We start from the raw sequence: 288,358 nt of genomic DNA, 5'->3' as shown, positions 1-288,358 counted from the left end.
AGAGTGACATTCCATTTCTGTCAAGGGACGGGAAGCAAAATCCACAGTTCCTTTCGCCATGTTATGCACTTGAGTCAGTACTGCCCCAATACTGGTGGCACTGGCATCCACAGTTAAAAAAGTCTTAGCAGACCTATCAAAAGATACCTGCATTACAAATCTCTTTTTCAATACTTTCAAACACATCTTTTCGCTTTTTATTGCACACAAAATTACATCCCTTCCTCAAAAGAATTTGCAAACCTTCAGTTTTCTCAGCAAACATTTCTGCAAATTTAGCATAGTACTCTATCCCATGCACGACCTTACCTCATCTTTGTGCACCGGAAAAGGAGCAAATTATACTTGGGCAGGACTCCTTCCCCTGTGATGGTATGGTCTAAATACTCAATTTCCTTATCCCTCCTCAGTGTGAGACCTGCCTCCAGCAACCTTTTTAGGACTTGCTGGAGAATGGAATTATGTTCCTCATCTGTCTTTCAAAATACCAGATTGTCATCCTGGAAATAGATGAAATACTTGATGCCCTTGAATACCGTTGACATCATCCGCAGAAACACACTGGCCGCAGATGAAAGGCCAAAAGGCAGTCTCTTAAATCAGAAACGTCTCCTCCATAGTAATGAATGATGCAAGGTCCTTTGATTTGTCATGTAGCAGAATCTGATGATAAGCATTCTTTAAATCGGGCTTAGAGAACATTTTTCCATCATTAAGCAACGTAAAGATCTCATTTATATTGGAAAGGGGAAAGTTGTCAGTTACTATCTCTTGATTTAAGCTTCTTAGGTCCACTCAAAAACATAGACCTCCATACACTTTCTCCATGATAACCACAGGAGACACTTAACTAGCAGCTTCTACAGGCTCATTTACTCCATCATGAAGCATCTCATCCAGCATCTCCTTCACCTTATCTCTTATCACCACTGGCACTCTTCTCACCTTATGCTTCATAGGTAAAGCTCCTTCCCTAGCTTTATCTCATGAACATATCAATCAATCAATCAGGGATTTGTAGAGCGCACTACTCACCTCTGAGGGTCTCAAGGTGCTAGGGGGAGGGGAGTTTCAGTCAGCTCTGGTAATCTGAAGCCAGGTCTTGAGGCTCTTCCTGAATGCTTTCAGTGTGGGGCTTTGTGAGAAGTTTGCCTGATGTATGATGTCACTAGTTCTAGTGTACACCTTATATCAGTCCAAATACCCTTATGGTGATTGGTTGTAAAGTCAACCTTATAGACCAGCTATCCTAGTGGTAGCATGGACAAGAGCAGTCTTAGGCTAAGCTCTGAATGGCATGTGAAGCCAGCTGTGATACCATATATAATCCCTTGAATACCAAATGAAAGGACACCACAACAGATATATATATAAAATAAAGTGTATTTATTCTAGTCAAACCCTCAGCACTCTTTATGAGATTAGAGGTAAGTACAACACAGTCTTATTTAAGCATACATTAAGTCACACAGGTAAGTAATACAGTTAGGCCCTAGGGGCCACGCAAACCATATACTAAGTAAGTGGTATAAGAACCACTGTCACGGAAATAGAATAGGCCTAGGCCTAGGGAATCGCTGGGGCTACACTACACTAGCGTTAGTTAGGAAGTGGGAGGCCCACGGGATTCGTGTGCAGAGTGGAAACACTCACGCGTAATGCGTAAAAGTCAATAGCAATAGTACAGTTTAGAAAACGGTAGATTTAGGACACTTCCGGAGTAGCTAGGAAGTTGAGACTTGAAAACTAGACACTAGGATAGTCACTATCCTGATGAGCACCGGAGTACCCAAGTTACCTAGCCCACAGGCTGCGGGTGCATAGGGGTGAAGCTGCGTCGTTTTCGTCGTCGACTCCTATGGATGCCTGAAGAAAGATGCTGACAGGCAGTCAGTGATGAGTGTCCGGTGGATCCCAAGGCTGGGATCAAGAAGAGAGGAAACCTGCAAGCAGAAGGGACAGAGTCAAGGTCACTAGCCAGTGACCACGTGGAACCAGGAAGGAACCAGGGGATGTCGTGAAGATTGCAGGTGAAGGTGAAGCTTGTCGCTGCAGCCAGGAGGACCAGGAAGCGTCGAGGATGACCAGTACCAGGAGGCGAGCTGTCCCACGAAGGCTCTTGCTGTCGGCGGCGTCGAAGTTGGACTAGGACTCACCAAGCCTTGGCAAGCGGAACCCACGAAGAACAAAGGACTTGCTTCTGGTGCAGAACAGGAAGGTCTGGGGTGCTTCTTCTTTGCAGAGAAGCGGGAGCCAGTCTGGAGGAGCCAAACCAGTGCAGAAGATTTCAGGGTGCATCATCACAAAGGCCACTAGCCAGCGGGCAAGCAACCGGACAGACGCGGCAAGCAGGAAAATGCTGAAGGGCCCCACGCAGGACTCGTGGAGTGTGGGGGGCTGATCTTCGGTGCAGATGGTGCTTGGGGTTGGGGCTTCTCAATCCCCGGTGCACAACTTCAAGGGTACCTCAGAAGCTGCGCTTTAAGTTACTAGCCACTTTTTCCAGGTAGCCGGTCCCACGTCGCTCGTCGCCTCCACGGATCTCAGCTCTGCTGTAGATGTGGATCAGGGTCGGAGAAGTCTGGAAGTCAAGGCTCTGGTCAGGCTCTGCAGTCGGTTCCTCGTAGAACGTGGGCAAAGCAAAGGGTAGTCTCTTGATGGTGCCTGTTTGCACAGGGTAGCCACTCCTTGGCTACAAGGGAGATTCTTCAGTCTTCTTCTTTCGTCGAATGTCGAAGGTCCAGAGTTTCTGTTCAGTTTTGCAGGTTCAGGATAATCTAAAGTCTTGAGGCCCAACTCCCACTCTTATACTAATCTGGGGGGCTGGGATACCTGCTAGGTCACGCCTTATGGGTGGGACCTGGGAGGGGGTGGTTACACCCACTTCCCTTTGTCCAGTTTCGCGCCAGAGCTGGGGCTGGAGTGTCCCAGCGCCGGTTTGAACTGGACTATGCAAGGAACACCTTGTGTGCCCCAGGCATGTCTCATTCCTTTCAGCCCACCCTGCCCCAATACACTAAAGGCTGTCTGGGGAGGTGCTAGCACCTCCCCAAGCAGGAAACCTATTGTCCAGGCCTCCCTGGCTGGGATCACTCCCAGCTGCAGGAGGTCAGACTTGTGTGGTGGCAGCAGCATCCATTTTGTGATGCTGAGGCTTTGGTTAGAGATAAACAGCAAAGTAGGATTTTAACATGTCTCTCCCTCTAGAAGGGAGGAATAATATCCTCATCACCAGAAATGGTATGGGGGTATTATTCCAAAGTGTTAGACACCTTACACGACATGTTTTGATAAAGCCAAACCATAGTTACCATAACCGTTTAAGATTATAAGGCACTTTAAGAGTATATGGTAGGCTATATCATAGAACAGCTATAAGGACATGGTTCCGAAAGCTGCAGACAGGCTCAGCTCATGCTAGAGCACCATCTCACATGTTACCAAGCACTCTGCCTCCAGGATTGTTAAGGCCTGCCATAGGAGTGACTGATAGGTACACATGTGTCTATATATAAGGGTAGATATAGGCATACTATATCTAAGCAAGGGGTGATTACACAACCTTGCCCCAGCTGAGTGATCAGCCAGTTGTGTCTGATTGGAAGGCCAGACCAGGGGTGGCATAATACATGCTGCAGCCCCTGGGAGGCCTAGGGTACACCTATGCCCTGGGTACCTAGGGTACACTGTACAGGGTCCAATAAGGTGATCCTTACCAATTGGTTATGTACCTAGGGTACATGGAGTCCATTTTAAAGAGAGAGCAGACAGCCTGAGACCCTGAATGGCAGGATCTCAGGCCAACTAAGTCAAAAAACCAGCTAGACACTAGGCAAAAAGTTGGGGGTAACCATAGTCAGATATCCACCTTCCTACACAACCCCCCCCAAACGAAAGGAGATAAGGCTGGCCTTGACAAGGTAAGCCTCTATTGCCTAAGTGGCCATATAAGGAAGAACCAGCACTGGCATGGTTACTCCCTGTCTCATGGTCCACTAAGCAATCCCTCATCCTAAAGGTATCATAGGGTCTCCACCATAGGGAATCTCTACCTTGGGTGTGTCTTTGCAAAGTAAAAGGCTGGTGTTGAGATGGAGTACTGAAGTGAGTGTCCTCAAAGTGAGGCCTCAGCTTCCTCCAATCATCCTCCACCATGGATGCCTTTCTTTCTTTAACTGAGTTGCACTGTGCTCTCAGGGTCAGCCTCTGGCTACCTAAAGCTGGAGGCTGGGTCCCTTTTGTGGGCTTACTGGAGGGACAGGTCATGTTTGGGGCCCTAAGGTCCCAGGTTTGCCTGTGCCCAACAGAATCCCTCTGGGGGAGGTCCCTAACTACCTGTAAAGGGGATCCCTCAGGAATGTTTTTACCCATCACCTGGCTAGGGCTACTAGCCAGGCAATCCTCATTCTTTTGATTGGGGGGTTCTTGTGGACAGGGGCCCTCTTGGGGTCCACTGGCCTCCCTGACCTCTGCAGCCCTGGGCTGACTGAGGCAGGGTAGAGAGAGGCAGGCTACCTGCCCCAGACTGGGTCCCACCTTGGAAGGGGCCACTGACATCAGAGGCTCTGCCAGGCCAGGCCTGGCTACCTCTGGGGCAGTTCCTTCACAAGGGGTGAGGTCAGATCCCTGAGGAGGCTGACCTTTTCCTAATGTCTGGGGAGAGGGAGACTTTCCTTCCTCCCCACTACTCTCTGTTTGTGTGGAGTGATCCATAGTTTCAGGCTTCACTACACCTATGTCAGTCTGAGTATGGGCTGAGACCATTACAGCCTTGCCAACCTTTTCAGGAAGGCACTCAGTTTGTGTTTGAGCTGTGACTGTCACAGCTCTGCCAATCTCTACAGGGAAGTCTGTCTTTGCCTGGGCTGTGGCTACCACTGCCCTTCCAACCTTTTCAGGGAGGAAATCTACTTGGACAGGGGTTGTGGCTGGCACAACCCCACTACCCTTTTGTGAAAGGCCTACCATTTTAGAATGGGTGTCTTGTTCAACTTCAGCCCAAGCTGAGAGTTCTAAGTCATTCCCCAGTAAGCAGTCCACAGGCAAGGTTGGAGACACTGCCACCCTTTTAGGGCCAGTGACCCCTCCCCAGCTGAGACATACCTCTGCCATGGGGTGACTGTTCTGTTTGCCATCAATGTTAGTTACCTGGTATGAGAAACCAGGCAAAAGCTGCTCAGAGGGAACTAGCCAATGGGCCACCATAGTGATGCTAGCTCCAGTGTCTCTGTAGGCCTCAGCTTTTCTACCATTGATGTAGGGTTCCTGTCTGTACCTACCCAAAGTGTTGGGACAGGCAGTGAAGTTGGCAAACCCCATGCCACCATCACAGACAAGAGTAGCTGCTGTAGGGGAATTGGCTAAGCCAGGATCCCCCTGTTTTCCCCAAGAAAACCCACCCAAATCTTTGGGGGCACTCCCACCACCTGGGGGATTACTGCTGACAGTAATAGGTGGTGTGACAGGAGTAGTTGGAGGAACAGTTTTGTTTTTAGCCTGTGGGCAACTGCTGTCAGTTTTCCAATGCCCAGGTGTTTTACACACATGGCAGTAAGGCTTTTTAACTGTGGTAGAGGAGGGAGCTTGGGACCCACCACCCTGTGTGGAGTTTTGGGGCCCTGAGGAAGATTTCTCTTTTGTTTTATCCCCACCCTTCTCTTGAGGCTTGGTGGTATCTTTCTTTTGGTCACCACCCTGATTTTTAGGCCTAATCCTGGTCCTGACCCATTTATCTGCCCTCTTTCCCAATTCTTGGGGAGAGGTCAAATCTGAGTCTACCAGGTGTTGATGGAGAAGCTGGTTCTGACAATTACTAAGGATCTGCTCCCTCATAATCAAGTTGTACAATCCTGTATAGTCCTGCACCTTGCTGCCAGTTAACCAACCTTCCAAAGCCTTAGTGGCACAATCCACAAAATCAGACCAGTCCTGTGTCTGTGTCTTCTGGGTGTCTCTGAACAACAACCTATATTGCTCAGTGGTTAAGCCAAACCCATCTATCAGAGCACTCTTCAGGACTTTGTAATTGTTTGCATCCTCATCACTGACTGTGAGTAGCTTGTCTCTACCTTTGTCAGAAAAGGAGAGCCACAAGATAGCTGCCCACTGACTCTGGGGAACCTGCTGTACTTTGCAGGCCCTCTCCAAAGCAGTCATCCACTTGTGGATGTCATCCCCATTCTGATATGGGGGGACTATCTTGCTTAGGTTTCTATGGTCATAAGACCTATCCCTATCTCTAGGGATGTTGCTGCCACCAGTGGGTTCTAACCCACTTAACTGTTGTTCTCTAGCCAGAGCAAGCTTCTCTTTGGCAAGGGCAAGTTCTTCCCTCTGAATCCTCAGATTAGCTTCCCTCATTCTGGCTTCATGCTCCTTTCTCTCATGGGAAGTCATTGCCCTGTGAGAGGAAGCATTAGAGATGTTAGAGACATGGGAGTGGATGGATTCCCTTGAAGGGGATCTGTCCCTCCTGCTTCTCTGTGTAAGCCTACTTGGGGGTCTGTAAGGGGGGACCCCATGCAAACTCCCATGTAAGCTTAGGTTAGCCTGGCTAAGTCTTCCTACTTGGCCCTGGCTGTCTACCTCTTCATCTGAAGTCTCCTCTGACTCCTCTGTGGTGGGTAGACCCTCCTCTGTACCTAGGGTACCTGCCTGAGATGCCCTAATAATGTCATACTCCTCTAGGAGTTGTCTTAAATGAAGGAGGGTAGGGTTTGCACCCTGTTTTATTCCTCTGGAGGTACACAAGTGTCTCATCTCCTGGAATGTTAAGGTATCATATCTAGAGGGGGTCTTTTGCAGACCTGATCCTCCTGAGGGAGCATCTACTTGATCTCCTCTCAGAGACATGATCTAGTGAGGGTGTGGTGTGTGCACCTACCTACACTAGTTGTATCTACTAAACCTCTCTAGTAGTTGTAGTCAGGGTGTGTTACTCCCTTCAACCTACAACTACAAAGTCCAGTAGGACTTAAGTATTATAATCTATGTTATATGTACCTAGACAATATCTGTGTGATATTTCAATTTAGTATCTCAAGACTACAATGGTATTACAACAGCAAGCTCAGATCCCAACCGCTGCTCACCAATGTGAGAAGTTGGCCTGATGTATGATGTCACTAGTTCTAGTGTACACCTTATATCAGTCCAAATACCCTTATGGTGATTGGTTGTAAAGTCAACCTTATAGACCAGCTATCCTAGTGGTAGCATGGACAAGAGCAGTCTTAGGCTAAACTCTGAATGGCATGTGAAGCCAGCTGTGATACCATATATAATCCCTTGAATACCAAATGAAAGGTCACCACAACAGATATATATATAAAATAAAGTGTATTTATTCTAGTCAAACCCTCAGCACTCTTTATGAGATTAGAGGTAAGTACAACACAGTCTTATTTAAGCATACATTAAGTCACACAGGTAAGTAATACAGTTAGGCCCTAGGGGCCACGCAAACCATATACTAAGTAAGTGGTATAAGAACCACTGTCACGGAAATAGAATAGGCCTAGGCCTAGGGTATCGCTGGGGCTACACTACACTAGCGTTAGTTAGGAAGTGGGAGGCCCACGGGATTCGTGTGCAGAGTGGAAACACTCACGCGTAATGCGTAAAAGTCAATAGCAATAGTACAGTTTAGAAAACGGTAGATTTAGGACACTTCCGGAGTAGCTAGGAAGTTGAGACTTGAAAACTAGACACTAGGATAGTCACTATCCTGATGAGCACCGGAGTACCCAAGTTACCTAGCCCACAGGCTGCGGGTGCATAGGGGTGAAGCTGCGTCGTTTTCGTCGTCGACTCCTATGGATGCCTGAAGAAAGATGCTGACAGGCAGTCAGTGAAGAGTGTCCGGTGGATCCCAAGGCTGGGATCAAGAAGAGAGGAAACCTGCAAGCAGAAGGGACAGAGTCAAGGTCACTAGCCAGTGACCACGTGGAACCAGGAAGGAACCAGGCGATGTCGTGAAGATTGCAGGTGAAGGTGAAGCTTGTCGCTGCAGCCAGGAGGACCAGGAAGCGTCGAGGACGACCAGGACCAGGAGGCGAGCTGTCCCACGAAGGCTCTTGCTGTCGGCGGCGTCGAAGTTGGACTAGGACTCACCAAGCCTTGGCAAGCGGAACCCACGAAGAACGAAGGACTTGCTTCTGGTGCAGACCAGGAAGGTCTGAGGTGCTTCTTCTTTGCAGAGAAGTGGGAGCCAGTCTGGAGGAGCCAAACCAGCGCAGAAGATTTCAGGGTGCGTCGTCACAAAGGCCACTAGCCAGCGGGCAAGCAACCGGACAGACGCGGCAAGCAGGAAAATGCTGAAGGGCCCCACGCAGGACTCGTGGAGTGTGGGGGGCTGATCTTCGGTGCAGATGGTGCTTGGGGTTGGGGCTTCTCAATCCCCGGTGCACAACTTCGAGGGTACCTCAGAAGCTGCGCTTTAAGTTACTAGCCACTTTTTCCAGGTAGCCGGTCCCACGTCGCTCGTCGCCTCCACGGATCTCAGCTCTGCTGTAGATGTGGATCAGGGTCGGAGAAGTCTGGAAGTCAAGGCTCTGGTCAGGCTCTGCAGTCGGTTCCTCGTAGAACGTGGGCAAAGCAAAGGGTAGTCTCTTGATGGTGCCTGCACAGGGTAGCCACTCCTTGGCTACAAGGGAGATTCTTCAGTCTTCTTCTTTCGTCGAATGTCGAAGGTCCAGAGTTTCTGTTCAGTTTTGCAGGTTCAGGATAACCTAAAGTCTTGAGGCCCAACTCCCACTCTTATACTAATCTGGGGGGCTGGGATACCTGCTAGGTCACGCCTTATGGGTGGGACCTGGGAGGGGGTGGTTACACCCACTTCCCTTTGTCCAGTTTCGCGCCAGAGCTGGGGCTGGAGTGCCCCAGCGCCGGTTTGAACTGGACTATGCAAGGAACACCTTGTGTGCCCCAGGCATGTCTCATTCCTTTCAGCCCACCCTGCCCCAATACACTAAAGGCTGTCTGGGGAGGTGCTAGCACCTCCCCAAGCAGGAAACCTATTGTCCAGGCCTCCCTGGCTGGGATCACTCCCAGCTGCAGGAGGTCAGACTTGTGTCGTGGCAGCAGCATCCATTTTGTGATGCTGAGGCTTTGGTTAGAGATAAACAGCAAAGTAGGATTTTAACATGTCTCTCCCTCTAGAAGGTAGGAATAATATCCTCATCACCAGAAATGGTATGGGGTATTATTCCAAAGTGTTAGACACCTTACACGACATGTTTTGATAAAGCCAAACCATAGTTACCATAACCGTTTAAGATTATAAGGCACTTTAAGAGTATATGGTAGGCTATATCATAGAACAGCTATAAGGACATGGTTCCGAAAGCTGCAGACAGGCTCAGCTCATGCTAGAGCACCATCTCACATGTTACCAAGCACTCTGCCTCCAGGATTGTTAAGGCCTGCCATAGGAGTGACTGATAGGTACACATGTGTCTATATATAAGGGTAGATATAGGCATACTATATCTAAGCAAGGGGTGATTACACAACCTTGCCCCAGCTGAGTGATCAGCCAGTTGTGTCTGATTGGAAGGCCAGACCAGGGGTGGCATAATACATGCTGCAGCCCCTGGGAGGCCTAGTGTACACCTATGCCCTGGGTACCTAGGGTACACTGTACAGGGTCCAATAAGGTGATCCTTACCAATTGGTTATGTACCTAGGGTACATGGAGTCCATTTTAAAGAGAGAGCAGACAGCCTGAGACCCTGAATGGCAGGATCTCAGGCCAACTAAGTCGAAAAACCAGCTAGACACTAGGCAAAAAGTTGGGGGTAACCATAGTCAGATATCCACCTTCCTACAGGCTTCATCTGATGCTGAGGGGGAGTTTGTTCCAGGTCGTGGCCACGATGTAGGAGAAGGATCTGCCTCCTGTTCTGGCTCTGTGGATGCGGGGGATTTTGGCCAAGGCTAGGTCAGTGGAGTGGAGGTTTCTCTTGGGGACGTAGAAGAAGATTCTTTCATTGAGGTATTGGGGTCAGGTGTTGTGGAGGGCTTTGTAGGCGTGTGTGTGCAGCTTGATGGTCACTCTTTTTTCGACGGGAGCCAGTGGAGGTCTCGTAGGTGCTGGGTGATGTGGTCTTGTCGTGGGATGATGAGGACGAGTCTGGCTGCGGTGTTCTGGATGGTCTGGAGTTTGTGGCGTAGAGATGTGTTGATTCCGACGTAGAGGGTGTTTCCAAAGTCCAGTCTGCTGGTGATGAGTGCATTGGTGATGGTCTTACTGGATTCAGGGGGGGGTTCATTTGAAGGTCTTGCGGAGTATGCGGAGGGTGTTGAAGCATGTGGAGGATATGGCATTGATCTGTAGGTTCATGGTGAGGGAGGAGTCGAGTATGATGCCGAGGTTGCGGGCGTGTTCCGTGGGTGTGGGAGGGTTGCCGAGGGCGGGGGTTCACTAGGTGTCATCCCATGCAGAGGTGGTGGATCCGAGGATGAGGACTTCCGTTTTCTTCGAGTTGAGCTTCAGGCAGCTGCTGCTCATCCAGGATGCAATGTCCTTCATTCCTTTCTTTCCTGGAAGTTGTGCCTGGTGATGTCGTGTTCCTTGGTGAGGGAGAGGATATCCTCTCAATAAGCCGAACCCTTCCTTGAAAACATCCTTTGCCTCAGTAAGTATATCATCAATGTTTGATTTCTCCTACCACCGTTATCTGACTGGTTGCCCTGAGATATATAAAAATATGCAAATCAAATTGGTGCACCCACCCCAAAATGGGAGGGCCTCTCTCCACCAAATAAACCTTACCTTAGACTTCTCGTTCTGATATTGAATGAGCACCGAAAAGTAACCTGACAGGTCAATGGTTTTTCCTTGTACCCCACAGGATTAATATCTTTTGGTAGCAGCACAACAACCAGCTTTTTAACCAAAACAGTGCTTCGGGAATAATGATGAAAATAGACGGAGAATCGACCATTAACTCCACATCCTTTCCCAATACAACAAAAGATGCAATAGTAGGATCTCTCTTCCCTCACCATTTTCCTCGGGCTCAACCACCAAAATACAATCTGTACCACTGTTCTAAAACCCCACATCCATCTCTGTTACTGCTACACTCACTTTCCCTTTGCACACCCTCACATAATGTCCACGACATTCGTACTTTCAACAGTCTTTATTTGTAGCATAGCAGGATTTAGACTACCCAAGGTTGTACATGCTCCCACCCCTAAACAAGACATTTGACCTAATTTAGGGGGGAAGACTTTGTCTAGGGTTTTTTCTCATACTTCTCAACCCTATTCAGTACCCTCACACATTCCTGATGCTCTGTAACTGTACTAATAGCAGAAACACCTCCCCCTTCAGACATATCTCTTTTCCCCATTTTCCACATGCAGGAATCCGATTCCTCTATAATTTTTGCAATCTGACTGGCGTCTTTGAGAGAAGGGTTCTTTGCCGCCCACAATCTTTCCTGTATTTGTTTTACTGCGACATTGTACAATTAGATGATCTCTAATTAATTCATCTGTCATTTGACCAAACAGGCATTTCATTGACAATTCACAAAGACGTGAAACAAAGTCATCAATGGACCCATCTGGTTTCTGAGGGTATGTGTTGAATCTGTATCTCAACACCGCCAAGTTAGCCTCTTTAGTAAATCTGCGTTCCAAGCTTATGTTCGCTTCTTTGTAAACATCCTCAAGAGGTTCCTTATCAGCATCCAAAACTTCTGGTAGATATTTGAATATGTGTTGTCCCTCACTCCCCAACACACTCAGAGCTCTTTTACATCTAGTGCTAAAGTATTTGCCATCAAGAGCTGAAATGGAATTCTCAAAAATGTCTATCCAATATTTCCAGGGAATGGGAGGTGTTCCTTGATGAGCCAGAAAAACAGGTGGTATCAAAATAGATGCAGATGCTATGAGGAATATACATTTTCTGTTCTGTGGTGAAAAACAAAATAACATTATTCACTAACTGTAATTGTTCTTCACTTCCTTACCAAAACTGCATTTATAGTCCTTCTTCAGTTTCTATAGGACTGTATTGTGAGTCTACTGCAATTATAGTCCTTCTTCAGTTTCTATAGGACTGTATCATCAGTTCTATTTAACTTTCTACTTCCGTGGATTACATCGGAATTGAGAGAGGAGAGAGAAACTGCAGAGGGCGAGGAACAAACAACTGCAGAGGTGAAAACAAAGACAGGGGCACAGTGCAGAACCCACTGCAGTATACTGCAAATAGAAAGATAGGTTCCTTGAGACTCGATAGTTAAAGTTCAAGCTGCGCGTGCGATGGAATGAGCATGAGGAAAACTGTAGATCGAACTCAAACTGAGTAGATGCACGTGCACACCTGAGCTCGCTTCGCCGTCCAACAAATTTGAATTTTCAATGAAAATTCCAGGTAAAATGCCATTGGAGCGCCACAAAACCAGTTTCGATGTGAGCCTCCAAATATACTGGCGTATGCCCGCACGTTAACAAACAAGCTGGCGCTGCACCGTACAGTAACAGTTTCCTCAGTCTCTCCTCTGCACAAGGGTTCATAGCCCCTCTGGCAGGCCGTAGATAGCAGGTCGTCGGCAAACGTGGTGAAGAAACCACTCACACGCCAGTATAAATGAATAATCATCTTCTTTAATGGAGCCTGCCGGATAGGTGGCTTCCCTCCTGCGAGTTGTGGAGCAACTGTCATCGAGTGGAATCCATGCTCCCCAACACTCTACATGTCATCACAGTTCTGTGAAAAATTAAAGTCATGACATTTTATTATCCGCTTTGTTTATGGTGATGTAAATGTTCAGTAGAATGCACTAGGGTGTTACCATATGGAGAAGGTAGATACCTCCAGACTTGCTGCAGCAATTGTTGAAGCAATACAGGAAGCTGGACTTAACTGGAAGAAATGCGTTGCGCAGTGCTACAATGGAGCGTCCGTTATGCATGGCTGTTTTAATTGTGTCCAAGCAAAAATAAGACAGATCGTGTCACAAGCAATTTATATACACTGCCATACCCATCGCCTAAACCTTGCTTTAGTGCAAACAGTAGCTAACATACAACCAGGAAAACATTTCTTTTCAACATTGCAAGCAGTTTATGTTTTTCTTTCACAAAGTTCACCAAGGCATGAGCTCTTTCTGAAAGCTCAGAAAGAAAGTAATCTGTATGTAATGGAGCTAGAAAGACTCTCCCATTTGAGGTGATTTTACTGGTGCTCCTGTGTTAGAAAAGTACATTTGCGATTAGAGTCTATTATCATTGTTCTTCGTGTAATAGAATCACAACAACATGACAAGGAGGCTAATTCAGAAGCCAAAGGAATTATTAAGAACATTGAAAACTTTGGTTTCTTACTTACTTTGCAGTGTATGAAACCCATTCTCCAAAAGCTCACAGTGTATTCGAAGAACTACAGAGAAAAGACCTTGACTTCCTGAGAACATGTGATCAAATTAAGTCAACAAGAAGTGATTTAGTGGAACTCCATAAAGGGAACCGAATTGTTAAGTCAGGCTAAGGACAGGGGCGTAACAAACGCCCCCGCAGTCTTCAGTGGTGAAGGGGGCCCCCTCAGCTCTTGGGTAGAGAGCTGTGAGAGAGAGGCTTGCTCTAAAGCAGCTGCAGCGCGCAGCCTGCTCTGAGCTCCTGCCGCTGACCCATGAATGAAGAGAAACAAGTTACATTGTTTCTCTTCAGTCAGAGCCAGGCCCGGAAAAAGGATGGGGGTGGGAGCCCCAGGGAGAGCATTCACCACAGGGCACAGGCTCTGAAAAGGGACGAGGCAGCACAAAGATGACAGGGGCAGGAGAAGGATTGCAGCTCCAGGAACAGGATCTGCTGGGACGCATTGGAAGGTAAACAAGCATTTGCAATATGTGGTTTTGAAATATATGCAAGTCATATGTGGTTTGGATTGGAATTGTTAGTTGTGGAATTGTGTTGTGTGGATTGGATCTGTGTAGTGAAATAATGTGGCATGGTGTGCAGTGTAATTATGTGGCTTGTAATTGTGTGGTATTGAGTGTACTGGAATTATGTGGAGTGGGATTGTGTGTTTTGGAGAGAGATTATCTGGAATGGTATTTTGGGTTGTTGAGTGGTATGTAGTGGAGTTTACTTATGTGGTGTGCTGTTAAAAATTGTAGCATGATGTGGAATTTTGTGGTGTAGATTGGATGTATGTGGTGTGTTGTGTAATTGTGTTGTTGGTTTGAATTATGTAGTTTGTTGTTGAATTATGTGGTGTGGAATGGAAATGTGTAGAGTTGAATTTGTGAGACGTGGAAGTGTGCGCTGTTGAGTGAAAATTATGTTGAGTGGTATTATGAGGCATGGTGTGAAGTGTAGTTATGTGGAATGTTGCTATGTGGCATAGACTGGATTTATGTGGAGTGTGTTTATTCAATATGGAGAAGAGCATAATTATGTGGAGGTAAATTATTTGTATTTGTATTTGTATTTGTAGGGGGATTTATATAGCGCATATATACCGACAGGTCTCTTAGCGCTGACAGAAGGAGATTCGCAAAAAAGCCCGGCAAAGACAGTCCTGGTGACAGGGATCTTAGGCAGAGTCTCTGAAAAGCAGCGTTTTCAATAGCTTACGAAAGGGGAGTAGGCCTGGTTCCTTCCGTAAGGCCTCCGGCAATTGGTTCCAAAGACGTGGCAGGATAACAGAAAAGGCTCGCCCGCCCTTAGAAACCAGATTGCTGCGGGGGCAGACTAGCTGGAAAGCAGCTGCAGATCGAAGTAGACGTCCTGGAACATACTTAGCCAGGCGATCCCTAATGTAGCTAGGGGCTTGCCCATAGAGGGATTTATGGGCAATGCACAGGGCCTTGAATTTCACGCGTTGTCTAACGGGCAACCAGTGTAGATTTAAGAGCAGAGGTGAAGCATGGGCCCTCCTAGGAAGGCTAAAGACCAACCTAGCAGCATCATTCTGCACTACCTGGAGCCGGTTAGTGAGTTTCTGAGGAAGGCCCAGATAAAGCGCATTCCCATAGTCGAGGCGTGACAAAATTGTAGCCGAGACTATGGATTTCATGGAGGAGGTAGATAGAATGGGGACCAACTTCCTCAGTTGCCTCAAGATACCAGAGCAGGTGTTCACCACTGAGGAAACTTGATGACTTAGCGAGAGATCTGCGTCGATCTTGATTCCCAAGCTTTTCACAACTGGGGCTGGACAGGGAGGAGTTCCAAGTTCTTTGGGCCAGAACAGGCCACCCCAGGAGTTATTAATGGTTGGGACGACGAGAACCTCCGTTTTATCGGGGTTGATTTTTAAAGAGTTAGCTGTCATCCAGTTGGTTGTGAATCTTAGAATATTCAGGGCCGTCTCTTGGGCGTGGGCTGAGTTGTCAATCCTCAAAATAAGCTGGGTGTCGTCGGCATAATTAAAAACACGACAGTCCAGATTGGATAGGGCGGACACTAAGGGTTGCAAATAGATATTGAAGAGCAGCGGGGACAGCGCAGAGCCCTGTGGTACGCCACATGGGATGACACCTCTCTTGGAGGAGCAATCACCAAGCTGCACCCTTTGTGAGCGACCAGAGAGAAAGGATCTTAGCCAGTCAAGGGCCGTACCCCTGAGTCCCAGGTCCATCAGACGGGTCAGCAAGATGGAGTGGCTGACCGTATCGAATGCTGCAGAGAGGTCCAGGAGCACAAGTGCGCTCGGCTCTCTCTTATCAGCATTCAATCTAAGGTCATCAAGGACGGACAACATGACTAGCTCCGTACTATGATAGGCTCTGAAACCTGCCTGACGTGGGTGCAACAGCTTGAATGTGTCCAAATAATCAGAGAGATTTTTTAGGACGTGTTGCTCCATAACTTTGGCCAAAAAGGAGAGTTGTGAAATTGGCCTGTAATTTTTCAAATCAGCCTTGTCAGCTCCTGGCTTCTTCAGTAAGGGGATAACTCTGGCCTCCTTCAGATTACTTGGCACCTGACCAGTGGCCAGGGAATTGTTGAGGAGCGAGAGAATCTGACATTCCAAGATTGGGCGAGCCAACTGAAAAATCCTAGGAGGACAAGTATCAGCCGGTAAGCCGGATTTAACTTTGTTTGTCAGGAAGGCCAACGTTTCTGCGTCCAACGGAGGAAAGTGTGCAAGAAACTGAGCTGGTGAGGTGCTGAGTGGTATTATGTGGAGTGTAATTATGTTGTGTGATAAATTGTGTGGGGATAAATTGTGGAATTGTTTGACGTGTGGAATTATGTGGCATGGTGTGGTGTATAATTGTGCGGAGTGGAATTATGCAACATGTTGCAGAGTTGTATTTTGTGGAGGGTAATTATGTGTTTTGGAGTGGAGTGTAAATATGTTGTGTGAAGTATATTTATATAGGTTGAAGTGGAATTATGTGTAGTTGAATTGTGTTGTGTGGAGTGTAATTATGTGGTTTGGTGTGGTATTAAGTTGTGTGGAATGTTATTATGTGATGTGGAATTATGTGGTATGGAGTGAAGTGGAAATATGTGTTTTTGAATTTTTACGATTGTAATTATATGGTATGGAATGTTGTAGGGTTACATTATTTATAGTGGAATTATGTGGCATGGAATTATGAGATGTTCAAATGTGCTGTGTGTGGTAGACTTAGCATAGCTGCCAAGGTTTCAGATTGCGATGTGTGACATTTTCATAATTTCAGTGTAATTATGAGTGACATTTCAACGACTATGAGTGACACTTTCTCATGAGCAAAATCAAGCAATGAAGAGGAGGGAAACATATAAATATTAGAAATTACGCCCATTTGAGCAATTAGAAACTTTAAGAAAGTCACTGAACTAAAGTGAGCTAACAGCAGGCTACCGAAAACTGAGCAGAGTCAGACTGTGTGAATGTCACCCATTATTACAGTGAAAATATGAAAACGTCACACTTACCAATCTGAAACCTTGGCATCTATGAGTGAATCAGTGTGAAAATTTGCTCTAATTAAGGTGAATTCCTCTGCACCCTCATGGGGACCAGCCTGCCGGGTGTCTTTGCAAATTTGCAAGCACCAAGCATTTTTCCATCTGCTACATGTTAATGTAACTCTACAAAATAAATACATAGGATGTTCTCTGCAGAAAGCAGAGGTTTGCCTGTGCCAGGTTACACTTACTCCAGCACTTTAAAAGTGGCAGTTCATTCAAGGTGCAACCAGGCCTCCCATAATGTCTGGTTACTGCTGCTAAGTTTTTATTAAATGCTAATCTGTGGTCAGATTAAACCTTCAAAAAGAGCTGCTTTCATCTATGAGTAATCAGTCCGTCTCTGGGATGCTAAAATCACAGTAAGACCCAGTGACTTACCTCTAGTGCCTACTCTGTGATCTTCTGTCTGAGGTAGGGTGCAACTGGGATCGAACATATTTTAGGACTATGTGGTCTAGACTGCCCTGGTCTGAAGTGTTTCGTCCATTTAGCCAGGAGTGTGAGGAGGGGAGATCCGAGCCTGAAGCAGTGTGTGCAGTGGTGCCTCTGATGCTCCCAGACTAGAGTTAGACCACAGCTCACTGCGCCACGGTAGGCACATAGACCCTCGGCGCAATCAGCTCGTCTGCGGAGCAAGGTCTGTAGGTGCATTAATACAACACCTGCTGGACGGAGGGGGACCTGAGGCCTCTTCTGTGTGTGTGTAAATTGGGCCTCACGGGCCTGCGACCAGCAGGCAGAGGCTCCAACTTGAGAGGCTGGATGCGGCAATATAGTAGACTGTTAGAGCATGCCTCTCGATGGACTCCAGTCAAAAGAGGAGCATTGAGGACCGCAGGAGGGCCAACAGGCGTTGGATGGCTACGAGGTGACTGACCACAGTAACAGGTGGAACTACGAGAGATGACTGGAGGCGCTAAGCCTCTGGGGAGCAATAATTCATGGCAGTAAGGGGAGGGGAGGTTATGTCTATGCACTCCGAGAGTGTAATGTGCGGTATCAATACAATGTCACCTGGGTACAGTAACGCTTTCGGAAACCATTGTCACTCATTTAGCAATTACTCAAAGTAACACCCCTAATCACTGCAGCTATATATATCTATCTTGCATCTGAAGAAATCAACGCTCTGACACAAGTAAACACTAGTCACAGGAGTTACGGGACCTTCTCAATTAAAGTTTTTGTTTTTCATTTGGGTATGTCTACTGCTGAAAGTAGCTATTACCGCCATGTGAAAGTTTCAAAGAAAACAAGTAGGAATCAGCCTGGAAACAGACTCCCGCATGTTATTCCTTTAATACTTACTCATCGTTATTTCCGTTCCCCCAACAACAAAACAGCAATGAAATTGGCCACTTCAGCGCTGTGGTGTCATCGTGTTGGAATCTTAGATCGCGGTTCCTCCATGCAGAGCGGCTGTTTTTGCACATCGCTCCCCGCAGTGAGGTGGAGGTTATCCCGGGTCACATCACCCACTCCAGAGCTCTGGTGCCCTTCTCAAGCCTCTAGTTCCCGTCAGGAACCAGTCCTTGCATATGTCGCACTCGAAACAGCTGACATCGTAGGGTTGCCGGTGCATGGCGCAAACCTGCAACATATCCTCACGAGACCTAACTTTATGGACCTACTACGGAAATACAGCAAAATGTTGTGGGCATAGAAAAGGGACATTCATTACAGGACTACCACACAGGCAGCTGTACTGCATAACGTCATTTACCACATCGCGTTTAGGAGACAGGGGAAGCACCAGAAAACAAACGGCGGCCACATGGAAATAATACTACACCAGCATTGATTAGTAGCACTGGTACCCGAGGAGGCGCGATGCCTGTTATGCGTGATTTCGCTTTTCAGTGCGGTGATGCGGATCACCACACTGAAATGCGTTAGTCTAACGCCATATGCATGGTATTTGACAGGGCTGAATTAGGTGGCGGGGATTTGGACAAACTGTGCACGCTAAGGCTTTTATGTCATGTGGTATAAAGTGGATGTTTGTCTATTTTTCTTTGTAAAACTAATATGGGCTGTTTCTTTACCTTCCGGTACATTTCTGAACAATTTGTTAAGCTAAATTGTATTGTTGCATTGTGTGCGCATGCAGGGAAGAACAAGTGTCTGGCAGATATGCAAAAAATCATCCTACGTCTCAGTATTAACTTCCACACTTCTAAGCAGGAATTTCAATCCTAGAACGAGTTACCTGTTTGCTTTACAACAACAGTTAGTAAAACAAGTAAGTGCTTTGCGAGCCTGTATAAGTAGCAAAGGTTTTAAAGGGACTTGTTTTCGTGCAAGGTATTGCTCTTCCCAGTTCACGGAAGGGATAAAAAACATCTCCAGATAATAAGAGGGTTGACAGGAAGGTGCGATAGCAGAATATTGATACGTGTGGATCTGGTGAGGACTGCGGGCAGCAAGTGCTTGATACGCTATTTGCATAAGAAAATACTATGTATTTTTTACGTTATCCTCCATCAGTTATTAGTGAGTGTTCACCGACAGCATTCAGTTAGTCTTAGGGAGACAAAGAATGCTGCGGTCTGTGGTAGATGCCGCCCAGAAGGCATAGGTATATGTATCAGGAGCTGCCATTGAAAGGAAGTGGAACTGCGCTTTAGACGTTGCCGGTACTCATGGCTACTGTGCGGTTGCAGACTTCGCTGGGCTGACAGTGGGTGGGGAAATGCTACGTTGTTTCTGTAGGTTTAATTACATGAATCATGCATTCTCTGTGATGTTTGTCCTTGGGGTACTTGCTGACTGGTGCTACACATGGGATCAGGCTTGCCTTTGACAGGAGATTTGGTTTAGTGGGGTACATAGTGCAAATTAATGTTGGCGTGAGGAAACACAAATCTGACACTTTGTACATTTAATATTATTGTGAGCATCATGCAGAGGATGAAAAGTAGCAGGAACAGCTTTGATGCCGTAGAGGCTAGCAGGAACAACTGTTATGGGGTGGTCAGTTGAAGAGATTGTTTAACATGTTTTAAACTACTACAGTGGCATTGGGGAGGCCAGCAGCTGAAAGGCTTTGGGGCATGTTCACAAGGAGCCATCGCCGAGTTAACGGCACATTATCGCAGCCAAAGTCGCGATAAACTTATCGCCCCAATCACAATCTGGTGTTAACAGCCCACAGCACCAGTTTACCCGCGATAGCAGCCGCAAAAAACATCGCCACAGACGACCCTCGCAACTATCGCTAATGAGATGCAGAGTAGGCGTTCCCATGCCAAAAGCCGCGACTACACCACACCTCAACATTCACAACAACCAGCCAGATCGGCGATAAGAACACAAAACAGGCGATAAGGCACGTTAGCACCAGGAAACTAACACCTGCTCTGACCTGGTGCAAATTCGGATGGCAGCCTGCACCCCCCCTCCCCGGCACCCCTCCTCCCAAAGACATGCCACATCAGCAACACCTAAACATCTACAAAATAATCCGCATGATCTCGCACAATCACAACTGCTGACATCCATGTGTCGTCACAAAAATGAGCATCACACATTCACTTCCGAAGCAACAAATGAAACTTTATTAAAAGGAACACTGAACTGAAATGAAGACAAGACACATGGCGGCTCCCCTCGGGACAATCCGCAGGTCACAGCCTGCAAGACAAAAACCATGATGAAAAGGTGTGTCCTGCGCACATCAAATGACAGAGAGAGAGCGAAGGAGAGAGAGAGAGGAAGAGAGGGAGAGAGAGCGAGAGAAGAAGAGAGGGAGAGAGAGAGATAGAGAGAGAGAGAGAGAGAGAGGGAGAGGGAGAGTGCCGCCCCTGCGCACCCAGGCCACACTGCTCACCTGCTGCCACCGGTGTGTCTCCAACCACTTGCCGGTATGTATTGCAGTCCACCACATCACACGTCTGAGACAGACCCGTTATCTGAAGCAGAGTCCAGATACATGATTGGCACAGTACACACAATTGCACAAGACACCATCGCCTGCCTGCACCTACGCACCCAGGCAGATGCACCCCAGCCCCTCCCACCACCCAGCGGTGCATGCCCACCCCAGCGCACCCAGGCAGTTGCAACCCAGCCCCTCCCGCCGCCCATCTGAGCATGTCCGCCCATGCACACCCAGGCCTCACTGCTCACCCTCCGCCAACGGTGTGCATGAAAGAGGTCCCACCACGTGCCGCTGCAAGCCACAAGCCCGGGGCCCGCAGACATGGCACCCACCACATCATGCAGCCCCACTCAGCAGGCCACCAGGTCTCACGTTTGGTGCTCTGTCTTGATTACTCCATGGCAGAGGACATACCAGTGCACAGGGCATCAACGCAGGCTGCACACCCGCTCAGCCCAATAGATGCCATTAACTCTGTGATCCTGGAAGCGACGCCACGTGGCGGTAGGCCCGCGTTGACCGCTGGCTCTGGCCTACACTGCGGTCCAGCAGGACACACAAAACCTGAGCTGTCCGGACCGCCGGGACGGGGCATCATCGCAGGCTGTACACCAGCTCAGCACTTAAGGTGCCCCTACCTCAGTGCACCCAAAGTCACTGTCTCGTGGTGGGGTGCCTGTGCCTTCCCCAGTCAGCGCCACGTGGTGGTAGGACCATGCCGGTCACAAGGCCTCGGTGCCACTAACCGTGTGCGCAACAACTCATGGGCCCTTTATTATTGAGAACCGTGGAGCGTCTGTCATCCAGTTACCACCAGCAGAGGTGAATGTGACGTCGTCGGCCCCTTATATTGGCGGAGTCACATGGCCTGTGACACCTGTGCCAGATGGATGTGGTGTGTGTGCAGACCTGCCCTCAGGGAGTGGCTGTGACATGCTGACAACTAGACCAGCGACCTGCACACCAGCAGCGAGTACGCCTGCGATGGGTAGCAGTGAGGGCCCCCCTTGGAGCGTAAGCGTAGTGGTCTGGCCTGCCGTACGCCGGACCAGCGCAGGGCTTGCAACAATGACTCGCGGGTCCTGGGCGTGGTTCAGTCCATGTCCGGACAAGGAAGTGACTGATGCGTGTGTCCGTGTTGTAGTGTTCACGGGACCCGGTACACAATATGCAATGTAGCACCCTCTGACTGGCATCCCACAGGATGAGCATCATTGATGCAAGGGAAATCACTGTCCCTACATTCATCCACACATTCATAAATGGTTGATGAAAGACATGACGCAGCAGTGCTTACTGGATGTTTATTGCACATCCAGTGCAGTTTTGCAGCTGGAGCGGTACAGGGCAATGCCAAGCACACTACACAATAGGGGCACGTGGAGTGCCAGCCAGAGTCCATTCGGGCCTGACAATTACTGCGGGAGAGGAAGGGTACAGTCCGCAGTCTGGTCGCTGTGTCATTGGTCATCAAACAGGATATGGCAGTCCATGTCGCTGTCCAAGTGAGTGCATCGAAGTGTATCGGGGGTCAGTGGACGGTCATGGGGCCATGTGCGGCACCAAGCAGGAACAGGCCATGTGGCAAAATGAAGGCTAGTGCCTCCTTCTGAACACAAACCCATCCACGTCCTCAGATGTGTGCTCTGTCCCACCTATGGGTGTTGCAGTACCGGTTGAGGCACTGTGTGCCATTGACACATCAGGGGCCGGAGGAGGATTGTCGGCCGCACAGCGTGGCAGTGACACATCAGGTTCTGAAGTGGGTACACCTGCTGCACTGTGAAGCACTGGCACACCAGGAGGCGGAGATGTGGATGGTGTTGGGGCAGCAGCATTCATCAGCGCCGCACCTTGTGGCAGAAATGCCATGATGAGGATCTGCAGGGCATGGTAGATCCCAGCTACATTTCGCTGATGTGCAGCAGTGGCTGCCATCCTTTCCACCTCCATCCGCACCATGTCCTCCATGAGCTTCCGCATGTGTGCCAGCTCACGGCTGGTATCGCTGGAGCCCCTCTGAGCGGACAGGTGTTCTTCTCTCCGCGTCATGACTCCAGCAATGTCAGTGAGTGCTTGTTGGAGACCATGGAGCGGGCCTAGACTCCCAATGACGGCATCCATTTTGGTAGCCATGAGGTCGAACCCCACCCGCACCTGCTCAGCCAACTCCCTCTGGCCCTCCAGCACACGGCGTTGGAAGGCCGTGTGTTGTTCCTGGGGGTCTTGGGGGACTGCCGGGCCGTGGCTGCCTCCTACTGGGTGCTTTGGGTGGTGGGTGGGGTGTCCTGATCCTGGAGGTGAGTCGCGGATGATGTCAATGATGTCTAGGAGGGCCTGTGCGTAGATGCCGGGGTTGTCCTCCTCGTCATCAGTGAAGAGCGGCTGGGACTGCTCTGCAGGGGGTGTTGACGGTGGCCCTGCAATGTGAAGGGCAGATGATGTATTACAATGTGTCCACATGTATGTAGCCGCATGGTACATATTGACATTCAGACAGCATGGCATTGTACATTGTGACAGTCTGTAGATCTGGGCGATGACCCAGAGTCATTGAGGGTGTGCACTGTGCTCTGCTTGATTGTGCATGTGTGCCATCGTGGCCATCTCCACCCGTCCCCCCAGTACCTGGTGGTCACTCACCTTGTTGCAGTTGTGTTGTGTCCTGTCGAGCAGTGTCCGATCCCCCAACTCCGGCCACAGTATCCACAGTGATGACTGTCAACACCAGCTCCTCCATGTCATCCAGCACGAGATGTGACTCTGGGCACCCACCTCCAGTCTGCATTGCTGCCTTCTGGTTGGCTGCGAGTTTCTCCTTGGTCTTTCACTTGATGTCATTCTATCGCCTCTTGACCTCGTCCATTGTCCTCTTGTGCTCTCCGACGGCATTTGCCTTGTCCACAATGTCCCGCCATATTCAATTTTTGGTGCCCAATGACACGTTGGAGGTAACGAACAGTTGTTGAGAGTGTTCCATCACTTCCGTGACTATGATCCTGCTCGCCTGCGGACTGAACTTCGTCTTCCTCGTCTTCTTGTCCTTGCCCTTCCCTGTCCCCGAGATCCTGGGCTGGTCGTCCGGGGTGCTTGTGGGGTTGCGCTCGTCCTCTGCACCTGCTCCGACTGCCTCCATGGTGCTTGGGTGTTGGTCAGTTTGAGTTTGGGTGTTTTTTCTACTTTTATGGTGATTTTTCCCCCCTGCCAGGTGTGTGTTACAGGCCTGGCGCTGCCTATCGTTGATTTCCTCATCGCGTTTTGGCCCATCGCAGGTTTTTTTGTGTTGTGGTTTGTATTTTTATCTCCATCAAGGTGGTTGTATCGCGGACATTGTCCGCGGTGTCCGCTGACTAACGCATGGTACCACCTTGTTGTGAATTCCACGTTGACACTGGGTTATTTTCCCGCGATAGGCTGCGATGTGTAAAGTTGTGTTAACATTTTTTGGCGTTGTTTATCACACGTTCTTGTGAATATACCCCTTTGTCTTTAATGGTAGGCAGTGGTTAGATGAGGACCGGCCATCAGTCTTTCTGTCGGTGGTGGACAGAGCAGTGGGAAGCGGTCACAGATTCGAAGTGACATCCGAGTGATGGTTTTAAAGGTGGGTGGAAAAGCATAACTGCGGGTTTCGTAGGGGTGAGAGTAGAGTTAATGGATGCGTTAGTAGCAGGCACGAAGGCAGAGGTCTGTATTTGGAGGTGGTTAACTGAGCGGGCTTTGCTTGAGGGTGGTTTATCAAGTAGGAGGATGTGTTTGGTGGGCCGACTGGAGGCAGTGTTATGTAACTTTGCTGGAGGGCTCAGCAGCATTATTTACTGATATATGTCAATCGCCCGATGAAAGGGCGGATGTGACCAATGGAGGAACCAGAATCCTTTTTTTATGGCTGGGGTGAGCCCTGCAGTATGGCGGGTCGCTGGCCTGAGAGCTCTTGACTGATGCGGAGAATGGGGGGTCACCTCCATGTTCTTTGCAGGGGGGCCCCCTGAAGTTTTGTTACGCCACTGGCTAAGGATTTAGCAGAGCAGTGTGGAATTGAGATTTGAGAAAAACCCAATCCAAGGGATCTACCCTTGATACACCATTAATTGATTAACAAACTGACAGATTATTTTGTCAGTACCATTGTAGCAAAAAGAACCAGCCATTTTGATACCGCTGAAAGTCGAACTCCACTGTCGTAGCTCTTAAACCCCGAACTTTATTTCTCTACTTGGGATAGATTTGTAAATGAGTTTGATGCTTGATTTACAGACAACATGGGTCTCATCCCTGCTGTCAAAATGTTCAATGTAGACCATAGTCTTCTACAAACCGAACTGGAAACTTCAAACTCGTATCTTTCAGGCAAAAATGTACTGTGTATTCACTCTGTCGGGCAGTATCGCATGTAAATAATTTCCTCAAGTTTTGGATCTTTTAAATCTAGTTCTTGCGTTACCTATTACTACTGCTACAAATGAGACAGTCTTCTCCAAAGGTGTAAAAAATTATTTGCGCAATAAATGTGGAGCTGAGACTCAGTGATTTAATGATAATGGCTTGTAAACCTAATGCGGTTAAGCAACTAAATTTGAATTAAGCCACCAACAGATTTGCAGATATGCGCCACCGGAGGTATCCTCTTAAAATGAGCTGGTCCTTTCCCTCAAGCAGCCTGACACTTTGTATTCTATTTATTCTTCTCATGAAGGCAATCAAGCAGCACCAGCACTACTGCAACCAGTGTAGCCCAAGTGAATATTTAAACCACTTGAAATACTCTGCCGTCACTATTATCTTCCTTGATTTCCAGACCTGCATTAGTTGCTTTTGAGTCTGTTTCCTCTCACATTGAGGCATATGCCACCTGAAGACATCTGCCCATGATCACAGAAGCCAATACCCTATGCAGGAGCACTAAAACAGCAGCTACCACACTGTCATGCAGTATCGCCTTCTCCTGATGACCAGCCAAACAACAGTTACTCCTCAATAGGTCTCTATTCCCCAAGAGGCCTATGCTACCTGAAGAAATCTGCCAGTAAAATCTCAGAAGCCAATACCTTCTCGCTACGCTCTCAAAATGTTCGCCGGTGTTCGTGCCAAACCGGTCTCTGCCAGCAGCCTGCAGCCACAGGTTACTAATCAGCCGTGGCCCCCGAAATCGAACCCACAAACACCGGCGAACATTCTGAGAGCATTTGAGGCCCAGCTTTCATATCTTCAGCCTGAAGTGATCACGCTGTTTTCTATTGGTGCCTCCCAATTACCTTCACCTCAGTCCTGATGAAGACCCCATCCCCAAGGCGCAAAGTTTCCTGTTGTCTATAGGGGTCGAAACGTTGACAGTTTCTTTGCTTCATTGTCAAACATGGATGACAGAGATTTGATATCTGTATCTATTTTGTTATGATTTGTCGTATATGTGCAGGCCAGTCCTGGCTGGATAGGTTGTAAATATTGATTTCTGATGTATATATACGCACTACCTTCCCTCCTCACATCTCTATCACAAATCCCTCCCATGCACTTGCCACCCCACCCTGGATGCACCTGTTCTTTCTAAAATTGTCTAAACGTGAAACACATTGTGCTTTATAAATTGATTAACTCCTGTTTTGTGATGAAATAAAATCACAACCATTGTTGGTATAATCTCCTGGTGATGTCTAATTTTGATTAAATAACAAAGATCTATTTCTGTAATTGTATGTGGTTTGACTGTTCTCCACTGTGACATTAACTCATGTACCACATTGTACCCGAGTCCAGTGGCTTATCGGGTTACCCCATTGTTATATAACTCGTCTAAAAACATCAGCCAGTGATCACAGAAGAAAACATCCACTGCGGGGGCAAGAAGACAGTAGCTACCATGCTTCCAAGCAGGGCCTGCCTTCACTTGATGGCCAGACAAACATCAGTTACTTTTCAATCCATCTTTATTCCCCTTGAGGCCTATGCCACCTGGAGACATCTGCCAGTAAAATCTCAGAAGCCACTACCCTATGCAGGGTCAAGAAGACAGAAGCTATCACGCTCTGCCAAACAGTAGCAGCCTTCCCCTGATGGCTAGACAAGCAATAGCTATTTCCAAGTCAATCTCTTCTTCTCACCTTGAGACACATGCTGCCTGATGATATCTGCCAGGGATTGCAAAAGTCAGTAAACTATGCAGGGACAAGAAGAGAGCACTATTTGCAAAGCACCAACTTGCTGTCCATTTCGTTTCTTTCTGTCACAGTGGAAATGCAGCCTCATCACATCAGCTTGTCCTGTATGGAAATATGGAAACAGTATTACAAAGCACCGTTAGCAACCTTTATTTCCTGCATCAAAGCTTTTGCTGTCCACCTATTTGTTCTCTCATCAAGACTGGCAATTATCAGTACAGCAACTATCCTCAGTGGCGTAACGAAAGTTGAAGGGGCCCCCCTGCAAGGTACACAGAGGGGCCCCCGCTCCAGATTTAACCTGGAGCTCTCCGGTGTGAGTACAGTGCTGAGGGGGCCCTCTGCAGCTCGGGGCCCCTACGCACTGCGGGGGATGCAGGGGCCGGTGTTACGCCCCTGACTCTTCTTTGTACCGGCCTGTATCCTACCCAGAGATCTGTATACCGTATAGGTTGCACTGTCAGCCTATTCTAGATTTTATATTAACTGAATATAAACTTACCGTTAAGTCAGTCTCTACATATGAGGATGCCCCAATCATCTCTAGAACCAGCTGTTGATACCAGCAGATAGAATTCTAGATGGGGAAATTTGAACTGTTGGCTTTTTTCTATCCGCCCAGTCAGCAGCAGCATCTCTTCTTATCAGTAATGCAGTGTCAACAAGACAGCCTATATCTTCGTCCATGTCAGTAAAATCTGCCCAAATTTCCTTAACACCCTCTAAACATTCTAATGTAAACAAGCACATTATTGATCAACATTAGTATTGTGCCAATGATGTGCATGTTTTCTGTAGAAGAAATTCATTATAGTAATCCTGGAAAGGTTCAATGGCTCCACAGGTTTAGAAGTATGTATACCATGTCATGGAAAGGAAGGTTGGTGGGGGAACTTGACCTGCATTAAATAGCACTGTTATCTATGTTCCAAGACTGAGATTTAATTACATGGTGCTCTTAGTTTCTAAAACAAATGATAAACTGAATTTCTTTTGAACATTATACGCCCATCGACCTTTTTTATAAGTTACATAAGTTATTTGATATTGACAATGGGTGATTTCAACTTGACTAGTGTATTCTCCATTGTTGTACACTATTTGAGCCTCATGACATTTTGTGGTTCCCTGAGGACATCAGGACCCCATATTATATCTCAGATGGCATAGATGTGTTGTCTATGGCCCATTTCTAACCCCCCGGTGTCTGTTTTAGTAATATTTGTGACATTTTAAGGTTTTCAGCTTCAAAGGGGACAGAACAACTTTTTTCCAAGGCCATGGCGCTCTGAGTTGGGTAAGAGTTCAGGTGTTCCCACTGGCTGGAGGTGAAAATAAACTCAAGATGAACCAAAAGGTATCTAAACCCATTCAAAGCCCCAATTCTGAGCTTTGTAACAAGTGTATTTAGGTCTAGTGCACTTAGAAAGTGAGTCTGCTATCCAGTCTGAGCTATTTGAAAAATTAGCAAAACCAGATAGAAAATATTTTCTGACTGGTTTTGCTAATTTTCGTAGAAAACCTCATGTTAAGTTATGGGTTCCTGAGGACATAAGGACCCCGTATTCTAGCATAGATGTAGTGTCTATGGCCCACTGTAACCTCCTGGCATCTGTTTTAGTTATATTTGTGATAATTTGAGGTCTTCAGGTTCAAGAGGACAAAGTCACTTTTATCCAGGGCTATGGAGCGCTGAATCGGGTAAGATTTCAGGTTTTTCCCTTGGATAGAGGTGAAAAAAAAACCTCACATAGTCCAAAAGGTACATAAACTCCTTCATAGTATCAGATCTGAGCTTTCTAAAAAGTGTATTTAGGTCAAGTGTCCTAAATTATTTGTCTGAAATCCAGCCTGAGCTATTTGAAAAAATAGCAAAACTGGACAGAAAATATTTTCTGGTTGGTTTTGCTAATTTGCAGCATTAGCCCTCGTGACAGTTTGTGGGTCCTTCTTGTCATCAGGACCCCCAAATTATACCTCACGTGGCATATCTGTAGTGCCCAGGAGCTATTTCTAACCTCTAGGCACCTGTTTTAGTAATGGTTGCTATATTTGGAGGTGTTCAGCTTCAAGGGGACAAAGTCACTTGTTCTACCCATGGCTATGGAGCTCTGAGTTGGATAAGATTTCAGGTTTTTCTCTTGGCTTGAGGTGAATAAAAAACTTCACATGGTCCAAAGGTTACATAAACCCATTCACAGTATCAGAGCTAAGCTTTCTGTCCTGTATTTAGGTCTACTGTACTAAAAAAAGTAAGTTTGATATCCAGTCTGAGCTATTTGAAAAATTAGCAACACCAGACAAAATATATTTTCTGACTGGTTTTGCTAATTTTCGTAGAAAACCTCATGACATTTTGTGGTTCCCTGAGGACATCAGGACCCCATATTATACCTCAGATGGCATAGATGTGGTGTGGTGTCTATGGTCCATTTCTAACCTCCAGGTGTCTGTTTTAGTAATATTTTTGACATTGCCATGGAACTCCGAGTTGGGTAAGATTTCAGGTGTTCCCACTGGCTGGAGGTGAAAATAAACTCAACATGAACCAAAAGGTACCTAAACGCCTTCAAAGGGTCAATTCTGAGCTTTCTAACAAGTGTATTTAGGTCTAGTGCACTTAGAAAGTGAGTCTGAAATCCAGTCTGAGCTATTTGAAAAATTAGCAAAACCAGACAGAAAATATTTTCTGAAAGGCTTTGCTAATTTTCGGTAGCAAACCACATGATAGTTTATGGGTTCTTGAGGACAAAAGCACCACGTATTGTACCTCAGATGGCATAGATGTAGTGTCTATGGCCCACTTCTAACCTCCAGGCTTCTATTTCAGTAATATTTGTGACATTTTAAGGTGTTCATATTCAGGGGGACAATATTACTTCTTCCACCTAAGACTATGGAGCTCCAAGTCGGGTAAGATTTCAGGATTTTCCCCTGGATAAAGGTGAAAAATAAAACTCCACATAGTCTAAAAGGTACATTAACCCCTTCACAGTATCAGATCTGAGCTTTCTAGCAAGTGTATTTAGGTCTAGTGCACTCAAAAAGTGAGTCTGATATCCAGTCTGAGCTATTTGAAAAACTAGCAAAACCAGACAGAAAATATTTTTGGACTAGTTTGCTAATTTTCTGTAGCAACTCTTGTGGTATCCTCTTTCTCCCTGTTCCTCGTTCAAGGTTCTATAGAACATAGAACACTGTTTGATGTTGTGTGAATTCTCTGGGCGTCAGTTGCTTACTGGCTACTGATGGCTGAGGTGTTGAGAAATTAATCTCTCTGCTGAATTCTATCTACGTGTTCCTCGTTATTAAGAACTTTACACTTGATTACGGGATCTGAAAATGGAGGAATAAAGAAGAACACCTCAACATCAAGCTGAGACTTAATTCCTATGAGTCTCTGTTTCTGTCGCATGTCGAGGAAAATAACAGTTGGAAGAAATTCATAAAAATTGTTCCTTTTCTGAAACAAAGGTTGAGGGTGGTGCGGACCCGTAAGGTACTGTGGCATTTCATTTTTTTTGGCGTGTATGACTTTTATAAGTAAATAAAGGAGTCAGCCACATAAAATTACCGTGCGTAGTTAATTCGATCTTTGTATATTTTGCGCATGTGATGGTAGCATAAGTAAAAGAAATGCTAAGAAGTGTGTGAATACTCTGAAGTGCAGTAAATTATTGTCACACCCCCACCCCCCTCCAGCGGCAGTATCTTTAACATGAGAAGGCTGTTTTGATGCTTTCCTGCGGCTGTATATAACCACTTACCCTCGTTTTGAAGCGGAGAGAAGGGTGGTGTGAGGGGCTATTGGCTCTTTGTCTTTATTAGCATGTCGCTGCTGGAAGTCGTTCTGGTGTGACGGGCTGATTAAGGGGAGCGGTTTCCTGAAACGTACGCTCTAAGAGATTCTTGGAAACTGGAGCTCCGTCCTGTCGGATGGGCTGTAGTAACTGATGACGCATTAGATTCCTGCCGTGGGATTTAGTGATTAACGTGTGTCATCAGTCTTGTGATCTCCCGGCCAAGTGACGTTCTGGAACTTGATTGGAGGCTGTTCAGCATTGTGTTTGCAAGGCATCGTGAAATAATTTATGCACGGAATGTTTTTTTTTTTCTTCTTGAAAGGAAAACTTTATGTGCTGTTCCTTTACTAAGACACATTTCAACTGCTGAACATAGCGCTTCAACCACAGTTAATCAAGAAAGTTATATAAAGACAGTACTAGTTTATAAATAACATCTTTATGTGTTTGGTGCTCTTAAAAAAGAAAATGGTACTTTAGTGTCCTTGATCTGGAAAACATTTATGTGAGGTCTTCTCTTGAATGAGAAATATTGTTTTCACTTGTGATATATGTTTTTAGCATATCATTACCCTATAGGTTGGAATTAGTTTTATAGTAATAACACCACTAGTGAATAAAAAAGAACATAGAAGAGTTAGCCTAAGTTATAATTTAAGGAAAAATAAATAAGAAATAGTAAGTCATTTAGGAAAACTGTCTGTAAGATATTGGTAATTTATTTATTCTTTGGTATCTTATTCTGAATGTTTATTTGAGGCTTTATCATAGGTACATACGATGCAGAATGTAACACCTCCTGCATTCTTTCTAACCACTCCAGGTGAACCACTAGTTAAATGGAACAAATGGAAGAAGATATTTGCACACTATGCTAGAGTTTGTGGAACTAATTTGAGTGCGGAAAGGAAGCATTCATTACTTCTACATTGTTTAGGTGGAGAGGGTCAGGAAGTATTAGAAAATTTACCAGAGTTAATGAATGAAGAACAAAGAGGTTTGAATGAATATGAAATTTGCATCTTACAATTAGATAAGCTTTATTTACCTAGAACTAGTACCATAATGGAGAGATATCATTTTGGTCTAAGGGAACAAGCTAAGGAAGAAACTGTAGAAGATTTTTAAACAGGTTTAAGAAAACTAGCTTCAACCTGTAAGTTTGGAGGTTTAAACGAAGAACGTATAAGAGACCAATTTGTTTTAAAATGTAGGGAAGAGAAAATAAGAGAAGAATTGTGGCTTAAGGATGAACCAGCTTTAGAAGAAGTTATTTTAATCGCTAAAAGAGTAGAACATATGCTAAAATGTGTTACTGAGTTAAAGAATTAGAAAAGTAAAATAGAAACTTCTATAGAAGAGGTGCAAAAAGAAGTTTGTGTAGTAAAAGATAGTAAAATATCTACAATTCAAAATGAAACAACAAAAGAAGATGTTCCAAATAGTTCTTTTGTTTGTATTCGATGCGGGAAAGCTGGTCATAAAGCAAATTATAAAAATTGTCCAGCAATGAATGTGACTTCTCACGGTTGTGGTAAAAAGGGTCATTTCTTAAAATTTTGTAAAACTAAACAGAAAAAGTTTCAAAACAAAGGTCCAATTGCATTGCAAGGAAAAGTAGAACAAGAGTTAGACAAGCTTCTAAACCAAGGTATAATTACTCCTGTGGAAGCTTCAGAGTGGTTGGCACCAGTTGTCGTTGCCAACAAAGCCAATGGTGAGATTAGGCTTTGTATTGATCTTTGCTCACTAAACAAAGAGGTGGTGGTGGATACATTTCCATTACCAAATATTGATGAAATCATGTCTACGTTGAGTGGGGCTCGATTTTTCACGACATTAGATCTCACACAAGCATATCATATAAAAGAATGCCCTTTGGTTTGGTGAGTGCAGCCTCAGTCTTCCAGAGAATAATGTCTTCAATTTTGAAAGGTATAAAAGGAGTAAAATGTTATCAGGATGATGCAACTCAGGAGGAACATGATTTTACAGTAGAGCTTGTTTTAAAGAAACTTGAAAATGCAGGTCTCACTTTGAAATTTGAAAAGTGTAAATTTTCTGTACAGGAAGTTAACTATTTAGGACATTGCATCACCTCTATGGGTGTTGTTCTTAAAAAAGAATTAGTTGATACTATTCTTAATTTAGAAGCTCCCATGAATAAGGATGAACTCGTTTCATTTCTTGGTATGGTGGAATTTTATGGCAAGTTCATTAATAATTTGTCAAGTAAATCGAGTACCATGAGACTATTACTTATAAAAAATAAAGAGTTTCAAGAATGTCAGAAAGAGTCTGAAGAACTAAAAATTAATTTGAGACATGCACCAAAGTTGCAGGCATTTATTCCAGGCGTAGAGAAAACTGTGGTTACAGATGCTAGTTCAAAAGGCTTGAGTGCGATTCTCAAACAAAGAAGAGACGGAAAGGAACAGCTTATTGCGTGTGCAATTTTATTTGGGGGACTCATTTTAAGGTATGCACAGATAATAAACCTCTTAAAGAAGTTTTAAAAAAGAAAGGACGTGATTTTATATCATCAAGAATAAGATATTGGGTGATTGGCTTACAGGATTTTGATTTTGTTGTTGAACACCTTCTGGGAGTAGAGAATGAAACAGCAGATTATCTGTCTTGTTTGGTTTGTAATGTAAAAGAAGATAAAGATTATGATGAAAATTTTGAAAATGAAGTAAGTGTGTGTGAAATAACTTGTGGTATTGTTAATGAAAAAGAATGCAAAGAAGAATTAGAAAAAGATTCAGAGTTAGTAAAAGTTATCAGCATGATTTAATCTAATAACACATGTGACAGTTCATTAACAAAAATCTGGCGCATGATTGCAGACGAATTGTCTATAGACAATGGTATCCTGTTAAAAGGTGACAAGTTGATTTCTCCTTTGTCACTAAGAAAGAGATTAATTGAGGAAGCTCATCAGGGTCATTTAGGTATAGTTAAACCTAAGGTTAAGAGCTAGTTTTTGGTGGCCCGGTATGGATTTAGAAATTGAAAGTGAAGTAAGAGAATGTCTACTATGTAAAGTCAGTGACAAAGTTCTTTCTCTGAGAATTTTACCTATGGTATGTCGGAAACTACCTAATGGTCCCTGGGAGGATGTTGCCAAGGACATTGTTGGTCCACTTTCTGGTGAACATACCACACCTTATTTGTTAGTTCTCATTGATTTATACTCAAGATGGGTAGAAGTCTCAAGTGTGTCAGAGGTGACTTCTATCAGTGTGATTTCTTTCTTAAAAGAAATATTCAGAAGAGAAGGTTTTCCAAAAACTTTCTTGACAATGGTCCTCAGTTTTGTTCAAAACAAATGGAATTTTTTTTGGAGTCATGTGGAATTTTACATAAAAAATGTTCAATTTATCATCCAGAAACAAATGGTACTGTAGAAAGATTTAATAGAGTGATAAAGGAAAATATTTAATTGTCTAGAGTTGATTCTTTAAATTGGAAAGAGGAACTATAGAAATGTATTCTAGCTCATCGTTTCTCTCCTCACATCTCTACTGGGAAGTCTCCTTTTGAGTTATTTAAAGGGAGTACTCCCAATACAAAATTATTCCCAGGCTGGATGGTTTGGGGTAAAGAGATCAAAGACAATAGTGTGGGTATCAAGCGAGAGAGAGAAAAAAGATTACAAATAAAAAACAGGAAAATTATGATGAAAGGAAGAGTATCAAACAGTTTATTGCTAAAGTTGGTGACATTGTTAGAGTTAAAGCACCTGTTGGAACGATGTCATGGTCTAAATTTACAAAATCTTATTGTGTGACAAAATGTTTTTAAAATGCTGTGAAATTACAGGATGGGAGGATTTGGAATCTTAGTCGTATTGTCATTCTTAAGTCTATTCCAGATAGAGTTTGTGAAAATAATAATCAACCTGGAGTCTCTCATTCTAAGTTGTGTTCTGAGCCAAGAAGAAGTGGTCAGAAGACTGCTTTGCCATTTAATTTGAAAGATTATGTCAACTAGACTTTTTTCCTGGTAATTTCATGTTAAGGCTTGTTACTTGTGTATCTGTATTATGTATCTGTACATTTCTCTTTATTGATTATTAGAAGGGAGATGTGTGGTATCCTCTTTCTCCCTGTTCCTCGTTCAAGGTTCTATAGAACATAGAACACTGTTTCATGTTGTGTGAATTCTCTGGGCGTCAGTTGCTTACTGGCTACTGATGGCTGAGGTGTTGAGAAATTAATCTCTCTGCTGAATTCTATCTACGTGTTCCTCGTTATTAAGAACTTTACACTTGATTACGGGATCTGAAAATGGAGGAATAAAGAAGAACACCTCAACATCAAGCTGAGACTTAATTCCTATGAGTCTCTGTTTCTGTCGCATGTCGAGGAAAATAACAGTTGGAAGAAATTCATAAAAATTGTTCCTTTTTTTGAAACAAAGGTTGAGGGTGGTGCGGACCCGTAAGGTACTGTGGCATTTCATTTTTTTTGGCGTGTATGACTTTTATAAGTAAATAAAGGAGTCAGCCACATAAAATTACCGTGCGTAGTTAATTCGATCTTTGTATATTTTGCGCATGTGATGGTAGCATAAGTAAAAGAAATGCTAAGAAGTGTGTGAATACTCTGAAGTGCAGTAAATTATTGTCACACCCCCACCCCCCTCCAGCGGCAGTATCTTTAACATGAGAAGGCTGTTTTGATGCTTTCCTGCGGCTGTATATAACCACTTACCCTCGTTTTGAAGCGGAGAGAAGGGTGGTGTGAGGGGCTATTGGCTCTTTGTCTTTATTAGCATGTCGCTGCTGGAAGTCGTTCTGGTGTGACGGGCTGATTAAGGGGAGCGGTTTCCTGAAACGTACGCTCTAAGAGATTCTTGGAAACTGGAGCTCCGTCCTGTCGGATGGGCTGTAGTAACTGATGACGCATTAGATTCCTGCCGTGGGATTTAGTGATTAACGTGTGTCATCAGTCTTGTGATCTCCCGGCCAAGTGACGTTCTGGAACTTGATTGGAGGCTGTTCAGCATTGTGTTTGCAAGGCATCGTGAAATAATTTATGCACGGAATGTTTTTTTTTTTCTTCTTGAAAGGAAAACTTTATGTGCTGTTCCTTTACTAAGACACATTTCAACTGCTGAACATAGCGCTTCAACCACAGTTAATCAAGAAAGTTATATAAAGACAGTACTAGTTTATAAATAACATCTTTATGTGTTTGGTGCTCTTAAAAAAGAAAATGGTACTTTAGTGTCCTTGATCTGGAAAACATTTATGTGAGGTCTTCTCTTGAATGAGAAATATTGTTTTCACTTGTGATATATGTTTTTAGCATATCATTACCCTATAGGTTGGAATTAGTTTTATAGTAATAACACCACTAGTGAATAAAAAAGAACATAGAAGAGTTAGCCTAAGTTATAATTTAAGGAAAAATAAATAAGAAATAGTAAGTCATTTAGGAAAACTGTCTGTAAGATATTGGTAATTTATTTATTCTTTGGTATCTTATTCTGAATGTTTATTTGAGGCTTTATCATAGGTACATACGATGCAGAATGTAACACCTCCTGCATTCTTTCTAACCACTCCAGGTGAACCACTAGTTAAATGGAACAAATGGAAGAAGATATTTGCACACTATGCTAGAGTTTGTGGAACTAATTTGAGTGCGGAAAGGAAGCATTCATTACTTCTACATTGTTTAGGTGGAGAGGGTCAGGAAGTATTAGAAAATTTACCAGAGTTAATGAATGAAGAACAAAGAGGTTTGAATGAATATGAAATTTGCATCTTACAATTAGATAAGCTTTATTTACCTAGAACTAGTACCATAATGGAGAGATATCATTTTGGTCTAAGGGAACAAGCTAAGGAAGAAACTGTAGAAGATTTTTAAACAGGTTTAAGAAAACTAGCTTCAACCTGTAAGTTTGGAGGTTTAAACGAAGAACGTATAAGAGACCAATTTGTTTTAAAATGTAGGGAAGAGAAAATAAGAGAAGAATTGTGGCTTAAGGATGAACCAGCTTTAGAAGAAGTTATTTTAATCGCTAAAAGAGTAGAACATATGCTAAAATGTGTTACTGAGTTAAAGAATTAGAAAAGTAAAATAGAAACTTCTATAGAAGAGGTGCAAAAAGAAGTTTGTGTAGTAAAAGATAGTAAAATATCTACAATTCAAAATGAAACAACAAAAGAAGATGTTCCAAATAGTTCTTTTGTTTGTATTCGATGCGGGAAAGCTGGTCATAAAGCAAATTATAAAAATTGTCCAGCAATGAATGTGACTTCTCACGGTTGTGGTAAAAAGGGTCATTTCTTAAAATTTTGTAAAACTAAACAGAAAAAGTTTCAAAACAAAGGTCCAATTGCATTGCAAGGAAAAGTAGAACAAGAGTTAGACAAGCTTCTAAACCAAGGTATAATTACTCCTGTGGAAGCTTCAGAGTGGTTGGCACCAGTTGTCGTTGCCAACAAAGCCAATGGTGAGATTAGGCTTTGTATTGATCTTTGCTCACTAAACAAAGAGGTGGTGGTGGATACATTTCCATTACCAAATATTGATGAAATCATGTCTACGTTGAGTGGGGCTCGATTTTTCACGACATTAGATCTCACACAAGCATATCATATAAAAGAATGCCCTTTGGTTTGGTGAGTGCAGCCTCAGTCTTCCAGAGAATAATGTCTTCAATTTTGAAAGGTATAAAAGGAGTAAAATGTTATCAGGATGATGCAACTCAGGAGGAACATGATTTTACAGTAGAGCTTGTTTTAAAGAAACTTGAAAATGCAGGTCTCACTTTGAAATTTGAAAAGTGTAAATTTTCTGTACAGGAAGTTAACTATTTAGGACATTGCATCACCTCTATGGGTGTTGTTCTTAAAAAAGAATTAGTTGATACTATTCTTAATTTAGAAGCTCCCATGAATAAGGATGAACTCGTTTCATTTCTTGGTATGGTGGAATTTTATGGCAAGTTCATTAATAATTTGTCAAGTAAATCGAGTACCATGAGACTATTACTTATAAAAAATAAAGAGTTTCAAGAATGTCAGAAAGAGTCTGAAGAACTAAAAATTAATTTGAGACATGCACCAAAGTTGCAGGCATTTATTCCAGGCGTAGAGAAAACTGTGGTTACAGATGCTAGTTCAAAAGGCTTGAGTGCGATTCTCAAACAAAGAAGAGACGGAAAGGAACAGCTTATTGCGTGTGCAATTTTATTTGGGGGACTCATTTTAAGGTATGCACAGATAATAAACCTCTTAAAGAAGTTTTAAAAAAGAAAGGACGTGATTTTATATCATCAAGAATAAGATATTGGGTGATTGGCTTACAGGATTTTGATTTTGTTGTTGAACACCTTCTGGGAGTAGAGAATGAAACAGCAGATTATCTGTCTTGTTTGGTTTGTAATGTAAAAGAAGATAAAGATTATGATGAAAATTTTGAAAATGAAGTAAGTGTGTGTGAAATAACTTGTGGTATTGTTAATGAAAAAGAATGCAAAGAAGAATTAGAAAAAGATTCAGAGTTAGTAAAAGTTATCAGCATGATTTAATCTAATAACACATGTGACAGTTCATTAACAAAAATCTGGCGCATGATTGCAGACGAATTGTCTATAGACAATGGTATCCTGTTAAAAGGTGACAAGTTGATTTCTCCTTTGTCACTAAGAAAGAGATTAATTGAGGAAGCTCATCAGGGTCATTTAGGTATAGTTAAACCTAAGGTTAAGAGCTAGTTTTTGGTGGCCCGGTATGGATTTAGAAATTGAAAGTGAAGTAAGAGAATGTCTACTATGTAAAGTCAGTGACAAAGTTCTTTCTCTGAGAATTTTACCTATGGTATGTCGGAAACTACCTAATGGTCCCTGGGAGGATGTTGCCAAGGACATTGTTGGTCCACTTTCTGGTGAACATACCACACCTTATTTGTTAGTTCTCATTGATTTATACTCAAGATGGGTAGAAGTCTCAAGTGTGTCAGAGGTGACTTCTATCAGTGTGATTTCTTTCTTAAAAGAAATATTCAGAAGAGAAGGTTTTCCAAAAACTTTCTTGACAATGGTCCTCAGTTTTGTTCAAAACAAATGGAATTTTTTTTGGAGTCATGTGGAATTTTACATAAAAAATTTTCAATTTATCATCCAGAAACAAATGGTACTGTAGAAAGATTTAATAGAGTGATAAAGGAAAATATTTAATTGTCTAGAGTTGATTCTTTAAATTGGAAAGAGGAACTATAGAAATGTATTCTAGCTCATCGTTTCTCTCCTCACATCTCTACTGGGAAGTCTCCTTTTGAGTTATTTAAAGGGAGTACTCCCAATACAAAATTATTCCCAGGCTGGATGGTTTGGGGTAAAGGGATCAAAGACAATAGTGTGGGTATCAAGCGAGAGAGAGAAAAAAGATTACAAATAAAAAACAGGAAAATTATGATGAAAGGAAGAGTATCAAACAGTTTATTGCTAAAGTTGGTGACATTGTTAGAGTTAAAGCACCTGTTGGAACGATGTCATGGTCTAAATTTACAAAATCTTATTGTGTGACAAAATGTTTTTAAAATGCTGTGAAATTACAGGATGGGAGGATTTGGAATCTTAGTCGTATTGTCATTCTTAAGTCTATTCCAGATAGAGTTTGTGAAAATAATAATCAACCTGGAGTCTCTCATTCTAAGTTGTGTTCTGAGCCAAGAAGAAGTGGTCAGAAGACTGCTTTGCCATTTAATTTGAAAGATTATGTCAACTAGACTTTTTTCCTGGTAATTTCATGTTAAGGCTTGTTACTTGTGTATCTGTATTATGTATCTGTACATTTCTCTTTATTGATTATTAGAAGGGAGATGTGTGGTATCCTCTTTCTCCCTGTTCCTCGTTCAAGGTTCTATAGAACATAGAACACTGTTTCATGTTGTGTGGATTCTCTGGGCGTGAGTTGCTAACTGGCTACTGATGGCTGAGGTGTTGAGAAATAAACCTCTGTGCTGAATTCTATCTACGTGTTCCTCGTTATTAAGAACTTTACAACTCTCATGGCAGTTTGTGGGTCCCTCTGGTCATCAGGACCCCCATTATACCTCATGTGGCATATCTGTGGTACACAGGGGGAACTTCTAACCTCTAGGCACATGTTTTAGCAATATTTTGGGCATTTTTAGGTGTTTGGGTTTAAGGAATTAAAGTCACTTCTTCTACCCAAGGCTATGGAGCTCCGAGTCGGGTAAAATTTCAGGTTTTTCCCTTGGATGAAGGTGAATAAAATACTTCACATAGTTCAAAAGTTACTAAAACCCCTTCCCAGTATCAGAACTGAGCTTTCTAGCAAGTGTATGTGGGTCACGTGTACTCAAAAAGTGAGTCTGATATGCAGGCTGAGCTATTTGAAAATGGGGAAAACAAGACAGAAAATATTTTCTGACTGGCATCTGTTTTAGTTATATTCATGATACTTTGAGGTCTTCAGGTTCAAGAGGACAAAGTCACTTCTTCTATCCAGGGCTATGGAGCTCTGAGTCTGGTAAGATTTCAGGTTTTTCCCTTGGATGGAGGTGAAAAAAAACTTCACATAGTCCAAAAGGTACATAAATGCCTTAGTATCAGATCTGAGGTTTCTAAAAAGTGTATTTAGGTCAAGTGTACTAAAATATTTGTCTGTAATCCAGCCTGAGCTATTTGTAAAAATAGCAAAACTGGACAGAAAATATTTTCTGGTTGGTTTTGCTCATTTTCAGCATTAGCCCTCGTGACAGTTTGTGGGTCCCTCTGGTCGTCAGGACCCCCATATTATGCCCCATGTGGCATATCTGTAGTACCCAGGGGCCATTTCTAACCTCTATGCACCTGTTTTAGTAATATTTGCTATATTTGGAGGTGTTCAGCTTCAAGGGGACAAAGTCACTTGTTCTACCCATGGAGCTCTGAGTTGGATAAGATTTCAGGTTTTTCTCTTGGCTTGAGGTAGGAAAAAAACTTCACATGGTCCAAATGTTACATAAACCCCTTCACAGTATCAGATCTAAGCTTTCTGTCCTGTATTTAGGTCTACTGTACTAATAAAGTGAGTTTGATATCCAGTCTGAGCTATTTGAAAAATTAGCAACACCAGACAGAAAATATTTCATAGAAAACCTCATGACATTTTGGGGTTCCCTGAGGACATCAGGACCCCATATTATACCTCAGATTTTTGACATGAGGTTTTCAGCTTCAAGGCGACAGAACCACTTTTTTCCAAAGCCATGGCGCTCTGAGTTGGGTAAAAGTTCAGGTGTTCCCACTGGCTGGAGGTGAAAATGAACTCAAGATGAACCAAAAGGTACCTAAACTCCTTCAAAGCATCAATTCTCAGCTTTCTAACAAGTGTATTTAGGTCTAGTGCACGAAGAAAATGAGTCTGATAAAAAGCCTGAGCTATTTGAAAAATTAGCAAAACCAGACAGAAAATATTTTCTGAAAGGGTTTGCTAATTTTCGGTAGCAAACCTCATGATAGTTTATGGGTTCCTGAGGACATGAGGACCCCGTATTCTACCTCAGATGGCATAGATGTAGTGTCTATGGCCCACTTCTAACCTCCAGGCTTCTGTTTTAGTAATATTTGTGACATTTTAAGGTGTTCAGATTCAGGGGGACAATATTACTTCTACTACCTAAGGCTATGGAGCTCCAAGTCGGGTAAGATTTCAGGTTTTTCCCTTGCATGAAGGTGAAAAAAAAACTTCACATAGTCGAAAAGGTACATTAACCCCTTCACAGTATCAGATCTGAACTTTCTAGCAAGTGTATTTAGGTCTAGTATACTCAAAAAGTGAGTCTGATATCCATTCTGAGCTATTTGAAAAACTTGCAAAACCAGACAGAAAATGTTTTCGGACTGTTTTTCTAATTTTCTGTAGCAACTCTCATGGCAGTTTGTGGGTCTCTCTGGTCATCAGGACCCCCATTATACCTCATGTAGCATATCTGTGGTGCACAGGGGGAATGTCTAACCTCTAGGCATTTGTTTTAGCAATATTTTTTGCAATTTTTGGTGTTCGGGTTCAAGGAATCAAAGTCACTTCTTCTACCCACGACTATGGAGCTCCGAGTCTGGTAAGAATTCAGGTTTTTCACTTGGATGAAGGTGAAAAAAATACTTCACATAGTTCAAAAGTTACTAAAACCCCTTCCCAGTATTAGAACTGAGCTTTCTAGCAAGTGTATGTAGTTTAAGTCAATCAATCAATCATAGGCATTTATAAAGCGCACTACTCACCCGGAGGGTCTCAAGGCGCTAGGGGGGGGGGTCCGCTACTGCTCGAACAACCAGGTCTTGAGCTTCTTCCTGAAGGAGAGGTGGTCTTGGGTCAGGCGTAGTTCGGTGGGGAGGGCGTTCCAAGTCTTGGCGGCCAGGTGGGAGAAGGATCTACCTCCTGTTGTCGCTCTGTGGATGCGGGGGACGGCTGCGAGGGCGAGACTGGTCGAGCGGAGGTGGCGTTTGGGAGCGTAGAAGTTGAGGCGGCTGTTGAGGTAGGTCGGGCCTTGGTTGTGTAGGGCTTTGTGTGCGTGGGTGAGGAGCCGGAAGGTGATTCTTTTGTTGATCGGGAGCCAGTGCAGGTCTCTCAGGTGTCTGGAGATGTGAGTTCGTCTGGGGACGTCGAGGATGAGTCTCGCCGAGGCGTTCTGGATCCGCTGGAGTCTCTTCTGGAGCTTGGCGGTGGTACCGGCGTAGAGGGCGTTGCCGTAGTCCAGTCGACTGGTGACGAGGGCCTGGGTGACTGTTTTCCTGGTCTCGGTGGGGATCCACCGGAAGATCTTACGTAGCATGCGCAGGATGTTGAAACAGGACGAGGAGACGGCGTTGACTTGTCTGGTCATGGAGAGGGAGGAGTCCAGGATGAAGCCCAGGTTGCGTGCGTGGTCTGTCGGTTTGGGTGCGTTGCCCAGGGCAGGGGGCCACCAGGAGTCGTCCCAGGCGGAGGGTGAGGAGCCCAGGATGAGGACTTCCGTCTTGTCTGTGTTCAGTTTCAGGCGGCTGGTCGTCATCCACTCGGCCACGTTTTTCATCCCTTCGTGTAGGTTGGCTCTGGCGGTGGCGGGGTCGTTGGTCAGGGAGAGGATCAGCTGGGTGTCATCGGCGTAGGAGATGATGTTCAGGTTGTGTTGGCGTGCGATGGCCGCAAGGGGGCTCATGTAGACATTGAAGAGGGTGGGGCTGAGCGAGGAGCCCTGAGGGACGCCGCAGGTGACTTCCGTGGCTTCTGATCTGAACGGGGGCAGGCGGACTCTCTGTGTCCTTCCGGTGAGGAAGGAGATGATCCATTCCAGTGCCTTCTCCTTGATCCCGACGTTGCTGAGGCGCTGCACTAGGGTGCGGTGGCAGACAGTGTCGAATGCCGCGGAGAGGTCCAGGAGGATGAGGGCCGCTGTTTCTCCGTTGTCCAGCAGGGTTCGGATGTCGTCTGTGGCAGCGATGAGGGCGGTCTCGGTGCTGTGGTTGGCCCGGAAGCCTGACTGGGAAGGGTCGAGGGAACCAGTCGTCTCGAGGAAGGCTGCCAGTTGCTTGTTGATGGTCTTCTCGATGACTTTGGCTGGAAACGGGAGGAGCGAGATGGGGCGGTAGTTCTTGAGTTCGGTGGGGTCCGCCGTTGGTTTCTTTAGTAGAGCGCTGAGTTCGGCGTGCTTCCAGCTCTCAGGGAAGGTGGCGGTGTTGAGGGAGGTGTTGATGATGTCCCGCAGGTGGGGTGCGATGACAGCGTCGGCCTTGTTGAAGATGTGGTGAGGGCAGGGGTCGGTTGGGGAACCGGAGTGGATGGAGTTCATCGTGCTGATGGTGTCTTCGAGGTTGATCGGTGTCCAGACGTTGAGGGTGGTGGTGGGGGGCGTTGGTTTGGTCGTGGGGAGCGTTGGTTGTGTTCTGAAGCTGTTGTGTATGTCAGCGATCTTGTTGTGGAAGTAGGAAGCGAGGGAGTTGCAGAGGTCTTGCGATGGGGTGATGTCGTTGGTTCCGGCGTTGGGGTTGGAGAGTACTCAAAAAGTGAGTCAGATATGCAGGCTGAGCTATTTGAAAAATGGCGAAAACAAAACAGAAAATATTTTCTGACTGGCATCTGTTTTAGTTATACTTGTGATAATTTGAGGTCTTCGGGTTCAAGAGGACAAAGTCACTTCTTCTATCCAATGCTAAGGAGCTCTGAGTCGTGTAAGATTTCAGGTTTTTCCCTTGGATGGAGGTGAAAAAAAACTTCACATAGTCCAAAAGGTACATAAATGCCTTAGTATCAGATCTGAGGTTTCTAAAAAGTGTATTTAGGTCAAGTGTACTGTGAGAAGTTGGCCTGGTATATGCTGTTCACTAGTTCTAGTGACCACCTTGTACCATGCCAAGCAACCCTTATGGTGTGGTTGTAAGTCAACCTTTTTGGACTAGCTGCCCTAGTGGTAGCGTAGGCTAAGCAGTCTTTGAGGCTAAACTCGTGAAGCGTGTTAAGCAAGCTGTTTTACCAATAGTAACCCCCTTTTATACCAATGAAAGGACACCACACAGATATATATTCAAAATATATATGTATTTATTTCTCAAAGTAACCCCTAGTCTCTTTATGAGCACAGGAGCACAAATCGTCAAACAAGATTATCACAGAATACACAGAAGTTGCACTTTATATGGATAGGCCCTGGTGGCCACTCAAACCATATACTAAAATAGTGGTATAAGTACCACGAACAGAAAAGGGAAAAGGCCTAAGGCCTCTAGAATCGCTGGGCCTACAAGGAGCTAACGTCAGTTAGTGACCAGGAGGTCCACGGGTGGCGTGTGCAGAGCAAATAGTCACACGCGTGCTCCCATAGGTTTCAATGGGTGCGTAAAAAGTACAAAGTTACTGCAAAGGAGATCTTCCGGGTTGACTAGGAACTTAAGATTTGGAACACAGGCACTAGAGATGTATTACTACACATGGGCACCGGAGTACCAGCTTTACCTCACCCACAGGAAGCGGGTGCATAGGCCTCAAAGTGCGTCGGGTTTCTTCTATCTGTTCCGTTGAGCCTGGGACAAAGATGCTGCAGGCGGTCGGTCCGGGAGAGATGCAGTGGATCCAAGAGTGGATCGGAGATGTTGAAGACCTGTAAGCAGAGGGGACAGTGTTCACAGTCACTAGCCAGTGACCAGCGTGGCACCAGGTGGGTACCAGGCGATGTCGGGTGCAAACAGGTGATGAGGGGTAGCTTGTCTCCGCAGCCACGTGGTCCCTGAAGGTCGACGACGTCCAGGAGTCGGCTCACGAGCTGTCCCACGCAGGCTCTCGCTGTCGGCGGTGTCGGCGACTTGATCGAAGCAAACAAGCCTTGGCAAAAGCAATTGCAGGAGGATTCGGAAATCAGCTGTTGGTTCTGACCAGCAAGGTCAGAGGGATTGCTCCTTTGGAGGGGAGCAAGGGCCAGTCTGGAGCAACCAGACCAGCGGTGTTTGTCGTAGATTTCGTCGCCAAGATGGCCACTAGCCAGCGGGCCAGCAACCGGTTAGGCGCGTCGAGTGGCAAAATGCAGAAGGGCCCCACGCAGATCGTGGAGATGCTGGAGGGCTCACCTTTGGTGCAGATGCTGCTCGAGGGTTGGGCTTCTCAGGACCCAAAGCACAACTTGGAGGGAGCCTCGGTTGTTGCACTGGTCAGCTTGTCGTAGTCGTTCCAAGATGGCTGGCTCCACGTGTCTCGGTGCCTCCACGGGTCTCCTCTTTTCAGGGACTGTGGATCGGGCGGTGAGAGGTCTGGAGGTCCAGGTCTTGTCAGTCTCTGGGCTCGGGCTCCGGCGGGAGGCGGCGGCAAAGCAGACGGTGATTCGCTGGATGGTGCTTGCGTTAGCAAGGTGGTCACTCCCTGACCACAGGGGAGATTTTCTTCAGTCTTCTGTGCAGCAGAATGTCGAAGTTCCCGTCTTCTTCTTAGTTTCAAGTTGATTCCAGGATGTCTGAAGTCTTAGGACACAGCTCCTACCTTTATTCGGATTCTAGGGGCCGGACTACCTGCTAGGTCCCTCCCTATGGGTGGGACCAGGAAGGGGGGTGGTTACACCCCCAATCCTTTGTCCAGCTCGCCCCAGGCCCGGGACTGGTGTGCCCCAGGACCGGTTTGAACTGGCATATGCACCGAGGCTCCTTGTGAGCCACAGGCATGTCTGGTTCCTTTCAAGCCCTACCTGACCAATACACAAAATCCTGTCTGGGGTGGTGCACGCACCTCCCCTGGCAGGAAACCCTTTGTCCACACCTCCCAAGCTGGAAGGACTCCCAGCAGCAGGAGGGCAGACTTGTGTCTGTGGTGGCAGCATCCATTTTGTGGAGCTGAGGCTATGTCTGATTTTACCCGGGTTTCAGGTACTGTACATGTCGTGTCCCTCTAGAAGGGTGGAATGCTAACCCCGTCGCCAGAATTGGCGAGGGGTTAGTATTCCAATTCGTATGACACCTTACTCGACATGTTTTGATAAAGCCAAACCAAAGATAGCATTTAACCGCGAGGCTCATAATGCACTTAAGAGTATATGGTATGACGATATCTGGAAACAGCAGAAGGAAGTTGTTCCGACCACTGCAGACAGGCTCAGCTCATGCCAGAGCACCATCTCACATGGAACCAAGCACTCTGCCTTCAGGATTGTTAAGGCCTGCCATAGGAGTGACTCATAGGTTACCAGGTGTCCCATTTAAGGTTAGGTATAGGTATACTACACCTAAGTAAGAGGTGATTACACCAACTTACCCCAGCTGAGGGATCAGCCAGTTGTGTCAGATTGTTAGGCCAAGCCTGGGGTGGCATAATACATGCTGCAGCCCTTGGCAGGCCTTGGGTACACCAATGCCCTGGGTACCTAGTGTACACTGGTACAGGGGCTGACAGGGTGATCCACTTCCAATTGGTTATGCACCTAGGGTGCATAGTTTTAATTTAGTAGAGAGAACAGCAGGCTGGGGGTCTGATTGGCAGGCCCACAGCCTCAATATGTCAAAAACCAGTGAAGCAAAAAGCAAAAATTTGGGGTGACCATAGGATAGCAGCCCCTACTCTCCTACATGTACTAAAATATTTGTCTGTAATCCAGACTGAGCTATTTGTAAAAATAGCAAAACTGGACAGAAAATATTTTCTAGTTGGTTTTGCTAATTTTCAGCATTAGCCCTCGTGACAGTTTGTGTGTCCCTCTGGTCATCAGGACCCCCATATTATACCTCATGTGGAATATCTGTAGTACCCAGGGGCCATTGCTAAACTCTATGAACCTGTTTTAGTAATATTTGCTATATTTGGAGGTGTTCAGCTTCAAGGGGACAAAGTCACTTGTTCTACCCATGGCTATGGAGCTCTGAGTTGGATAAGATTTCAGGTTTTTCTCTTGGCTTGAGGTGAAAATAAAACTTCACATGGTGCAAAGGTTACATAAACCCCTTCACAGTAGCAGATCTGAGCTTTCAGTCCTGTATTTAGGTCTACTGTACTAAAAAAGTGAGTTTGATATCCAGTCTGAGCTATTTGAAAAATTAGCAACACAAGACAAAAAATATTTTCTGACAGGTTTTGCTAATTTGTGGTAGCAAACCTCATGACAGTTTGTGGGTTCCTGAGGACAGCAGGACCCCATTTTATACCCCAGTTGGCATAGATGTGGTGTATATGGCCCATTTCTAGCCTCCAGGCATCTGTGTTTGTAATATTTGTAACATTTTGAGTTGTTCACGATCAAGGGGACAAAGTCACTTCTTCTACCCAAGGCTATGCAGCTATGAGACATGCAATATTTCAGGTTTTTCCTTTTGCTAGACCTGGGGTTTAATTTCCCGTAATTATAGGGCTCTCAAGTGAGACCGCCAAATTGACATGTCGGGGATTCGAGATAGATGGACATATGCTATGCCCGTCCCACTTTCTGATCCTGCCTGGAGGAGAGCTCTTTCTCAGGTCTGGGAGGTGGTGAATAATGAGCTGTTCAAACTGACTCAGTTTTATTATTTGCAACAAGCATATATGATTCCGTAGCAGCTACATAGGATTAACAGAGCTTGGTCGGATGCTTGCCCAAGGTGTCCTTCCTACATATGATGTGGGATTGTGATAGGCTCTGGAGTTTTAGGGGGGAGGTCCCACGGGTTTTGCAGAGGATCATATGTGTGCTGGTGGAGACCTTGGTCAGACACTGCATACTTGGGGGACTCCGGACACCCTGCCGTGAGACCAAGAAGATTCGCTCTCCTCGGCCTCGCTAAACGTTGGGTGGCCCTCCACTGGATGCAACCCATTGCAGTGGTAACTCAGAAAGGGATGGCAGATTTGCAGGGATGGGGCGTAGCAGAGGAGATTACTGACAGCACGTACCAATGAACATGCGGAACAGGATTTGGAGCATTGGGAGGGAATGTCAGTTTAGCAGAAATAGAACTACCCCCGAACTATGCCCCAGCTGACCCCTGGAGCCGTATTTCTTCTCTATTGAGGGTTAAAGGGCAGCCTGAAAATGGCCCCGAGATGTGTGCCAGTTCTCTGTTGTGGCAATATGTGTGAGGCAGTTGTCAATCAGAAGTTGCTAAGATGGATAGTGCCTTACCCTCTCGCCGTGCACCCCTAGGGGTTCCCCCTTACCAACCTCCTGTGCCCTGAGACTTCTGGCCCCAATTGCTTTGCGAGTGTGGAAGAGAGGGTTTCTGCTTAAAGAAGTACACAGGTGTGATCACTCTCTACTTGTTTTTCCTTAATGTTACCGTTATTGTTTCACTGAGATATATTGTACTGTTGAGTCAAGATGATTCGGTAATTATCACTGTTAATGCCTTGCTATTACATTGGAGTTGGATAATCCTCTGTGATGTGAATTCTGACTGTATCATTAAATTGTGCTTTGATTTTTACACTGAATACAATAAAAACTTGTTTAAAAAAACACCACCACGTAATCCCCAGTACCTCATCTATTAAAACTGCCATTCACATTCACATACTCTGCCCCTCCACTAACGATCACTGCTCACCCCTAGTAATTTAGATATTACATAGACACCGGAGTAAGCACATGGCATGGTTTCCTTAGGAGTGCACAACTAATCCCAATAACAAAAAAACAAATGCTACTAACCCTGGGATCTGGAGCAGCGTGCTGCCTGGCGTAAAGGGCTACAACACCTCGTCAAGAGTGGTGAGTGCTATATAAATATAATTATTTATTTATTTATTTATCGTATTTATACAGTGCACTATCACCTTGCAGGCATCCTGGCGCTAAGTATCAAAACTGTTAGATGTGGGCAGAAACAACAGAGCAAATAACATTGTTTTGGGAGCTAGGAAAAAGCCAGGTCTTTAAACTCCTCCTAAATGGAAGGAGGTCATTCACCATTCTTAACTCCAACGGAAGCGCGTTCCACAGTCTAGCAGCTATCACACTGAAGGCTATACCTCCAGATCTAGATTTCTTGAATCTAGGTACTGTAACCAGTCTGGCAGATTCAGAACGCAAATATCTCCCTGGAATGTACCAAACAAATTTCCTCTGCAACGCGATAGGGCCGATCTCGTGCAAGGCCTTGAACACCAGGCAGAGAGATTTGAATTGGATTCTCTGTCTAATAGGGAGCCAGTGCAACTCCGACAAGGCCCGGGACGAAGATGCATAACTCGGCCAGCCTAGCACCAGCTTAGCTGCTGTAGACTGGATGCGCTGCAATCTGTCTAATAGATAGTTCGAAGAGCCCAGTAGCAGCGCATTACAGTAGTCCAGCCTACTTAATATAGTGCCCTGAACTACTAGAACTCGAGCCTGAGAAGGTATTAACGGCAGAATTTTTTGCAGCGTACGAATCATAGCGAAACAGCTTCCTACCAATTGGTTAACCTGAGCTTCCAACGTTAACTTGTTGTTAAATATAACGCCCAGGTTCCGCACCTTCTCCACTGGGCGTAATTACAATACAAATACAATATATATCTCTCACTAATAGTAATATCTCAAAACTCAGTGGTTGGGCAGTCAATTATAGTTCATAAAGGCTGCATAATAATTCCCTTTTACTCCTTACCGCTTACACTAACATACAACAATAATGCTAAGGGTCTTGTCTATCCCCCAGAACTACCAGTCTACAGCAAATGAACCTCCCATCCTTCACAAACTGATCAGGCAAGCAATACCAGAAGAGATCTGCTATGTGCTGCTGGCCAACGGAGAATTGTGAATCTAGTCCACCGCGAGCTACATTTTATGACCACTTCCTGACATCTCCCTATGATAAACAGATATGGGATGATTTAATAAAGTCCATCCCAGCAGATCTCTCCATGATCTCTTCCTGTAACCTATACCAGCGCTTTTTTTTAATTTTTTTTTTAATTTTATTTTTTAAAGCTTTATTTAGATTTGTAAATGTAAACGATACACAAATGTCAGCTGTGCAATCATCGATGACAAAGCATAGAGGTACATCAAAACATTTCCAGCTCCCTTGCAATATATGTAAATTATGAGTGGCATCCAACATCAGAACCCCCTTGCTCATTCCCTCATCTGTACTAGTCCAACCTGAAACAGAGGAGATTGACAGCGCCCAGTCATGCCCATGGTCTCCAGCCACCCCCTCCCTCCACGCGCATTCCATCACCCATGTGCATATCATGCCAACCACCCCCCCACTACAAACGCCCCATGGGGCACATCATTCCAGTCCGACCCCGACCACCCCAGTCTCCTAGCGCCCATGTCATCTCGCCTACCCTACTCCCGTTGGAACTATGCCGGAATGTGTGGGCGAAGAGGGGGAGCCGAGGAGGCCCGCAATGTACGATTTATAAGGGCCCCAGATATCCTTAGGACGCGCCTTCGCGGGGAGAAGACCGGAGTAGAGTTCGCTATTCGTGCTGCAAAACGCCATGGCAGTGAGCCACGATTGGACCGTAGGGGCCCGTCTATCCCCCCAGCGTCTGGCGATTTCACGTTTAGCAAGGAGTAGACCCATAGCGGCCAACCTGCGAACGTTTTTGGGGAAATTTACTGTGTATCCCAACAACGCCACCTCCGGAGTGGGAACAAGTGTAAGCTCTAACATGTCTCCCAAGACCTTGTAGACTTGTGTCCAGAATGTTTGCAGTCTCGGACAGGTCCAGGACAAGTGTGCGAAGTCTGCATGTGGTGCTGCGCACTTCCAACAGAGGTGAGGTCGCGCAGGGTCAATGGAATGGAGTCTGTCTGGGGTCACGTACCAACGGCGGAGGAATTTATAGTGAAGGAGTTTGTGTCGACTGTTCAAAGACACCGTAGCAGTAACCTTACAACAGGCCGTCCATTGCTCATCTGTGATAGGCCTACCCAGGTCCGTCTCCCATTCCGCCCGCGCCCGGTCCTCCGCACAAGGGAGCGAAGCCCCACACGCCTTGTACAGCCTCGAGACCATATGGGCCCCCGTCTCTCCGTCAATAATAATGGTAAGGGGTTCAAAGGAAGTAGGCTCAAGGGGGAAACCCTCAATGGCCGCCCTGGCCGCGCAGTAGAGTCGGCGCAGAACGAATCTGTCCATGAATGTAGCCTCGCTAAAGCGCGCCTCTTCCGACGCCGAGAATATGTGCCCTTCCGGGTATAAATCTCCCATCCTGGTGAGGTTAAATTTATTCAACGTTCGCTGCACAATCGCCTCGTCCGTGCCCGGCAGTAGTCCCGGGTTGCGAATAGGAAGCGAGGAGGAATATAGGCGAGGGTGAGCTAAATAGCTCAAAAGTTTCTTCCAGGCCCAGCTAGTGGTGGACACTGTTTGGATATCTACTGGGTTTCTGGGGATACCCTTGGGCAAAACGGCAGCCAACTGACCTGGGAGCACAAAAACGGGATTCGAGCGTCCGGATGGTACCAGGCATACGCATGTACGCACTGCGCGACCAGATAGTATAGGTACAGATTCGGTATGCCGAGGCCTCCCCTATCCTGCGGGAGTGTGAGAGTCTTCCAACTAATCCGGGGGTGTTTCCCGCCCCAGACCAGACGGATCAGGAGGGACCTCAAGGTGGAGAAGAAAGACCGAGTGAGGGGAACAGGGATATTGTTAAAAAGATACAAAAATTTGGGGAGCACAATCATTTTTATAATGGCTATTCTGGCCGACATGGAGAGCGGGAGGCGCAGCCACCCCTCCACCTGCGTCTCCAACCGCGCCACCGCGCGCCCATAGTTAAGGCGGATGATTTCGTCTGTGCTCAAATGGATCTGAATGCCTAAGTAGCGTACTGAGTCCGAGCACCACTCCAATGGGAACTCACACTGCCACGGGGAGGTGCCACTAGTCAATGGGAATATAATAGATTTGTGCCAGTTGATGCCCAGTCCCGAGTGGCCACCAAAGCGCAGGATCTCACGAATCAAGGGGGCAAGATTGACCTGTGGTTCCCTTACATACAGGATAGTGTCGTCTGCGTAAAGGGAGGCCAACAACGGGCCCGTTCTAAACTGGAGCCCCCTGTGGAGGTGCCGCTCCTGGAAATGCCGTATCAGGGGGTCCATGGCTAAAATGAACAAGAGCGGGGAGAGCGGACAGCCCTGGCGCGTGCCACGTGTTAGGGAGAAAGGGCGGGATAACGTACCGTTGATACGTAGACGTGCCGTGGGGCGGCTATAGAGGAGACGAACCGTGGCCAGAAAATTCGCCGGCATGCCCATGCGTTCCATAACAGCAAGAAAGAACGGCCATTCTAAGGAATCAAACGCCTTCTCAGTGTCAAGTAGAATTGCAGCCGCAGGTAGGATTACAAACTTTAAACAAAGTATCTCAGAATCCACAACCCCATGCAGGAACCCGCTAAGGAGACTATGAACATAAGAAATGCCATAAAGGGGCCTGCAGAGCTGATCAAAGCTGCCAGCTTATTGAAAACCATAAATTGCATGCCTGTCTCTCACACTTCCTCATTCATCCTACTGCAAAGCGATGCCTCCCATAACACTATAACTGCACCTCCTTGGTCCTCACGCACAACATGGAAACACTTCCCACCCAGGGTCATAGCAAAGACAACACAGATCCAACCACATAGCCTACAAGGTTTAGTGTACTACCAATGTAGGCAGGCGTTTCAGCATCCCACACAGGGGTAATCAGTGCTTTATAAATACTGCATTAAAATACAGCACAATAAATGTATTAGCCAAAGGAGGAATGCAGTGTTTACCAACTGATTAAAAGTCAGTGATAACGTGTTTAAATGAAATCAATTGTGCATAGGAAAGGGCTGGGGTAATGCTTCTTTTATGGCATAAATGAACAAATAGTTAAAACTGAGACTATTTTACAATCTGATGGGAGGAAACAAAAAAGCCAGCTCAGATCAGAGAGCTAAGTGTGCCTGGAACAGCCTCCTCTTCTCAAGAGCACTCAGAGGGTAGCCCCTCCCTGTATATACACATGGCTCCGGCTGAGAGGTACATTTCTGATCTGTGATAGGGCCAGTGCCAAGACTTGCTGTATAATGGCTGAAGCCACACCAGCTGCAGCGGCTCCTACCGCTGATGTAGCCCCCATGAAGAAGCAGAAGAAAACATCTGGGCTTCTAAAGCCCAGAAGCCTTTGGGTCCCAACGTGTCCGAACTTATCCTGAAGGCCATTGGACGGCTCGAGTCGTGCCCTCTCGTTTTGTTTTGGTGCCTTTTTGTCCATGCCCCCTTCCCTCCTTCTCCTGGCGTTGGTGTGCAACTTCCGGCCTTTTGTTTGTCCCTCCCTCACTGGACCCACCACATTCCCAGGCCTTGGTACGGTTTATTCCCCCGGCCCCTCTATTCTCCCTTTGGGTGTGGGCCTCTGCCTGAGCCTGGTCAGCAAAGGTGCCTTAGCCCAGCTGAAGGGCACCAGGGGTCTCATATCCTTCATGGTGAACAAGAAGGAGCTGGAGGGCAAGCAAGTATCCAAGAACACTGCCACCAAGAGCAAGAAACCAACTATCAAGAAAGATGCTGCTGCTACCAAGAAGCCCAACAAAGCTCCTGTGGGTGGTGATTGCGATTCTTTTCATAATTAAAAATGTTGCACTTATATTGAAGTAGTATGTCACAAGCATCTCTACTGAGTATGTATTTTCACATTTAGTTTGACCGTAGTTAATTTAGAGACTAGAATCCTAACAAAGGTTCAAGGAATGCATTACATATAAAATGAACTTAAATAATGTGAAAACTACATCACAAAAACCAAAACAAACTGTACAAGACAAAATAATGTTACCAAATGTTTACACTGTCAATTGTCTCTATATTGTTTGTTTTGTAACTAGGAGAGCGCCATCTTCTGCTGGTTTTATATTACATTTCTATTAAATTTGTACATATTTGAGCTTGTGTAGGGGTATCATTGGGCAATATTATTTTGTCTTGTAAAGTTTGTTTCGGTTTATGTGATGGATTTTTCACATTATTTAAGTTTATGTTAAATGTAATGCATTACGTGAACCTTTGTTAGGATTCTAGCCTTTACCTTGGCCCTGGTTCAGGTAATAGGGCTGCCCCTGTTGGCGGTAACCAACCAACCAACCGTAGTTAATGTAGGCCACAGTTTAAATGAATAATGTCTGGTTTCCATCTTCATAAGTGTCTTTTTAGTTAAGGAAAAGTTGACTCCACGTACATTTTCTTAATATGTCCTTGATGTCTTGTTCCATGTGAAATGTTTTTTCTTCACACAATTCTTGTAGAACGCGCTAACAAGCTGGTGCAAAGGACCTGCGGAGCACAGCTTACCTTGAATGTATCTCATTATGGGGCATATTATCAAGACAGGCAATAAAATTATCACCGCTTTAGCGGGAGAAAACTGCTGCTAAAACGGCGATAATGGGCTTGATAATATGCTCTATGGAATTCCAATAGAAGCCCATGTTAAATGTGAAGGACATCTAACCTGAGCTTCAATTGGAATTCCATAGAGCATATTATCAAGCCCATTATCGCCGTTTTAGCGGCAGTTTTCTGCCGCTAAAGTGGCGATCATTTTATCGCCTGTCTTGATAATATGCCCCCAAGTTTTCAATAACGTTAAGCCCAAAGGATGTTTAGATTAGCTCATTGTGTAGTAGCTTGAGAAAAATGCCTTCCATGGACTGTGCATGAGCGTTCCCTTCAACAACTCATGGGTTTTGATGCAAATCCCTATCTGTAAAGAACTGTAGTCAGGGATGTGCGCCAAAATCCTGCAGAGGCAGGTGTTTTTCCCTCGTTGCATGTATGCTGCATCCTACAACACACCTACAAAGAGGAGAATGCCATAAATGCACAGTTTTTGTAAAGGAAGGGGCTGCTTCCTGTACAAAAACTGTACTTATCACAGCACAAACACCATGGTATAAGAGTGTCTGCGTTGGCACATAGCGGTCAAAGGTGCCCCAGTGCAAGTAGAGCAGAACAGAGCATCTTCTTAGTCGATATGGTGCTGTTCTGCTCTCTCCTGTAGGCCCAATGCAGCACAGCAACTTTACTTGCTGCGCCGTGTTGCATCAATTCTTTGTAAATTTGGCCCAGAATCAGTTAAACAATTCTCTCTTCATGCACTCGTAACTATTCCAGCATCGCTGCAGGAGTTGCATTAACACTGACCTTCATATCCAGATGGGGCACCCCTCCTATCTAAAACAAGCATTGGCATAGCCAATAGGTCTCGCCTTTGGGACCTTATAAGTGTTTAGCCATGCAACAGTTGCTGTTGTTGCAACAGGGATATGTTGTTGCATAACTAAATACTTATAAGGTCCCAAAAGCAAGACCTATTGGCTATGCCAATGCTTGTTTTAGTCTTGACAGCCCCATTGTTGACAGGCTGCCTGCTCTTCTTGGCAGGGGGTGAGGTTAACTCATGGCTGAGAGGCAATTCTATGATCTCTAATGGTTCCGTGAGCATGCAGGAGGGTCAGGGAGAATTAGGTGCTCTGGTTAGAGGTTCAACAATAGCCTCGGTAATCCCATTATATCAAACCCATGGCGTTGGTAAGGTAGTTGATAATGACATTACTAGCTTTCACAAGGTTCCTGCTCTTGGCCATAGGGGCTTAGGCTAGTTTACATTTTCCCATAATTGGCGCAATAGATATCAGCTACATGGTTGCGACACAAGATGTAATCACAAGTAACATTACCAGAAAAAGTATCAAGATGTACCGGAATGCGTCAGGCAAGATGGTAGGCCCATGCCTCGGTCGGCCGCAGACAGGCCTGGGCTTTGAGTGCCACGCTCCATAGCGCTATGTGTAGACAGATGAGGTGCTGGCAAGGGGTTGTGGGACATGTAGTCCCCAGCGGCTCACCCCAGGAACAACAGCAGAATGTCCACAGGATCAAGGGGGCATTGGCATCTCCCCAGCAAGGCGCATCTAGAAAAGCTGTCAGACACCCAGGGAAAGCAGGAACAGTAAACAACAGTTTGTGGTATAGCATATCCCCCACACCACGGGACTGCGCTGTTCTGAAATAGCGCTAAGTGTAGGCAGGTGAGGTGGTGGCAGGGGGCCGTGGGACATGAAGTCCCCAGTGCTGCAGTGGCTCCCTCCAGGAATAACTGCAGAATGTCCACAGGATCAAGGGAGCATCTCCTCGGTGTCACCCCAGCAAGAGGAGTCTGGAAAGGCTGCCAGACACCCACGGAAAGCAGGAACAGTACACAACAGTGTCCGTGGATAGCGCGTTCATCCAGACACCCAACTGAAACTCCTTACTTTTGGAAATAAGTGCTTGGCAAAGCGTCTTCAACCATGCGGTGGTGAAGCCGTGGCCAGCAGAGGTCAGGACAGCTAAGTGGGAGCCGTTAAAGTCCGAGTATAGAAATGGTGCATTTAATCGACACCTTGTATCAGTTCGTCGTCCCCGCAAAATTGCTGCGGCATTCGGTCAACACAAGAATCCAATAAAGCCGTAACATGTGGACGGCTCACTCCGAGCTGTGACGCCAGGTGATTGACGAGAACAGCGAAGCATCCGCGGGACTCATTCAGTATATGCCCGTGGGAGAGTCAGCGCCGGGTCATGAGAGGGTAACAGGCTTCGCAGATTGTAATACAGCTCAGGCCTCGTCTCAGCAACCAGACGAAGATGAGACCGCGGTGCCACAAACCGGAGGGGTCAACAAAGAATCCGCCAAAAAAGCACAAGCTAACGAGGAGGGTGTGGGAGAAGGGAGAGGGGAGAGGGGAGACGGGAGGGGGGTAGTGAGAGCAGACAGCAAGGGGGTGGAGGAGCATGATTCACACGCTGGAAGGCTTAATGAGCCATGACAGAAAGGCAGATGGCGGCTGCGCGCGTGCACGCGCGTAAACGCAAGCTTGGGGCCAGCAAAAGCCTCTGGTAGCACTTTGAAAACCCACTTACTAAATGTCTCGCAGAGCAGTGCATGCGCTGGCTCAGCGAGACCCAAAAAATGGGGGTCAAAGTTCTTGGTATGTCCAGCTTACTGCAACTTAATTTAATTTCTTGGGTTACAATGGTGACAGAAAAGGTAGACAGATTATTCTGAAATCCCACCCTAAAAGCACTGCACTGCCTCCCAACTGATGCTAGGATGAAATTCAAGGTCCTCTGCACCCTCCAAAAAGTGTCCTGGGGCAAAGACCTATAATTCAATTCAGAAATTGGTACCCGAATATGTTTCCAGCACGAACCTCCATTGATACCCTGCCGAAGAAATCAACCAGGAATCCATCAAGAGATTTAAGCCTGGGGACATATCACAGAGTATTTAAGGGTCTAGACTCTGGAACACCTCCAACTCTAATCTAAAATACAAATTCAAGTACATGCATCGATGTAGACTTGCTCTCAAATGTACTTTGCTCAAACTCAGGCTTCCGAATGAAGAACATTACAAGTGGTTTCTAAACCATTGGATTGAACTCTTAACTTTCTCCTCCACCCACCTGTGCTCAGATCTTTAGGGTAACCGAGGAGCTACATGTGGTGCTTTACAAACATTCTAAATAAATAATATATTGCATGCTGATGTTTCATCAATGTGGTGCCACTGTCAGAGTGCCAGGGTGAAGTGTTTTGAAAAGAAATTAAATTTTAATTTGTAACGCGCACTAATACCCGAGGGTGCCTTGGTAGGATGAACGTGGTAGGTGCATCTAAGAGCTGTGCATGAGAATCTAGAATTCAATCCCCTGCACAGAACTTGCCCCCAACACCTTTGATTGGTCACAGGTCACCTTGATGCTTTATGGCTTGTACAGAGCAGGAAACCTGTGGGAGTGCAGGAAATGGGCAGCATGCTTGGACTAACACTTAGGAAAAGCAATCATGTGGTTTAGAATTTATAAATTGATCTCATGCATTTCCCATATTGATAATTAGGTGGTAGCTTTGTATGTGTTCTGGTAAAACACCTTCTAGATACCCCCAGGCTCAATGCCCTGTATCTCTCAAGCTGTCACAATGCCAGAAGAGTCACCTAGTACTTACTAAGACTAGGGTAAGTGAATGTCTGCCACTATGCTTAATATTGCAGAGGAAGCCCACACCTATCAAAACATGGTATGTAGATCCCTCTTTGCTGGCAGATCCCACAGGAACAATGATGGATGGATGACTTTCTTTCAGGTGTGTACATATGAGATTGCATGTTTCTGGAGTGAGGTGGACGTGCTCTGAAGGAAGGGATGGTTCGCACGAATCTTCCCTGAAGCGGATCCTTATCAAGTACTGGAGGCAGCTGATATCTCTTGATCTTTAAGTAAACTCATGTAGTCCCTTGGATGGTGGGTCCGGGTACTCATTGGCATGAATTTCTTCATCTTCAGGAAAGAATAAGTGAAAACACAGGAATGCACATACAACACATCCTATACACCACACTGAGTGGCGCATGTCTGTGACACCATCTTCTGCTTGCGTCGACCAGGGCACCTTTCTTAGATCTGGTTGTTTGAGGGAGAGGTAACTACGCCTACCCCTGTCATCCTGGCCCATCACTTAACGGAGGTAGGAGGACCAAGGTGATGCCTTGAAACCAGAAGTCATCCTTCTAACAGTTTAGCATGAAGAGTTACCCGAGGTTTCTATCAGAGCTTATTGAGGGATAATCAAAGTAGCATAGTGCAGATGTTGAGCTTCTGCAACCATAGATATTCCCAGTGCCAAAAGTTTCCAAGCGCAAGGATGTGCCGTATTCCCAAGAATACGGTGCACCCCTGCCTTTCGCTTAGCACTGGCTGTAAATATAGGCGCCAAGTGCCAACGCAGGCACCATTGTGCAAGGGTGCCTGCGTTGTCGGGACAGATTGGTTATGTGCAGGAAGGTGACCCTTCCTGCACATAAACAATCAGTAATGGCGTTTTGTAACCTCTGTGTGCTGCAGAATGCAGCACACATAGATTTTGCAAATCGCCATTTTTTTAAAATGATTGTTTATGTGCAGGATTGCACACCTTTCTGCACATAAACAATCAATGGCGTTTTGCTGTTTTTATGTGTGCTGCACAATGCAGCACACATAGAAACAGTAAAACCGAGGAGAATTAAAGCATTTCTCCTCGTTTTGCCATGTTAAGACCAGATTTCCCTAGATCTTAATTTTGGCGCTGCCCCATATTTACGTCACACTTGTAAATATGGGGCGACGTCAAAGTCAATGGGTGTTGCAGTGGTACATTGCATGCCTCTTTCATGCTAAGTGCAGCGTGAAAGGGTGCCTTATTCACAAGGCGGCATTAAGCCACACTAAGTGGTTTAACACCACCCTGTGAATAAGGTGAAGTCTCCATTGCTACAGGAACGTCGGAAAAAGTGACGTTCCTGTGGCGATAGGGCTTGTAAATATGCCCCATAGGGTTTGATTTAGACTTTGAGGATGGTAACTCCATCCATCAGGGGGGCGGGGATCCTTACGTCTGCCACCCTGACAACCACCTACCTAATTTAGAGTTTACAGTAGGCCCCACAGCTCATCGCTGTACCTTTAAAGGAAGTGCTGTCCCAACAGTTTCTTTCAAGTTATAAAAAGTTTGGTGGGTGTTGCTCACTAAACGTTTAAACTTTTTGTTGTTTTTCATAAACAAACTCCCAAAGCAAGAGTTAGCTTCTGTAAAACAAAAAATGAATGACTCCACACCCTGGGAGTTTTCTCCTATAGTGTGTATCCTGGGCAACTATTTATTCTTTTCTGTCCTTCCCTGACAGGCTTTACCTGACACTGACCACCATTTTTTTCACAGGTGTGTGTCCTATTAATGGCACAGATGCATTCTAGTATTTCGAGGTGCCATTTGTCTTATTTCAATTTTTCAGTAGCCAAATACAAATAAACTGGTATAAACTTTTTCACTTTCAAGGAAGTAACTTCTGTCTTATGCAGTATGTTGGGTTGTAGGATAGAGGCACCCATGGCTAAACGAAGCGTGTCTCTTCCACGCAGCCCGAACCACAAATGCGTCTTAACCACGCATTTTCAGAATTTTAACACAATCTATAGGAACTTGGAGAGGTGCCCTAGTGTACAGACCTCCATGCCAGAAAACTAATTTTATAAACCATCTACTCGAGATAATTGACCCACATGTATTAGCTGCCGATAATTGGAGATTTTAATTACCATGCGGACCTGCTATCAGACCCCGATACAAGTCAACTGGTGACAAATCTGAACACATTTGGACTAGTCCAGATGGTGGTGGGACCCACTCACCTGGCTGGCCACACTCTTGATCTTTTGTTTACTAACACAGCCAATGTTAGAGTTGATGCCCCCATCCCTCTGTTTTGGTCTGATCATCACCTGCTAAAATTCTCCCGACCAATAGTCACCACAAGAGACTATCCTAGTAGTGAACCCACCTGGAGAAGGCCCTGGCGTAAAGAAAGTTCAGTGACCTTTTCGGCTCATTTTAACCCCCTCATCTCTATACTACACTGAGAATATCGATCATGAAGTAATAGCCTTTGAGGATGCAATCACATTGGCCCTGAACACCGTGGCACCTCTGTGAAGGGTCAAGATTAAGCCTAGTGCATCACCCTGTCTAGTAGGACTGCCGAGCGTAAAGACCAGTGAAGATCGACAAAAATATAAACATATCCTTCAAGGCTACTTAGATAACATTAGACATGCCAAAAAGTTGTATCTTATTAACAGGATTAACAAAGCTTCCAATTCCAACAAGGAGCTTTACAAAATATTAAAGGAATTTACTACTCCTCTTTCCGATCAGCCCGGTAATACATCTTCGCAAGAATGGGTAGACACGTTGTCAACTTATTTTGATGAAAAGATAACAATTCATAGGTCCTTTCCACACCATTATACCAAAAATCCTGATAATAACTCAGACACTAACTTTGACCCCACCTTTCCTCTTTTACTGGAGTTTACTGTGTTCACTTCAGATGAAGTCGCAACCGCTCTGGCAAAGATTAAATTGGGTTCTCCAGTGAACCCGCTTTCACCCCAATTCTTTTCAACTATTGCTCCCACAGACTTATTTAACATGTCATTAGCACAAGCACCTGTACCCGTGAAATGGAAAGCAGCACGGGTTAAGCCAATTCTAAAAAATCCTCTGCTGATCCTAAGGTACCTAGCAACTACCGTCCAATTTCTCTGCTTCCATATTTTGGAAAGGTACTTGAGTACCTGGTCAACAAGCAGCTTACCAACCATCTGGAGAGTCATGGACATTTGCACCCATCACAGTCGGGGTTCAGGGCTGCTCACAGCACCGAAACCTCGCTGGTGGAGGTTGTAGACAACATTAGGCTGGCCTTCGACAACGGGCAGTCAGCCATGCTCGTCCTGTTGGATCTGTCAGCCGCCTTTGACACCATCTCCCATACCATTCTAGAAAAGCGGCTCTGGATGGTAGGTGTCAGTGGTATGGCCTTGGACTGGTTCGGGAATTATCTAATGAATCGAACTACCACAGTACAAATGGGCACCCTGGCCTCTTGTAGTTGGTCTGTAAGCATAGGAGGCCCTCAAGGCTCCATCTTAAGACCCATGCTTTTCAACATGTATGTGACACCCTTGGCCAGGGTGATCAGGTCCTATGGTTTTGATGTGGTGTCACATGCTGATGACACCCAGCTATTGATTACCCTGGGCCCCAATCCCACCGACACAATGATCCGTTTTAAAAACTGCATGAACAATATTGACAACTGGATGCGTACCAATCACTTACAACTTAATGGAAGTAAGACAGAGGTCATTCTTTTTGGTAAGGCGGATGAATACTGATCTAGTGACTGGTGGCCTCAGAATCTGGGCCCGTGTCCATCTCCCAAACCCGTGGTGCGGAACCTCGGAGTGATGATTGACAATCAGCTGTCAATGAAGAGCCATATAAATCACGTAATTGGCATCTGTTATGGCATTATGAGTAATCTAGGCAGAATCTTTCAATGTATCCCCATCGAATCTAGAGACCCTCTGGTCCAGGGACTTATCATAAGTCATATTGACTATGGAAATGCCCTGTTGGCCTCCATAAACGAGGAGCTCTACTCCAAGCTTCAAGTATTGCAAAACACAGCTGCCAGATTAGTATTAAACCTTCCATCGAGAACCCCATCAGTGCCTAGTGTGAGGACTCCTCATTGGCTTCCTATCAAGAAGCGAAGCGCTTCAAAATCCTTTGTCTTGTTGGATTGGATTGGATTGGATTGGATGTGCATTTGTAGAGCGCGAATTGCTGCCCGGAGGCGTCCAAGCGCTAATAATGTTCATAAGAACATGTATAGAACTGGGCCAAGTTATTTTGCTAAAAAACGTAGCTGGTATCAGCCAAGTAGGATGATTAGGTCAAGTACTAAATGTCTCCTCACCCCTCTCAGAATCCGCACCGCCAGGAACAGCGGTAGATCTTTCTCCTTTCTCGCACCTGTTTTATGGAATAAGCTTCCATCACATCTCCTCTCCATCGCTGACCATAAGCTATTCCGTAAGGAACTAAAAACCTGGTTATTTGACCATCTATAATGCCTGCATATCTGATCATCAGTCTTCACAGAGTCTACGCTAGCGCCATGAGACCCCAGGGTGATATGTGCACTTAATAAGTTCATCTGACTTGACTTTACTTTACCACGCATCCCTTTTCCATGCAATTTCATTGTAAAGGCATGAATGGGAAGGAGGTATGTGTAGTTAACTTTACCACAACAAACTTCCACTGCCCTGAGACCTAAAAACCTGCACCCAATTAAAAAACTACCCCCATCCACCCGTCTTAAGCCCTAAAACCGCCCACCCCTAAAAACATTCCCCCCAAACCCAGCCCTTAAAACTACCCCAACTCCCTCTTCCCACCCTGAGCCCTAAAAACCTGCCCCCTTCTTAAGAGAACCCCGACCCCCTCCCTGAGCCCTAAAACCCGGCCCCCTTCCCAAAAGTACTCCAACCCCTCTCCTCAGAAAGCAACCCCCAGACCCTGCAACAGCCCCACTTACCTCACTGCATCCTGCCTCCTCTCCCGATCCTTCCTTCTTCCGCCCATTCCAGGCAGCACCTAGATCGTGCACTGCTTTAACCGCGGAAATGCGTTGTTAAGGCATATGCGCGGTTAAGGCAAGCGTGTTAGCGCTTGAGATGTTGGAACACGCGTGGCTCTGCCTATGTTGTACCGACCGTTTCCTGTTTTGTTGTTCCACAGCAGTGCCGGACTGACCGTAGAAGGCAACGGGCGTTTCCCTGGTGGGCCGCCAGGTTGGGGGCCAGCTTTGAATCCCTGGGGGGAACCTTTTTTGTTACTGGGCTGGTTTTGCAGAATAGCTGCAATATTGTTCACCTGTAACAAAAGCAGCTGCAGTGTTTTCCACGGGCACCCCTCCCCCCCCTCCGTGGACGGTCAAACTCATTTGCCAGTGCAAGTTTGCGTTCCCAGTCTGGCCTTGTTCCACGGGTTGTACCACTGAAGCTGCTGCATATTTCAATCACTACAAAATACCCCGCTGAATCATGAAGCGTTGCCACCAGGCTCTGTAAAAGCCATCCATGCACATCTTTTAACGAGTGTACAAATTCCAGTAGCCCCCATTTATCACGAAGACCCTTCGGTGTCTTTTACCAGAAAGCATGCTACCTCCACCATCTCATGCAGCACCACCTTTCAATGAGCACGACCATGGTGCAACAGAAGATTTTATTTTCAGGAATCAGCATAGTCAATGTCTGCAAAATCCTACACAATGAAAACTTTATTCGAAATACATTTCACAGTTCTGAAAAGAGCATTAAAGTTTACAGACGATTTCTGTGCCAGCATCATCTAATGGCAGCGAATTACTCTAGGCTGTATACAACCTCTGTGATACCAAGCAGGGTGACCTAAAAGGACACACCGAGGACTTTGGTGGGTAGATGACGTCACACCATAGCATGGCAGAGAGCAGCAGCAGCCTGGGGGCTGTCGGCAAGGGGCAGCACCCCTAGAGGAGGTCTTCTGAGGTGAGTGACTGCAAGACATGCCTTTAGATGCTGTAGGGACCTGTCTGCCCTTATTGCTACTTTCAGTTTGATCGCCTCTTCCAAATACTCACTATAGCAGGACATGGCTTCCACTTTAACGCACACAAGTGGATGGAAGCTCACAACATATGTCAGAGAAGGGTTAACACCCTACTTGGAAAAATCTGAAAAAAACACAGTGGTGAGCAAACACGGAGTGTACGATGGATCCTCGGCAGTATTGCATCCTTTGGGATATAATGTGTTCATGGATGCATTGGTAAGGCACCTGCTCATTACACTCTCTGGCTTTCGGTGTCTAATTGGTCTACTCTTCCTTCTATGCACTTTAAATACCTTTATTCCAGTTCCTGGAAATGGATGGTACTGACCCACACAAGACGCTATACCAGATCCCAAATGTTGGAGATTTTCCCAATCTGCCCCCCTGGGGTGTGCTTGCAGATCCTGCATGGAATGCTGGGACTGGGTCAGGCAATCAGAAATCTTAGAACACTGGCACACAATAACCTTTGTTTACCTGCAATCTGGGTTCAGGAGCAGGGATGTGAAACAAGCAGAGATATCAGGTGTGTTATTTACCTGTTATATGAGATTATAGGAATACCCTCTTTTCCAACATGCTAGAAGGCTTTAACAGCTGTTAACTTCCCTTCTCCTCATTGTGGGACGACTTCTCCTTGGGTCCATAGCTGAGGGACAGGTAATCAGCAGCAATAAAAACCCTGAACAGAAAACAATGATGCTTAAAAATGATCTGGCATTTAGTAAACCTCTCTCAAAACGTCATTTTCTCATTAAATGTTCAGTGTTCATCTCAGTAGGGTCTATCCTCTGCATAATTCATAATGCCCACAAATTGACGTTGTTTCCAGGATTTGAAGCAGGTCCTTTAATCCTAAAAAGAGTCCATTGTGCAGGAGGCAGCAGCAAGTCAGTGACAGCACCTGAGGTGAAGTGTAAAGCAGCGCCTCCGACGCCGAAAGAATAACGAAGAAAAAGAAATAGAAGAAAGAGATGTTCGCGCTACCAGCAGACATGTGGCTCCTCCTTCTGTGGCTCCTGCTTCTGCGCCACAACTCCATAAACCTCCACTCCACACAGAGTGAGGTATTCACTTCGGCCCGTGATGACGACACTCACGTAGCGGCCCTCCATCCCTTTGCAGCACAGCGTGGAGATGGATCCTGCGGACAGGTCCGTGATGGTGCCGCATCTGTGGATCAAAACACAAAACCAGAGGCAGGGATTAGGCAGGACCGTGTGTCAGCTTTGCCTATTGACTTAACTACCAAATTTTCAGATAGCTTGTGTGTGACATCTTCATGGTTTTAGTTGGCGTATGAGTGACATTCTACTGTCAAATGTGTGACACTTCGAGTGACACTTACTCCGGAGTAAAGCAAAGCAGTGACCAGTATTTGAGTACTTTTCCGGTGAGTTTTGTAATTGTATTCAGACATATCACACAACAATGAACATACATCTAACAAACGTTAGACCTATTGGCGCTGCTAATAATGTTGGTTAGAAGTATCAGATCAATAAGTATCAACAAAGATGTGAATAATTAGTACTGAAAATGGTTCAAATCTCAGACAATTATACTGTGAATTGAACACTACCAGGCCTGTGGAAGGGGTAGTAGTCTTCATTGGATCTCAAGCACTCCTGTTCTTCCTTTCACACCACTTTCCTCTGTAGTTTCTCACTGTTAGCCACTTAAGCCATTTTTCTCCTCACATCTTTCTGAAATCCTTCATTTGCATATCTCACATTCATCCATCTCCTTTCACTGTATTTTACTGCCTTTCCCCATGTACTTCCTTATGTCGCCCTTTTCGCCATGGTCATAAACACACACATGCACACACTCCCTCTCCTCATCTGAAAATGCAGCATTTGCATTTCCTTAGGTGGTGGGGTCAGTATTTTGACAGCTGCATACCACCTACAATTGGCATGTGTGACTGTCTACGCTCTGCTGAAAGTCTGTGGATTACACAAGTGTGTAGTCCAAACAACTTTGACCCATCGACAGACACTGTGAGAAACTTTCACTGACTTCGGCCTCAACACCAGAACTCTCAATCGTGCCCCGTCATGCACCACCCACTCATAACCCAAACTTACCCAGACACCTAGAGGCGACGCCGATCACAGTATGCACTATGCAAGAATCACGTTTCATGAAAACAAATGGAGAAAACACCATCTAGAAAATTCATACACTCTCAGGGAATTAAATGTAGTAAAATGTGAAATGTAAAAAGGAACTCCATCACTGACATGGATTAACTTGGGAGACGAATTTACCATCGTTCGGTGCACTCAGTAGAGAGGCCAATGATTAGATGAGAATGTGGTCTGAACACCTTTGGGAGCCACCAGCAGGAACTGTGAGAAACTCTTACTGCCTTAATCCTTAACTCCGGGGCTCTCAATCGTGCTCCAGTATGCACACCCAACCATAACCTGAACATACCTATACACGTAGAGGACACTCACTTCACAAGTTGACTGAAAATAAACTAAAGAAGATACTCTCTCCTCCGAAAATATATTCTAAAGGACAGCTCTGTCCTCTGTGGACACTCTCTGCCCTCTGATGATGCTGCCTCCTCTGACAGTGGCATCTGCAGGGTAGTCTCTTCTCTGTGTCTATGCTCCATGTGAGCATTAGTTTATTCTCTGATATTCCAATGAGCTGCAGAATCCACCTCTGTCCCAGTAGTAAGATGCCAAATGGAGCTCCTACAATGCACCTCACACATAATAAACAACTATCCAAACGCTGCTCATCATTTCACCTCACTCCAGCCCCACATTACTCTAGAACAGCGCATAGCTCTTTTTTCAATGAACCCCGAAGTTAGCCCACGGGTGCCAAAGCAAACCAGGCACCACAAACTACTACACCCCATACCTGACCTACAACAGCCATCGCTATACTAGAACACTGCATAGGCCTGTCAACGAGCCTCACTTTATAACTTACCAATAGCAGCACTTGATCTTCTGGGGTCACAGAGGGCCTCCTGGTGCACAGTACTTGACAGAACACTGGTCTTGGGAGCACACAGAAGAATGCACTTTCAAAACGTGCTCTACAGAGCTGCTGCTCAGTCTGTGTCTTACGACTGTCGTTTCCTGTAAGTAAGGCGCGACGCGAGGCAGGTGCTCAGCGCATGGTAGAGACGCACTATCCTCGCCCGAGCTCTGTAATTACCATCTGCCCCTTTGCGGTTATGGGGCTCCCATGGACTCTTCACTGACCCCGGCCCCCTCATTCGGCTGCGGCTGTATGACACAGCCGGCCGGAGGCAGAGTCAGGGTCATACACCTCCCACTGTTTAAACACAGCCCACCAAATATTATGAGTCAGATATTTTCTATGAGTCTACGAGGTCTGGTCACCACTCTGGTCACAAATCCCTGGTCCTTGTCCACAGAGCTCTGCACGCCTCAGGAGCCGGCTATTTGGGAGAGTTTCCATGACTACATCCCTCCCAGAAACCTTTGTTCCTCCTTCAAGTGACTGGCAAGAATTCCCAAAATTTGTTGGGCTAGAACTCGTAAGCGGTCTTTTTCTTATCTCGGGCTGGTCACATGGAATAAACACCCTCTGGAGCTACGAACTACAATGTAACTCTTGACTTCTAAGAAAAAACTAAAAACATGGCTCTTCCAGCAAATATAAAAGGGCATGCATTGTTGTTGTAGGCTGCCTGATTTAGCGCCGGGGCACACTTTTAAGTTGCTGTGCACTATTTAAATCTCCCTAACATAACATAACACTCTGCCAGACCAAGTGGTTAGTGGAGGGAGCATCAACTCGGTATCCCTTTGGTCAGGTGGTATAGGAGGTGCCACATCGGGTTTTGCGGCCACTGGTGAGGAGTCATCCGAGTTAGGACTGAGTTCAGTGGTTCTGAAGTGCGATGGGTTCAGAGTTATAGACTTCCCAGGGGGTGACACTGCGACCATGTTTCTTTTAACTGCAGTGACTTGCAGCAGTTGAGTGTTGAAGGGCGTGCCCACCTTCTTCTGTTTCTTTTGCTTGCCTACTACACAGTCTCCTGGTTCAAAGTGTCTCTTGTGCCCGTCGTCGGCCATCAGTATAGCGTTTCATTTTTTTTTCTTCTCTCGTGACTTGGACTACATCAGGGCTCACAAGGTGTTCAGACGCCCACTGTGGTACCTTGGCGTGCAGGGATCGTCCAAACATGAGAGTGGCTGGGCTGTCTCCTGTTGTTGAATGTGGTGTGCTCCAATATGTTTGCAGAACCTGACAGAGAGCTACATCCAGCACAAGTCCTTCTTCGTTGGCTTTTTGCACAGTTCGTTTAACAGTTCCCATGAATCGTGCCGTGATGCCATTGACCTGAGACCAAAGTGGGGTTATATCTTGGTGTGTGATATTAAGGCCTTTGAGAAAGTTTCGGAAATCTCCACTCGTGATTGGTGGTCCATTGTCAGACTTTTCAATCTTGTGAGCCCCCGGGTTACAAAGATGTCATTTAGGACCTTGATAGCACTAGTGGAGAAGACAACCTTGACTAGCGGTAACCTGGAGTGTTCATCTATTATTACTAGGGGGTATTTGCCAGATTTAAGCGGGCCAAAGAAGTCGACTGCTACCCTCTCCCACACACCTGCATCTCCGACATCTCAAGTGGTAAGGGGTGTGAGACCGGCACTAGACAGATGCATAGGTGGCATTTTCGCAGTTCTATCTCTATCATGGTGTTCAGCCCAGGAAACCGCAGTCTGTCCTGGAGAGCCATTTTAGTGGCCACTATCCCTCTGTGTCCTTCATGGGGTATGTTGATGGCTTGTTTGTAGATTGTTTTAGGAAGCACTATCCTTGACTCTTTCAGAACTAGTCCTTCACAGGTGACTGTTAGCTCATCCTTGATGTTGTGAAACACTCTGACCTCCTCAGAGCCATCACTCTGAGTTGTGTCTCCACTTGTTTTGTTCAATGAACGTATCACAAGAGCTAGTGTGCTGGTATTCTTTGTGGCTTCTGTGATCTAGGGAATGGAAAGGGCTCGTGGTATGCTTGTACTGACTATGAATTGTAAGTATTCCTCAGCCATGGATGTGTGTCTCTTTGATGAGGTTTGAGGTTGCCCGGAGAAGTAGTAGGCTGGATTGTGTTCCTTGCCAGGTTTGTGGAACATCATGTAGCTGTATTCTTGGAGATGTATTCCCCACCGTTCGATTCTTGGGGGCATCTTGGCCTTGGGGTTCCCAAAGATGGTCAGGTTGGTGTGTCGCATGTCAACACATATGCGGACAACCCCTGGATTGTCCTTCAAGACGACCACAATGGGAAACACACGGCATGCGTCTTTCAGACGGCTTAATGTTTTCCGGAGTGAGGAGATTGGCAATTTCCTTTTCCACTTTTTTCTGTAGATAAAACACCACTCTCCTATGACACTGCGCCACTGAGCGAACTCTCTCATCTATGTAAAGGTGGACACTGGTGCCTTTCAATTTGCCAAGACCAGTAAAGAGGGCTGGAAAATGGTGAATGAGGTTGGGGACAGTCTCAAGATGAAAATTGATGGAGATGAGTCCCATTGCTGCTGCAGAGGCAAAACTGAGACGGCATGTTCCAGGTTTATTGCCCTGTAAAACATGGATGTGAGTGGTGATGGATTTGTGCCATGTGACAGAGATGCACTGAAGAAACCACAACTGTGTAGTGGTTTGTCCGCAGCCCAGGTGTAGACTTGTACGGGTGAGCGTTCAAGAAGTAGTGCTGGATCAAGTGCGTTGAATTGATCCAGGGACATTACATTGATTGATGCCCCACTATTAATGATGAAGGGTATGGACTGTTTATTCATGAGCAGGTGCATGACCAGGCAGGTGATCGAGGCATTTGGAAGATGAACATGATGAATGACATCTCTTCCTACTTGTACTTGTAGGAGTTCAAGTGTAGTGGCAGTTTCAAAACAGGATCCTATGGACAGGTACTCGACAGTCTGGACTATAGAAAGTGCCATCTCTAATTTGCTCTCTGTACAGGAGTGTGGCTGTAAACTTCCCTAGGCAGCTTATTGGTGCACCTTCACCCCACACATGTATCCTCCATCAGTTATCAACCAACTGTACACAGTCATGGAGGGTGGCGAGATCTCTTCTGCTGATGACACTGATGGAGGCACTACTATCGAGGATAAAGTTTAGGAGACGGCCGTTCAAGGAGAGAGTGACCATGAGTCACGAGGCTGCCGTTCTGCATGATGGTATCATTAGGCGATATTGATCGTCCTGGCTATCACTAGTTGGTGAAGTAGTAGAATGAGAAGACGGGGAGGTGGGCGGATGGAATCTGGGTGTGGTAAAAACAGTTTGTAAGTGGTGGCATGGTTTTTCTCCTGACTTTGGTCGACGTTGATGCTCAGTGCCCAGTTTGTCACAGCGTCTGCCGCGATCGGAGGAATGGTGCTTTGATTGGGCATGGCAGACGGATACAAAGAGGTAAATTTACAAACATTTTGAAATGGGTTAGCATCACAAAAGTGAAGATAACCAGGATAAAAAAAAATCCTAATTTACTTTCCAGTGCAAAACTTGTTTTGTGCTGGAAAGTACCCTGAAAGTAACGCAAAGCAGCATAAAGCACTGCTTTGTGTTCCATAGCTCCACGGGGGCTTTACATGGGTGGTGAATGAGCGTTCCCATGCTACCACCCATATTGGGTTTAAAATCCTATCTACAAACAATAGTAGACAAGGTTTAGCGCCAAAAGTTAACGCCATTTAAAAGGAGGTGTTAAGAGGAGAAATGTTTTTATTTCTCAATTTTTTCTGACTTTGCATGCGTGCACAGTGCAGCACACATGCAAAGTAGGAAATCTTCTAAAATATGTCTACGTATAGTATTTTGTACTCAAAGGGTGCCCTTCCTGTACTAAACCTATGGGCGACTCAGTCATGCACCCTAGCACTATGGCGCAAAGGGGTGTGCCTGGCGCACAGCAGCTGAAATCATTGCCAGTGTTAGGGAGAGGGTAGGAGAGAGCAATATCTCTGTAGATATGGCGCTCTCCTTCTCCCTCCCTGTCTGGCTTTAGTGTGAGCAGCATATTTCATTTCTTGCTGACAGCTTGGCTTTTACAGCTGCATGGAGCGGGAAATGCCAGACATTATTCATTGCAATTTTGAGATAGCTACAAGCCTACAATAAATGTGGTGCATGAAAGAAGTTATCTCTCGGCCTCAGTCTCAAATATAAATAAAGAAAAGCAGGCCTCTGAACGGTGTCAACTAACCGGAATATGTTTAGGTACATGCTGCAGAGATTAGTTGAACTTCCTCAGCGAAGGATGTGTAGACTGAGAGTGAATGACTACTGACTGCTGCCACTGTCCTCAAGTGCTTTGGGAGAGTCTCTGCCAGGACTGGGCAGGAGGGGCACAGGCTGCAGCCGGCACATGAAGGGTGTGCCTGAGCAGGCAGAGAGTCACAGGCAGCTTCTCTCTCAGCTCAGAAGTTTCACATTCTTACTGACTGGCTGGCAGTCGTGGTGGTTTGATTGTTGTGTGCTCTTTGCCACAGTGCCAGCCAGAGACCAGAGCCACACCTGAAACAGCCCATTAATAATCTCCGGCCAAATCTGGTTTCTGTGGGCCAGGAGAGACACTAGTGACACCCACAGACACATATGTGGCCCCCAAAATATCCACCCACAGCAGAGCAACTTCACCTGGAAGAAACTGGTCTACAGTAGCAAGTGCGCTGACACAGAAGGAGGAATGAGACGCATATGGGAGGGGTTACTGTCACTCATATCAGTCGCTTCCTTAGAAACATAAATCCAATTTATGAAACACTGGGATGCGTACTGCTGGTGTACAGTGGACAGAGATGTATGAGGGCGCACTCACTCTACTCTAGTTACATGTTATTTTGATGGTTCTCTTTGCCAGGCTGGCACCTTCGGTCGAGCAAGTGTGCATTTTTGTTCCCCTCGAGTCTGCGTTGTGCAGAAATATGAGAGGGGGTCGCACAATCCGCATAGTGGGCTGGCGCCATTATTAAGGGCGGGTGCAGCACGGTTGAGGGAAAAAAAAATCTCTCAATAGTGTGTATCACTGCCGCCTGCACCAATGACCTGCAACGGTGAGCTAGGCCGGTGAAACAACATAAGGTGCCGAATTCTATGTCAGGACCGGAAGCTTCTGATTATGCTTTCTATATTTCTTTACTGAACTCAGCAGCCAATGAAAAATGAACTACATAAGTAAAAAACATCCCATCCCATGAGGCTTTGAACCACGCCTCCTCATAACAGCCAATGGCGATCAGTCAAAGTATACAAAGCAGAGAGACACTTCCTTGTCTTTCTCTTTCTTTGCTGCTCCGCAGTCAAGATAAGTGTCTCTCTCTTTTGTATACCTTGCTTCTGAAACTCTTTAATAACGAGTCTTTTTTACTATTTGTTCAGGATTTATTGCCAGTGATTTAACCTATGCGGTACCTCTATGCGTGGCGGTTGCTTTGTTTCCTCAACGCGGTGCCCGTTTGCCGTCTCAGTCGCTCGCTGCGCCCCAGGCGCGTTAGTGTTACCCGTGTCTTTTCTTTTCCAGCGCGTGTTGCGCTGTGTGAAGTGTTGTCCCGTGTCTTGCCCCCATTGTCCCTGCGCTGCTGCCGGCGCCGCCGGCTGTCTTTGATCGCGGTCCGCGATCGGAGGGGTTTGTCCCCCCCTCCAGGGAGCGAGTCGCACGCCGAGGCCAGAGCGGCTTCCGGCGTGCGTATCGGGAGCACGCACGCGCGCAGATGCACGTGCGACTGCCTGTAATTGCCGGATTAGACGCCCTGCGCCGGGCTGAAGAGGGGATTAACGCAGCAGGCAAAACTGGAGCTGAGTACGGGCCGGTGATGCTAATTAAGCTAATTAGAGCAGCGCTTGGGGTTTTGGCTATTGTTTGAGCAGTAACCCTTTCATTACCAGGCCTGGTGGCCTTAAACTCATTTTTGGAAACTCTTGCTCACCCAGACTGGTGGGTGTATTTCCCCCCCCATTAATCCTGAGTTGTGCAGGTTTCTATCGCAATCCCTGTGGGGATCTTATGTACTCTCTGCTCCTTTTGTCCCGGCATTGCTCCCAGCTGACACCCTAGCTTGTTGAGGTTGGGGTTGGATAATTGAGCTTCCCTCTGGGGATTTTTGGATTGAATACAAGTTATTCACCTGAGTCATGGCAGACTGCGAGTTCTACCAGGAGGAGGTGGCTGCGTGTGAGGACCAGGGTGATGATGATTATTATTATGACGATTCCATGGAGGATTTAATCAATAGAAAATTGGATGCTAAGCTAGATAAGGTGCTCTCCTCCGATGGAGGGAGCATCAACTCGGTATCCCTTTGGTCAGGTGGTATAGGAGGTGCCACATCGGGTTTTGCGGCCACTGGTGAGGAGTCATCCGAGTTAGGACTGAGTTCAGTGGTTCTGAAGTGCGATGGGTTCAGAGTTATAGACTTCCCAGGGGGTGACACTGCGACCATGTTTCTTTTAACTGCAGTGACTTGCAGCAGTTGAGTGTTGAAGGGCGTGCCCACCTTCTTCTGTTTCTTTTGCTTGCCTACTACACAGTCTCCTGGTTCAAAGTGTCTCTTGTGCCCGTCGTCGGCCATCAGTATAGCGTTTCATTTTTTTTTCTTCTCTCGTGACTTGGACTACATCAGGGCTCACAAGGTGTTCAGACGCCCACTGTGGTACCTTGGCGTGCAGGGATCGTCCAAACATGAGAGTGGCTGGGCTGTCTCCTGTTGTTGAATGTGGTGTGCTCCAATATGTTTGCAGAACCTGACAGAGAGCTACATCCAGCACAAGTCCTTCTTCATTGGCTTTTTGCACAGTTCGTTTAACAGTTCCCATGAATCGTGCCGTGATGCCATTGACCTGAGACCAAAGTGGGGTTATATCTTGGTGTGTGATATTAAGGCCTTTGAGAAAGTTTCGGAAATCTCCACTCGTGATTGGTGGTCCATTGTCAGACTTTTCAATCTTGTGAGCCCCCGGGTTACAAAGATGTCATTTAGGACCTTGATAGCACTAGTGGAGAAGACAACCTTGACTAGCGGGAACCTGGAGTGTTCATCTATTATTACTAGGGGGTATTTGCCAGATTTAAGCGGGCCAAAGAAGTCGACTGCTACCCTCTCCCACACACCTGCATCTCCGACATCTCCAGTGGTAAGGGGTGTGAGACCGGCACTAGACAGATGCATAGGTGGCATTTTCGCAGTTCTATCTCTATCATGGTGTCCAGCCCAGGAAACCGCAGTCTGTCCTGGAGAGCCATTTTAGTGGCCACTATCCCTCTGTGTCCTTCATGGGGTATGTTGATGGCTTGTTTGTAGATTGTTTTAGGAAGCACTATCCTTGACTCTTTCAGAACTAGTCCTTCACAGGTGACTGTTAGCTCATCCTTGATGTTGTGAAACACTCTGACCTCCTCAGAGCCATCACTCCGAGTTGTGTCTCCACTTGTTTTGTTCAATGAACGTATCACAAGAGCTAGTGTGCTGGTATTCTTTGTGGCTTCTGTGATCTAGGGAATGGAAAGGGCTAGTGGTATGCTTGTACTGACTATGAATTGTAAGTATTCCTCAGCCATGGATGTGTGTCTCTTTGATGAGGTTTGAGGTTGCCCGGAGAAGTAGTAGGCTGGATTGTGTTCCTTGCCAGGTTTGTGGAACATCATGTAGCTGTATTCTTGGAGATGTATTCCCCACCGTTCGATTCTTGGGGGCATCTTGGCCTTGGGGTTCCCAAAGATGGTCAGGTTGGTGTGTCGCATGTCAACACATATGCGGACAACCCCTGGATTGTCCTTCAAGACGACCACAATGGGAAACACACGGCATGCGTCTTTCAGACGGCTTAATGTTTTCCGGAGTGAGGAGATTGGCAATTTCCTTTTCCACTGTTTTCTGTAGATAAAACACCACTCTCCTATGACACTGCGCCACTGAGCGAACTCTCTCATCTATGTAAAGGTGGACACTGGTGCCTTTCAATTTGCCAAGACCAGTAAAGAGGGCTGGAAAATGGTGAATGAGGTTGGGGACAGTCTCAAGATGAAAATTGATGGAGATGAGTCCCATTGCTGCTGCGGAGGCAAAACTGAGACGGCATGTTCCAGGTTTATTGCCCTGTAAAACATGGATGTGAGTGGTGATGGATTTGTGCCATGTGACAGAGATGCACTGAAGAAACCACAACTGTGTAGTGGTTTGGCCGCAGCCCAGGTGTAGACTTGTACGGGTGAGCGTTCAAGAAGTAGTGCTGGATCAAGTGCGTTGAATTGATCCAGGGACATTACATTGATTGATGCCCCACTATTAATGATGAAGGGTATGGACTGTTTATTCATGAGCAGGTGCATGACCAGGCAGGTGATCGAGGCATTTGGAAGATGAACATGATGAATGACATCTCTTCCTACTTGTACTTGTAGGAGTTCAAGTGTAGTGGCAGTTTCAAAACAGGATCCTATGGACGGGTACTCGACAGTCTGGACTATAGAAAGGGCCATCTCTAATTTGCTCTCTGTACAGGAGTGTGGCTGTAAACTTCCCTAGGCAGCTTATTGGTGCACCTTCACCCCACACATGTATCCTCCATCAGTTATCAACCAACTGTACACAGTCATGGAGGGTGGCGAGATCTCTTCTGCTGATGACACTGATGGAGGCACTACTATCGAGGATAAAGTTTAGGAGACGGCCGTTCAAGGAGAGAGTGACCATGAGTCACGAGGCTGCCGTTCTGCATGATGGTATCATTAGGCGATATTGATCGTCCTGGCTATCACTAGTTGGTGAAGTAGTAGAATGAGAAGACGGGGAGGTGGGCGGATGGAATCTGGGTGTGGTAAAAACAGTTTGTAAGTGGTGGCATGGTTTTTCTCCTGACTTTGGTCGACGTTGATGCTCAGTGCCCAGTTTGTCACAGCGTCTGCCGCGATCGGAGGAATGGTGCTTTGATTGGGCATGGCAGACGGATACAAAGAGGTAAATTTACAAACATTTTGAAATGGGTTAGCATCACAAAAGTGAAGATAACCAGGATAAAAAAAAATCCTAATTTACTTTCCAGTGCAAAACTTGTTTTGTGCTGGAAAGTACCCTGAAAGTAACGCAAAGCAGCATAAAGCACTGCTTTGTGTTCCATAGCTCCACGGGGGCTTTACATGGGTGGTGAATGAGCGTTCCCATGCTACCACCCATATTGGGTTTAAAATCCTATCTACAAACAATAGTAGACAAGGTTTAGCGCCAAAAGTTAACGCCATTTAAAAGGAGGTGTTAAGAGGAGAAATGTTTTTATTTCTCAATTTTTTCTGACTTTGCATGCGTGCACAGTGCAGCACACATGCAAAGTAGGAAATCTTCTAAAATAGGTCTACGTATAGTATTTTGTACTCAAAGGGTGCCCTTCCTGTACAAAACCTATGGGCGACTCAGTCATGCACCCTAGCACTATGGCGCAAAGGGGTGTGCCTGGCGCACAGCAGCTGAAATCATTGCCAGTGTTAGGGAGAGGGTAGGAGAGAGCAATATCTCTGTAGATATGGCGCTCTCCTTCTCCCTCCCTGTCTGGCTTTAGTGTGAGCAGCATATTTCATTCCTTGCTGACAGCTTGGCTTTTACAGCTGCATGGAGCGGGAAATGCCAGACATTATTCATTGCAATTTTGAGATAGCTACAAGCCTACAATAAATTTGGTGCATGAAAGAAGTTATCTCTCGGCCTCAGTCTCAAATATAAATAAAGAAAAGCAGGCCTCTGAACGGTGTCAACTAACCGGAATATGTTTAGGTACATGCTGCAGAGATTAGTTGAACTTCCTCAGCGAAGGATGTGTAGACTGAGAGTGAATGACTACTGACTGCTGCCACTGTCCTCAAGTGCTTTGGGAGAGTCTCTGCCAGGACTGGGCAGGAGGGGCACAGGCTGCAGCCGGCACATGAAGGGTGTGCCTGAGCAGGCAGAGAGTCACAGGTAGCTTCTCTCTCAGCTCAGAAGTTTCACATTCTTACTGACTGTCTGGCAGTCGTGGTGGTTTGATTGTTGTGTGCTCTTTGCCACAGTGCCAGCCAGAGACCAGAGCCACACCTGAAACAGCCCATTAATAATCTCCGGCCAAATCTGGTTTCTGTGGGCCAGGAGAGACACTAGTGACACCCACAGACACATATGTGGCCCCCAAAATATCCACCCACAGCAGAGCAACTTCACCTGGAAGAAACTGGTCTACAGTAGCAAGTGCGCTGACACAGAAGGAGGAATGAGACGCATATGGGAGGGGTTACTGTCACTCATATCAGTCGCTTCCTTAGAAACATAAATCCAATTTATGAAACACTGGGATGCGTACTGCTGGTGTACAGTGGACAGAGATGTATGAGGGCGCACTCACTCTACTCTAGTTACATGTTATTTTGATGGTTCTCTTTGCCAGGCTGGCACCTTCGGTCGAGCAAGTGTGCATTTTTGTTCCCCTCGAGTCTGCGTTGTGCAGAAATATGAGAGGGGGTCGCACAATCCGCATAGTGGGCTGGCGCCATTATTAAGGGCGGGTGCAGCACGGTTGAGGGAAAAAAAAATCTCTCAATAGTGTGTATCACTACCGCCTGCACCAATGACCTGCAACGGTGAGCTAGGCCGGTGAAACAACATAAGGTGCCGAATTCTATGCCAGGACCAGAAGCTTCTGATTATGCTTTCTCAATTTCTTTACTGAACTCAGCAACCAATGAAAAATGAACTACATAAGTAAAAAACATCCCATCCCATGAGGCTTTGAACCACGCCTCCTCATAACAGCCAATGGCGATCAGTCAAAGTATACAAAGCAGAGAGACACTTCCTTGTCTTTCTCTTTCTTTGCTGCTCCGCAGTCAAGATAAGTGCCTCTCTCTTTTGTATACCTTGCTTCTGAAACTCTTTAATAACGAGTCTTTTTTACTATTTGTTCAGGATTTATTGCCAGTGATTTAACCTATGCGGTACCTCTATGCGTGGCGGTTGCTTTGTTTCCTCAACGCGGTGCCCGTTTGCCGTCTCAGTCGCGCGCTGTGCCCCAGGCGCGTTAGTGTTACCCGTGTCTTTTCTTTTCCAGCGCGTGTTGCGCTGTGTGAAGTGTTGTCCCGTGTCTTGCCCCCATTGTCCCTGCGCTGCTGCCGGCGCCGCCGGCTGTCTTTGATCGCGGTCCACGATCGGAGGGGTTTGTCCCCCCCCTCCAGGGAGCGAGTCGCACGCCGAGGCCAGAGCGGCTTCCGGCGTGCGTATCGGGAGCACGCACGCGCGCAGATGCACGTGCGACTGCCTGTAATTGCCGGATTAGACGCCCTGCGCCGGGCTGAAGAGGGGATTAACGCAGCAGGCAAAACTGGAGCTGAGTACGGGCCGGTGATGCTAATTAAGCTAATTAGAGCAGCGCTTGGGGTTTTGGCTATTGTTTGAGCAGTAACCCTTTCATTACCAGGCCTGGTGGCCTTAAACTAATTTTTGGAAACTCTTGCTCACCCAGACTGGTGGGTGTATTTCCCCCCCCATTAATCCTGAGTTGTGAAGGTTTCTATCGCAATCCCTGTGGGGATCTTATGTACTCTCTGCTCCTTTTGTCCCGGCATTGCTCCCAGCTGACACCCTAGCTTGTTGAGGTTGGGGTTGGATAATTGAGCTTCCCTCTGGGGATTTTTGGATTGAATACAAGTTATTCACCTGAGTCATGGCAGACTGCGAGTTCTACCAGGAGGAGGTGGCTGCGTGTGAGGACCAGGGTGATGATGATTATTATTATGACGATTCCATGGAGGATTTAATCAATAGAAAATTGGATGCTAAGCTAGATAAGGTGCTCTCCTCCGATGGAGGGAGCATCAACTCGGTATCCCTTTGGTCAGGTGGTATAGGAGGTGCCACATCGGGTTTTGCGGCCACTGGTGAGGAGTCATCCGAGTTAGGACTGAGTTCAGTGGTTCTGAAGTGCGATGGGTTCAGAGTTATAGACTTCCCAGGGGGTGACACTGCGACCATGTTTCTTTTAACTGCAGTGACTTGCAGCAGTTGAGTGTTGAAGGGCGTGCCCACCATCTTCTGTTTCTTTTGCTTGCCTACTACACAGTCTCCTGGTTTCAAGTGTCTCTTGTGCCCGTCGTCGGCCATCAGTATAGCGTTTCATTTTTTTTTTCTTCTCTCGTGACTTGGACTACATCAGGGCTCACAAGGTGTTCAGACGCCCACTGTGGTACCTTGGCGTGCAGGGATCGTCCAAACATGAGAGTGGCTGGGCTGTCTCCTGTTGTTGAATGTGGTGTGCTCCAATATGTTTGCAGAACCTGACAGAGAGCTACATCCAGCACAAGTCCTTCTTCATTGGCTTTTTGCACAGTTCGTTTAACAGTTCCCATGAATCGTGCCGTGATGCCATTGACCTGAGACCAAAGTGGGGTTATATCTTGGTGTGTGATATTAAGGCCTTTGAGAAAGTTTCGGAAATCTCCACTCGTGATTGGTGGTCCATTGTCAGACTTTTCAATCTTGTGAGCCCCCGGGTTACAAAGATGTCATTTAGGACCTTGATAGCACTAGTGGAGAAGACAACCTTGGCTAGCGGGAACCTGGAGTGTTCATCTATTATTACTAGGGGGTATTTGCCAGATTTAAGCGGGCCAAAGAAGTCGACTGCTACCCTCTCCCACACACCTGCATCTCCGACATCTCCAGTGGTAAGGGGTGTGAGACCGGCACTAGACAGATGCATAGGTGGCATTTTCGCAGTTCTATCTCTATCATGGTGTCCAGCCCAGGAAACCGCAGTCTGTCCTGGAGAGCCATTTTAGTGGCCACTATCCCTCTGTGTCCTTCATGGGGTATGTTGATGGCTTGTTTGTAGATTGTTTTAGGAAGCACTATCCTTGACTCTTTCAGAACTAGTCCTTCACAGGTGACTGTTAGCTCATCCTTGATGTTGTGAAACACTCTGACCTCCTCAGAGCCATCACTCTGAGTTGTGTCTCCACTTGTTTTGTTCAATGAACGTATCACAAGAGCTAGTGTGCTGGTATTCTTTGTGGCTTCTGTGATCTAGGGAATGGAAAGGGCTAGTGGTATGCTTGTACTGACTATGAATTGTAAGTATTCCTCAGCCATGGATGTGTGTCTCTTTGATGAGGTTTGAGGTTGCCCGGAGAAGTAGTAGGCTGGATTGTGTTCCTTGCCAGGTTTGTGGAACATCATGTAGCTGTATTCTTGGAGATGTATTCCCCACCGTTCGATTCTTGGGGGCATCTTGGTCTTGGGGTTCCCAAAGATGGTCAGGTTGGTGTGTCGCATGTCAACACATATGCGGACAACCCCTGGATTGTCCTTCAAGACGACCACAATGGGAAACACACGGCATGCGTCTTTCAGACGGCTTAATGTTTTCCGGAGTGAGGAGATTGGCAATTTCCTTTTCCACTGTTTTCTGTAGATAAAACACCACTCTCCTATGACACTGCGCCACTGAGCGAACTCTCTCATCTATGTAAAGGTGGACACTGGTGCCTTTCAATTTGCCAAGACCAGTAAAGAGGGCTGGAAAATGGTGAATGAGGTTGGGGACAGTCTCAAGATGAAAATTGATGGAGATGAGTCCCATTGCTGCTGCGGAGGCAAAACTGAGACGGCATGTTCCAGGTTTATTGCCCTGTAAAACATGGATGTGAGTGGAGATGGATTTGTGCCATGTGACAGAGATGCACTGAAGAAACCACAACTGTGTAGTGGTTTGGCCCGCAGCCCAGGTGTAGACTTGTACGGGTGAGCGTTCAAGAAGTAGTGCTGGATCAAGTGCGTTGAATTGATCCAGGGACATTACATTGATTGATGCCCCACTATTAATGATGAAGGGCATGGACTGTTTATTCATGAGCAGGTGCATGACCAGGCAGGTGATCGAGGCATTTGGAAGATGAACATGATGAATGACATCTCTTCCTACTTGTACTTGTAGGAGTTCAAGTGTAGTGGCAGTTTCAAAACAGGATCCTATGGACGGGTACTCGACAGTCTGGACTATAGAAAGTGCCATCTCTAATTTGCTCTCTGTACAGGAGTGTGGCTGTAAACTTCCCTAGGCAGCTTATTGGTGCACCTTCACCCCACACATGTATCCTCCATCAGTTATCAACCAACTGTACACAGTCATGGAGGGTGGCGAGATCTCTTCTGCTGATGACACTGATGGAGGCACTACTATCGAGGATAAAGTTTAGGAGACGGCCGTTCAAGGAGAGAGTGACCATGATTCACGAGGCTGCCGTTCTGCATGATGGTATCATTAGGCGATATTGATCGTCCTGGCTATCACTAGTTGGTGAAGTAGTAGAATGAGAAGACAGGGAGGTGGGCGGATGGAATCTGGGTGTGGTAAAAACAGTTTGTAAGTGGTGGCATGGTTTTTCTCCTGACTTTGGTCGACGTTGATGCTCAGTGCCCAGTTTGTCACAGCGTCTGCCGCGATCGGAGGAATGGTGCTTTGATTGGGCATGGCAGACGGATACAAAGAGGTAAATTTACAAACATTTTGAAATGGGTTAGCATCACAAAAGTGAAGATAACCAGGATAAAAAAAAATCCTAATTTACTTTCCAGTGCAAAACTTGTTTTGTGCTGGAAAGTACCCTGAAAGTAACGCAAAGCAGCATAAAGCACTGCTTTGTGTTCCATAGCTCCACGGGGGCTTTACATGGGTGGTGAATGAGCGTTCCCATGCTACCACCCATATTGGGTTTAAAATCCTATCTACAAACAATAGTAGACAAGGTTTAGCGCCAAAAGTTAACGCCATTTAAAAGGAGGTGTTAAGAGGAGAAATGTTTTTATTTCTCAATTTTTTCTGACTTTGCATGCGTGCACAGTGCAGCACACATGCAAAGTAGGAAATCTTCTAAAATATGTCTACGTATAGTATTTTGTACTCAAAGGGTGCCCTTACTGTACAAAACCTATGGGCGACTCAGTCATGCACCCTAGCACTATGGCGCAAAGGGGTGTGCCTGGCGCACAGCAGCTGAAATCATTGACAGTGTTAGGGAGAGGGTAGGAGAGAGCAATATCTCTGTAGATATGGCGCTCTCCTTCTCCCTCCCTGTCTGGCTTTAGTGTGAGCAGCATATTTCATTTCTTGCTGACAGCTTGGCTTTTACAGCTGCATGGAGCGGGAAATGCCAGACATTATTCATTGCAATTTTGAGATAGCTACAAGCCTACAATAAATGTGGTGCATGAAAGAAGTTATCTCTCGGCCTCAGTCTCAAATATAAATAAAGAAAAGCAGGCCTCTGAACGGTGTCAACTAACCGGAATATGTTTAGGTACATGCTGCAGAGATTAGTTGAACTTCCTCAGCGAAGGATGTGTAGACTGAGAGTGAATGACTACTGACTGCTGCCACTGTCCTCAAGTGCTTTGGGAGAGTCTCTGCCAGGACTGGGCAGGAGGGGCACAGGCTGCAGCCGGCATATGAAGGGTGTGCCTGAGCAGGCAGAGAGTCACAGGCAGCTTCTCTCTCAGCTCAGAAGTTTCACATTCTTACTGACTGGCTGGCAGTCGTGGTGGTTTGATTGTTGTGTGCTCTTTGCCACAGTGCCAGCCAGAGACCAGAGCCACACCTGAAACAGCCCATTAATAATCTCCGGCCAAATCTGGTTTCTGTGGGCCAGGAGAGACACTAGTGACACCCACAGACACATATGTGGCCCCCAAAATATCCACCCACAGCAGAGCAACTTCACCTGGAAGAAACTGGTCTACAGTAGCAAGTGCGCTGACACAGAAGGAGGAATGAGACGCATATGGGAGGGGTTACTGTCACTCATATCAGTCGCTTCCTTAGAAACATAAATCCAATTTATGAAACACTGGGATGCGTACTGCTGGTGTACAGTGGACAGAGATGTATGAGGGCGCACTCACTCTACTCTAGTTACATGTTATTTTGATGGTTCTCTTTGCCAGGCTGGCACCTTCGGTCAAGCAAGTGTGCATTTTTGTTCCCCTCGAGTCTGCGTTGTGCAGAAATATGAGAGGGGGTCGCACAATCCGCATAGTGGGCTGGCGCCATTATTAAGGGCGGGTGCAGCACGGTTGAGGGAAAAAAAAATCTCTCAATAGTGTGTTTCACTGCCGCCTGCACCAATGACCTGCAACGGTGAGCTAGGCCGGTGAAACAACATAAGGTGCCGAATTCTATGTCAGGACCGGAAGCTTCTGATTATGCTTTCTCAATTTCTTTACTGAACTCAGCAGCCAATGAAAAATGAACTACATAAGTAAAAAACATCCCATCCCATGAGGCTTTGAACCACGCCTCCTCATAACAGCCAATGGCGATCAGTCAAAGTATACAAAGCAGAGAGACACTTCCTTGTCTTTCTCTTTCTTTGCTGCTCCGCAGTCAAGATAAGTGTCTCTCTCTTTTGTATACCTTGCTTCTGAAACTCTTTAATAACGAGTCTTTTTTACTATTTGTTCAGGATTTATTGCCAGTGATTTAACCTATGCGGTACCTCTATGCGTGGCGGTTGCTTTGTTTCCTCAACGCGGTGCCCGTTTGCCGTCTCAGTCGCGCGCTGCGCCCCAGGCGCGTTAGTGTTACCCGTGTCTTTTCTTTTCCAGCGCGTGTTGGGCTGTGTGAAGTGTTGTCCCGTGTCTTGCCCCCATTGTCCCTGCGCTGCTGCCGGCGCCGCCGGCTGTCTTTGATCGCGGTCCGCGATCGGAGGGGTTTGTCCCCCCCCTCCAGGGAGCGAGTCGCACGCCGAGGCCAGAGCGGCTTCCGGCGTGCGTATCGGGAGCACGCACGCGCGCAGATGCACGTGCGACTGCCTGTAATTGCCGGATTAGACGCCCTGCGCCGGGCTGAAGAGGGGATTAACGCAGCAGGCATAACTGGAGCTGAGTACAGCCGGTGATGCTAATTAAGCTAATTAGAGCAGCGCTTGGGGTTTTGGCTATTGTTTGAGCAGTAACCCTTTCATTACCAGGCCTGGTGGCCTTAAACTAATTTTTGGAAACTCTTGCTCACCCAGACTGGTGGGTGTATTTCCCCCCCCATTAATCCTGAGTTGTGCAGGTTTCTATCGCAATCCCTGTGGGGATCTTATGTACTCTCTGCTCCTTTTGTCCCGGCATTGCTCTCAGCTGACACCCTAGCTTGTTGAGGTTGGGGTTGGCTAATTGAGCTTCCCTCTGGGGATTTTTGGATTGAATACAAGTTATTCACCTGAGTCATGGCAGACTGCGAGTTCTACCAGGAGGAGGTGGCTGCGTGTGAGGACCAGGGTGATGATGATTATTATTATGACGATTCCATGGAGGATTTAATCAATAGAAAATTGGATGCTAAGCTAGATAAGGTGCTCTCCTCCGCCTTATTACTTATTGCTCAAAAGTTAGATCGTCTGGTTACCCCGACCCCTTCTCCTGCTGGCACTGGTCCTGCTCCGACTCCCCTCCCTCCTTCCGAGCCCCTAGGTACCCCTTGGCCGCACGCACACTCTTACTCTAAACTTTATAAATCCAACGAACATGCCCACGCGGACGCCCCAGCTCCCCCGCCTAAGCCTTCCTCTCCTATTCCAGTGGTGGACACCACTTCGGGACCTGATACTGACACAAACTTTTCTCTAGAGTCAAAACCTTGTAAACGCGCGAAGAAGCGCAAACATTCTTCCTCTCCCGTCCAACCCTCCCCCTTCCTGTTTGACCCTTCGGATATTGTCGCTCTGCAGACTGGGTCCCACCATCAGCGGTGGCTGAGTACATGCAGACCCACTTACGAAAGATCTTTGATAAGGAGGTGAGAGCCCGCCTAAAGTCTGAATGCCCGCGTCCCGATCTTCCCCGTAAAGTAGCCATTACTCCAGACATAGATTCCTCCATGACCACTTTCCTTAAAAAATACAAAAAGGTGTGTCAAGATAAGGTTCTTGACCTTGCGGGCCCCTTAGCAAAAATTCTCGAGTTAGCCCTACAGGTCAGGCGCAAGAAACAGGGGCGGCCATTCACCCTGAGGTGTTGGCGGGATGGGCTCAACGAGCAATATGTATGCTGGGCAATGCCAACTGCGCCTTGGCTTCTGAGCGGCATAAGTCTGTCCTTCTAAGGATTGATCCACCACTGGTGGGATTGGCCACGGCAGAACCGGGCCCACTGGCGGAAGGTCAGCTCTTTGGTGACAAATTCGTAAAGGACATTGCTAAATTTGTGAACACTTTTGCCTCACTCAATAAGTCTCAATCCTCCTTGAAGAGAGTGTTTCATCAGGTCTCTGGTAGGGCCGGGCGTGGCAGAGGACGCTCGACGGGCCGCTACTCCAATCCCAGTCCTCAAAGAGGTTTCACGCCCAGACGCCGGGGTTATACCCAAGAGCCAGAACAGGCTGGTTTCCAGATCGCGTAGATACAGGGGCCGTTTCAACCGAGGCAACAAAAACTTTGAGTCCCAGTCTTCTGGTAAGTCCTGTGTACCCTACGATTCCCCTGGGGGGCAGATTGTTGCATTTTGTTGTAAATTGGGCTCGCCTCACCACAGATGTTTGGATCTTGCAGACAGTTCAGGGCTATCAGATAGAACTTCTGGGCCCCCCAGGTCAACTGCTTCCTCCTCGACCTCTCCTTTTTCCCTTCTAGAACAGAATTTTATAGACTCCGAACTTCAAGAGCTTTTGGACAAACAGGCTATTGCCGTAGGACCTTTCATTCCCGGAGGGTTTTGCAGCAACGTCTTTTTGGTGCAAAAGAAAGGAGGAGGTCAGAGACTTGTGTTGAACCTCAGAGATTTCAACCCCTTTGTCGTCTACAGGCACTTCAAGATGGAGGGCATCCATCTTTTAAGGGACCTACTGCTGGAAAAGGACTGGATGGTCCGGTTGGACTTGAAAGATGCCTACCTCACGGTCCCAATTTGTCCCTCTCATCAGAAATTCCTTCAATTTCAATGGAAGGGACAATGGTACCGGTATCGTACCCTTCCTTTTGGTCTATCATCAGCCCCATGGGTTTTCACAAAACTCCTGAAACCGGTGGTCTCCCGACTGCGAGAAATGGGGGTGCGCATGATTATCTATCTCGACGACATGTTGCTCCTGGCCCAAGATCGAAATTTACTGCTCACTCACTTGGAGTGGACGATGTCCCTATTACAGGATCTGGGGTTCGTCATCAACCTCAAAAAGTCAATGATGATTCCGAACCAACAAATAGAATTCTTGGGTTTCCAAATAAATTCAGTCTCTGCTAGGGGTGGGCGGAATTTGCAAAAGCGACTTTCGCAAATCATCGCGAAAATTTTACAAATCTCCGCAAACACGCGGAAATATCGTGAAGATGCGGAAGTTTTTTTCCCGCCCGTTCGCGGTATTTTCTGCGTGGTCGCGGCTCGCCAACTTACCCATGCGGTTGCTCGCGGGCGCGGCCATCTTGTTTTCACTCTTCTCGCGGTGCATGATCGCGAGAAGAAAGACGTGATCGCACGATGCATGACGTTACTGCGGGCGCGAACTGTCGCGAGACAGCGCAAATGGCTACCAACAATCCAACATCTCGTGGAGAACGCGACCGGATCGGGAAAACTTGTCGGCGAACGCGGGGATTCAGGTAAGGCGATCGCGCGCGCGCGAGAATGTATTATTTTACAGCGCGAGCAAGAAACAAATTATCGCTAAGCTGCGGAGTGCGGAAATTTTGACATTTTCGCGCTCTCCGCGGAATGCGATAATGTCAAATTATCGCAATTTCCGCGAGCGGAACGGAAATTTAGCCCAGGCCTAGTCTCTGCCCAACTTCTCCTCCCTCTGCCCAAGATCAGGTCTATCAAGCGGGAAATTAGATCCACCTTGTCCAAACAGATGATTTCCTTGAGAGTATTGGTGAGGATCGTGGGGCTACTGGCCTCCTCCATTCAGGCCATCTTCCTGGGTCCCCTACATTATCGAGCCCTTCAGCGGCTCAAAATAAACTTCATCCAGAAGTTTCATTACGACCACCTCATTCCTTTATCCCCAGACGCTCGAGACGAGCTTCTGTGGTGGCTGGAACACATGTCGACCTGGAACGGAAGGGCGATTTTCGGCGCCTCTCCGGATGTAATTATTGAATCCGACGCCAGTCGCTGGGACTGGGGCGCTCGATGTGGAGACTTTACCACAGGCGGACGATGGTCTGCCGACGAGTTAAGGCTGCACTTGAGTTGTTAGCAGGCTCGTTTGCGATACGATCGATATCTCCCCTAAAGAGCAATTGTTGCATCCTTCTTCGGATGGACAATGTGTCAGCGGTGAGATATATCAATCGGTTAGGAGGGACGAGGTCCCAAATGTTGGTCAACATTGTGAAGGAGTTCTGGCATTTCTGTCTAAATCACAAAATCACAGTCATAGCGGAATATCTCCCGGGCAAGCTCAACCAAGTAGCGGATTGGAACTCCAGGTTCCTGAGGAATTACAGCGATTGGAAGCTTCACCCCACGCTGTTCGCGGAGATCATGAATATGCGAGGCCCCTGCAGGATAGACTTTTTGCCTCTCGCCTCAACGCTCAGATCCCTTTTTTCTTCAGTTGGAGACCGGACCCGATGGCGATGGGAATGGACGCGTTCCTTCAGCATTGGGGCCCACAAAGGAATGATGCCTTCCCTCCATTTGCCTTGATCCCGAGAGTGGCGGCCTTTGTCCGTCGTCAGACGGCTTTAGTAGTGTTGGTGACAACGTTGTGGAAGACTCAGTCGGGGTTTCCCACACTATTGGAGTTGTCTGTGGATATTCCCTTTCAACTCCCGAATTTCCCGACGATTCTCCAGGACCCAGTGGGGGCTTGCCACCCGCTGATCCTGCAGAACCAACTACCTCTCATGGTGTGGACGCTCTCAGGAGACACGAGAGCATTGAAGGCCTTTCACAGGCGGCTGACAGTTTTATACGACAGGCTTGGGCTCCGTCCACCCGAAAACGATATTCAGCTTCATGGAAGCGGTGGGTGGGTTGGTGCCTTCAGCGGCAGGTGGATCCCTTGGGATCAGATGTGACTGAGATTTTGAATTTCCTGTCGGAGTGTGCTGAATCAGGGCTTGCTTACAGGTCAGTTAACAATTTTAGATCAGCTATCTCGGCGGGCCACGACTCTATTGATGGTAAACCAGTAGGGATGCACCCCCTCGTGTGCAAGTTGCTAAAAGGGGTCAGAGTGGCCAATCCCCCTCGACCCAGGTATTCCACCTTATGGGACGTTTCAAAGGTACTCTCTTTATTGGAGTCTTGGCCAGATAATCCGGAGCTTTCCTTAAAACAATTGTCGTAAAGTCTCGGATGTGCGAGCTCTGGATCTGGCAGGTAGAATGTTTTCTCCACAGGGTGTCTCTTTTATCATCACGAGACGGACAAAAACAATGTCACGTTCGGTAGAGTATCCTACTTTTCCTCACAATAATAAATTATGTGTTTTACATTGCCTAAAAAGTTATGAGGAACGCACACTTGTCCATAGGGCTGATCCTTTGGGGCAATTGTTGATTGCAATTCAAAAACCTTACGGACCAGTATCAGCTGCCACCTTGGCCAGGTGGGTTCGGTGGGTGATGTCAGAGGCTGGCATTGATGTCTCCATCTATGGTGCTCATTCCACTAGAGGAGCTATGGCCTCTAAAGCGTATATGTTGGGATCTCGTTTAGAGGCTATACTGAGAGCGGCTGACTGGTCTACGGATTCTATGTTCAAAATGTTTTATTATAAGCCTATATCGCATGTTTCTGCTGTTGTTATTGATGAGCTTTGAACCAGCATAATCAGAAGCCTCCGGTCCTGACATAGAATACAATATTTTCCAGCTATCGCAACAAGAATTTTAGATTCTATTAAGGACACGGAGGCGAGGATTATCCCACCCGTTGGGACAGTGGTATCAACTGTTAAGTTGTATTATTGTTAAATTCATAACAGATTATTGCCCACCCTTAAGGAATCAGGTTTGTGGGTTCCCCTTTTTTCAACCTTGTTTCTATTTTCAGGAAATTACTCTAACAAGAACTGAAGTAATGCTCCGGCTGGAGATGACTTTTCCCGTGAGAAGATGTTGATCTCAGGACTGAGAAAGGACTATAACAAGAACTGAAGTACTACTCCGGCTGGAGGTGGATCCCACTTATGAGAGGATGGTTTTTCTTTGGACTGGGTGACTATATTCTCCGTTGAGAATTCTAAAGAAACTGTTTATCTCTCCGTTGAGAGTTGAAGTTGCTGTGATGTTTCGTTCGGACTTATAGACTGGTTTTTTGCAAAGAAAGAGGAAGACAAGGAAGTGTCTCTCTGCTTTGTATACTTTGACTGATCGCCATTGGCTGTTATGTGGAGGCGTGGTTCAAAGCCTCATGGGATGTGATGTTTTTACTTATGTAGTTCATTTTTCATTGGCTGCTGAGTTTAGTAAAGAAATTGAGAAAGCATAATCCTCGCCTCCGTGTCCCTAATAGAATCAAAAATTCTTGTCGCGATAGCTGGAAAATTTTGTATTCAGGTGGGGTGGACCCAGAGCTTGCTGTTTTTTTTTTTTTTAGGTTGAGCCTAGAGTCAGCGCGCATGCGCTGCTCTGCGAGGCATGCTGTTTTCGTTTGTGGGGTTTGGCCATGCCCACTGCCTTTCATTGGTTCCTTCCTGTGCATTTCGAGCTGCCTTTCTTTTGTGTGGTGAATTGGTGCTATTTGTCCCTCCTTTTGGTGTGTGTGTCACACTCATGGCGACTGGCCCTGTTGCACGTGTCATATCGCTTCAGGCCATTTCTCTTACTTGCAGCGCACTTTTATGGCCGGAACACGAGCGCTCGTGTTTTGAGTCGCTGTTGGTTTCTGGCTATAACTTCATTTTTACATCGCCCCGCAATGCTTCCACATAATGGGAGATGCTGCGCCCCCTCATCCGTGTTAACTAATGTTTAATTTATGTGTTATGGGGACATAAAAAAAAGTACAATATCGCCCAAAGGTATCGGAGCTCAACGGTGAGGTCCGGAGTTTGTAAACTCAGGCCATGCTTGTGACTTGGCGTCGCAGCCTGCGAATACCATACTAGTTATCTTACACAGCACCATTTTCAGGGATTCTCACAATTCAAAGGTGCAGTAAAAATAGGACTGTGTCTCTCGACGGCTGAAGTTGCATCACAAGGCTGCCACCGAAGCCTGGGAGCGGGCTTTCCCGGATTAGTAATAACACAGGAGCAGCATAATTCAGGTTAGTTTTCCAGGCTGGGAGGAACTGCTCCTTCCTCTATTACACAAGAGTGGTGCCAACAAAGCTGCCCCACTGCCCTATTGTGCTCCCAACATTAACACAGCAAGGAAAGACCCCAGTGGAAACTGACCGTCACTGTGGGTGTCACAGTTTCCCATTAAAGAGGGAGAGGTGTCGGGGATAAACAGAGGCTGGAGGAGCACAGAGTAACACGTAACACCTCACCTTTTCAGGTGACTAAACGTTCCTCTTCTCTGCCTCCTTCAAGTTGTTCACGTTTTAATACTTTCGGTTTATTGTTTATATATGTTCCCATATAGTGTATCTAATAATCTAATGAATATCAAATAACCTATGACTAAACATTGAGTGCGTCTGCAGCTTGTGTGTTGTGATGAAAATGGATGCCTACATTTGGGCACTGTGAGGCTTCATGGGGACATATCATTGCCAGTGTTTAAACTGGGAACTATTGTAAATGGGCAACACTTTGTCACAAGCAGGATGTTAGTTTCTACTCGATTCCAAGACAAAGCAAAAGCCAGAGCTCCAGTGTACAAAAATAAATTAATTAGAGCAAGAGCTGCCACTTTGGAACTGGGAAACCTGGCTCCAGTCTTGGCTCACCATCATTTGATTCTGGGCACACTTAATCTCCCCGTGCTTAAAAAAAAGTGACCAGTTTCGGGGTATCACCCGTCATCAGCCAGGCTAGCTTGACTCTAATGGCATGGAGAGCACGGGACCCACATCTGGGCATACCTGTCCCACTTGGGGTAACAAATGCAAACAAGCATTGGCAAAGCCAATAGGTCTCGCCTTTGGGATCACATGGTTTTACCAATGCTGTACAGGTTTGATGACGTAGCTGTTTCATTTTGTAGGTGCACCCATGCATGATGGTGTAGGCTCACAAGCATCATTATGCAAGAATGTGTAAGTGGGATGTTTATTAAAGATCTGAGATTGATCAGTAAATAAAAAATTTGAAGTAAAACGTAAGCCTTTTATTTTAAGTGGAGGAGTCAGCGGTAATTTGCTGCCGGACCGTCCCAAAAAATACCATATAAGAAAGGACTATTGGGCAGAGCAGAAATGGAGGAGAGTCGGGGGGGGGGTAAGAAAACAAAAAGGAAGCCGGTTGTCGGGATGAGGGGAAACACAGCTCAGCAACTTGGACGGCGGTTGGGGAGAAGCACACAAGGGAAAGAGCAACATGGACGGCAAGGGGAAGATGCACATTGAGGGAGTATTGTTGCAAAATAATGCTCCTTGCCACGAGTTGTGTAATAAAACACATTGGTAACTGGTATGCAGAGGGTCTGTTCCTATCCCTCGGCCCCAATGCCACTACTCTTGCTGCACCATTAAGAGCTACACCCCTTGACACAGATATGTGTTGCCAACAACAAGTCACATTGTGAATGTATATTAAGCATGGTTCCTGTATCAGACTTCTATTTCGGTTTATCTATTGGTCACAATAGTAGAGATTTCACTTATCACCTCACCCATACTTGCAGCTGGCACTATGACGAAAGCTGTCAATTCGCTTGACATTGGTGGCTGATACTAAACCTGATCTCTACTCCTGAGCAGCATCCAGGTAGACCTCACAGCAGCTGATGAAAGAGCCTGCCGCAGGCACAGATATCTGAAGTTAGTGGTAGCCACAAAAATACCAAAAGCACACAGGTAGGAACCGAACTGAGTCCCAGGTGAGGCAGGCTGTGACAAACCAAATGACCGAATTATGGGCCACCCCATATTAAACTAAGGAATCCTGAACCTGAGGCAATATACTTTTGCATTTGAGAAAACAATTCTCAGGGAGCATTTATTACACAATCCATTAACCGCATTATTAATATTTCACAATTTGTTTACATTGTACATGAATTTATTTTTCAACTGATAGACTTAAACACTGCTAAACATGAAAATTCCCTAACCAAGATTGTTGGTGTCATAGTTGACCACTCCTTTGGCCCTTACAGCAATGGCAGATTAACTTGGGAAAACCACTGGCTCCACCAGAAATAATCTTTACAAGGCAAATTCACCTAGAAAAGGAGCCAGAGCCAACAAGTACACTGAGCCCTTAAACCACCGTGCCAGAACCAGCCCTAAGAGGGATCCCCCTGAGCACCAATTCTCAGCGATCCCAGGGCGGTGCAATAGAGTATTCTGGAGTACCAAGGACAACAGCTACAGCACGCGTCCCTGGCCCTTCTCTACAGAGCCTAGTGCCACTTCCCCGACATTAGATTAGGTTTAAAGCCAAATGTATCCAAAATGTATCTGGATTTGTTCCTGATGCCAGGGTGTGGTGTCTAACAGCTTTGTGGCCAAACATGGCTCCGTCCCAGCAACAAATCCGACAAGCAGGAAAACAGAACTAAGGAAAATAGAAACTGGAAGAAACCATTCAAAAGAGAACAACCCATGCATAAGCGCTCCCATGCTTCATTAGCCTTGGGGCAGGACAGCGGGGTAACGAAGTTTGAGAACAGGTGCATCAGGGGGCGTTGATGGCTGATAGAGGTACAGCAACCAGGAGGCATGTTGGGCTCAAGAGAACCCATTACTTTAATGCCCCTTCTCGATGCCCAGGTGACCCTGCTGGTCTGTGGCAGCCAATTGGCACCATCCATGCATTCCCGGTTGTGGGAAAGCATGCAAATTTCCAATGTATACACCAAGACGGCAAATGCGAGTGGTAAACCCTCCAATGGGCCAGATACAGGCCCCACCTGTCACCATCATGGCATTATCCTATTGTTCAGTGCTCAAATGATCTTGGGCCCCAAGAGTAAACTGTAAGACCTCCCCTGATTGCCAGCCGCCTGGTCCACAAACGCAGCCCTTTGAGTATGTAAAATTGACAGTGTAAGGTAGCGGAACAGCAGAACAGGACATCTATTTTCTCTACCTCTTATGAAAGTTAAAAGCTCCAAAGCCAAACCATGGTCTGCCAGATGGGTACAGGACTGCCCAGTTAATATCTGATGAGAGTTATCCTTCACCAAACATGTGGAATATTGGAAGTCTGCTGTTTATGTCCAAGGAATGCCAGTGTTCTACTCCAAAGGCAGAAATTCTATCCAACTCACATTCCACTCACTTGTTTGCAGCAATTTTGAAGAATACCCACAGGTGTTTTCAGATACTGTGTTGTTGCATGGTGAGCACTTTGCCAGTGTAAAAAAAAAATATTGACAAAGCCAATAGGGATCACTTATTGGAGCTACTGGCATTGTCAATGTTTTGTAGCCATGTTATACATCAATGTTGCTGCTGTGCAGCATGGCTGAAAGTACAAAAATATTATTGGCAAAACCAATAGTGCTTTCCTACTCCTAAGAGGTGAGACAATTAACTTTGGCAATGCTTGTTTGTTTTTGCCTGCATGTTCAGAATCATTATTAACAACAGAGAGTTTAGCGTATTCGTTCTTGCCTTTTCTTCCCAGTAGAAAATCTTGCCATTTTCTTTTTACTTCCAGCTATTGTATTGAATGGCAAGTGCCTTCACCGAGGTCAAAGAGGTGCATATCATTCTACTGCAAGGTTTGTTCTCTGTAAAGGAGACTTGAAGTCTTTACTTTTTTTTGTCATGGCGGGTGGGGGTGGAGACCACACGGACAGCAGGAGAAGAGTGGGAGGGTGCCAGTAATGATGGACAGTGGGGAAGGGTGTGAGGGGGCAAGCAACACCAGAGACAGCAGGAGAAAAGCGGGAGTTTCAAGCAACACGACGGACAGTTTGAACACATGAACTCAGAGGAAAGTTGCTCCAAAAGATTGAGCAGTAGAATGACAAGGGGCAAGGATGCAGTACTTGGGCCATGCTCCAGGGGAGGGCCAAACACAAGAAGAGGAAGTGTAGCCAGCACAAGCCGACCAAAGAGAAGCAACCCAATGAGAGTAATGATGAAGCCAACCAATGGTAAACAGTAGGTGGGCTTTAAGTCCTCAGTAAGAAAAGAAAATTACTTGCAAGTGACAACACTTGCATTGTCTCAGGTGAAACCTAAACATGTCTTACATCTAAGCCCATTGGTTCTCACCTACATTTAGAAAATTATTTTGACTTTTATGGGATTCACAAAATAGGAGGGCACACCGGCGACATGTACAACAGTTGTACATTACCAGGAGTACTCCACCTCCACCTCCATCAATCAGTAGCACACTGTGGAGAATACATCTAACTGTATGGCAGGAAAGTCAACTATGATTACACATTTTTCCGTTTTTATTCAAATGGAGATTTTTTTCTCCTAAGAATGTCCTTTCCAATACCTTCATTAAACCTGAGAATGTTGCTTTCCCACTCTCACTAATGAAACACAGGGGCTATATTTTTGTGCGAGTAACTTTACATTGTTTCCCTGCAAAATGTTCATGAATACCGACAAACCCGCAAGTTTCTGGGAGTCCATGCTGTTAGCATGGCCATCACCACCGATACTCCCTCTTTGTCACTCTTATCTCTAAGTTTATGACCAAGGAAGACACTGTTAAAGTGTACTGTATATGATCCTATGATTCAACTTATCTTGAGTCTGTAAATCAGAACTGTGGAATTTAGAAACATCAACGTGTTTTTTCCACCCTTACAAGAAACTCAAGTATTTAAGAAAAGATGTGAATCAGAACCTATTTACATTATATACTACATTATTTAATACACACTCTCGCAGGTGATGTAACTACTGTAGACATCCATGACATAAGAGGCGAGCATTTACTGCAGTACAACGATTGTTCTGTCCTAGGGTCAGCGCTCAAAATGGCAAATATTTCATTATTTAACTTGGGGAAATGTGAGGCAGGTGGAGACAGGAGACCTGGTAAAGTTTCAGGGACAACTTCCCTCATCATAGCCTCCTAGACATGCTCTGAGAACTACACTGAACTACACTGGCCGGTCGTGGAGCCAACCTGTGACTTCAAAAGTCCTTTGTGTCCAACCGAGAGTGTATGATTCTGTACACAAAATAATAACATTAATACTAATATTACAAACACTACTAATGCTACTAGTTTTACTCCTATTACTAGTACTAATAATAATTATTGTACTGAGGTTGGTGTTATCGTTATATTAGAATAACATTATTACTGTTACTATTATTATTATTCATAATAATAATAGCAACTATTATTATGAATATCATTATTATTAATGATATATACAGACTGTTTTTACCTTATTATTACTAGTAGACGTAATAGTCGGTGTTTTGCCAACATTATTCCTAATTGAATAGTATAAATATATATAATTATCATGGGGTGCTTCTAATTTTAACGAGTGATGGTAGAGCTTGACCACCAATCGCATTATAAAAATATCATGGTGATATATATTTTTTAAATATCATCTGTCCAGAATAATAGAGGATGCAATCCTATTTTCTGCTTGTTTTCCTAGGGAGTATTTTTAACATTGCTGCGAAGAGGCAACTGGTTTAGAGCCTTCAGGGGAGGAACAGCAGACAGAAGGCAATGTGGGTTATTTTATAGTGGGCACATCTGGGGCTCAGTGAAGGACCGGAGGATGAAAGTTGGAGGCGGATCACTTTGTGAAATGCTGGACTGAATAAAGTACCCCCTGCCTTGTTTTTAAGGACTTTTTAAAGGCCCGTTTAAACCCGGGATATCTCTGTACTCTTCCTCCTGACTTTGTTCTTGGTGTCATGGACCCATAAAAACCTCAATGAGTTTCTACTTGTGTTGGGTGTAATTACTTTTATTCACTAATTTTGTTTTGATGCCGAATGCACACGCACGAGGAATAGAAACGTTCTAAGGACCTTTCATGTTCTTGGAGGTTAATAACACCCGATGTGAATGGTATAAACGTTACGTGCTATTTTTGTTTGCAAAGACAGATGTGCGAGGGTTACAACCAGAGCGAAGGAAGACGTGTGGCGAGGCTACAGGAGCTGGGCGGTAGAAGATATTCTGGGGGGCCTGGTAGGGGATCGCGCACGGGGCGGCAGGTAAAGATCAATCATCGCAGCACCGGACATGTGGGCTTCAAGTGCGGATGTCCGTGTCCTCTTGTGACCCCCCTGGCCTTTGAAGACTTGTTCTGCAGCCGCGTAGTTATTGTTTCCAACATTCTGGTGAGTGCTTGAGGGTGCCGCACTCTAAGTCACTACTGCACTTACAGAGATCGGGCTCATCCACTTAGGATGCGTAGCTCGAGCTGGTCCTCCAGTGACCCCCCATCTTCACGGCTACTTTTGACTCGTCCGCAGTTATCTTCCTCTGACAGCGTGAAACATGCCCACACTTATCGTCCACTGTGACTGACTGTGGTGCTGACCTCCTGACCCCTGGCCACCCAAACGTGTAAGGGCCGGGCTTTTGTTTACACCGCTGCCTGCCCCTGAACCATGATAATACACATAAGTGGATGCCTGCTTGTGCCCCGGGGGAACTGCAGGCGGATGAAAAACACAGAAGTGGATGCCTGCTTTTGCCCCGGGGGAACTGACATAAAAAAAACAAAGCACACGCCAAGCGGCATTCTCGTTGCCATGGCAACAAAATGGCGTTGGACTGTCCACAGTAGCTAGTAACACGCGCATGCTGTTTGCAATGGACAAATGGCGAGAGCAGCCATCTTTGTCCATTGCAGACACGTGCATGAGAGCCCTCGCAGAATTGATTCCAAAAGGTACTCTCAGTGGCGAGGGCAGCACATGCGCTGCTTTCGCCAGGCGAGACCTAAAAATAAATTGATGGACGGAATGCTGAACAATGTCAAACATTCACCCCCAATATGAAGATCTGGGCCGAAACCTATCCTTTATTTTGCTCACCATGCCATTCCAGTTTGTTCCCAGCCATGCGCCTTCCGACCTTCCGACCCGGATGTCGATTAACGACATCCGGGTCATCCAGGCAGCCAATCGGCGGTAGGGCGCGCCCCCTAGTGACGCGCCCCACCACCGAGTAGTCCGGGGGGAGGTCGCCGCACAGCCATGCAGGCGGGGGGCCAAAAGCCCCCCCCTTGCCAGTCTTGACCCTGCTCCCCATGGAAACAGTTCAGCTCAAACTGCCAGGCCAGGCTCTCCTTGGACTGGAAACAAGCATCCTAGGACCGGTTTCAGGGTTTTATCTGTCATCAGCCAGGCTAGCTTGGAGAGCATGGAGAGCATGAGCGCCACACCTGGGCATACTTATCTAACTTGGGGTGACAAATCCAAAAAGAGCAATTGATAGATGCAATACTGATCAATGTAAAGCATTCTCCTCCAGTTCAGAGATCTGTGCGTAAATCCATCTTTTTTTTTTGCTCACCATGCATTACAGTTTGATCCCAGCCATATGCAAATTAGTCTTGATCCTGCTCCCCATAGAGCCCCCCAGAGTATGAAGGAAGGCCTCAGGGCAGCCAGCACAATCCAAGATGGCCGCCAAGGTGAACTCAAAGCCCAGGTGAAATGAAGTATGGAGCAGTATCAATATTCAAGTTACGTTTATTAATTAAAAGAACAGGCGAGCGCCAGGCTAGACAGTTTCCTCTCCAGGACATCAGCCAGTATCTGACGTTCTGGATTGGAAACTGTCCAGAACCCACACAGACATTCTACGCCACGCTCTACATATACAAGGTTAAGGGAAAACAACAAAGCTTAAAGGCATACACTACACATCCCCCTCTCTTGGAAAACAACAACAAAAATGTAGAATCACATCACTATAAATAAACATACCCAACAATAAAACGAAATGATATTAAGCATGGGTAAGATAGGGGAACGGGGACATATCACTATAAGCAAAACAAATTTAAACCAACTATACCACATACACATTACCTGACATATTCCTTAAGCCATGCAGGTAAAACTCTTTTCCTTTTCCCACTGTCTCCACCTGGATCACCACCCTTCACAGTTCCCATATCGATACTGGATCCGCTAGGACCCACTTCCCCCTTCTTCACCCTGGAAAAATTTGCCGGAAGAATGGAGCTCTCCCCATGTGAATCCGCACTGACATGGGGCTCAGCCAAAGTCCTATCTTGTTGTGATTCTCCATTATCCGAATAACTTTTACTACCCAAATCAGCTTGAACTTCACTACCATTAAAATAATCCTCCACCCAATCAAAATCATTTGTGTGCTCTACATTAGGTGTATTCTCAGAATGCACCTGATCAAAATCAATTGCGACATTTTTCATGTTCCACACCCTGCCATCTTCAAGTTTAACAGCATTGCGGAGGATCTCCGCCACTCGCTGTGCTGCTTCAAACCTACTCTCTCCTTTAGGGACTTTAATGGGTCTTTTAATTTTTACCCAGTCACCCACTCTTATACTTACATCCTTGGCTCCATGCTGTGCATCATAGTATTCTTTACTCTTACTATGTGCTATCTCTAAATTATTCTTTACTTCCTCCGGTGACCACTGTTCAATCCCACCTTCGACTAACCAGTTGGGGCAAAACTTAGATCTGGGTCTTCTACCTCTCATCATGACAAAAGGTGATAATCTTGTTGTGGAATGCTCAGTCACCCTATATGCCCAAACTGCCTTTTGCAATTCTAACTTCCAGTCCAAGTGTTTACTCATTGCAATTTGGATTACACCTTTGATTACTCGATTAAAACGCTCCACTGTACCATTCCCGCTAGGATTATAGAGCGAAGTAGTTTTATGTTGAATGCCACATTTCTGGAAATATTCTTTTGCGATATTTGAAGTAAATTGTACCCCATTATCACTCAAAACACACACAGGCAGACCTTCCAAGACAAATATTCCATCCAAGAATTCTAAAACCGTTTGTGTGTCCACCTTGTTTACAATTCTGACCACCGGCCACTTAGTAAATAAATCAACCACCACAATGCCATACTCCCTCAAGTCCCCTACAGGTCCAAATATATCAATAGCAATTACTTCCCAAGGAAGACTGGGAATTAACCCTTCACTCATAGGAGGTCTCAAAGTCTTCAAGGATTTATCCGCAGAGGAACAAATCGGGCATACTCTAACAAACTTCTCCACCTCCATGTCTACTCCTGGCCACCAGAACACACCTTTAACCACAATTTTAGTTCGGACTACTCCAAAATGTCCCTCGTGGCATAATTCTAAAACTCTCTTCCGCAGACTTCTCGGAGGAATGATTCTATCACCTCTCAGTAACAACCCTTTATCCAGAGACAGTTCAGTTCTCACATCCCAATAATTTTTCTCTTCCGAAGTGATTTTTAGTTTCTTTGGCCACCCCTTGCATATGTAATTATAGATTGACGCTAAAACATCATCCTTGGACTGCTCCTCAAGCCACTCCGTTTTGGTGATGACTGGGGTGCCTGAGTCTTGGATAAGAGCAATACTAAAATTGCTCCAATGGTCCTCTTCACATTCCTCTAAAGGAGCAGGAAGTCTAGAAAGACAATCTGCAACTACGTTGTCTTTCCCAGGTACATAGATGATTTTATAAATGTACTCCTTCATTCTCATGGAAATCCTTGCCAACCTAGCCGAAGCTCCTACACTACCCTCACTAGTCAAGATCTTAACCAAAGGTCGGTGGTCAGTGCGGATGATAATGGGTTTGCCCCACACAAAAGCTCTAAAATGCTCTAATGCCCAGGCACATGCTAACGCTTCTCTCTCAATGATAGGATACCTGGTATGCAGCAGGCGCCACTTGATACGGGGGTCTCCCACCTCCTTGTCGCCAGTTGTTGTGTACTGTAAGTAAGGACCGACATGAGGCAAGTGTGAAGAATCTTTTCTTTATTATTTACTGCTCAACGCGAGACAGCGATATACTATCCTCGCCTGAGATCTGCAATTACTTTCTCCCTTATTCCGGTCCCAAGGCACTCTATATCCATTTACTGACCCCTGCCCGCCATCTCCGACTGGGGCTGTAACATCACAGCAGTCCAGTGGCAGTCAGGGTCCTAGAGACTCTACAATGCCAGTGTTGATTGGCTGTGATGTTTCTGGACGTGCCGGACAAATACACTGTAACAAGCTGGGCCTCACCTCTTCTCTGGGCCCAGATCTCACTGCCAGGGGCATTTTAGAAAGGATCAAACAAAGTAGCTGTGCTGAAATCACAGCACTGCTCAAAGGGGCAAAACATGTGTGAGAATGGATTTTAATGTCGGGAGGCACACTAAAATGCATTACCTCCTCGTCCGTCTTCCCGTCCCATTCCTTAACAATGAGCTCCGCAGAAAGCTTATAAATAGCAGAGATCAAACACTACCCCCAATATGGCACTACCTACCCAACATGCATAAAGGTGAAGTGCGTCGACATGATAACCTGTTCTATCTTTTCTGCGTCTGCAGTATATGTGTTCCTAGTGAGGTCGGACAAGTGTTTTGTTCTTGTTCTTGTCTGTTTCTGCGGCTCGCTTTTCTACTTACTTTACTGCACGGTCACCCTGCTCCGGCAGGCGTTGGTTTTGTTTTCAGGCGGTGGCAGTGCTGAGCGTCCTTGTACCTGTTTGGCTCCGGGTCTGCCTCCTCCTCCTCTCTGGTGTTCGCCCGCTCGACTGGCCTTCATTTATGAATACGAGTGCTTCCTGCTTGGCGGCGCCTCCTGCAGAGGTCGTGAGCTGCGGGACTTTGTTGCTTAGTAAGGAGTTCATTGCAGGATGCGTCTTCTTGTGTGTTCAGTCATGGAGCAGTCTGCTTCTAGCTCTGCTGTACCTATGGTGGATGCCGTCATCTCTTAATCAATGAGGCTGTTGAGGCTGCTTTCAGGGCACGGGAGACGAACGGTCATTCTGCGAAGGTGCCTCACCCTGTTCTCTCGCCTGATGCTGTTGACCTTGAGGAGGAGGATGGTGTGAGGGATCACTTTGTTTAGGGAGCTGAGCTCTCTGACTTGTTTGGCCATACCAGGAGTAATTTGAGGTCTCCTCCACCTGTGGTTGATGGCTTGAAGGGTGATTTTTTCACTCAATATCACCAGCCTGATCCTGACTCTTTGCCTTTGCACGGTGCTGTTCAATTTTGGCAGGTCAAATCCACTGTAAATCAACAGTGGGAAAAGGTTCAGTATTAACTAAATATATGCAGATTTTGGTACAGTGAGCACTAAAATCTGCATCGCATTCCCCCAGAAGTTATAACAGATGAATATTATTGCATGTAATAAATTCTGAACACCATGAGGTTGGATTTTATCATGTGCAATAATTATCTCATTCGACAGGGGCCATTTGTGCTCCAGCTATATCGCATTCGACTCTATTGCATTCGTAATCCGGCTCTTAGTGTGGGAAGACTGTTCTACTGAAAGCCACTACAACATATAAAATAGCCTAGCTACCAAGTTTTCTGTTCATTTGTGTCACTTCCATGTTTGCAATGTGGGTACATGTGACATTTCAAAGCCTTATGTGTAAAACATGAGTGATAGGTCTTCTTTCCCAAATGTGTTGTGGGTGCTTGTCGTGAGGTCATTGTACTTTCTCTACAGGTCCAAGGTGTGATGCTGACATAAATATGTATAAAATATATAAAGGAGGTTTCTAAGATTAGGAAGGCAGATTAACGATTTGCTAGGTTGCAAAATAGAACTAGAAGTGACATTTTTGCTGTTTAATGCTAATAGATCGTGGGTTTGTTTAAAAGCTTTTCAATGACAGAATTTCCAGTTAGAGTATTAACAAAAATTTGCATCTGTACTGAGGTCACACCCAGTTAGAGCTGGATTCTTTTTTATATTTTTATATAAACATTTCCATTAAAAAGTTTAATGCTATTCAAATAGTAGAGACTGCTGAACATCCTTTGCAGACCTATACAGGTGCAGTCAAGTATGGTAGAGTCATCTGCATCCTGTAAGGATCCTGCTTGAATTGAGTCTGGTTTGGGGGATGGAGGGTTCTTTGTAGCTCTCCTTTCTTAACTTTGATTCAGCCCTGTATTAATTCTGACAGGGCAGAAGTGCACGGTTACTGCACTGTGATGTCGTTTTCTTTAACAAGGTGTGTCTTCAGCTACTCTACTAAATTGGACCACAGATGGGTAGATCCTGATAGATTTAGAGGTGGTGTTCCAAATCCTGGGTGCATAGCCCTGTTGCCTTGTTTTCTTTTTTTGCACCACTTTGCTATTTGTAACATAAAAGCAAATGTAATCGGGCTCCAGTCAGCTGGTATCATGGCTGTGGATATACTGAAGGGCCACCAGAGATCGTGTGCTTTTCAGCCAAATAGGCCAGGGCGCTGGTTGTGATGGCTCTGTAGATGATGCAGATTATTCTGAGGCTGGTCTTGTCCAGTGGAGTTCCATCAGGGAGGGGATTAGCAAATCCTATTTTGAGGCCCTGAATGAGACATGCTGCAGGATGCTTTAAGAGATGGGGGCCAATGTGGATCCCGGGAGGCCAAGGAGCAGGGTGTTGCCATCATCCGGATGCAAGGGTCTGAGGGATTGAACTTGAAGATCCATTCTGTAGTCGCTTTCTGGAAGGAACACTTTCTCTTTCTTTATGATGAGTTCCTTGGGGGTTGATATGTCTAGATAGTCTCATTACTTTTGCTTTTATGTGACTAACTTACAGAGGAGATCTGTGATTTTGCACCAACATCTCTGATTTGATGTATTCTTAGAAAATGTAAAGTGTTTTAGTGGGTTGTATATAATAATTTCAATACATATGGTGGAAATGTAGTACTTCCTTTTGCCTTATTGAGCAAGTTTACATCCCTCAGCATTGTCCACAAAGCATACTAGGAGATACAAAACATTGACCTGCATTAGCCTCTGATTACTGACCGTTACACAAAGATCTCTCAAGTGGCTTAAACACCCAGCCCGATTTTTGAGAGTTCAAAGTCAAAGGTGTAAACCAACTTGAACCCAAACCTGAGAGCCGCATCAAACTCCACACATCTCCAAAAACATTTTTCAAACTTGTCTATAAAAGATCTGAAGGTTTTAGATGGCCATCAAATGCATAGCATGAGAGAAGGTCCTGTGTCACTGTCTCTTACAACCCTCATAACTGACCAGAACTAATTGTATTTACCTTCAAGACTGTTAGCACTCTGAAAGGACCCAAACTAGGCAGGAATCCCTTTATGAACTACAAAATAAATACATCAATAATGTGCCATAATACTCTCTGCAGAGCAGGAAAGCTACTTAAAACTGTTAAGTTCAAAACTACTGTAGTCCTTCCCCTTTCGACCATTACACCGCCCAGACTCTGCCTGGTGGTCCATTTATGAAGAGAGTTCCAGTATTAGTGTCACCAGGACAGGAGCCTTCATTTAGTGCTTTCCACTTTGAGACACACCTCCTGTGGGGTGATTGTCCTCACGGTAGTGTTGTCTCCGGTTTGGAGCACCCAAAACAGAGACACAAAGAGGTTTGAGCATTGTTCACCTGGCTGTCAGCCACACCGAGGAGTTATCAGGCAAAGACAAAAGGCTGACCTCCTAGAAATGGTTCCCTTCACCTTGGAGAACAGAGACTGCAATCTTTTACCCCCACCATCCACCAAATGGCAGTGCTTCAGGAAGACTAATCAGCTGCTCCTCTTAGCAAATGGCAAATCAAATTTCTTGAAGCATCTTCGGGCATATTAGCAACACACAGCGATAAATATCGCTGAGCGCGATTAGCGCTATTTTTTATATCGCCGGCTATCGCCGGATTAAATCGCTGAGATAATGCGTTATCATCAACGTTTATCTCCACAGCGATAACAAATCCGGCGATAGCGGCAAAATAAGGGGACATCGCTGGAAATCCTGCAATACAAATGCGGCGATAAGGGAATCCTTGGTAATTGGGCGATATGGACTTAGCCACAGAATCCACCTCCCTTTATAAATATGGCTAAGTCTGACATTTTGCAGACGTTAGGTTATGGCGATAATCGCGCTTAGCGCTGCTTTTTTCATCGCTATGGGTGTCCTGGGTCGGCTTGGTAATATGGTGAAGTGCAGTTAGCGACATTTTCTTTGTTATTTTGAGATGAAACGCCCACTTTGCATCTCATTAGAGATACAAAGCGAGGCGTCGGTAACATGGCTGCGAACATGCGCTAATGCATGTTAGCACTGCCTTGTTAATAGGGCGAAAACATTATCTCTGCTTTTTTGGCCTTTAAAAACGGAGATGAGGCCCTTGATGATATGCCCCTTAGTCTTCTCTCTTTCCCCACTTCAGTGCCTAGGTGTCCCACCTCCATCATCAGCAATGTCAGCAATACCCTTCCACTGTACGGGAAAATCACCTCACTCTCATCTTGTGCAACAAGTCAGGCTTGGAGTATCCAGAATGGATCCCACAAGGATTTTGCTACTCTGGCTCACTCCTCTGCACCCAGGGAGCAAACGTACATAATGTACACGTGGGATGTTAGAGCTAAGATATAGCACATAGAATCAGAACTTTACACTAGTAGGTCAGTAGGCCTCCACTCAGATGACACAGATAAAACAGTTTGACTATACTAGGATCCCAAAACACAGCACACTGCCTCCACAGCTTAATGTGCTAAACCCATGACAGGGACATGAGTCCACTGTCTGTGCAGCGAGGGCACGCTTGATGCACCCATTCAAGTGACAGTACATGTCTAAGACCTCACTCATGTCAAGAGACAACCTCAATTCTCTGTGCACAGACTAGATTAGTGAGAGGACAAAATACAAAAAACAATATACCATATTGTTGTGTTTACCTTTGGTTCTTCTCATTAGAATACACTTTAGAACTTTCTTTCTTTAAAATTTGCCTCACTTCATTTTACTCCATTTTAATTTATTCTTATTCTTGTTTCAACTATGGCCACCATGAAAAATATTACGTGCCCTCCTCCTTTCCTGCCTGAACCTGAAATCATTAAGATAAAATGGAAACAATGGTTCAAAGGTTTTGCTAGTTACATCATAGCTTCAGATGGGACAAAGTTTGATCCTGTAAGGAAGTTAGCGCTTCTCTACAATAATCTAGGTTCTGAGGGGCAACACATTTTTGACCATTTACCAGTCATAAACCAAACTAGTGAAAGTGATTGGGATGTTTATAAAGAAGTTGTTTGTAGACTTTCCAATCATTTCAAAGACGAAACAAGTGTTGTTGTTGAAAGACACAAATTCTATACCAGATGCCAATTTGAATTTGAAACAATTGACACCTTCTTAACTGAATTAAGAATATTAATAGCCACATGTGAATTTGATGGGAATATTGATTCTCACTTAAGAGATCAATTAGTGCTATAATAAGAAGGTACAAGAAAGACTCCTCTGTTGTAGAAATCCCTCCTTAGAAGAAACATTAGAATTAGCCAGAGGCATTGAGAGGTCAGTTGTTGCACAGAAGGAGTTAAACAAAAATAAAAATGAAACAGTCAGTGAACCTGTTGTGCTATAAGTACTAAACCTAAAACCAACAATTGTAAAACTCATGATGTGAAGAAACAGAATGTTTGTTATAGATGTGGGTCTTTTTCTCATTGGGCCAATGCAAAAAACTATCCAGCTTTGGGAAAACTTTGTGTAAATTGCAACTGTTGAAAATGTTGAACAAGTTTCCGATTCCAACGTTTGTGCTATTAAAAGTACAAAAAAAATGTTCTTGCTATTGATTCTGAAGTTACTGATGCGGTCCTTTATGCGACATTACTATTAGTGATGTTAATCTACAAGTGACTGTAGACTCTGGATCTCCTGTTACTTTCATTACTGATTAATTGTTTTATAAACATTGGAATCATATTCATCTTAATCCTCCGGATATCTGCACCATTGCCTTTGGTGGACATAATACTGACATGTTAGGTTTTTTCTCTGATAACATCAAATTCAAAGACAGAGTAATCTTCACCAAAATTTATGTGGCAAAGAAAGGATATAGTATTTTGGGATGGAGAGACCAAGGAAAATTCGGCATTATCTTAAGACCTGGCACCACTTGCCCGATCTCATTGGTTGATCTTCCCAATTCCAATCATGAATTACAACAGCTTTACTTGATCATCACACTCTTTTTGAAGAAAGACTTGGTTTGGTGCATAATTTTGAACACAAAATTTTATTAAAAAAGGACGCAATACTAGTCATCCATAAAGTAAGAAATGTTCCTATATCTATCAGAGACCAATTAAAACTGCATTTGGAGAAATTATGTGCTGAGAAAGTTATTGAACCAATCGACTCATCAGAGTGTATTTCTCCAATCGTCGTAGCCAAGAAAAAGGATTCAAATGACATCAGGCTCTGCATTGATTTGAGATCCCTGAGTAAGAACATTTTGATTGACCGTTTTCCTCTTCCAAAAATACAAGAAATGTTAGCTCTTTTCCTGCATTGACCTAAGATCAGCATACCACCAAGTAGAGCTCGCTGAAGAATCACGATCTCTCACAGCATTCAACACCCCATATGGTGCTTTTCAATTTTTTAGAATGACCTTCAGCCTTGCTTCGGCCGCTTCGGTCTTTCAAAAATTGATGTTTAAACTTTTTGGCGTATCCAAAAATGTGTTGGCTTATCAAGATGATATCCTCATCTTATCCAAAACGTCTGACGAACATATTCAAATTTTACGTGATGTCCTTAATACTCTTGAGAATCAGGGGTTTACAGTAAAAAAAGAAAAGTGTACATTTCTTCTTAATAGTATTGACTATCTAGGACACCATATTTCAGATGGTGGCATCCAACCCAAGTCTGATCTTGTCAAAGCAATTCTGGACAGTCCTGCACCTGTTAATAAGGATCAACTTCGATCCTTCCTTGGACTGTGCGAATATTATTCGCGATTCATTGATAGTTTTTCCTTGCAAACTGAACCGTTGAGGAAACTTCTTAGGAAAGGTGTAGAATTCACCTGGAGTGAAATCCAATCCTCAGCCTTTTCCAATTTAAAATAACTAATATTAAAAGCGCCTGCTTTACATTCCTTCAGGGATGATGTTCAATCTATTCTTACCGTGGATGCCAGTGGTGTTGGTTTAGGTGCTGTCCTTACACAACTGATTAAAGGTATTGAACACACCATAGGTTTCGCTTCTAGATCCCTTTCTCAACCTGAACAAAACTATAGTACAATCGAAAGAGAAGTGTTGGCTTGTGTTTGGGCTGCCAGACATTTTGAGACTTTTCTTTGGGGAAGGAAGTTTCTTTTAATTACCGATCACAAACCTCTTATTTTTCTTTTATCGAAGAGTGATCATGATAAACTTAGCCCTAGACTTGTTAGACTACTCTCCAAAATGTTTGAGTTTAATTTTTCAATTAGGCACATTCCTGGAGGGAAAAATACTCGTGCCGATTTTCTCTCTAGATGTCCCTTACTTGAGGAAAATCCATCTACCTATGTTGATGATAGTGAATGTGTAGTGGGTTTAGTGGATGGTTTGGTGGTGCTGGAAGGAGCCATCACTTACCCTGAATTGATTAAATGTTCTCAAGCAGACAACTTACAGTGTATCAATAAAAAATTCATTGTCAATTGCTGGCCTGAAGAAAGAACTCTGTGCGAAGGCCTACAGTCGTTTTACAAAATAAAATACGATCTTACCATTGAAGGTGATATTGTTTTAAGAGGTAACTTATTAATTCCTCCTCGGAAGCTCAGACTTAGACTTATCAATTTTGCTCACCAGGGTCACCTTGGAATGACTGGTACAAAAAAACGCTTATGACTCTTTTATTGGTGGCCTGGTATGGATGTTGAGGTGGAAAATGTTGTTGCCCATTGTGTTAGTTGTTCCATGTTTGACAAGTCCTTGAAAGTGTGTAATACACCTCTCCATCCGGTTGACTTTCTTAATGGCCCATGGGAAAAGTTAGGCATTGATTTCATTGGTCCCATGTATAATCTTCACTCTAATTTAAGGTATGCCTTAGTTGTTGTTGATTATTTCTCCAAATGGGTGGAGTGCAAATTTCTTTCCCAACCCTCTACTATGGCTGTGATTGACTTGCTCCGTGATTTATTCCGACGTGAAGGAGTCCCCAAAACTATAGTGTCGGACAATAGTGTACAATTCAAATCTCACCTTGTTCTAAATTTTCTGAAAAAATTGGGGATTAAACATTTGACGGTTGCTCTCTACAGTCCCCAGGGTAATGGCATGGTAGAAAGGGTCAACAAAATGATTAAGGAAATTATTCAACTAGCAGCCTTACAAGGAGAGGTTATTCATGAAGCGCTGCAAGAAAGACTTTGGAGTTATCATAACACTCCCCATTCTGTCACAGGGATTCCACTTTTTGTTCTTCTCAAAGGGCGTTATGGTTCCTCTAAACTCAGCCCCTTATGGGTTCTTGAACATACTAATTCTGCTAGTGAAATCCCAGACATCAAACAAGTGCATTCTTCTGTAGAAAGATCTCAAAATAAAATGAAATGGACATATGACACAAACATGAAAGTTAAAGATCTTCAATTCTTTGTTGGAGATTTGGTTAAGATTAAGAGACCACTTAGCTTAAAAAGCAGAAAATCTAAATTTTGTCCTTTAACACGCATTACTAAAGTCTCCAAACATGCAGTGTTAGTAGAAATTGGAAAGTGATGGAGCAAAAGAAATGTGGTTCTGGTAAAGAATGGTATTCATGCTAATTCTAATCTTGAAAATTATTCTGATGAAGATTTCTCTGCTAACCTAAATTTGACTGATTCTGATCAATCCATGATACCTCTTAATACAGGTTGTGACGATATTGTAATCCCACCGGATGTTGTCATTAATGATCAATCTGTTGTGAATAATACTACTGATTTGTCCTTTTCGGAAAGAAGGGGGAGGTCGGAATTGTCTTCTTCTTCTGATAATAATGCTATTGTTCCTAGGGAAAGCACAAGAATTACTCGTGCTCATTATCTGAAAGATTACGTTTTACATTGAATTTTCTTCTGGTGTTCTTTTCACCTTTTCCTTCTTTCTTCCTTTTTCCTTTTATTTTCCTTTTCTGTACTCTCTTTTAGATTTCTCTTTTCTTCTTCTCTCAGTTCTGTTTCTTTCTGTTTAAAGAGGGAAGATGTGTTGCGTTTACCTTTAGTTCTTCTCATTAGAATACACTTTAGAACTGTGAGGAAATGTATTCCATGTTAGCGGTGAAGTTCGGAGGTTCGGCAGTTGTGCTGAGACCTCCAGAGCTGACCGCTACTTTTTATGAATGCTGTGTGCTGTAACGAATAAAGAAGGCATTCACATCTCTGAAGAAGTTCTCTAATCGGTTCATTTGGTGTGCATCGGACCCCTTCCTACACATATATACGCAGTTGGGCACTTAGGGCAGAGTACACGACCAAACACCATGCAGGGGACATCTCTGTCCGTTCAACTCCCTCTTTTTCCTCCCACACACGCATGAGTAGATGTATATGAGCACCTCTGCGAAGTAGACATAAGAATGTGGACTGTTAGTGATGCACAAAGGCAGGCATGGTGAAGTTGGCCTGAATTTACAGCCAAAAAAACTAACCATGGTCATCTTTCAAACAAGGCTCAGGGAAAATATTTAGAATTCCTGTGGCCTTGACAAAGGATTAAGCAAAATATATTAAATCTCTGGGCCTGGGCTTCACACTGAGCTGTATGGCTACTTCGATGACTGTATCTAACTCACAGGACTATATGTATACTGTAGAGAAACATAAGAGTGTAAGATCCACTATCGCGATTTTTAACACTTAGATGTCAGAAATTTCTCACAAAATCTTCTGTGCACACAATGCAGCGTAGTGCACAATTGGCAGAACTTACACAGGGTTGTTGTTGTTGATATTGTTTCCGACCCGGACCTCAGCTCCTCTGAGACGCTCTGGGCAGCAGTCGGCTCTGTTCACCACCACAACAGATCCGATGGCTTGACTTTGTCCTAAGTCCAATCTCCACCAAGGATTAAGGTCCCCATTGGTGGCGGAACAGGTCTTATCACTGTAGCTACCGGAACGTTTGCCACTCAGAGGATATGATGGCAGTCCAAGATAGCCATACTGGGTGCTTTGAGAGGCTGTCCCTTTCAGTGCCAAATTTTCACCTGAAAAATATATTCAAGAAGTTAAGAAGTGACCAAAAGAATACCATATGACAGCATTCCTGCAACTCAGACTCGGAGTCTTACCAAATACATTGGTGTGTGTTTTGAGTGTGATGTGCCACTTGTTAATGGATTCTGAGAATTTTATAACCATATTTCCTAAGATGTCCCTCTTGAACCCCACACATTCTTATAAACCTAAACTGCAGAAGAAAGGCATTTCCAAGCATTGATTGTTCCATCACAACCACCAGGCATGATTTATCTTCTTCATGGATATTACTCACAATAGTGACAAGGCACTGATCTCGTTTGTAAGATGTTGTACATCCCCTCTTTAGTCAAGAGGATGGCATTAAATAGCAATTTTTATTACGGGTTTTAAATCCAGTTGACTTGCAAATGTTAATATAGCCTTATAGCCCGCCGTAGCGGGCTATACCGGCTGTTAATGGCCCGCTGCAGCGTTAAAGGCCCGAGCCGAAGGCGAGGGACTTTAACAACAGCAGCGGGACATTAACAGCGGTATAGCCCTGCTACGAAGGGCTATAAGGCTATTAGAACATTCTGCCACTAGAGGGCAGAATGTTCTAACAAAACGAAGCCCTTCAGGGAGCGCGAGGGGATTCAAATTCCCTCCGGCTCCCTGAAGTCTTTGTTCACAGCCAGAGCTGTGAACAAAGACAATCATTGGAATGTTGGAGCTCCGGGCTTATACCAGCCAGTATTAGCCCGGAGCGCTCCATTGTCTTCAATGGAGCTGCCAACGTTCCAATGTTCTAATATAGCCTTATAGCCCACCGTAGCGGGCTATACCGGCTGTTAAAGGCCCGCTGCAGCGTTAAAGGCCCGAGCCGAAGGCGAGGGACTTTAACAAAGCAGAGGGACTTTAAAAGCCGGTATAGCCCTGCTACGAAGGGCTATAAGGCTATTAGAACATTCTGCCACTAGAGGGCAGAATGCTCTAACAAAACAAAGCCTTCAGGGAGCGTGAGGGGATTGAAATCCCCTCAGGCTCCCTGAAGTCTTTGTTCACAGCCAGAGCTGTGAACAAAGACATATTGGAATGTTGGTGCTCCGGGCTTATACCAACCATTATAAGCCCGGAGCACTCCATTGTTTTCAATGGAGCTCCCAACATTCCAATGTTCTAATACAATGTGAAACCCAGTGTCAATCTTTCTCGTAACACATCCTTTCTAAGTGACTCAATTCTTTACGCCTCCTAATTGCGCTCTTAATATAGGTCCGGATAGCGCAACATGTGTAAACATCTGACAAGTTTCAGAAACAATTAAAGGCCTCCTGATAATAAATGAGGCTCTGTCTTGAAAAAAATGGTCGGAGCACCCTTAATCTAGTATCTTTCTAGACTTTGCAAAACAACAGGAAATGGATAGTCGTTTGGCTTACTTTTCCATCACATGAGCATCTGGGTAAGTTTTCTGACCACGCCTTTGATATAAGAAATACAACTACATGATGGAGTAACTGAAACTGCAATCTTGTGAGATAAAATCTATCCTGGGAGTTAGTCACTTTAACCAGGTAGCCTCTCATCCCCTGTTGTATCAGGCCTGCACAGAATCTCTCCACTGTCGTCTTGGATCGTTCACACATTTCTCTATGGGCCTCCCTTTTCCCCATAAAGAAAGATCTTAATTCTTTTTAGCTAAATTGTGAAATGCTATCAGGGTCCGAAATGCTGAGATTTTCCTCCTTCAATTCCTGTGTTAGACAATTACATACCTCAACCATGGGATTTTGTCATATTAGTCAAGTTCTGGACAATTCAGTATAGTATCTCTGGTAATCTTGGTGCCCTGTTTACTCCAAATACTATGCCATTTTGTCCCGGATGGAGTTTTCTATATACATCATATCAAGTTATTTGTGGTTTATATAAGCTGAGGTCGAGCGTGAGACTGCTAAGAGTCTACATAAAAAAGCATTTTCTTTTATCTTGATCGCTTTACAATTTGTCTTGCCCCAAATTGGAGCCCCATTTAGTGCTGTTGGGATGCATTTGCTTTTATATAATTTCACAAATTCTTTTAGGGATTTCGATCCAATTTTGCTTGCAAATCTAAAAGCCACCTCAGAAGCCCAAATAAATGTTAAAGTTTGCGGTTTTAAGGTGTGGTCCCCAAAGTCTATCCTGTGGGATCAAAATGCCCAGATAGCTGAAGGTTTTCACTTGTTCTAACTTCTAGCTTACTACAAATTGTGTTTTACCCTTCTTTCTCCCCTTGCCACGAACCATGGTGTATGTTTTGGATATGTTTAGTTTTAAGTCTCTACCTTCCATTAAACTTACAAAATTATCAATCAAGATGTGAAGGCCATTTCCCGTCCTGGATAGCAGCACCACATCATCGGAGTATAATAAGATTGGGGTGACAGAGGAACCAACGTTAGGTGCCTCTGCTTTTACCCTCAGTAGGAGGGCATTCACGCTGTTGATGTATTATGATGAGAATAAAAAAGGGGCCAGGACACAGCCCTGCCTGATGCCTCTAGTTACTCAGAATTTGTCTGTGCATTCCCTATTTTTTCCAAATGCTACTCAAGCTGTCAGAGATGTGTATAGCTGTGAGAGGTGACATATAGGTCTGCCACAATTTTGCATGATTCACTAAGTCAAAAGCACTTCTCAAATCTATGAAGCAGAGATGATTTTGTCCCTGAAGTACCATGGTATATTTGCTGATAATTAAATGGGGGTTTGTGCCCTGGCCCACCATGCCAACTTCTTTTCTGAACCCGTACTGAGAATCTGTCAGTATGCGATGTTCCTGCCTCAGGTTTTTAATCTGCCTAATACCACTCCACCCATTGTTTTCACAGAACAGTCTAATAGAGATATTAGTTGATAACACATTACATCTCCCCTATCGCCCTTTTTGAATATTGGTACAATGATGCTATCACTCCAGGTTTTTGGGAAATAACCTTTTGCTGCCGCATTACAGACTTGGGTTAATATGGGGACCCATAGCGATGTGTTTGATCTAAATGCATTGACTGTGATCCCATCTGGGCCTGGAACTTTCCCAAGGGCACTGTTTGTTAAAGCTACAGTGACTTCTTCAATGATAATAGGCTTCAGGGGTTCAAAGACTGTCACGTCGGGAAAATTCAGAGGAGGGACAATATATAGGTTATTTGGATTAAAAATCCCCCAAGGAGGATGATCCATGCTCCTGGGGCAAATGAGACTTCCACAGTTGGCAGTTTAAAAACAGGGGGAATTTACAGGTTTCCAAAACAAGGTACAATCACCAGTGTTTGCTGCCCTTTTCAAGTTCACCCACACCTGCTCCAAGAATTCCATTTTTCTAACTTACGGGCATATCAACAAGGCGGCGATGAAAAGTTATCACCGCTTTTGCGGTCGTTTTCGGCCGAAAAGCGGCGATAATTTTATAGCAATATCAGCAAGGACACGCTATCGCATGAATCCTTGCCTTAGCGCCCTTTCCTGTAACGCCCACCTTTGCATCTCTAATGAGATGCAAAGAGGGCGTTGCAGATCAAAATAACTGGAGAAATGTCGCTAACCGACATTTCTCTAATTATCAATGGGCACGCTAACAAGCATAGCGATAAGAAAAGTAGCGCTAACCTTGGTTATCGCTACTTTCCTTACGCCTGCTTTTAGTTTGACTTAGCCATGATATCCTATGGAAGGTGGATATCATGGCTGAGTCTGCCCTGCCCTATCAGCCAGCTATCGCCAAACGTTGTGCGGTTATTGCTGTATTTCCAGCAATAATTGCACAATTGGCAGCTTGTGCCTGGAATTTTATCGCTTTTGAGATAAGCGTTGCTAATAGCATGCTATCTCAGTGATAAAATTCGGCGATAGCCGGCGATAATTATCCTACCGCTAAGTACGCTTAGCGATAATTATCGCCGGTTGTTGCTGATATGCCCCTTATATTTTCTGTGTAAATCTTGTCTCTATTCCCTGTTTCTTGGGGTTTCCTGTAATGCCTGACTTGCTCTAGTGCAAAGTGCATTGAACCACCTGTGGGCCTTTTATTTTTACTGATCTCCTTCACTGGGTCTTTTAATTTGTCTGTGATTGCCAATACAATGTTATGGAAGGCCTCTAACAATCTTTCATGGTTCACCCCCCATTCCGTGCAGATATCGAAAGCCTTACTTTTTGCCTTAACTACAGTTTCTATTAAAACTGTTTTCATTTTTCCTGTCCATTTTTGGCTAACACCATTTCTACCCTCTGCTTCAATGGGTGGTGCTAACCTATGCCCATTCAAGTTGTTACTAATGATGCTAAGTGTGAGCTTAAGTACTGAATGATCACTGAGTGCAGATGGTACACGCTTAAAAGATCTGTTTATATTTGATTCGGTTACTGAAATCATTATGTGGTCAATGATGAAACAATGTACCACACACAAAAGAGAGGGAGGAGAGGAACTCCTACTTCGATCTCCTCTATAATTAACTAATCACACTCAGAGAAGTAGGAGTGGAGAAATTTACTTTGTAGAGATTTAGTGGCAAAGTCAAAATGTTTGACACAAAGAAGAGTAGGGATCAAGCAAAGAATAAGTGCAGAAAATCAGATGTAAAACTAATTCAGGGATATCCAAATACCTATTTTATTCATGGATTCCCTGTTCAGGATTAAAAAGGTATTGCAAACCAGAGGATGGTGGTGAATAGGGTAGATTATGAACCATTCACCCATCCTCTCTGTAAGTAAATTGTCATGTTTCAGCTGGATATTGTGTCTTCCCCGGCTTTCATCAGGACTACTAGATCCCTGTGACGGCGCTGGGAGAGACATTGTCACTGAGGCGGACTCACCTTGATGAATGTGTGACTACAGGTAGCCGCCCTCACTCCTACCTTTTTTCGAGCACAGACTACAGTGAAACTCGATTTTACCCGAAGTGTGATTATATGATCGACGTATAAGTTCAGGTTCAGTCCTCGATCCTCTTATTAAGGTAGGAAAGGAGGGTATAATTATGGGCTCAGTGAAATTCTCCTTTCTGAGAGCTCAATTCTTCATTTACAACCCCTACGGCCCTTTCCAGCATACAGTCGATGGCAGTGTGTTTCGCTGGGGGGGCTCGACACAGGGTTTCCTCCAGGCAGTTTCCTTTTGACCATTTTTCAAAAGGGTGTTATAAATCACATCGGTATGGGATCCCACTTGAACCAGGTAAAGAGTTTAAGTTTCACTCCTTGGACGATTAACAGACAGGGGCTAAACTTATAATACCTTACCCCAAAAATCTGATGTTCGGTGTGGTGGCCCAGCCCAGCCTTGCCCGGCCATGAACTGGCGTAGACAGGCCAGCTCTTGGCATGCCCGGGCACGAACCACGCGCATCCTGCGTAGAAATTTTTATACAGAAAAGGGCAACCCAAAATTCCGTTGAGAGCTTTGGTAAATATAGTCTAACAGGTAAGAGTGCTAGCAAAGGATTTGTTTAAACATATATATTTATACATAAGTTCATAAATCATTTTGTGTGTCTTTAATTGACACTGCAACTTAATTGAAGATTTCTATCTGATAAACTGGAAAGGAGAAAAACTATTAAAAAATTATTCAGACCAGGTGTATATATTCATAATCTTTTTATATTGAAAGAAAACAAATCTTCTCATGTACAGTAACAGGGGTTCATTTTAGTAAATCTCATGATACATTGACCATGGTCATTGCTTGGTTATATACACATTCAAATACCATATGGTAATGTATCCAAAATCCAATTCCTTTATATACAAGTTAGGCCAGTCGAGCAAAAGATACTAGGCTGTAGACAATCTGTTTAATAATAACTAAGAGGGAAGTTGTATTGTGCCGCGACGTTTCGGTCTCGGTTGTTGTGTATCGGTGAGACCATCTTCAGGACTGTAAATATTTCAAGATGATAAAGGACCCCCTTATGAGGCCTGATGGGCAAAAGTTGACTGGTACTGGAAATGTGTGATAAAAAGTCATGTATTTTGAGACCACGTCAGTTCTTGATTTCAATCATGTTAAAACTGCTCAGTTGTGCATTGTTGAGTGGTTTCACAAAAAGAAGACCATATGGTGAAAAAATCACTGAATTCACATAGGAAAAAAATGCCTTCCACCCTGGTTAAATCACCGTCTGAATACCTGCGCATTTACCGTGAATCTGACGCAGAGGGGTCCTTTATCATCTTGAAATATTCACAGTCCTAAAGATGGTCTCACCGATACTCAACAACTGAGATCGAAATCGACGCACAATCCTATACCCCCAGTTACTGTATATATGAAGATTTGTTTTCTCTCAATATAAACAGATTAAGAATATATACACCTGCTCTGAATAATTTTTCTTAATAATTTTTCAGTGGCAGAAATAGCACCCGGTGCTCTGCTGGCCCCCACCCCAACAAGTACGGCACAAATCTCAGGAAACCAACTTGTGGGCAGGGAAACAGGTAAGTGAAGCACACATGCTGCGGGATGCCTCTGTCATAGAAAAAGCACTCTGGTGTTCTGCTGGCCCCACATGACTACCGGGAAAGCTGGGTGATAAAGTCCCAGCCCAACGAGTGCTGCAGTAATCTCAGGAGACCAACTTGCGGGCAGCTAAACAGGCAAACGATGGTCACTACATGGAGAACTATTCATTACTATTCAATCAATCAGTGACACTTGTAAAGCGCGCTACATACCCGTAGGGTCTCAAGGCGCTCAATGAAACAACGCAAAGTTGGTTGCACCTGTTAGACATGTCAGCCTTAGGGTGGTCGTCCCCCAAACTTTTTGCCTACTTGCCTCCAATGTTTCCTGGATTTTTTGCTTCTGTTGACCTGAAGACTCTGTGCACTTCGCCACTGCTAACCAGTGCTAAAGTGGTTGTGCTCGCTTCTCTAAACATGGTTTGATTGGTATATACCAAATTGCCATATTTAACTCAGCTGTAAGTCCCTTGTAGAGTGTTATACCATATACACAATCCACACAAAAGGGAGGTGAGGTTACCTTCCTACCCCGACCTCCCCAGTCAAAACACAATTCACACAGCAGAGAGGTAGGAATGGGTGCTATGATTCAATTGTTAATTGTATGTGGCATGTGCTCTGTGCAAAAATACTGCCCTCACTCACAAATTGTGACATGCTTCATCATTGGGCTTGCTAACTGACACCCCTGCGCAGACCAACACCTGGGGTGGAGCAAAAAGGAGGCGAAGACAATACTAGCACAAAATAGCGGGATCACCAAATAATGTGCAGTTTGTGAAGGTTAAAACTAGCTCAGGTGTATCCGTGGTTCTATTTCATTCCTGGACCACCCGGCCAGGATTAAAAACCTGAAGGATGGTAGTGAAAGGAGAAAATTAGGATCAGTTCACCCTTCCTTACTGCAAAAGTGTGTGAATTAAGAAAAACATTTACCCAGGGCCTGTAAATTAAATGCTACCAGCAGGCCTGCAGCACTTGTTGTGCCACCTACCTTTGTAGCACTCTAACCCTTGGCCCAGGCCTGCCAATACAGCCTGAATGCAGTGGCACACTGCCATGTCGTCTTGGCATTTAAATCCCCTTACCAAGCCTTAGAATCCTTTTTCAATTACATATAAGTCACCCCAATGGTAGGCCCTAAGTACCCCATAGGGCAGGGTGCTGTATAAGTAAATGGTAGTACATGTACTCTTAAGTTTTACATGTCCTGGTAGTGAAAAACTCCCAGACTCATTTTCACTAGTGTGAGGCCTACACCTCCAATAGGATAACATTGGGGATTCCTTATTAGATTTAATAAGCTGTAATTCCTAATGGGGGGGGGGGGTAGATATGTCATGTTTGGTAACTATGGAATTGTAATGATAAACCCCCTTTAATGGTAAAGTCAGGTTTTGCATTACAGTTTTTAAAATGCCATTTTTAGAAAGTTGACAGACCCTATATTGTAATTGCAGCCAGCTTAGAGCCAGGGCAGGGGAGTCAGATAATTCTATGCACGTCAAAAATCCTTTCCAAAAACTTCTCCCAACTTCCAGAAGAAGGGCACCAGTGTATAAAAATAGTACCTTCAGACTCATTCTTCAGTTCACAACTGGAGCTGCTGAAGGACTCTCAGAGGACTGCTTGCTGCTGTGAGCTGCTGTTCACTCTGCCAGACTGCTGCTGTACCTATAAGGACTGCTTTTCTGCCTGGAGGCTGCCCTAAACACTCATAGGCCAGTCCTGCTGTTGAGTCCTGCATCTTCCCCTGCACCCAGGATTAGCAGAACTGACTCCAAAGGATAGTGTGCTAGCCTCCTTTTCAGAGACAGGAGCATAACAGGCTCCCACCACCTTGAATCTGCACCTGGCCCAGCCTGAGTGAATCCTGAACCTCCAAGAGGTCTCCATCCACTCCTGGGCCCTTGGTTGTGGTGCTAAATGTGCCCAGAAAGCCAATTTCCAAAACTGAGGAGTTAGACAATATTTGGCCAAAAGGTGCTCTGAGAACCAGGAGTAGGCCGGGACCAACCTGCTTACCTATTCGCCAGAGGTGCATCTCCTGTCAGATTGACTTCATGGCTTCCCTGCTACAACCTTCTCTGCAGCAGCAAATCTGTTTCAGCTGTCCTTCACCAAGAGGGTATCTGACCACTTGGAACTGTTTTCGGCTACAGCCATCTGACGACGACTCTCTCTCTTCGGACACTCCTGCAACCATCCCCCGCTGAACTACTACCTTCTCAGACATTTTTCTTTTAGTATTTTTCTAAGTCCACAGGTAAGTGCTGACCAGTCCCAATCCACTTCTTGTATCTGAACCACGCTCCATCGTGGTCGGCCTTAACTTTCTACTTTGACCTTGTCTTGTGCAACCAGATGTCCACAGTTGGCCCTCTGATCTTTTAGGTGCTAAATTTCACTTATAACTTTAAAAATTCATAACTCTGGTTCTACTGGTTGAATTTTTGTCGTTTTGGTGTCAAATAATGTATCACCATTTACTCTATTTTTCTAAGTTGGTTTGGGTTTTTTCTTGTGTCATGTTTACACGTTATTACTGTTTGTGTGCTGCATATATACTTTATACATTGACACCAAGTTCAGCCTGACTGCTTTTTTGCCAAGTTACCCAGGGTTAAGCACAGGTTAATTTAGTGACTTCTTGTGGTTGACCCGGCAAGGGATTGTGGCTGTTGCTTGACCAGAGATCAGACCCCAGTCACCAACATCCCAGTTTCTCGCTGTACCTAGTATTATACGTCTCTAGTTTGAAGTACACAAACTAACATTATTTTCCAAAGATGCAGCACTGGCCTGGGAGCACTTTCTCTATAGCAACAGTTGTAGATGGAGCATCAACTTGAACGATACCAGGGATCCCATGTCACTCGTGCTTTGCAATCCTAAGGTGATGGACTTTAATGACAGTTGTCACCTCAACTCACATTTATGTCATTGGTTCTAAGAAGCCGTTGAGAACAGTTAAACTTTGGTTTTCAATTCCTAAAAGGACCAATTCATGATCGTGCCCAAGGTAAGGCCAGGGGAGAGTGTTTCCTGTGTCCTATATTCTCCTTGTTCTGTGTTGTTTCTCCAAAGCCAGCTCCCTTTTGTGTAATGGAGTTAGAGTTCCTTAAGGGAATGTTCTGCCAGTAGCTGTTAATGCATTCCAAAAGAGGTCATGAGCCAGGCAGCTGCAAGGGTGTGGATATTCACAAATAGTTTGCAATCTATCTCTCACTCACCGCTACACATCTCACTTACACTAAGATTGCCCAGACATAGGTGCAGCAGAAAGTGTTGGAAAACACAAACATCTATAATAATGACAGTTTGGGTGCAGGAAGAGGATGTGTTCCTTAACTGTATTCTAATAGTGAAGGAAATCATGTGAAATTTGTGAACCTTTAAAACATGTTCAAAGTATTAAAAATATGTGTATGCATACTCTGAACAATATATAGAGCAGTGATCTTCAAACCCTTTAATGTCACCCCCCCCCATAGTGCAAATAAAAACATCATCGAGCCCCCCTCAAAAAAAATCACAATTATTCTATTAGACTGCCAATATTGAAATATTGTCTAGACTTATTTAAACATTGCAGATAAGTTCTGTTACCATTTTAAGAATGCAATCAAATAAATGATTGCCAAACATACTATTCTGGTCAAGCAGTCCTTATTAATGTATAAAAGTATCCACAGTGTCATTATTAGAAACGAGGATGGGGTTTTTGAAGAATATTTGGAGTCCCTTCCCTTTTGACACCTTCTCCCAGCCAGAATATAAATGACAAAAGCTTTTACTGATGGCCCATTACAGAGCGGCTTACTGCGGCTCATTTTTTCCGCTGAAAAAAAAGCAATGTTATCAGCATAATGCTTCTTTTGGCTAGAGTTTGGCACCCCCCCAGCCCCCTTGGATCACCTGAGGCCCCCGCTCCCCAGGGGCGCCCGCGTACAGTTTGAAGACCCCTGATATAGAGTATGAAAGTTAGCATTGAGCTTACATCAGAAATATTTTGATGTAGGCACGACTATGGGTCTAGTTGGCAATAACCAGCCAAGGCGTGGGCACACCCTCGAAAGTGAATGCAAGAGGTACTTCTGTAAAGCTGTCTTACTGCAGCTATCCTGGCTGGGGACCAAGAAACGTCCCATAATGTATTGTACTAAACAATGAAAGGGATTTTTCGGGTGTCTGAATACCCTCTCTGGTGATTAGTGCGCTATAAAAATCAACATAACATTGTTGGCGGGACACTGTACTATAGGAAGTTTATTTACACGCCCCTGATGCTGCAGGTTAAATGTAAACAAGAACACCACAGCCCTTCTGAAAGCTGGTTACAATGGTCTCATTAGGCGAACATGTAAACATTCAGTCAGCCCTAGTGGCTGATACACTAGCATGTTATCAGTGCTTCCTTCCACTCCATCATGAGCTGGAGCAAAATCCTCCCTCTGGCTATATAGATCCGAGAGGATCCATATACCCAGGGCTTTAAGTAGGATGAAAAAACTGAAGGGTCTCTCAAAGGGGTGGGCCAATTTAATGAAGGGCATGGCTTAAAACACGCAAGCTAAAAATCTGTGCTTAGCATAGTGTGCTGCCCGACTTTTATTTTGCTGTTTCTGTCTTTGTATCCAGATATATGACACAACAAGGAAAACCATACCTACAACAAGTCAGGACTATTGGCTTTGTCAATGGTTGTTAGTTGCATAAGATAAATAAGCAGCGACTCTGGCTTGTATATAATATTGAAAAAGCTTCCACTTAAAGCTCTGGTGACACCACGACAATATTGCTGCTCCTCAGCTTCAAAAAGAGAAGGGAAATCCAGAAAGAAAAATTACTCTCTTTAAAGCATTTCCCTTCCCCTACAACGCTCACCTGGCATGACGTCATGCTGTAACTTCTCCACAAATGAGAAGTGAGCAGTGTGAGCACGCGCACATGATGTGCCTGGTATCATTGCAGTACGGAAAAAAAACGGTCCGCCTGTGCTAGGGTACAAAACAGAGCCCGATAGAGACCCGTTTTGAGCCCCCCTTTAAAAAACTGCCGGTGCTCAGTACTGGGGAGACCCAGCCCACTTAATGCCCTGCATGCACCTACACTGGAGTTGATGGCTCAGTAAATGGTGAAGAGGCCACTATTGTGTGCATGTAGGTTTCAGGTCCTCTCTGGTCCAGCTACATGACGGAGAATTTCTCAAGTTTGTTCCTGGAAGATATAGAAGCATGTGGCACTGGTTGGGGGTCATGTCTGTGGGACTGAAACCCTTGGTCCCCCCTGTAGGCACCCACCGCCACACATACACATTGCGTCTCTTCACTCACCACTGGTAGCCCTCCACATTGAAATGTTTGCATAGAACTTGGCATTTTCTTCACATGTTCCTTTTCTATTAGAACCCTGGAATGTTGGAAGCTCCATTGAAGACAATGAAGTGGCTCGGGGAAAATCATGGCTGGTATAAGCGACATACATTTTTCCTTGTGTTTCTCCTTTTTAAATATAGAACATTCTACCCTCAGTGAGTTGAATATTCTAATAGCCTCATAGCCCTTCTGCCTCAGGCTCTGACGGTTGTTAAAGGCCTTTTCCCCGCTCCTGAGGTTCGGGCCTATAACTCGGGTTTAGGGCCTTTAACGATCGGTATAGCCCTTGGAAGCTGGGTATAAGGCTACAATATGCACAGAATTGATGTCATTGGGTAGATTTCATCACCTAATATTCTACATGCTAGTGTGATTCAAAAGGGCCAGGATTTCCCTACAGTGCTTAACCCTTTAACTGCCCTATAGCCATATGTATGCACTCTAATAAAGTGAGCATTTGTGTGCCCTAAGGCAAGCCCTAAAGCATGATGAGGTCTGTGAGTTTGGAAGCCTGCAGTGTCAAGTTTAAAAAGACCCTTACAAAGTAGGTTGGGAGAACTTAGAAGGGGAGAAAGTGCAGGGGATACTATATACATGTCCAACTCGCGTATCTCATTGAGGCCAGTGGGTTGGGGACTTTATTCTTATGCAGGTGACACCAAGCTCTTGTGGAAACAGCCTGTGTGTCCAGAGGATGGGACACTGACCACAGATGCACAAGGGTGCACAGACAATATCCAAATTTATCCCAGACATGCAGACCACAAAATGACTCACATATTTCCAGACTTTGAAATGTTAGTATGGAATTACATTAGCATTTTACTTTGTCATAGATTGCATCAGTTAAACATATGTAATGGTGTCTAAAGTGATATTCTTATTTTAAAAGCGTCATACTTGCTGGAGTTGGGTCACAGGCTGGACCGGCCAAAACTCCTCCGAAGAAGCAAAGTCCGAACAGAACTGTAATAAACTCCATCCTGTAGAGAAGAGAAAGAGTTAATTAAAGGGAGGTTTTCGGGCCAAACAAAGCCCCTAAGATGGAGCACTGTCCTACTTATTACAGAATACGCAGCGATCCCCCATTGGACAGGACAGTATCTTATTTTTGCAGCCAAAAATTTCCGTAGTTTTAAAACTTTTTTTTTTAGTAAATGTTTTAGGCTCTTATATTTACGACCTATGTATTTTCAATCGGTATAATCTCAATAGGTCGTCATTCTGTCATGGAGCAGAGTTTACCACGCGTATGTGGTGCTTAATTTGAGTGCGTGGTTTCAGGTGCTTGACACCGACACTTAATTGTCAAAACGTACTTATTGGAGTCTGCCACACGGTGGCGCTGTTTGTGCAATTCTGAGACTAGCACGACGACAGTTGTTTATTAATTAATTATACATTAAAATCACTAACGCTTGCTTCCCAAGCCATTCCTTCAGCTCTGTGGGCCTGGCGCGCTCTGAATTCGCACACTTGTAGGAGTGTGGTGTTTAGTATGTGTGCTGTTGCTGTCATTGCTGGAAGGGGCAATGTGTGGGGCAAGCTGCAGCGGACTCCCGAGGAGGGCCCTGGCATTTATTGTTTTACAAATTAAGCACGGTGCTCGTGACAGCAGTGCTCCACAGCATCCACTTGCTGCACTGTATCTTCAAGGTGAGGATGGCAAAACAGCAACGGGCGTTACATATTAAATCATAAGTCACGGCTCAAATGGACCCCTTCAGGCTGGTCAGAACTGCCCCTTTAATCTTCTGTCTTAAGAGATCCAGGGGCAGATTTACAAACCCGTTGCACTGTCAGTACGTCACTTTTGTGACGCACTGGCAGCGCATTTCTCTGCCCCATATTTACAAGGACAGAAAAAGCCACCCTGTGCGGTGAATATGGCCCCTTTACACGCAGCACTTTACGTGAAAGGGGCGTTCCATGGGTGTTGATGTGGGTGTTCCCATGCAACACCAATGGAACCAGACACATTTCCAGATTTATGAGAAATCGTAAGCCTGGAAATGCGTCAGTATGCTACACCACCATAGGGGTGGCATAGCGAGGTGCAACGAGGAGAAATGTTTTCCCTTCTCCTTGTTTTTTTTCCTCTTTCAATGCGTGCTGCATTCTACAGCACACATTGAAAGAGGAAAATGCCTGTAGTGATTGTTTTTGTGCAGGAAGGTGCCCCTTGCTGGGGCTGTAGACATTGATGTACGTGTTCTCGGCAGAAGAACGGCCCCGTAGCTGGCTGTCATGTCACCACTGAGCGGCGGTGGGGCGCTGTTATGTGCACTAAAATTGAGCTCCCGTACCTCCTTCCTCAACCGGGTGAGTCATACACAGATACAGCGTGCATAGTGAACATAGGAGAGCAACTAGCATGATGCGACGCAGTTACAGAGCGTCTAGAGCAGCAGGCTCTAATATTGTCAGCTATTGGCCATATCAAAGTCATGCAAGCCCTTGTTTTATAAATGTTGTCATCTGCAAACGGTGGAATAACACTTTAAGTCATTACAACAAAACGTGTAGATTTATATTCCTTGGAGGAAGATAAAATTATTGATAAGATCTTAACTTGGTCATTAATCAGACCAACAGAGCGGGCATCGAAATCTAACTCTGCTGTGGTTCAAAGACTCATGTTATTTACTGAAAGTTGTACTTTTGCTTTACAGACAACACAGTCCACTGAAAGCAATTTGCTCCTCTAAAATCCAACTTTTCCAAGATGGCTGTTCTGTAGCGTAGTCTGTGATTGGGTGTGAGGTTAGGCACAAGTGATAGGCTAAACGTCAGAACTTGATTTACATATTAGGAGTCCCGAGATATTTTCTGTTTTCATTTGGAAACCCGGCGATTTACAAATTGGTAGTGTGCTTTTTATGCCACACCCTCAGAGCATGTAGTGCCCTGTCTTTATATTCCCACACCAGCTCCCCTAAATCCGCCGTTAGTTTACAAGTACATGTAACGGAGTCATATATAAAGCAGTGGGCGATGGTTATGAGGGAAGCGGAGGAAGCTCATCACTGAGGTCACGTGCAGAGTGCGTAATTGCTCGGCCTTTTGGCTAAGATCAAGTGTAGTACACTTGGTGGTCACTAGGGGGAGATCGGTCAGCCGGGATGTAATCATGGCACTTTGTGTGGCAATGAAACTCCTGAGCGTAAAGGAAAGATGACGGTAACGTCAACGTTTTTTAGTAGCTGGACTGTTGGACTGCTGGGTGGCTCACTGTGAAGTGGGCTGACTGGCAGACTGGCTGGATGGTGATTTTTTACGTAGGTCGGTGGGTTTGGCTGGACTGCTGTGCAGGTCAGCCAGGACTCACGGCCAGGCTGACGACCTCGGTGGAACGGCGGGCCCGAACGGCATGGCTGGAAGGCTAAGTCGACCCCCTGTCTGGCAAACCCCTCCTAGGTCCGACCAGCGCAAGGCTGACCGGCTAATGGCTGACTGCGGATTGGTTCCCCGCAGTTCGGCTGGGCTGGTTGGCTGCTGGAGGGAGGGCAGAACTGGACAGAGCGGGGAGGCTGAAAAGATAAGCCATGCCTAGTACCCCCTGGGCTAGTACGCCGAGCGAGTTGGCCGGGACGGGAGGCTAGGCTGGCCGGTGTGGCAGGCTGGCTCGACCGGCCGACTGAGGGCTAGACGGGTAGATCCGGGAAAAAAAAAAAATTGCCCCAGCAGGGCGTCCCTTGAAAAGGGGAGCGAGCTCCCCGGGGCCCAAAGGGGGCGGCAGGAGACGCGTGGCCGTGTATCTGGTACTCGCTCTGAGTGCAATGGCTGAGGTGAGGTAATGGCGCCTCATAACCCAATTCAGACTACTGTCCTCCCGCTATTTTATTTAATGGCATTTTGTTCTTTCACTTTAAATACCTACTTTTCAAAGCGGAGAAGTATGACAACTATCATATCAGACGTTTGTTGAATGATTGACATGCTAAATATTTTTCATATCGCGGACGTTTATGGCTCTTAGAGCCGTCGGTGATCTTCGTTGCCTCTTCCACGTTTATCATGAGCTCTAATGCGGGTGCAGCCACGGGCTTGGGAACTGGCTGGGCTTTGGGAGTGGCTTATGGTGTGACTGGCTTTGCCAGGACACAACTCCCAAACAAGCATTTGCAAGGCAGTAGGTGTCGAATTAACGCGAGTTTAAGCTATTGGCATTGTAAATGACAATGCCTTTTATTTATGTTTTAAAAACCAAAAATAAAAGGCATTGTTATTTGCAATGTCAATAGCTCGAACTCGCGTAAATGCGAGACCTATTGCATTGCAAATGCTTGTTAGTAATGAAGGTATTTTACTGCTCTGTCAGATGGCATGGCCTGTGTGCACATAATGATGTACTTCTTGTATTTCTGTATTAAAAATGTTAATAACATATGTTTGTGAAAAAAAAATTCCGCTGGTTCGGTCTCAAGTACTTATGGCCTTTCAGATGTCAACAGCCTCCTTAAGGCCCCACGACCACCAGATAAGCGCTACAAATGATATCACAAGGCACGGGTTTCGGCTCTGAAGAAGGACTCAGCTTTCTAGGTAGGGCTAGTGTTTTGCCAGACATGAGAGGAGCGGTCAGTTGTTAAACGGCCCCTTAGGAATCTAAGTAACAAAGAATATAAACAAAAACGAATTTCCTAAAGATAAAAAGAAACAACCAGAGTAATTATCTGGAGAATCCTTCGCTTACACACACCTGTAACTTCTGAATTCCAGTATTCACAGCCAGTATATGTACAGAGAAACACGGCACAACATCTCAGAATATTTGCATGTGGGTGACCCGTATTTGAGATAAAAGTAACAATATTACAAAGTTTCTAAATGTGTAGGAGACCTGGGTTAGGAGGAAGAAATCACACCGATGTGGAAGTATGGAGTTGTCACTGGCAGTCTGAGGTGGGAGCGACAGCAATGGCACATTGCCTCAATGAACTTGTAAGGGGGCCGCAAGGAGTCAAACCAAAGATTTCTCAAATGCACACTTAACTTGCCTGTTGCCTGTTGGTGATATGAGTCTAGGTTGCAGCGTTTCTCGCTGTGTATAAAGGGTGCATAGGTGCAGAAACACAGGCAACAGTTCTGCATTATGCCTGCCCCAATATAATACGCGCTCTTGCAAGCAAGGCCACTGGAATTATGCACCTGTGCGTCTGCTGCGTTTTTCACATGATTATAAATTTGCCACATAGCCCATCATCTGTTGAATAGCCTGAAGATTTTAACAAAAAACATTTTGATTCTAGTCCAAACAGTTAAAAAAATCCTAAAAATGCATCAACACGTGTTGCAGTGCAGTGGAAGGCACTTTGCAAAGGTTGACTGGTCACCATTCTGTTGCTAATTGCTATATTTGGGTGTCAAACTGGTACTAATGAGGTGTAACCAGTGCCCAGACAGTTTTAAAAAGTTTAGAAAAATACAAGATAATAAATTAATACTATCACAAAATGTACTACATTAAGCCGCATCATTTTTCTTTTCTTGTCAAATACTTTAGTCTATCCTGCTGCATAATTTGGCCCTCCCCTGCCACATAATTACCATGGCCTTGATTATATGCACTGTGCCCTACAAGAGTGACAGTTGTTTAACAAAAATGGGGTGACCCTGTGTCCCTCAGGACCTGGGTATAAATTAGTAAACAAAGAGTGGTTCTGTCGGGTTTATGTCAATTACTTTTCAGCGCACTTAATGTGTGACAGGCTTACCACGTACATCGAAATCTGAGAGGACTGTGGAATGTCTAAAGTTCTTAGGCCTCAGTGTAATTCAAAAATCGGTGCACAGAGTGGGCAAAGGGTTTGGGAAGCCGAGTGGGACCTGTTGTAAGGCTAAACACAATATGGTGCACTCACCACAACCCTAGAAACACCCTGAGAAGAAATCTGAAATGCATGGTTCGTTCTAGTTCCAACTCTGAACATATTCTTTACTCACAGAGTACCAGCAGCAGTGGGAGCTGTGGTGTAGCGATGAAGGGCACAGGGCTGAAAGGCTGACTTGATTTTAAATACCTCAAGATTGAGCAATACTCTGCATCCTTATAAGCTATGGTAACAGATTATCGATGTCTAACAATCATCTGGCAAAAATATTGTGTCCTAAACATCATTTACAAAAATTTCACCTCACTGTAGAAATAGGCCGTCCGCCAAATTATGTGGCCCATAGTTTCAATTCTGATATATTCTAATAATACCATGATGTGCCAATCGAACCTAAATTCCTACCAAAGGAACTTTGATACAGTGGTAAAAAACAGTGCACTTGTCAGCACAATTTCCCTAGTAGTTGGTTCAACAAAATTCTAAAAATAAAAGTTCAACAGCCGGGGTGTCTCCCAGAATATGGCCTTCATGCCGATTGACTGGGAAAGTGGATTCCTCACTTGGTGCTCCCTAAACGAGACGAGGAGAAAGGAAAGATCACAAAGGATCACAAAGGCTCCCTGAGATCAGCTGCAGGGTGTGAATAGGAATGAGAGGTCGCCATGCTTGTGCTCGGGTAGCAACGAATGGATGTGGTTCAGGCTAGCCCCAGGCTTCTGGAGATGAAGGGAGTGCACAGATTATCATAAACCCGCCGAGGTCCTGTCCTTCAGAATTATTCCTGCATATCCTTATTATACCTTTTATTTTCACTGCCAAGACCTGGAACGACCTTCCCCTCCAGCTCGGTACAGGCCCCTCGCTGGCAGACTTAAATAGGTTCAAGACCTGACTCTTCGACAGAGACACAGCGCCTAGATACCCCTCGGGGTGACAGTGCTGCGCTTTACAAAAGTTGTTGTATTGATTGATTGATTGATTATTTGGAGTCGCAGCAGGCCTGCAACATGAGACTTCTAGCTTAGCTTCTAGGTGTCGGAGGAAACGTCAATTTCCCTCCCAGCTTTCAGGCTCTTGGCAGGATGAGTGCCAAGTGTCTCATCCAGTCCCCAGGGACCAAAGACTGCTTGGTCCAGTTCGCCCCAAGTTCGAATAAGGAAAACTCTGTGCTCCAGCCAATGAGCCCCCTGATGTCAATGTAGTCACCTGACTATAGGAACCAACCAGGGTAAAAGATCCGAGGGTTCTGGCAATGGGTCTGTGCTCCCCTCTCAAGAATAAAATATGTAAATGCTGTGTCTGATATCCTCCGGCTGTACTCAAAGCCTCTGGAATTATGAGGTAATAAATTTCAAATTATGCTGCATTACATACAATGATAGGCAAAATATTTAGGCCATCCCATGACATTATGAATATACAAATACGTATGTGTGTCATGACGTTGTGACACATATAAATATTCACACAAAATGGATCCAAGCATTATAGAATCCTCCATGGGGTATATCTACAAGGCGGCGAAATAAAATTATCGCCGCTTTTGCAGCCGTTTTCGGATGAAAAGCGGTGATAATTTCATTGCTATATTAGCAAGGCCATGCTATCGCGTGAAACCTTGCCTTAGCGCCTGAATTCCTAACGCCCATCTTTGCATCTCTAATGAGATGCAAAGTGGGCGTTTCTCCCCAGGATAACGGGAGAAATGTCGCTAAGCAACCTTTCTCCTATTATCAAGCCTCACGCAAAGCAACATAGAGACAAGAAAAGTAGCGATAACCTCTGTTATCGCTACTTTCCTTACGCCTGCTTTGAAACTGACTTAGCCATGATATCCTATGGAAGGTGGATATGATGGCTAAGTATGTGAGGCCCTATCAGCAAGCTATCGCCAAACTTCGTGGGATTATCGCTGGGTTTCCAGCGATAATCTCACGTTTGGCAGTTAGCGCTAGGATTTTTATCACTTTTGAGATAAGCGTTGCTAATAGCACGCTATCTCAGTGATAAAACTCCACGCTAGCAGGCGATAATTATCCTAGCGCTAAGTGCGCTTAGCGATAATTATCGCCGGTTGTTGCTGATATGCCCCCATGTCTTTAGAACGAATAGTATGTACATTAACAGATACTATGCAATATGTCATTTAATAATACTTAATCGTTCGGCCCGCTACAGAAGCCCGAAAAGAGGTTTTTATTAATATTTCCCTTTTCTAGCTTGCACGGTGAAATCGATGTTTTAAACATGCAGATTTGCAGTCACTCAAACACAAACCAACACTAACCCACTGACTGCAATAAAAGGGCGCAGATCCCACCCTCGTCGCCAGTTGTAGCCTCTTTAATTCTGTGCATCAAAGCTACGTTGTAAAATCTTGTCTTGGAAGTCAGTGCCGGATTTCTTCACTTTTCATACTACGGGATATTTAATTACGCCCCCATTCAGCATGAACCAGCCCTGCAGAGAAGTATTCAACTTACATTTGAGTAATGTAACTGTACCAAGGAGGCACTTTAATATTTGAGAAACTGAACTTTAAAATAATATGTGAAAAGATAAGACTCTTATAAGTTCGGAGAGCCTAGTTGAAATTAACGCTGCTTTGAGGACACTGCCCTATGACTATGAGCATGAAGTGGTATCAACTTGAAAAAAAGCACACTTCCTACTGATCCACCCCTCAGAGATATTTACATTATCTAGGTGAAATTCTCACCACTTTAAAACAGCCGCCTTAGGTGGAATGCGACCAGTCAAGTTTTGCAAGCTGTTCTTCTAGTTGATAACTATTATTATTGTGACTTGTGATCCCACTGCGCTAGAACAGGATGTTTCTGTTAAAATATGTAGAATATGAAGATGGCAAGTTATTTTCAAAGAGCAACAAACTTATAATTATGTGAAAAGGCCATTGTCACCTGAGGGCATGGTTCCGGTGGCCACTGCAATACCAACATGCGGGCATTCAACTACTGAAGCAAGCTACACCCGAAGTGAGCTAAAGAACGATAATGGATTCAACCCAGATCTGTGACTGGGGGTGAGCGTTTGAAAAATTTCAGCAGTCCGTCCATCATCTCCTTGTGTTTGCTTTGTTTGCCCTAAGTTGGCCGGGTATGCCCAGACGTGGGTCCCTTGCTCACTTTGCCACTGGATTCAAGCTAGCCTGGCTGATGAGAGGTGTTACCCCAAAGCTGCTCCCAGGATGCTTGTTTCCAGTCCAGGGAGGACCTGGCTTGGCAGTTCGGGCTGGACTGTTCCCATGAGGAACAGAGTTAAGACTGATTTGCGTATGGCTGAGTCTCAACTGGGATGGCAAAGTGAGCTAAAGAACGATGATCTATACAACCCAGATCTGGGGGTGAGTGTCTCAAAAGTAACAGAGCTCCGTCCATCATCTCCTTGTGTTTGCAAGCTACACTGAGACATCTATTGATACCAATTCATACAAACACAATATATGTATATTTTTTCTCTGTAGGAAGCACTGTAAAAACATCACAGCGCTATATGCCACATTTGTGTGCCAGTGAATCTTGTGCTTTGACTGAGTAACAACCTATAGGCTACAGATAATTAAGGATTGCCTAAAAACCTTGGGTATCCCAGCACACCACTGTTGTTTGCAGCAAATGCCCTTATTTACGGAGGGACACATAAGCAGTGCACAGTACCAATGTCTTTTAGAAGGTCAGGGGGGTACCCCTTTGCCAAACTCTTCCTGAGGTATGCTATACCTACCGTGTCTGTTGGTGTTTTTGTATTTCCAAGACCACATACCAACCTTTTACGCATTTGAACGCTGAAGTAAATCTGTGACTATTCTCAATGACTCATAATGTCATATGTCGATCCTATAACAGACAGACATGTTTGTTTCAAATGTGGAAGCAAGTCCACAGGATCAGCAGTCAGACTTTTTTTCCTGACCCTTTGAACAACTAGTGTTTTATGGTATTTAAAGTAATTTTGACACCTCCCTAAAATAATATACCCAGTGCCTGCTTTTGTTATTCTCTCTTCTCCTGTCTTTTAATTTATAATCCCGGTTTGTTAATGCTGAGGTGAGACTATGAAAACAGCCAACAGGCAGCTCACCCCTCCTGCCTCCTGCGACACACCCTTTAAAGACAAGCCACAGACTTCAAATTTCACCATAGCTATGTGTGCCCGCGTGGAGGCGCCAGAGACGATATTTGCAAGTCTCTTCATCATCGTCATTGAGAATGAAGGTGTGACCTTATACCACTCTGCAAACCTCATGTGCGTCCTCGCGTTGTAGGTCATCATATCGCAGGGGTCATATCGACCTGCAGATATATCATGACCATAATATTGAAGGGCAAGCACAACAACGGCCTGTTAAGTGCTGATGTACTATTAATAACTGCCTTGGTGATATTTCAGAGTCGATATATATTGTCACGATATATCCAGTGGCGTAACGAAACTCGAGGGCCCCCCTCCTGCAAAGTGCATGGAGGTGGCCTCCTAAGCTCCAGACCCAGTCAGGAGTTTTCAGCCACCCCCTGTGTGCAATCCCTGAGGGAGCCCCCAGGAGCTCTACCCCCACCCCCGCACTGCGGGGCTGTTGTTACACCACTGGATATATCGTTAGGTCTATAATTTTACCCTGAAATCATGGTAGAACATTGTATTGACATTAAGATCTAGGCACAAACAATTCTGTTAAAATACTATATGAGTGGATACAGGAAGCTTTTGATATCCTGATACCACTAAAAACCACGCAACAGAATAAAAGAAAACAGACAATACAGAGATAAAAGAGATAAAAGGCAAATTAGAAAGCTGCAACGCACCTGCTCAAAACATGCACCAATCAAGACAAACTTCACCCACAGAAACAACAGATTATACATGTCGGCAATCACACAAGCTATGAAAAAATACTATTCAGACAGAATTCAAAATGCTAAATGTGCAAATAAAGAATTCTATAACATTCTCGCCGAATTTCATAAACCAAATTGCCTACAAGAATCTCATACCATTACTCAAGATTTCACAGGCAAACTGGCAAATCATTACACAACCAGAGCCGGCATGTTGGACTCCTATCTAAAACAAAGAAGAACCACCAGCACCAACCCTTTTCCAAAAAAACCTCCAAGAGTAGGCTAACCCAGCCTCAGCATTCCGTCCAACAAATATCACATAATTAATTTATGTACTTGGTCAAAGCAAGCATTCCTGCCGGCAGCCCTTCTGACCCATGTCCACCACAACCTTCAAATTAATTCTTTGTGCTACCTCTGCTGCCATACCAGTAAGAAGAATCAACAATTCCTTAACTACGGGAATATTTCTAAAAGATTTTAAAAAGTCATATATACGCCCATTACTAAGGAAAACAAACCTGGATGCATGTAACCCTGACAAATACAGACCAGTTACAAATGGACCTTTCCTGGGCAAACTGATTGAAAGAAAAGCATTTGTCCAGATGTCACAATTCATTTAAGACAATTCCATACTTTCATACTTCCAAATAGGATTCAATCCAGGAAGAGGCACAGAATATGCCCTCCTTGCCATCTGGGATGACCTTAAGAACACAGTTGACCAGAATGGGGTTGCTGCTCTACCTCTCTTGGACCTCTCAGCTGCCTTTGACATGGTTGCCCATGACATTCTAATACAAAGACTCTAAGAAGCCAGCATAGAGGGGACTGCTCTCGACAGGATCACATCCTACCTTCACAGCAGAACTAATGTCATCCATACTCCACCTTTCTCATCCAAACCGTACTTCACAAAATCAGGAGTCCCTCAAGGCTCTATCATCTCACCCATGATTTTCAACATCTACGTGGAGTCATTACGGGCACTGATCAATCAGTTTCACCTCACGTGCTATAACTGTGCCGCACAAATACTCCTTCACCTGGAAAGCCCCAAAGACATTGAAAACTCACACATTTTCAGTTGCCTTAGAGCCATGGATCAGTGGATGACATGGAGCTATCTCAAACGGAATGCTTCCAAAACAGAAATACTCATGTGGCGATTGGAAAAAATATGACCCACTAGCTGCTTGACGATCTGAGAACACCACCTAAAGTGTCTAAGGAAGTAAGAAACCTCGGAATTCCCATTTACGGCAAGCTATCAATGACTGCCCAAGTGGACAAACTAGCAAGATCAAGCTTTGCTACTATAAAAATTCTGCAACGCATCTCCCCCCACCTGGGATTTCCACACAAGGTCCAGGCTACCATCTCTCTTCTTCTGTGAAAATTCGATTACACCAACAACCTATACCACAGATGACCTTTAAAAGCTATGAAAACAGTACAACAGATTCAGAACTCTGCTGCCAGACTACTCTTACATATAAAGGCACAAGCCCACATCCCCCCTCTCTTGAAAGCCCTACATTGGTTGCCAGAAGATACACACTGCTTTGTACCACCAACCATCAGAAATAAAATCACCAAATACATTCAACAAAGGAACCTCCGCTGTAGAGTGGCACCTCGCCTCAAAATCCCACCATACAAGAAAAAAAACATGGGTGGCACATACTTCTCTGTCCAAGCAGCCAAACTATGGAACTCTTTACCCCCAAACATAAGATCCACTGATAACTACCTTATCTTCAGAAGACCACCCAAGAGTTGGCTCTTCCCCACATGACGAGCATAATCTAACATAAATATACAGCATATCCCTCTGTAAATAAGCATTTATTTGGACTACATATGTGTACCTAGTTATATGTATTCCTTTGTATAAACGTGTATAATAACTAAATAAATAAACAAATGTACATATTACTTATGGTTATATTATTCTGTGTTTAACATGTACATAGGTCACTGCATAAATAAGTTAATTTTTATCATGACTATCTACAATTGCTTCACTATTGAATTACAATTAATTATAAAAACAAATAAATTAGCTAAAAGTACAGCAACACTTGAAATTCAGAGTTTATTAAATGCAACTGAAATCTACATATATAGCCCTCCTTATACATACATACCTTCCATGTACTTATGAATCTTTATATTTATTACTTTACTTCTAATTCAGCATCTCCAATGCACTACCATGTATTTCACCCTGTACCTCTCTCAATATACCCTCTACCTCAACTCTCTGACTCATCCCAAACCTCATTCTAGTAGTCTCTCCAATGCAGTAGCCCATTTCTCACCCTATACCTCTCTCAATATATCATATACCTCCACTGTCTGACTCATCCCAAACCCCATTCTACTACTATGATCTCCAAAATAACCCTTTATAGACTCCTCCCTCCTCTACCCCTTCCTACATCATCTCAAACGTCTTTAAATATTGAGATCTCCCAAACAAGTCTTTCTAAACCCTTCCCTCTGACTCTTCCCCCCTCCACCTCCCATATACTCATCCCAAACGTCCGCCAACTGCTATGATCTCCAAAAAACACTTTCTAGACTCTTCCCTCTTCTATCCCTCCACTATCCTTTTCAATCCAACTAACAGACCAGCATGCCCACCGCTCAAATTCATTTCAAATTTCCCCATACTTATTCCCCACTAATCCTGTTTGAGTTCCGGAGTAGCGTGCTACCCACCGAAAAGCGTTTCAACACCTCATCAGGGGTAGCAAGCGCTATATAAATGCAAACCCTTCCCTCTTCTATCCCTCCACTATCCTTTTTCAATCCAAATAACAAGCTCACATGCCCACTGTCCAATTTACTTTCATATCTCCCTATACTAATTCACCACTAATCCTTTTTGGGTTCTCGAGAAACTTGCTACTCAACCAAAAGTGATTTGACGCCTCTTTGGGGATAGTAAGTGCTATATAAATGCAATTACAATTAAACTTTTGCTCCCAACAGCATTTGCCACCAAGATGTATCAGACCCAGGAAAGATATCACATCAGACAGAACTTCACGCTCACACTGGCCCAGCTCAAAGATACCAAGCCAATGCCAGGACTAGGCTATCCTTAATCCTGGAGAAAGGACATGTTGCCTGCGTAATCTAGTCAGACCCATCCAGTGCACCTCTCAGGCGCGAAAATCACACACCCAGACAGAGCTGGCCCTTGCTCGGACAGCGCCGTGGGCGTAAACAAAGTCACCACCCTCCCTGCAACTGGTGAATACAATAAGGTAGCAGGGGGTCCATCAAAGCAGTGACTGACTCTGAGCACAAACTTCTCGGCACCTCCCCAACATATTCTGATTCGCTCACAGCTAGCTCCATCACTCTGGTGCCAAGGTCTGGGTGGTGTGAATGATGGTGTTGGTGTCAGCAAGGGGGTGAGAGGGGAATGGGAGGGGAAGGAAGGGGTAAATGGGATGTAACAGGGCACCTGCCGCAAGTAAAAAGGATTAAAAGCAGTTTGGTCTGAATTATTGGAGTCAAATAGGAGGGACGCTGCTGTCGACAGGACTGCAGTGCAGAGAGCTCCCTGCTGCGTCTCTGAAAATCCTTCTCTTGTTTGTTCCTTTAAAAAACAAAGGGGTCGATTTTTTTTTACGAATCGAAGAGAGTTTGTGGAAGATGCCACATTAGTGTTATCTGCTTTAGAAGAAGAATTGCCCACTTACAGTGGTCACCCACATAATCGAGAAACCAGCACAAATCAGACAATAGTACCACTCAGAGCCCATCATTCTACACCCCTCGTTGAAATCACTGGCCCCAGATTCCATAAACTTTGCAATATTTGCGGCAAATTTGCAGTAACACGGGCACTGCCCAGCTGGTGCAAATTTGCTATTTGCCTTCCCTCGCCCAACAACACTGACCTCCCAATGCAGCGATGGTGCTTTCGTACCATTAGGTCACAACAAATCACTATTTTGCACTGATCACTTTGCAGAATAGTCGGCGCTAAACTACGCTCCAGGTGCAGAATGTATCCAATCAGACACATGGTCCCCCAAAAATATTTAGCAGCAGGTGCATTCACCACATATCTGCTCTGATTTCCACTGACGCAAAATGTTAAAAAAGCCTTCATCACATAGCGTTCATCAAACAATATTTAAACAGTAACCCAATGGATTCTGTGTAAATCTTAGAGCTGCTAGATATCGAGCCTGCTTAAGCTCACAGCGCCAAGAAGCCGCAGGATGTGCATGTAAGCACTCGGCATTAAAAATAAAACCACGTGCTATCCTTTAGCCTCAATGTTACAGCTGAGAGAAAACAACTAAGAGATGTTACCTGTCAGCTTGGGAGGGACATCTGCAAGCCGCAGACTCCCAGGCCCGTATTTATGGCCCACACGATTCTCTGGTATGTTTGCACTTTGCCTTAGAGCCAGTACTTAAGAGGAGGCGACAGGTGGGCGATGGATGATATTGGCACCGACTACGGTGTCGGTCAAGAATGTCTATTCGACGAGTAATGGGAACTGTCGCCTAAAAAAGCAAACACTAGGCTCTTGTTGCGACGGCTCCCTGGCAAGGCAAACCTGTTGGTCCTGTCAGGTGAGTCCCCGCCCATGTAAATGGCACCTTCTCTGGAGTTTCCTGCACTTGATATCCTCGTGTGGTCGTCGTAGAGGTTCCTCTGCTGGTTGTATGGACCTTCGGAACAGTACAGGTTGAAGTTCAGAGATACCCAGAAAGCACAGACTCAGGATTGGACTGACTTTGTTGATTGTGCAACCAAGGCTCTGCAAGTTTGGCTGGTTGGTAGGAGAGTTACTGATTTTAAGGGATTGTATAATCTTATAATGAGAGAACAGATCCTTTTTTTTTAACACACTTTATTGATGACTGCTGTAAATCATGGACTTCTTAAAATATAGACATACAAATACAGTCTTTTGGTTTTCTCCCCTCAGGTATCATTTACATCCCCAGACATTTGTACCAGTCTGATTTCCCCCATTTTGCATTAGGGAGGAGTCCTGTATAGTGCAGTATGAACTTAAAATAGTGCATTTATTAAATTCAACCCCCAACTATTCCCCCTCCCTCTCTCCTATCCCACCCTAACCCTCTCCTGGTCAGTCGAACTGCCGCTACGTCCGTGGTAGCAGGGGGTCACTATTGGAGCGTCTGCTCCGGGGGTACCACAGACTGGTCAGATTCATAGCCTCTCCGTTCCTCGAACCGTACCGGCCCGAATGGACTCACACTCTGTGTTTTAGATTGTTGTGGTGTCTGGTGTGGGTGCCAGGTCCAGTGCTTCCAGTGCAATCAGCGTGGCCTCCCAATCTAGGGAGATGTGTCGCTTGCTCAGCCCTCTCTCCTCCTCCCGCCTAAGGACTGTCCCCTCCGCCCTACCCCACTGGAGCACGTCAGCCTGCCACACCGTGACCGCCGGGCCTCTGGGAGATTTCCACCTCATACTGATCACCCTATTTGCTAAGATGAGGGCAAGATCCACAAAACTGAGCCGCACCCTCTGCACTTTGGAGCGTTTGCGTAGGCTCACCAGGCAATTCAGGGCGTCGTCTGGGACCGGTAGTTGTGTCGCTGTAGCTAGGGAATGCCGTACTCCCTCCCAGTATTCCCTCAGTCGGGGACAGGACCATAGCATGTGGATAAATCCCGCTTCATCCTCTCTACATCTGGGGCAGCTATGGGGGGAGTCTGGGAACATACGATGGAGCCGCTTAGGCGTAAGGTACGATCTGTGTAGCACCGTCTGAATGACTTTAAGCCGTGCATTGCGCGGTACTTTTTAGGATGCTTCAGAATGAATTTCCATGCGTGGTCTGTGATTTCCACCCCGGAGTCCGTCGTCCATTGCTCCCTAAGGGAGGTAAGAGCTATTGCTGCGTGCGCTCGTACTCCAGTATATAAACAGTGTACTAAATGTCCCCCCCGATCCCATGTAGTATAGGAGGTGTACTAGGGTGTGCTGTGGGGGTTCAATCCTCTGTGGGGCCCAAGTGGCTCTAATGTAGTGTGTGGTAGCGGCGTGTAAGAGATAGAGGTGTGGCGGCACCCCCGTGGCCCACAGAAAGGCATCATGGTCCATCAATGTGACTTCCTCGAAAAAGGCACCCACCTCATCTATCCCGCTGTCCGTCCAATCCTGAAGTCTAGTCTGTGTAAGTCTCCCTTGTGGCGTAGGCACGCCTAATAGGGGCATATTCCCAGCATACGGGGTAGCCACCGATGTGTATGCCAGGGCCTTCTTCCAATACATCAGGGCAGTCAGCAGTAGTGGGGGGCAGTCGGGAGGAACCCGAGCCCTCGGCAATAATAGGGTGTGTAGCTCCCCTCTATTCAGCCTCTGCGGTGTGAACCCAATCTCGCCAAGATTCCTCCCCGCAGTCCAGTAGGAAAGCCACTGGAGTTGGCTGGCATAGTAGTATCCTCGGAAGTCAGGGACCCCCAGGCCGCCACTCTGCGTCCCCAGCTGAAGCTTCCTGAGACTTATCCATCCCCGACCCGCGCCCCAGATAAGGGTTAGTAGCAGGCTGTCCAGCGTATTAAAAATGGATTGTGGGATATTCACCGGTAAGTTCACAAAGTAGTAAAGCAAGCGCGGCAGCATCACCATCTTAGCAATGGTGATCCGTCCCATTACGGAAAGGGGCAAGGAGGACCAGAAGCTCACGCTGGCCCGGAGCCCCGTTATTGCCCTTTGGATATTGCCATCTATCTGGTCCTCCTGCATTCGGTATACCTGTATACCGAGGTATTTAAAGGTAGTGGGGGCCACCGTGAAGGAGTAGGTGCCAAATTGCAAACGAGTAATGTGTGCTGTTTCTTGAAAGAAGTAACAGGTCGATTTGTCGGGGTTTATAGCCAGACCCGATAGACGCTCGAACACCGCAAATAAATCCGGGAGAGGGGCCGCATCAGCTGTAAGGTCCCGTAGGTATAACAGCATGTCGTCTGCATAAATAGACAGTAAATGTTACACGCCATCGATGCAGATACCAAGTTGGGCCGCTGTTCTTCGAAGAGCCAGGGCTAGTGGTTCTAAAGCCAACACGAACAGAAATGGGGACAGTGGGCATCCCTGCCTTGTGCCCCAATGGATGCTATATGCATCAGAGATATAGCAGCCCGTTCGGGCCCGGGCCGTCGGGGACGTATATAATAAGCGGACCCATTGTAAGTATGTGTCCGGGAACCCAAAGCATCGTAATGTCGCAAACTTAAAATCCCACGATAGGGAATCAAACGCCTGCCTAAAGTCCAGTGCAATACATCCGGCCTGGTGGTGAGTCCTTGGGGTAGCCGCCATTATCGAAGAGAACAGATCCTTAATAATTGCCAAAACCAGTTGTTGCATCAGTACCTGGTGGACACTGATCTGACCTCTCCCCAAGAATTGGGAAAGAAGGCAGACAAATGGGTCAGAACCAGGGTGTGGCAGAAAACCCTGAACCAAGGGGGTGACACTAAGAAACAGGATCCTAAAGGCTCAGATAAAGGTGGGGATAAGGAAAAAGACCAGAAGTCTTCACAAGGGCCCCAAAATCTGCATCTGGTGGGGATTCACAGTCTACAAAGGGAAAAGGCCAAAAGAAGCCCTGGTACAAATTCTGTAAACAGAAAGGGCACTGGATTTCTGATTGTACCAAGTCCAAAGACCAAACCACCACCACTCCTGCCCCTAAGGCAACTGTTCCCTCTAGTGCAGTCATTGGTGCAGGTGGTAATCAGAATAAGGGTGTAGTACGGTTGACCCTGGGTTCTGATGTGGACTCTGGCCTAGTCAGAGTACCAACACAGGCATTGCTAGTTTGTGAGGGAGACCTTGATATGTCCTTTCTAGTGAGCCCCAGTAATCTGGGCAAGTACAAACAGCAGCCTATAATAAATTGCAATCAGGCTTTGGCATTCAGGGACACAGGTGCTAGTGTCACCATGGTGGCAGAGGATCTAGTGGACCCTGCACAGATCATCCTGGGTGAAATGTACCAGGTTACCAATGCAAGCAATGTCAGGACCGACCATAGTCTGGCAGTTGTGAATTTCTCCTGGGGAGGGGTAACTGGCCTTAAGAAAGTAGTAGTCAGTGCAGACCTCCCTGTCGAATGTCTGTTGGGCAATGATCTGGAGACTTCAGCCTGGTCTGAAGTGGAGTTATGGACTCATGCTGAGACGTTGGGCATACCTGCAGAGGTATTTGCTGTGACCAGGTCACAGGCCAAAATGCATAAAGCTGAACCAGCTCTGGATCCTGAAACTATGGACCAGATGCTACCCAAGAGGAGGAGCAGTAGGGTTAAGGCAGTGCCTTCCCCTCTGTCTCAGATCTCAGATTCCCCTCCTGAGGGAGGAGAAGCAGAGCCTGAAGAAGGAACTGCCCCAGAGGAACTTGAGCCTGGTCAGGTTGAGTTCTTGGGGGCAGGTGGACCTTCCAGGGAAGATCTGAGTAAGTAGCAACAGTGCTGCCCCTCTCTTGAACCCTTCAGACAGCAAGCTGCTGCTGAGGCTGCTGGGAGTGCTAGTGGGTCCCATAAGGTTTATTGGGATGAGGGACTCCTATATTCTGAGGCTAGAGATCCTACCCCTGGAGCCACCAGGAGGTTGGTAATACCTCAGAAGTTTAGGGGGTTCCTCTTGACCCTAGCACATGATATACCATTGGCAGGACACTTGGGCCAAAACAAGACCTGGGACAAGCTTGTCCCTCATTTTCATTGGCCACACATGTCAGAGGACACCAAGGAGTTTTGTCGCTCGTGTGTTACTTGCCAAGCCAGTGGCAAGTCAGGTGGCACAACAAAGGCCCCCCTGATACCACTACCTGTGGTGGGGGTTTCCTTTGAAAGAGTAGGGATTAACATTGTTGGTCCTCTTGACCCTCCAACAGCATCTGGGCACAGGTTTATCCTGGTGGTAGTGGATCATGCCACCAGGTACCCAGAAGCAATTCCCCTCAGGACCACCACAGCCCCTGTGGTGGCAAGAGCCCTCATTGGAGTCTTCTCCAGAGTGGGTTTCCCTAAGGAGGTTATATCTGACAGGGGCCCAAACATCATTACAGGGTATCTAAAAGCAATGTGGAAGGAGTGTGGTGTCACCTACAAGTTCACTACTCCCTATCACCCACAATGCAATGGGTTAGTTGAAAGGTTCAACAAAACCCTAAAGGGAATGATTAAAGGCCTCCCAGAAAAGTGTAGGCGAAAATGGGACCTTTTACTTCCCTGCCTTCTGTTTGCATACAGGGAGGTCCCACAGAAGGGGGTTGGCTACAGCCCTTTTGAACTTCTGTTTGGGCACCCTGTCAGAGGTCCATTATGTTTGGTGAAAGAGGCTGGGAGTTACCTCTCAAACCTCCCAAACAAGATGTGATGGACTATGTACTTGGTCTCCTCTCCCCGATGGAAGAGTACATGAAGAAGGCAACCAAAAACCTTGAGGCTAGACAAAAATTACAAAATACTTGTCATGACCAAAAGGCTGTCCTGACTGTTTATCAGCCAGGCCAGAAAGTGTGGGTGTTGGAGCCTGTGGCCCCAGCAGCTCTCCAGGACAAATGGAGTGGCCCCCATACAATTGTTGAGAAAAAGGGAGAAGTCACCTACTTGGTGGATCTTAGAACCTCCAGGAGCCCCCTTAGGGTGCTCTATGTCAACAGATTAAAGCCATATGTGGACAGGGCTGACATGGGCTTGCTCATGGCAACTGATGAGGACCAGGAGGAGGAGAGTGACCCTCTCCCTGACCTGCTCTCACAGAACCCTGATGATGGGTCAGTTGATCGTGATGCTTTGGCAAGCAGCCTCACTGATCATCAGCAAACTGAATGCAGACAAGTTCTGCAACAGTTCAGACATATGTTTAGCCTGACCCCAAGTCAGACTTCCTGGTGCACCCATGAGGTGGACACTGGAGACAGTCTGCCTATCAAGAGTAAAATCTACAGGCAACCTGACCATGTCAGGGACTGTATCAGGACTGAAGTCCAGAAAATGTTGGAACTAGGTGTTATTGAGCCTTCAGCTAGCCCTTGGGCTAGTCCAGTAGTCCTTGTGCCTAAACCTCATACCCAGGGTGGTAAGAAATAAATGAGGTTTTTTGTTGACTACAGAGGCCTCAGTGCAGTCACCAGGACTGATGCCTATCCAATCCCCAAGGCAGATGAACTGATAGATACTTTGGCCTCAGCCAAGTATCTTAGTACATTTGACCTAACAGCTGGCTACTGGCAAATCAAGTTAGCTGATGATGCCAAGGCCAAAACAGCATTTTCAACCCCTGGTGGGCACTATCACTTTGTGGTAATGCCCTTTGGTTTGAAGAATGCACCTGCCACTTTTCAGAGGTTGGTGAATAAAGTTCTGACTGGTATGGAAACGTATTGCTCAGCTTATCTAGATGATATTGCTGTCTTTAGCTCCACCTGGCAGGATCACCTGGTCCACCTCAGAAATGTTTTGGAGGCCCTGCAAAAAGCAGGCCTCACTATCAAGGCCACTAAGTGCCAGATAGGGCAGAGTCAGGTTGTGTACCTGGGCCACCTTGTAGGTGGGGGCCAGGTTCAACCATTGCAGAGCAAAATCCAAACCATAATGGAATGGGTAGCTCCAACAACCCAGACACAGGTTAGAGCCTTTTTAGGCTTGACTGGGTACTATAGGAGGTTTGTTAAGGGATATGGATCTATAGTGACCCCCTTAAATGATCTAACCTCTAAGAAAATGCCAAAAAAGGTTCAGTGGACAGCTAGCTGTCAAAAGGCATTTGATGACTTAAAGCAGGCAATGTGCACTGCCCCAATCTTGCAGAGCCCAGACTACAAAAATAAGTTCATTGTCCAAACAGATGCTTCAGAGCTGGGTGTGGGAGCTGTACTGTTGTGGAAATATGGATTTTTATGGTCAGTTATGTCCCCTATCTTGGACCCCAACGGTTTCATGTATAAACCATAAGTACATGTATGTTTCCTCCAGTTCCAGTTATGAAGACGCAAACACATGTGCGTCCACCGTCAACATGTCCTCTTGCAGATCCGCCATGAATGGGACGGATATTCTACTCCTAAGTATGAAAGGCCACCGGCTTTATATGGTTCACTTATCCCATTTTACAGTTCAGACAAGTAGGCCCTGATTCTGCCATCAAGTCTTTTCTGCCTTCTGCCTCTGAAAGCTCCAGTCTGAGCTCGCATCTGTACCCATGAACTTTGTCCTACTCCTTGCGCGGCTAACGGTGCCTGACTCCAGCCTGTTGCCTGCCAAAAACTGTATTTCACCTTCAAGATTATCTGCTTTGCTCCGCTCCCTATCCAATACATTCCTGTCTAGTAGTTTAAGTAAACATTCTTCCAGCTACCGAGCAAAGGGCCCGGCTTCTCTGTCTTCATGCAAGTAATTAATAGCCCTATTACTATGGAAGATTTCTGCCCTCGCTTCTAGTGTAGACACTTAGACGCTTGTACACGCACTAACGGACAGTATAGTCAGTATAGAATAAGATTCTATCCTAAGAGACCTTTCTTTCTGGATAACACAGTTCTTTAAACATAGGATATTAGATATGATTTGGGATTAGGTTGACATAACCCCAGACTTCTGTCTCCACATGTAGAGCTAAATGTCAAGGAGGTTGCAGGCCCGGTCTCCTGTCACAGCTGGACGGACAACAACGCGTACCCACAGGATTTCCTGTATCTCCCTCCTGCCGAGCGGGGGTAACTGAGGCTGCGATCAACACCCAGACGAGGCGGTGAGAAGTGCGAAGTATCCCGACCAGAGCCTAGCTGAGAGAGCAAGATCCGAGGTATACAGAGGCCCACCAGTTCCGAAGTTCCGAAGTTCCGAAGTATCGAGTCGAGTCCAGTCCGGTCCGAGTCCAGTTCAGTTCAGTTCCGAGGCCTTCCGTTCCGAGCTACCCGGTGAGTACCATTGTCGGGGAGGCGTTCTGACGTGCACATAGGTTGTGCCGGTCAAGACGGGTTTGGGTACACAAATCCGGTCTGCACTGTTCCAGCAGTGTATCTGTACTGTTTAGCAGTATATCAAGTATGTCTAGTATATGAAGTCAGAATTATCTAGTTAGTATCGAGTATTATGCTTAGTGAACGGCCATCATTGTTGTTCATTAAATGTTAAATGTTAAATGTTTTAAATACGTTCTGCATATTGTGGTGTGAATGACTGTTCACTATTGTGTTTCGTTGTATTAAACGTGTTCAAAATTAGGTATCAGATCAGATCAGTTCTCAAAATGCCGCTCTTTTCGAAATTAAGACAGATCAAAACTAGAAAAGGGGTACTCGAAGAAGCTGTTCCCATTCCTCCTAGGGACACTCCAGGGTACTTTATGTATCATAAACATGGCCTAGACGCCATATTATTTCTTGATTTATGGGTAGACTACACCAAGGAATTACCAGAAAGTCAGAGGTGGCCCGCAGCTGGGACCTGGGATGCAGATTGCATCGTGAAAGTAGAGGAAGAATTATGGAAAAAGAAAGCTAGACAATCACAGAAAGACGCCATTGAATTATGGCGTAAAGAATCATATAGACGTACAGAAAAAGCACGTAGACAGGAAGAGAAGAGTAAGGAGAATTTAAATAAAGTTCGAGAAAATATATTAATTGAAGAAGGTACTCGAGTAAAATCAGAACAAGTAGACAGACAACGAAATGCCCTTATGAATGGTATGTATCCTCTCCTGGCCGAAGGATTACCTAAGGCTACTCCGGAGATACCAAAAGACTTACCACCCCCATTGTTTCCGATAAAAGTACATCCCAAAGGGCATCCTAGAACCGCAGAAGATGTTTTTCTGTCCTCTTATTTAGACGACGCAGCTCCCGAGTATGCTAATGCTGCGCCACATAGACCGCCTGCAGAGGGGGTTCAACGCCAAGACCCTCTTCCGTCTGTACCTCCGCAACAGCAAACTCCGACACAAGTTCAGGCAAGCACATCTGCTTCGACATCTGTATCCACACCTATAGTTGCTATATCACGTTCGACGAATCCTTTCACATCCAGCACCCCAGGTGGGGCTACCGGAGGTACATCAAACATTTTTTCCACGCCACCCAGAGTAAATAAACTTTCCTTTCAAGAATTAGCCCACCAACGTACGCCCAAACTAATAACTCCCAACACGCTCAAGGAACTTCTAATAGATTGTAGATATGACCCTGTGCCCGGAAAAGGGGACGAAATGATGCTAGCATCATTACGTATCCGACGAGCTGCTATATATTTAGGGAAGCTACCAGGAATGACTACACACTTAGAAAATATATATCACTTTGTCCAGTCAGGGCGAGATTCTGAGAGTATTAACAGAGCCATGGAGTACCAAAAAGTGGAAATACAGGGGGAACTGTTACGTTTCCTCATAAATTGTGTGATCAGAAATCAAGACCAACCAGGGGTAAATCCGAAAGAAATGCAAATTCTTACCACATGGAGTCAGAATATATCAGAGGGGAGACATGATAAACGATCATGTATAGTAGCTATGTGCCGAAAGATCCGCAAAGAAATAGAACGAATACACGAAGAAAGATTAGCAGTAGACGAACCTGAACAAACCGAAGACGAGGAAGAATTAGAACTGCCCACAGGACAGTTAGAAACCATGGCCTATGTAGGTAGAGGAAGATCTTGCAATAATACTAGATGCTTCACTGATCCGATACGTCCGGTACGTCCAGATAATAGCAGAAATTTCCAAACTCCTATAATAAATATAAGGTCCCCCGAACATTTGTTCCAAGCAGCTGACAACCTACTCCGAGAACGAAGGGGTTATCATATACTCGATTCTATGGACGAACAAGAATTAGCCAGGTCAGCCGTTCATTGGGTTGATAGTCCCGGAAAATATAGTGATGATACACTAGCACACACGTTTTTGAACCTCGCCCCAGATGAACAGCGTTTAGCTGGTATCTATATGATTCAACAACTCCTTATATTATATAAAAGCCAACACTCCGACCCTGGTCCCTTACCTGATATATTGACTAAATTACTCACGAATAAATGGAGAGGTTCAGGTACTGAGCTAATTAGAGAAATACTAGAATCCAGAAAGCAGTACATTCTTTTTGTATGTCCCGAACATGTTTCACTGCCCATCAAGGAAAGAACGACGTACTATATGGATAGACAGAATCCCTTACGCGAAGTGCACCCGATAAAAGGTGAGGACAATCAGTTTAAACGTGTGTTTGTATACACACCCATATCTAAAATAGAACTATTGGAAATGAAGAAAGTGGTACCCAGTCATGATAAAGACCCAGCGGGTTTCCACCGAGAAATTAAAGACATGTTACTCATGGGAGAATATACCTACCCCGACATTATGACAATATTGAAGGTATTAATGCCTGCGGGCATTTATGAAAAACTCAAGGAAAAGGATTGGGAGGTGGGAGACCAAAAGATAGATTGGACAGCATTAGAAAACTAAGAAAAAGCTCGAGGTCCAGGTGCAGGGCTTGGGGAGAAGACCAAAACACTACCAGGTTTACTAGTACAGGTACTGCCACGTTTATTAACTACGAAAAAGGAAGACTGGGGTGCAATCTCAGCCTGTAAACAAAAACCAGACGAGGACACTAGTGATTTCTACGCCCGATTCGAAAAATGTTTTGGTATAAATAGTGGAATAAAAGCAAGTAGCGAGTCTTATCCACATCTGTTTGTGACAAAGTTAGTTGAAAATTCTTTGCCCCAAGTTAAGAATAGAGTATTGAAATTCGAGAGTACCTGGCAAGGTAACACTCCGTCACAAATGTTACAAATGCTACAGTACCATCACAATAGAATTAGAGAGGAACAAGAACATGAACAAAGACGCATGAAAGACACGAAAATGAAAATGCTAGTTTCCCAGACAGTTCCAGCTGACGGTCATAAAAAGGGTATGACACAGTCCAGTGTTTCAGCAGGTTCTGTAAAAGGGACATGCAACTATTGTAAACAGCCAGGTCATTATGTACACGATTGTCCAGTTTTAAAACATAATATCGCCATAGGTAATACAAAAGAAAGACCACGGCCACCTAGACAGGATCAGAACGAACAAGGAGCCCCGCAGCATGCACAGTCCATGCCAGCTCCGCAACAATCTATGCCAGCTCCACCATCGCAGCCTATTGCTGCCACACAAACAACGACACGACAGATGTACCAGACCGCACAGTATGACTATCCTGATTATCAACGATACTCATGAAACAGCCTAGAGAGGGAAGTTGGCTTACCCCTTATTGAGGTCCCTGTAGATCAAGAAGGACCTTATGTACACAGTGAACTATTAGGCCAAGATAGAAAATTTTTACTTGATACAGGGGCAAGCCGAACAACAATAAAACGTAGTGAAGTTCCAGGGGCACCCCTCTCAGGCTCACAGAATATTTCCCTTGGCTTTTCAGGAAAACCTATCGTTAACGAAGTATCACAGCCTCTTCCCCTTACGATTGGTCCTTTGACACGAACTACAGATTTATTGCTTACTAAATCATGCCCAGAAAACTTGTTAGGTATAAAAACTTTGAAAGCTCTAGGAGCTATAATATGTTGTTCTCCGGAAGGAGTAAGATTGTTTTTACGTGATTTCAAAGGGCACTATGTGTCCCGAGACATGGATCACCGACTGCAGACTTTACCCACACATTTATGGGCACAGGGCCCTACAGATGTTGGTTGCATGAACATTACACCATATCGAGTAACAAGCAGGATCACACAAACCGTGTGCTTATTTTTCTAGTACATTAGATCCCGTAGCTCAGGCTCTGCCTGCGTGTCTGAAATCAGTGGCAGCAACAGCTTTAGCAATCAGACAAAGCGATGCCATAGTGTTAGGACACCAATTGACAGTACAAGTACCACATGCAGTAGAGGTTCTCTTGAACCGCACACAGACACAACACTTGACTATAGCACGACTCACTGGTTACGAATTAACATTGTTTCAGCCACATATAGAAATCAGACGTTGTAGTACATTGAATCCTGCCACACTGTTACCAGTAAACGGAACAGACCCACTTGCACATGATTGTATTGAAGTTATCACTATCACGACGAAACCTAGACAAGACTTGACAGACGTCCCATTGTCAGATCCAGACCTGATGTTGTATGTAGATGGGTCATGTATGAGAACAAGTACAGGAGAGTTAGTGGCCGCGTATGCAGTCACAACAGATACTGAAGTTATTGAAACAAATCGCATAAATACCTTGTCCGCTCAAGTAGCAGAGCTCGTCGCTCTGACACAAGCCTGTATTCAAGCTACGAATAAAAAAGTCAACATATACACTGATTCACGTTATGCATTCGGAGTTGTACATGACTTCGGCGTGCTGTGGCGAGAGAGAGGTTATTTAACTTCTCACGGTACCCACATTCAGCACGGACCCCTTATTCATGCCTTATTAGATGCAATACATCTACCAACTGCAATATCAATTATGAAATGTAAAGCTCATACGAAAGTTACTGATATCATTTCCCAAGGCAATGATTTAGCTGACAGAACAGCTAAACAGACTGCTCAAACCCACACGTCTGACATGACAAAGACAATAGTTCCGACACCAACACATTGCATGACGGTTAAGGATCCCGCTCTTGACGTAATTGACATACAGACACATGCTACACCAGATGAAATAAAGAAATGGACTGAATTAGGAGGGACCCAAACGGATCAAGGATGGATGACGAAGGAAAAATCTGTGTGGTTCCTTCCTGATTCAATGGTCCAAGTTATCATTAACACTGTACATAGTCCAGCGCACCTAAGAGAAAAAGCTATGCTAGACAGCATTCAACACATTTGGTTCAACAAACATTTACGAGCAGCAGCTAAACAAAAAGTCCGTACCTGTATGATCTGTTGTCAGTTTAACCCAGGTAAAAGCATTCCCGTAGAACAGGGTGGATTTCAGCCTCCTGATCACTCTTTTGAAGTCCTCCAGATGGATTATATCCAGATGGAACGATGTCGAGGATTCAAATATGTTCTCGTAGTTGTCTGTGCTCTTTCCCGTTGGACAGAGGCATACCCGGTTTCAGATTACACTGCCCCGACTACTGCCAAACAGTTGGTTCGAGAATTCTTCCCACGATACGGTTTACCACGTGTTGTCTACTCAGATAACGGCCAGCCGTTCTCCTCCGAACTAATGAAACACGTTTCACTTTTGTTAGGCTATCAGTGGAGATTTCACTGTGTCCGACACCCCGAGGCAGCAGGTCTCGTGGAACGACATAATCAAACTCTGAAAATTAGATTGTCCAAAATATGTAGAGAGAAAGGTGTCGACTGGGTAGTAGCCTTACCAGTTGCACTCTTTTACATGAGAATGGTAGCGCACTCTCGAACAGGGCTATCCCCTTATGAGGTGGTCTTTGGTAGACCACCAAATATGTGGGGGACGCCTATACCACGAAAAATAACTGATGTTGACTGTAACATGCTGACAGATTACTTGGCTTCCTTGATGTCTGCACTACAATCTTGTCGTTCACAGGTAGCTGCAGCCTTTCCCGACAACACCGAGGTGAAACCCCATGACGTAATTCCAGGGGATTTGGTGTTAGTGAGGAACTTTGACCGAAAGTCTCAGCTGGATCCTAGGTGGAGATCGCCTCAACTCGTATTGTTAACAACGAGGACAGCCGTGAAGATCGAAGGTCGAAAAGGCTGGATACATTCAAGTCATATCAAGAAATTTCATGGACTACCGTCCGATGTAAATGACACACCTTGCGTGTCTTCACCGATTGACTCAAAGCTTCCTTTGGTTGAACTGAATGACAAAGAACAATACAGACTAAAATTAAGGTCTACCAAGTCAGACAATTTGATTGTTTAAGTCCTCTCCAAGGTGAATCGGTCGAATTTGTCCCTGACATGAATCCCCTAGACCTGAATCGAGAAAGACACCGAAGGAAGCGAATGAAACAACATGCGTACTATAAATCACTGCGTAGTCATTGCACAGTGACGTTATTAATTTTGTTTTTCTTATGTCTTTTAATAATAGCTGCAAGTATATTGTTGCACATATATTATCCTATTTCTAAACATGTTCATAATGTTACTGCTGAACATTCTTTTAGTGAACTTCCCCCGCATGAGTTGTCATATAGATTTGCGCTGCGCAACAACACTTTTATTAGTATGTTACATCATTCCCATCAGGTTAGCAATGCTACAAATTGTTGGATATGTGGCCGACTCCCTCCCTATCAGAACTATAAAGGAATTCTGCCTCTCTTCCCATACCCGTTCACACACAATGGCTCCTGTGGAGCATGGTTTAGTCTAATTAATTCCCAAGATTCGAATTCCGCAGTTTATCAAGACAACTGGGTATGGGGAAACCTGCACTTAGTTTTACTTAAAGTCTGCTACCCTGACAAGAAGGGACTTCCCAAAAGAACAGGAACTGATCTAGAAAATGAAGTATATGGATTAGGTAATTTCACGCTTGATCTCATGATCCTGAATGTCGAATCCGAACCTGCACCAATTTTGCCCGCTATGTCAGTATTTCCAGTTAAAGGTGAATTATGTATAAGAAAGAATGGCTCTATACACATGGGCCACAGTAAATGCACCACTGTAATAGAATTCAGTGATCAAGGCAAGTATACATTTAGAGCTTCTCGCCATTCCTACTTTGTATGTGGTCAGACTGCATATATACGTTTGCCTCTAGATTGGGATGGTACCTGCTACATTGGATTCCTTTTGCCACCTGTTTTCCTAGCTCCTCCTGATTATCATAGAAATACTCATTTAGTACACAATAGAGAACGGAGAGATCTCCCAATAGTCGATTACACTGAGACAGCATGGGAAAAATACACAGATTTCAATAAAGGTCTCTTTCCCTATATAGGTACAGTTACCAATAGTAAGCTGATACGTAGATTAACCAGAACCCTTGAAGCAGTAGTGAACGAAACTATTTCCGCCTTAGGCAATTTAACAGAAGAGCAGTCTGCTATGCGGATTGTTGTGCTTCAAAATCGTCTTGTCCTTGACGTCATCCTGGCCGATAGGGGCGGAGCTTGTAGGGTCATCGGGTCAAGCTGTTGCATTTTCATACCAGAAAATTCGCCATCTGTATATAAAGCCATAACTCACCTTCATAAGATTGTAAGCCAGATACACCAGAATCCAGGCACCTGGACTTGGTCCAGTTGGTTTTGGAGTGTATTATCTACCTTTGGATGGAGGGTCCTATCCTTCCTAGGTATTGGCTTTCTCATACTATTCAGTTGCTGTTTATGCCTACAATGTGGACCAGCGATTTGTGGTCTGTGTGCCACCTCGTGTATCCCACATCCAAGTTTTCATTCAAGATTCCGGAAGAAGAAAGAAGAACAAATGATGCTATATGAACAGATCAACGGATTGATGAAGATTGATATCTCTTAAGGGCAAGTAGGGGACAAGGAGGGAATGTGGAAATATGGATTTTTATGGTCAGTTATGTCCCCTATCTTGGACCCCAACGGTTTCATGTATAAACCATAAGTACATGTATGTTTCCTCCAGTTCCAGTTATGAAGACGCAAACACATGTGCGTCCACCGTCAACATGTCCTCTTGCAGATCCGCCATGAATGGGCCGGATATTCTACTCCTAAGTATGAAAGGCCACCGGCTTTATATGGTTCACTTATCCCATTTTACAGTTCAGACAAGTAGGCCCTGATTCTGCCATCAAGTCTTTTCTGCCTTCTGCCTCTGAAAGCTCCAGTCTGAGCTCGCATCTGTACCCATGAACTTTGTCCTACTCCTTGCGCGGCTAACGGTGCCTGACTCCAGCCTGTTGCCTGCCAAAAACTGTATTTCACCTTCAAGATTATCTGCTTTGCTCCGCTCCCTATCCAATACATTCCTGTCTAGTAGTTTAAGTAAACATTCTTCCAGCTACCGAGCAAAGGGCCCGGCTTCTCTGTCTTCATGCAAGTAATTAATAGCCCTATTACTATGGAAGATTTCTGCCCTCGCTTCTAGTGTAGACACTTAGACGCTTGTACACGCACTAACGGACAGTATAGTCAGTATAGAATAAGATTCTATCCTAAGAGACCTTTCTTTCTGGATAACACAGTTCTTTAAACATAGGATATTAGATATGATTTGGGATTAGGTTGACATAACCCCAGACTTCTGTCTCCACATGTAGAGCTAAATGTCAAGTCCCCTTCATCCCCTAGTTACACGTCAATCACACGTCATGCTGCTGCGCGCGCATCTCTGCCAAGTATTTCTGCTGACATTGCGAAATTCTTTCATGGAACCACCCATTTATGACATCATACCTGATGACGTTCTTTAGTTACACCCACTTTAGTTACGCATGTATGTTCTTATCTTTGTTATCAACTGTTACGCCTCCGGCATCTGTTTCACTGTAATGCCTATTGTATATAAATGATTACTTGTCAATAAAGTGGGGTTCCTTCACTTCCTGAACCTTCGTGGTGATGGAATATGGAGTCCTCAATTCGAATTGATTTTGGAATAAAGCCCGTTCCGAACCTCTAATACCACGGATTCTGCCTCTTATTTTACTGAGCTATTATTATAGATTTTCCGCATCAAATTAAGTCCCGGTAATTAAATTATTTACCACACTGTCTCAACTAAATGATGAAGGTCAAGACCAGCCAGTAGCTTTCATAAGCAGAAGGCTGACCCCTAGAGAGAAACGTTGGTCAGCTATAGAGAAGGAGTCCTTTGCTGTGGTGTGGGCCCTGAAGAAGCTGAGGACATACTTGTTTGGCGCTCACTTCATAGTTCAGACTGACCACAAGCCCCTCCTATGGCTCAAACAGAAGAAAGGTGAAAATCCTAAACTGCTCAGGTGGGCCATTTCCCTGCATGAGATGGACTATACAGTGGAACATAGACCTGGGACCCAACATGCCAATGTAGATGGACTATCAAGGTATTTCCACTTAGAACATGAAGACTCAACTGGTGAAGGTTAGTTTAATGTCCCTGCGCTTGGGGGGGCGGGGGGGGGGGGTTGTGTAGCAGAGTAGGATCTGCACTTATGTTGCCCCCACTTTTTTCTGATGTATACACTGGTTTCTGGCTATAGTCTGGCTGGGTCCCAGCTAATCAGGGCCCCAGTCTCTCTGTTCTCTCTAAACAACTTTGAGTGAATACTAGCTGCACTAGTGATTGGATACTGTGGTGCCTTATGAGCCCCTAGTATATGGTACCCTAGGTACCAAGGGCATGGGTACTTCACAGGCCTACCAGGGGCTGAAGCATGTATTATGCCACCCCTGGGAAGCAGACTAAATCTGACACCACAGGCCTGCTACTGCAGCCTGGGTGAGGTAGTGTTAGCACTCCTCAATGAGGTATAGGTTCCTATATCTCATCATACACACACATATAAACCTATCAGCCACCCCTATGGCAGGCCCTATCAATCCTGAGGGCAGGGTGCTTGGTTTACAATGTGAGGGGGTGCCTCTGCCTTAGCAGGGCCCCTCTGCAGCTGGCAGGGTCTATTCCTCGTGGCTGTTTGTGGATGCGGTTAAACCATATACTCTTAAGTGCATTATAACCTCCCGGTAAATGCTAACTTTGGAATGACTGCATCAAAACATGTCCTGTTTGGTGTCAAACAACTTGGAATCATACCCCCACACCAGTAACTGGTGTGGGAGTATGATCCCACTCTTCTAGAGGGGACGACATGTACCTACTGTGGTAACACGGTAGAAATCTGAAAGAGCCCTGGCATCACAAAATGGATGCCAACAGCACAGACACTGGTCTGCCCTCCTGCTGTTGACTGAAACTCGCAGTGGAGGAGGCCCAACAATAGGCATCCTGTCACAGGGAGGTGTCACCACCTTCCAGACAGGATTTAGTGTATTGGGGCTGGGTGGGTGCACTCCTAGAGTGCTTTTAAGTCCTGCATTGGGGGAGCAGTAGGCTCCTCTGTGGATATGCCAGTTCAAACCGGTTCAGGGGCTACCTGTCCCTGCTCTGGCGCAAAACTGGACAATGGGAAGTGGGTGTAACCACCCCCTACCCTGACCCTCCCAGAGGAGTGGTCCTAGAGCTAGTCCCTCCCCTATCTTCAGTATAAGATAGGAAAACTTGCCATTGCAAAGTAGATAACCCTGGATGACGCTCTACAAAGAAGAATCCTGGCCCTTCGATGTTCCACTACCTTTGGAAGACAGAAGAATCTCCCTTGGAGTCAAGGAGTGACTCCCCTGCTTGGCAGGCACCAAAAACTCTAATCAACGGTCGCAAACGTTCCCGCTCCCGCCGGAGTCCGAAGTTCCTTCAGCCCCAGAAGTGGATTTTCTGACTTCTCGACGCCCATTATGTGTCCCCAGCAGAGCTGAGGTGAGTGGACCCCAAGAGTGACGAGGAACAGCAATACCCAGGTACAGTACACTATTTTCAAGTGCAACCCCTTCCCGATGTTCTACGAACTTGTGCTTTGGGCCACTTGTGGCCCAAGCCTCCAGCAGGTTTTGCAGAAAAAATCAGAGGCCTACCCCATTCCGAGTGACCGTGGGCTCCTGTGAAGCATTTCCTCAAGAGGCGTCATTGCGATCCCTTGCCCGTTGGCTTGTGGGTCCCCCGAAGACTTTCTTATCAACTCAAAGGGCTCCCCTGGTTGCTCCATGCCTGCCCTCACTCACCCTTGCTGGGTGAGTCCCTCAAACCTTGCTGGTCTGCACCATTGACTAAATTCACTTTCCACGAGACTTGCTGTTGTCAAGGCTTGTTGGCTCCAATCCGGTTGCCGACACAGCAGTCAGCTGCAGACGTCGTGGGACACTCCGAATTCAGCTGCTGGTCATCGTCGATCCTTCTTGGACCTCGTGAGAGAAGAGTCAAATCACCCTTGATCACCTGAAATCACCCGACATCCGTGGGCAACCATCTTCCTGGTCCCGGGTCACTGGCAAGTGACTGTGAACACTGTCCCTTCAATTTTCACGTCATCTGCATCTCGAATCCAACCTTGGATTCCACCGGACACTTCTTCAGTCTTCGCAAGCAGCAAATCTTCTTTGGTCTCCATAGAAAACAGCGACGCGACCCGACACCAAAAGACACCTATGCACCCGGCTTCCCTGGGTGAGGTAACTCGTGCACTCCGGTGCCCTAGTGTATGTTGGCCCTAGAATTACTTACCTTGTAAGAGGCTTACTTGTAGACTTCCTCGAAGTACCCTAAAACTTTAAAAATCAAACCGCGACTTGCTCCATTGTAATCAATAGGGAACCCGCGGCTGTGTTCCCACACTGCATGTGTCTCCCGTGGGTCTGTTACTTACCTGCTTTTACTGCATTAGTGAAGCCCGAATGATTCTACAGGCCCTAGGCCTTGGCATTCTGCAAGTCGACTTTCCTAAACCTCTTTTTTAGTATATGGTCTGGTACGCCCCTAGGGCCCCAGCCATATTTGTGCTTAACTTATTGTGAAACGTTGATATTTGAATGTGTTCCTGGCTTCTAATCTCATAAAGAGATTAGTAGAGTGTGTCTAGAAATAAATACATATATATTTGATATATATATACTTGTGTGGTGTCCTTTCATTTGGTAATTCAAGAGATTATAAGGTAAAACAAGCTGCTTTACATTCCTCTGAGACTTAGCCTGAAGGCTGCTCTCCACAGCTACCACTAGGATAGCTTTCTTTAAAAGGTTGTCTTAAACCTATCTACCATAAGAGTCGAATTGGACTGGTGCAAGGTGGCCACTATAACTAGTGACCAGCATATGCCAGGCCAACTTCTCACACTCGTATATACAACCCAACACAGCGCACCTCACCAGTCACGGCACCCTCGGTGTTGGAAAAGTGGAGCAGAGATCTAACCCCACCTCCTACTGAGAAACAATGGGCATATTGCTGCACCCAGCTCCGACGCCACTCACCCAAATAAAAGCTCAGGCTCATTCACTTCAAATACATACATAGGCTGTATCGCACGCCCATACAACTACACAAAATGGGACTGAGACCAGATGACACATGTTGGCGAAGCGCTACAGTGCAGGCCTCCTTCCTCCATTTAGCATGGACATGCCAGCCCATCTCACAATTCTGGCACAAGGTATTTGATATTATTCAAGAACTGACAGGTTTTCAACTTAGCCGCTCTCCCCTCACAGCTTTACTGGGTCATGTGGCAGAGGCATTTCCAGGCACGGGCCGCCCGACGGCCATGATGCTCCTCCTGGACAAGTGGCGCATTGCGATACACTGGGGACAGGGCGCGCCCAATGTAAACAGGTGGATACAGGATATTTCTTACTGCCAAGAGATGCTGGTGGCATATTGGGAGTTAATGTCCACGGCGTCTAGAACCAAAGATATCTGGGCTCCGTAGGTCACATGGGCAGCTATACGCAACGCGCCACCGACCCCTACAACTCACAAGCCTGGCCTCACAAGCCTCAATGACACAACACCACCTTCATCTGGGACCTAGCCCGGCTTCACTGGCTCATTGGGCTACTCTTAGAGCCCCCCTGCCTCACCCCTACACAAGAGTGGACTGGAGCTTCACGTACTGCAGATATCAAGAAGCGGGGGAGGAATTAACCTCCTGTAATCACACTAACTTATTTCCCACAGTCTGATTATAGGATGAGGCCTTACTGTACTGTTTTATGTACTTCACTACTCAATTTGCATATGTATATGTAATCTGCACCACTGTCTATATCTGTCAGAACACCTGTTTGCCTACCATTGCTTACGATCTCCGTGATACTGAGATGTACCTCCTATGTCATATATGTTGTGCATTTGATGCAAAATATATAAATAAAGTTTTTTTTTAAAAAGACCACTCGGGTTGGAGAGGTTTAAAGTATGCATGTCATTTCGGGCATGCTGCTCTGCTCACGGAGCAGGGCAGGGGAGGAGTGGTTCGCCCACTCCTAAGTGCGCAATGACTCTTCGGTTGGTCCTCTCAGGCCGCCTAAACCAGTCATGCGTACTTTCCCCGTTCTCCATGTAGGCTGCATTACAGCCTGCGTGGAGGACAATCCCAGGCCCACATTCCCTGGTTGAGCGTTGAACCAGGACGCTCAAAACCAATCACAACGCTGCATTGCCGTGTTGCGATTGGTCAGGGGAGCTTGGGTGCTTACCAATCACAATGCTTGTTGTGACTGGTTAGGGGAGCCTGGCTGTTCTTTCTGGCTTCATGTCCCACAAGGAGAGCAGGAGCAAGTAGCAGAGACGCGGGACCTGGCAGCAAGGTAGGTGCATAATAGTTTTTTCCCCCCATTGCGCAACCCCGCAGTGCATTTCACAACTCTGCACTTCAGCAGTAGGACAAAAGATACCATCATCTAGAATTATTTTCTTCAATCAACTGCATGTTGTATTGTCGGACTTGCAGTTTTGCTTTTAACAGTTTCATCATGGGCTCAAAACCCCAGCATACAAACTGCTGTTGGCTAAAATTCCAGAAGTGGCCACTTGTCAGCTATGTTTTAACCACTTTACAAATTCATCAGCTTTGTTTTAAAATTTTACAAAGCCGACTACTCCATTAAAAAAAGATGCTTGTTTCAGACGTAAATTCAAAAGTAAACTCTGATTACATATTTTGCAAGGATTTACTCTTTTACTCACATCGTGCATTAAAACAATCATTGAAAATATTAATCTTTTTTTTTCTTTTGTGTATCTTCACAACACAATAAAGATACAACATAGATAGCAGCATCACAACCTTCTCTAACACAAACAATAAGTTAAAGCCATGTGGCAGTAATAGGAGGAACATAATATGATTTGATTCTCTCACACATACAGGACTGGTACAACACAGGTTGCTAATACAATAATGAGTGAGAGACGTTACAAATCTTGCACAATTTCCACAAACATACAAGAAGCACAAAACATCTGGAAGAAACATCCAAATCTCTTACAGAATTAACATACATTCATGTACTCCTATAGGATGATGAATAGTCACCTGCCTAGTGTGGTACTTTTCATCAATGGTTTCCATATCTTGTACTGGGAAGCATTCACTAGTAACACTGTTCACTGTTCACCCTAGATCTTTGGTTACCTTTAAATCCATTGATATATTCAGCAGAAAAACCAAAGGTTAAAGGGATATTATAGTTAAGTGAAAACTATAACTCCTGCCTTAAAGCAGGGATACTCAAAGTATCCAGGAGTGTCTTACAAAATATGGTAAGCTCTCCTGGGGGGTAAACAGCCCTCACAACAAAGCCGTCACCCTGCATGCAATTACAATGCGGTCGTTACAACGACCGCGTTGTAACAACGCATACCATTACCCCGCAAGTCAAAACAACGACTTGTGGAGGGGAGAGAAGATGTTGGAATTAAAATCCAACACCTTCCCTACTGTCCACACAGACTAGAGTTGGAATAGTAAATTATACTATTCCAACATCCAGCGCCCCCCTCCGCAAGTTGTTGTTCCGACTTGCGGGGTAATGGTATGCGTTGTTACAATGCGTTCGTTGTAACAACGCATTGTGATTGCATGCGGGATGACGGCATGCGTGAAAATGAGACATATTACTCCCGGGGTCATGGGTTTAAAAATTACTATTTTTTTGTAATGTTGCTGAGGGACTGTTGCACTTTCTGCAGCCTCCCGCCCTCCCTCCCCCACAACATAAAAAAATGCTTGGTGGTACCCCTGCCTCTTCTGGGGCACCATCAGGATTGCAAACATATGCATACAGCCCTATCAGGGCATTATGGGGTGCTCCATCAGAGAGAAGTGAATAATAAATGAGTGACTCCTGACGCTCCTTTATTATTCGTCAGGGGTAGTAAGCGCTATATAAAGACAATTACAATTTATTTTGTTTTTTATATTTTTTGGGTGTCCTGTTGCTCACCTTTGCAGGGAGCCAACAGGAGCCCTGTGGCTTTCCCACGGCCCCATTGGCCGCCCCAGGGCCAGCGCTACATTTTGAAAACTTTTTTTGTAAATACCTTGGGTGACCCAGTGCTCACCCGAGGCACCCCACGTCATTCCCACATCATTTTTTATGTAGGTGGCTGCGGGTGGGGAGCTTATGGCCCCACGGCCGCTGGTAGCTCCCCAGGCAAGACCCAGCCTCTTTAGTTATTGGTGGATGACTTGGTACAATCTGTCACACATTGGGGGCTGGAGGGGGAGCCCCAAGGTCCCTCTGGCCCCTGCCGGCTGCTCAGCAAGCACTATATTGGGTGCTGGCGAGAGCCTACTCCAATACTTTGCTCCTGTCTGGACGGGAGCAGCATTTATTCACTGGTCCTGCCCGGATCAGAGAAAAGTCCTGTTCCCTGCATGGGAGAGCGTGACCAGGGTGTGCCTGGGCAGGGAACTACAGTGTCCCGGGGGATGGAGTCCCTGGAACACTGCAAACTATGGGGCCCAGTGGAAAAGAGTCAATCATCACGGTGGAGAGGGGGGCATGCCCCCTCCACTTTATATTTATTTGTGGTCCTGGGGATAAAATCCCTGTGGCCTCTTCAAGGCCAGGGGAGGGCGGATGTGCATCCCCTCTCCATTTTGAAAATATCAGCATTGGGGGATGGGGACCCCAGAGCCTCTTTGAAATATCGGGAGGGGGACAACGCCCACCTCGCCATTATAAGTACTAGCCTTGGGGGATGTGGTTCCTGGAGACTCATGAAGGCTTGGGGATGTGGGCTGAAGACCACACATCCCCTCGCCAAAATATTAAAATTGCCTCCCCAGCCAGTCCAGGGCCCTGGGAACTACACCCCATGGCCACTTTTTTGGGAGGAGGGCATCGGGCCCGCATCCCAGATCCACAGACCGGCACCAGGGATCCCATTCAAGCAGTTTCCCGTGAACCCCATCCCCTGGGACACTGTTGTTTGCTTCCTGGGAAAGTGGAGGCATACCCTGCCCATAGGATAGAAAAACAACTTTTCTCCTGCCCATAGGGAACTGTGAAAAGTTCTTCTACCGCTTGAGGAAGAGTAAAATTAGTAAGCCAGCTCCCGTCAGCACCCTGTATGATGTGGGCCAGGAGCCGGCTGGGGCCACGGGGGCCTTGGGACTCCCCCCAAAGCCCCCAAGAAAGCTGCATTGTGGGTGCCCCCATTGGGCACCAGGACAGCCACCAAAAATGTTATGAATTCTAGCTCCTGCAAGGTGAGCCTACAGGGGTTACAGGGGCCCTAGGGCTACACTTGGCCCCCAATGAAGTTGCCTTGTGGGTGTCACGGGTGGCACTCACCAAAAATAAAAAAAACAATGGTTGGCTGTCAACAAGGAAGTCAGCCAGTGCCTTGGGGCTAGCCCACGGCCCCCAAATAATATGGGTATCCCAGGTAGGCACAGAGGCACCTAAGAAATAAGTAAAATAATAAAAACAGAATAATAAATGAGCGGCTTGAGCTGCTCATTTATTCTTCACTTGTCTGGGATGGAGCACCCCATAAAGTCCTGCGAGGGCTTTTTATGCATATTTTTACAATCCTGATGGCGCACCTAGAAGAGGCAGGGGCTCCACCAGGTATTTTTTAAATGTTTTGGATGACTGCTGGTGCGCAGCAGCCCCCACACACCACCCCAGCAACATTACAAAAACTATAAGTCTCCTGAGTCATCAAATCCTTATATCCAGGGAATCCCTACGTTCATTTTTTTTATCTGAAGTGCAGGGACACCTTATGGTTGTTTTTATTGCTACATTTTGTGGCCTGCCAGTCCAGGGCCCTGGGAACTCCACCCCTGGGCCACTTTTTTTGGGAGGAGGGCATCGGGTCCGCATCCCAGATCCACAGACCGGCTCCAGGGATCCCATTCAAGCAGTTTCCCGGGAACCCCATCCCCTGGGACACTGTTGGTTGCTTCCTGGGAGAGTGAAGGCATACCCTGCCCATAGGGTAGAAAAATAACTTTTCTCCTGCCCGTAGGTTGTCGCAGCTCATATATTTTACACCAGAATAACAACTGTTCAATAAATACTTATTGTAAACGCCCAGCCTGTTTATTCTGTGTATCTCTCTAAGACAGACTAAGTAGTATATTGTTTCCACGGTCCTGAGGGATCAGAGTTGTCATGTTCGATGGTTGCCAAGAACTATTCTCTCCTCAGTAAGAGGAGATTATAGTGGCACTGTGGGCTAGCTGATACAGAAGGCCAACATATCCGGTGGGGGTGTTTAGAATCAGTCTGACACGAGTCCTACAGTGTATGTTGTCCGAACACACAGATTCTGTGAAGGTTTTATAGGAGCTACACGATAACACTAAAGTGTACAAAAATGTTAGTTGCTGGTGGTCTGTGCCAGAGAGGAATAGTGTGAGGAGATGAGATGGATGTTGTGGATGCGACATGGTTAACTGGGGTCTTCCTGCATAGGTTCCTCGGTTCACAGAGACGGTGACGGTGTCCTGGTTGCATTTTCGACGTCCTACAAAGTCCTCTCCAGTCTGGCCGAAGTCTATTCACCAATGGATTACCAGTCACCCATTGTTGCGGTCACAGGCCAATCCTTCATGGATTGATAACTTTCCTTTTGAGGGTTCCAGCAACTCTCCAACTGTACTCCTGGGCTTAGTGAACTGTAGTGCAACTCTGTGTGTTGGGTCTTGGTCCTCATTGCTGAACTGCAGTGGTAGTATCGGCTTGAAGACTTTGGGCCACCAACTTGCCCCAGCCGGCTTCTTCAGCTGTGGTGTCCCTGTGCTGCGAACAGGAGGCCAGTCAGCTGGCCCTTGGAGTTCTCTTGGTTTGACTGGAATCTTGAGAGAGCTTCACCCTGAGCAGGACACAGCAGGCACAGTACCTCTCATTGCTAGCCTCCATGCGCAGTTCCTTTTGGTGCAGCCTCTATCTGCTGGTCCGGCGATGCAGCAGGGTAGTCCTTCGATCCTTCTTTCAAGTCAGTGGAGATCTGAGGTCTGGGTGCCAGGGGTGCCCCCTCTATGCTCAGAAAGGTCCTTCAGGGCAGGATAAGGTTGGTAGCCAATAGGCTACCATGTTCCCTCCCACCTGGTGACCACTTCCTGTGGAGTGTGGCATCTGGCTATCAGAGGATGCACCATTCTACCCACTGCCAAGATGGCGGGATCCTTCTCTCAGTGTTCAAATCTTACTAGCCCACCCTCGGAGAGTGGCTACCTCAGTGCTACAAACCCCAGGGGAAACCAAATTGGCAACTGGTTTCCCCTCTCTGCCTCCAGTGCCAGCCTGTCTACCCTCCACACTGGGGCAGCCCTATCCCCTGATGTTAGATATCTGCCTTTCAAAGGGGGCTTCACCTTTGAAGCCTGCCTTTTGGGGCTAATACCTAAATGGATTCTGTAGGTGGAAGGTGACACCTCCCTGGACCGCCATCCCTCATTTTTCTCCTTCCTGAGAGTCGTTGGCACGTCTCTCAATGGATGGCAGAAAGCTGTCTTGTGGAGCAGGCTCCATGTGTGCCCGGGAAGGCACAGGAGTTATTAAGGCAACAAGGGGGCAGCTTTGTTAAAGCTGCACACTGTAACAGGTTACATTAATTTTGACCTGGTGACCACTTCCCGTGGAGTGTGGCATCTGGCTGTCCTAGGATGCACCAATCTGCCCACTCCCAAGATGGCGAGACCCCTTTCTTAGTGTTCAGGCCTCACTAACCCACACCCGGGGTGTGGCTACGTTTGGGCTACACACCCTTGGTGAAACAGAATTGGCAACTGGCTTCCCCTCTCTCCCTCCTGTGCCAGCCTGTCTACCTCAACACTGGGGCAGCCATCACCTGGTGTTATACATCTGGCCTTCAAAGGCAGCTTCACCTTTGAAGTCTGCTTTTTGGGGCTAATACCCAAGTGGCTTTCTGCAGGAGGGAGGTGACACCTGGTCTGCAAACCCTTATTGTTCTCCTTCCTGAGAGGTGTTACCATGTCTCTCCAGGAGGGCAGAAAGTTGTCTTGTGGAGCAGGCTCCATGTGCACCTGGGACGGCACAGGAGCTGCAAAGGCAACAAAGTGGCAGCCTTGCTAAAGTTGTACACTGCAACAAGTTACATTAAATTCAACTTGAGATACAAGTCGGACTTAATGTAACAAGTTGTTTGATACCTTGGCGTGCCCACTTTGGTCACACAGTTCAGGAGTTAGCACAGCTGAGGGGTCAGCATGTAACCCTGTACTCTCCAACTGGGCGACCAAAGCTTTCCACAGGAACCCACACACACCACACTCAGCGATCACCTGACAGGAGGCTTCAACCTACTACAGGGCAACAAGAGGTGAATTGACTGGAAGCAGTTATTAGGACCTGGTCTTTGGGACTGGCACATAAACGCAACGACTGGCTGCCCCCTCCGAGGCATAAATCATGGTCTCCCAGGAAGAAAGACAGAGTTTGAGCCAATGTGCCGGCATTGACTGCTTGAGTATCAGTCCCATCTTGAATTTTGGGACTTGGCTCCCTTACCATTGTGGTGACCACAAACTGGGCTGGCTACGGCCAACTTCACAGCGTGCCTGAGTTAGACACACCAATGCACCAGGCCCCAGTGTGTGATGACACTGGAGATCAGCCCAAATTACCTTGGCCGCACTTTAGGCACCCAGCGTGGAATGCTGCTATGTCCTCACCTAGATTTTTGGTGCCCTCCACAAATATGAAGTTAATTACTGCAAAGTGGCACATCACTTTGCCATTGCTTTTTCACCCTTTCCTTTGGCTACATCCAGTGGTTCTTCTGGCAGCGGTGGGGGCAGGAAGTGCTGCTCCCTTGGCATCTACCAGCTGCTAGAAAAAGTTAACTTCTCTTCGTTTGAGCCCCCTCTGGCTCTCATTTCCCCTGCTCACTCTACTCTATCCCTGCCTATCACGCCTTTGTTAGTGCTCACTGCTAGCAGCTGCATGTTTGTATATCCCTCATCTGTCCGGGCCAGCACCCCTCACATATAACTTCAACAACAACAGGGCCCACCTCCACTGTTACCACTACCTTGCAGGTACCCTACTCGCTCTGTTTCAGTGTTGTTCTTGTGCACTAGAAGGGGCGCGCAATGTCTCCCCTGCACACGCACATTAGGACTATCCCCAGCAACATGAAAGTGCTCTGTCTCCCCTATTACATAAAATGCAAAAATGTCCTTTTCTACCCACACAAACACCGTCCTGACACTGTTCTCATACTGGAGATGCATCTCTCCCCCTAGGCAAGTGATAAGTTGCCTAGTGACTGGGTAGGGAGGGAATATCATGCATGCTCCAGGCAGTGCTCCGGGGATCATACATCTCCACCCCGGCCATGCTGGAAGAGGGGAGTAGCTGTCCTTGTAGAGAAAGGACTGACACTGAGAATATATAAAACATGGTCTGACTCAGAGAGCCATTATATTATTATCAAGGCGTGAAGCCTAAATATCACCTTTTTGACCGGCTCCATCTATGCCCAAATGGGAGACGAAGAACAATTTTTCAGGACACTGGACTCACTCCTCTCTCTCTCCAGAGTTAAAGTCCTTTTAAGTGGGGAGTAACATTTGGTCATGGACCGTTCGTTGGATGAATTGGACATTCATGAGCCCCCATATGCAGAGACAGACACATCCTCACTGATCTCATGACGGATCATTCACTGACCGATCCTTGGCAGTTGACCCACCCACCAGACTGTGACTACACTTTCACCTTCTGCGTTGATGGCTATGCCTTTGACTCATTCATCCACCAAGTCCCATTTCAGTGGAAATCAATTACCTTAAAGTATCTAGGTGTTTTACTGAACCCAGATCTCTCCAACATCATGGAAGACAACCTCCGCTCCTTGGTATGGAAAGATGGAAGGCTCTCAACCTATCTATGCGGGGTAGAGCGCAAGCCGTTGAAATTAATGTGGGCCCAAGGGTTAATTATATTTTTGCAAAGCTCCCCCTTGATCTCTTGAAAGCGTTGCTTTTGGACCTCTCTCTTATGTTCAAACTGTTTTTCTAGGGAGGAAGGCAGCCCTGGCTGAAAATAGATAAGTTGTATGCCAATACGGAATGAGGAGGTCTTCAGCGACTGCACCCAGAATTCTATTGGATATCATTCCAATCGTCCCACCAGCACTTTTTCCTTCAACCACTGGAGCAGCCATGGTGGATTGTCACAGAAAATGTACTTCTATGTAAGGGAGGGTGTAGGAGAGTAGGGTCTGCTATCCTATGGTCACCCCAAATGTTTGCTTTTTGCTTCACTGGTTTTTGACATATTGAGGCTGTGGGCCTGCTAATCAGACCCCCAGCCTGCTGTTCTCTCTGATAAATTGACACTATGCACTTTAGGTGCATAACCCATTGGAACTGGATCATCCTGTGAGCCCCTGTACCCAGGGCATTGGTGTATCTAAGGCCTACCAGGGGCTGAAGCATGTATTGTGCCACCCCTGGCCTGGCCTAGCAATTTGACACAACTGGCTGATCACTCAGCTGGGGTAAGTTGGTGTATCCACCTCTTACTTAGGTATAGTATGCCTATACCTAACCTTAAATGGGACACATGTTAACCTATAAGTCACTCCTATGGCAGGCCTTAACAATCCTGAAGGCAGAGTGCTTGGTTTCATGTGAGATGGTGCTCTGGCATGAGCTGAGCCTGTCTGCAGTAGTCGGAACAACTTCCTTCTACCGTTTCCAGATATCGCCATACCATATACTCTTAAGTGCATTATGAACCTCGCGGTTAAATGCTATCTTTGGTTTGGCTTTATCAAAACATGTCGAGTAAGGTGTCATACGAATTGGAATACTAACCCCTCGCCAATTCTGGTGACGGGGTTAGCATTCCACCCTCCTAGAGGGACACGACATGTACAGAACCTGAAACCCGGGTAAAATCAGACATAGCCTCAGCTCCACAAAATGGACGCTGCCACCACAGACACAAGTCTGCCCTCCTGCTGCTGGGAGTCCTTCCAGCTTGGGAGACGTGGACAAAGGGTTTCCTGCCAGGGGAGGTGCGAGCACCACCCCAGACAGGATTTTGTGTATTGGTCAGGTAGGGCTTGAAAAGAAACAGACATGTCTGAGGCTCACAAGGAGCCTCGGTGCATATGCCAGTTCAAACCGGTCCTGGGGCACACCAGCCCCAGACCTGGGGCGAGCTGGACAAAGGATTGGGGGTGTAACCACCCCCCTTCCTGGTCCCACCCTTAGGGAGGGACCTAGCAGGTAGTCCGGCCCCTAGAATCCGCTTAAAGGTAGGAGCTGTGTCCTAAGACTTCAGACATACTGGAATCAACTTGAAACTAAGAAGAAGACGGGAACTTCGACGTTCTGCTGCACAGAAGACTGAAGGAAATCTCCCCTATGGTCAGGGAGTGACCATCTTGCTAACGCAAGCACCAACCAGCGAATCGACGTCTGCTTTGCCGCCACCTCCCGCCGGAGCCCGAGCCCAGAGACCAACAGGAACTGGACCTCCAGACCTCTCACAGCCCTATCCACAGTCCCTGCAAAGAAGGAACCCGTGGAGGTACCGAGACACGTGGAGCCAGCCATCTTGGAAGACACTCGACAAGCTACAAGCGCAACAACAGAGGTTCCCTCCGAGTTGTGCTTTGGGTCCTGAGAAGCCCAACATCCGAGCAGCATCTGCACCAAAGGTGAGCCCTCCAGCATCTCCACGATCTGCGTGGGGCCCCTCTGCACTTTGCGACTCGACGCACCTACCCGGTCCCTGGCCCGTTGGCTAGTGGCCATCTTGGCGAACCTTTTTGAAAACTACAATGCTGGTCTGGTTGCTCCAGACTGGCCCCTGCTTCCCTCTAAAGGAGCAGCCCCTCTGACCTTGCTGGTCAGAACTAACAGCTTTCTTCGATTCCTGCAACTCCTGCTTTTGCCAAGGCTTGTTTGCTTCTTCTGAATCGCCGACACCGCCGACAGTGAGAGCCTGCGTGGGACAGCTCGTGAACCGACTCCTGAATGTCGTCGACCTTCAGGGACCACGTGGCTGCAGAGACAAGCTACACCTCTTCACCTGTTTGCACCCAACATCGCCTGGTACCTACCTGGTGCCACGCCGGTCACTGGCTAGTGACTGTGAACACTGTCCACTCTGCTTACAGGTCTTCTACACTTCCGATCCATCCTTGGATCCACCGCATCTCTTCTGGACCGACCGCCTGCAGCATCTTTGTCGTCAGGCTCCATTGAACAGATAGACGAAACCCGACGCACTTCGAGCCCTATGCACCCGCTTCCTGTGGGTGAGATAAAGCTGGCACTCCGGTGCACAAGTGTAGAGTAACATCTCTAGTGTCTAGGTTTGAAGTCTTGAATTCGTAGTCCAACCAGAAGACCCTTCTAGCAGTAACTTTTGAACATTTACGCACCCCTTGAAAACCTATGGGCGCCCGCGTGTAACTTTTCTCACTGCACACGCGACCCGTGGACCTCCTGGTCACTAACTAAAGTTAGCTCCTTGTAGGTCTAGCGATTTTAGAGGCCCTAGGCCTTCTCCCTTTCCTGTTCGTGGTACTTATACCACTATTTTAGTATATGGTTTGAGCGGCCACCAGGGCCTATCCATATAAAGTGCAACTTTCGTGTATTGTGATACTTTCTTGTTTAACTATTTGTGCTCCTGTGCTCATAAAGAGTCTAGGGGATACTTTGAGTAATAAATACATATATATTTTGAATATATATCTGTGTGGTGTCCTTTCATTGGTATAAAGGGGGGTTACATATGGTAAAACAGCTTGCTTTACATGCCTAAACGAGTTTAGCCTCAAAGACTGCTTAGCCTACGCTACCACTAGGGCAGCTGGTCCGAAAAGGCTGACTTACAACCACACCATAAGGGTTGCTTGGCATGGTACAAGGTGGTCACTTTAACTAGTGAACATCATATACCAGGCCAACTTCTCACAGAGGGGTAGCGAGCATGATCAACTGAAGAGATTAACAACCACTCAAAAGTCAAAGTCAAATTACGCCTCATTCGATTTAAAAATGTCAAATCATAAAAGCACAGTACATTTAAAAAGAAAGATAAAAATTACAGCAGTACGTAAATATTAAATTCAACAATCCAATAAGAAACATGTTAATTACAATTTGAAAGAACTTATAACAAAATACGAGGGCAATCAGAACGTACGATAAATTCATATGCAATTACGATAAAACATTACCCTGCATGCTCATTCTGGATCTGACCACCCCTTTCAAAAATTTGACTATGTGATCAATGAGCATCACTTCATCGAGAAATTGTAACTTGATAAAAGCAGGTCGACATTGTCTCAAGTCTTGCCATTTTAAAATGGGCAGGATCCATCTTTTCCTGATAAGGGTATAACATTTACAAAAAAAGATAATCTGGATTGTAGACTGAGCCGATGTATCGTCACATGGACATGGGCACAAAGTACGTGACAGTCATTTATCTTAGGGAACGTAACCCTGTTATGAAAGTTGCCTACACGTAGGTGTGTCAACAGCATCCTATCATAATTACCTGATGTTATAGATAAATAAGGTTGTGGCCCCAGTTGTGTCAGGAGTAGTTGGTGTTCTCTGACAGACGATTTCAATGGTGGACAATCTAATCGTCTCCAGGTGGTCTAGACATAATAATTTTAGTTCCTTTCTGGTAACACGGGACAAACTATCAGGGTTGGCATAATACTCAGGATGGCCTAGATTGTTCAGAAAGTTTTTAATGAACGCAAGCCATAGGATGCAAAGTGCCCATTGCAGGTTCTGGCAATCATTAATCACGTCCCGATTAAGCCTAGTCGCATTACTGGTCCAAACATTGTGCCAAAGTAAAACTGGTTGGATTTTAATTAGGTTGGATAAATATGGTAGACCCAACTCAGCATGGCAAATATACGTGGCTGTGCTGTTCGGGACTTCTAAAAGATATTTTAAAAACCTATTCTCAACCAGCTGTAGGGATGCTGTGTTTGCAAAACCCCAGATGCCTGCTCCATACATAGCTATGGGAATGCATTTAACTTTGTAGATGGTCAACAGATCATCAATAGGGCACTTGCCTAATTTCCTGGAGAAATTTATTAGGGCTCCTATGGCTTTTGTAAACAATAATTTTCTGGTGTTAATGGCTATGCTCCATGAGCTCCTCTTTTCAAACACGATACCCAGGTAGGAAAAATAATTAACAAATTTGAGTTTACTATCATTTATGAAGATATCTCGACACTTAACGTTTGGTTTACTATATTTCATAACAAAGGTTTTGGTGATGTTTACCTTAAGGTCGAGCCTAGGCATAAAAGACGCAAAACTCGAGACAGTTTTCTGCAAACCTATTGGGGTACGAAACAGGACAACAGCGTTATCTGCGTATAACAAGGCTCCAATTTGCTGCCTACCAATGCTGGGTAATTTGTGACCTTCCCTCTATACTGTGGCACCCAGACTATTTATGTATAAGGTGAAGAGGAGGGGGGCCAAGACACAGCCCTGCCTTACCTCCTTCCCGGCAGGGAAATTGCGACTGCATTCACCTGCTAACCCATATCGGACGATTGCCTGTGCAGCTAAGTAGGACTGTTTAAAAAAGTTAATCAGTGGCACTGCCACCCCCATGAACTCTAAAATATTCCAAAGTTTCAGATGGTTAACACAGTCAAAGGCCAAACTTAAATTGACAAAGCACAGGAAGAGACTCCCCTGTTTAGCCTTTGTATATTTACCCCATTGGAGGCGTAAATTTAGGCTCTGCTCTATGGTACCAAGCCCTTAATGGAAACCATACTGCAGCTCTGAGAGAACACCCCCGGCCTCCGCCCACATCTGTGGTCTATTGAAGATGACACGCCCAGCCACTTTCACGACGGAGTCCAGAAGTGAAATAGGTCTGTAACAGGCCGGATCATTGCGGTCGCCTTTTTTAAAAATAGGGACAAGTGTGGACTCTGTCCAGGTTGGGGTGAAACCCTGTGTGCAACATGCTTTTAAGACTATAGTAATTAATGGGCCCCATAGCTGAGGACAAAATGTATATAAGTCCACCGGGACACTATCAGGCCCACGGGCTTTTCCCCCCACGCTCTCGTTTATTGCCAGAATCACCTCATCCACATTAAAATCAATTTCAATTGGGAGATTACTCGTGTGTCTGGTACTAGGCTCCTCACACTGAATTAGATCTACGTTGTCACAGTATAACCTGGAAAAGTGGGTTACTCATTGGTCCCTCCCCAATCGTGATTTCAATGCAGGGGATATTTTTAGGGGCCAAGAACGGGGCATTCACAGCCTGCCAGAAGCTTTTAGTATCTTTTAGCTCTGAAGCTTTCTTGAGTGACAGCCACAGTTCCGTTCTTATCTCCTCTTTGCGTTCTTTAAGTGACGTTTTATACGCTACTCTCGCCCTTCTTACCTAGGGCAGCTTTCAAGCATGAGCTGTACTACATTTGGAGTCAAACCAACCAGTTTAGCAATGTAGCGTTTTTTGGAGTTTAATATCAGGTTATTTTTTACGGCCTATTTGATATTTCAAAAATAATTAAGAATATCAGGGTCCGCAGCAGTCTCGTCAAGGCAGACAGCAAAATCTTTTTTACAACAACTTAATATTGACTTAGTTAGCTTCAGAGAGTCTACCCCCTTCCATTTAATGGTATAGCCGTTGGTTCTATTTATGGCTATATCGTGTTCAGGCATGGCCGAGTGTCCTCCTGATAACACAATTCTGTATTCTGTCTGCATATCTGTTGGAGATTAAAATGTGATCTATAATAGAAGAAAACCCGCGACCATTAAAAGTGCTATTAAACGGCAAAAGTGGTGAGCATAAATCGTTCACAAAACCCAGGTCCATGGTGTATTTAAACTGATTTCAATAATCCCCAAGGGAAGAGGGCGGAAAGTGAGAGATGTCTGCTTCGTCATCGGATATTAAGCCACAGTTACCACGTTCAGCATGGACACAGGGGCCAATATTGAAATGTCCTACCCGAATCAAACACAAGTCCGTATTAGTTGACTTTTGTATTTTATCCAGGTGCTTCTGTAATTTCATCAAGACTACCTCTGTGTGCGGCGCGGGAATACTGTTGTAAAAGTTTAATAGGATTGTACTATGTGAGGCATCAATATTCATTTTTATAACCTGGTAATAAGTGTTAGATACCAAAAGGTCTAACTTTTTTACATTTAACCGATAAGAAGTGTAGGAGCACAAACCACCCTTTTTTCTCCCATGCCTGGACGATACGGCCGGTGTAAAAAAAAATGTAAACCCATTATATACAGGGGGCTATCAACCTGGATGCATAGAATATCAAAGTCAGCTATAAAGTCAAGCCAGGCAGGGTTGGTAAGTTTGGCAATTAAGCCCTCCACATTCCAGGGTAGAATTTTGGTTATGCTAGACCTATTTGTATCCGGTTTAGTACTTTTATTATGGTTCGCTGTTAAGAACGATGGGGTGATGGACAAGATTTTTGGGAGGGATTGGATGGGGGGGGTTTATATTAATCAAATCTGCTCCAATCTCGTTAATACGGTGCACAATTGTGTCAGCAGCTACGGCACCATGAAGCAGGACATCAGACTGGGCCCCTGTGCTACCAGTGCAAGGACCAACATGTGAGTCATCACTAGCTCTTACAACGCAGAGTTTAAATTCATTGGGATCACTAATTGTCGGTTCCAGGCCAGATGGATGATTAACAGTAACCCGTCTATAATCTACATAACTGTGTGTGAAGATGAGTCAATCTATATCTTCTAAGGTTGTAAGTGTTTCAAATCTATTGTGGGTGGGTATGGTAAATCGGTGTTGGTGATTGGGGTTAGTAAATCTCGGCTGTGAGGTATGAGAAAATTGATTTGTTGGGGGATAAAAATACACAAGTGGCAGTACATTTCTTCCTCGGTTGGTCACATAGTCACTCCCGAGTCTACGTAAGACTTCGCTTACCAGTCTCGGCGTTCTAAATGTGAGGACTATGCAATCACTGGGGTATACTTTTTCCCTTATCTCAACCCAGCCTTGTCTTCTTACCATCTTGAACTCACAGAACTGTGTTTCGGTTAAGCCGGTTTTGGAGTCAATCCAGCAAAGAGATTTATTTCTCAAAGCCTCCCAAATGTGAGGACTATGCAATCACTGGGGTATACTTTTTCCCTTATCTCAACCCAGCCTTGTCTTCTTACCATCTTGAACTCACAGAACTGTGTTTCGGTTAAGCCGGTTTAGGAGTCAATCTAGCAAAGAGATTTATTTCTCAAAGCCTCCCATGTTTCGTTTGCCTGGTGAGAGAGATGTGGTACGTTCGACAATATTATTGTGTAAGGGGTAACCTCAGACGGTAGATTGAGTGTCACATCCTCCATATCCCTGGGTGTAGTACATGAGGGAAGGGACAACTGATTTACTCTAGGCCCTGTTAAGGCAATTCTGTTGTTTACAGCACTACTATTTTTATTTACGGGTGCATTTTCTGTAATTTGGGTGTTATCCACCTGAATGGGGGCATCTACATTTCCTGTACCTATTACAGGATTGAGGATTTGTCAGGGAAGGTAATAAGACAAACACCATGGCTGTTCCTAACTAACTCCTCAATGGCTGTAACCTTGACCAGCAGTTTCTCTACGGACTCAGCAACTGTTTTGTGAATGGCATCTAAACTGAGACACAATTGTTCATGAGCCACCTTATGACTAAAGTTATCAGTGGGCGGAATTGGAGGTTCTAAAGGGCCCATCCCATAATTTTTCAATTTATCTATTAGTTCATTGAGCAGTGCAAAAGCTAAATCTAAGGCAGACTCCCCAGTAGTGTCCAAGGCAGCATCTCCGAAAGTGCTACATATAGGGGCAGAAGAAACAGCGTAGGTCTGTGTGCTGATGGTGCAATTTTGTGGCGTCTCAGGGTTAGGATGCTGAGTCCGTTTCTGTTGTTTGGGTTTTTGAGGGCCAGTACCCGTACCCTTCCTTCGCTTCACCGGTGGTTCTTTAGACTTGACCTCACTATGGTGCTTAATAGTATGTGTCTGTGTCCTTGTAACTACACTTGGGCCGACTTCAGTGTCCATAGGGGATAATTCTGGGTCGGATGTGGGATAGGGCTGTGGCTGCCCTGTGTGATGGGGGACGAACAGGTTTGGAGACATCACCCAAAATAGTAGGACCCATGGAAGAACGCCGCTGCAGGTGTAAGGGTCCTAAGGGCCCTAAAGACAGTCGCCTCTCAGTCAATTCGATCTCGTGGCTGAGCATAGATTCAGCCCTGATGATGAAGGCATCCAGGATTCCAGCCACTCCTTTGCGTTTACTCATTTTTAAATCAAAAGTAAACAACACCACTAACACGATTGGTAAAAAATTAAGTAAACAGACGTGAAGCTGACACAGTACCTGGAGGTGGTTGAATCCAAGATCAGATGTCCTATGCCTCCGTTGTTAGGGGGTAGGCCCAGGCTAGCCTTCTCCGGGCTATGAGGGGTGTGGATGGGCCCGTCCTTGGCCCGGGCTTTGCCCACGCGCGCCCCAGGCACGCCCGCACGCGTCCCGCGCTGCGGGAGCCCTGACTGGGATAAAATCGCCCCCAGGCACCCGAGGGCGATGACGTTGGCAATGTCTATGCCACGTTGGGAGCTGGGGGCAGTACTTCCGGCTTCCCCCGGGTCCCGGCAGCAGAAAAACACAAGTTTGGGCATACCGTGCTGCGGGAGCCCCGACTGGGATAAAAGCGCCTCCAGGCGCTCGAGGGAGATGACGTTGGCAGTGTCTACGCCGCGTTGGGAGCTGGGGGCAGTAGTTCCGGCTTCCCCCGGGTCCCGGCAGCTGAAAAACACAAGTTCGGGTGACCCCTCAACAGCCACTCATCAAAGTTCAACCGATCTGGTAGGCCCTCCTCAATGTGTGGCAGAAAGAACACAGTTTGCTGAAAGTTGGTGACAAACTTCTCAGAGGCACCTCCATGGGGTCATGGGAGAATCCGAATCAGTGACCAAGAACCTTTCTGGACATGTTTCATGGAAAGAGGGATAAATAAGATAGATCATCTCCTGTCAGGGATAAACTCACGACCCTTGCCAAACCACGCACGCCCTACCTCCTTACACCAAAACATTTACCTAAGTACCACCAACTGGCCCTAGGTTCCCAACCCGTTACTCCCACACAATCCCCTCTGCAGTCCTTTCTGCATATGTAGGGCTCTTATAAAGGAGTGGTGTTTGGACTATAGAAAATTCTCATTGATCATTTCAACAATGGTACGGTCCCGTTTGCATGAGTGGTGGCTCACCAGACTAGGAATAGACTATGCAGAAGAAGACTGGGCTATACTACTTTCACCCACCAACAAATACCTGCCGGAGACACTGTTTAAACAGGGGTACTACAAAATACTTCACCATTGGCACTGGTCTCCATCCAGGTTGCAACAAGCTAAGATTACAGGGTATTCCGCCTGCTGGCTCTGTCCCGAGTTCCAGTGGGATATAGTTCATATCCTATGGAATGTCCGAAGCTCCGCCTCTATTGGTCAAGCATCTGGATGGAAATGCAACACCAAGTCGGGATGAGGAGGATCTAGACACCTCATTGGTGATGCTTCATGACTTCTCACAATACCTAGAAACTGGCCCCCAAAACGAGCTGTGTTTCACTTTGTATCCTGAGCCATTGGACATCTGACATTGTCCCTATAATAGAGGAGTGGTTGGGGGAAATATTTAATATATCCTCCTATAAGAGAATTATCAATAAGTTAGAAGACCAGCTGCCCGTGTCTGAGGCACTGTGGGGCAAATTCCTCAATCACGGATGAGCCATCAGATCAGAGACGTATGATTTGTCTTATCTCTTGCTAGACCATCTGAGTGTCAAAAGCCATAAATTCTCACAAGTCATCCCCTTTTCTAACCACCATACATGCAGTTTCTACCTACCGTTCCACATCGCTTCATGTTCTAGTGAATGGAGGGGCACCACACTGAGTCAATTGTAAGCCTCATGGACAATGGACCTTATGATTATCTTGGGTCATGTCTGTAGGTGGGAGAGAGAATGTGGGACTAACGAGAGGTATCCCGGTTCAGACACAAAGCTACCGAGCCTTTAAGGTGGGTGGGGGCAATTTCGATTGTTGACAGTGTTTGAACTAAATGGGAGATATGGAGTGGATCTATCTCAGCTTCTCTTTTCAGGCATGTTTCTTAAGCTATTGATCTGCACATACGTCGAGGCCCTCCACCTCGGACATATACATTATGCCACAAGATGGACAGTATAACATCATCTCTAACAAGGAGATCAGCAAAAAGAGAGGGAAAAAAGAAAGAGAAGAAATGAGAGAGTGTCTCTAAGACAAATTGGTGTTTTTGCACTATTTTGTTTAGCTTGAAATGTGTCCTTGCATCCAATGAACAACTGGAAGCACTTTGCTCTAAAATATAACACTAAATGCCCCTTTTGCATTTTGTGTAATTTCCATGGAAGATTTGCGGAATTACGCAAAAGTAAATTAAGCAAACTTTGCACACCCCTACTATTTTCACCATTTCTGGTCTTTGCACAGGGACCTTGTCATCTTTGTGCAGCTATTCACCTCATTTCATTGTTGAATTGTTCCCATTGCTCTTTGACCTTCTAGTCACATTCTTCTCGAGTACAAATTAGCCTGCAAAGCAAATTGCTCACTTCTTTAATCCTGATGCTGTTGACTTTCCATCAGCTCTGCCAAGAACCGCCCCTTTTAGGTCACTAAATGCAAGTTGCCTGCAAAGGCCTTGGAAATATTTATTCTTACAAAACACAGTGAAATCAGTGAGGTGTAGCGAGCCTCCTCCCTTGTTCCTCAACATTGATCCATGGGTTGACTTTGGCTCACTATATTTTCTACTTCCTCCTCAGTTTTCTGTAGAGATCACTCTTGCTCGATGGCACTGAAGCACTAAATAAAAACACTAAATAAATTGTATTAAAACAGTGACCCACCCATTGCCAGGGATGGAACGTATGACTGTGTCTTGGGTTCCAAATGTGGTTGCACAGGTCCTTCTGAGATGAACCAGCTCACCAGAGAGAGTGAGAGTGTGTAAGACAAACAGAGACAGAGAGAGCTTGCAATAGAGTGAAAAAAGACAGAGAAAAAGATTTTCTGTAAGATGCAAACATACATAAATGATAGACCCGCCTGCAATGAGTTTAAAAAGTTACCTTTACTGTGCTGCGTGTTTATCTCATCGAAAGGCCACTGCGATGAATTGTAGGTTCCCTTGAGCTATGTGTGACTGTGATCTTTCATGAGATTACATCTGGACCCAGCCCACTTCAAACCTGTAGCTTTTCTACATTCCTACGGTGTCATTATACCTAGCACTTTTTGGCTCTACTGGTTGTTTAAGGAGTCTTGAATCTGGCAGGACTACATTTTTTCATGTAAAAGCAACTAGGTAAACCGCATTTATTGCCTCCTGGATATATTGACGATATTTAGTGACAAAACAGCTACATTTGGGAAAGAAACGTACACAGAAAGTCTGTTTGATAAAAGGTGTGTTCCTCAAAAGAGGGCAGATCGACAGACTATAATGCAAGTTTTGTACCCCACCATCATGCATGTCCTGCCTATTGTTAGCCCAGTTTTAATTAATAGAAACTAATGCTTGTGTTTTGCTTAGTGTAACCAAAATTCACTTGACATGACTAGGCAAAAGTCAACTGGCCTTGACATTTATTTTGCAGTGACAGAGAAAATGCGGATTTTAAAATGACATGAATGAGTTTCCTGTGTGCATGTTTCCCTTCTGTTTTTCCTTTTCAGAAATTAAGCATGGTTGTGTTCATTTTGACAAGCTGACATTTTTTAATTTGTCTTCCTCAAGAAGGAAGCCATGTGCTGAATGTTCCTGCATTCACAACATATTCCAGACTCTTTGGCCGGGTCTGCTCTAAGCAGTTTCACTGTATATTGCTTTCACTTGCACAAATGTCACATTCGTTTGTTCATTTCCTCTGAACGCCTGATTACACTGTGCCTGAAAGTATGTGTTCCTAAATGTTCTTATTTGATGAATCACATTTTCTTCTTTTACTATTGGTTTGTGTAAACGTTACTTTATTCGTACGACCCAATGATGTAAGAACTCACCATGTCAAGAGTGTGCCTTTCACTGTTTAAAACGTATCAATGTAACCCTTTTTTTGGAGTTGTGCAAGCCGTTTTGCTCACTTGCATGAAGGCAGACTCTGTGCTGCTCTGTTTAGTTGATTTATATTTAGATCTATTTTGGATTTCTAACTGAACAGACTCTGTGCAGGTCTGTCTGAGGATTTATACTTAGGGCTGATTTATAACTCGGCGGATGAGTTACTCCATCACACAATGGTGACGGTTATCCTGTCCGCCAAAATATAAGTCCCATTACATCCTATGGGATTAATATTTTTGCGAATGGGATATCCGTCACTGTTGTAACAGAGTAACCTGTCTGCCGAGTTTATATCAGACCCTTAGGCTTTCCTTGATTTTTGAACTGAGGAGATTTTTACTAGTCCTCTTGATGAACTAGTTTTGATTTTGGTATTTACTTGCTTTGGAATTGACATTGTAATAATACCTCTTACAACTGTTTCTTTTATTCGTTATTGATGTTGCCTTCTGTAATGATTCTTAAGTTTGAATACACCTTTATAGTTTTGACTTTGAATTTTGTCCTGTGAATTTGATCCGGCAATGCAGCTGAGGTTGGAGAGCGCTTAAGTGCGCATGCTGTTTTGGTCGGCCAGACCGTTATGCACACTGAATAGCAGTGTCCAACACTTCTCCTCCAGCCTATCATCATCCTGGCTCCACCCCAAGCCCCGGCTCAGAGAGGAAAATAAAATAATAATAAACAAGGGTTTATTATCGTTTTATTTTTCATTTTTTTGGCTGCTGGCAGGAGGGGCAACGCTCCTCCGCCATAGCGGAGGAGCCGCCGCTTGTATTAATTGCTGTTTGTAGTGCCATGTGTGTGCACAAATCTAGTTGACACCACAAGTTGTTCCAAATTTGTTTTTTGCATACGACATAGGAGACAAAACTGTTGTTAAAAAACAGGCTCCACTCCGAGGAGGGGCACTTGACTGCAAGAAGACCATGGCCCGGATTGAATAAGAGTTCATGCAACACAGTTGCTGTGCTGCATTGCATGAATGGGAGAGAGCAGAACTGCACCATATTTACAAAATTATATCACAGTTCAGCACACTCTGCCCTGCCTAACGCCAAGACAGGCACCCTTGAGCAATGGCACAAGGGTGCCTGCATTGTGGTCAGGATAGTTTCTGTGCAGGAAGGCTTACTTTCCTGCACAAAAACTATCCTGTGAGGCTATTTTCTCTTTGCATGTGTGCTGCAGAATGCAGAATGCAGCACACATGCAGAGACTCAGTAATCAGGGAACATAAATACATTTCTCCTCGTTATGGCAGCTTCAGGTAGGCGCAGCGTTTTTGCACAAACCCATGTTTACAAGGCTTTGTAAATATGGGTTTGACTCAAAGTGCATGGATGCATGCACAGAACCTCCATGTACCGCCCATGGAACGTCCCCCTGATGCAAGGTAACACAAGGCAGCACTATGCATTGCCTTTTGTTACTTTTTCTTTACAAAGCCACGCAATGCCACATAAATCAATATTTGTGTGGCTTTTAAATCCCAAAATGTATTTTGCATCAGAGCTGCGCTAAAAAAGTGCCACAGCCCTGATTCAAAAGCTTAGTAAATCTGGGCACACATTTCTTCCCAGGTGAGCCTTTGAGGACTGCAACATCTGCTCTGGATCTACACAACATGTACCCAGGATCTAGAACATCAGACGCACATCATTGGCAACAAGGTTTGGGCCTTGTCTGTACTCACCCGAGTCCTACTCATTTTCTTCTGTGGCATTTTTTCACCCAGCGACCAGACACGTCTGGTGCACGTGCCTTTTGCAGGGTATGTTGTACACTGACCTACGTTCGGGCCAGCTCTTCAACTGCCCACTGCTTTTTGCCGAGAAAGGGGAGTGGAGACATCATCAAACCAACACATAGACATACCAGACAACATGCTCCTGAGATAGACACAGTGCACTGCGGTCATCCAGCGACACCTCGTCAGGTTAAGGTTGACCAATACTGGCAATAATAAGTTGACCTCATGCCACATTATGCCAAGCTTACCACCGTATCTAGCTACCAGACACATGGCCCATGTACTGCCAGGGTGACCTTCCATAGAGGTGGCACCGCTTGGACTCCCAACAGGGTTGATCTCAGGGTTGGATATCCACCAGGGTTGATCTTAGGGTTGGATACACACCAGGGGTGATCTCAACGTTGGATGTCCACCGGGGTTGATCTCCGGGTTGAATGCCCACCGGGGTTGATCTCAGGGTTGGATGCCCACCGGGGTTGATCTCAGGGTTGGATACCCACCGGGGTTGATCTCAGGGTTGGATACCCACCGGGGTTGATCTCAGGGTTTGATACCCACCGGGGTTGATCTTAGGGTTGGATACACACCAGGGGTGATCTCAACGTTGGATGTCCACCGGGGTTGATATCCGGGTTGAATGCCCACCGGGGTTGATCTTAGTGTTGGATACCCATCAGTGCTGATCTCAGGGTTGGATGCCCACCGGGGTTGATCTCAGGGTTGGATGCCCACCGGGGTTGATCTCAGGGTTGGATACCCACCGGGGTTGATCTCAGGGTTGGATACCCACCGGGGTTGATCTCAGGGTTGGATACCCACCGGGGTTGATCTCAGGGTTGGATACCCACCGGGGTTGATCTCAGGGTTTGATGGCCACCAAAGTTGGTCCTAGAGTTTCTTGTGGCCCTCCATACTAAGGTAACCACTCAGTCTAGTGGGTTCTATTACAGCCCACCTGGAGCTCATAGAATTATATTCAATGGCCCAAGGGTTTCTACAGGGCTTTTTCAGTGCCAGTCAGTTTTTCGAGTCCCTGAAGCAATGGGCCCTTTGTATGTTAGACTCCATATCTTTAGCACTATATTATTGTTTACCCCTCCCCCTTCTCTCTAGATCTATGCGTCTACCTGTGCATGGCCTATCTGATCTCTTTCCAAGTGTAACAAACAAAGGACCCTCTGGAGAGGATTGGGTGGGGGGCAGTAACAAAGAAACCCCCAGAAATGCCTGCAGGAACAACAAAATATTAGGGGTTTGAAGTAGGCTTGAATCATATTTAATTTATAACAGAGCAATCTCGTGTAGTGTCAGGCATTTCAAGTTAAGATTGGTACCTGAAGAAATAACTGAGATTATGCCGTTATGTGATATTACCTAATTAAGACTTCGTTTGGGTAAAACTCCAATTACAGAAGCAACAGCTGAACACCAGCAGCTGTAATTCGCATTAGGCGCGACTTTACGCTGTTTTTTATATTGCGAAGTGAGCCCTTGCGGCATAAATGGATGGTAGGACAAATTTCTCCCTATAAGTAATGGTGTAAAATGCTGCAAAGGACATATTGCATAATAATGCATTATTTCACTTTTTAGGGGGTAGGTGCATTTTTCACATAATTTCCACTAACTCAATTGCACAGATTTCGCCGTTTCCTAGTTTGGAAGCTACAATATACTCAGGTGCAAGGCAGGAGTCTCTGCTGATCCACACAATATCCCTATAGACATAGAAAGGGATACCCAGGATGAGCAGTGTATAAAAAAAACAGAACAAATAGTGCCTCCAAGGGTGTTTGCACTGATTCCACACCATACGTACCCTTGATTGTGCCTCACTGCTAAAGCTGATGTTCCCACAGAGAGATGGAATAGTTGGGTCCAGGGGCACCATTTTTCATAGGTCCCCTGAAGGCGGCTGATCTCCAGCACATGTTATGTTCCTGCCCTCCCCTCTCCACACAATCTATGGGACTGTTGAGGATGCGGGAGGTTTGCATACAGGTGAGGCACCTTGAAGAAAGCGCGACTGCAGGACCCACCTCATCAGAGTACCCCAAGGAGCAACGAGCTGTCTAAAGTTAAGACAGGATGCAAGAAGTACGGTCTTCACTAACACCGGGGGTTCTGTAAGTATTGACTGTACAACACCTCACACCACGTGCAGGCTTTGGTACGCAAGAAGAACGCCAATCTGACCCTGAGAGGCACAAAAATATGGCTGAAACATGTGGACCACACAGCGGATAAGTGGGAACAATTAATATCAAACAGCTATCCACCACTATTTTTTAATATCGGCTGAGAGTCCTAGAAATAAAATCACAACTTGGAGTCTCTAGCCAATTTTATCCTTTTCACCTCACGCTGACACACACACAGCCACAAGAGTACTCCGTCAACAAACCCAGCTCTGCTGTAATCGGGCGTCGCAGCACACCCTGGAAGCTCTCGGCATCCAGGGTGGGAACCCAATGATGAAGCATGTCATCTACTAGGCAGGTGAGTGAGGGTCCTTCTAAAAACACCTTGTGTTTTCCAAATCAATCACACTTTGGAGAACAAAAAAATAAGTTTGTTGTAAAGACATCAATGATGTAGGTAGAAGACTCGTCCTGTATTGTTGAATATACTCCCCTTTCAGCACACTGGCCGGCAATCCACGAGATGCTCCGCGAGGTAACAGCTCCTGGACATAGGCACTTGGGAGGCCTACGCCCCAGGCATAGTCAAACATGAGAAGCGCACAGGGCACTCTTTGCTAGCCTCGCATTGCTCCTCACTAAGAGCACTATCACCCTTCACTGGTGATCGCCTCAACCCCCTAGGTTGGAGGCTTGGCATGGAGTGGTACAGGCATGTTGGAGGGCTGAGGGCGACCTGAGGAGGTCCAGCATATCCACAGGTGCCCCATCGCTCCTGCGTGGGATGCCCTCCCCAACCACTTCCTCCAACTCACCCGGGGTGATAATTTGTCTCCATGAATTCTGAGACGCAGCCTTTCCAGAATCAGACCCCGCTCCTCTATCCAGACTCCCATGTGGCACCCACACTGGGGACTCTCTCTCTCCCCCTAGCCTCACTACTGTTGCCATGACTATGCCGCATAAGAGACCCACACCCGGACACTATGCACTGCTTTGAGCAGCACCCTGGTTTCCGACCCCCTTCCCATCCCTCTCCCAAATTTGTTTCCCCTTAGACACACGGTCTGCACACGCCACCATTGAGCCGCCCGTGTAGCCCGGTGGCACTCCCGGCCCCCCTGTTGAGCACAGATGCCCACATCCTGGACTTCTCATCCACCTACATACTACAGCTGTTACATGGACACTCAAGAAAATACTGCAACTCTTGACCAGTCAATGTGTTTATTGCTGATTGTTAAAAAAAAGAAAAAACAATAAAAACACAATAACTGCCCCAGGAAAGTTATAAGCCTGATAAAAGAAACGCACAGAAATTGGCTTATAGGACAAATCACGGACCAGAGGGGAAAGGCGCTGGTGGCAAAAATGGATTGCAAATTGCAACTCTACTTTTTGCAACAATTATTTTATTTTGCAAACCGACCAATGTGCTAATAAGTCGTTTTTATTAAATACAGATTCAGAGTGGGGGGGTCGCAATACTACCAGCCTAAATTCTCTTTGCGTGAGAATTGTTATCGTCGGCTATCGCAGATAATTATTGCCATGCTAGCGCTGTATTAACAACGCATAGCGCAATGGCGATAATTATTCCTGCGATAACGTTGTTTTCCATGGAACATCGCTGGAAAACCAGCGATGTTCCATGGAAAACGGCGATAACCTTGCTGATACGACCCTGTGGTCGTATCAGCATAATCCACCTCCAATATAAAGTATAGGTACTCAGCATTTTTGCAGACGTTAGTTTTTGGCGAAAAACTAACGTCTGCAAAAATGCCTGGGCCTCCTTGTAAATATCGCGATGTGCAGATCAGCGATATTTACAAGGTTGTTCTGCCCAGTGACGCCCACTTTGCATCTCTTTAGAGATGCAAAGGGAGGCGTCTGGTAAAAGGGTGCTAACATGCGCTAATGAATGTTATCACCCTCTTGTTAATAGGGAGAAAACATTATCTCCGCTTTTTTGGCTTTTAAAGCCAAAAAAGCGGAGATAAGGCCCTTGATAATATGTCCCAGGATTTTTAACTCTAGTCGAGTGTCCTGTTGCGATCTCATAGTCCAGTGTTCAGCTAGTGAGGTTGGGGAACACCCGGAACAACAGGGGCAGAGCCACACGTTCTGGAACACCGCAAGCGTAACCACACCTGCCTGAACAACTCATCTGCGGCAGATACCGCTCTGGTGTTCCGGATGGGCGGGTAAGTGTCGGAACAGGAAGCTCAGGACGCGGAACAGGGAAGTGAGGCTGGGTTTGGGGGGTATTTTTTAGGGGTGGAGGTCACTTTCAGGTTTCAGGGTGGGGAGGTGGAGGGGTAGTTTTGGAAAGGGGTAGGTTTTTAGGGCTCAGGGCCGGGGGAGGGGACCCGGGTACTTTTAGGGACAGCGGGGGGCGGGGTCAGGGTAGTATATGGTAATAGGCATGGTTTTAGGCCTCAGGGCATTGAGAGGGGAAGGAGTAGTTTTAAGGGCAGGGCAAGTTTAGCCCTTAGGGTGGGGGTCCAGGTATGGGATTCGAATTTCAGGGTGGGTGCGAAGTAGTGGCGAACCTTAACCATGCATACCCCCTTACCATTCATGCCTTTACAACAAAATGCTTGGTAAAGGCATGCGTGGTAAAGGAATGCGTCATTGAGACGTATTTGTAGTTCGGGTTGCATGGTAGAGGCACGCGTGGTTTAGCCATGCATGCCTCCATAATACATCCAGTGAGGTTAGACCCTGCCAGACAGCTGCAGAAAGTGCCCAGGTGAGGCAGAAAAATGGCTGCACAGACTGGGTTGGTCCTCCCTCCCTTGGGTGACGGGAGCGGGGGTGCTCAGGGGACACTTGGGTCTATTGGGGCGCGATAGGGAGACCGCCAGCTTGGAACTGTGGCCCTAGGTTCATCCTGGAGGTGGCTGGGATCCTGCGGACAGTGGATCGCTGAGGGGTGCTGAGGAGCGGGGATGGCCACAGAATATACTGCTTCCCTGCAGCATCCTGGCCTCCAGATTTAGAGAAAGAACACCCATTGTCCTCTCCTGGCTGGATGAACTGCAGTGACTGCAAGGGAAACACCCAACCGACATGTGGTGCAGCTATTCCAAAACTGGATGTATCTCTGGAAGACTGTCAGCACCTAATCCTGGGAGCTTGCTCTCCTATTGGCCTAGGGGACATGAAGCCTCACCTGTCTGGTCACCATTGCCCGAGGGTGGCAGCACTTGAGGACACCCAATGCATGCTGCCCGGGTTCTCCTCTTCTGCCCCAGTGGTTATCCTTGGGGCACTGGCCTCCTTGGGCCCGCTCGGCCTGCAGACTTGTTGGACTGTGTCCTGGGTACCTTTCTCATGCCTCCCGTGTAGGTCCAAGTGACTGGCCACTGGGGCCCTTATTCCTGAGAACATTTCCGCACCGCTATCATAGGGCAATACCATCACCCAATATACTACTACACCCCAGCCTCCGCATAGGATAATTCAGCACGGGCCTGTGGTGTCACAGGAACAGTCGCGTTTGCAATGCCCATAGTGTGAGGTGGAAGCATCTAGGGTGGGCTACAGGCAGCTATACAGGGCTCCATGGAGGCATCGTAGGGACAGATTAGCCAGGATCTCCATTGAAGTTATCCTATTAAGCGCAGATTTATGCAAGGTTGCAGACAAATGGACACTGTAGAAACCAATATAACCACCCTACAAACGGAGGTCCATCTGCTCAAGCAACAAGTGTCACAGATGTCCATTCTTACCAATTTCCTGGAACATCGCGAGGAGGATGCTGAAGACCATTCACGACGAAATAATGTGATACTCTTCAGACTTCCTGATGGGTTCAGGGCCACTCGGGGATGACCTTTCTTGAGGAATGGGTGAGTCAGGCTCTGTGCCCAAGGAGCCTCTCTGACTTCTTCGTGGTGGAGTGAGCTCATCGTGCCTTGGTCCCCTTGCCGCCACCGTAGGCCCCACTCATGGTGCTCATTGCCAGAATCATTAACTACTGTGACAGAGATGCCATCCTATAGGCTGCCAGAGAAGAGTCGGTTCCATAGTTTGAAAACCATACCATTGCTATATACCCAGACAACACTCAAAAGGTCCAGGAACAGGGCAAGACTTTCCTAGCCATGAAAAAGAAGCTTTGGGAGATAAACCTCAAATACATGTTACTATACCCAGCGGAGCTTCGAGTCATAGCGGCTGTCAAATTGCATTTTTTCTAACAATCGGAGCAAGTATGGTTCTGGCTGGATATGTCTGACTGGATGCTAGCACATACACTGAGCAGTACAGACTCATTTCATGTTCGTACATGAGTGGGCTTTAGTGGGCGCCTGAGGTGAAGGAGCGAGGGTAGGCGTGATTCGTGTGCAATTGCCCGCATTGTCGTCCAAGAAGATGGTACCATAGACTCTACTGCAGGTAAACACTTTGCTGGATAGGACCCCCATTAGTGGCAGTGATGTCAGGTCTCCTCCACGAACTAACAACACGGTGCCTGAAACCGTATTGCCATGACCTGGAGGGCCTCTCATTACTCCGCTTGAAGTCAGCTTTATAAGAACTGGGTGCCACATTTATGAGGTTTTGGCGCAGGGCAGCATCGCAAGGAATCTTGCTCCGCTGCCCCGCTTCAAAGGAAAAGGGCAGGAATGTGCTATATCTATAAGATATGGCATATTCCTGTCCCTTTTTCCCTGCGCTGGTGCACAATGGGATGCCATAAGCCAATGCAGGCACCCTCGCACCATGGTGCAAGGGTGCCTTCATTGCGGGCTGATAGGTTTTGTGGAGGAAGGGACACCTTCCTGCACAAAATCAACGAATTCAGGCGATTTCCTGCAGCACACATAGAAAATGGAAAAAACGAGGAGAAATGAAAACATTTCTCCTTGTTGCAAGGGGCCTCATAAATGAGTCCCTGAATGTTGTGACACTCCTATCCTTGCTCTCAGGAGTACAAGTTGGTTGGTTGGGGCACATATTAAGTTGCAGGGGCGGTAATTTTGCACAGAGATATGCCGCAATGAGATGCGGGGGATTCACCAGTCCTGGACCTCCAGCCAGGATATGCTAGATGTTATATGTGTTGATACTGATTATTGCTCCCTGGGCATGGTCAGTCCTGGGGGCATGCTTCCCCTTATGGGGGTAAAGAACAACAAATAGTCTCAACTGGTGTCATTCAATTTAGACAAATAAAGTGCATGTGTAAGACATTACAATTGAGATAAGGAAGACTCTGAGAAGGAAAATTTAGAAAAAAAGTACATTGTATTATATTAAATAAATACAAAGGAACGCACAAACACTTAATTGAGCAGGATGATGGAACAGTTGTATCAGCACTGTATGCAAAAGTCCATATTATAAAAGGACAACCCGAACTTGTACTTGGTGCTTAAGGTGTACGTGACACGGAAACGGCGACGCAAGTGACAAGGTGAGAACAGCAAGGGACGGTGCAAGGTGAAGTGACAGTGAATAGTTGAAAAATAAGCAGGTTCTGAATTCAATTAGTTACAATAAAAATGATTGCACATTCATTTTAAGGAACCATAAGGCCATCAATTAAGCTGAAATGTCGACGGCATTTCGATCCGGTGGAATTGGGAACGTCATCAGGACTGGGTTGCAATATTTAAGCGGTGCTGAAGGCACCGAGGGAAAGAATCGTTATCTCGAGGGAAAACCAAGGCGTACTGGTAGCAGGAATCTAATGCATGGAACGTCAGGGGTGGGCTAACTCCATCACCGGGGGTCCAGCGGTATAAAAACCAACAGCAGGAATAAATCAGCAATAGTTGAGTTAAGGATAAATGGGGCGAGTAAAGCGCCAAAGGCCCGACAATCTAATGGATCGAATGTCGGGAGAAGGGCGTCTCAGTCGCCGCAGGACCAGCGTCGTGTATCACTGGACGAGACTGTTGCAGGAAGTCAACAGGACAGGATGCCATAAGCCAATGCAGGCACCCTCGCACCATGGTGCAAGGGTGCCTTCATTGCGGGCTGATAGGTTTTGTGGAGGAAGGGACACCTTCCTGCACAAAATCAACAAATTCAGGGGATTTCCTGCAGCACACATAGAAAATGGAAAAAACGAGGAGAAATGAAAACATTTCTCCTTGTTGCAAAGGGCCTCATAAATGAATCCCTGAATGTTATGACACTCCTATCCTTGCTCTCAGGAGTACAAGTTGGTTGGTTGGGGCGCATATTAAGTTGCAGGGGCGGTAATTTTGCACAGAGATATGCCGCACTGAGATGCGTGGGATTCACCAGTCCTGGACCTCCAGCCAGGATATGCTAGATGTTATATGTGTTGATACTGATTATTGCTCCCTGGGCATGGTCAGTCCTGGGGGCATGCTTCCCCTTATGGGGGAGCATGGAGTCTTACACCATTGCATGTCGAGGGACACCAGGGGTAGATGGAGCCCCCCCATTGAGTTGATACATGTCAATGTCTGTTGGGACTCTGGGTGTAGCGTTGATCGTCCTGACACTGAAGCGATTGGACTTGTACACGAATGCAGTTATGTTATACATGTGCAGGAGGGGGGTCACTTTAGGTTTGCTAAGTTGACCTTTGGGTCCATGCCAACATATTGCAGGGGTAAATATTGATTCGCATGTACACCTACAATCGTAATGGTTAGTCCAGGCCCATACAAGTTTATATCCTGGAGCGTGAGGCTTATGGGTACCTACATAAAAAAGTATAGAGTATTGTCGTTCCTGAACCGGAATGCTATTCATATCACATGTCTGCAGAAGTCTCACCTCTTCGACATCGAGGCTGGCAAATTGGCTAAAAGGAGGAAAGAGCAGTTTTACTCCCCTGATGATCAATATACCGGGGGAGTCCTTATTTGGATAACGCCGGGGTCCCTTTTGATCTGACCTGTGTGGAAGCCGATGTTGAGGGGCGGTTGATACTGATACGGAGGAGACTCAATGGTGTAGACATAGCTCTGGTAAATATGTATGCGCATAACGTACATGATGGGCAATTCTTCCCCAAGGTCCAGAATGTTGTCTCACCGACCTTGGAGGGACCAGTGGTCTGGGCTGGTGACAGAAGACAGAAGAACCTCCCCTCCTGCATACCAAACCTAAAATGACACTTTCCCTACAGGAGACTGTCTCTAATCTGGGACTCTGTGATATATGGAGGGCCACTGACCCTACAAAGACAGAGCTCACCTGCTATTTCCCTACTCACAGCAGATATAGTAGATTGGATCGTTGGCCATTTTAGACACAGGCCTACATAAGATGCGGTGACTCTAAACATGAATAAACACACTTAATGTCATGTGTATGCTCTCGTGTTAATGTCAGTATAATGTCAAATATTTAATATGAAAAACCCCTCCCAGTCCAAATGTTTTTCCACAGCTTTCCTCTCACAGTCCAGAAGGGCTTTTAAGTCAAACATCATTGTATTTTCACAAAGATGCATTTTCAAGATTTACTGATATGTTTCCATCTTCCTTGGTGAGAACTGCAAGGAGTCAATATTTGCTCATTTTGGGCAGCACCCGTAGAGGTGAATGTGAGAAATTGATAAATGCATCTGTACTTAGAATGCATTTCTCACTCAACACACAAAAGTAATCCAGGTCTGAAAGGGGGGGGGGTGGTATTGGACGTGGGTGGAGAAGAGGCAATAAGTACAGGTGGTACAGGTGGTACACCTCAATGGTGGCTCAGATCACAACCAGGCTCCAAGCACCAGGTGAGTCTATAGCTCTCTACCGCCTCAAGAAACTGTTGCACACGCTATAGTTTTATTTTAGAGCTTGGACTAAGGGCAAAGGGGTCACATCTCCCACTTCCTGATGTCTAGGTTGTGCTGTGGCCAAGCTTTTATGTTCCTGGGGTGTCTTATTCCTTGATGCTCTTGGGTGTGCTAAAGGTAGAAAGTCAATTATCTAATTTCCTCAATCTTTAGCATTACTAAGGAGGGTCGCCTTTCTCTCAGTTCCTGTGGTATTTACTGCACAGAAGAGAGATCCCCTTCTCTCGTTTCCTGTGCTTTGAAGACTCCCATCACACATTTCCTGTGTTCTGACTGTGCTGTAGAGAAAATAACTCCTTCTCTCAGTTCCTGTAATTTGGGCTGCGATTTGAGAGACTCCCATCAATCACTTCCTGTCTTCTGACTGTTCTGTAGAAAAAGGAACCGCTTCTCTCATTTCCTGTGGTTCTGGCTGTGATTTGAGAGACTCCCATCGTTCTGACTGTGCTGTAGAGAAAGGAACCCCTTCTCTCGTTCATTATGGTTCTGGCTGTGATTTAAGAGACTCCCATCACACATTTCCTGTGTTCTGACTGTGCTGTAGAAAAAGGAACCCCTTCTCTCGTTTCCTGTGGTTTTGACCGTGCTTTGAGAGACTCCCATGACACATTTCCTGTGTTCTGACTGTGCTGTAGAAAAAGGAACCCCTTCTCTCGTTTCCTGTGGTTTTGACCGTGCTTTGAGAGACTCCCATGACACATTTCTTCTGTGTTCTGAGTGTGCTGTAGAGAAAGGAACCCCGTCTCTCGTTTCCTGTGGTTCTGGCTGTGATTTGAGAGACTCCCATCAAACATTTCCTGTGTTCTGACTGTGCTGTAGAGAAAGGACCACCCTCCTGTTTCCTGTGGTTCTGGCTGTGATTTGAGACTCCCATCACACATTTCCTGTGGTTCTTGCTGTACTGCAGAGAGACTTTCCTCTCCTCCTTTCCTTTGGTTCTGGCTGTGCTTTGGGAGACTCCAATCACAAATCTCCCGTGGTTCTCCATGTTTTGTAAAGAGAGAAGATTCTTCTCTTGTTTCCTATGGATTAGACTCTGCTGTTGATAGACTCTCAGGGCCAGATTTATTAATGTTTTGTGCTGTATTTGTGTCACAAAGGTGACTCAAAGCAGCGCAAAATATTTCTTTTGTTATTTACTTTCCTGCGCAAGACTTGCTTTTCACTGGAAATGGCAGTCAAGGGGGCATTACATGGGTGTTCCCGTGCAACCACCCATGCTTTTTGATGAAAACCCCTAAATACCCAAAATTTGAGACTGGGTTTTGCATCAAACTTTTACACCATTTCAAAGCTGGAGCTAAAAGGAGAAATGTTTTTATTTCTCCTTTCTTTTCCGCTTTGCATGATGCTGCACTGTCCAGCACACATACATAGTAGGAAACGTTTTAAAAGTTGTCTAGGCATTATATTTTGTATTGGAAGGGTAGCCTAAGAGTATCAAAGCAGCAATGAGGAGCCAAAAATGTCTAGCAGAGGAGTGAATAGAGGAAAGGTGGGTGCTATCTCATGCACAATGAACAAATCTGATCTAATGTGCAAACCTTATGGACAGGCATTGGGACCAGATAGAATAAATTCTGGGTTGTGGTGTTAAGAAGATTAAAAACCCAAACATCCTGTCCAATTGTTCTGTAGAGAGAGAAGAGCCTTCAAAGGCTGGAGAGGGGCAGAGATATTTTCGTTCCACAAAAGTGGATGCAGAAAAGTTCCTGCTGAATTAGCTAAACAATTTACTGATAAAGAAAAGAAAACCAATAACCCGAAAAGAGTGTTACACACAGCGGCTTCTCCTCCACAATGGCGGAGGAGCGTAACCCCACCCCCTAGCTCAGAGCCAGCAAATGAAAAATGAAACGATGTTCTTGCATTTTGCATTTGCTGGCTATGATCCAGCGGTGTAGGGAGGGGCGAGGCCGAGGTATGGGAGGGGGAGGAGGAGTGCTACGTGCACTTCCTAAGTGCTCATGTGTGTTTAGCCGGCTGTCTCAGGCTGAACAAAACACACATGCAAACTTAGGTTTCTCCAGCCCGGCTGCATCGAGCCAGGTGAAAAATCGCCTGTTCCATAAGACAGGGCAGGAAAAAAAAAATTCAGCAGTCATTTTCAGGGACTGGCACTTCTGCATTAGACATTTACCGAGAGCAAGAGGGGGGACACACGAAAGAAACGAGGGAGCTGCGAGTGGATTCAAGAGGACTGAGGTAGATTAATACTCCGCAGGCTTGGCATAGAGAGCGCCAATATTTATTCTCACTGGCTGCCAGCCTCTGAGTAGATCTCCGGGCACCGGCACTCATTCTCTTACAAATTAAGTGGCATATTATCAACGGCCAGCAATAATTATCGCTGGCCGTGCTTAGCGATAATAATATTATCGCAGGCTATCTCTGGAATTTATCGCCCTGGTAGCACGTTATTAACAACGCGCTTCTCCAGGGCGATAAAAATTCCAGAGATAGCGAGGTTATCGCCCTTTGCAGGGAACATCGCTGGTTTTCCATGTAAACATCAGCGATATTTGCAAGGTAGTCCATCCGGGGTACGCCCAGTAACACCCACTTTGCATCTCATTGGAGATGCAAAGGGAGGCGTTGGGAAAAAGGGTGCTAACATGCAATTATGCATGTTAGTACCCTCTTGTAAATAGGGCGCTGGTTTTATCTCAGTTTCTTTGGCTAAAAGCGGATATAAAGCCCTTGTAAATATGGCCCTAAGTGCTGTCTGAAAGTCTTTTGAGAACAATTCACAAAGGGAACCTGTGATATACTTGGGTGCACAGGAAATGGTATGACCATCACAAAGATGACGTTTTGTAGCTGCTGCAAACATAATTTCTAGACGGGCCATCTTAAAACCCCCTGCCCTAGAAGGGGATGCTACACAATTATAAGATGTATGGAATTTATTCGAGAAATAGATGGGATAACCAAAATGACTCAAAGACATTCAAATACAGAAAGCGAAATCACACCCCAAGAGGTGTCCATTCACCATCAGAAGAGACAAGCTAAACCTCTACAATAGAGGCCACAGGATAAAGCCAGGATGGGCACATGAGTCAGATGAATATTTTTAGGATTCATTTTGGCTAACACATCTGAATTCTAATAGGATTTGGGATAGGACAGAGCACAGGTGAATAGTCTACACATTGCCCTATAATCAGGGCCACTGGAATTATCTGACTCTGCGGCGGCGTTTTTTTCCTCCTAATCATGGATTTGCCTTATTTGACATATAATCCATCATCTGCTGCATAATCTGCAGATTTTAGCAAAAGAAATGGTTTCTAGCGCAAACAGATCAAGAGTTACTAAAAAGGTGACAACGAGTTCACATAAATTGACTGGTCATCTTTCAGTTATTAAATTGGTACTAATGAGAAGAAATATTTGCACAGACAGTATTACCATGTGAAAAAGATGACAAAATAATGAAGTAATACTATCAAAAACGTGCCACCTTATGCTGCATAATTTGCCTTGTCTTGCTGCATGATTTAGAAAATGCTGCCACATAGTTTGGTGCTCTTTTGCCACATATTTCCAGTGGCTCTCCCTATTATTCGGTAACATTTCAGCAACCCATAAGTATCAAAGACTATAGCTCAATTTGAATGAGAATTCAGCACAGTTCTCATATTATTCACAGACACAGTATGCTTGTGATGTATATAGATGAAAGTTCTTTATTCTTTTTCTTATTTTGACCAACGCTTTACAACAGTAGCCAGACTCTCTCCCTTAGAAGTTGAAAGGGGTTGAACTTCTGGTTCTGCGCACCACATTGAGTATTTAAAACTTTGCCCAATTTTGTTGGTAGATGCGGTGGTCTATTGCCTCAACCCCTCTTTGCATGTAATTTCTCTCCTTATTATGTCTTCACCAAGCAGTGAGAGGGGAGGTCCTTGTGGTGGACAAGGAGTGAGCATTTACTAGTTCGCGAACACCCTGTAGACCATGGCCATCAGGACCTCAAGGACAGCTGTAGGCCAGGATCCCAGAGAAAATTAGTGTGGAGCCTGACCCCTTCATGCGCTTAAGAATCCTGGGAATCTTCCGGCATCAACCCAATAGCATGCATGTTATTCGGACATGTTTATTTCTGAATCACCAATGAAGGTGTCACTTAGTGATGCAACCTTCTGTCTGGCCTGTTGGCCTTCAAAAATAAGCTGTGCCTTCAACCTGTGAGGTGCAGAGGCTTCTCAGGAAGAGCGCTGCACACACAAGGCTTCTCCTTGGATACGTCCGAACAACTGCTGTAGACCTCATTGTTTCCTTGCTTTTGTGACTTGCAGTCACACCTTAAACTCCCAGAAGCCATTCAAAGAGAAGAAACCTACAGATGGAAGCATATTTGATTCCATTCACTGGCTTGTTATGTTATGTTATGTTACAGCGTTCTTTTATAGCGCACGGCTACTCGAAAAGAGTGTCCCGGCGCTTTCCACCTGCATCTCAGAATAAAAATAACACAACACAGCAAAAGAATGAGAAAAAGAACTGAAACTGAAGCAATAAGAACAGCCTAAAGATTAAAAAGCCAGGTCTTCAGGCTCTTCCTGAACTGGAACAAATTGACAGTGCTGCGCAGCGAAAGAGGAAGCGAGTTCCACAGCTGTGGGACTTTGCAGCTGAAAGAGCGCCCTCCCGTGCGGGCCTTCCTCACCCGAGGGACCACCGCTTTGTAAAGGGATTCCGAGCGCAAGGAGCGGACTGGTCGATAGAAGGCTAGTCTCCGCCGCAGGTATCCAGCCCCTGATCCAAACAGGGCTTTGTGCATCAGAGTCAGGGATTTAAACTGGATCCGCTTCCGGACAGGCAGCCAATGTAGCGCCTGAAGCAGCCCGGAAGCTCGGGCTCGTCTACGCAGGCCAAAGATAGCCCGGGCGGCAGAGTTCTGTACCACCTGTAGGCGCTGAACTAGGTAATCAGGGAGGCCAAGGAAGAGGGCATTAGCATAATCAAGCCTCGAACCGACGAGAGCCTGCACAGTAATACGCCTGTGCTCCTCAGACAGCAGGGGCAGGAATTTACGGAGCATTTTCAAAATTCCATAACAGGTGCCAGCCAGACCCAGAATGTGTGTTCGCAGCGATAGCTGGTTGTCCAGCTTGACACCCAGGTTTTTAGCCACCAAGGAAGACTGTGCAGGAGGGCTCATGTCGGACGGCCACCAATGCTGCCACTCCGGATCGACACCGCAACCAAAAAACAGAACCTCGGACTTGCTCGAGTTGGCCCTTAGACTGCTCCGTTGGAACCAGTCAAAGACCAATGTAAGACAGTCCCGAATTCTCCCTCCATCAAACTCCTGGTCTTTCCCGCATGTGAAGAGGAGTTGCGTGTCGTCGGCGTAAGAGATGATCTGGGCCCCATATGCTTCCACCAAGGCCGCCAAAGGGGACATAAAGATGTTAAACAACGTGGGGCTCAACACAGATCCCTGTGGAACCCCAACTCCCAATGGCGGCATCTCGGCAGAGCTCTGGGAAACCCAGACCGTCTGGCGGCGGCCTTCAAGGAAGGATGTAAACCACCTGAGCGCCGTCCCCCTAAGGCCGATGTCATAAAGCCTCTCTAAGAGCGCCCTGTGGGGGACGGTGTCGAAGGCCGCCGATAGATCTAACATGACCAGCATCGCCCTCCCGCCGACATCAAGAGTCTCCCTGATGATCTCAGTGACCTCTAGCAATGCCGTTTCCGTACTAAAATTAGGACGGAAACCGGATTGAGATGGATGGAGCAGATTGTTAGCTTCCAGAAAGCGCGACAGGACACCGTGGATGTGTTTTTCCGTGATCTTCGTGAGGGCCGGAAGAAGTGAAATTGGCCTATAGTTGGCCAGAACCTCGACGTCGAGACCCGGTTTCTTTAGGAGGGGGATCACCATCGCTCTCTTCCAAGAGCTGGGGACCCTCCCCTCCCTCAGCGAGGCGTTGAGGATGGGATTAACCAGCGGATTCACCACCTCCGCCATCCCAGCCAAAAATTTGGCGGGGCAGGGGTCAAGTGGCGAGCCAGATTTCAAATTGGCCAACAGCTGCCTGGACACATCGCTGGAAACAGCAGGAAAATCAGACAGCACCGCCGTCGGTGTGTGCGGAAATCCGCACCCAGCCCCGGAGACGCCGCTTCCATCCTCCGGTCCTTCCACAAAGGAGGCCTGAATCGCCTTGATCTTATTAGTGAAGAAGCCGGCCAGATCACCTGCCCACGTATCTGAAGAAACTAGAGGGGGCGATTGGGAACTAGGGGTCGTGAACTCCTTCACAATGGTGAAGATCTCCTTACAGGAGTTCGCGGATGCCTCGATCCTCCTAGCCAAATAGTCCCTCTTAGCTCCCAGAATGTCCCGATGGTAGGCCTTCACCACCGCCTTGTAGGCGAGTTTAGCCTCCCCATCATACAAACGTCGCCAGGCCCTCTCGGCCACCTTACATTGGCTGCGAGCCACACGAAGAGCCTCCGTAAACCATGGTGCAGATTGCCGTGCCACCGTGGATCGGAGGGCTACCTTGGGGGCCAGATCGTCCAGCCTATCAATGAGCCACCGCTGCAGAGCCTCAGTGTCGCTATCCAGATCGCCCGAAAGATGGCATGGGTGATCCAGAAGCGCCTGTTCCAGCATGTCAGGTGTCACTCTGTGCAGCGCTCTCGAGGTCGGTCTAGACAAGACTGAGGCACTGTTATCCGGCCGCGCACTCTCCAGCACCGAAAATCTGATCAGCCTGTGATCGGACCAGAGCACCGGCAGGGTGTCAACCTCCGTAAGAGGGACAGATGAAAACACCTGATCCAGGGTATGCCCCTTCTCATGGGTTGGCCCCGACACGAACGGTAACAATCCCAGTGGAGATGTAATATCCAACAGTTTGACCGCATCCGAGTCATCCGCTACGTCAAGGTGGAGGTTGAAATCACCAGCCATGACGCAGTGCTGTGAGGTCAGCACCAACTCAGAGACAGCTGTCTGCAGATCTTCCAGGAAGGAACCCAAAGGGCCTGGTGGCCTGTAGACCAACAACCCCTTCAGGGCCTGGCCCGGGGACAGTCTGAGCGTGAAGGCGAGCGACTCAGCGCTCCCGATGGAATTAAGAGGAAGAACTGAGCAGGAAACGCTCTTTTTCACCACTACCGCCACTCCCCCGCCTCTACCCTTCACTCTATCCTGCCGGAAGATATTGTACGCCGGAGGAATGGCTGAGAAGACATCCGGATTGGAAGCCTCTCCCAACCAGGTTTCGGTAAGTAGCAGGCAAAGGGGATTTTCCCTAACAAGGAGATCGTAGATATGCAGGGCATGGCAGCCTACCGACCTTGTATTCAGCAGCAAACAAAGATGCTGTGCGCCAGCCGTTGCAGGGCGAGGAACATTAACATGGGTCCAGAAAGGCGTCCAGCCACAACACGGACAACGGCGTTTACCCCTAAATCGCCCCGGGAAAACGGAACGGCAGGAGCTAGAGAGGCCCCGCAAATCCCGCAACATCACAGAGGTATAACAGATCATCTCAGCCAGTGTGTCACCGGACCAGCTTCCCCCGCCGCCCCGTCGCCTCCGGGACGCTGACGGGCGCAGACGGGCAGGACTCCGGCACGACTCAGGCTACGCGAAGGCGCCCACCTGCGCGTCACGCTGCGCGTGAAGGAGCGACTGTAAATAGGCTCTACAATCAGCCCTGAGCGTGCGAGTCCGCTCCAAGATGGCGGCCGCCGCTGGCTGAGGTGTCCCAAACAAAGATGGCGCCCAAAATGACCCCCAGGACCCGGACCCACCGAAATGGTGGTGCTTGGCAGGCAGAAAATGCCGTTTTTTTAAATGCAGGTAAGGGGAGAGAGGGGCGCAGGCTACAGGCAAGCAGGCTAAAAGCAGGGTAAAATCAAACAGAAAAACGAACCTAAATACAAAAACCAGGCAGCATTAAAATACTCTGTGCTAGTATCAGCGCGAGTGCAGCGATGTGGTAGATGGTCAGACCAGCACCGCGCCAAAGCCCGCCTTAAATAGGCTCTCCAATCAGCCCTGAGCGTGCGAGTCCGCTCCAAGATGGCGGCCGCCGCTGGCTGAGGTGTCCCAAACAAAGATGGCGCCCAAAATGACCCCCAGGCTTGAGCCCCCTGTGATTTAACATAGCAGATGGTATGGGATCAGCTAGCATCACTGATAAGGTAGGCAGACTGGAATTCAGAGATATCTGTTTTATTTATTTATTTGATGCGGTTTTATATAGCGCAAACTTTACACAAAGGTGTCAGGGCACCTTACAAAAGAACCAGGTAAGTTACCAACGGTGAACAAGATAGACAAAACACGCTAAAAAGTTACAAATAAACCGTTACAAAGGTACACAATATAGAATAAACACGCTAACGTTACAACGCAAACAAGTTGAATATTTATATTGTAAAAAAAAAGCTTTAGGTTAAAATAGGAGTAAATTACCTGTTTGCAAGTTGACCTTATGTGAGTGGAAGGTGGCGATAAGGATCAAGAAATAGGTTGAGTTATTCCAGAAAGTGTCTTTGGAGGAGGAGAGTCTTAAGATCTATTTTGAAGGTACTGAAAGAGGTGGTGGTTCGGAGGGATGGAGGAAGTGAGTTCCAGATTCTGGTCGCATTACCAGAGAAGGATTGAGCCATAAATCTTTCCCTTTTGAAGGTAGGAGGTTTTGGGCAGTACATTTTCCGCAGTGCGTGAAGGTCTAGAGCCGCCTGAGATTTTGAGTTTATTAGCCAGACAGCAAGGGGTGGAGGTGTGCAAGGCTTTGTGGGTGATACAGGGAGTCTTGTAAATTGACCTTGCATCGATAGGAAGCCAGCAAAGAGATAACAGTATGGGTGTGATGTGGTAATTTCTTTTAGCCCCATATACGAAGCGAGCTGCTGAGTGGAGGATGGATTTTAGAGAGGAAAGGTGGAATTTGGGGAGGCTAGCAAGGAGAGAGTTGCAGTAGTCCAATCTGGAACGAATCAATGATTGGACCAAGGTTTTTAGGTCTTGCTCAGGAAAGAAGCGCCGAACCCCCTCAGAGAAGGCACAGTTGGTAGTGTGCATTCTTGGCGATGGTATTAATATTGAACTATAAGTTGAGCCTTTTGTCTAGGATGGCGCCTAGAGATTTGGCACTGTCAACAATCGTAGGCTTGTTGTTGAGAATGTTCAGATTGTTCATCCAAGATTGGATAGGAGGAGGAGATAGTGAGGTCGAGAGGAGAAATAATTCTGTTTTGGAAGGATTCGGTATTAGCTGATGAGTTGACAGCCAGTGGTGGATGGAGTTGAAAGTGGTGTTGAGGATTGAAATGTCATGAATGGGAAATACCTTTAGATAGTTTGGGTGTCATCCGCATATAGGTGATAATGGATCTCAGATTTTTTTAGGCGATTTCCCAGCTGTTCAATGTAGAGGTTGCACTGTGTGGGCGCGAGGATTGAACCTTGAGGGACGCCTTGTCCAACAGCTATTGAAGTGGAGAGACAATTTGCTATTTTGATCATCTGTGATCTGCCCGAGAGGAATTATTCGAACCATTTGAGCACTGTGCCTTCAAAACCCATTCTTAGCTTTATGATTAAATCTGTTTTTATTAAAGAAAACCAAGTATCGGAGCGGCAGCAGCAGCTGGCGCCTACAACCCTTCGGGCCGGCGGATCACAGCTCCTGTAAGTCAACCCCCCAGGATCCCAACCCGCACCCCATAGGCGGATCCCCCTTAAACACAGCATGTCACCTACAACCCCGTGGGGCCGGCCGCGTCTTAACTGCAAGGTTCAAGCGGATCTCCGAATTCTCCGCAGGGCGACTCTGACCATTCTCCCCCTCATGCTATCCAGTGGAGCCCGCCCGTGGGGAACCTCCCCGCCATGTGCTTACCCGGGAGGGATATTCCCCTGGGAAGGCTAAGATTCCATTCTGGGCGTAAGGCTTCGTGACCATGGTCTGCCCTAAAGGGCATCCTCCGCTTCGATACTTCCTGAACCAAAACAAAAGGGAAGAACTACAAACATTCCCCCAAACTTTCCCCCCACCTATCCAGCAACCCCACCCCTAACTACCCCTTCCCTCTGCCCTCCCCCCTCCCTCGTCGTCCAGTGCGTGTCGTCAGGCATACCTGGAAATCACCCTCAGTCCCTCTCAGTTGGCCCGTGTCAGTTGCCGTCAAGAGGCGTTCTCCTCCTGCGTGGCAAGCCTCAGAAGCCGAAGATAGCGTGGACAGGTCAGTTCTCTAAATTCCGTGACCAGTAACGACTGGAACGGCTGCCATATGTCCGCGAACCGTTCCGCCTCGCCCGCTGCTGCCAGCGACATCTTCTCCATACCCAATACGTGCCACAGTCTATGGAGCCAGCCCGTGACCGAGGGAGGCGTGGCCGTGCGCCAGTGTATCAGGATATTCTGAACCGCCGACCCCAATGCGATGGCTATCTGCCTCCCTCTGCGGGATTTTAAGGGGTACATAAGCTGATTCGGGAGGCCTAGCAAAATATAGACCGGCAGGCGCGGCAGCTCGACTTCAAAATGGGAATCTACGTCATCTAGTACCTCCTGCCAATAGGTGCCCAGGAGAGGGCAATCCCATAGGATATGCGAAAGCGTACCCACCTGCCCACATCCCCGCCAGCACGTATCCTCTTTACTATGATCCATAGCGTGGATGCGTTCTGGGGTGTAATACCAATAAATCGAGACTTTAGTGAAGGTCTCCGTGAGGCCTGTGTGGTATGCCGAGTGCCGAGCCCTGTAGGCTATCTGTTCCCATTCCTCGTGACTCAGGGCTCTGCCTAATTCCTTTTCCCATCGCTCCCTCCCAGGGTTATAATGATGTGACGGGGGCGTTTGGAGAAACTGGTAGAGGTCGCTTATGAGCTTAGTATCCGAGGTCTACGACAGGAGCCAGCGCTCATAAGGAAGGAGTCGTCTGTCCGCCGACTCTCGCACCTGAGGGTGTAGCGCCCAGTGACGCGCCTGCGTGTAGCGCATCCTCTCGGTCTCTTGGAATGTGTATACCTGTCGGAAGCTCCGAAAGGGAATCACCCCTTCTGTATCGTACAGATGACATAAAGCCCTGCAGCCCGCCGCACGCCAGTGAGCGAACGCACCCCGTTCCATCCCCGGGGTAAAATCAGGGTTATCCACCAGGGGTGTCAGCGGCGAAGGAAAGGTCGTGAGGCCGTGTGTGATGCTGGTGGCGTCCCATACCCGCAGCGGAACTCGGGTGATAAAGGAGGCGTATAGGTTAGCGGGGCGGTGCGCCCTACGCAGGAACGGCACCTCCTGTAGAGGCCTGCCCGCAACCGCCTGATCCTGGAAGAGCCAGTGTTTGTCGGACTCCCACTTGCTCCATTCTACTAAATAGCGCAACTGCGTCGCTTGAAAATATTTGCGGAGGTCCGGTATTCCCAGTCCGCCCGCCTCCGGTGCCAGCATCGAGAGCGCTCTCCTCATCCGAGGTTTCTTGCCCTGCCATATAAAGCGTGCGAGGTCAGCCTGCATTTTCTGGATCCACCCGGCCGGAGGCTGGAGCGGTAGCGCTCGGAACAGATACAAAATCTGGGGTAGAATCATCATCTTGACCGCTGCCACCCTGCCCAGCAGTGAGAGGGTGTCGCGGTCCCATCGGATCAGTTCCTCCTTTATTTTCTTGCCCAGGGTGGTGTAGTTCGTCGCGACCATAGCGGGTAAAGTGGGGGCCAACATAATTCCCAGATAGGGTACAGTATCCGACTACCAGACTATCGGCACCCGATGTTGTAAAAGAGTTCTAGTTGTCTGTGAGAGAGAAAGGTCTAGAGCTACCAATTTCCCCATATTCATTTTGAATCCCGCGACCTTCGCAAAAGCAGTTAGCTCCGCTATGCACGCCGGCAAGGCCCGCAGCGGGTCTTCGAGGGACAGTACGACGTCATCAGCGTATAGGCTGACTGTGTGGCAAAAACCACCAAATTTCACCCCTCTTACCGCCACATTATTCCGGATCCGCTGCGCAAAGGGCTCCATGTAGAGAGCAAAGAGTAGGGGCGACAGCGGGCATCCCTGCCTTGTGCCTCTCTCGATGGCAAAGCTCTTGGAACTATGCCCGTTTACTCGCACCACGGCCGTCGGGGACCGGTAGCAATTGAATATCATGCGGCAAAACTTGTCCCCCATCCCTATTTTCAACAGTACCTGTTCTAGATAAGGCCAGTGGACGCGGTCGAACGCTTTCTCAGCATCTACCGCTAGCAACATTCTCTCCCCTGGGATCCGTGACGCTTTTTCAATGAGGTGGGTAATCCTCTTGGTGTTGTCCACCGTCTGCCTTCCGGGAACGAAACCCGCCTGATCCGGATCTAGAAGGCCCGGCAGATGTGGAGCCAGGCGCGCCGCCAATATACCGGTGTACAACTTGAGGTCAATGTTTAAAAGAGATATCGGCCTATATGACCCGCACTGTGTTCTGTCTTTCCCCGGTTTGGGTAGGACCACCAGGGACGCCTGCAGCAAATCCGCCGGAATGGCCCCTGGTTCAGCGAAAGCGTTAAAAAGGCGCGTGAGGACCGGTGCTAGTGTCGTACAAAATGTTTTGTAGAATAGGGACGTGTAGCCGTCTGGTCCCGGGGACTTACCATGCTTGAGACGAGCGATGGCCGAAACCACCTCCTCTATCCTTATTTCCTTATCTAGGGTCTCCGCTTGAGAAGGTGTCAGGGACGTCAAAGAGACCGAGTCCAGATATTCGTGTGTCGCTTGAGCGTCTGGGGGCTCCCCGGTGTAGAGGTCGGCATAGTACCGGCGAAAGAGTTCCGCTATGTCAGCCTCCTCCGTGACAGGCGAGCCCGTCGGGCTGGTGATCTCTTTCACCATCTGCCTCCGTCGCACCACCCGGAGTTTACTCGCCAGTAGCCTGCCGCATTTGTCTCCCCCCGTGTAGTAGGCATGCTTTAAACGCAGCGCCGCATACTCCGCGCGGTCCATGTCTAGCGCCGTCAGTGTCTTTCTCGCCTCCTTGAGCTGCCGCCAGACCCAGGGGGCCCCCGTCCTGCAGTGCATTTGCTCCAGCTCACGGACCCTCTGGGTGAGTTCCTCCCGCTTCTGCCGCCGGGCCTTATTATCCGCCGCGGAGATCGCGATAAATTCCCCTCGTAGGACTGCTTTCAAAGCTGCCCATTGGGTCGCGCTAGATGTGTCGGAACCCCCGTTGTGTGAGAGGTAGTCCCGGATCGCTGCCGTGACTTGCGCGACCACCTCCTTCCTATAGAGTAAGGAGTCTCGGAGCCGCCAGATCCGTGGGGTGCTAAACACCGGTGGCAAGGTAAACATCGCCATGACTGGGGCATGATCCGACATGGAGATCACCCCCATCTCTGCCGACGTGGCCAAGGAGTTCATTGGTCCCGTGACCAGAAAGCGGTCTAGCCGCGCGTACGTTTTGTGTGCGTGTGAGTAGTAGGAGTAATCCCTAGCGGTGGGGTGCAAGCGGCGCCATAGGTCATGTAGATCCATCTCCACCAACTGGGCCTTGCATCCGGCCGAGAACTCCCCCACCTGCGGGGAGCGGTGCGCCGACCTGTCAAGGGCCGTGTCGAAGACCATGTTATAATCGCCTCCGACAATAATATGCCTGTCAGGCGAGGCCATGACCTCCCCCATGGCAGATCTAAGGAAGGGTTCCTGCCGGTCGTTCGGGCTGTAGAGAGACCCTATTGTAACAGAGAGGCCCGCTATTCTGAACTTGTCGGCCAATAGCCTGCCCTTTTGTTCCGCCTGTTTATTGAGAACCTCTCCTCTAAAGCGTCGGGCCACCAGAATCGCCACCCCCGCCGTTTTCGTGCCGCTAGACGAGAAGAACTGCGAGGGGAACGCGCGGGATCGGAGCCTGAGGCAGTCTCGGGGTAAGAGGTGCTTCTCCTGAAGCAGACAGATATCAGCCTGGGTGTTCTCTAAGAGGGACAGAACCGCCCTCCGTTTGACTGGATTATTGAGGCCCCTGACGTTAAGCGTCACAATGTTAAGAGTCTTGGCCATCTTTGGATGAGACAGCTGCCGCCATGTAGCCATGCCTCCCCTCTGCAGCCCCTTGACTCGGGCCCCGAGCGTCGCCACCATAATCGGGACTTTGTGCACGCACTGGACGACCCCCCCTCCCGCCGTGATCTCCCTCCCTCTCGTTTCATGAGCCCTCCTCCCCCCCTCCCCCACCCCACTCCTTCCCCCCCAACTACCCCCCCGCCCGCCCTCCAGCCCCTTCCCCTGGCAACGTGCCATTAACTTAGGGCTGTCCCTCCCCAATCTCCCCCTTCCCGTCCCCCAGCCCCAGATCCCCATAGTCCAAGTCCAGTCCCCCTGGAAACCAAACTGTGGCAATATATTCAAGTGGACGTCCAGCCACCCGTTCCTCCCCGCTCACCCCCCCCCCTCCAGCCCCCAAACCTGCAAATTGAAGATGGCGAAAGCGTTCTCCCCCCGGAGTGATTCATGCAGTTAGCGCCACATCGGAGGCGCCGGTGTTCTCCGCCACTTCCATCACCGCGCTTTCCATGCTAGCTCTGATGGTGGGCGAGTCCGGTCTCCCGGAGCGCCCACGGGTCCGCCTCCTGGACACTCGCTGCCAGCCGTCCCCCCCGGAGCGCCCCCATCGCTGTATTGTCGTGTCATCCTCCTCTGTTGCGGTGATGCCCAGGACTCCACACGTTTCCTGCAAGGAGCGGAGGTGATGCATAGTACCGTTCCACCTGAAGATTAGTCGAAAGGGGTGTCCCCAAGCATGCGGCGTTCCGTGTTCTCTGAGAAAGTCCGTAGCAATTTTAAAAGATTTCCGTTTTTGAAGTGTGATGGCCGATAAGTCTTGGTAGAGGGCCACCGGGTGTCCTCTGAAGGTCAGTGACTGCCGCTTCCGTGCCTCTGCCAGAATGCGTTCCTTGAGTGGGAAGTCCGGGAGAAAGGCGAGAATGTCCGGGGACGGCGCTGATGCTCTCCGTGGGGGGCCCACCCTGTGCGCCCTGTCGATGCGGATGGGGAAGTCCTCCTCCTCGCCCAGAACCTCCCGAAACAGGTCTCGTAAATATCCCGCTGCATCCGCCCTTTCTTCTTTGGACGGCACTCCTCGAACCCGGACGTTGTTCCTCCGAGATCTGTTTTCGAGATCCTCGGCGTGTGCCTTGTGGTCAATCTGCTGGTCCCGGAGGCGCAACACCTCCTGCTGCAGGGATTCGAACTCTTCGTCTCGCCTCTGGCCAGCGTCTTCCACCGTGGCCACTCTTTCTCCCAAGCCATCCATCTCCCGGCGTAGCTCTCGCACCTCCCCAGCCACTTCGGTTTTCAGGGTTTGGAAGACCTCCCTGAGGGAGCTAAAAAGGGACTCCATAAAGGACCTGGTGACCGGAGGCTCTCCGTCAGCAGCCCCCCCCGGGCCTCCGGAGGAACTAGGCGACGGCAGCCCTCTGTCGGCTCTGTGTTGCGTTCTGCAGAGGAGTTTGGGGAGCGTGCACTCCCCCTTCCGTCCACCTCTGCTGCCCGCCATGCCAAGGAGGAGGCAAGGCCCCTCGACCGTACTACCCCGCTCACCACCTGCGGCAGCCCCAGGTCCTCTGCGGCACTGTGAGGCACCCTCGGTCCAATCCACGCCAGTCCCCTCAATGACTACTGCGTCCTGCTTCAGTGACCGGGAATGCCGGGCCCCTCAGCTCCTCCGGGCCGGGCCCCCGTCCTTTCCGCCGTCCAGGGCTCTGCGCACTGCCTTTGTCCTGCCCGTGGGAGCGTGGGTCCTCCCCGTTGTCTATGTCCCTGCGGTTACCGGCTCAGGCCCCTCAGCAGGTGCAGGTCTCCGACCCCGTCTCTCCCCAGTGCACCGGGCTGCGTGTTCGCGCCCCCTTCCCTGTGGCGTGCCACAGTCAGATCTTGTGGAGAGGCAGCAGGGTGGGGAGGGAGGCCGCCGTCCCTCGTTCCGCTCCCGGCCGCTCCCGAGTGGCAGCCCTCCGCTGCTCCGCCGCGTCTGCGCCGGCCAAGAGTTACTGCCTGGCCCCCTCCTCTGGGAACCTCACCTCACGTCCTGGCATGGCTGGATCCACGGTCGCAGCGCGCATTGTCTCCCAGGGCCCACAGCCCCGCGGGCAGTGATCCCAGGCCGGTCCCGGCCGCCGACGCGTCCGCCGGTCGCCTCCTCCAGTTCGGGGATAAACTTTTCTCCTCCAGCCGCGTTCCGCCGCTACCGCTCCGCTCGTGACCCCCTTTGGCTGCTCCCTCCTCACCGCTGCCCGCAGGGCGCCATGCTCTGGTCGTGCGCCATGTTTGTCCAAGGCAGCCCCGTCTGTGCGCGGCCGGGTAACTGCGTCGCGGGGCTCGGCGACCCTCCCGGCAGCCCTCCGGTGTCCGCTCACCCCTTCCGGACGTCCTTGGTGCGCTCAGTCACCTCCGGGCTCTCAGCTGCACCACGGCGGGCCTCTCCGACCTCTCCGGGCACTTGCTTGACGATCCGCCCCAGAGCGCTGACGCCAAGCTCGGCCCCCGCTCCTCCTCTTTGCTGCGGTGCCGCGCTCGTCGGCCGTTGTGTGTCACCGGCGCCTCCTCGGGTCTTCGGGGTGGCTCGCGACCCCGGCCAGCTCCTCGCCTTGTACTGTCGCCTATACCCCCGCAGATCAGGGGGAGATTCGGCCACTGATCTAGGTTTAGGGGCTAGGAGGCCCAGGAGCTCGCGGGGAAGACGTCCGCTCACCTCGCCATCTTGGCCACGCCCCCCCATTCTTAGCTTTAAAGTGTTCAAAAGAGTGTTGTGATTAACAGTGTCGAAGGCTGTGGATAGGTCAAAAAGGATCAGAAGACAAGATTCACCAGAGTCAAGTACTTGCAGGGAATCATCGATCACTTGAAGCAGGGCTGTTTCGGTACTGCATCCTTGGGTAAAACCAGATTGAAATTCATCAAGGAGGAAGTTGTCCTTGATATGTTGGGAGAGTTGCTTTGCCACAAAAATTTCTGTAATTTCAGCAAGAAAAGTGAGGTTAGTGATAGGACGTAAGTTATTGAGATCTTTCACATCAACAAAGGGTTTCTTAAGAAGTGGGGTAACCTGTCCTGTTTTAAGGGCAGCAGGAAGAGTGCCTTGGTTGAGAAAGAGGTTTATCAGACTGGTCCAGTAGGAGAGTGTGTGGGTATAAAAGTCAATGGCAATGTCACTGGGGATGGGGTCGATGGAATGGTTAGAGGGTTTAGTTTCTATAATGCTTTCAAGGAGGGCTGTTTCGGTGATGTCAAAGTTCTGCCACAGGACTAAGGATTTACGGTCATCAGGGTGGTAGGATGGGTAACCTGATCCACAAGTGATTTTACTTTTTCATCAAAGAATACCGCAAACTCTGCCGCTATCTTGGCAGGGGTTGTCGAATATGGTGAGAGAGGGAGAGATGTTAGTGCTTTTGATCGGTCGAATAACATTTTTTAGGTCTGTTTTTGGCGGAATCGAGGATGGTTCTGAAGTGCATCGCTTTTTCACAGAAGATGTGTTTGTGGTAACGAGATCTTGTGAGACAGGGATCGGATAGATTGCTGGTGGAAGGAGAATCTAACCTCTAGCAATCAGTTGCAAGGCTGTAGGTAAGCGTACGTGGCTCTAAAAGAATTCTGGAGCAATAGAGGCAGACAAGTCACATGAGAGAGATTTGCACACGTCATGTGGTGGTGAAGATTGTGGTAAAACCACCACAACAGATACCAGCCTGTCTGTAAACTGTCTTTGGGTGAAACAGCTTCCCCTAATCTGAGCTAAGTCTAGGCTCAAGACTAAATTAACCTGGATGCTGTGTCGGTTGTATACGTTGGATGTATGGATACCCCTATAAAGAAAAGTACTTGATAACAACATTTTGGAAAGAGGAGTCTCCCATTAGGACTTGGGACACAACAGTGAGGAAACAAAGAGAGAATGTCCAAAGGAACGTATCAAGCAGTGGTGGGCAGGATTACAAAAAAAGGGGGTAGCAAGAGGAGCGAAGTCGGAATCAGTAACTTGATGGTCACAATGTGGCAGGATCCCTGTCAGGTGGTGTGGTTCACCCTCCCCGTTGAATACTGATGCTCCACCACAGATTTCTCCTGTGTGCCCTCATGTTTCCTAGGCTATGTTTGCCTCGATATCACTAATGGATGGCCCTTGCGCTCCCTAGGTCTGCCAGAAGTGAAGGGTTGGAAAAGCAGTTCCGACCATCTGTCCATCTATTGTGACAGGGGAACACATTCATGAAGACCGCTGCAGAATACCACCCTCCCCACACTCATCTCCATAGCATTGGCAATGTGGTCTAGCTCCAGGCTCAGTATGACCTGGTACCCAGCTAGAGTTGTAAGAGAGCTGTGTAGGGCCTGCATCCTTTCCAAGACCTGCATCTGTAGGTTTCCCGCCATTGAACCGGATGTGCTCCAACCAACCAGAGCTTAATCTGTAAAAGAATAGGTGTCAGCCATTGACTTCTTCAAGAAGCCCTCGGCTGGTTGTGTTGAAATTCAGGGTTGCCAAATACCAAGGTTGTCTAGTTGTCATTTAATCTCACGCCTCTTTTCATCCACTAATTTTCTCTCCCTGCTCCTATATTGCACTCTTGTATTTTCTTTGAATCCCTACTTTACCCTTTGCCTCAGTTTTTTGTCTTTCTCTTCATCCTTCTTTCCCTCTCTGCTGCTTTTCTCTCTCTTGTTCTGGGTCAAAGTCCGATGATGAAAAATAAGTTACAGGTCCCCAAAATGTTTGCCGGTGGGCGCCACCTGCAACCAACGGCTTGAATAAAGCACCCGTAAACAACGCAATAGTGGGGCATTTTCTGACGGACTGTCATTTACACCGGTCATCACACTGATCTGCCAATAAACCCCCAATGAGAGGCCAGTGAGGACAGTATCAACAGGAGGCTCAGTGGCACATGGGCAAACTAGTCGAGGCTGGCCACTCCCGGTTCCTGCTGCGTTTCTTGCTGCTAGGGGTTCAACAGAGGAGGTGTGGGAGGGTCCTTTATAATCAGCAGCACTACAAGAAGGAGTGGAGCTCGCCCTGGTTCAAGTCAAGCTAGAATATTAACCTGTTATGAAGATAAAAATACAGGGCCTCATTTATGAGGCCCTTACACAGCCGCTTGTCCCATGTGAAAAGACACATCGCTGGAGTTGGTCTGTTGTCAGAAACACTCCAGCAACGTGCCAATTTTGTGCCTAAAGATATGTCAGGAATACTGACGTATCTGTAAATCCTTGCGACATGGAGCGCCGTACAGTAAAAACATCCCATCTATAGTGCCGCATGGAAGGCACTATGAAAAGTGTTGCAACGCTGTTTTCTCCCAGCGATGCTACAATTTTCATGAATAAGGCCCACATTCTCTAATAGGAAACGTGCTGAACAGGCACAAATCACTTTTGATCTTTCATTATGCATGTATCTATGTATCTTTAGGAATTTGTATGGTACAAACTTAGATACAAAGCACAAGGAGTGGTCAACAGTTGAGCAGGAGGGGGTGTCGGCATTGCTAGTGGGGGCAGGGATCGAGGAGGCAGAACCTTCCATTTGCTGGAATTTCCAGTATCATAAAGTCTTCTTTAAGAGACTACCATGTGGCTGATAATGCTGTATTATGAGAAGATACCTTGGTCTCTGGTGAACAATAACGTAATTAACGGAGGGAGGAGCCTAGCGCGCAACCAAGATGGCCGCGTAGGTGCGAGGCTCCCGAGGACCTCCGCGACCTCCTGAATTAATCCTGGCGATATCCTGTCCTTGTTGAGGGGACTGTGTCGGTGAACCCGAGCTGAGGCGCCACCCGTTTTCTGGGCTCGAATCGGACCCCGAACACCGGTGGGAGCGTCGATTGAAGGTTGCGGCCTTTTCCTCGCCGGCCCCCCGGATTGGAGTAGTGGGGTGATCCGGGGACGAAGTGAATAACAGCGGCGAGCGGGGCTGGGCGACTCGCGTGCCCCGCACTTTCACTTTCGCTTTTCCACCCTCCTTGCCTCAGGCGGGGTCGGGCTGCGGAGCGGGGTGCGGTGGTGTTGCCTTGTCCAGGTGCCCCCCTGACACCCGTGATCTGGTGTGGCGGCCCGTTTGGAGATCTTGGCACGACGGTGGAAGGGCCAGCATGTCCACCAAACAAGATGGCGACCGGACGAAGATGAAGACAACCCGCCGTGGCACGGCGCACCAGGCCAATAGTATGGATCGCTATACGCTCCAGAAGGGTTCTCCGGAGACATCGCGGTCATCCCTGGTGGGCCCGACGGAGGCGCCTGCCCAACCGGTGGATCTGACCCTCCGGGACGTCATGGGCGCCATCGCAGAGATGAAGGCCTCAGTGGACCAGCGTTTCGATACCCTGGCGCAAAAAATTGACTCGGTCCTGGTGGATGTGGGCCTTGTGAGGGCAGACTTGTCAAAAACGAACGACCGAGTTGACTCCCTGGCCCACACCACAACGAGCCTCACGACGGACGTGGTGGCCCTCCAGAGGGAGGTGCGCCGGCTTGGCCAGGCGAGCGCCCTGATGGACCGGCGACTGGAGGATTCCGAGGGTCGGGCCCGGAGGAACAATGTTCGCATTATTGGTGTGCCGGAGGGCCGAGAGGCGGAGGCGGCCGATCTCTTCGTGGAAGAAGTGATCCTGACCCATCTCCAGCCCCGGGGGCTGAGTAAGCTTTTTGCGGTGGAGCGTGCCCACCGGGTCCCTGGGGGCCGCCCTAAGACCGGTGCCCCGCCGCGGCCTATTATTGCCCGGATCTTTAATTTTCGGGACAGAGACGCCATCCTCCAGACCTCCAGGCAACAGGGACCGGTCAGGCTGGACAATATGGATGTACACTTCTACCCAGACTTTACTCCGGCGGTCCAGAAGCAGCGGCAGAGCTTTCTTGGTATTAAACGTCGCCTAAGGGACCTAAACCTCAAGTACTCAATGCTCTTTCCGGCTAAGCTGAGGGTGGAGGTGGATGGCCGTACGCACTTCTTCGACCGGCCCGAGGCGGCTGGGGACTGGTTAGATACTTTGCCTGGAGATCGGGGTGGGGGGGGCGCGGCTGGCGGGGAGGGCCCGCCGGATCAGAATTGAGGGGTGACTGTATAGGCCTTGCTCGGGATATTGTTCCTTTACCATATATTGCTTTCGTATGTTCCCCTCCCATGGAGGTCGTGTGGGGTCTGCTGGGGGCTTCCCTCCTCCTCTGGGGGACTAGTTAGTACTTAGCTATGGGGCGACAGGCACACTGCACTTTGGGGGGGCTGTCTGGGCTCATGCAGGGGTGCAGGGAGGGGGGAGTTCTGTTGGGACCGGGGGGTGGGGGGGGTGTGTTGTTTGTTAACACCGCAAGGCAAACCCGCAACTGTTTTGTTGTTTTTAAGATGCTCGGTGGGGGGCGACCGATTGTTTTGACGTATGATGGGGGGTAGGGATTTGATTGTGTTGTCATGGAATGTCAACGGCCTGGGGGATAGGATTAAGCGTGGTGTGGTCCTGCAGTATTTAAAACGTATTTCACCAGATGTTGTCTTCCTGCAGGAGACACACCTTATAGGTAACACCTTCCATGCAATGAATCGGCGGGGATATCGTTTGGCGGCCCACTCCGGCTTCACTTCGGGCTCGCGGGGGGTGGGTATTATGGTCAAGAACTCGCTCCCGTTGGAGATTGACGAGGTGCGCCATGATGAGAGGGGACGTTACACTGTTCTGGTGGGACGAATGGAGGGTAGAGTGTTTATCTTTATATCAGTGTACGTCCCGCCTGGGTTACAAGCCACTACATTTGCGGACCTGGGGCGCCTCCTTCTGGACCTTCCGGGTGGCCTATTGGTGGTTGGAGGGGACTTTAACGCGGTTGCCTCTGGGTCTATGGATCGCCATCCCCCTAGGGACCTCCCCCGGGCACAGGCGTGGCTGCCCGGCCTTTTAGACACGCTGGGCCTGGTGGACTGCTGGCGCTTAAAGCACCCCGTATTGCAACAGTACACCTTCCACTCGGGGGCCCATGGTAGCCTCTCGCGGCTTGATTACATCCTTGTCCCGGCGGCCCATGCGGGGAGGGTGGGGGAGGTGCGCCATCTGGCACGGGGTATCTCAGACCACTCCCCATTGTTGTTGCATTTCGATGTCTTCCCGAGGGGGGATGGCAGGGTGGCCCCGATCAATGCATGGTATTTGCGCGACCCCACCATTCGTGCCGACTTGATCAAATCCTTACAGCGCTATTTCGATGAGAATGTGGGGTCGGTCCCGTCTGCCATCTCCCTGTGGGAGGCTTTCAAGGTGGTTCTTAGAGGGGAGGCCCTCTCCTTTATCTCCAATGCCCGGCGGCGCGAGCGGGAGGAGGTGACCCGGGTTGAGGCCGAGATTGCAGAACTGGAGGGTGACCTGGGGAGCGGGGTAACAGATGCTAAGTTACATGTTTTGCACTTAAAGCAGGCGGCCTATCGGGCCCTCGTCACGGAGGCGGCCAGGGGCCTCAGTAGAGAGCAGCAGGGGCGATTGTATGATGTGGGTGACAAGGCTGGCAAATTGATTGCGTGGTTGGACAAGAGGGAAAGAGCGAGCCGTGTGGTGCCTTTGATTGAGAGCGTGGATGGTGTGTGCGTCACTGAGCCGGAAGCCATTGTCTCCTGCTTCGCGGATTATTTCCGCGAAGTCTACTCCCCGGTTTCTCCCTGCTCGGAGGAAGATTCCCATGCCTTGCTTCGGGACATCGCACTGCCTTCCCTTACGGTGGAGGACAGGGATTCGCTGGATGCCCCGCCCACCTCGGACGAAATTGCCTCGGCTATTCGCTCGGTTGCATCCGGCAAGGCCATGGGCCCCAATGGTATTCCCATTGAGCTATACAAGCTACGCCCGGATGTGCTGGCGCCCCACCTGCGCGCGATGTTCCTTGCGGCCCACTCGCAGGGCTCCCTCCCGCCGGACCAGCGTCTGGCTACAATTGTGGTGATCCATAAGGAGGGGAAGCCCCGTGAGCGGGTCACATCCTATAGGCCGATTTCGCTTCTGAACGCGGAGCCCAAAATCCTCGCCAAGGTGTTGGCCAACCGGTTGGTTGGCGTGGTGGGCGATTTGGTCCACCAAGACCAATCGGGCTTTATACCACATCGCAACACGGCGCTTAATCTGCGGCGCTTACACGGGGTGCTCGCACGTGTCCCGTTTGTGCGGGAGCCGGCCATCTTGGCGTCCTTGGACGCCACCATGGCGTTTGATACGCTCGAATGGCCCTATATTTGGGCGATGCTGGCGAAGTTTGGGTTTGGCCCGGGCTTCGTCAGCTGGGTCAAATTGCTATATTCGGGCCCGTTGGCGCAGGTGGTGGTGAATGGGCGAGTATCTGCCCCATTTGCGCTGGGGCGGGGCACGCGACAGGGTTGTCCCCTGTCGCCTCTCCTGTTCGCCCTGGCCATGGAGCCCCTGGCGGAGTGGCTGCGGTGGCACCCTTCTATCCGTGGTCTCCGCTGGACCCCCGAGCATGAGGACCGCGTGTCCCTCTATGCTGACGATATCCTTTTGTATCTCGCCTCCCCGCGCAAGTCACTGATCGTCCTGGTTGATGTTTTGCGCTCCTTCGGTCGCAACTCAGGCCTGGTCATCAACTGGGCGAAATCCTGTGTCTATGTGCTCTCCGGGGAGGCCCCGGTCCTGCCACGGGACTGTCCGATCCAGATTGCCTCCCAGGGTTTCCGGTACCTGGGTATATATATCACTCTTGACCCGGAGGCCCGCTATGAGCGGAACTTGTTGCCCCCCCTCCAGCGTCTGCGGGAGGACGTGGTGCGCTGGCGGCGTCTGCCGCTCTCGCCGCTCGGCCGAGCGGCCTTATTTAAAATGATGTCTCTGCCGCGCTTCCTCTACGCCCTCCAGAATACCATGGACTTGGTCCCGGCACGCTACTTTCGCGAGGTGGAGGGCCTCCAGCGGCGCCTGTTCTGGGACGGGAGGCCGCGTATTGCTCTTGCTAAATTGACGCTCCCGTGGTACGATGGAGGGGTCGCCCTCCCGGACATCAAACGGTATTACTGGGCCTCCCAACTAGCTGCCATTAACCATGGCCTTTACGGGCCCGCCTTGAACCCGGCATTTGAGATGGACAGGACGCTTCTGCCCGGTGGCGATTATAATCGAGCGCTCTACTCTGGCGCGCCCGACCCCCGTTTGACGGGACCGACGCGTGTCATGGTGCGTGTCTGGCACGCGGCCAATGCAGCTATGGGGTGGAAGGACCGTTTGACCCGAGCGTCTCCGCTGTATGCATCTGAGAGGTTAGGCTCCCTGTGGACGTCGAAGGGCTTCGAAAAGTGGGACACGATCGGAATCAGCACGGTGGGAGATCTCTGGACGAGGGGGGGATTCAAAACTTTTGAGACGCTGCAGGCGGAGTTTCAGCTGCAGGGCAGTGAGTACTTTCGGTACCTACAGGTCCGCCATGCGCTGGGCTCCGTCTTCCCGGATGTTGCATCCATTCCGGAGTCTTCCCCCCTGGAGGACAGAGTGCTAGATGGCCATGTCCCGGACAGCACGATCTCCCTCATATACAAAAAATTGATTAACGATAGATCGTGTCTGCTGACTAGTCTTCGCGAGGCGTGGGTTGCCGACGGGCTGGAGCTGGACGACGAGGATTGGATTTCCGCGGTGGCCTCTCCGAAAGAGGTGGCCATCCCGGCTCGCCTTCGTTTCGTCCAGCTCAAGATCCTTCACCGGGTCTATGTGACGGGGCCAAGGCTTTTACGTATGGGTTTTGCCGGTGATGGAATGTGTAAGCGTGGCTGTGGTGCGTTGGCGACTTTCATGCATATACTGTGGGAGTGCCCGAAGGTGGAGCGATTCTGGCGTGGTGTGCATGAGGTTCTACGAATGGTTACGCGTGTCGCGCTGCTGCCTGAAGCGAGGAGATGCTTGCTGAATGTCTGGGAACCAAATGACTACTCGGTCCCGCAGGCGCGGTGGGTGACGCTGGGATACATGATCGCCAAGCGTGATATTGCCCAATTGTGGGGATCCCAGAGGCCCCCTGCGGTGTCTGCCTGGAAAGAACATATGGATTGGTGTATGTTTCGTGAAAAGGTGGTGTATGTGGCGAGGGGTAAGCCTGGGGCGTGGATGAAACTCTGGGGCCCCTGGAACACCTACCGCGGGGGTATTTGTGAGCCACCGCTGCTACCAGCGGCCTCGCCGGCTCCGTCTCCCTAGATGGCGCCCCTCCCTTGGCCGCGGGCGCGCGGTCCCCCAGTCCCTGATCTACTCCCGTCCCCCTCTTCAGAATTTTGCTGCTGGTTTGGATCCCCCACTTATGGAGCACGTGTTGTCACTTTGGATCGAGGGTTGCCTTGCGGTTGTGGTTTGTTTATGTTGTTTTGTATTAAGAAAATGGAACCGTACTGTGGGCATGGAGCTGTGAGGCCTGCACCATTGATCACTCCTGTCTTCCTACTGTGCACCGCTGAGAACATTTTTTGCTGTATGTATGTAATATGCTTCTGATGCTCTAGCGGCCGGCCGTGTGGTTGTAGGCCCATACCTGTAACTTCTATAAACTGCAATAAACGGTTTCAAAAAAAAAAAAAAAAAAAAAAAAAAATAACGTAATTAACATTGGGAAGTTCAAACAATACACATGTAGATATAAACAGAGCACACGCACTAACACCTCATGCAAGGAAGGAATAACCAGGGAATCTAAGAAAATATGGGGATTGTTTCTGGACCTCATCAGAGTCAAATGATGAAAATACCTTAGTCCTCAAATATATGTTAACTTATCTTATTAAAGGTGTAAAGTTATGTTGGTTGTACAATATTATGTAGCATATTTGTTCATGTATTGCAGTGTATGTTTAAAGCGTACAAAAATATCATAAAAATTAACTTGATGCTATGAGAACTTAGTGAAACAAATTAGAAATCATAGTAGCACAAAGCAGAATGGTGCAGCATCAAGGAGCTTTATGGACCCCAGATATGAATCTGTCTAGCCTGATGTATGGCCGTTGGTAAATCTACAGGGGTATATGGTTGATCACGCTTGCTGCATTCGCCGTCACGGAAAGGCTAGACGGATCTCCCCTCCATTAACATTTGTACCCTCTCAGCAGGATGAAGCTCCTTACAGTTCTTCTATTTGGATTCAGTATCTTTGGAGGTGTTTGGACCGATCCTGCGTGTGACCCAACTCCAGCAAGTAAGAAACTGTCGAATTCTAGCACATCATATTTATGTTATTATTCTGATACATTCTATTAACATAAGACATTAAGAAATCGTCTTATAAGCATGGTTCTCAAGCCAAAAAAGCAATCCGCGATCAAACCTATGGCTGTGGAAAGATTGTAATTTCTATCAAATTGTTTTTGGTGTGTCTTGGATTCACATGCCTGTTGTTAGTATTTGCGTGAACTGAAAATGTAAGTTTCAATTTCTTTTTAAGCTTTTTGACTAAAATGTTTGCCAGTTCATCATATAAAATGCTTTATCAGTTAAAACTCAAGGTCACAATCAACATCCATTGTTGGCTGCATTGACATTTTTAGGTTACCAACCTTCTCCTCAAAGTAATCCTACAATCTAGGCATTGTAATAAATGTATAGTACATTATCCAGACACAAATGTCAAAGTTATGCTATTTATTTTTTTATTACGCAGCACATGCATGCTCCAAAGAGCTTCAGAGGACTAAATAGTTGGTAAAACCACAAATAGGGCATATACTGCAGAAATGAGTTACTTGGCTGAAAAAAAACTCTGTCTCGTTCAGACAGGCGTTTCCAAAATATTGAAATAAGCAAATTACCTTGGTGGATCAAAGGATGGATCGAAAACTCTATTTTTACTATTACTTTCTCCTTTACTTGAAACGCGCAATATGTCCAATGCCAGCTAAATGTGCTTCCATTTCTTGATGCCTAAGAGTGCATGCACAGCTACATTTTATAGGTACTAAATCAAGTGAGGAGATAGTGTGGTGGAATACTAGCATATGAACCATTGGCATAATGAACACAGACGTGACTAGTAGACACTGCTTCGATCCTACTTCAGAAGCTGAGAATGGCAAGAAACCTATTTTAATAACAATAATAATGTGTGGATCAGTGGATATCTCTTGGTCCATTAGCAAGCCACAAGTTCACCACTCAAGTGACAGCAGGAGGACACAAACCAATGCTTCCGGACAGGTGTCCTCCATCCATTCAGATGGTGAAGCCACGACCACTATAATCTGTTTTATTGTGCGAGGTTTAGCTATCGACTCTTCTCTTTCATACATTGAACTGTAGTTGCCAAGCATTTTGCAAAGTTGTTAGATTCAGTATTACAAGCTGAATATCATCAGGGTAGTTATAAAAAGATCATACCAACTAAATGGAACAGTTTGATTAATGATCACATATAAGCATTTAACAGACAGTTTAAAGCACTGCTCAGTTCCACGCCAAGTGACAGTGGTTTTACACTACAATGGTGCAATCAGGATGACCTGTAAATAGTCAAGGAGAAAAACAAATCATCAATTTCAATATGATGTATTCATCGAAAACAAACTTGTAGTTTTAATGTGGGGGCTGATGTTATCATGTAACTGACAAATACAAGAAAATCACCACCTATTGCCACCATCAACTTCTCCATTCTGAGTTTATCTCAGAAGTAAAATAAAGGCCACTATGTAGTGTGCGCATGTCCGAAATAGGCATGAACATCATCCAAGAAGTTATTGGATTCAACAAAAGATGAAGTGGCCTATCACTGCTTGTTTCTTAAAATTCTAAAGATTTTATCTACACAAATTTCAGAAAGCACTAACATTTCACTGTGGATCCAAAGGAGCGGTGCAGTCTTATGTCTCTCCCTACCACCACCAATATCCACAAGTCTACAAGGAGCATTGGTAGAAACAAGACAAGGGGCATGGGATAGGAGAGTAAACAGAGACACAGGACTCCATCACTCTAACTTGTAATTTCTGCTGGACGCCGATGGCTGCAGGTTGTCGTGGGCATCCTAATGCAATAAGAGCTATATTTATTAACCGGCAATGAAAGTCCTGAATCTACCTGTAGCAGTGAATGATGGATACCCCTTAGTGATATTGCTGTGAAGCCAACTGTCGGCATTTTGATGTGGAATTTATTTCTGAAACTCCATCTTTGTCACTATGCACTCTCTGTGATGATCATTTATAGTTACTGCTTGACTCCTGTGCCACTGATGCATAATCATATAGAAATAGAATTTCCACCATAGTCCTATCTCAAGAATCCCTCCTTTCTGTTACAGTGTAAACTTGAAGTGCAGTGCAAAAGTCTTACAGTTTTTAGAAAAGCGCAAGTTAAATATTCAGAATAGTTCAGTTTGTTTTCACAACACAACTCGACTTTCAGAGTCTTTCTGTGTATTTACCAATATCCTTCAAACAGCTCCAAATGAAGCGACTGTTCTTCACAACTGAAATCCTAGCTCCACACTGCATGCTCTTGGTTGCAGCAAAATAGTTACACCATTGCCTAGGAACGATGCTGTGAAACACAGAGGAAGTTACACCCAGGTATGGAGGGTATCCAATATGGCCGCTGCTGTCTCCAAACTGAATGAGAGTTGATTGCCTAGGAGGCAATATAGTTCATCATTGGGGCATTGTCATGTAGTGTGTTCCCCACACACACACAAAGTCTCTCACCAGACAACACCAACAATTTGGAAAGACCGCCTGTATTTCCTCCCCAGAGATGGACGCAGCACATGCTGGTTGGGAGTACAACTTCCCTGTTTCTGTCAAGTACTATGTGGTAAGTCGTACCTTCTGATATGTTTGCTGCAAGCAAAACTGTCAAAAACTTGATAGGCCAGCCTGAAGCTCCTAGAGCAGTAAATAAATACTGCGTCTTTCAGCTCCAGAGAGGTAGAAAAACAATAGACGTCTCAGAAACTACACTGGCAACATAATAGTTTAATACTTCATTTGCAAAAAATATGTATTCAAATATCGACTGATATCCCTTAAAAACAGATATGAAAGGAAACATGATGAATGTAATCTGCTGGTGTTATTTCCTTTACGCGGAAGAACACTTGCTTTTAAGACTGTTATTTAAAGAGATGTCTGGAGGCATTTAGTGATCTATATTGATAAAGATTTCTATAGCTTTATTCAATCATTAAAAAAATAATCATAAAACACATTTTAGTTAAGACCTATAGGGGCCCACAGCTGCACCTCTAGTGTACACAGATCGGTAGGCACCCCATCATGACCTGCAGCTTTGTGCGCCGCGCTGGCACTGATGGCTTTGGCCATGTCATTCAAGGCAAATTTGATATCAAGGGGGACGAATGGACCCATAGGGTCTGTGTCACTGCTGACTAAAACCAACAGTACATTTTGGTAAAATAGGTCTGCCGTTCATCTGGGCTAATACTGGCACACACACAATTGTCGGTGATACAAAAATGTTTGTTATCATTAACAGTATACCAAAAGAGGCCAGTGTTTCTTTTTCTGCAAGAAGATCCCAATTTGTTCCATGCTTCATCCTTCAACTCCAGTTTCCTCTTGCTTATAGGTGCTTATACCCCTTTCTACATGTCACAGTGTCCCTGGGCTTACCAGGCAGCGCCTGGTGTAGGCATTTGTTGGCATCCGAACAGGTCTTAGTGAACCACGATTGAGAATGTGTATTGGTGGGTTTTTTCAGCTTCAATAAGAAAAATCTAATAATTTGCCCCAGGGTCGCAAAACAGTTAACAGCACAGGCAAAACCAGGGGCTGAATTAAGGCAACTTGTCACCAAATCCATGTGATAAATACAAGCTTTCTTTGCACATTTCTCAGGTTAGCTGCCTCCATGCTAACCTGCAACCATGGTACTTCCATTTGTGCCCCCCAACAGCAATAGCTGCTAGGCCTGGACGGAGTTCTGCTCCGAGGAACTCGGCAAAGTGTCCCAAAAACTCCATCGCGTTAAGCAAGGTTCTGCAAGTGGTGGAATGCACTAGGTTGCGCCCTTCATGCTGATTTGTAGCATCGGGTGTTTGTCCCACATTGGAAAATCAGCGCGAACTGCACCATTTGCAGTGCAAGAGGCACAGCTTTTTTCTGCCCCTCAAGTTGTTTTCTACGTGAGTGGCAGCTTCCTCAACGCGAACAGAAGGTTTTTCAACACCAGCGGTCACGACCTTCCGCGACCGCCCGCGTTGAGAAATCTCGCTGGGAGGTAGTCTAGCGTTGGAGATCACTGGCCAGGCCTAGTTGTGGCCTCAGGACATTCAAAACTAATAGTAAGTGGGCTATGGTCACTATGACATACAATCCCATCCACAATTCGACAAAAGAAGTTCCTAGAGGCAAATATATAGTCATTTACTGAAGTGTATAAGCCCAGTATAAAAGTAGGCAGCAAAAGACAGGTGGGCGCAACTTGTTCGAAGGCATTACATAGATCAATGTAAGTAAATACGAATAAAACAAGGATCCTCTGTGGTTACTGGCACACGCAGAGCTACCACTGGGGTATCTCTCAGGCTACCAGGTCTAGCATTAAAGCCCCCTGCAAGAATGATATTCAGCTTCGAAAATTCATTCATCACAACTCCTTGTTGGAGGCCTGAGACTGGACAACTGAAGGGAACTGGTTTGCAACCTGAGCCTGACCAGTAGCACTGCCAGTGCAATCTGTCTAGCTTCACTGCCTATTGTAAACTCTGTATAGCTTTTATTTTTTCCTCCAAGCACTTTTCAAGAAAATAGGCATTAATAACGTGTGTGAGAAAGGTCTTCATGAGGAAGTTGGCAAAATGAAAGGTAGTGGAATGTGGAAGTCCTTCAATGCGCTGTATGCATTTTGCAACGCAATAAGCCATGTGAATTTGAGTAGCCAGACTTTTTTCCCCCAACTACCAGTTTTCAGCCAATTATTAATTAAATTTTGCTGATTGTGCACCATTTTACTACAAGTTTTCATTGATTACTTGGGGCGGGATTAACTACAGCTTCACTGGTAAGGTAAAATCTTGCCTGGCTGACCATGAAAGTAATGAAATATTTCTGGAGTGCCCATTCAGAACGTATGATATGTTAGTCAATTGGTTAACAAATGTGCATATAAAAGGCACAATTTGGCCCTAAATAAAAAAAAAAATCTCAGGATCAGAGGCAGGTGGCAAAACCCTAGAACGATTATAGCGTAAGTTGGGCATGCTGGCATTGCCTGTTCTCCTGGTGCAAGATTATTATGGGTAGTTAGACCCCGCCTCTTTTAAGGTTCACCGTCCAGCATTGAGATATCTGTGCATTGTGGAAGTCCTGTTTGTTCCTATGTAACACACTGTCTCAGATAGGCACTGACAAAAATGTGTTTGCTTGCTTTACATCCAGAGTTTTTAAAGTAGATACAAACGGCAAGCCAAGTTGAGATCTTTGTAGAAATTCATTCGAAACATAGCAGCCCACAGGTGAAGAGCGACATGGCGCAGCCTCCGGCACAAAGCGGCGTTAAAATATGAACCACGTTCTACATCCCATCCTACATCAGAAAGGCATCATTACATCATGACAACTGGCAACAGAAGGGCATGGTGTTAAACACACTACACAACATGCCCCCTTTTTTTTCAAATATATGTATACAACACATATGCAATGTCTATATATCCCTTCACTAACCCCCCCCCCCCCCCCCCAAGAAAAACCGAAAACTATTTTGGAAAAAAAAATAACTTAAAGACAGAATTTAAGATCCTAAAATTTACACAACATAATCCTTCAATCCACCAGGTAATTTGATTACTCTTTTAGTTTGGGGCATCACTTATTTCTCACAAGGGGAATCCTGTACAACATATTTGGAAACAATGTCGTTCTCATTTGAAACTACTTTTTCATTAATGTGTAGCTTACTTTTCAAATAAGTGACACGTTGATCTGATAAAGACATCTCTCCCTGAAAAGCATTCTAAGAGACATCAGTGGACGGTTCTTTTTGCCGGTTTGTCAACATTTCTTTTTCTGAAGCTCTCATAACAGCACTTACCTTGTGATTATAAAACATTTTTTGTCTCCTGATAAATTGCCAGATAGTTCTTGTTTTTAATCATCCTGACTTTTTTTTGGTATGTCCACATCATTAAAATCACAACTGTCATCTTTAATGCTTTGAAATTGTTTATCCTGACCTCGTTTTAGAACTACCACAGAACTCCTATTCCACTATCCTCTTGTGTAATAACAAAGCATTTCCTGACCCTCTTTCGACTTACACAGGTGGCGTAAACTTAGATGCTCCTTTGAAACCTACATTGGGTTTAAGGATGCGCACCCAATCACTCTAGTGAACCAATTTCGGTTTAACTCTGTGTACCTTGTCATGGTATTCTCTTCCAGTAACCATTCTTGTGCTCAGATTCTCTTTAACTTTCTCTACAACAACATTCAAGTTTTCACTCATATCGTTGGCTTTACTAGAAGTGGGTGTCACAAAAGAACAACTAACCCTCCCTGTCATCAAAAAGAAAGGAGCAACGCCAGTTGCTGAGAGCTGGGTCAAATGATAACTGCAATTTTTTTCCTTAGGAAATTTAAAGACATTTTGATCATTAGTTAAAGCAGCCTGTATCCCCTCTTTCAAAAATCTATTTGCCCTCTCAACTTAACCATTTGCCTTGGGACAATACAAAGGCCCTCTTTTTGTCCTGATCCTACATTTCACTAGGAAATGTAACATTCTCTGACACATATTGTACACCATTATCCAACATATTAACATTTGGAAATCCCTCAATCTGAAACCTTTCTTCCAAATAACTTATCACCTCATCGGTAGTGGGATTACTTACAAAGGCATGAGAAATCCATTTAGAGAAGTTGTCAATCAAAACAATCAAAAATGCTTTACTTGATCCCAAGACATTGTATGGACCAGAACAGTCCATGGACACTTTATCCCAAGTTTTCAGTGGTACCCTTTAAGAATTCAATAAATCACACAAAACCTTCCAGTGCTTATCTGAGTTGACGCAAATAGGGCAAGTATCTATGAATCTTTCCACTGCTGCATCCATGCCAGGCCACCAATAATTGAACTTAAAGACACTTTTAGTTCTAGACACACCAGGATGTCCATGGTGAGCCAAATAAATAAGTCCATGTCTAAGGCCTAAGGGTAGCTCACACAGATCATGTCTCAACAAAATTGCATTCTCTACACTAAAATTAACCAGAAACGTGTTAAAAACTTTGGAATCCCATTTCTAAATTCCTACTTGGAGGCCACCCCTTTTCAAGATACTGTTTCACTTTCACCATTTGCTGATCTTCTTCACACATCTTAATCCATATGTCTTCGGACACTGCACCACCACATTTGTCCAAAACATCCACTACTGCCACAACACACTCATGTTGGTCCTCCACAGCTCCACGATCAGCTGTAACATTGCTGCCCCCAGAAATATGCTGAATCTCAAAATGGAATACTTGCTCATACCTCACGGGAACAACCCTTGCAAGGATAGGCTCCAGAGCCAGTGCAGCATGCCTTAGAGAGTGTCAGCAAGACGCCTCTTTCTATTATATGATATGGGATTGCCCAGGAGTGAGACCTCTTTGGGAGGGGGCCACGGAAAGTATGCTTGAAGCATTGGAAAAAACCAACACCCTTACACCTCGGCTGGGCCTCCTCAATATATGGGAGCCGACAGATTTAATGGAAACTGAAAACAATTTATGACACTGGGCTACACGTTGGTCAAGAGGGGGATAGCGAGGAGGTGGGGGGTGGCAGATAGTCCCTCACTTTGGCTGTGGACCAGGGAACTGGATAAGTGTATGATTGCGGAAAAAGAGCTGTTCAAAGTCAGAGGGTGCCCCAAAAAATGGGAGAAAAAGTGGGGCAAATAGAATGCCTATCAAGGTGATTTGTGTGTGTCCCCAACAATAGAATTGGAAATGCACCCGACAAAACGGAGATGGCAAGTTGTGCCCTAATTGTACTCAATGTATTGCATAGTTGTACGGTGATGCATGATGAAATATACCACTTATATCTTGAGTATATACGTGATTTGTTATTGTTCAAACTCAATAAAAAGATTTTTTTTTTTTAAATTGAATAGTTGCTACCTTGCAATAAGTCTCACTAGAATCGAAGAAGCCTTACCTGATCTGACCCCATCCATCAAAGAACCCAAAGGGTTATGATCCATGAATAGGATAAAAGGTTTGCCCCGCAATTTTGTTTTTCAATTTTTCAACTGTCCAAACACAAGCGAATGGCTCTTTTTTAATTGTGCTATAATGTACTTCAGCACCTCGTAAAGCTCTAGAAATAATAAAAAACAACAGCTTCTTTCCTATTTGCAATTTGCCTAAAGACTGTCCCAAACCGATAAAACTTGCACCCACCGTCACACAAGATTCACCTTTCGGATCAAATGTTATGAATGCCAGTGCTTGAACAATCAATGTTTTAACTTTGTCAAATGCATCATCATGCTGCTCGGACCACAAAAACGGCACCCCTTTCTTCAAGAGTTTTCTCAATGGCGCCACAAAGATTGCATAAACACTCACAAACCTTGCATAATACTCTAGTAAATCCAAGGAAAGATCTCACTGAATCTTTATCATTCGGTCTGATAGCACTTGTTATAGCACTCACCAAAAACGACTTTGGAAGAATTCATTCACAAGTGATTCAATGACCCAAGTAATCTATTTCTTTGCCTACAGTCATCCATCTGCGGAAATCCACTTTGATCTGTATGTAGGTTCAATAGCACTTTCAGCACACATCATGTCCAGATGTTGTTTAAGATGTTGGCGCACACCCAAAGGTACTATACGGACTTTGTGTTGTACAGGAACAGCCCCCCTTTTTTTGCTGAAAACGGTGGGAAAACCCTTTTACATGTACCACTTTATCTGCAAATACTGCATGATATTTTTCAATAATACTTTACACTTTACACTGTTTCACATCCACATGGCCCATTGTCACATCACACAACACAATGAAACAATCTGTACCTGGACACAGCATCGCACCCAGTTTGCCTAACTCATACCACCCAACTATATCCTTACCATTGTTCGCCACATACATTTTGGTTTGTATACTGTGTCCATGAAATTCTTGTTTTCCTCAAAGTATCCTAACATATCTATATCAAAATTGCCAAACGCTTTAGACTTTACATCAGAGCCCATCAAATCAATGTGTCTTTAAAACTGACTTCAGAGAGTAAAGGAATCAGAGAACCTGAATCAGCCATTAAGTCAATGGCTACATCCCCTATATGTACCAAACTTAGGGGCCGATTCAGATCCGGGTCGGAAAGCTCTACGACCGAGCCGGAACCAGAGTGTTTTCCAACCGAGCCGGAGTTCTGCAGTCCGACCGAGCGAGTACGATGCGGCCGTATGTTGCCGGACTCGGTTCGGTCGGACTCCCATAGAAGTCAATGGGAGCCGGTCGTACGACGAGTACATGGGCTCCCATTGACTGAATGGGTACGTCTTGCACAAGGGAACCCCCTACAGTGGGTACGCCTCGGTGCCATCCGCACCATACATGCCTGTGTTGGGGAGACCCTTGGGTCCCCCCCTGTGTCTGAGTCGTAGGGCTGCGGGTGACAGGGGGTCCGATGCGGACCCCCAAAAGCAACTACCCTGATGTTTTGCGAGCCGGACACTCCGGCTCGCACCGGCTATCCGACGATGCATCATACTGGCTCGGTCGTAAATCGCATCCATTGCATGCCACGGTTAGCTTACGGCCGAGATGTACGGAGCGATTCGGACCCAGGAACGACTCGGTTGGTGAATTTCACATAGCTCGCATCGTACTTGCTCACTCGTACAGCTGTATGAGTCAGGCAGAAAACACGCGTACGGCTCGTAGTTTATCCGGCCGGATCGCGTTCGGTGCCGTTCCAACCCGGATCGGAATCGGCCCCTAAGTGGAGCTTTAAAACCAGCATTAATAGCGTAAACAGTATAAACCTTCTTATTAGCATGCAATGGAAAACTAAATTCTTTAAACAATCATTAACATCTTCCACACTATTGAATGCTGCCCCACCACTGAACTTTGCACTTCTGAAGACTGTTTGAAAATGTCCTACTTAGTTACATTTATTACATTTTTTCTTAAGTGCTAGACACATGGGATTATTGCTCAGATGAGATGTAGAACCACATCTGCAACATGTAAGATTAGACCTAAAGCTACTTGATTTAGTTATTGGTTTCTTTCTTATTTGAACAGAGCCAACTAAAATGCCCACCTTAACCTCCCCTGATGTTAAAACTCTTGAAGACACAATAAATCTTTCAATGCCTTTGGCAATGTCTGAAACCTTAATTAGCTGAGGATTTTGACGTGCCAATATCCTCTCTTGATTTTCTTTCGATTCACAATTAAAAACAAATTGGTCCCTTACATACATGTCAATATTCTGCTCAAAGTCACAATTTGCAGCTAACACTCTCAAGTTGCAACTATACTCTTCCACCAACTCTACCCCAAATTGTTTTCTTTTGTAGAAGCTATCATAACACTGGGTTTGTCCACAAATTGTTTTTCTAGTCTGGAAACTGCCTCTTTAAATACATCCCATGATACATCTTCACTTTGTGGTGCAGGAATAGGTTGTAAGTTTTCAAAAATCTCAAATGCTGCATTTCCCAAGAAACTAACTAATAAAGCCAATTTCCTGTCTGCTGAGTATGCTTTACCATCAAGTGCTACCAGGTAATTTTCAAACGTTTTATACATTTTTTTCCAAATTAATGGTGGTTTACCTGGTGTTTGTAAAACTAATGTTGGCTGATGTAACATCTGTGCACTAGCCATAATAATTTGAAACTTACTATTATTTCACCTACGACCTTCAAAAGTGATGTCACCAGAAAATAAACTCCAAGTACCTGGAAGTTTCAAAAACATTTGTATATCGAGTTACTTTTTACCACATCAAAACAAAAAGACCTAAAATTGTTTTGTAAATGTATCCTTTTAAAGCATGTGTGTCGCCGAAGAAAAACGCAGGCTGATACTGAGGATCCAGTGAAACTGTGCGCTTTTGAACTATACGTGTCAAATTTCCGACTCGTTGATAAAAATCAAATGTGCCCGTCACTGACTTTGGCGTGCTAGTACAATCCGACATGCCGGCTTAGTTTGAAGACAAGTGTGTGCATCACTGTTGCAATGCGCAAGGGTTGGTTGAAAAACGTCCCCCAAAATATCTGCCACACTTTGCATTAACATTGTGCCAACACGCCTACATGCGTTCGCTCCAGCTGAAATGTATACACCTCTTAGGTACTACGCACACAGAAAGCTTGTGCGTGCACTTGCTCCCCTCTGTTCCTCATGCGCCAGCCACGTCAAGGAGGTATGAAAACCTTGTATTATATTTTAATCACGCACAGTACTTGTCAAAATGTGTCGTACGTCCGAAATTTTGTGTACCACATGTCAACCTCCTCATTGACGATTATCACAATTCTAATATGGGCTACCAAGCCCCCCTCACCAAGCGTGGGGTTCTGTCACCTTGGTAGCAAGTAGAATATTGCATTCTGCCAGATACCACACATTGCAGGATGTCATCATCAGGCGGAAGGGGACATGGTAACTCATTGGCTAGGAACAGCCTTATCCCCTGAGGGCACTTTCAGGGCATAAATAAGGCACCCCTGGTAACCAGACCTCAGATCACATATGCACTGAAGAGAGGATCAAAGAATGACTGCCCTGCTGCTTCCTAGACCTGGCAAAGAGAGGCTGCAGTAAAGAAGGAATGCAACTGCTGATCTTGGGCTTATAACGGAAGGACTGTGCCTGTGGTGCTCTGCTTGTGAAAAGGTCGACCCCTGAGCCCCAGACAGAAAAAGTTAATTGAGGTGTCAGATGGCTGTCTTCCCGTTACAGCACCAGGGTCGTCAAAGTAGTAGAAGCTCACCTTAGCAAGCTATTAGCCACTATCTCTTGACCGCCACTCACTACTGACATACAGCTTGGGAGACCGAGTCCTGATGCTCAAAAGTAGCACCTAAGTCTGCTGGGCACTAGACAGTCATCAGGATGCAGTTTGGTTGCCCAAGAAGGACAGTAGCCTTCACCAAAGAGAACCACTGGTTTTGTTTTGAAAGGAGCTCAGTGGTCCAGTGGAAACTGGACTTTTGCAGGACCTAGGAGGACTTCGAGGGACACCGACCCCTGTGGTCAAGGTCATCCCACCAAGGCCTTGGACCAAGAAATAGCCCCAGGATACCCCCTGTGGAACGCACAGCATCCTTAACATCTTATACCATCTTCAGCATCCGGTATCCCTTACATCAGGACCACTCCATTGATATTTACGGCAGTTCTCCCATAGAGCCTGAAAATGGACTAGAGACTGCTTTGGTGACAAAGTAACTGTTCTATATATCCATACTGACCCCCTTGACTCTGCTGGAGTTTGTCGCCCAAAGCGGGCCAGGGAACCCGAAAATACATTTGTAAAGGTTTTTTAATGGTTTCCAAAATTTCCCCTAACCACAGTAGTTACCAATGCTTGTTGAGATTTTGAATGAAAAGCTATGATTTATGTTTTACTTAAAAATCTATTTCTACAGATCCCTCTGATCGGTTTTGTTCATTTTGCTGTCTAAAAATAAGATCTATTCTATAAATTGGTGGCAGATTTCTTTTGTGTGACTTACTTATTCGGTTGTTTTTAATGCTTTACATGTGCTCCTTTGTTTAGGCCTGATTGTTCGAAGTCACAGCTACCAATGGTTGAGCTAAGTTTTAACAAACAAGCATGATTGGACCCAAGACAATGTTGTGAGTGTTTTACATTGTGGAGTCACACAACCACAACATAATCCTCACAGTTGTCGAAAAATGTCATAAGATGTAGGGTGGTTTTATAAATCTTTGTACACCTGTGTTGTTTTTACTGATTTCCTTCCCTTGCTTCTCTAAGTTTAAGGTATTTTATTATCTTAGGCTATCCCTTTGATATTTGATTCCTCTTGAAATATATAATAATTTGTGTGCGTGCATTACATCTGTGTTGCCAATTTTTCATTAAATGTGACCCTACTCAGCTTGACTAGATATATTGGCTTAATAAAAAACAGTGTGAAATCCTAGCAACAAAACATTTTTTTATGAATTATAACGTGAATAGCACTCCAACATATTGATTGAAGGATGTACTGAGCAGCCATAGATCCCTTGACTAATGCTCACAGCGCTAACCGTGGCAGATCCCTTTAACAGGACGATATCCCTCACTCACCAAAGGTGACATGCTTCATCATAGGGATTCTCCTCCCAAAGGAAACCCCTAGTTCCTTTGAGGGCTACAACCCCCTCTCTGAGAGGGAAGAGCTCTGGGATGTTTTCGGAGTGTAAAGGGTGTTCTAAACCCACATATGAAGAGCAAAACGTGTGAGTGAGGTAGCAGCGCAAACAAGGATTAATGTGAAAAAAGTGGTTAATGTGAAAAAAGTGAAGTCTAAAACTGACTAGTGGGCATGGAACAAACTTTAATTCAGAACACCCTTTACACTCCAAAAACATCCCAGAGCTCCTCCCTCTCAGAGAGGAGGTTGTAGCCCTCAAAGGAACTAGGGGGTTCCTTTGGGAGGAGAATCCCTATGATGAAGCATGTCACCTTTGGTGAGTGAGGGATATCGTCCTGTTAAAGGATCTGCCCACGGTTAGCTCTGTGAGCATTAGTCAAGGGATCTATGGCTGCTCAGTACATCCTTCAATCAATATGTTGGAGTGCTATTCACGTTATAATTCCTAAAACCTTTTTTTGTTAGTTTAGACCCTAGGATTTCACACTGTTTTGTATTAAGGACTTATTTTTATTCTGTCGGAGGAAAGGGAGAAAGACAGAAAACAGAGAAAGATAGTAAAACCATGACGATGAGAGAAAGCTGGGATGAAAACACCAGCAAGAGAAGACAAAGAGCCAGGAAGTGTAATGTGGAAAAAAGAGGAATGAGGTGGAATTGAAACTAGACAGCCTTGGTGTTCTACAACCCATGCTTTCAACAGCAGCATTGAAGCCCCGGCAATAGCAGCAGCCCGTCCGTTTGGGCTAAGAGGCCACACCACTATATTTTCCAAGACAAGGAGAGCTTCTCTCAGGCTGAACAAAGGTCAGGCAGCCAGGAGCTAGATATGCGCTAAATCTCCTGCTTGCCTGAGCTTAACTTTGCCAGGCTTAGAATTTCACATCCCTGTAGGCGGGACCGCCTCAGCCTCGCAAAAGAGCCTTGAGGTGCTCGCGACAAGGGGGAGCATCACTGATTGCCTCAGACCAGGGCTCTTCAGTTTTAAGCCCTGAAATGCCCAGGGCCGAGTGTCAATTGCTGACATCTCATCACAGAGTGGGGTGGGGACAGCAGTCTCACTGACCCCATCCCACTCTGTGACAAGTGAGGGACTGCTGCGATCCCTTATTGGCTTTGTCAGCCAAAGGGGCAAGGCAGAGGTCCCAACCCTCCTGGGACCTCCATGACTTCCCTTCCAGAGACCTGTAGTGAAGGTAAGTTGTGTGTGTGAATGCATGGGTGTGAGAGAGTGTGTATGTGTACATGTGTGGCCCCCCGAAGCTCTCCCTGCTAAAAGTACCGGATGCCACTGCTCAGCAATTACTTTTTTCACAAATTAAGCACTGATTAAGAGCCCAAGAAATCTAGGAAGTCATTCCAACTTCACAGAATGTTTAGTTTGACCATTTCTTTCTTTAAATGTTAAACTTCACTTTTGTAGTGGTCACATTTCAAATGGGAACTTGATAACCTCATTTTCCATCAACCAGAACTAGTTATAGTCAATAGTAAGATATGTTGTCTACCCATAGAGACACACAAATACAAGGCTTGGGCATAATTTACCTGGTAGTGTGATGTAAGAAATGCATGGGGTTATGGAAGTGGACATCTTGGTGGCAAGGATGCTTTGTAAAATAGTTTGCAGGTGATAACAAGACCCTCAGTCTGAGCTCATATTTAAGGTAAAATGCTAATTCTACTCTGTAGGACTGCCTGTCTATAATTTATTTTTAGGCTCTTACTTCATTGCATTTCCTTTTTAGCTGAAGATTTGGCACTGAAAGGTACAGCTTCACAAAGTAGCCAATATTCATACTTCGGGCTGCCGTCATATGCGATTAATACCAAACGCAATGGTAGGTATGCTGACAAGACCTGCTCTCACACCAATGAGGACCCAAATCCTTGGTGGAGATTGGACCTGGGAGAAAGTCAAGCCATCGGATCAGTTGTGGTGGTGAACAGAGCCGACTGCTGCCCTGAGCGACTCAGAGGGGCTGAGGTTCGGATCGGGGACAATGAGAACAACAACAACCCTGTGTGAGTCCGGCTAATTTCTTTAGATGATTGCAGTGTGTTCTTTTCTATAACCTTTTACAGAAGAGCATGTTAGGTTGGCATGGAGGGCTCTAACGTTGACGGTAGTTTACCTTATACATGTTCGATGCATAGTTTTGTGAATTACACATTGTAGGAATATTATTACATACTTCCACTTTTACACACTGCACAAATTTACCACTGACACCTCACACCTTGAGATGCAAACATCTGGTATGACCCATTGTGAATTAGAGTGGTCCAATGCTGTTGGTTTGTAAATCTGCTTTCCATGACAGCTTCTCAGATGAATATTTAGGGCTCACACTCCACATGTCAGATGCTATTTGTCATGGTACAACAACAACAGTGTCACATTACTATAGAAGGAATAACTAGATCTATGTTCTTGATCGGAAATATGAAAGGGATCCACGTACTCATCAGTGGAAGCCTTAGAGCATATGATCCCTAAGTGAGATCTCAGAGCACTGGTGGTGAGCCACTAGATGAAGCTGCTGTGTCTTAACATGAGGCAGCCATAGGATCTTGACTAGCCTTACCTTGTGCTCATGAATCGGAAGATGCTCTTGGCTGTAAGTCTTTAGGGGCGGTTTGTTTATTGTACCAACAGTACACACATAAACAAGCACATACAGAAATATATTTATTAATCTCCATTGTATGGCTTGTTCAACCGTATGCAGAGATGCCCAATAACTCTGACCCTTGTTGACACACTTATTTTTTCAGACATCAACACTAGATTTTGGAAGACCAACCATCCATTATAATCCAATCAAGATTCAACACATCTTCCCATCACTTTTCTGAAGACAAATATGTCATTTTAATGCGGCATACAAATAAATCAACCCTGATAAATAACAGTACCAGGGGGTGCGTTTTTTGTCAGGTGCGATAAATAACACCTTTTACAAGTTTATGGGTAATAACATGCAGATTTTGGGGCTTACTGCACCAAAATCTGCACGCTACGGTAAATACCGTGTGGCATATTTTAAAAAAATGTCAAAGCTCAGTGCTACGCAAAATTTGGCACCGCCACGCTCCGAGATATTTTTTGGGGTGGTGTGGTGAGCAAAAGAGTGATGGATTAAACCCAGATCCTTGTGGCTGGGGGTGAATGTTTGCATTGTACAGCATTCTGTCCACCAATTGTTTCTTTTGCCAGGTTTTTTTTAAGCACAGGAATGTGCCGTATTCACAAGAATAAGTCGCACTTCTGTGTTTCCCCTAGCGCTGGTGCAAAAAAATCTGCCTAGTGCCTGCTCAGGCACCCTGCCGCCATGTTGCAAGGGTTCCTGCACTGCAGGGGCAATTGTTTATGTGCAGGAATGGACACCGTCGTGCACATAAACAATCAATAATGTCAATTTGCTCTTTCTAGTTGTGCTGCAGAATGCAGCACACATAGAAAGAGCAAAAAACGAGGAGAAATTAATCGTTTGTCCTCCTATCACCATTCTAAGACCAGTTATTCCCTGGCGTTAGTTTTTGGTGCTGCCTCAGTCTTGTAAATCTGGAGCACTGCCAAAAAGCAATGGGTGTTGCGGTGGAACTCCCACTACAACACCCATTGCACTCAAGGCCAGACTGGGGCCAGCAACCAGCCCTCACAGATTGCTGCTCGATTGACCCTGCGAGTGGGGGGGAGGTGGAGGGGTGCTAGCAAGAAGCATCACTTCTGCTTTTGTCACAGGTGGATGATATTGCAGCACTGCTACAAAACCGGCCTGTAGTGACAAAACTGGCCCCCACGGGCACAAAAACGGCCCCGTCCTTTCGGCCCAACGGGGAAATGCCCAGTGCCTGCTATGACTAGTCTGGCCCTGATTGTACACCCCTTTACCGCAGAGGACTGCGGCGGATATGGGCATATTTAAAGGGTGATGTTAAGTCACGTTAAGTGGCTTAGCGCCACCTTGTAAATATGGGAAATAGCGTTACACCACTGGAGTGTCAAAAAAAGTGACTCTCCAGTGGCAATATGGGCATCTACATATGCCCTCGTATGTTTTACACTGTTACATTTCGGCAGGGTTGACCTGCCGAAATTTAACAAAGGTTAGTCTATTTAACACATCCAAACCATTCCTCCCCCCCGGAGACCTCAGGCCGGCGGTACAATCCCTGATTAGCCCTAGATTGGAATATGGATTGGTGACCCTCGCAGGACTTCCCAAAGCCAGCTTAGCCCCACTCAGAGCTACCTTGAATGCTTCAGCCAGGCTTTTAACGAGCTCTAGGAAATTTGATCACATTTTACCCGACCTTTTGCAGCTAAACTGGTTATCTATTGAAGCTAGAATGCGACTCAAGATTGCTTGTCTGACTCATAAAGCCATGCACCACAATATCCCATACTACCTAGCAAATAAATTTAAGCTATCAGGCTCTAGCCGGAAAAGATCGTACCACCGTGCGTTCACCGGGTTTTGCTCCGAGAATCTGGAACTCCTTGCCATCCGAGATCAGATCAAATCCTTCCACTACTTCCTTTAAAAAACTGGTCAAAAGACTACTAATGAACGAACATTAATCGCACTGATCATGCTTGTATGTTTTGTTAATAACCAAAATCTTGACTTATTCTCACTGATGTTCTATATGTTTTTACCTTCTTTTTGCATTCTTTTTGTTCCAGTCCTTGATAGCTCCTTTAACTGCATCATTTGTTGATTTTTGCTTGATCCCCTTTTGCTAATATTCCTTGATGCTCATCGCACATCTTGGTTCTTTCTATTGTATGATATTTAACTCGGAGCGCTCTATGGCGCCTCTGATACACCCTACTCATTACTCTTGAATGTTTTCCCACAGGTTGTACTTTCACTTACCTCCTTTATGTTTTGTATAATGGCTGAAGACAACTCTGTACAGCGCTTTGATACCCCTTTGGGACTTGTTTGCGCTCTATAAAACTTTTCAAATAAATAAAAAAGAAATAAAATCCGATAGTTATAGGAAGAGTTAAATAAAACCAAACTAATAATTCTATCCATCCCGGGCATAAACAGGGGTTTACGCACAGGTCTGAATTATTCGCCCAACTAGTAGTAAGGCCTTAGTGTAGAATCCGGGACTGCAATGTTTTAGGATATGTTACCCCATTCTCTTACCAAAAAGATGCGTTGAGGAGGCCTGAGTCATATTCCAAAATCAAACTTGGTTATACTATTTATAATTTACAGTGGTATTTCCATTCCTATAACTCAGAGAGTTGTCAGGGATCAGAGAGAAAGCCAAAGTAGAAAAGAAGTTCACAATAATGGATCCAATTACATAAAAAATTAGTAATTTTGCACCTGTCGTATGACTGTCATGTGCGGGTTGGCAACTTTTGGGAATTCAACAACATTCCCTGGGTACACCAGCTCAGCCAGGCGCAGGTTTCCAGGCCTAAAAATTAGAATGTCATGTGACATGTTCCCTGAGCTCTCATTTACCCTCTGTAGAGTTGTACATAATGTATAATCAGGCAGAAATGTAGCTTTTAGTACAATTTGCACATCATTTTTCATTTTCTTGTTTTTTACCTCATAGGGAAAACGTTTTCCCTGTGGGGAAGCTGCTTCTCCTACACACCAAAGACCTCATTTACAATATTTTGATGCATGGCAGCAAGCCTTTCAGCTGCCCTTCTGTGCGTAAAAAGAGAAGGGCTGGAATGTGGCGTATCCACAAGATACGGAGCATTCCAAAACAGGCACCCTTGCACCATAGTGCTAGGTTGCTGCATTGTAGGGGTGATTGTAGCTGAATCCCAAGATGGCTGCCAACACTTCCTGGTTGAAGTGTTGGAAGCCAATCAGAGCTCTGCCGATCTCTGCATAAGCTCGTTAATATTCGTGAGGGCTTTACGATCATAGATATACAAATTTGGATTCCCTTTAATTTCTCACAAACTACTGAATGTATTTATACCAAATAACTGAAAGTGTGATCTGCGTAACCAAATCTATCTTTATCTTTTGGCCAAATTTGGTGTAACTCCGTCCAGCGGTTCGGGCTGTAGTCATGTTTCAAGCTCCTATAAGACTTAACATGTGAAACACTCTTTTGTTTACGCCCCCTTCCCCTTTTTCTCCGCCTTGCTTGATGGATTATCCTGAAACTTTCCATGCCCAACTAGAATCACCGGCATACTTTTTTGGGGGAAAAGTTTGTGAAGATTAGTCAAAAGACGCAAAAGAAATGGGCAAGTCAAACCACGCTTTTCCTATGGAAACATAGCCATAACTGTAACTGGCTACTGGCAACTGCACACACACACACGCCGGACCAGGACAAAGTCACAAGGTCAGGCTGACCGGGAAGGAGACGGGGCCAGCTACAAGGACCCAGTTAGGCCCGCGGAACAAAGTACCTTAATCCTGGTTGTGGAGCACGTGTGGATTTGCGTTGAAGATGCGTCACACACCTGAGGCGATGCTTTGGTTCCGAGAGGCAACGAGGCTGCTGTGTGAGGTCCTGGTGCGTTGACGTCTAAGATCTTGTCAACAGGACTTGCAAATGTGAAATCCAGTGTCGCAGATGTAAGGCGCAGCAGATGCGATGCGTCAGTTCTGATGAGCGGTGAAGCTGTGATGCGAAGTTCTATCATTGTCGTCGAGGCTGCCCTCCATGAGGGACGCGAGGCGCTTGCGTCACGCAGCGGCGGTTCTGAAGACGATGTGTTGGTCCCAGATGCCGGAAGCTGCATCGCTCAGCAGAGAAGATGTGTTGGTTCTGCTGGCAAGCACCTTAGGCCCAATTCCGAGGGTCCAAGACTGTGGTGCTACCACTTGGCAGGGTAGACTCCCAGATGACAGAGTCCAGGTTCAGGGGTTTGAAGTTTTTTCATGTCCCTGAGAAACCAGATCAGGAGGCCAGCCATCTAGCCCTTAGAGTCACTCTGGGTTCTGGGTTCAAGTGATGCAGGTCTAGTTATTCTCTCCCAGGCAAGAAGGTAGCAGGCCAGAAGGTCAGCACAGCAAAGCATGAGTCCTACAAAGCAGAAGTACAGAAGAGTGGCAGTCCTTCAGCAGCACTGCAGTCCTTTTTCCTGGCAGAGTATCCACAGGTCCAGAAGTGTAATGAAGTGGTGATGTCTAAAGTCTAGTACTTATACCCAGTGGTGCCTTTGTAGTGGGGGAGACTTCAAAGACTGAAGTGCACAGAGGTCCTCCCTTCCTTCCCTGGCTCCAGACTCACTGCAGGGGGTATACAGCCCTTTGTCTGGGTGCAGGACACACCCTATTCAAGTGTAAGTGTGGCGGGGTCCAGCTCCTCGCTCCCATCCTGCCAAGAAGTCCCATCAAGTCACACCTAAGCTCCCATTGTGTGAGGCTGTCTAGAGGGAATACACAAAGCCCAGCTGTCACCCACCCCAGACGTGATCAGAGACAGGCAGCAGGAACCTAATGGCTAAAGTAAGAACATTGCAGCTTTCTAAAAGAGACATTTTCAGAATTGCAATTTAAAATCTGCCTCCACCATAAGTTAGAATTTTAAATTATGACCCCAATCACACCAAATTTGAATCAATACTATCTTCCCATTTGGAAATTACTCTTATAAATGTACACATTTTTCACTACTAGGACATGTAAAACTTAAAAGTATATGGCCTTCCTTTTAGATGTATTGCAACATGCCTTCTGGGCAGCAGCAGCATGTGGGGCGGTGGAGCTGGGTGGGGGAGGGATTTCGACAGACGGCGACGAGGGAAAATTAATTTTTATTTAACTTTCCCCGTGTCATCGTCTGTCGAAATTCCCCCCACCCCCTCACCCCCCAGCTTACGTGCACGGGCTGCAGCTGCTTCTGGGTTATCTTTGGCCTACCTTAGGGATTACTTTTATATATAAAAAGGGAAGCTTTGGGCCTGGCAAAAGTTTAAGTTCGACATGATAGTATAACCTACACACACAGGCTCTGCAATGGCAGGCCTATGACATTGTTAAGGGGCTACTTAGGTGGGTGGCAGAATCAGTGCTGCTGGCCCACTAGAAGCATTTAATTCACAGGCCCTAGGCACATGTAGGTAACTGTACTAGGGACTTATAATTTATCTATTTACTTATGCATTTTTATATAGAGCATAATTTACCCAGAGGTGTCAGATAGTTTTACAATAGAGAAAAGTTTGTTAGATCAGACATTCCATGTAACATGGTAGAGGTAACAAAACATATAACTACTACAGTTACTCAGAGTGAAAGGTTACATATTACAAAATATAAATTCTCTAAAAATTGCAAACTAAAGTTGGAGCGATAAGGGTTTCATAAGTACATATTCCACAGTCGAAGATGAAGGTCGAACTAGTTCTCCAGTGAGGAACATGAAACAGTCATAGTCAGAGAATTATTGATAACAGTGTCTTTGGAAGAGAAGAGTTTTAAGGTCCTTTTTGAAGATGCAGAAAGCGGTGTTAGTGCAAAGGTGTAGAGGACATGAGTTCCAAATTCTTGTTGCATTTCCTGAGAAAGATTGCATCATAGGTCTTTCCCCTTTGAAACTGTGAGGTTTGAGCACTAGGTTTTTGGCTTTATGTGAGGGTCTGTATCCACCTGAAACTTTTAGTTGGTTAGCTAGGTAGCAAGAAGTGGAAGTATGAATGGCTTTATGGGTGATACAAGTAGTCATATATATCGACCTGGCTTCAATGGGAAGGCCACGGAGAGCTATCATTATAGGCGTGATATGGTTGTTTCTTTTGGCCCAATAGATGAAGTGCTCTGCTGAATTAAGGATGGATTTTAAAGGAGAAAGGTGGATCGTTGGAGGCCTTCAAGGAGTGAATTACAATAGTCAAGTCTGGAGAGTACCAAAGATTTAACAATGTTTTTCAGGTCTTGTTTGGAACTGAAGTGTCAGATACCCCTAAGAAGGTGTAGTTGGTAGCATGCATTTTTGCCCATGGTGTTGAGTTGGGATTGAAGGGTAAGGGCCTTATTACAACTTTGGAAGTCCTACAGCAGATGGTGCAATTAGCCATCTGCTGTAGGACCACCAAAGCTGTGGTGCTGCCGTCCGCCAGATCAGGAGTTAAATCCTGGTCTGGCAGGAGATGCTGCGACGGTCTAAGGCTAATTGAAGAGCCTGACATACAGACCGTTGCTGTCAGAGTGCCCACTGCACCTTCCTGCATGGTGTGGTATACATGCCACACCGTGCAGGAACTGGGGGTGCAAATCCAGGGGGGTACAACATGTGCCCGCCCAGCATGCACCCCCAGGTCAAGGAGTGGCAGGGGGCTCTGTTAGGGCCCCCTTAGTTGCCTCTCTGCCACCCTTTTCATGGCGAGCTCACTGCCATGAAAAGGGCGGTGAAAGGGCAACTCCTAATATGCTCGGCGGTGCTGCAGCAACACCTCCAGCATATTAGTGCTCCTGACCGCTACGCCACCGCCACAGGATCCTGGATCCCCTTCAGACACAGTGGAACTGCCCAACTGCCATACTCCTAATACTGCGGGCAGGCCTGCAGTGTGGCGGTGGTCAGACCTCCACCACAAGTATGGCGGTCCTATGGACTGCTGTACTCGTGATAAGGCTCCTAAGTCTCTTGTCCAGGATGACTCCTAGGGATTTTGCACTGTCAACTATGGTAGGTTTGCAGTTGAGAATGTTCAGAGCATCCATCTAAAATTGTACAGCAAGTGGGGAGTTTGAGTTTTAGATAAGAAGGAATTCAGTTTTTAACGAATTCAGTTTTATGTGGTGAAATGGCATCCATTCTTGGAGAGAGCTGAGGGTGGGGGTGAGGAGTGAAATGTCATGTGCTGAGGACACCTTGAGGTAGAGTTGGGAATCGTCAGCATAGAGGTGATAATGGATCCCAGACTTTTGTAGTAGTTCTAGATGTTCCGTGCAGAGATTGAATAGGGTGGGAGCAAGGATAAAGCCTTGAGGGACACCATGATCAACAGCCTTTGATGTTGAGAGACAGTTTTCAATTTTGATCATCTGAGATAAGCCCATGAGGTATGATTCAAACCATTTAAGAACTATGCCTTCAAAACCCATTTGATGTTTTAGTGTGTGGAGAAGTGTGTAACCGTTTACAGACTAATAAGCAAATTAAACATGCCAATTGGGTATGAGTCAATGTGACCATGTTCAGTGGAGAGAGCACATGCACTTTAGCACTAGTTAGTAGTGGTAAAGTGCTCAGAGTCCTAAGGCCAGCAAAAATGAATTCAGCAAAAAGGGGAGGAGGAAGGCAACAAATGTGAGGGTGACCCTGAAGAAAGGGCCATTTTCCAACAGGAGATGACTGGGGAAGGATCATAATAGAGCAAGGCACCAGTAGAAGAAGGCGGTGACTTTGGAAGATCGTGATAAAGCCAGACATAAGTGAAAGAAGGAGGTGACTCTGGGAGGACCATCACAGGGCCAGACTCAGTGGGAAAAGGAGGTGACTGGGGTGGGTCATAATAGAGCCAGACATCAGTGAAAGAAAGAGGTGCCTGGGGGAGGATCATGATAGATGCAGACGCCAATTGAAGAAGGAGGTGATAGCGGAATGAGGTTGGGGGGAGAATCATGATAGAGACAAACATCAGTTCAAGAAGGAGGTGACTGGGGGTGATCATGACAGAGCCAGATGCCAGTGCCATACCATCCAATGGTGGAGGGAATTCTGATGGTAGCTTCTCCCCTGGATGTTTAACTTTATACCGAAATCGAAGAACTCTCTGTTACTCCACAATTCTAAATCAGGTTCGAGCTCTTCTCCTGACAGCTAATGGCATCTCTTTAATATGAGCGGTTAATTTGTCACTATCAGTTGAATAATAGTGCTATGTGATGGCACTACTTAATGTCGACACCAACAATGTCAAGATGGAAGAATATGCAGGACAAAATAACGAGGGACAAAATATTGAAAGGTAAGTGCATATAGAAAAGTATATATTTACAAATCCTAACTCCACATCTAAGAACCTGGAAGATATATGTCCCGTGTAGGCACATATATGTGGAGTTAGGTATAGATAATCTAGACTTACCTGTTGATATTTTATTTTCGATATTCTGTCCTCAATATTATGCTTCATCGATACTGTAGTTTCAGTATTCAGGGTGCTATGCATGGCTGTCTAGGTAACATCAAGAGACCATGCATGAGCCTCACTAATACACTATCTTAAAGGGAACCCTAATTTCAAGGTCTGATGTTCTGTATTTGGAAACGGACATAAGAGAAACTGTTTCCCTTACCATGCCTTCTGCTTGTGTCTCTGGTTCTACAGGTGTGGCGTCATCACTGACCTGACTGCCGGATCTGTTACTACTCTCTGCTGTAAAGGGATGGCGGGCCGCTACGTCAGTGTCGTCATCCCGGGCCGCAGCGAATTCCTCAGCCTGTGCGGAGTGGAGGTTTACGGTGTCGTGCCGCAGAACCAGCAAACAAGTGTGTGTTGGTAGCGAAGATGAGCTCCTGGTCTCATGCTCTCTCTCTTATCCACCAAGGCACTACTGTTAACTTGTGCTCAGATAAGACTCTTTACCTTTCCCTTATATAAGACACTTCTTTTACCTGTCCCACAGTAAAGCAAATACTTTCACCTATTCCACAAATGAGACACTACTTTTACCCTTTCCTCATGTAAGCCACTATTTCTAGCTTTTCTTGACATAAGGCATTACTTTTGACCCCTTCCCAGAAAATCCAATATTTTATTTTTCACTGAAATAAAACACAATTTTCCCAGATAAGCCACTTACTATTATCTATCCCTGAGATAAGACACTCCTGTTGCCTTTTCTCAGAGAATCCACTTCATTGAGCTGTTCCTGAAATAATACACTACTTTAACGGTTCCTCGGATGCGGCACTAACTTCCCCAGACTACTTTTTCTCTTCCTTCAAATAAGACACTACTTTTACCTTTCCTTGACATAAGGTACTCATTCATCCTTCCTACAGATTAGACCTTTATCTCAGATGAGAAACGACTTGTCCCCTTATAGATAAGACACTACTTCTAACATTCCCTCACAGATAATACTGCTGATCCTCTTAGTGACAGGATAGCCATGAAGATTAACACCACCGCTGATGCACTCCATGGACAATCATAGCGTGTGCTTCATATCCCCATGGCCGACTGTTTCGCGACACTCGGGTCCCAACAGACACCTACGCGTCCTCACCTTTGTGTTTTCTTGGTTGTACTTAGTGGCGCGAACATCTTGTGCTGAAGGAGAAGGATACCGATGCCCCCTGTTGGCATGGGCTACTGGGCAGTGACACAATCCATAGACAAGTCTCACTATCTTCATACCTTTCCTTTTCACCCAGCTCTGCCTTGGCACTATGTCTGCTGGCACACTGCCAGGCACAGCACCAGTGGGCATGCAGGTCTGCTGATCCATCCATCCATTGCCAAGCTGTGACTGTCTGCTCATCTGTTCACTGCTTTGTACAGCTCATATGCCTTTCCCTGTGTGTACATGTTCTGTTACTCCAAGCTGCTAGAAACTGTCTTGGTGCAGGAGTAATTATAAGACTCGTACTAGGGGTCATTTGTGTAGAATTGCTCGGCTATTGTACATCTTGTTACAAGACAAATAAACCCCTTTACTGCACCAGTGTTGTATTTATTGTAGTGGAGGGCACTGGTGTGTGCCAGGTGTGTGGCTCCCACCTCTTCTCATGCCAATGCTCTGTTTTGCCCCTTGTGTTCTCAGCTCTCTATTCTGCTGCTGCTGATAGTGCCAGCTGTCTCACCCCTTGTGCATGGGCACGAGGGACCTTCTGCTGTGGCCCTTTGTCACTATAGTGCTGCTAGTGCACAGGGGGAGCACAGATCAGCCTGTTCAGGGCAGGGACCTGCCTCCTCTGTGCCCCATGTGAAAGAGCCAGCACTAAAAAAAAAAGAAGAGCCAGCGCTATGAAGTGTGGGGTGAGACAGCGCTATGAAGTGTGGGGTGAGACAGCGCTATGAAGTGTGGGGTGAGACAGCTTTATAAAGTGTGGGGTGAGCCAGCGCTATGAAGTCTGGGGTGAGACAGCGCTATGAAGTGTGGGGTGAGACAGCGCTATGAAGTGTGGGGTGAGACAGCGCTATGAAGTCTGGGGTGAGCCAGCGCTATGAAGTCTGGGGTGAGCCAGCGCTATGAAGTGTGGGGTGAGACAGCACTATGAAGTCTGGGGTGAGACAGCGCTATGAAGTGTGGGGTGAGACGGCTGTGCCTTCTCTAGTCAGATCCCTTAGTCCATATTGGATGCACTTTGTAAAGTCGCCTCACTCTGTCTGCTTCTCTTTCTCTTTACATTGTCAATAAATAATTAACAGTGCATGGAGAAAATACATATCCAACAGATCACAAAGAATACACACACAGGCAGTTAGATTGAACGACTGGAATTGTGTCTTTGCAAATATTAACCCCTTCGCCGTGCAGCAAATTCTGCCGCGGTGCGAGGGGGGGCGGGGCTGGGCGTGGCGCTCAGGTACTTAGGATGGCTCCCGGCCGTCATGAATCACGGTGGGCGTGTGCTCATGACGGCCGGGAGCCGTCCGAACTCCGCCCACCAATTAATTCGCCCGCACAGGCGGGGAATTAGCCGCGCGTGGGCGGAGCGGAAACGGCCGAATGGCTCCCGGCCAGCATGAGCACACGACTACCGTGACTCATGGCGGCCGGGAGCCGTCCTGAGCACCCATGGGGTTAAAAACATTCATCTCTAAGAAACAAAACTAAAATATACAAACAATATGGTAAATAAAACGCATCAGGTAAACAACACAAACACCAACGAAATAAACCATCCTACGTAGAAGTTATCCATAAAGATCCATGAAGCAGCCAATATGTCATCTTGTCTGTTTGAATTTCCTCTTTGACACATAATTGATTTTCTCAGGATGCCAAGTTCACCACTTAAGGTAAGATAGGCCTAAGGTTGCTGGTTCTCTGGAGGCTCGATTCACAAATAAAAATCAATAAATAAATGGGATTTACCCCACAGATTTAAACCTGGTTCAAGCAGACGTTGGATTTATTTTAGACTTTTTAAAGAATAGTAGGAGCTCTCTAGGGAAGCAGCAAATATAAACTTCAAATTGCTTTTGGTTTTTCTAACTCAAAAATGCAGCAAATCAGATTTCCAACATAGATGTCTCAAAAAGGAATCATATAGAAATTTTTGCACCACACAAAGTTCATCATAAAACATGTTCCAAACAAATGTACTTCTGTGTACAGTGATGTTGGGTTTTGCCACGACGACTCCTGATGAAATGATGGAAATCACTTTGGAGACCCTCATGAGAAGCCTAGGGCCTGATCACAAACATGACAGATATCCCGTCCGCCTTATTACAAGTGCATTAAGATGATGGATTACTCAGGGGATTCAACAGGTTTTACAAATGCTTAGTGTTCCCCATTCTGCAAGCTGCCTACAACGAGGAGGAAACTACAGGCCATCCCTCAGATGAATCTAACAATGCCCGAATAAGCCTCATCCCCAGATCTGGGATGGGTCCCCCGCAGCTGCCAGTTGCAGACCTCTCTCCCTCATTAACATGAATGTGAAGATCCTGGTAAAAACGCGAGCTAACAGCTTTCATAAGTTAATACAAAGCTTCATGCATGATTTCCAGATGGGCTTTGTGCTGGAGCGAACTTCTATAAATCATACCAGCTCCTTTGCAAACATCGCCTGGCAAACTAAAGAGATCCCGATGGAAGGGCACTGGCTTCATTGGACCCTGAAAAAGTGTTCAAACATGTTGAGTGGGGATTCTTGTTTTGGACTTTGGAATGAAGAGGCAATGGCCATGTGTTATTGCCAAAGTGCTGAGGTTATACACAGATCCCACCCCCATGACTGATTGTGTGGTTTCCTGTCAGACACCTTCCCAGCTGTGAAAGGTATAATCCAAGGATGTCCCCTCTTGCCATTTTCTTTTTACTTGTCCTGGAACGAGCTACCTCTCAGCATCAGAAAACCCCCACACTGCAAGCTTTCAGGAAACACCTAAAGAACTGGCTTTTTGGGTGAGACAAAGCTGGGTGAACCCCCCAACCCCTCCCATCGCCTTGAGACCCTCGCGGGTGAGTAGTGCACTTCACAAATCCCGGATTGATTGATTGATGGGTCCTGGATGCGGCACGGTTGCCAATTTTAGACCCATGGATGTCGATTCACCAAAATGCCAGGCGTAGCAGAAGTGACATCACATGCCCTTTGAACTATTAATGATATTACATGATCCTTGACCTGATGAAATTACAGAAAGTAACATCACACGAAATATAACTTTCTGCCAGTGTGTGGTGATACTGTGTTCAGGGCGGGTGAACTCTAAGATGACTCTGGACAGTTGTTAAAAGAGGTCAAGTGTAAAGCCCTCAGATGGCATACTCTCAAGTTACCCTTTTTGAGAGGTATGACACCCCTTATTTTGCTAAAACTGCACCATAACTTTTACTCCGAAAAAAACTAATTCTTTCTGAGACCCTCAAAAAGTCATCACTTAGTCTAATTATTGTCAGTAGTAAATTTGATTTGCACCAACACTTCAATATCAAAGGACCCCTCGTTACAGATTGAGAAGCATGCTGTTCCCCCTTATGGACATGCGCAGTACAAAACAACACATTCTTGCCATTTGCTCAGAATCAGATTACAAAAGCCTGGAAAATGCAATCCACCAACAGCCAATAACATACAATATGTAGAAAGCTTGAAATGTTTAACTGAGCAGTTACTTTTAAACTGGGCAGCCTGGCTAGATTAATACCAGTCTGAAATGCTTCAGTGAAATTTCTCTCTTCACATGATATGTTGTCTAATTCAAAAAGTGTATGACGCGCCTCCCTTTGCATGACATACCAACTATCAAGTTAGCCTTATTACGTTATTTTGATCTGGCAAAAAATAATATTGACCTAGTAGTTTTCCCTAATAATTTATAGATTCACCTACATTTTAATAGGAATCATAATTAAAGCAAACCTGTTGAGAGCAATGCATAGATTCCAGTTAGAAGAAATGCACAAGGCAGTATTCAGCCCCATGAAGAAATACAGGAGTCTCGTGCTGGTCCAGTTCTAAACAAGACAGCATGCCACCCGGTAGCCATTTTAATTATGAGCCACTTGACACTGTCCATTTGAACAGGAACAATCCAACACTCAAAACAAAAACATAACCCTCATTTGAAAAACATTAACTTTTTTTTTTAACACATATTTGATTCGTTTCAAACATGTAATTAAACAATCATGGCATACCAGTAACATGGAATACGCCCAGAGTGTATATCATTACCGTAACATCAACAGTGCAATATGAGGAATATACTGATCAGCAGTTGACATTAATCATTCCAAGTATAGGATAAACATACTAAACAATCCAAGAGTCCCTCCCCTCCCAAGCTGGCTGACTAGAAAAGACCACCCTCCACCCACCCTAGACTCCGTACTACTATAACTGCACAATCACGAATCCACGAGAGACCAAGCGGTGCAACCTTAAGGTGAAGTCTTGTGTACGTCGATGGGGTCTGTCTGTTATATACACAAGTCTAACGTTGCTCATATTGGGCACATGCAATGATTCAGCCCAGTATTATACCTTTCAGCAGCCACAAACTGTCCCACCATCATAGCCCACTCCATGGCTATTGGGTTCTTCCTGCAGCCTCTGTTTTCTTCCCTACGTAATGCCATACATTCGGCCCTCCCCCAGCGTACCACTTCGGTGTGCCATGTTAATACTGATGGAGCCTGCGGTGATCTCCATCTCATAGTGATAAATCGTTTTGCCAGAATAAGTAATAAGTTGGCAAATCGGTGTTGCGTTCCCTGTGCTTTGTGTTTTTTACAAAGCCCCAACATACCAAATTCCACTCCATTTGGCCTTACTCCTGGTGTTAACTCAGCAAGGAGTTTATATACCGCCTTCCAAAAGGGTGCCAGTTTAGCGCAAAACCAGATCATATGTAGCAGCCCTGCCGGTTGGGTATGGCATCTGGGACATGCATCTGTAATATCCTGGAACATTTTGCTCAGTCTGTGTGGGTTCAAGTAAGCTCTATCTACCAACATAAATTGAATTAACTTAAACTTAGGGTTGTTGACACTTTCTTGGGATATTCCAGTGTTTTCTCCTAGTCCTTGTCCGTTAAGTCATCACCTAGATCTGCAGACCATTTATCCCGGAGCTCCTGGAGCGGGACTGATGCATGCGTTCAGATGCCTTTATATAGTCATCTAGTCAAGTGACCCCCGTTCCCCATAAGATATGTCATGTGTACTCTTGCATGTGTTTGGGGCTCAGCACCATCCGGCGCCCAGGTGCTTCTGATGTATCTACATATCTTAGCCTGCAATATATAAAGCGATTTGGGGACTCCTTGCTCTCTAACAGATGCATTATGATCCGGGAGCATGTTTTCGGCAAATAGCATACCTACAGTGGTTACACCTTCCTCAGCCCATTGAGACAATTGACTAGCCGAGATTATACCGGACGGTGTGGGGAGCCGCATCAGAGGGATAATAGGGGCGTACAGGTTGAGCTCTTTGGTGTATTGAATGGCTTTCTTCCAGTACGCCCTGGCCACCTTTAGTAATGGGGGTGCGGAGCGGGAAGGTCCTCGCTTGGGAGCAATAGCGTATGCAGTGCTCCCTTCTCCCATGCTGTCTGTGGCATGCCTATTTCCTGCAAGTGGCGGCCGGCAGTCCAGTAGGAAGCCACTGCAGCTGACAGTATAGCAGTATGCCTCGAAGTCCGGGACTCCCAAACCTCCCCGGGTGTGTACTAAGCTGAAGTTTAGCAAGCCCTACTCTCTTTCGTCCTTTACCCCAAATCAATTCAGTGAGTAATATGTTAAGTGTTTTGAATATGTGAGCCGGGATTATTACTGGTATATTAGTGAAAAGGTAGAGTAGCCTGGGTAGCATGACCATTTTAGATATGGCCACTCTCCCTGCCACGGAGATTGGCAGCGAAATCCAAAAGGAGATTTGTGATTTCAGTGATTTTATTTTTGTTCAGGTGACTGTCCAGCAAGTCCTGGAGCTGCCTATAAATCTGGATACCCAGATATTTAAATGTAACAGGTGCCATAGAAAATGACCAGTGACCAAATCCAACCGGGTCTACAGAATCGGAGTCATGAAAGAAATAAACGGTTGATTTGGATTCATTAATAGCGAGGCCAGAGAATATTTTAAATTGCTTGAATATCTCAGGATCATGGGATCCGCGCAGATCATTGAGGAACAAAATTATGTCATCAGCGTAAGCTGAGAGGATAGGAGTGTCGATCCCCAATCTGATACCCCGTCTCTTGCCGCCGTTCGCACCTTTATGGCAAGTGGTTCCATCGCCAAGACAAAAACCAGGGGTGATAAAGGGCAGCCCTGCCGTCTGCCTCTGGCCTCTGGCCACTGCATACGGCCAAGATATAAGTGCCCCAGTCCTGGACCGAGCTGTCGGGTTCGTGTTCAGTAGCTGTACCCACTGAATGTAGCCCTGGAGAATGCCGAATAGGGAGAGAGCTTGTAGCATATAGACCCAGTGTAGTGCATCAAATGCCTTGTTTCAGGTATAAGGAGATGCAACCAGCCGATGCATTTCCAGTAGACGTCGAGGAAATTATGTGGTGTAGGCGTCTAATGTTGAGGGAGGTGCTCCTGCCCGGCACAAATCCACACTGATCTATATGTATTAAGCATGGCAGGTATGGTTGTAACCTACGGGCCAATACTTTACTAAGGACATTATAATCCGTATTTAGTAAAGAAAGGGGCCGGTAACCTGCCATATCTTTCGGGTCTCTACCTGGTTCTGCAGGGATGTCACCAAGGCTTGACTCGTGATAAGAGGTAATGCTCCAGTTTCCAGAGCTGTGTGGTATAACCGTTCGAGGTGAGGGGCTAGTTGGGTTGAGAAGGTCTCATAAAATTCTACAGGTAGACCATCTAGACCTAGAGTTTTGTTGCGGGGTAGGTCTTTTAATGCAGAACGTATTTCAGCCTTTGAGATTGGGGCAGCTAAGTCATCCATCTGTGCATTGGTGAGCTGTGGGAACTCTAGGCCTTCCAGGAAACTATTTAGTTCCTCCATTGAGAGCGCAACGGGGCCTCATATAGTATTTTGAAATATTTTTGAAACGCCATGTTAATGTCAAGTTGCGTGGCTTCTGTGCTTCCTTCTGCTGTAGTGATCTCAATTATAAGGATAACGCTAGGGGCATAACATATTATTCTAGCTAGCAACGCACCAGCCATGTCCACCTCAGCCTGTTGACGTTGCGTGTATGTTCGGTAGTCTATTGTCCGTAACTGTTCTCAGAAGCTGCGCTGGAAGATACTAGCCACTTTTCCCAGGTAGCCGGTTCCACGTCTCTCGTCGCCTCCACGGATCTCAGCTCGGCTGTGGATGTGGATCAGGGTCGAAGAAGTCTGGAGGTCAAGGCTCTGGTCGGGCTCTGCAGTCGGTCCCTCGTAGAACTTCAGCAAAGCAAAGGGTAGTCTCTTGATGGTGCCTGTTTGCACAGGGTAGCCACTCCTTGGCCACAAGGGAGATTCTTCAGTCTTCTTCTTTCGTCGAATGTCGAAGGTCCAGAGTTTCTGTTCAAGTTGCAGGTTCAGAATTATCTAATCTCCTGGGGCCCAGCTACCACTCTTATCCAAATCTGGGGGGCTGGGTTACCAGTTAGGTCACGCCTTATGGGTGGGACCTGGGAGGGGGGTGGTTACACCCCTTCCCTTTGTCCAGTTTCGCGCCAGGACTGGGGCTGGAGTGCCCCAGCACCGGTTTGAACTGGACTATGCACGGGACACCTTGTGTGCCCCAGGCATGTCTCATTCTTTTCATCCCTCCCTGCCCCAATACACTAAGGCCTGTCTGGGGTGGTGCTCGCACCTCCCAAGGCAGGAAACCTATTGTCCAAGCCTCCCTTGCCGGGATCACTCCCAGCAGCAGGAGGTCAGACTCGTGTCTGTGGCAGCAGCATCCATTTTGTGATGCTGGGGCTCTGGTTAACTTTAACCGGGTAAGTAGGTTACAACATGTCTTCTCCCTTTAGAAGGGAGGGATAATATCCTCATCCCCAGAAATGGGATGGGGGTATTATTCCAAAGTGTTAGACACCTTACACGACATGTTTTGATAAAGCCAAACCATAGTTACCATAACCGTTTAAGATTATAAGGCACTTTAAGAGTATATGGTAGGCTATATCATAGAACAGCTATAAGGACACGGTTCCGAAAGCTGCAGACAGGCTCAGCTCATGCTAGAGCACCATCTCACATGTTACCAAGCACTCTGCCTCCAGGATTGTTAAGGCCTGCCATAGGAGTGGCTGATAGGTACACATGTGTCTATATGTAAGTTAGGTATAGGAATACTACACCTAAGCAAGGAGTGATTACACAACCTTGCCCCAGCTGAGTGATCAGCCAGTTGTGTCATAATGGAAGGCCAGGCCAGGGGTGGCATAATACATGCTGCAGCCCCTGGTAGGCCTAGGGTACACCTATGCCCTGGGTACCTAAGGTACACTGTACAGGGGCCAATAAGGTGATCCTATCCAAATGGGTTATGCACCTAAAGTACAAAGTATCAATTTAGAGAGAGAACAGCAGGGCTGTGGGTCTGATCAGCAGGCCCACAGCCACATCTAAGTCGAAAACCAGTAAAGCAAAAGCAAAAAGTGGGGGTGAACATAGAAAGCAGACCCTACTCTCCTACACAACCCCCCCCCCCCAAACTTAGGGACATTAAACTAACCTTGACCAGTTGAGTCTTCATGTTCTAAGTGGAAATATCTGGAGAGTCCATCTGCATTGGCATGGTCAGTCCCAGGTCTATGTTCCACTGTGAAGTCCATCCCCTGTAGGGAAATGGACCACCTAAGAAGTTTGGGATTTTCACCCTTCATCTGATTTAGCCACAAGAGGGGCTTATGGTCTGTCTGAATCTTGAAGTGAGTGCCAAACAAGTATGGCCTCAGCTTCTTCAGGGCCCAAACCACAGCAAAGGCCTCCCTCTCAATAGCTGACCAACGTTTCTCTCTAGGGGTCAGCCTTCTACTTATAAAAGCAATGGGCTGGTCTTGACCATCTACATTCAGTTGTGAGAGAACAGCTCCCACACCTAACTCAGAAGCATCTGTCTGGACAATGAACTCTTTGGAGTAGTCTGGACTTTTCAGAATAGGTGCACTGCACATGGCCTGCTTCAGGTCATCAAATGCTTTTTGACAGCTTACTGTCCACTGAACTTTCTTTGGCATCTTCTTGGAGGTCAAGTCATTAAGTGGTGTCACAATGGACCCACAGTTCTTAACAAACGTTCTGTAGTACCCAGTCAGGCCCAAGAAAGCTCTGACCTGAGTCTGGGTAGTTGGAGGAGTCCAGTCCTTTATGGTCTGGATCTTGCTCTCCAGTGGTTGAACCTGACCCCCACCAACTAGGTGGCCCAGGTATACAACCTTGCTCTGCCCTATCTGGCACTTAGTGGCCTTGATAGTGAGGCCTGCCTTTTGCAGGGCCTCTAAAACATTCCTCAGGTGGACCAGTTGATCTCCCAGGTGGAGCTAAAGACAGCAATATCATCAAGATAAGCTGCACAATAATCATCCAACCCAGTAAAAACTTGATTCACCAACCTTTGGAAAGTGGCAGGTGCATTCTTCAAACCAAAGGGCATTACCACAAATTGATAATGTCCTCCTGGGGTCGAGAAAGCAGTTTTGGCCTTTGCATTCTCAGCTAGTCTGATTTGCCAGTAGCCTGCTGTCAGGTCAAATGTGCTCAAAAACGTAGCAGCTGCCAGTCTGTCAATGAGCTCATCTGCCCTAGGTATTGGGTGGGCATCTGTCCTAGTGACAGCATTGAGACCTCTGTAATCCACGCAAAACCTCATCTCTCTCTTACCATCTTGGGTGTGAGGTTTTGGCACAAGGACTACAGGACTAGCCCAAGGGCTCTCTGAAGGTTCAATGACTCCCAGCTCCAACATCTTTTGTACCTCAACTTTTATGCAGTCCCTGACATGGTCAGGTTGCCTGTAGATTTTACTCTTCACAGGCAGACTGCCACCAGTGTCCACCTCATGGGTGCACCAGTTTGTCTGACTTGGGGTCAGAGAGAACATATATCTGTAGGATTGCAGAACCTGTCTGCAGTCCTGTTGCTGATGGACAGTGAGGCTGTCGGAAAAGACCACACCATCAACTGAGCCATCATCAGGGTTCTGAGTCAACAGGTCTGGGAGAGGGTCACTCTCTTCCTCCTGCCCCTCATCTGTAGCCATGAGTAAGCCCATGTCTGCCCTGTCAACATATGCCTTCAATCTGTTGACATGAAGCACCCTGTGGGGGCTTCTGGGAGTCCCAAGGTCCACCAAGTAGGTGACTGCTCCCTTTTTCTCAACAATAGTGTGGGGTCCAGACCATTTGTCTTGGAGTGCTGCTGGGGCCACTGGCTCCAACACCCACACTTTCTGCCCTGGCTGGTAAACAGTCAGCACAGCCTTTTGGTCATGCCAAGCTTTTTGGAGTTCTTGGCTTGCCTCAAGGTTTTTAGAAGCCTTCTTCATATACTCTGCCATCCTGGAGCGGAGACCAAGTACACAATCCACTATATCAAGTTTGGGTTGTCTGAGAGGTCTCTCCCATCCTTCCCTCACTAGACATAGGGGTCCTCTTACAGGATGCCCAAACAAAAGCTCAAAAGGGCTGTAGCCAACCCCCTTTTGTGGGACCTCTCTGTAAGCAAACAGAAGGCAGGGTAAAAGGATGTCTCATCTTCGCCTAAGCTTGTCTGGTAAACCTTTTATCATTCCCTTTAGGGTCTTGTTGAATCTCTCAACAAGCCCATTGCACTGTGGGTGATAGGGTGTGGTGAACTTGTAGTTCACACCACACTCCTTCCACATTGCAGTCAAGTATCCTGACATGAAGTTGGCACCTCTGTCAGAAATGACCTCCTTTGGAAAGCCCACTCTGGAGAATACTCCAAGCAGGGCCCTTGCCACAACAGGAGCTGTTGTGGTCCTCAGGGGAATAGCTTCTGGATACCTGGTGGGATGGTCCACTATCACCAGTATGAATCTGTGCCCAGATGCTGTTTGTGGGTCCATTGGTCCTACAATATCTATGCCCACTCTTTCAAAGGGAACCCCCACCACAGGTAGTGGTATAAGGGGGGCCTTTGTGGTGCCACCTGATTTGCCACTGGCTTGGCAGGTGACACAGGAGCGACAAAACTCCTTGGTATCTTCTGACATATGGGGCCAGTGAAAGTGAGGGACAAGCCTGTCTCAAGTCTTGTTCTGGCCTAAGTGTCCTGCAAGGGGAATATCATGGGCCAAGGTAAGAAGGAAGCCTCTGAACTTCAGTGGTATGACCAACCTCCTGGATGCACCAGGCTTGGGGTCTCTAGCCTCTGAATACAGTAGCCCTTCATCCCAATACACTCTATGGGTACCTTGAGCATTCCCTGCAGCCTCAGCAGCAGCCAGCTGTCTGAGGGGTTCAAGAGAGGGGCAGTCTAATTGAGCCTGCCTCAGACCTGCCCTTGAAGGTCCCCCTGTCCCAAGAAACTCAACCTGATCAGGTTCAAGTTCTTCTAGGACAGTTCCTTCAGGGCTCTCAGAATCATCCTCCTGGGAGGGCTGATCCACCACCTGAGGCAGGGGGGAAGGCACAGCCTTAACCCTACTGCTGTTCCTCTTGGGTTGTGACTGGTCCATAGTTTCAGGATCCAGCACGTGTTCAGTGGTGCACTTTTTGGCCTGTGACCTGGTCACAGCAAGGACATGTGCATCATCCCCAGCATTTCTGCATGGGTCCTATACTCCACTTCAGACCAAACTGAAGTTTCAAGATCATTGCCCAGTAAACACTCTACAGGAAGGTCTGAACTAACAACAACTTTCTTGAGGCCAGTTACCCCTGCCCAGGAGAAGTTAACAATAGCCACACTATGGGAGGTAGTGGCATTGCTAGCGTTGGTCACTAGGTAATTCTCACCTAGTATGATCTGTCCAGGGTCCACAAAGGCAGGTGTCACCATTGTGACACTAGCCCCAGTGTCCCTGTAGGCCTGAGCCATTCTTTGGTTGATAAAAGGAGTCTGTCTGTACTTGCCCAGGTTACTGGGGCCTACAGTAGAGGACAAAGCTAAGTCCCCATCACAGATCAGAACAGCCTGAGTAGGTATTCTGACTAGGCCAGAATCCTCCTCAGTTCCCAGGGTTAACCCTACTACACCCTTTTGCTGGGAACCACCACTTACAGCTGGACTAGGGGGTACAGTTGCCTTAGGGGCAATGGTGGCTGGGGGCTTATCCTTTTTGGTGCACTCACTAAACCAATGTGAGTTGGACTTACAATAGTTGCACCATGGTTTCTTTTGGCCATCTTTCTTTTTATCCTTTTTGGGACCACCCTCCCCCTGAGCCTTTTGGGGGACTGGTGAAGACTTCTGGTCTTTTTGTTTCTGATCATTACCCTTCTGGTCTGCCTTTTTCTGATCACCGCCCTGGTTCTGGTTTTTCTGCTTAACTCTAGTCCTGACCCATCTATCTGCCTTCTTTCCCAATTCTTGTGGAGAAGTCAGATCAGAATCAATCAGGTGTTGATGCAGTAGCTGGTGTTGACAGTTGTTAAGGATTTGCTCTCTCATGATCAAATTATACAATCCTGTATAGTCCTTAACCTTACTTCCCACTAGCCAGCCTTCCAGAGCCTTAGTGGCACAATCTACAAAGTCAGTCCAGTCCTGAGTCTGTGTCTTCTGGGTATCCCTGAACAACAACCTGTATTGTTCAGTGGTTAGGCCAAACCCATCAATTAGAGCACTCTTCAGGACAGTGTAATTATCTGCATCCTCATCACTAACTGTGAGGAGCTTGTCTCTACCTTTCTCAGAGAAGGAGAGCCACAAGATAGCTGCCCACTGACTTTGGGGTACCTGCTGTACTTTGCAAGCTCTCTCCAAAGCAGTTATCCATTTGTGGATGTCATCCCCACACTTGTAGGGAGGGACAATCTTGCTCAGGTTTCTATTATCATAGTGCCTGTCTCTATCCTTAGGGATATTGCTGCCACCAGTGGGTTCTGACCCACTTAACTTTTGCTCTCTAGCCAGAGCAAGCTTCTCCTTGGCAAGGGCAAGTTCTTCCCTCTGAATCCTCAGATTAGCTTCCCTCATTCTGGCTTCATGCTCCTTTCTCTCAGGGGAAGTCATTCCCCTGTGAGAGAAAGCATTAGAGATGCTAGAGACATGGGAGTGGATGGATTCCCTTGAACGGGATCTGTCCCTCCTGCTTCTCTGTGTAAGCCCACTTGGGGGTCTGTATGGGGGGACCCCATGCAAACTCCCATGTAAGCTTAGGTTAGCCTGGCTAACTCTTCCTACTTGGCCCTGGCTGTCTACCTCTTCATCTGAAGTCCCATCTGACTCATCTGTGGTGGGTAGACCCTCCTTTGTACCTAGGGTACTGGCCTGTGAGGCCCTCAAAGCATCATACTCCTCTAGGAGCTGTACTAATTGAAGGAGGGTAGGGTTTGCACCCTGTTTTAACTTTCTGGAGGTACACAATTGTCTCATCTCCTGAAAAGTTAGGGTATCATATCTAGAGGGGGTCTTCTTCAGACCTGCCCCTCCAGAGAGAGCATCTACTTGATCTCCTCCCAGAGACATGATCTAGTGAGGGTGTGGTGTGTGCACCTACCTACACTAGTTGTTTCTACTAAACCTCTCTGGTAGTTGTAGTCAGGGTGTGTTACTCCCTTCAACCTACAACCACTAAGTCCAGTAGGACTTAAGTATTATAATCTATGTTATATGTACCTAAACAATATCTGTGTGATCTTTCAATTCAGTATCTCAAGATTACAATGGTATTACAACAGCAAACTCAGATCCCAACCGCTGCTCACCATTGTGAGAAGTTGGCCTGATGTATGATGTCACTATTTCTAGTGTACACCTTATATCAGTCCAAACAACCCTTATGGTGATTGGTTGTAAAGTCAACCTTATAGACCAGCTATCTTAGTGGTAGCATGGACAAGAGCAGTCTTAGGCTAAACTCTGAATGGCATGTGAAGCCAGCTGTGATACCATATATAATCCCTTGAATATCAAATGAAAGGACACCACAACAGATATATATATAAAATAAAGTGTATTTATTCTAGTCAAACCCTCAGCACTCTTTATGAGATTAGAGGTAAGTACAACACAGTCTTATTTATGCATACATTAAGTCACACAGGTAAGTAATACAGTTAGGCCCTAGGGGCCACGCAAACCATATACTAAAGAAGTGGTATAAGGACCACTGTCACGGAAATAGGATAGGCCTAGGCCTAGGTAATCGCTGGGGCTACACTACACTAGCAACAGTTAGGAAGTGGGAGGCCCACGGGATTCAGGTGCAGAGTGGAAACACTCACGCCTAATGCGTAAAAGTCGATAGAATTACTAGCAGTTAGAAATTAACAGTTTAAAGACACTTCTGGTATAGCTAGAAAGTCGAGACTCGGAAACTAGACCCTAGGATAGTCACTACCCTGGTGAGCACCGAAGTACCCAAGTTACCTAGCCCACGGGCTGCGGGTGCATAGGTGTGAACTTGCATCGGGTTTCGTCGTGGACTTCTATGGGTGCCTGAAGGAAAGTTGCTGACAGGCAGTCAGTGAAGAGTGTCCGGTGGATCCCAAGGCTGGGATCAAGAAGAGAGGAGACCTGCAAGCAGAAGGGACAGAGTCAAGGTCACTAGCCAGTGACCACGTGGAACCAGGAAGGAACCAGGCGATGTCGTGAAGATTGCAGGTGAAGGTGAAGCTTGTCGCTGCAGCCACGGGGACCAGGAAACGTCGAGGATGACCAGGACCAGGAGGCGAGCTGTCCCACAAAGGCTCTTGCTGTCGGCGGCGTCGAAGTCGAACTAGAACTCACCAAGCCTTGGCAAGCGGAACCCACGAAGAACGGAGGACTTGCTTCTGGTGCAGACCAGGAAGGTCCGGGGTGCTTCTTTTTTGCAAAGAAGCGGGAGTCGGTCTGGAGGAGCCAAACCAGCAGTGAAGATTTCAGGGTGCGTTGTCACAAAGGCCACTAGCCAACGGGCAAGCAACCGGACAGACGCGGCAAGCAGGAAAATGCAGAAGGGCCCCACGCAGGACTCGTGGATTGTGGGGGGCTGATCTTCGGTGCAGATGGTGCTTGGGGTTGGGGCTTCTCAATCCCCGGTGCAAAACTTCGAGGGTGCCTCAGAAGCTGCGCTGGAAGATACTAGCCACTTTTCCCAGGTAGCCGGTCCCACGTCTCTCGTCGCCTCCACGGATCTCAACTCGGCTGTGGATGTGGATCAGGGTCGGAGAAGTCTGGAGGTCAAGGCTCTGGTCGGGCTCTGCAGTCGGTCCCTCGTAGAACTTCAGCAAAGCAAAGGGTAGTCTCTTGATGGTGCCTGTTTGCACAGGGTAGCCACTCCTTGGCCACAAGGGAGATTCTTCAGTCTTCTTCTTTCGTCGAATGTCGAAGGTCCAGAGTTTCTGTTCAAGTTGCAGGTTCAGGATAATCTAATCTCCTGGGGCCCAGCTACCACTCTTATCCAAATCTGGGGGGCTGGGTTACCAGCTAGGTCACGCCTTATGGGTGGGACCTCGGAGGGGGGTGGTTACACCCCTTCCCTTTGTCCAGTTTCGCGCCAGGACTGGGGCTGGAGTGCCCCAGCACCGGTTTGAACTGGACTATGCACGGGACACCTTGTGTGCCCCAGGCATGTCTCATTCTTTTCATCCCTCCCTGCCCCAATACACTAAGGCCTGTCTGGGGTGGTGCTCGCACCTCCCAAGGCAGGAAACCTATTGTCCAAGCCTCCCTTGCCGGGATCACTCCCAGCAGCAGGAGGTCAGACTCGTGTCTGTGGCAGCAGCATCCATTTTGTGATGCTGGGGCTCTGGTTAACTTTAACCGGGTAAGTAGGTTACAACATGTCTTCTCCCTCTAGAAGGGAGGGATAATATCCTCATCCCCAGAAATGGGATGGGGGTATTATTCCAAAGTGTTAGACACCTTACACGACATGTTTTAATAAAGCCAAACCATAGTTACCATAACCGTTTAAGATTATAAGGCACTTTAAGAGTATATGGTAGGCTATATCATAGAACAGTTTGAACACAAGTTGGTCGCACACTGCTCGTCACATAGAACAGCTATAAGGACAGGGTTCCGAAAGCTGCAGACAGGCTCAGCTCATGCTAGAGCACCATTTCACATGTTACCAAGCACTCTGCCTCCAGGATTGTTAAGGCCTGCCATAGGAGTGGCTGATAGGTACACATGTGTCTATATGTAAGTTAGGTATAGGAATACTACACCTAAGCAAGGAGTGATTACACAACCTTGCCCCAGCTGAGTGATCAGCCAGTTGTGTCATAATGGAAGGCCAGACCAGGGGTGGCATAATACATGCTGCAGCCCCTGGTAGGCCTAGGGTACACCTATGCCCTGGGTACCTAAGGTACACTGTACAGGGGCCAATAAGGTGATCCTATCCAAATGGGTTATGCACCTAAAGTACAAAGTATCAATTTAGAGAGAGAACAGCAGGGCTGTGGGTCTGATCAGCAGGCCCACAGCCACATCTAAGTCGAAAACCAGTAAAGCAAAAGCAAAAAGTGGGGGTGAACATAGAAAGCAGACCCTACTCTCCTACACAACCCCCCCCCCAAACTTAGGGACATTAAACTAACCTTGACCAGTTGAGTCTTCATGTTCTAAGTGGAAATATCTGGAGAGTCCATCTGCATTGGCATGGTCAGTCCCAGGTCTATGTTCCACTGTGAAGTCCATCCCCTGTAGGGAAATGGACCACCTAAGAAGTTTGGGATTTTCACCCTTCATCTGATTTAGCCACAAGAGGGGCTTATGGTCTGTCTGAATCTTGAAGTGAGTGCCAAACAAGTATGGCCTCAGCTTCTTCAGGGCCCAAACCACAGCAAAGGCCTCCCTCTCAATAGCTGACCAACGTTTCTCTCTAGGGGTCAGCCTTCTACTTATAAAAGCAATGGGCTGGTCTTGACCATCTACATTCAGTTGTGAGAGAACAGCTCCCACACCTAACTCAGAAGCATCTGTCTGGACAATGAACTCTTTGGAGTAGTCTGGACTTTTCAGAATAGGTGCACTGCACATGGCCTGCTTCAGGTCATCAAATGCTTTTTGACAGCTTACTGTCCACTGAACTTTCTTTGGCATCTTCTTGGAGGTCAAGTCATTAAGTGGTGTCACAATGGACCCACAGTTCTTAACAAACTTTCTGTAGTACCCAGTCAGGCCCAAGAAAGCTCTGACCTGAGTCTGGGTAGTTGGAGGAGTCCAGTCCTTTATGGTCTGGATCTTGCTCTCCAGTGGTTGAACCTGACCCCCACCAACTAGGTGGCCCAGGTATACAACCTTGCTCTGCCCTATCTGGCACTTAGTGGCCTTGATAGTGAGGCCTGCCTTTTGCAGGGCCTCTAAAACATTCCTCAGGTGGACCAGTTGATCCTCCCAGGTGGAGCTAAAGACAGCAATATCATCAAGATAAGCTGCACAATAATCATCCAACCCAGTAAGGACTTGATTCACCAACCTTTGGAAAGTGGCAGGTGCATTCTTCAAACCAAAGGGCATTACCACACATTGATAATGTCCTCCTGGGGTCGAGAAAGCAGTTTTGGCCTTTGCATTCTCAGCTAGTCTGATTTGCCAGTAGCCTGCTGTCAGGTCAAATGTGCTCAAAAACTTAGCAGCTGCCAGTCTGTCAATGAGCTCATCTGCCCTAGGTATTGGGTGGGCATCTGTCCTAGTGACAGCATTGAGACCTCTGTAATCCACGCAAAACCTCATCTCTCTCTTACCATCTTGGGTGTGAGGTTTTGGCACAAGGACTACAGGACTAGCACAAGGGCTCTCTGAAGGTTCAATGACTCCCAGCTCCAACATCTTTTGCACCTCAACTTTTATGCAGTACCTGACATGGTCAGGTTGCCTGTAGATTTTACTCTTCACAGGCAGACTGCCACCAGTGTCCACCTCATGGGTGCACCAGTTTGTCTGACTTGGGGTCAGAGAGAACATATATCTGTAGGATTGCAGAACCTGTCTGCAGTCCTGGTGCTGATGGACAGTGAGGCTGTCGGAAAAGACCACACCATCAACTGAGCCATCATCAGGGTTCTGAGTCAACAGGTCTGGGAGAGAGTCACTCTCTTCCTCCTGCCCCTCATCTGTAGCCATGAGTAAGCCCATGTCTGCCCTGTCAACATATGCCTTCAATCTGTTGACATGAAGCACCCTGTGGGGGCTTCTGGGAGTCCCAAGGTCCACCAAGTAGTTGACTTCTCCCTTTTTCTCAACAATAGTGTGGGGTCCAGACCATTTGTCTTGGAGTGCTGCTGGGGCCACTGGCTCCAACACCCACACTTTCTGCCCTGGCTGGTAAACAGTCAGCACAGCCTTTTGGTCATGCCAAGCTTTTTGGAGTTCTTGGCTTGCCTCAAGGTTTTTAGAAGCCTTCTTCATATACTCTGCCATCCTGGAGCGGAGACCAAGTACACAATCCACTATATCAAGTTTGGGTTGTCTGAGAGGTCTCTCCCATCCTTCCCTCACTAGACATAGGGGTCCTCTTACAGGATTCCCAAACAAAAGCTCAAAAGGGCTGTAGCCAACCCCCTTTTGTGGGACCTCTCTGTAAGCAAACACAAGGCAGGGTAAAAGGATGTCCCATCTTCGCCTAAGCTTGTCTGGTAAACCTTTTATCATTCCCTTTAGGGTCTTGTTGAATCTCTCAACAAGCCCATTGCACTGTGGGTGATAGGGTGTGGTGAACTTGTAGTTCACACCACACTCCTTCCACATTGCAGTCAAGTATCCTGACATGAAGTTGGCACCTCTGTCAGAAATGACCTCCTTTGGAAAGCCCACTCTGGAGAATACTCCAAGCAGGGCCCTTGCCACAACCGGAGCTGTTGTGGTCCTCAGGGGAATAGCTTCTGGATACCTGGTGGCATGGTCCACTATCACCAGTATGAATCTGTGCCCAGATGCTGTTTGTGGGTCCATTGGTCCTACAATATCTATGCCCACTCTTTCAAAGGGAACCCCCACCACAGGTAGTGGTGTGAGGGGGGCCTTTGTGGTGCCACCTGATTTGACACTGGCTTGGCAGGTGACACAGGAGCGACAAAACTCCTTGGTATCTTCTGACATATGGGGCCAGTGAAAGTGAGGGACAAGCCTGTCCCAAGTCTTGTTCTGGCCTAAGTGTCCTGCAAGGGGAATATCATGGGCCAAGGTAAGAAGGAAGCCTCTGAACTTCAGTGGTATGACCATCCTCCTGGATGCACCAGGCTTGGGGTCTCCAGCCTCTGAATACAGTAGCCCTTCATCCCAATACACTCTATGGGTACCTTGAGCATTCCCTGCAGCCTCAGCAGCAGCCAGCTGTCTGAGGGGTTCAAGAGAGGGGCAGTCTAATTGAGCCTGCCTCAGATCTGCCCTTGAAGGTTCCCCTGTCCCAAGAAACTCAACCTGATCAGGTTCAAGTTCTTCTAGGACAGTTCCTTCAGGGCTCTCAGAATCATCCTCCTGGGAGGGCTGATCCACCACCTGAGGCAGGGGGGAAGGCACAGCCTTAACCCTACTGCTCTTCCTCTTGGGTTGTGACTGGTCCATAGTTTCAGGATCCAGCACTTGTTCAGTGGTGCACTTTTTGGCCTGTGACCTGGTCACAACAAGGACATGTGCATCATCCCCAGCATTTCTGCATGGGTCCTATACTCCACTTCAGACCAAACTGAAGTTTCAAGATCATTGCCCAGTAAACACTCTACAGGAAGGTCTGAACTAACAACAACTTTCTTGAGGCCAGTTACCCCTCCCCAGGTGAAGTTAACAATAGCCACACTATGGGAGGTAGTGGCATTGCTAGCGTTGGTCACTAGGTAATTCTCACCTAGTATGATCTGTCCAGGGTCCACAAAGGCAGGTGTCACCATTGTGACACTAGCCCCAGTGTCCCTGTAGGCCTGAGCCATTCTTTGGTTGATAAAAGGAGTCTGGCTGTGCTTGCCCAGGTTACTGGGGCCTACAGTAGAGGACAAAGCTAAGTCCCCATCACAGATCAGAACAGCCTGAGTAGGTATTCTGACTAGGTCAGAATCCTCCTCAGTTCCCAGGGTTAACCCTACTACACCCTTTTGCTGGGAACCACCACTTACAGCTGGACTAGGGGGTACAGTTGCCTTAGGGGCAATGGTGGCTGGGGGCTTATCCTTTTTGGTGCACTCACTAAACCAATGTGAGTTGGACTTACAATAGTTGCACCATGGTTTCTTTTGGCCATCTTTCTTTTTATCCTTTTTGGGACCACCCTCCCCCTGAGCCTTTTGGGGGACTGGTGAAGACTTCTGGTCTTTTTGTTTCCGATCATTACCCTTCTGGTCTGCCTTTTTCTGATCACCGCCCTGGTTCTGGTTTTTCTGCTTAACTCTAGTCCTGAACCCTCTATCTGCCTTCTTTCCCAATTCTTGTGGAGAAGTCAGATCAGAATCAATCAGGTGTTGATGCAGTAGCTGGTTTTGACAGTTGTTAAGGATTTGCTCTCTCATGATCAAATTATACAATCCTGTATAGTCCTTAACCTTACTTCCCACTAGCCAGCCTTCCAGAGCCTTAGTGGCACAATCTACAAAGTCAGTCCAGTCCTGAGTCTGTGTCTTCTGGGTATCCCTGAACAACAACCTGTATTGTTCAGTGGTTAGGCCAAACCCATCAATTAGAGCACTCTTCAGGACAGTGTAATTATCTGCATCCTCATCACTAACTGTGAGGAGCTTGTCTCTACCTTTCTCAGAGAAGGAGAGCCACAAGATAGCTGCCCACTGACTTTGGGGTACCTGCTGTACTTTGCAAGCTCTCTCCAAAGCAGTTATCCATTTGTGGATGTCATCCCCACACTTGTAGGGAGGGACAATCTTGCTCAGGTTTCTATTATCATAGTGCCTGTCTCTATCCTTAGGGATATTGCTGCCACCAGTGGGTTCTGACCCACTTAACTTTTGCTCTCTAGCCAGAGCAAGCTTCTCCTTGGCAAGGGCAAGTTCTTCCCTCTGAATCCTCAGATTAGCTTCCCTCATTCTGGCTTCCTGCTCCTTTCTCTCAGGGGAAGTCATTCCCCTGTGAGAGGAAGCATTAGAGATGCTAGAGACATGGGAGTGGATGGATTCCCTTGAAGGGGATCTGTCCCTCCTGCTTCTCTGTGTAAGCCCACTTGGGGGTCTGTATGGGGGGACCCCATGCAAACTCCCATGTAAGCTTAGGTTAGCCTGGCTAACTCTTCCTACTTGGCCCTGGCTGTCTACCTCTTCATCTAAAGTCCCATCTGACTCATCTGTGGTGGGTAGACCCTCCTTTGTACCTAGGGTACTGGCCTGTGAGGCCCTCAAAGCACCATACTCCTCTAGGAGCTGTACTAACTGAAGGAGGGTAGGGTTTGCACCCTGTTTTAACTTTCTGGAGGTACACAATTGTCTCATCTCCTGAAAAGTTAGGGTATCATATCTAGAGGGGGTCTTCTTCAGACCTGCCCCTCCTGAGAGAGCATCTACTTGATCTCCTCCCAGAGACATGATCTAGTGAGGGTGTGGTGTGTGCACCTACCTACACTAGTTGTTTCTACTAAACCTCTCTGGTAGTTGTAGTCAGGGTGTGTTACTCCCTTCAACCTACAACCACTAAGTCCAGTAGGACTTAATTATTATAATCTATGTTATATGTACCTAAACAATATCTGTGTGATCTTTCAATTTAGTATCTCAAGATTACAATGGTATTACAACAGCAAGCTCAGATCCCAACCGCTGCTCACCAATGTGAGAAGTTGGCCTGATGTATGATGTCACTAGTTCTAGTGTACACCTTATATCAGTCCAAACAACCCTTATGGTGATTGGTTGTAAAGTCAACCTTATAGACCAGCTATCCTAGTGGTAGCATGGACAAGAGCAGTCTTAGGCTAAACTCTGAATGGCATGTGAAGCCAGCTGTGATACCATATATAATCCCTTGAATACCAAATGAAAGGACACCACAACAGATATATATATAAAATAAAGTGTATTTATTCTAGTCAAACCCTCAGCACTCTTTATGAGATTAGAGGTAAATACAACACAGTCTTATTTATGCATACATTAAGTCACACAGGTAAGTAATACAGTTAGGCCCTAGGGGCCACGCAAACCATATACTAAAGAAGTGGTATAAGGACCACTGTCACGGAAATAAGATAGGCCTAGGCCTAGGGAATCGCTGGGGCTACACTACACTAGCAACAGTTAGGAAGTGGGAGGCCCACGGGATTCAGGTGCAGAGTGGAAACACTCACGCGTAATGCGTAAAAGTCGATAGAATTACTAGCAGTTAGAAATTAACAGTTTAAGGACACTTCTGAAGCAGCTAGAGAGTCGAGACTCGGAAACTAGACCCTAGGATAGTCACTACCCAGGTGAGCACCGAAGTACCCAAGTTACCTAGCCCACGGGCTCAGGGTGCATAGCTGTGAACTTGCGTCGGGTTTCGTCGTGGACTTCTATGGGTGCCTGAAGGAAAGTTGCTGACAGGCAGTCAGTGAAGAGTGTCCGGTGGATCCCAAGGCTGGGATCAAGAAGAGAGGAGACCTGCAAGCAGAAGGGACAGAGTCAAGGTCACTAGCCAGTGACCACGTGGAACCAGGAAGGAACCAGGCGATGTCATGAAGATTGCAGGTGAAGGTGAAGCTTGTCGCTGCAGCCACGGGGACCAGGAAACGTCGAGGACGACAAGGACCAGGAGGCGAGCTGTCCCACAAAGGCTCTTGCTGTCGGCGGCGTCGAAGTCGAACTAGGACTCACCAAGCCTTGGCAAGCGGAACCCACGAAGAACGGAGGACTTGCTTCTGGTGCAGACCAGGAAGGTCTGGGGTGCTTCTCTTTTGCAAAGAAGAGGGAGCCGGTCTGGAGGAGCCAAACCAGCAGTGAAGATTTCAGGGTGCGTCGTCACAAAGGCCACTAGCCAACGGGCAAGCAACCGGACAGACGCGGCAAGCAGGAAAATGCAGAAGGGCCCCACGCAGGACTCGTGGAGTGTGGGGGGCTGATCTTCGGTGCAGATGGTGCTTGGGGTTGGGGCTTCTCAATCCCCGGTGCACAACTGCGAGGGTGCCTCAGAAGCTGCGCTGGAAGATACTAGCCACTTTTCCCAGGTAGCCGGTCCCACGTCTCTCGTCGCCTGCACAGATCTCAGCTCGGCTGTGGATGTGGATCAGGGTCGGAGAAGTCTGGAGGTCAAGGCTCTGGTCAGGCTCTGCAGTCGGTCCCTCGTAGAACTTCAGCAAAGCAAAGGGTAGTCTCTTGATGGTGCCTGTTTGCACAGGGTAGCCACTCCTTGGCCACAAGGGAGATTCTTCAGTCTTCTTCTTTCGTCGAATGTCGAAGGTCCAGAGTTTCTGTTCAAGTTGCAGGTTCAGGATAATCTAATCTCCTGGGGCCCAGCTACCACTCTTATCCAAATCTGGGGGGCTGGGTTACCTGCTAGGTCACGCCTTATGGGTGGGACCTGGGAGGGGGGTGCTTACACCCCCTTCCCTTTGTCCAGTTTCGCGCCAGGACTGGGGCTGGAGTGCCCCAGCACCGGTTTGAACTGGACTATGCACGGGACACCTTGTGTGCCCCAGGCATGTCTCATTCTTTTCATCCCTCCCTGCCCCAATACACTAAGGCCTGTCTGGGGTGGTGCTCGCCCCTCCCAAGGCAGGAAACCTATTGTCCAAGCCTCCCTTGCCGGGATCACTCCCAGCAGCAGGAGGTCAGACTCGTGTCTGTGGCAGCAGCATCCATTTTGTGATGCTGGGGCTCTGGTTAACTTTAACCGGGTAAGTAGGTTACAACATGTCTTCTCCCTCTAGAAGGGAGGGATAATATCCTCATCCCCAGAAATGGGATGGGGGTATTATTCCAAAGTGTTAGACACCTTACACGACATGTTTTGATAAAGCCAAACCATAGTTACCATAACCGTTTAAGATTATAAGGCACTTTAAGAGTATATGGTAGGCTATATCATAGAACAGCTATAAGGACAGTGTTCCGAAAGCTGCAGACAGGCTCAGCTCATGCTAGAGCACCATCTCACATGTTACCAAGCACTCTGCCTCCAGGATTGTTAAGGCCTGCCATAGGAGTGGCTGATAGGTACACATGTGTCTATATGTAAGTTAGGTATAGGAATACTACACCTAAGCAAGGAGTGATTACACAACCTTGCCCCAGCTGAGTGATCAGCCAGTTGTGTCATAATGGAAGGCCAGGCCAGGGGTGGCATAATACATGCTGCAGCCCCTGGTAGGCCTAGGGTACACCTATGCCCTGGGTACCTAAGGTACACTGTACAGGGGCCAATAAGGTGATCCTATCCAAATGGGTTATGCACCTAAAGTACATAGTATCAATTTAGAGAGAGAACAGCAGGGCTGTGGGTCTGATCAGCAGGCCCACAGCCACATCTAAGTCGAAAACCAGTAAAGCAAAAGCAAAAAGTGGGGGTGAACATAGAAAGCAGACCCTACTCTCCTACAGCTACCAGCTAAATTCACCAATAAATTACAACCAGTGCAGAATGCGGCAGCTAGACTGGTCCTAAAGATGAGGAAAGATGAATACATCTCCACAAGTGCAACAAAACTCAGCGGAGTGAGTCAGATTTAAGTCGCGGTGCTTGGTACATAATAAAAATCAAAAGTTTAGCATACTCTAAGGACAAATTCATAAGAACTCATGCCACAATTAAATAAATTCATTTACTACGGGATTTGACTCAATCAAAGACACTTTTATCAATGAATATTTGAAAACATTCTGTGGATCCAGGTCCGCCACTAGGCATGGGCAGTGTGGGCAGCTGCCTATGGCCTCCCACTCAGCCTACCAGCATGGGGCCCCGTAACCAGTCCTCATGTACCCCTGCCGATCAAATTGAAAGAATGGTGTCTCTTTAAAATTGGACCCACAGGAGGGGGCCCTCTCCCCGGGCCTCTCAGGGATGGTGTGGAAAGGCCTGGGGTAGAGGGACACTTCCTCTTGTCCCAGTTGTAAGGACACACACTTTGCAGGTTTGTCCTGCAATTCGGCCTCCTGTCTGGCTGCCCATTCAGGGACACCGCAGGATGCCCATTGTCAGCACTTTAGCGTTCCCACAGTTTTAACTCTCAGCCCCAAGCAATTCACACCCTTTCAGCCTGATATTGAGCTGTAAAAGAGGTTCAGGTAGGTGGTTGAGAGGATGAGCTGCTGCCCACGAAGAGTCTCTACAAAGGAGCATACGGAGCCCACAAGGTGTCACTTATGTAAATTAGAGGGGCCTCCTAGAAACGGCCCTGTGTGCATCTATTACCATGCCTTAATTGTTTGAAGATCTCTGGTGTGGTGATTAAAGCAACGAGAAATTTACAACTCAAAGACAGGACTTCACCATTCGGCGATATAACAAAAATTCTGTACACTACAAAACAGATCATTGTCCAAGCATGGTACATAAAGCACTACCAAATGTCGGCCCTAGCTCCCTAACCTAGAGGCATCCGTCCTATAGCCCAGGCGTAGACTGCGCTCAGAGAAAGTTTTGATGCTCAATTCATTTTTTATTTTTTATTTTGACGGTTTTGTATAGCGCGAACAACACCCTTGCGGGTATCAGAGTGCTTTACAGGGTAAATACAGGTGAATGACATATACATATAAATACAATGAATTATGCGAATACATTACAGTTAACTATTAGAGACTAGCACATATCTACAAGAGTGTATAGAAAGTTCAGGTGAATTTGGACAAGAGAATCAATTTCACTTCTTTTTTTAAGAAAGCAGCGGACGGATTAAGTCTTGTTTCTGGGGGCAAGGCGTTCCAAATCCTGGTGGCCATTCCTAAGAAGGTACGATTGTATGTTTTATTCTTTGAGAAACGTTGTAGTTTAAGTAGAAGATTATCAGAACTCCTAGTAGATCTGTTATATATTAACCGTGGGCAGAGAACTCCGCTTCGACCGCGTAGTATGCGGAGATTAACCTACTCCGCGTTCCGCGAAGAACGCGGAGTAGGCAAATCTCTGCACACTTCGTAGCGGAGCGGAGTTGACCAGACCCGCCTCCAACCCCCCCTAGTAAGAATTAAATAAATATACATTATAAGTAAAATAATAAACACTTACCTTGCCTGCGGCGTCCCCGGGCTGCCGTCCTTCTCTTCCTCAGCGTTTCACGGTGATCTGCGCATGCGCGCACGCCCGAGCATTCCTTGCAAGAAATGCGCATGTGCTGGGGGGTGGAGGCGGGCGGCGGAGCGATGCTCCACGGAGTAGGTCCACATATATATATGTTAATTCATAACTACATTCAGTATTTATATGTGTTCGTTTGAAAAACTGAAGCATTGATGCAGTTATTGGATACTATGTGATAGTATGTTGTTTATGCCTATTATTTGATTTGTGGCACTGGCACTTTAAATAGGGGGAGCCGTGCTCTGAGTGTTCAAAAGACACACAATTGATGGACAGAATGCAGAACAAATCAAAACATTCACCCCCAGTCAAGAGATCTGTGTTAAATCCATCATTCTTTTGCTCACCATGCCACCCCAGTTTAGACCCGGCTATATGCAAATCAGTCTTGACCCTGTGCCTCATGGGAACAGTCCAGCCCGAACTGCCAAGCGAGGTCCTCCCTGGACCGGAAACAAGCATCCTAGGACCGGTTTCAGGGTTTCACCCCTCTTCATAAAGGCTAGCTTGATTTCAGTGGCACAGTGAGCCCAAGACTCACATCTGAGCATACCTAGCGCACTTAGGGCGAGAAAGCAAAAGACACACAATTGATGGATGGAATGCAGAGCAAATCAAAACATTCACCCCCAGTGCTCTGAGTTTTGTCATGTGATTAAGGCCGGTAATCGGCCGAAACGCGTCATGGCTGTCTTTGTTTGTGAGGAATCAATAATAATTGCACAAAACCTGGGTCTACGCTCGTTTTTCTCCATGGAGGAGATTTAAGCAGACGAGGATTTTCGAGAGAGATATATATATATAGATCTATATATATATAGTTATATAAATAGATATATAACTATATATATATAGATCTATATATATAGATCTATATATATATAGTTATATATATATATATATAAGTAGTTTATCACTATACGGTGAAAGTAAAGAACGCACTCTCTCGATTATGAAGTGAATGGCAGTTTATTTAATAGCTGCCATGCCCCAACGCGTTTCGGTCCTATCACTTGGACCTTGTTCATGGGTTAATTTTACACGGGGACCGGGCGTCATTTATTTCTATTGCCACACAGTTACTTCCTGTTTTTGCAGTGCATAGTGGTTGACGTAGTTTTACAAAGTATAAAGTGCTAAATACATGCAATAAAGAAAATAATTCTTATTGTGCCCAGTGCTCAGTGTAAAAATTATAATAACACATTAAACTTCATATATGTGTATATATGGCAAGTCTCAGTATTAGTCAGATTATTTACAATGATAGATCCTTTTTGCTCACTAGTGAGCCTATTTGATGGTTCAATTCATAAGTTTCTCAGCTCTCTGGTGAGAACCCGTGAACAAGGTCCAAGTGATAGGACCGAAACGCGTTGGGGCATGGCAGCTATTAAATAAACCGCCATTCACTTCATAATCGAGAGAGTGCGTTCTTTACTTTCACCGTATAGTGATAGACTACTTAGATTTACCGGCGTGGCTCTGCCGGTCAAGAACGCACCACCCCGTAACCCGAGAGCACCGACGTCTACCGTGGGCCAGCCTGGATACATATATATATATATATATATATATATAGATATATATATATATAGATATATATACTTACTGAAAAAATCAAAGGATAAAGTAATGTTATAGTTAGGTGAAATTTTCAGTAACAACATCATTTTTTTAACTTAAAAAAACACAGCGATTCAACAGTTGCAGTTATCTCAAGTAACTATAACTCGTGCCCTAAGGTAGCTATAACTTGCGCCCCAGCCATGCACTGTTTTCTCATAATAATTTAATAGCACATGTTGCAGTGATATTATTAATGTCATAGACTATGTCATTGGCAATGTTCCCTTTAATTTGTTTCCTCTGTGTGCGGCAATAAGGGGTTTCTGTGCACTGTAGGGCTGTGTGTGCGGGAGACTGGGGAAAATTCGCTATGCAAGTAAGTATGATGTGTACTCTTCTAAAATTAGCTGTCTCTACTCCAATGAAGGTTTATTTGAAAATGTATGCTAAATCATTGATTTTAATTCAGTTTATCTACATGTGAAAGTTTTTTTTAAGATAATTGATTTTATGTTATTGCATAGCAAACCAGAATGGTCACATCAACACCTTGTACTTTGTATTCACTTATGGAAAATCGAAAACATACTCTCTCAGGCTGCCACAAACTAACAGTTTTTTTGGGCTTCAACACGTTTTTTTCCTTCAGCAGAAAATTCTCAAAATAAACAAAAATAATACACATCTGAATCCCTGATTTAATACAGCATAGAGAATCTCTATGTGGCCTAGACATGGTTCTTTCTGGTAACCTCGGTAACATTCTGTAATCAGTTATACTCGTGTCCCTCCGGTCTTTGCACTCTATTCCCTCAGGGATACCTGCAGTCTGGGTAAAGATTCTCTTGGTCCTCGCACATACGGTCTAGTACACTACGTCTTTTGTCATTTTTATGCCTGCTAGTTTGAACCACAGTTTCAAGGGCATTTAGTCATTCCTCAGCAGCCCAACATGATTCAATAAGTAGATTTCTTCATCAAGGGGTTCAACTTTCTGGTTCAATTGCAATGACTTACTGTGAGAGCTTTCAATAGTGATGACTTAGGCCTGGGAGATGGGGATGGGAGTGACCTAGTGGATTTTAGTACAATCAAAATAATTAGGGGTTTGCCCAAATGACCCTCCTATACCTGGGCAAGGGAACATCTAAGGTGTATATGCAAATGGTATAGAGGGATAGATCATATTTACTTTCTGCACAAGCGTTTATTAATTACCTTGGCAAAAAATCAATTTCTTCTGGCAAGATTAGATGATTATAATACAGGCACAATTATCTATTGGTGAACATCCAAACACATAGTGTACCACAGTACAGTCAATACATCGAATACAAAACAATTTATATTTACAATACAGCACATATATACAAACTTATATACAAAGTAATTCAGTCAAAAATCCTTTCCCTATTGACTTATTCCATCAAACATGTGTGCACTTAACATTGCGTAGTGCTACAGCAGGGGGTAGTCCTATAAGCAATACACAGATATAGTCTTTCATCTAATTTTGTAATGCCAATACAATTTATGTATTTATTCCACAATGCAGTGGACTCCTCCTTTGTCAAGGTGTCGACGCGTTCGCGTTTCAGCCTCCACTTCCTTTATGGCTTCCTCAGGACAGGGATATAATCTACAAAAATAATAACGCTAAAGTGAACTTTAAAAACCTATATTGTACTTTTTATCTATTTGCGCTGTGTTCTATCCCTTATTTGCCCAGACAGTGCTGTTAGAAGAGGAGAATCCGCGAAGATGCGTGAACATGACCTCCAAGCCATTTGTAAAAACGTAAATGAAAAATAAAGACAACAAAACCTAAATCATACAGGGTAGTAGATGGAGAATCCTACTTGTATCCTTAATTGGTGTCAAAAAAGACGATTGCTCAAACACGCACTTATAAATGAAGAAAAACATGCACTCTTAAATGAAAAAACATGCAGAACATGGTTCCAGACGCCACAGAACCCAACCAATCGATGTGGAAAGCACGCCGGGTCCTGTATCCCTTATGTCCACCACCACCGAGTATAGTGAAAGACATCACCGTGGAGACCCAAAATAAACGAGTCCAGGCCCGTGTGAGGGCGAAAATACCTGTGGGTTCTAAAGGGGCAACCTGGTCTCGTAAATTGCAAGGTCGGCTTTTACTCCGGTCCCACTCGTCAGTTAGGGGCTCCTACATACGGGAGGAAACAACTATGAAATATCCCCTGTGTATCAGACAGGACACTATGTCATGGCTACTAAAGTTGGGCACCAAACCTCGGCACTTGTGTCTTCTCAGGGATTCTGGGTCTCTTCGATTCCTTCCAGCAATTTTCAATGGCTAGAACCAACAAGCAAAAACAAACCACCTGTCATAAAAATGTCCGGGTAGTCTATGAATCTACAAATTCTGCTACGTCTCTCAAACTAGGGGGCACTAACAATCAAAACTTACGTATGTTAACAGTCCTTTTCACCGACACTGTGCTCCTTTGACGTCCGTCATCTCCACGAGCTGGCGTTACTGAATCCTGAAGGACCGTCATTAAATCCGTAAACACGTGATTACGTGGGACGTCACTAGTTGACCAAACACAAATGAGGGACTAATTTTCAAGTAACCGTACAACTCAAATCCTTATTAAACAGGAAAACGAAACCCTGTCTATGTCCATTCTTGCCGTAGCACAGTGGCCCTACTCTATCCACTAACAAATGAGGGCGCCAATTCCAACTCTACAAAATCGGAACCATGAAACTAGTGGATTTTAGTGGATTTTAAATCTCAGTCTGACAGAGGCAGTGTTTCCTCTAGTTATATTTCTCCAAATGCATTTATTGATCATTGGTGTATGCTCTTTCCTCAGCCATGTGCAAACCTGAGTCACTTCCTATGTCACTGCGCCAATGACCCATCCCTCCTTAAAGAGGCTGTGTATCGGGTGGGGGACATATAAGTGGTATTCGCAATCATTATACTTCTATTTTGTGCAAAATAAAATTATACAGTTTTAAGGCATTCTTATATAAATGCTCAATCAAAACACAATATTTTGCAGACGAATAGCTTAACGTTGTTAAAAAGCAGAGTTTCAAAAGGCCTGCCTTTCTCATTCTCAAATATTTCTGAGGTCCCCATCCTCACAATATTATTATTATTATTATGGCCGACTGTATAAATTTTAGGGATGGTAATACTGCAGGTGTTACAGATGAATCAGACCAGGCCATTGGGTTAAAAATTCTGTCATGGAACTTAGCGGGGCTAATGAACAAACTCCCATACCCGGACTGGGGGTAATTTGTGGGCAAGTATGACATCTGTCTCTTCCAAGAGACGTGGACGACAGAGGGTGTGCAGAGGGTGGGCTTTGCCACATTTGATAAGTTAGCAGTTAAGGGGAAGAGGGGGAGACCCTCGGGTGGGCTGTCAATTTGGGTGGGCACATACCTTGGATGTACAGTGGAAGTGTTGACTACTCCCTATAGGGATATTCAGTGTGCACTCCTCTCTTTCCGCCCTAAGCTAAAAATTGCCTTAGTCAATGTATACTCTCGTCCGGTTAATAATAGCCAAGAATCGGCTACTATTGACCTCCTTGGCCAATTTATACCGTCGCTGGACCCAGGAATTCGGGTCATTGTGGGAGGCAACTTTAACTGCCACTTCGAACCACTCATAGATTCCGAATATTTAGACCATTCGGAAGAAGATCAATTGTGGCCCATCCCTGACCCACAGAAAACACCCATTAAAACCTGGTCTCCTTTGGCTTTGCAGCTGAATGCGCTTACTTTAACCTTGTCGCTAAGAGCTTGCAACGGGCGGACCAAATCAGACCAGCCGGGGAAGTGTACATTTAACAGACCAGGCCAAGCCTCGCTCCTGGATTACATCCTGGTAGAAACCAGACTTTGGAGTAGGGTGCAAGATTTCTACATTATACAGAAGCAGGACAGTGATCATAATGCGTTGAGCTTGATCCTCAGACCCTGCAAGCTGGGGATTGGCAATCCATCCCAACGTTTTGAGAAAGAGACTAGTGCATTGGTTGTAACAAACAATAGAAGGAAAGTTAGATGGGAGCGTATACAGGAGTCTCCACTTAAAATAGCAAAAATATATCAGCTAGTCCTCCCAATGTTAATTAGGATGAGGGATTTCATGTTGGTGGAGGGGCCCAGCATAGATCAGGGTGAGGTAGGAAAAATTCATGCGGAATTATCCTTAAATCTGGCAGATATTTTCTGTCCGACGGGGAGCCATAGAAAAAGCGCTGGTAACAAATCCTCCTGGTATAATGGGGCAAAACAAGAACTTTTGAGGGTGGTGAAAAACAGGATAGGGTGCAAGCAAAAGTAGCAAGGGCCAACTACAAACGGTCCATCCAGAATGGTAAGAAGGAATGGGAGGAGAGGAGGTGGGATGGCCTTAGGATGATCCTCAAAGAGAAAGATATGAAATCCTTCTGGGCTATAGTGACAACAGGTGACAGGGAGAGGACATTGGCTATTGCACCAATATAGCTCCAGAAGCTTGGGAATCATATTTTGGGTCACTATATGCATTAAGGGGAGACGAACATGAAAGTGGAGAGTTTAGCGGAGTAGAGTGCACGATACCTGAGGGAATGGAGTTCAGTGTGTTGGAGGTGAGCAATGCCATTTGCAAGCTCAGTCCCAACAAGGCCCCCGGGCTGGCTAGACTGCCAGGGGACCTTTTTCGGGGAGAGCCAAAGATCTGGGCCCCTTATTTTTGCGTTTTATTTAACGCAATTGCTGGGGGTATGGATCTTTCAGACACATGGCGTGGGGCCGAGATAGTGCCAATATTCAAGAAAGGTTGCTCCCTCACGCCATCAAATTACAGGCCAATCAGCCTCATTGACATCTCCCAGAAACTCTTTGGGCGAGTGCTCCTGGATCGCTTACAGGACTGGGTAGAACAAGAACAAATACTCAGCCCATATCAGGCCGGCTTCAGATCAAAGATGTCAACCGTGGACCTGATATTCAGGCTTCAGCTGTTGTTCTGGAAAACGGTTGTCCTAGAGGGTGGCAGCCCCTATTTAATATTCGTGGATCTGAAGTCGACCTTTGATATGGTACCAAGGGCGAAGCTTTGGAGGGTCTTGAGGGATCTTTTGATTCCCCCGTACCTGCTCGGGTCTATCATAAAATTACACACGGATAACTTCGCGCAGGTCCGATGTGGAAAATCAGGTGAGCTATCTGCCCGGTTCTCTGTCCTTAATGGTGTTCGACAGGGATACGTCCTTGCTCCCACCCTATTCTGTCTCTTTATAAACGGGATCATTGACTTCCTAAGGAAAATCAAGGATAGTGATGTCCCAAAGTTAGCCACAGGAAGGGTTCCCACACTAATGTTTGCGGATGATACCCTGTTACTTTCCAAAACTCCAATGGGCATCCAGCGGATCCTAGATGGGTTTGCAGAGTTCTGCATGTTGTGGGGATTGATGGTTTTTAATCCCCACAAACTGAAGCGTTCCAACCCAGTTCTACATGGTATCCCTCTTGAGAGAGTAGAAACGTTTGACTACTTGGGAGTCACCCTGGCTGAGTATTTTAATTGGGAGGCATCAGTGGCAAAAGCTAGCCTTAGGCTGACACAGATGATTGGTGGTATCTTGAAGCTGCATAGAACCTCAGACTCGAAACCCATTGCCCCTGTACTTGAAATGTATACTGCCCAAGCCAGAGGGGCTGCATTATATGGGTAGAGCTGTGGGGCCATTGCCAGGTTTCCAATCTAACAAAGGCAGAAAATAATTTTATAAGGCAACTTTTAAGTCTACCGAATAGCACTCCACTTATTCCCCTCTGTATGGATTTGGGCATTAGGCCTCTGGGCGAAGAGATAGCACTGAGACCCCTTACATTTTGGAGGCGACTCCGGGTGACACCTGAACTGTCTGATATTAGGGCTGAGCTAAAAGAGACATTGCCCCAGTGCCACAATAAGGGAATTGCTTGGCTCTGTCATATAAAGGACCTCACTCTGGAATTAAAGAATCCAGATCTGTGGAGTTCACCTGAAACTTCATGTACTCTGATCTCTAGATTGGAACTAATAAGACAATACAGAGCAATGAAACTCATCCAAATACAAAACAATTCCGTACACGGGCGCTTCATGCCAGAATTTCTCCTTATAAAAGATACATGCTACAAGGAACCCTTCCTAGATTTTATCCTACCTCCCAGAGCTAGGAAATCATATCTGCAATTCAGACTAGGGACCCTCCCAATCCATGTACTTACTAGTAGATGGGCGAAAGATTCAAAGAAGGAATGTCCTGTATGTAATTATAAGGAGGAGTCTGAAATCCACGTTCTTTTTCTCTGCCCTGCTTATCGGATACAGCGAAAATGCTGGCTAACACAACTTTGTAAAAACCTGGGTTTCAAGCAATGTATAGCGGCATTGAGAATCTTAAAGTATGATACCAGCCCTCCAATTGTATTTGCGGTTTCTCGTTTTTTAAACAGTATGTGGTACATCAGGCAAGCTGCCAAGTATAATTGTATTGGAGTGTCTAATAGCCTGATATCCGCCATTTCCACTATTGTAAATCTTCTTGTATCTATTTGTAATGATAGATTTAACATCCTTTGATTCTTTTAACCTAGTAGTTTTTAAGGATCCTTTGATCGTGTTGCTATGGAGAGGCCTGTCATGTAAGGATGTAAATGGCTTGTAAATATATTGTATCTGTGATTTCTTTTTAAAATGTAAGCACTTTTATGGCTTTGCGCCGAAATAAAGTTTTTACTGACTGATTATTATTATGTTTTTTGCATAGCTAAGGCTCTGTTAACAACATCTAGCACCTTCCACTATGGTATGTAGTGAACCGGAAAAGCACAAGAAAAAGAACCTAAAAACTAAGTAGGAAGGTACATTTTCTAGAGTGCACACTATGAACTGAACCACCTCTAGGCACTTAAGCATCATGTCCTCCATAGAAGTGTTAGATACATATTTCATTAAAGAAGATAAGCAGAGCAAATTCCCATGCTATGGTCTTGGATAACTCTTATGTTAATATTTATTTAGTACCTACTGGAAAAGGGATTTAGGAAAGGACCACAGCTTGATGACTGGGCAGAGAGATATCACATCTCACTGAATGTTACCATTTTCTCAGTTAAACAATAATTGACATATGATTGTAAATTGTGTTTCTAAATCTTTTACATGAATATACCTGAAAAGACCATAGAAAACACGAACATTAAAGCACTGCTAGACTTTATAGAAAGGGCGAATAGTAACCCGCACTGGATTTTTCAGAACTGTTTAGAATTGTTTGCTCAGTTTCTCAAACGGGCTAGTGCAATGCAGACTGCACGGGTGACAAGTCTCACCACAGTGGCATATTTGAAGAGTTTAAGGAGTGCTGCGGTTGCTTTTTGCACTTTTGTTTTGAGCTGTCAAGTAGGCTTTTTGGCTCTGAATAGACCCATGCAAGGACCCTCCTTCTAGTTCCATGATTGAGACTGTTAACCCATATTTTATTCCTGCATGGGTGTTTTTCCACCATAGACTTAAGTTATGCAGATGAGCTCTTTGTGCAAATAATTATGTGGCCTATGTGGTTAATGGTTGTAGAAGACTTCTGAAAAACACATTTAGCGGCAGCTTTATCTCACACTCTGTGGGGGTCGGACAGGAAATCAACCCTACACTTAGGTTAAAGTGGGCGGGATCGGAGGGACACAAGGTGGCCATACCTAAATTAAATAAAAAAAACAGTTCACTTTAATCATATGAAAAGACAACCCTCCCGGACAGGTAATACCGAGAGTTGAAATGCTTCAGCTGAAGTGGCGGGAAGGGAGTCTCCTGTGCTGTGGAAATGAGGTGGGGGGAGGAGGGGGGGCAGCCAGCTCAACAATAGTGAGTGCACTCAGCTACCCCACCCAATACTCCCTGCCACAAAATTAACTGACTCGTGTTGGTTTATCAGTTGGCCATAGCTCTTTTATACTTTTCACGCAACAAAGTAAACAAACAGTTTGTCATCATTTCACATTTTTTAAGTAAAAGTACTCCAATGATCATAGCGGATCAAAAAGGGGTGGTGATGGACGGAGCATCAGAACCAATCAAACACTCACACCCAGTCAACAGATCTGGGTTTAATCCATCACCGTTCTTTAGCCCACTCTGCCACCCCAGTTCAGACATAGCCATATGCAAATCAGCCTGACCCTGTGCCTCATGGGAACAGTCCAGCCCGAACTGCCAAGCCATGCCTTCCAATGATCATGCAATAATACAGCATGACAGAGAGGACAAGTCATTCCCTCTTTGGGAAGCATATAGATAAGTCAGAAGAGGAGGCAGTCATATTGATATAAATATTCACACACAAAATTATATGGATCTAGTGTACATTTTCAGTAGAATCAATTTGTTGTGTAGACATAGCAACAAATGCCATACAGTGATGCCCATCAGCTTGGGAGGGAAAACACAAGTGGTCAAGCCCAAACACACACTTCCCTTCCAGCCCAAAAATGTAATCTAGATGTGAGCAACCTCAGGGTGGGCCAAGAATGTCAGGCTGCCTACAGGCCCACACAACCTTCTAGCCGGCCCCAAACCCACATCAACTGTAATTAGGACCCAGCTTTCGATCCATGTATGGCGTCATATATTTGTCCATCCTAGATATTACTTAGGGTTTTTATGCCTTTTCCCGCCTTCTTTCACCCGAAACTTAAAGGAACCCACTTGAGGACCCTGCATCTGGGGCGTAGGGCGGTGGGAAAATTGGTGATCTCAGGGCAGGCGATTCATCTGATGGCAGGAACAGTAGGGCCAGCACCAGGCACAGATTAAGTAAATAAAAAGCAGGCACCTTCTTCCACCCCTCACTTGAGGAATCCCTTTGAACCTGTGTCCACTCCCTGGAGCCCCAGGCCACTGCCCACTTGCCTGGAGGGAACTGGACAAAGGAAAGGTGGGATGTGTCCTTCTAAGAATAGTAGAGGGCCAGCGCTGCACCGTGCTGGCACAGACCGGGAGCAAAATGGTGAAGAAAGCAGGCCAACTCGATGCTCCCCTCAGCACCCACTATTGTCTCCCCGCGCTTTCTTGCTCGGTCGAGGTGCAGCCTTCTTGCCAGGGTGCCTGCTGCATGAAAGAAATGCAAATGTGCACAACTGGTTAATCTGCAAATCTAAAGGGTGCTTTGAAACCGGTATTAGCGTTAAGTGATGGGATCACTTGAAGCTTCCTAATGAAAACACATTGATTCTTTTTGACAGGTATAGTAAGGGAGTTTCCAGCTGAGCTTTGAACTGTGTACTTTTAAAGGACAGTCATAAAAAATGTGCTTCCTGAATGACACATGCATTCTTTTTGAGAGGTCTTGCAGGGAGTTGCCAGCTGAGCTGTGAAGTTTGTCCTTTTACAGGGCAGTTATAAGTAACATTGTACTACATACAATGTAGATATTACTAAAATCTACATTCTGCGAGCACTTTTTTTTTGTAGCAGCATATCTTATACTGTGTGTAATGCAAGTTTAATGACGTACATATTCATAGTGCTTTCTGTCACAGACTGGGACTTTGTAGCACTAAACATACACAAGTCACCATTCTTCACTGCACCAACCAGGATTCCGTTCTGTGGCTCTCTGGTTACTTGCAGACACAGATCTCTGCAGTGCATTAACTAATAGAGTTTTCATACAGTACGCTAGTGCATTTCCCACTGATTGACTTAACCTGCATCTATTTTTCTCTTAAGATGTGTCTTATTTAATATGTAGTTACCTGAAGGTGAAAGACCGAAAAAGGTAAAAACAATATTTTGTTGTTTGCAGCTACGCCTTTGACACCGCTCGCTCAATCACCCCAACGCCATTGAGCACAGCATCACAGGTACCATACTTTTAATACGGCATTTCGAAAACTGCCCATACAAGATAGTTTCTGATAGGCCTCGTCATTGGCTCCTTTCTTAATCAGCCTGCTTGTGATCACATTACCCAGTAATGGCCAATCACGTCTTCTGGCTCAGCAGTCATTCCGCCCAACCATCGAGCATCCCCTCCAGCCTGATTAACATCTCTCTTATCCACCCAGCTCAAGACTTCCGATGAATCCTTCCTTGGTGAAAAGGAAACGCTCCGATGACTTCTAGCTAAATTCGTGCCACGTCATATTCACATACATGTCTGCAAAGGCGGAACCCTGGCCTGCACCGCCACACAGTTCCCTTCAATTTTAAAGTGTGATGCTGTACAACCAAAATGTCAGCCGTTGCTTGAGACTTCTGTTAAACAGAAATACTTAGGAGGAAATCACTGGAAGGTGCACCCAAAGAAAAGTCCATAGGTCTTTGCTGTAGGTAAGTTTTCTTCTTTATTCCCAAATTCTTTATTTCTTTACCATAAAAACAACCAAGGATTACAGTCAACGCGTTTCATTCAGACATACTGAGCTTCATCAGGGCTTTCTATCATTTATGCTCCTTTGAGCATGTCCTCAAAAAAGGTCCTTTCAATTGATAATATTTTGATATTTTTGCAGCAAATTTGTCATTTATGTGGGCCGGGGTCAGAATATTACCTCACCCCAGAAATCTGAATCTGTGTCTAAACATCACTCTTGTCAGCAACCTCTCTATCTACAACGGCAAAAATTCATCCAGCCTTGGCGCAAAAGGAAACGCTCTGATGACGTCTAGCTAAGTTTGCGTTACGCTGCATTCCCTTTGCATTCTGGTACTTGTAGTTCCACATTTTCCACAGGAAGTACAACTGAAAGTAACAGAAAGCAGATTAAAGAAAGGAGATTCTGCCTCTGTGCTCTGTCTCCAGCAACCTCAGAGCTGGGGACTCAGGTTCGAGGCTCGGCGTTCGCTCAACATCCTGTAATTCTGGTCAAATCACATAATTTTCCAGTGCCTACAAAAAAGAACGCGTCCTTGTGTAATGTAATGAGTTTTTCACAGGTCTTTGAAAGACCATTTTCATATTTACATATCTTTGTAAACTGGTTAACAAGACTCAGTTTTTCTTCTGGTTCCAGTGCCCCCTGGGCCCCCACTCTGCCTATTCCTTACATATGTATTTTACTTTCATTGCAGTAGTGTGAGAATGCACTTCATAACAAGCATTGGCAGAGCCAATAGGTCTCACTTTTGAGACCTTATAAGTATTTAGTTATGCAGCACAATATCCTTGGTACAACAACATCAACTGTTGCATGGCTAAAAACGTATAAGGTCCCAAAGGCGAGACCTATTGGCTATGCCAATGCTTGTTTGGCTTAGCACTCAATATTGCTAATGACCCTTTCTGTTTTTCACTCACTTGACGAAAGTAAGTGCTATGTGTGCCTCGTCACTTTTAAGACTGGGAAAATAGTACGCCAAACGAGTTACGTTACAATGAAAAGTAATGTGTCCAGTGCACATGTATACTTTGCTTTTCCTGTGACTTTTAGGAACTCCAAAGATCTATTGTATCACATGTACCATCATTGCAGACTTTTCAGCCAATAGGATGTTGCATTGTGGGACTAATAGTTTCATTTTATTTAGTATACAGATAGGCCTAAAAAAACTATCATGCAAGTGCAAAAAGCCAAGGTTGACACTATACAGTACTTCTTTCACTTGCTCTTAAGAAACCATTTATACATTAATGAAGGGATCCGTGCCTTGATTGATTATGGCTCATATACTGCTTAAAGATGCTGTAGAACTGGCCGCATCAGGGACAGTAATTCATGCTGGGTTTTTTGGCAATGTTATCCCTAAAAATAATAAACACTGTTGCTAATTTTTCCATTGTTCTTAAGAAAACTGAAACTTTGATTAAAAAATGCTTCCTGGAGGCTAGGTTGATGCTAATTGAATTACACAGTGTTGCCCTTACATGGACTCATTCTTGGTTCCCTTAAAAACAGGTCGCAAAACCTACCAGAACTGGCTGAGCTGAGGTTGCCATTCTTTGCAGATTGGGGGGCATTTTTGTACATGTTAATAAGTCTCTCACTCCTCTAGTACCTCTGCTGCTATACTGCTTGCAAAACTCTGTTTATGGTGCTTTTCTACAAGTAATGTTGGTAGATGCCAAGTGGGCTCATGACAAGTTTCACACCTTCAGTCAGTCTAGACTTTAAAGCCAAGAGCTCTTGGCATGCTTACATTGGTTAGCCTAGTCTTACTGTGCTAAAAGCAAAACTACATGTCCCAGAATACAATATAAATTCAGAAAAACCACCGGGAAAACGTGTCACACAGGACATGGATCTGCTTGGCAGTGGTGGGTGTTTTCGCCACCTCAAGTGAGCAGACTAACGTTATTGGGAAACATATTTTACTGCAGCCAGAAAAAGAGGATCATAACGGCAGGTTCTTGTCATGTGTACTCCAAGGGTACAGTCAACAGTTAAAATCATTCCTATTGCAAATAAGCCGCAGTGAGATAGCTTAAATAAAATGATAAGGAGTTCAAAGCGATTTAGAGGAGATGCAAATGGGTGGCTTTGCACCCTCAGTGATTTAACCAATCAGTTACTGGGATCAAAAGAAAATATGCCTGTAGCTTATGCTTTTAGTATTGGATGCCTGTTGTCATTCCATGTATTAACATGTTTCAATCAATAAAAGTTGATAAAAACAAATATTATCAAGCCCACCTTCTGGGTCAAAAGTACAGTGGTGGGCCGTTCCAACTTTTGCAAGATTGTCCAGCGTTTCAGATGCCTGTCTCACTTCACTCTTTATGACAGCAGCTTAAAGCTTCAGTGGGTCATGTTTCAGGCACTGGTGCGGAGTGAACTTTGGTGCATTGCCTGAAGGCTTTAAAGCAGGTCAGTGCTTTATAATTGCAGACGAAACCTCGTCCTGTGACTTCACTTCTTTTGATGTCCGCGAGGCCCCAGGTAGTGCCCAATAAATAGCTCAGCTCCCCAGACAAATTCGGAAGTTTGCTCTCCTGCAAGGAGTATCCTGCGGAAATCCAACTGGGGAACATTTCTGGTCGATAAGTAATTTCGCACAACTTGCAATTACGAACAGGGCGCAAAATGGTGTTAGTGTATTATTTTAGACAGCACAGCTCAAAAACAGAAAGAGGCAAACCTTACTCACTGTACGGTCAAAAAATAAAGCACTAACATAAGGAAATGTACTAAATAAATGCATTCACGTCGCTCACTATAGGCGAATAAAAATATGTGGTCAGTTCTGCACTGAGTTGCTCTACACTGAGTGAGCAAACCCATCATCGAAATTAGCAGGCCAATCATGAAGACGACCGAAATGAACCCAAAGTGACCAATAATAATGACCAATAGAATAGATTGAATCCTGCACAACAGGGTGTTGGATGACGCATACTTCTTTACAGATCACTGATCATTTTAAAGAAAAAGACACTGCTGTGTAATTAAAGCACATTGAGTGCATAGTTTAACTTACAGGGGTGAAAACAGTACCTTAATTGTTGTACACGGCTGTGCTTTTATTCTGCGACATCGTGTTTGACTGCCAGGACCTGCAAAGCGTCAATCCGCAGAAGCAGGAGCTTGAACGCAAAAACGGAAGTGATTCTACTTACCTTAATGCGTTCACAGGTGGGTTGCGTAGGGTTATCACAGTGACTGTACCCAAACTGTGCTTAAAAGCCGTCATTTTCCTTCTTCAGACACTATAAGACACACAGAAATAAGTCAAATGATGGATGAAGAGATACACAAAGCTTAGCTTCCTGTGCCAGACGTGGAATACTCTGTACTGCAGGTGAGGGGTGTTGTAGAACTCGGACCCGCCCAATCTATTGGCCAATCAGGTCATGGCGAGGGCAGCGCGTGCATCTTAATGAGCCAAAAATCCTGCTCCAGTTTGCACTCTCACCCAGTCAGTTCATATTACCGTATTTTACCCTCGGTGTCCAATCTTTAAGTAACCATTAAACTCTTCTTCTTACCCCTGCAAGCGGAAGTGTCGTCTGGAAATGAAGATAGCCCCAGATGAGACCAGGCCTGGATGCCAGAAGCCACGAAAGCAGACTGTAAGGCTAGCTGTGTGAGAACCCAACCAGTACAACAAGCGCGTGCACCTTGCGCAAGTAGGGGGTGGGAGGGGAGTGCGGCCGGGAGCAGGCAGCGTTTCCCTTGCAGGAGCGAGCGCGATAATTGCTACCAGATGGCGCCGCTCGCTCTCGCAAGGAAATCGCCAAACGTGCACGCGTTGCCATTTAAAGCAATGCAACGCGTGCAAATTTTTGCCTGCAAAACCGGACCGATTTCTAAAGGTCTCTTCCTAAGCAGCGCATGCGTGCTGCTTAGGCGAGACCTAAAAAGGAATATAAAGTAGGGTTACCAAAAGAAAAATTCCAGCCATTTGTTGTCTATACAGCCTGCAAAGACCTCGACTCGACTCTAAATAGGGTTATAAATAAAAATGTATGCATTCATTTGTAATGTGACTTTTCTGTCTTTGTTCCCTTTAATTATCAGTCATGGATCATTCAGGCAGTCCTAGAACACAATTAAAAATGCTTTCTATTTATATTTGCTGTTCCAAGTATGCATAGATAAGTGCTGAAAATAGGCTTTAGGTGACTGCTTATTTATGGACCGTCTATAATGAGCTCGCACCCAGAATCACAAGACTGGAAGTTGGTTGCAGGATGAGCACAATATTTATTTCCACCACCCTCGATCCCTGACATATTAGCAATAGTTTCACTTATATCTAAAACCCTCCTCCAGACCTCAATAACATGCTGTTACTTCAAATGTCTGGGAATGCACCCTGCATTCAGACAACTCACTCCTCATTCTCGCCCTTCACTTTCAGTCCCTGCACTCACAGCGATCACAGTGTACTTATGCCACACACCATGAGCTCACACCGTTCTCCCTCCACTTACTCTGTGGTCACATGAGCACACCGCTCACTCTGCACTTGCGCTGTTCACCCTGTACCTCAACCTGCAGTTACACAAGCACACTACTCACCCTGCACTCATGTGACACTTCACTCACCTGTCCTCCTAACTGTTCACTCTGCAATCTCACTCAAACAAGCCCATCACTAACCATACATTCATTCGTTTCACTCTGCACTTACATCTGCACCCAAGTTCATGTGGTCACCTCACTCACCCTGCAGTCACTCCTCTCACGCTACTCTCACACTGTCGCATCACACACCGTGCACTCATATGGGCACTCCTGTCACCCACACAGCGCAGAGGGTTAATGTGCCTGCTACAAAGAATGTGTACCATGCAGATCACGGAACTGAGTGTGAGTAAACTAGGAGTAGCCTTATAAAAAATGAAATGTTTGTCAGAATGGGGCTATAGAGCGATAAAGTGCATTATTGGTGAGTGGTTGTGAGGAAATTCATGGAAAAGGAGGAAATGGGGGAGGGAGCACCAAAAAAGACTGATGCACCTTGCACGACCAGTGTTAGGGACAGCCCTGGCTGGGAGTCTTATCCTCCCCTCAAAGTTCGGGTCTAGTTGCGCCCCTGATGTGGTTGTATCATGTACTCTAAACAAGCTTAAAACAAATCAGATGGCAGCTTTGTAAGACTCTAAGCAAATACAATTTTAATTCGAACCCTCTGGCAATTACTGTCTCTAACATATATTTTATCAGGGCCTTTGTTTCGTTGTTTCAGTACCCCTACCAGCGTCCAAGCGAGAATGTAGATTTTCCATTTAAAAATAGAAGACTTTAAAAGAACAAAAAGTGAATGTGTGGTGACAAGCAATACATTGTTACAGTTAACATAGATAAATGCGAATGGTAATGTAAACAAATAAAAAAATCATAGACCTGTGAACATTTGCTATAATTAGGCCCAAAGGGAGTCCTGCTGTATGAGTGATTGTCAACAGTTCACTGATTCCCGAGGTGCCCTCCACTCACCCTCCCCGTTGTATGTCTCAGCCGGGTTGATGGAGCTTCCAGGACACACATTTACAGTCCTTGCGTGGGCTGCTGTGAGCTCAGCTGAGCGGTGTTTGGCGTCTTATCTTGCCTCACCCGAGTTTTCACAGGTCTTTAAAATACAATTTACATGCCTTTGTAAACTGGTTAAGGAGCTTTATTTTTCTTCCCGCCAGTTCCAGTACTCCCACCCCCAAGTCCCCACTCTGCCTATTCCTTACATTTGAATTTTACTTTTACTGCCACAGTGGGAGAATGCATTTTGTGAAAATGCATATACCAAGTAGGGTTGGGACCTTTCCAAGAGAAACATTCTGGCCATTTGTTGTTGTTTAAAGAGTCTGCAAATGCCTTGCCATACTAAACAGGACTGTAAACAAAATTGTATGCATGGCTTCTCTGTCTTTGCTTCCATTAATTATTAGTCATGGTCATTAATGGATCTCTAGAACACACCGCTTACCATGCACTCACGCTGTTCACCCTGCAGTCACACAAGCATGCTGCTCACCCTACACTCATGTGACACTTGACTCACCTGTCACTCTCACTGCTCACCCTAGAATCTCACTAAACAAGCACTCACCATGCATTCATTCCTCTCACTCTACACTGTCACCCGCACTGCTACTCATATGGTCACATCACTCACCCTGCATTCACTCCTCTCGCCCTACTCTCACCGTGCACTCACATAGGCACTCATGACACTCACATAGGCACTCACAACACTCACACAGTTCACCCTTCACTCACATAGGCCCACCACTCACCCTGCACTCGCACCATGCAAACAGGCGCATCACTCACCCTGGAGTCACACAACTCACTCTGCACTCCCTCCTCTTAGCCTGCATTCACATGGACACACCTCTCACCTTGCCTGAACACAGGCACAATAGTCTCCTGGAATTCACAGAGATGCACCCCTCACCCTGCACTAACTCCTCTCACAATGCACTCACTAGTTACCCTCACCGCTCACTCTTCACTCTTGCCGCTCACTGTGCACTCTCACACAGGCACACTACTCACCTTGCATTTACACCAATAATTTACACCACTTACACCATCCTGCACTCACTCCTCTCACTCTGCACGCACTCCTCTCACCCGACACTCAAATGGACCCTCCTCTCGTTGTGTTCATGCAGCTCACCCTATACTCACATCAGCACATTTTTTACCCTACACTCACATCATTCAAGCTGCACTCACTCACACTACACTAAACGCTGCTCTCACTCACACTATTCACCATCAGCCAGCACATCACATGGGCACACCTTTTATGCAGCACATATAAAAATTACACAACTCTCATAAGCATACACATATTTCTACAAAAGCACCCACAGAATACCTGCTCTTTCAGTAGTACTAGATGCCTACTCAATTCCATCTGCAACAACGGGGCTGGTCCTGGCTTTTCATTTACCACAATGCTTTATTCCGGGACATATAATTTTCTTCTTACATTGTAAGTTGGGTCTTAAAATCCCAAAATGCAAAGTGTTACTGCATACAAACCATGGTTGTCAAAGAATTAAAGCCTTTCATACCATCAACTGGATGCTGTGATATTGCATGTTAGAAAGTGGATTAGTTCATTTCCATTACTGTAACTGCTTGAGCCAGATGTGAAACCAAATATCAGCCCTGTACAGCTCTTTTAAGGGGGTGTACTTTTCATTCACATTATACTTGTAACGAACATTGACAGGGCAATATGTTAATATGTTTGAATAGCGTATAGAGAATATGCTTTTATTAAGCTTCACTAAAAGGCAAGGTAGGTAAAGCAGAAGCAGCAGGGCAAGGTTTTCTAACACAATAAAAACAGATTATCTAATGGGAGTGTGAGTGGCAGTGTGTGTGTGTGTGTGTGTGTGTGTGTGTGTGTAACAGAGTGCAAACGTACGAGAGTGCAAGAGATATGGTGAGATTGAGTGTGAGAGTGTGTGAAACTGAGTGTGAGAGAGAATGTGTGTGTGTGAGTATTTTTGTGTATGTGTGTTATGCTTGCTGGCATACTGGAGGTTATTTTTCCCTTATGGACAAGAGCACTACTAGCATATGGTTATCTACGGCAAGCAGCCAATCACAAAAGGATGAGGGAGGTTTAGTACCACTCCTTCTTTTGTGATTGGCTCCTTGCTCAGTTATTGGGCTGACTATCTCTGGGATGCACCCGTGCTCTGAGAGTGATACTAAACTGTGAGCAGCATTGCCAGCACCCCAAATTTCACTTGTTACTCTATTCTGAAGAAGGACAACAATACTCTAGAGATACACACCACTGGCTGCACCAACAATGGATGAACACTAAGAGCCTCATTTTTGGGTTCTTTGCCATAGGGCAGAGCAGCAGATCTTGCTGCTGCGCTGCCCTACAGCAACAGAAAAGGGAAGGCGCATGCTCCGTATCTATTAGATATGGCGCATTCATGTCCTTTTCCCCTGCGCCAGTGCACAATGGGCTGCCATGCGCCAACGCAGGCACCTTTGCACCATGGTGCAAAGGTGCCTGTGTTGCTGGATGATTATTTTTGTGCATGAAGGGAAATCTTCCCGTACAAAAACAATCACAAGAGGCTTTTTACTCACACACAGAAAGAGGAAAAATCAGGAGAAATAAAGATATTTCTCCCCGTTGTGCTTCCCTTACGTCTTTCTAGGAGAAGCGTACGTTTTTGGCGCTGCCTCAATGTTACGATCTCTTGCAAATCTGGGGCAGTGTCAAAAACCTGTGGATGTTGCTGAAAACTCCCCAGCAACATCCTTGGAACGCTCCTTTCATGAAGGTTTCTGCGTGAAATGGGCACATATTTATAAGGCGATGAAAAGCCACGCAGCATGGCTTTACGTGGACTGATAAATATGCCAGTGGCACATTGCGCCACTAGAACGTCAAAAAAGTGACTTTCCGACGGCACAATAGTGCCGGTAGGGCCTCATAAATGAGGTCCTAAAGACTTTCAATTAAAGTGAGTGTTGTAATGCACTGCATTTACCACAATGCATATGGGCTTTTTGTGTGCTTGTTTGCCAGGCAGCATGCTACCTCCTCCTTTT

At 46.3% G+C, this 288,358-nt stretch overlaps 1 protein-coding gene and 1 pseudogene across 3 annotated transcripts; both read left to right on the top strand.

Annotated features, from left to right (window-relative positions):
• The first annotated feature begins 100,228 nt into the window (after nucleotides 1–100,228).
• LOC146830438 (fucolectin-5-like) lies at nucleotides 100,229–241,987 on the top strand. 3 transcript variants are annotated; one of them, XM_085604675.1, is made up of 4 exons: nucleotides 100,229–100,239; nucleotides 216,096–216,181; nucleotides 231,107–231,383; nucleotides 240,649–241,987. In XM_085604675.1, exons 2-4 carry the CDS (start codon nucleotides 216,097–216,099, stop codon nucleotides 240,821–240,823), a joined length of 537 nt encoding a protein of 178 aa, XP_085460801.1. In that variant the 5' UTR covers nucleotides 100,229–100,239; nucleotide 216,096; the 3' UTR covers nucleotides 240,824–241,987. The 3 variants fall into 3 exon arrangements, with proteins under 3 accessions (XP_085460801.1, XP_085460800.1, XP_085460799.1); XM_085604674.1 differs by lacking the exon at nucleotides 100,229–100,239 and adding an exon at nucleotides 189,901–189,941; XM_085604673.1 differs by lacking the exon at nucleotides 100,229–100,239 and adding an exon at nucleotides 189,918–189,941 and having other exon boundaries at nucleotides 216,093–216,181.
• Nucleotides 125,985–126,232, top strand: LOC146830439 (Nuclear RNase P; annotated as a pseudogene).
• Nucleotides 241,988–288,358: the final 46,371 nt, after the last annotated feature.

This window comes from Triturus cristatus, chromosome 5_1 (assembly GCF_964204655.1).
Source record: "Triturus cristatus chromosome 5_1, aTriCri1.1, whole genome shotgun sequence".
Taxonomy (NCBI): domain Eukaryota; kingdom Metazoa; phylum Chordata; class Amphibia; order Caudata; family Salamandridae; genus Triturus; species Triturus cristatus.
This window is presented reverse-complemented; position numbering and strand designations above follow the sequence as displayed.

Excerpts from the sequence above, each read along its gene's own strand:
- LOC146830438 (XM_085604675.1), top strand. The coding sequence starts at position 216,097 with ATGAAGCTCCTTACAGTTCTTCTATTTGGATTCAGTATCTTTGGAGGT. Across the intron at positions 216,182-231,106 it reads GTGTGACCCAACTCCAGCAA|CTGAAGATTTGGCACTGAAA; the intron begins GTAAGAAACTGT and ends TTTCCTTTTTAG. Across the intron at positions 231,384-240,648 it reads GAGAACAACAACAACCCTGT|GTGTGGCGTCATCACTGACC; the intron begins GTGAGTCCGGCT and ends CTGGTTCTACAG.